The following is a 256,877-nucleotide window of genomic DNA, read 5'->3' on the forward strand; positions in this document are numbered from 1 at the left end:
AGGCGGCTCCATATGCTTTCGAATCGCTCTTGTGGTACATTGATGTCATACACCGATCATTCTGTGCAGCGCCACTTCAAGTCCAACACACCTTGAGTAAATGAATTGTTCACTCAAGTAATTCATTCAAAAGCATTAATTCATTCAACAACAAAACAAGTGACTTCACTGAATAGTTTGTTAAAGTGAGTCTTTCAAAAACACTGATTCATTCAGGAACCCACAGATGTGTGTTGCTTACAGAGGCGTGGCGTAGTTGGACTCTTTTTGTTGGCAGAGCAACAGTTGAAGTAACATGCAAATTGTGTCTAAAATGTAAAATGCATTATATTATTTTTTATTAAACTGTTGTATCAATATCATACTCAAAGTCGCAATACTGTTGGTTTGAATATCAACACGGCTCTCTCTTGCTTGTGTGTTAGTGTTAATTGGCTGTATGTTCTATGCGTTTGTCTAGGTGTACATGATATAATCATTACTTGATTAATTTTTTAAGCAAGCAAGTAAATCCATTAAATGAAAATAACAGCAGTTGTTGCATGCTGCTGGCATGGGCCCTTCACTCAAAAGGTCAGATATCTCACAACCATGTATCCAAACAGTCAACTCTCATCTTGTTGTTTGCCATTTACTTGAGTTTGCTCATATATATGATATTATAGGTTTCAGTCTGATTACAATTATCAGAAGTGCTGTGGAGAATACTAAAGAAAAGAAGTGTCAAATAAGCTCTATATTTTTGAGTTGTCACAGCTTGAGTTATTCACATTGCAAATGTCACTATCTAAAACATTTAGATGACTAAATTTAATACACAATGTTGCTAGAGTACATGGAAAGCCTTTCTAGAGAATTCCTGGTGTAAATAGAGACGGACATGCCTTTTCACTGGGGTAAACAACTGCAATCAAGAAAGAAAAAAAAAAGCTCTCAGATTTCGTTAAAAAGATCTTTGTTGCGAAGATGAGCGAATGTCTTACGGGTTTAGAACGACATGAGGGTGAGTGATTAATGACAGAAATTTCATTTTTGGGTGAACTATAACCCATTAACCTTTTGAAACCTTGCACTAAAAAACATTTTTAATCAGATTTTTTGTCTTGCTTTCCAGAAAAAAATAAGCATCCTTAACCTAAAAAAAGGCTTATTTTTATAATATTGCAAGCAAATTATAATCTTATTATATACAATATATACATACATATATGTATATATAATCTATGTATAAAATAGTATATGTTGTAAAATGTATAAAATAGTATGTATAATATAATATATATATATATATACATATATATATATATATATATATATATATATATATATATATATATATATATATATATATATATATATATATATATATATATATATATATATATATTTCCTTTATTGTCCACAAGTGAAAATTTGTCTTTGGCTTCACTATGCAGCACACAAGGACACCAACACAACATACATAAAAGATATAAAACAATTAAAACAATGACATTCCCATGTGTACATATACAATGTATGCATACATATCCATCCCTACTCATATTCATATCTTCTCAACATTTAACATTCGAATGGCAGTTGGCACAAATTACATCTGGTACATATTTTTACTTGCTTGAGGTTGTCTAAAACGTCTCCTTGATGGTAACAAATTCAGAATGTAAGGTATGAGAAGAATCCTCTAAAATAACCAATGCTTTTTGTCTAACTTTAGATAAAAAGTTGTCTTTGTGTCTCACCTACAATTGCACTAGCTACATTAACCACCCTAGACAATTTCTGCTTTGCTTTAACAGTCATAATTCTGTACCACACACCGTCATTTGTGCCAACTGCCATTAGAATTATTATATACAGTAGATAGATAGATAGATAGATAGATAGATAGATAGATAGATAGATAGATAGATAGATAGATACTGTAAATACAGATAGACTTTAAGGATATGTTGTCTGTGCTATTCGGGAAAGTTTGTGCAAAAAAATTGCATTTGGGAAACTAAAGCAGCACTAGCTAAAGGAGATAAGTAACTGCAAATGTATTCACACACTTAATTATCTGTCTGAATGACAAAGGGCTCCATTCTCTCATTTAAAACAAGAAAGCGTTTTTTTTTATATTGTCATCCAATGGTCTTAGCAAAACATCTCATGAAAATGCAGAGCCAATCGGCAAACCTTCAGAGTAACAAGATTGGTCATGTGTTTTGACACTAACTGTGTAAGATGGATGTTGAAAATCCCCCAACTTCACCAAACAAGCGAGCAGAAGAAGGATTTAATAAGGATTATATTGTAATGTCTCATTTAGCTAATATTAAAATAACCTTTTCAAATTTGAGACCATGCACAGTAAATAAGATTCTTCATGTTCCTCTCAAGCAATTTGCTCTCTTGGGTAGGCTAAATTATGACACTTGAAATTGGAGATGGAAAAGGAAACTCAAATATTGTGTACTTTTTTGCAGCAAATTAGATGTCAATGTGTGGATATTCCAGGCATGAGGGGGAACGAATTGTGGCAAAGTTACAAACTTTGCAAGTTTGTGGCAAAGTTTTTTTTTTCTCTGTGAATGGCAACGGTCTGAAAGAATCACACGGACACTTGCAACCAACCTTAAGTATCACAATCAATTTTAGATGTGTTCAGTGCTTTGTGAAGGGCCAGACCACAAAACCAATCAGCAATATTTGTACTGCATTTCTTTCTCTGAACACTTTGACAGTTTGTGTGATTACCTTGTCAGAATGAGAAAATCTGGCCTGGTGCCATCTGTCATGATGGTTAATGAGGTCTGAAAAAGCATCATGGGATATTTGGCATATATTATCATCTTTGAAGGCTTGAAACAATCCCAATATTCATGCACACCAGCTGTGATTAACAGAACCACTTTTACAAATATCACTGTAGGGGGAAAATCTGAAGCAGAGAAAATTGATTTTTCCCTTTATGTCCTTTACACTACTTGAGCTCAGAAATCAAGCATTACCTGGTTTTAATGCGACCAGAGAGAGCAGAAAGACTACCTTGGAAGTGTCTGTATTTTTGAAAATGTACACTTTTCTATCAGATCATTATCTCAACTACAACCAATCAATATCTTTAGAATTATACCGCCTTGTATTTCATCTCCCTCAAAAGTTTATATTGAAAACTAAACTGACGTGTCCTTAGATGTGATGTAAAGGGTCTATTAGATCACTTATTATTAAAGGAATAGTTTCACATTTTTGGGTAAACTACATGTCATAAAACCATCTATCAAACTAGCAAACCAGTTTTCAAATACGTTTAGCTTATTTTTGAACTGCTCTCCGCTGGATGACTCCAGATGTTTCTTCTCCTTATGTAATCTGTGTATATAGTTACATGCATATAATTTTTCCATTTCTACCATTTCCCCCCCTGAAATGCCACTGGTTGGCCTATATTTAGCCAACAGAGAGTCCACCACCTACCTTGCCATTTCTGACCCCCCATTACCTGCGCTGCATTATCAAACCACACACCCCAGCCCAGCTGCCATCGCCAGCTGTCTAATTCATTTGTGTCGCCACATGAGACATGCCTGCATATCTAGATAATATATTTTGTCCATCCTCTCACTTCAGTTGTGTAACATACTTCAAACTGATGTTAGAATGGACTTACAGTACTAGTGACATTTTGACTGGGACACCTTTCCTGAAAGTTATCACTGTCCATTCTACCTAAATGTGACTTTTTCATTAGCACTGTGGATTACTGTACTTTATGTTCTGTACAGGTAACAACATTAAACACAATTTTTTGCTTGGTCTTAAACTTAGATGTCCTGTACATTCACAGTTCCCAAGAACTTTATAGATTATTGTCATTATTAGTCTCTCTTATTTTACAGAAATTGTTCTTTTGAAAGTTTACTGTGCTTTGTAGTCATTCAGAAATACACTGAAAAAAATGATAGTTGAATTTACTAAAAAAATGTATCATAAGTGGTTGCACACAATTGATTTTAGCTACATTTAAACAAATGCATTACGTTGAACTTAATACATTTTAGATCAACATAATGCATTTGTTTAAATGTAGCTAAAATCAATTGTGTGCAACCACTTACGATAAAATTTTTTAGTAAATTCAACGAATCATTTTTAAGTTCATTTAAAATCTTTAGACTTGAAATTCTGCTTGATATCTTGAGAACAAGTGAAGTAGATCCAGAGCAGTCAAGGCATAAATTTGGTTTTGCCAGTCTGTATTTTGCAGCATTTTTAGACTTTGTGTTACTGAGTGGAAATAAGTGGGTCACACAAAGTTTGAGAATGGTGGAGAGTTCCATCTCAGTGCATCATTGCTCCAATAAAGGATTTGGTTGTTCTTGTGAAAGCAAAAAAAAAAAAAAATAATAATAATAATAGGATTGATGAGTAGGCATGCATAATGTAATAATATGACAAGAAATATTTTAAAAAAAAGTTAAATAAAAGAACGTTTAAAAAAATGTTTTTAATAGGTCTCGAGAAGTTTAAAGTGCCTCTATTATGCTTTTTCGAATATTACCTTTTATGAAATGTGTACTAAAGTTGTTTGTGAATGTAAAAGGAATGTAAAAGATCAAAGTACATGACAGATAAAGTTATTGTCTCCTAAAAGAAAGAATCGATTCTGAATTGTCGAAACGAGTCGTCAGCAGTTTCATTCTCCCTTCCGTAACATATCTACGTAGGTTTGTAACAAATTTGCATAATGGATCTTCATTGGATCTATGGTCTTCATTGAACAATGTCTACTTAGTACTTTGACCTGCCCTCAAACACTGTAGTTGTAGCTGAGAAGCAACATTGTATCAACATGTTATGTTGCTGACAAGTCAATAAGATGCTGTTCTGCGCTGCGAATCCACTTTGCATGCACTTGCATGAAATTATACGATAAAACCAACAACATTGTTCGTATCAGTGTATAAAAGAGCTGAGGAAGCCTCCAGAGCTGAAATTTGGATATGGTAATGGACATTTTGTTTTCGTTTCACACACTGTAAGCGGTAGACCAATCACAACAGACTGGGCCGTCTGACCAATCAGGTATGTGCAGTGTATTATGAGAAAAGTAAAGTGTTTTTTTACCTTGATGCATGTAAACCTATTGTATAAGACCTCCAAAACCCCGAATCTGTGAATATTAGCAAATCAATTGAGTAATCAACTCAGAGGCATTCCCTAAAGGCAGTATTGGGATGCTGTTAAGTCAGCATGAAGATCTCTAATGAATGGAAGTGAACCGAAGTGAATGAGATTTAATCTTCACTTCAGATGAAGGTTTGTGTCCTTTTTTATTTATTTATAAAAGCTGTGACCTTTTCTAAGTAAATAGCTAATGACATTGAGGCTCCTGTTGCAGTATCCGCATGTCAATTCACCCTTCTGATTTCTTCTGCATAACCGTAGAAGCCTCATCAGACTAACAGGCAGAGCGGCTGGAATAATCACTGTTCAAGTATTCAAGTCGTAGACTACACCAGAATATCTAATGGCATTTTGAGGAAGACGGTGTAGATATTAGCTTGTGCCTTCAGCCATAATAGCTGCCTCAAATATAGAGACAAATGTAGAAGGATTGGATTGTAGGATGAAATCATTTAATAACAGAGTTGGATTTCCAGTCTACACATCATCATTGCACTTCGGAGCCCTAAGGTTGTTTGTTTAATTATTATAAACACATTCATTAGCGTTTTGTCGGAACTGAGCTGAATTGCTTAATGAGTTTGGATGTGCCATTTGGCCACTGTATAACATGTGTCCCACATACAGTATAATGTGTCAGTGAGGCTGTGGAAAGCACCCCAGGAAGTCTTCCTGGAGTCTTTGTGTGTGTGTTTTTGTAAAAGGAAAATGTATGAAGCACTCCATCGCTCCAAACACCCTCTGAAGTGTAATTACTTTATGTCAGGATCCACTGTGAAGTTAATTTCCTTCTAAATTTGTCTCTGAATTTCCTTCCAATTGACTGTCAAAGCTTTCCATATTTACGACAGCCAATACGGATGTTAGATGCATGTCACTCCATCCAATTCTAAATGGTTTGATCGAATGTAACAGTGTTGGCCTGCATTACTTTTTGCATTAATGATTTTTTTAAATCAGATCCTTACAAAACACTGACTGATTTACCTGTATTTCAGTGTTTATGAATATCAAACTGGACCCGTCAGGATTTCTATCATTTCTGGCCTTTGAGATCCACTTTCCTGTAGAGTTTTGCTCCAACCCTAATCAAGCTCACCTGGACAAGCTAACCAAGGTCTTCAGGATTAATAGGCTGCATCCGAAAGCTAAAAAATGCTTACTTTGGAGAATGCATTCCAACATATGAAGGCATCAAGGCACATCCGAGTCCAAGGTTAGCTTCACTTCCTGTCTCCTGAGATACCTGATTGATTTTTGAAGGCTGCATAGATGTACTGTATCCTTCACTGCCTTTGATATCCCACAATCCTGTGCGTTCCATTCCGTGAAAGTTGAGCTAAAAAATATAGATGGCATCTAGAAGTTGCGTTTGATGGTAAGTTTGTGTAAACGTATGTTTTTGACCAACGTTATTTCTAGCAGGAAATGACTACCATTGTAATTAACATTTGTGTGCAAATGCTGACTGCAAAGTTACTGCCTGATAAGGAAGCGAGGCAACAAGTCAGCTGCATAATTTTTCGGACGCAACCCTGGAAATAAACAGGCAGTTGAGTTTGATCAGGGTTGGAGCTAAACTCTGCAGGAAAGTGGATCTTGTCCTAATGGAATCCCATTAATAAGATTGAAGATTGAAATAATTTCAACCCAATGAATCGCTTATCTGAGATATATTCATTAGAGTAGCTCTGAATGCCTCAGTGAGCTTTGCATAAAATCTTCTTCGTTCCTTTTTGGACAAGTTTATGCACAAATATGCTGAATATTCCATTCTGTCTCCTCAAACTAACCTCACTGCTTCACTTTATTTTGTTAAAATGACACCGGCAAAGGTTCCCTCCCTGCTTGGAGAGATTGAGAGCATCACCTGCTGAAAAGTCTTTATGTATCTTTAGCTTGTTTATACAAAATACATAATTTTCATCCATTAATTTTCGCTGAGGTGTTTAAATGTCACTTTACTGTCACAATGTTGACACTACATCTAATTTCAGAAAGTATACCATAGGTAAATACCTGTATGAATGGTGCACATAAAAATGCTAGTCCCAGTCCACGTCCACATGTCCACAGCATCTCATTGAGCAATTCGTTGAGGTATTTCCTAAAAGTTTAATGCAAGAGTTTTTTGTGTTACCTTTTCTTCTGGTGAATGTGTTTTTGGAAAACCAGGATATGATCAGTACATCAGAACTAGAAAGATTAGTTCTAGCACCAGTGTCAACATGAGTCGTTTCCTGTTGTAGATTTTGGTGTGCAGATGGGATCGCCTCAGGGCTCATGCTTAATCTATACAGGTTGTTCTTTTTCACAGCAAACTAGAAATGACCTTACAAGATGTCAGCTGTGTTCCATTTTAATGCGCAGGAGTGAATCCACTAATCCCTACCTGTGTGCACGGTTCTCAAAAGTGCCTTTGTGATATCCCAGGTTTCAATATGTAGTGGAGACCCATATGGTCTGACCCATAAATCTAGAGTATAGGCAAAAAAAAAGGTCAATTGAGTTTAAAAGCCCATTCACAAATGCAGAAAGTTTTATTCAAACCAACACTGAAACAAATTGGGTGAGGTTTTTGGACAGCCACAAACAACTAACTGTGTGTATCCTTTACAAATATTTGGACAATGATGATGCCAGATTAAGGCATTAGCTGTTACCTTTCAGTCTGTTGGTCACTTGGTTGTTCAATGTGCCAATCTTTCATGACGTTGTTAATTGCAAGTATAAAAGACCAAGAAGTTGTGATTGCAGTAGACATCAACTTCCATTGGAAGAAGCATTTAAAGCTGTACATTCACACCTTACAACTTGATCACATTTGGAAATGAATATGAAGACCACTAAAGGATATTGTTTATTTGTAACCTGTACCAACAGGAACTTTAACAACTGTAAGGCCCGTGAAATTGGTCCAATCTGCCGGTTCGCCAATACACGGGGAAGGTCTCACGTGTTCTGTCCTCACTCGTGCAAAGTATTGGTCGGTTAAATTTACAATACATTTAGTTATGTATTCTCTCGTTTATTTCATCTGACTCCATAAATGAAAAGGTTTTAATGATATCTGTGGATAATTAATGATGAGTGAATGTTTGACTATTCCGTTTAACTCTTCAATGAAAATAATATCAAAGTCAGTTAGAATAATCAAATGTAACAATTTATTATGTCAGGTAAATGTATCATGCCAATTTCATAATCAATTCAAAGATAATCGATACAAAACATCAAATGCTCTGGAATAGAGAGAAGATGCAAACCCAACATTTAAGAAATACGTTAGGCTGAGAGATCTATATCTCTCAGCCTAACGGACCGATCTGAGGTACAGAAAAGGCCCCGATCTCCCTGCTGTACTCCATTAAATAGCCAGACCTCTTTCACATGTAAACGTGCTAACAATAGTAAATTTGCATTCAGAGGTACACTGTAGCACCTCTTGGGGGGGTGTGGACCATTTGCTTGAGAGACCAACCCCTCCTTGTATGCTAGTTATCCATAAACCTTCAAAAACCTTATTACCTTGTGTTTGACTTATTCTGAGATGAGAGAATTGTACCAGTCGCACTGTGACATTTGAAACGATACCAAACATGAATATTGTAGCGTGGTACGTGTCACACTGGTGAGTATTTCACTATGGGCCAAAGGATCAGAAGATAGGTGCGACTACTGGAGAGAGGAAGGCAGCACAGTGGTGGTGAATTATCGACACAGAGTCTGTTTTATGATTCAACTGGGGGTTTTGTATTAAACAAAATGATCTTTTTCTTTTTTTGTTGTTTGAAACATGCAAATCACAAATGTAATCAACTAATTAGCAATGGACAATAAGTGACAATATTTGTTCTCCACAATCTTTTGTAAGTACTTGAATGAGCAACCTTAACAGCTCGACTCAGATGTAAATCAGATTATTCTCTTTGTACAATAAAATAAAATAAAAATAAAACAATTGGAAAAATTCAATACTTCAAGGAAACGGTAAGCAATATTCTCAAACAAAATAATGCATTCACTTGAATACTCAGAATTCGTATAAACAGTCAATTTGATTCAATGTACAGAATGTAATTCTCAATTTCACTTTTCAAATTCAAATAAACACTTTTTCCCTCAAAACTGTGGTATTCTTTTCAGGTTGTGAATCAAATGCTCAAGATTCAATTGGTGGAATCGACTCAGACGAACAGAATCAATTGACTCAGTTCAAGAAAATGTTCGTTCGTTTAGGACAGTTCAGTTTAAAGTCAATGTCTTTTGGATGAAGATGGAGAGGAGAAAAATAATAAAAAACAGTTCGCAATGAGTCCAAGCTCTTTTTGTCCAAGAGCAACGAAACAAAAAGAAAGGAATTCTCCTACCAGAGATGATGAGCACAGTTCAACAAGGGAATCGAGTTCGTGGATGGCTCGCCGTGTTTATACGCTTATTGCGTCTCGTGTGTCCGATATGGAACAGGAAAACTTCTGATGGTGAATCACAATCTCTCACAAAAAACCCAGCCTTGTAAAAACACAAGGCAGAACCAATAATTAATACTCAATTCAGTCTCATAAACAATTCACATGTACAGTAAAACACAAATTAACTCAATATTTCAACTTATTAAACACGTTGACAATTAAACATGAATCTGCGTCATATTTCATTGACTCGCTAGCTTTTTTTTTCACATTTGACTAGCTTTAGCCCGCGTGCAGACTAGCTGGCTAGATCGTTATGCACGCACATACTAATATCAAGTTAATATCAACCTCATATAAGTTCGCTGAAAATCTGCAACATTTTTTTCTTGTATATTATCAAGTTTATATTTGAAATAGGACTCACCAAGGCAAGAAAATAGTCTATATTCAAGCAGGGAAGTTAATACGCAGCACTTTAAAGTTGCGTTGGTCTGCATCAGTCACTATTTCTTTGACTCGTCCTCTTCTCGCTCCGATGACAGCTTATCAACGTTTCATTCAAATATTCAACTTTATTTTATCTGGTCTCTTTTCACTCTGACTCTTTATGGCTCTTTTCACTCTGAATCTTTAGCTTAAATGCGGGAAATTTCTGGAGATTACTCCGCACAGCCGCGTTCTCTGACTTGCTTTCTCTCATCTGCCGCTCACATTCAAAGAGGGACTTGCGCAACCTGATGCGCTGCTGCCATTGGCTCACAGAAGTGTCAGTCACTGCAGCGCAATGTGTGATTGGGTGATTCTCTTTTCAGTCTAGAACAGTCTTTTTCTCTTTTTTTCAGCTGTTCTTTTTCGATTAACTCACATACTTATTTGTTTACTAGAAGCCTGGGTTACACTCTCCCCGCTTAGAAGATATGCAGGTCCCGCTGCATCCTTTAGGCTGCAAAGTCACTGCAGAAGGATATCCACCATACATTCCTAGAGGGGTATCTTCAAGAGAATCAGGCTCATCCAATGATATGGTAAAGGCTGTGCTGAGCCCTTGCAGCAATGACTGTACAACCAGAGAAAGAGGATTTCCCAACTTAGGGTAATGCAGTCTTTTTGGCGGTTCGTGGTTTCTCTGTGAGCGTCTAGGTGCATCTTCCTGGCTTTGGCCAGTATCCTTTGAGTTATCCTGGGGACTCCTTGAACTGACATTTCCATCCTGCGACAAGGCACTATTCCTTTCATCCACTTTACTGGAGACCCTAGGCGAGGGTTCATCCAACTCCTTCCTCTGCTGTTCATCTTCCACTTGTGTGTTACTCATATCCATTCCTGTAGGATCCATCATTTGTGGGTTTCCTTTTTCATGTTCATCAAGCAGACTCTCATCTACATCACCAGGATCAGATAATTCAGGTAAGTTCTCTTGTGCTTTCATTGAAGTAGGATGTTCAGTGCTTGTACTAATCACAGTTCTTGCTTCAGGAGAAACTTCTGACGTAACCCCAGTTTTTGACTGATCCTCAGGTCTATGGTTGGAAAGAATTGTGCTCTCAATGCTTGGTAAGTATCCAGGTATGTAACTTGCAAAGTCATCTTCAGATTCTGAATTCTGGAATTCACTTTCAGACTCTCTTGAACCAGTGTTTGTTCGTGTTCTGGGCCTGCAGGGTTTCTTCTGTCTTACTGACTCAGTTTTGTCTTCCTCTTGCAGAAATCCACAGGGTAGTAGCAGATCGCGATGGAGTGTGCGGAGCGGCCCATCCTTGCCTTCAGGTTGAACAGTATAGACTGGTAAGTCGCCAGCTTTCTTGATCACGACATAAACTCCTTTCTCCCACTTATCTGCCAACTTATTCTTTCCTCTTAGTCTGACATTCCTCACCAGAACTCGATCGCCAACCTCAAGGAATGAAGCAACCACTCTCTCATCAAACCTCCGCTTATTGCGCACAGCTACTTTTGCAGCATTCTCTCTTGCTACCCTGTAGCTCTCCTTCAGTCGATCCTTCAAATTCCTTACATAACTTGAGTGAGAATGGTATGACTTTTCAGCAGGTAATCCAAAGGCCAGATCCACTGGTAGCCGGGGTTGCCTCCCGAACATTAACTCGTATGGTGAGATCCCAGTTGAGTCATTACGAGTACAGTTGTAGGCATGGACCAATGGTTTTACAAAACTTTTCCAGCAGGTCTTTCCTTTATCATCCAGGGTGCCCAACATCTGAAGCAGAGTCCTGTTGAAACGCTCCACAGGGTTTCCACGAGGGTGATATGGTGTCGTTCTCACTTTACGTATTCCTACTATGGTGCACAGCTCCTTAATGAGTTTTGACTCAAAGTCGGGCCCCTGATCACTGTGGAGTTTCTCCGGGAATCCGTAATGGACTAGGAAGTTATCCCACAGGCATTTGGCCACGGTTTCAGCTTTCTGGTTTCTGGTGGGTATCGCTACAGCGTACCTGGTGAAATGATCGGTGATTACTAGAATATCTTTTGTACCACTCCGATCAGGTTCAAGTGACAGAAAGTCCATGCAGACTAACTCAAGAGGTCTGCTTGTCACTATATTCACCAGGGGTGCAGCTCGCTCAGAAGGAGTCTTCCGCCTCACACAGCGCTCACAGGTCTTTATTTTTGCTTCCACAGTGGTCGCCATCCTTGGCCAGTAGAATCGGGATCTAGCGAGGTCCAGGGTTCTCTCTATCCCTAGATGACCCATGTCGTTGTGCAAGCTCGTTAGCACCATCTCTCGGAGATTCACTGGTAACGCCAACTGATATAGCACACTTCCTCTGTCCTGCCTCCTTCTAAACAACATTTCGTTCTTGAATTCGAATCTGCTCCACTCTCTTAGCCATAAGGATACTTCCGCAGGTTCTACTTTTCCAACTGGTTTCTTACCAGACTCAAGATACTTGATAACAACTTTGAGTTCTGGATCAGCTCTTTGGTGTTCTTTTAGCTCCTCTTCAGACATTTGGGGGAGAACTGGAAGACCATGAGCGGCCTCTTGCTGGAACTCTTGAGGTATTGCACCAACGCAGAGAGACAGCGACTCAAACACAGTAGGTTGGAAGTACGACATGTCAGGATCAGTAACCCTCTGATACACTTGGTGTCTTTCGCAGAGAGCTTTCACCGCTGCTGGCAGAATTGTTGGTTGGTCAGATTCTGCTAAATGGTGAAGGGTGAATTGCTTGATTCTTTCACACTCTTTTTGAGAGACAAAGTCATCCAGAGGTCTGTCATGTGGACGTCTTGAGAGTCCATCTGCATCTTGGTTTAACTTTCCTGCACGATATTGAATCTTGAAGTTGAACGTCGACAGGCTGGACAGCCACCTATAGCTTGTCGCGTCAAGCTTAGCAGATGTCAGAATGTAGGTGAGTGGGTTGCTGTCCGTTATCACAGTGAACTCTCCTCCATACAGATAATCACTGAATTTGGTCGTAACTGCCCACTTGAGCGCGAGGAACTCTAGTTTGTGTGCTGGATATCTCGTTTCACTCTTGGTTAAGCCTCTGCTGGCGAAGGCGATTACTCTCATTCGTCCTTCTTGTTCTTGGTAAAGGGTGGCTCCAAGTCCAGTGGTGCTCGCATCCGTAGTCAGGACATAGGGAAGGCTGGGATCTGCAAATCCGAGGACTGGAGCTGAGGTCAACTTCTCCATGATAGTGTTGAAGGCACTTTGACATTCCTGAGTCCATCGTTCTCCAAATTGCTCTTTAGGATCTCGGTACTGTGTACTTTCCTTCGGGCTTCGCCTCTGGTTTTTCTGCAGAGGGGGGTAACCAACAGTAAGGTCGTTGAGAGGTCTTGTTATCTTGGAAAAGTCTTGGACGAACCTTCTGTAGTATCCAGTGAATCCGAGAAAAGACTTGAGCTCTTTAAGGTTCCTAGGCCTTGGCCAGGTCTTGAGGGCTTCAATTTTGGATGGATCTGTTTCAACACCATTCTCAGACACTATGTGGCCCAGATATCGGACTGACGTTTGGAAAAGCTTACACTTTTTAGGAGAAAGCTTCAGTCCGTAATCTCTCAGCCGTTCTAGAACTTGAAGGAGTCTGGCTTCATGTTCTTCAAGAGTCTTAGAAAAGACTATAAGATCGTCAATGAAGACCAATACTTCTCTTCTATTAAGATCCCCCATGCACCGCTCCATGAGCCGTTGAAATGTGCTTGGTGCATTTGTGATCCCTTGGGGCATTCGGTTGAACTCCCAGAATCCCAATGGGCATACGAACGCTGTTTTCTGTTTGTCAGCCTCTTCCATCTCAATTTGGTAGAAACCAGATTTTAAGTCAAGAACTGAAAACCACTTGGATCCAGTTAGAACAGAAAAGGCTTCCTCCAGATTTGGCAGAGCATATGCATCCTTTATGGTTTGGGAATTCAACTTTCTGAAGTCAATACACAAGCGCACATCATTGTTTTTCTTCCTTACAACTACTATGGGGGAAGCGAATGGGGATTCAGATTGTCTTATGACACCGGCATCGAGGAGCTCTTTGAGATGTCTTCTTACTGCATCCACATCTTGCGGGTGGATAGGCCTAGCACGCTGCTTGAAGGGTGTGTTGTCATTAAGATTGATACGGTGTTTCACCTTATCAGTGTGGCCGTAATCTAACTCTTGCAGTGCAAAAACATCTGGCATGGAGTTCACTAGATCCGTTATCCGCTCCTTCCATTCACATGACAAGGGAGAGTCACCGAAGTCAGGAACAATGACTTGTGAAGGATTCGCTGCTTTGCACTCTGGGATACTCATGGGCTGTTTTCCTTCAATCACATTCTGGATGGCATGTATTTCAGCCAGTACTGCTCTTGGAGGGATTATTAAATCAGTCTGTGTTTCGTTCTTCAGCACTACTGGTATCTGGACATTGCGCTTTGGCGGTAAGGAGTGCAGACTATTAGCCACTAGCAGTCCGCCAGGCAAAAAGGATGATGTTGATGGTTCCACTGCCACCCAAGTCTCCGACAGCAGCCCAATGATGTTGACACAGCCGTCGAGGACTACAGTGCTTCCAGCTGTTATAACTTCAGGCGTATCTCCCTTCACTTTTACTTGGCCCAAGACACTTGTACTCGCTCGTTGTCGTCTTGCTTCAAGGACTCTTATGACAGCTCGATACCCATGGTAATACGACTTAACTTGGGGCATGGTCGCTTGTGCATGATCAGCATACAGGACGTCCAACGTGTTGGTGCCAATGAGGATTTGGGGTGCATGAGTCAGGTCTGGAACCACTAGGGCCAATGTTGGAACTTCAGCTTCAACTCCTAGGAATTCCTGAGGAAACTTGAGAGTCAATTCAACATATCCTAGATAGGGAACGGCCTGTCCATTTGCTCCTTCAACCTCTAACAGGTGGTTCAACGGTTGCATGGGATGCTGCGACAAGTGGCTGTTGTAGAAAGACAGGGGAATTGTCGTTACCTGAGATCCTGTGTCCAATAAGCAGTTCACTCTCTTCCCTTCGACTTTAATTTGTGCAGTGCATTTCATTCCTACCAGTCCAGCTGGTAACTTGAAGGAGCTTCTGGTGTCGGCCTGCTTGTCAAACACTCGTCGATGCTTAGGGCATTGTTCGTTTTTCTCAGTCCCCGTCAGCCCTGCGACAGAGACTGACTTTAATTTAAAGACTCTGTGGCAAGTCCTTGTTGGAGATCCCACTCAGCCTGCCTTTCTCTCAGCCTCCTTCTCTTTTCTTCAACTCTAGATGGATTTGGGGGACTTTCGCAGTTGATGGCTAGGTGGCCGTCATCCCCACAGCGGAAACAATACCATGGCCGAGGCCGATTGGTCCTAATCTCAGTGTGCTTTGGTCTTGCATGTCTGTCTTTGCTGTTTTCCCCGGCGCCAGGTTTACTCAGGTTCTCTCTCTGACTGAGGGATCTTTCAGACTGGTATCTCTGTGCTCCAGAAGCAGCAACTTGGACTTTAAGCACCGCTATCTGTTCCTTCAGTTCCTGAAGATCACTCATCCCTGCTTGGTCTCTCACGTCCTGATGAGTAGCTGTTTTAATGGCTGCAACTTGGCTTTGGAGAGCTGCAATCTCTTTCTTCAGAATGCCTACTTCAACCATTTCAGGGAGTTGCACTTTACTCTTCTGCTTAGAGGCTTTCGGCTTGGGAGCGGCAAGAGCTGGGAAATCAGTGTCTTCCTCGGATGTGCTGCAATAAGCAGACTGTTGGTGTGCTGCTGTACGCAGTTTAAGGGGAACTGATGGGTGCTTACTCATACTCAGATGCTTCCTCATTCTCTCCTCCTTTGATGTTTGCTTATCTTCCGCTGTACGGATGAGTATAGCTAATTCAGCAAAAGGAGGTGGGTCTGCTTTTCTCTTTTCGAGCTGCAGATCAGCTATCAGGGCATTGTCCCAGCAGCCACGGCAGAACTGCCTCAACAGACAACGGTCTCGTTCACTCTCTGCAACTCCGCTCCGTCTGATGGCAGCACTCAGAATTACATGCAATCTGTGGAGGTAGGCAGATGACCTTTCGCCAGGATTCTGCAGGGTGCTTATAAATTTTGCTAATAATTCATCTCCGTCCTCCACCGACCCATAGACGGACTCCAGCAGCCTAAGACACTCTGACGACGGAGCGTTCGGGTTCACATGCTTTATTATGTCTGAAGCAGGCGGTAACAAGCAGTCCAGAATTTTCCGCGTCTTGTGCGACTCAAGAAGGGATGGATCATTCAGTAAGTAGTCAACACTTGCCCTCCAGGTGTCGAAGTCAGGCTCGTTGTTTGGACGAGGGCTCCTCCCAGAGAAAGCTTTCAGGCGGAATGAAGCACTGTGTGGGGACACGGGATCACTCGTTCTCATAATGTGTTCCATCACTATTCTCTGGATGCCTGAAGGGTTCATAGCAGACATGGGAAGCTTCACTGATATAGTCTCAGCAGAGTTGGCATCTGTATCACTCGAGAAGTGAGGCGACGCTGCGCCTATGTTCACCTTGACTGGGTTTTCAGGCTCTATTCTCAGTTCAGAGGGTGACTTGAATCCTTCCAACCGCGAAGGAGTGCTAGTCGCACTTGTCAAGGGGCTTGTCTCTGGAGGGCCTTGCTCTTGCCCAGATCCTGCTCTACGTGACGCATTAGCTTGAGCTTTCACTCCACTAACCTTCATCAATTCTCGTTGGAGAACATCTTGTAGGGTTTCCCCATTGGCGCTTGCTATTGCTTGTAGTTTCTCCAAGCACTCAGCAGTGGCGCTACTAGTGGCGGGGGTGTAAACCGTACCCAGAGCGCGCACATGGAACACAGTGTCTGCATCAGTAGGGCTCACTAAGGTTAGTGGCAGCTGGGGCTCAAGATCGCACATGGCTGAACTGTGCGTGAACTCCACTACTGCATTACGATGAAACTCAGATTGTGGATCGTCAATCAGTAGATTGCGTCGTATGGAGCCAAATCTCAAGAGGCATGTTTCTAGTGCTTGATCTGATTCAGTCAGAGTTATGCCACTAACGATTACTGCATTTTGCACATTAACGCCTTCCCGTTCCACAACATCCATTTCTGTCAGATTCACTGTACGTACTCGTATTGATGATTATTCACCTCAGTCGCTGCAGCGTCCTGTCTCCTGGCTGGCTCGCCAAATTGTAGCGTGGTACGTGTCACACTGGTGAGTATTTCACTATGGGCCAAAGGATCAGAAGATAGGTGCGACTACTGGAGAGAGGAAGGCAGCACAGTGGTGGTGAATTATCGACACAGAGTCTGTTTTATGATTCAACTGGGGGTTTTGTATTAAACAAAATGATCTTTTTCTTTTTTTGTTGTTTGAAACATGCAAATCACAAATGTAATCAACTAATTAGCAATGGACAATAAGTGACAATATTTGTTCTCCACAATCTTTTGTAAGTACTTGAATGAGCAACCTTAACAGCTCGACTCAGATGTAAATCAGATTATTCTCTTTGTACAATAAAATAAAATAAAAATAAAACAATTGGAAAAATTCAATACTTCAAGGAAACGGTAAGCAATATTCTCAAACAAAATAATGCATTCACTTGAATACTCAGAATTCGTATAAACAGTCAATTTGATTCAATGTACAGAATGTAATTCTCAATTTCACTTTTCAAATTCAAATAAACACTTTTTCCCTCAAAACTGTGGTATTCTTTTCAGGTTGTGAATCAAATGCTCAAGATTCAATTGGTGGAATCGACTCAGACGAACAGAATCAATTGACTCAGTTCAAGAAAATGTTCGTTCGTTTAGGACAGTTCAGTTTAAAGTCAATGTCTTTTGGATGAAGATGGAGAGGAGAAAAATAATAAAAAACAGTTCGCAATGAGTCCAAGCTCTTTTTGTCCAAGAGCAACGAAACAAAAAGAAAGGAATTCTCCTACCAGAGATGATGAGCACAGTTCAACAAGGGAATCGAGTTCGTGGATGGCTCGCCGTGTTTATACGCTTATTGCGTCTCGTGTGTCCGATATGGAACAGGAAAACTTCTGATGGTGAATCACAATCTCTCACAAAAAACCCAGCCTTGTAAAAACACAAGGCAGAACCAATAATTAATACTCAATTCAGTCTCATAAACAATTCACATGTACAGTAAAACACAAATTAACTCAATATTTCAACTTATTAAACACGTTGACAATTAAACATGAATCTGCGTCATATTTCATTGACTCGCTAGCTTTTTTTTTCACATTTGACTAGCTTTAGCCCGCGTGCAGACTAGCTGGCTAGATCGTTATGCACGCACATACTAATATCAAGTTAATATCAACCTCATATAAGTTCGCTGAAAATCTGCAACATTTTTTTCTTGTATATTATCAAGTTTATATTTGAAATAGGACTCACCAAGGCAAGAAAATAGTCTATATTCAAGCAGGGAAGTTAATACGCAGCACTTTAAAGTTGCGTTGGTCTGCATCAGTCACTATTTCTTTGACTCGTCCTCTTCTCGCTCCGATGACAGCTTATCAACGTTTCATTCAAATATTCAACTTTATTTTATCTGGTCTCTTTTCACTCTGACTCTTTATGGCTCTTTTCACTCTGAATCTTTAACTTAAATGCGGGAAATTTCTGGAGATTACTCCGCACAGCCGCGTTCTCTGACTTGCTTTCTCTCATCTGCCGCTCACATTCAAAGAGGGACTTGCGCAACCTGATGCGCTGCTGCCATTGGCTCACAGAAGTGTCAGTCACTGCAGCGCAATGTGTGATTGGGTGATTCTCTTTTCAGTCTAGAACAGTCTTTTTCTCTTTTTTTCAGCTGTTCTTTTTCGATTAACTCACATACTTATTTGTTTACTAGAAGCCTGGGTTACAATATACTCTGTGATAATCATTCACATTAAACTATACATTTTCTTGGGTGAAATCAGGTAGTCACCTGAGCATGAGAGAGAGGGGGTGAAGGGAGAGGGAAGGAGATGTAGATTAAGATGACTCAGAGGTGAGACTTTCGTCTCAATGGTGCACGAGGGCCAGTTCAAATGGTAATCTCCAGAGAGGTCCTTTTGTCCTCTCAGGGCCTGGTCACCCCCGAAACAGACTGTCTGGAATTTCCTAATTTATCAATTCTTACACAACTGAGAATCTTTTGTTGCTTTCAAGTTCTCTGTAAAGGAGATTCACCACACTGTTATGTCTTCATATCTCATGCAAAACGTTATAAATTTGCCATGACATCAGCATAATTCTCCCACTTACTTTTGCAAATTAATAGAAGAAATATTGTTTGGTTCTTTGGTTATTTTAGAAGAATATGAAAATATTATTAAATGTTTAATCTTGGAGATATTAATATTTAAATTTTTGCATACTTAACAGGATAAGATTTGCATTTTAATATGCAACAGAAGAAGCTGCAATCAAAGCTTAATTAATATTACTTTAATTAATTGAAATATGCATCCCGATTTGTGTTTGAACATTGCATCTGGTAATTTTTTGTTGTTGTCCCATTACCATTTAGGTCGTGTGTGTGTGTGTGTGTCTGTTAACTGAGATAAAACCGAGCAATATATCTCTTTACTTCCAGAAACTCTGATGATGAACAGAATATGTAAAGCAATGTTTAAATAGCTATCTGCACATAAATGTTGATGAAACATATTAAAAATATGGTATATATTGAATTCACAAAAAGTGAAAATGTTAAATACCTGACAAAACTATTATTTTTAGCAAAAAACTAAAGTTGTTTTCTCAGCTACGTGATTCATATTATTGCAGGCATCCCTGGCCCTTCACCTCTTGACTGCTGCTGCAAAACAGACATTGAGCTCTGCTATGTTTCATATTCATAACTTTATGATTTCAACTTTAGATTTCAAAGTTGGCACAGATTAGAATAATTATTTGACATTAAATTGGTAATGTAGCCTACATTAAAGCGGTATAATGTACACTACCATTCAAAGGGGTGTTCAAAAGGGTCAGTACTTGAGCAAAAACACAATAAAAACAGTAATGTTGTGAAATATTACTACAATTGAAAATAGCTGTTTTCTATTTTATTGTATGTTGAATGTATTCCTGTGATGGCAAAGCTGAATTTTCAGCATCATTACTCCAGTCTTCAGTGTCACATAATTCTTCAGAAATCATTCTAACATGCTGATTTGCTGCTCAAGTAACATTTCTTATAATTATCAATATTGAAAACAATTGTGATGCTTAATATTTTTGTGGAAAAACATTTTGTTCAAAATAACTTTGCATTTTGACCTGGTATTTTTCACACACAGCTATCAAATGGTTTCAGATCACTTAGAATAAAGGCTACTGCATAAGTTTTAAATTTAAGTTCTAGGTGGTTTCCCGCCTGAGTATGTCACTATGGTTACTGATATGATTAGTCATTATGTTCAGCTGTTCGTCATTAATTCGTCATACATTTAAGCTTTGTTAATAAAGTATCTTTGTATTAATCTTCTTCGTCCTGTCTTCAACCCATACCACGCTTAGCTTCGTCCTGTCTTCAACCCATACCACGCTTAGGACACATGACAATAGTCGTGTAATAACAAAAGAGAAACAAAAGTTATAACCTTGGATTTGTGGATAACCTTTTTTAAGTAATTACCTAGGATTTGAAAAGATGCTCAAATGCCTTTTCTGGTCTCTGAGCAGCCGCTGGCATAATACATTATAGAAGTCACAAGGATGAGGGAATTTCTGTGTCATTTCACTGTATTCCATAAAGGCTGGGAAGGTGAGATGTATTGATGCATTGAAATGGTGCACAAGCACCACTCAGTAATACTTACAATTATGTCCATAGAGAAGTGGCAGTGGTAGGAAAATGTCTGCCTAATATTAATGGAAATATTTGTTATACTGCCTATGATGTTTGTCCAAGGTATTAAGCATGATTTTGCAGAAAGTTTTCCCTTAATGATTTGTAGTTCTATTCCCCCTGACAAGGTTATTGATGTCATTGGCTGAACTGAGCATTTACTCAAATCTGAGTTTTTATAATCAATTTAACTACTTTGAAGTTTGAAGTAGTTAATCACAAAGCCTAATCATTAACACAGATGGTCTTTTGTTGTACGGATGTTTAGGCCCTGGAGTGAAGGAAAAAACATTACTCTTCTGCCACAGTACTTAACACAGTTACTACTCTAAATGCTATAACGGACCATTTTACAATTACGGAGACAATTACAATTCTTGAAAAGGTCGACTTTTGACATACAGTAATTTAAAAAGCTTGACAGCAGTGATGACATCTTACTGTGCCTGCTAATTTAAAGTAGTCTCTGAGGATGTTCTAAAGTTGGATAGATCGATATTGTGAAGAAAGACTTGGGTAAATCCTGTTAGAAACCTCAACCTTACCATTGATCCGAGGAAGAAATGAATTCTGTTCAAACCTCCTCCCCAACGAGTAGACTTCTAAAGCTGCTTCAACACTACACAGAGGTATAGACATTCAGGAGGCTAATCTTCAGAGCTTTCAAAACATGCCTTAATGTCATGCTTGCCCAGATGCCACACCACATGCTATATACAAGGCTTAGGGGATGAGATGCATATTTATCAGTGAACTAGCAGACAGGGAGGATTTGATGGATGTACATAAAGAAGTCTGTCAGTGAGTTGAAGATGCATGCTGTATGTTAGCAGTGCATTAGATTCATAATGATCTATTAAGGACAAACAGCTCAGGAAAGTAAAGACAGAGCACGCTAAGGACAGTCATTTGTTATTGCTAGTAATATAGCAATGATAGCTGTTACTCTCTGCATTGTGGTTGTAGCCTACCCATTATCCCCCATTCACATTACCCTCTTTGAACTGTAGCCTGTGTTGTTTCCCTGAGCTGAACACTCTTATGATTGATATTTTACTTTAAATTACATGCACAATAGTTTACAAATTCAAGCACTGTCATCACTCTCCCTGTACAGTAGCAATGGTGTTTCATTTTCCATTCGAGTGGTGAGATTATCAGAATGCGGCTTTCTTCGTTAGAAAACCATTTGTATCGTGTGTCACAAATGAATGTTTTCAGTAGTCTGTTCATGTACACACATTAATTCTCAACAGTATAGTTTAAGGTAACAAACTATAGCTCTTTTTAAATCAGTTAAACCTCTCCCTAAACATATCACTCTCAACAATTAAAAAATAATAAATAGGCCTAAATAAATATTTAGGTTGACTGTGTAAAATATCTCGAATGCGTATGTGGAGACTTGGTTGAATTTCCTTTGGTTTTGCTTGCAGCTTTGAAGCTTCCTGTCACCATGGGAACAGCCAAAATGACCCGGAGGATACCCTATGGAAAATGAATTCCAAGCATAGAGAGGGACTGGAATGGAGTTTAATGGGCATCTTATGGGTACACCAACAACAGCTATCCTTTTCATTCTACAGCATCAGCTAATAGAATAAAGGCAACCATTCGCTTATCTGCAGCCCTTCACAACAACTTTAATTGACCCTTAGGAAGCAGCTCCTGTCCACTCCGACCTTAGCAAACACACCTAACCAATACATCCTTTATTTCAGCACTTTTCCACCACTAGCTTTTGATATTTGTGGAGACAACCGTAATTACATTTTCTCTGGCAGGCAGGTCAAATAACTTAAACTCTTGTTAGCAGTTATTTTTCAGCTGGTTTTCTTTTTCTCTTTATTAAATAAAATAAAATTTTAATATCTTATAACTAAAATATAGAAGATTTTTTTTGCCTCAGAGGAAAAACTAATAAAGGGAATTGTGAGTTTAAAATAAGAAGTAAAGCTACATTGTGAGATATAATGTGAATTTTTTTGAATTTATGTTGTATTGATTGCCCTGTTGTTTTTCTTTTTTGTCTTGCTCTCTCTTTATAGACAACTGTGCCTCAAGGAGGTTTAAGATGATCATTTTGTCCGAAATTGAATACTTCCCTACTATAATGTATGCGAAAACAATGTGCCAAAAGAGTAGTTTGTCTGAATACATAAACAGTAGGTGAAAGGTCCCCAGATTACCTACTTCCTCCGAATTTCTGAAGTGCCACTTTACTTGTCCATGAGGCCACGGGAGAGGATTTAATGGCAGTAAAGCGACACAACTGACGCTTTAAGTAACATTAATATATCACGTAACAGTAAGAAAATGGCGGATATAGTAGGCTTTATAATGTCCGAATTTCAACGGTCGCAAAGTAAGTTCAAATTCAGATGTAGTACCTAATCAGACAGTATTCGTTCATCTACATGTAACATTTATGTGCTTTTATTTAAAAAAATATATTTCTATTTAGCTGTCTTTTTTCATTTCAGTTTGTTTTAGTAATTTTAGTACTTAAACTTGTTTTTTTTCTAGTTCTATATCTCTATTTTTTTATTTAAGTTTTTCATATACACTCACCTAAAGGATTATTAGGAACACCTGTTCAATTTCTCATTAATGCAATTATCTAATCAACCAATCACATGGCAGTTGCTTCAATGCATTTAGGGGTGTATTCCTGGTCAAGACAATCTCCTGAACTCCAAACTGAATGTCAGAATGGGAAAGAAAGCTGATTTAAGCAATTTTGAGCGTGGCATGGTTGTTGGTGCCAGGCGGGCCGGTCTGAGTTTTTCACAATCTGCTCAGTTACTGGGATTTTCAGCAACAACCATTTCTAGGGTTTACAAAGAATGGTGTGAAAAGGGAAAAACATCCAGTATGCGGCAGTCCTGTGGGCGAAAATGCCTTGTTGATGCTAGAGGTCAGAGGAGAATGGGCCGACTGATTCAAGCTGATAGAAGAGCAACTTTGACTGAAATAACCACTCGTTACAACCGAGGTATGCAGCAAAGCATTTGTGAAGCCACAACACGCACAACCTTGAGGCGGATGGGCTACAACAGCAGAAGACCCCACTGGGTACCACTCATCTCCACTACAAATAGGAAAAAGAGGCTACAATTTGCACGAGCTCACCAAAATTGGACAGTTGAAGACTGGAAAAATGTTGCCTGGTCTGATGAGTCTCGATTTCTGTTGAGACATTCAGATGGTAGAGTCAGAATTTGGCGTAAACAGAATGAGAACATGGATCCATCATGCCTTGTTACCACTGTGCAGGCTGGTGGTGGTGGTGTAATGGTGTGGGGGAAGTTTTCTTGGCACACTTTAGGCCCCTTAGTGCCAATTGGGCATCGTTTAAATGCCACAGCCTACCTGAGCATTGTTTCTGACCATGTCCATCCCTTTATGACCACCATGTACCCATCCTCTGATGGCTACTTCCAGCAGGATAATGCACCATGTCACAAAGCTCAAATCATTTCAAATTGGTTTCTTGAACATGACAATGAGTTCACTGTACTAAAATGGCCCCCACAGTCACCAGATCTCAACCCAATAGAGCATCTTTGGGATGTGGTGGAACGGGAGCTTCGTGCCCTGGATGTGCATCTCACAAATCTCCATCAACTGCAAGATGCTATCCTATCAATATGGGCCAACATTTCTAAAGAATGCTTTCAGCACCTTGTTGAATCAATGCCACGTAGAATTAAGGCAGTTCTGAAGGCGAAAGGGGGTCAAACACAGTATTGGTATGGTGTTCCTAATAATCCTTTAGGTGAGTGTAATATTTATGTTTTTATTTCAGCTTTATTTCAATTAACAAGAAAACTTTTTGAAAATACTTTTTGTTTTAGTTAACAATAACAACATGGGTTGATGTAATTTTCTTTTTTATTAAATCCTTCCTATTTCTTTTCTATCTTTTGGGCACTTGTGCTACAACTTCCGTTGTTTGCCCTATAGACAGGTGTAACAAAAGACATCAAGACAATATGTACAGTACTAATTGGCTAATTTTTTCTATATACACCCATTCAGTACCATACCTTGTGTTTTCTTCTTCTACATGACTGGTATATTCTTTATTAGGACCCTCCTTTCATTTTGTTTTGCCAGCTTTGTTTGCACTAGCAATCGCAATGATCTTTGGTTTGATTACCTGTTCAGAACAGCACAGCTTTACATTGCCAACACTGAGTCATGAGTGGTTGCTTTAGGACCACAATATAATGAGAACACACTTTGATTAAGGTTTAAGTTATCGGTCACTCCTCTATCTTGCCTCAAAAAAGCACCATCCCATTCAATTAAACAATACTCTGACCTTATCTTTCTCAAATCAATAACCCTGATAAACAGTAGTGTCCAGTTTGACCAATCACAAAGGTCTCTGGGTGAACCAGATAGCAAAGGCACACAACTTGTTGAGACAAATGAGGTTAGGAGTTGCTTTACTCACAATGGCTTCCATACATCAATGTCTGTGGGAATCGTGTAGTATTCTAGAGGTGGAGAATCAGCAACACATAACAAAATGAAGAACAATTGACGTCTTGATGTCTAAATGATTGCGTGAGCTGGAACCAATATACAGTATTTATTCAGTGTTGTGTGGACAGTGAGACCTCGATTAAAATAAAACATTTAAAGGTGCCAATTTTATGTATGTTTTAAATGTTTAATTTCTGTGCCACCAAATCAGAATTGCAAAAAATAATGAGATTATAATATGACATGACCGTATTTCCTGTACAGAATACAGACAATTTCGGTAAATTCATTTTTGCTAGAATAATTTTCAAAACAAAAGGGTCTGGCAAAAGTAAACAGCAGTTGATTCATTTGATTCTGTTCTGGTAAGCTGCTTAATCGCAAATTATTTCCTGCCTGCTTGTGATCATAATTATGTATTAAATTACCATAAATGGACCTTATCCCAAAGGCTTTTTGTGTAGCATCAGCCAAGGCCATTTAAATGTATCATTTCTGTCCCCAGGAATCTTCTATTCACTGTTGAGGTGATTTGAATTAAAGGTAAAATAACATGCTTTGATGATAAAATCATCTATTAATTCTCGCATAGACTTGACTAAACATGGACAAGCTATTGCTTTTTACATTGATTTGTATTATAAATAAGATTATTTAAAGATTTCAAAACCACAAAGCATTTCATTTTCAAAGTCAAAACAGTCTTTTTTTCTTCAGTTGCTCTGTCTTGTGTCCCCTTTCTCTACCATTGTTTTTGTTTTGATATTTTCTAACAGTGATCATTTTTGAGAGATCGTTACCCAAAGATTTGGAGAACCTGATGAAACTTCCATCCAGCTGCTATTTACCAACCTATATTTGTGTCAGTTTTGATGAAACAAAGCCAGGAGGAAGATGAAAATTTGAGTGTGTGGAGAAGGAAGAAAAAGCAAACACACAGAGGGGATTTGCTTTATGTGACAGTTGGTGACTGAATCATTACAGGCCAATGCTATCACACAAATGCCTCACTAGCGATTCCTTTTGGAACCTGCTTTAGCTTATTTATAAAGATACAGAAGATTAATGAGAAAGGTGAAGCATATAAAATCTTTGCCACACTATTTTGACATATTTATGGTGGACTAACTGGTCCAAGTAAATATGTTGTCATTGATAGTGTTGAGGGTAACGCATTACAAGTAACGCTAGATACTGTAAGTAATCAGATAACTTTTTTCAAGTAACTAGTAATGCATTACTTTTTAAAATTACAACAAAATATATGCGTTCATTTTCCAAACAAGTAACGCAACTTCATTTGTTTTCCCATTGTTGTAAAGTTTTCTTTCATCGAAGCAGAGACCAGTGAGACAGTTGGGATCGCGTTCAACAGAAGTTGTTCTTTATTGAGAACTCCACTGTACGCGGCTGTTGAAACTTCCAACATGATCTGATCTAACATAACTTTACATGTTATCTTATAGGCATTTTAGGAGGAGGGACTTTTGGGGGTGGAGACAAATTCAAACAAAGCATGTAAATGAGTATACAGGTTAAGGTAACCTGCCCCAGACCCCAGCGTGTTTACCAGTATCAATTTAGCAGCATACCTATTCAAATGCTGATACTGGCCAGGAAACTCTGGTTCCACGGGCCATCCCAGAGCCATTTAAGACAAAGGGTGCGTCTTGGAGCTACTGGCTAGAGCTATTAAAGACTCATTTAAAACACAATAGAGAAAACAGGGCTGGTAGGAGCTGTTGATACCATTATAACCTAACCTTAAAAGCTAAAATCAGTATTCTTCACTGTGATGTTATGTAAGGAAGCATATCTGAAAACATATTCTTAAATTTTAACCCTTCACCATTGACAGCTCTTCTGTCCCCATGTTGAGAGAAATCATGAGTAAGTACAGAGGTGTTGTGTGCGCTGTGTAAACATACTGGTTATTGTAGTTCTAGACTAAGTGAACATGCATTTACTCATCTCAACTGCACCAAAAACAGATTCAGTATTCCTCAAAATGAATAAAAACAGAGAAATGCAAACTCAGAATAGTTGTCACCATCACGTTCATCGTCACTGTCATCGTCTTCTTCATTGTCACTGTCATCGTCATTGTCTGCACTACAATTCCCATGATCCTCCTTGACACACACCTGCACGTCCTTCTCCATTACCCGCACCTGCCAGTCACCCAGTCACCATCGTTATCATTCATTGTCTTCAGCTGTGTCATCATTGTTCTTCAGTGTATTTAAGTTCCTCTCGTGTCCATGTTCATTGTCGGTAATTGTTTGTGTTGAATCACACTGTTTCACTGTGATAACTAATCGTTGTTTAGAATAAATCATCATGTTATTTTTTTAATCCATTGCCTCCATCGTCCTTTTTGAGAACCACAGAGTGACAATAGTACGCAAACCTGCAATAATTAAATGTTAAATAATACAAATATACGTTATGCATTTAATCTCACTTTATTAGCCAGCGTCTTTGCTGCTTACTTTCAATGGTCCAATTCAACCATAATAATAAGCAAAATTTACTTTAGATTAACATCACATTTCTGTTTCATTTTTTTTTTTTTTTTATTGCTGAAGTAACAGGCTGCGTCCAAAATCGTATACTCTCTTAAGTAGGTAGCCTACTCATTTTGAATAAGTAACTTCACGACTGTTCTATATAGTATGAGTGTGTAAAGTATGAATATAATCTGGACGTACTTCATTCGCCATGTTGTCATTATCATGTGACCTACCAGCATCAGTTACGTCAATTTACTGGAAAATTAAGTTAAGTGACCACTGCCACTCACAAATCCTCTTCCGTGGCCTCATGGGATAGTGTAAAGACTGGAAGAACTGGAAGAGGGGACAACTCTCTGAGAAAACAAAGGAAATTAACATTTGAACTCTCTCTTGTGAAATTAGCATCACCATTCGAGACATAAGTCTCACCTCAGTATCATCCTAATCTACATCTCTTTCCCTTGACCCCCCATTCCCCTGTTCCTTCTCTCCCTCATGCTGAGGTCACCAAAATTCACCCAAAAATCTATATGGTTTAATGTGAACAATTATCAATACAACACTATATGTTTGGTATCATATGAAATGTCTCAGTGCCACTGGTACAAAGGTCTCATCCCCACAGAAGTAAATCAAAAGGTAATAAGGTTTTTAAGAGTACTTGCTTACAGAGGAGGGTGTGTCTTCCAGGCAAATGGCATCCTGCTCTCAAAAGGTGTAAACTCTGAATGCAAATTCCCATTGTTAGCAAATGTTTCCATCTGAAATAAGTTTCTGTCTCAGTCTGTGTATTTAAAGAAAGAGCACAAGAGGCTCAGGGCGATTGGTTTCTGAAATCAGGCCGTGATGCTGAGTGTGCTCAAGACACTCCGCATCATGTATTTTCTAATGTCAGGTTCGCATCTTTTCACTTTATTCCAGAGCATTTGATGTTTTGTATTTATTATCTTTGAACTGATTATGTAATTGGCATGATACATTTACCTGACATAATAAATTGTTACATTTGATTTTATTCTTTTATCCCAAATAGATTAAACAAATTCATATGTTACCGCAAATCTGCGTCAGATTAGTGACAGATTCCAGTTTTGAGTGGAGCATAAGACACACCAACTGCGATTTTAGAGTTCTGGGGCCGTATTCACAAAGAATTTTAAGGCTAAAAGTAGCTCCTAACTGCCGAATTTAGGAGCAACTCCTAAAAATAATGGGCGTGTCACTCGTAACTTTAGGACTCCTAATTTTTTTGACTAAGAGTAATTCACGAAGCATTTTAGCCCTAAAAGTAGCACCTAAGCCTGGGAAAGAAGTCGAGAGGACTCCTAACTCACTAAGACCTATTCACAAACCGCTTTTTGTGGCATTTCATGTTGCGATGTTTTGAAATGCGTATGCGGCGGGGGAAATGCAATCGCGAGGGAATAATTTTGCATTGTAGGCATAAGGATGCAATAACACTACCAACAACAACATTGCATGTAAACTAATTGTAACGTTTCATTGTGAATCAAATTAAAATGTTCTTCTCTTTGCAAACGTAGGCAGAGGCGTATAGTGACAGATTAATTCAATAATGTTGCAAAAATATTGCATCAATCCATGTTTCATTAGGCTACTAGGCTATTTGTTTTGCCTTACTCTTTATTCATTTAGGCTATTTATTCAGTTATTCATCATCTTCCGTCCTTCGCACTACTTGTGTAGCGCACGCATTCTCAGACCTGTCACCTGTCACTCATCATCGTAGGGGAGGTGTTTGGAATCATTCCCGCGTTACAATCATCAGCCAATCAAGGTGGTCACTTCAGTCAAGCGCCTGCATGAGTAATGACGTCATCCATAGCAACGAAGACTCACTCTTAGTTTAGGAGTTGTCATTTTTCTTTACTAAGAGTAGGTCTGAAAGGCGTTGTGAATAACTTTTAAGAGAAAACTCGTAGCTAAAATCTTTTAGTGCGATTTAGGAGTACTCCTAGTGGTAAGATAAAATGCTTTGTGAATACGGCCCCTGGCTAATATTTGGCACTAATTCAAGTGTACTTGGTTTTGTAAAAACTAAAAGGGAATTTCCCTTTAGGACAGCAAAATGTTGCTCGACCAACTTAAATAAGGTGAGTCTTAACTCTGTTTAATGTAATGTTACTTTAGTTCAAGTGTACGTGGGAAACCATGACATGACCAAACCAAAGCTACTATCAGAGAAGTATTGGTCGGCTTATATCTGTAGTAGTGGTCATGACCTCTGTCTGTAGAAAACGTTACTTTAATTCAAGTGTATACGAACCAAGGGGGCTGTACAAAAATATATTTAAATGTGTAAGCGTGAATGCGACCTTCTAAGGTATAGCCAATTACCTCTGTTTAGTGACCCGAAACTGGCGAGTTTGTGATCATGAAACCCGCATTATAAATGGCCGGCGTGAGGACCTCAAAGCAACATAGTTTCCTAAACTATTATATAAATGACCAATAACCAATTGGCAATCTAACCTAAATTCGAGGTTGTGATAAAATGGAGTCAGATAAAAGTTTAATTGGAATTAAATTACTTTGCCACGCTGAAAAGACAGTAACACGCAGTAACCTTCACCCGCTTATAGGATACTGTCGTTGGACCGATTGGGCAGGCCTTACAATAGTAAAGTGTCCATCGTATGCACACTTCAGAATCCTGCCAGGTTATCTGGGTTCTTTTTGCCCATACACTTGTATGAGTACTTTGAATTTGGACATACTGTTTTTCACATACTTTAGGGAAGTATGCGATTTCGGATGCAGCCAGAGTGATACCCTGCGTCTAAATGTCCATAGTATCCATCCTAAATATGTGAGATTAAAATGAGTGTGTCCCAAAGCATAGTGAAAAGAGTATGCCAGAAATCCCCGTATGATAATTTTCAAAGTGTGGATCTGTGCTCACTATAACAGCTTAAATTGCCCACAACCCATTTCGCTTTGGAGGAGGATCCAGTTCAGGGGCCGTATTCACAAAGCATTTTATCTTACCACTAGGAGTACTCCTAAATCGCACTAAAAGATTTTAGCTATAGGAGTTTTCTCTTAAAAGTTATTCACAACGCCGTTCAGACCTACTCTTAGTAAAGAAAAATGACAACTCCTAAACTAAGAGTGAGTCTTCGTTGCTACGGATGACGTCATTACTCATGCACGAGCTTGACTGAAGTGACCACCTTGATTGGCTGATGATTGTAACGCGGGAATGATTCCAAACACCTCCCCTACGATGATGAGTGACAGGTGACAGGTCTGAGAATGCATGCGCTACACAAGTAGTGCGAAGGACGGAAGATGATGAATAACTGAATAAATAGCCTAAATGAATAAAGAGTAAGGCAAAACAAATAGCCTAGTAGTAGCCTAATGAAACATATGGATTGATGCAATATCTTTGCAACATTATTGAATTAATCTGTCACTATATGCCTCTGCCTACGTTTGCAAAGAGAAGAACATTTTAATTTGATTCACAATGAAACGTTACAAATAGTTTACATGCAATGAGTAGCCTAGTTTTGGTTGTTGTTGGTGGCGTTATTGCATCCCTAGTTATGCCTACAATGCAAAATTGTTCCCTCGCGATTGGAAGCTCCTGTAGCCGCCGCATACACATTTTAAAACGCTGCAACGTGAAATGCCACAAAAAGCGGTTTATGAATAGGTCTTAGTGAGTTAGGAGTCCTCTCGACTTCTTTTAAGCTGTCCCAGACTTAGGTGCTACTTTTAGGGTTAAAATGCTTCGTGAATTACTCTTAGTCAAAAAAATAAGGAGTCCTAAAGTTACGAGTGACACGCCCATTATTTTTAGGAGTTGCTCCTAAATTCGCCAGTTAGGAGCTAATTTTAGCCTTAAAGGGACACTGTGTGGGATTTTCTCCCATCTAGTGGTGAAATTGTATTTTGCAATCAAACAAATAGTGCTCTCTAGCGCCTCGCTTTTTCAAATGCGTGTTGCATCTACGGTAGCCATTATGTACCAAAAAGCTATGACAGGATGTCCTCTAATAGCACTTCATCGAGTTTTCCTTCGGGTTAACTGGTTTCTTATTTCAAACAAACTACAACTTGACACAACGAACAAACGAATGTTACAGTTTTGAACAAACAAAACTTACAACCTTGTTTTTAGGGCCTTCTCTACTTTACTCAATAGCTGCTATTCATCAAAGAGCCTGTTTAACTTTTAACTATGTTCTACTGTCTATAGGCTAATAAAGTACACAACCAAACAATGAAAAAAAAAAGCCTGTAATTAAGACCGTAACATTGACTTACCTGTCGAGAAGAAAGCAGGCAACTTCAGCGTCTCTTTTGAAAGCTTTCTCCTGCATTAGCTATCCCGACATTAACCCTTGTTTTTGTAATCTCCGGTCACGTTTCCTTTTACGGTCTTATTGTGGACTTTTTCGACGAAGAGGACTCGTTATCCTGTGACTTAACCGTGCAGTGCAGCCTTTTAAACTTGCCGGGGCAGTGACAAAAGCGCCTCTCACTGCTCTGCTTCTCCGTTTCTGCTGGTTTCAGTCACGTGACGCGGGCTCTGAACGAAAACGCGTTGTGGAAACGCGTTGGCCTAATACTTTTTGTCCCTCTCTGCTATTATAGTTTTTCAAGATGGCGGAACTACATGGATCCTCCGTGGACCTACCCGTCCAATGTATATAAAGATAATAAATTCTTCGTTTACGAGGATAAGTCAGATCATTGGCAGAGGTATTTGTACACCATTGAGGACATATTTATGAATAAAAATATTGATTTTAGATAATAAAATACCTAAAAAGTTACACATTGTCCCTTTAAAATTCTTTGTGAATACGGCCCCAGAATTACAAACACAAGTAAAAAGTGTTCAGAAAACTACAAAACATGGTGGATGTGCGCGATCGACGGTTTAGATAAAGGGGTTTGAGTGACTAATAATCAACATTTAAGATGATAAAAAATATGTATGTAATGTTATCCATGTTATATTTAATCTGCAACAACAGCGTGAACTTTTATAAAGATCCGTTTGGCCATTAACTTTTAAATGCATCATTATGCATCAATATGAGGAGAGTCTCCGCATGAAAGACCCGTGACTTGCAGATCAACATGCTACTGTGTTTCTCTCTGATACAGTTGGAAATTAAATTAAATGAGGAGGATTATATCTTTGACAAGATGATTGACAGGTCAGTTTACGTGACTAAGTGACAGAGGACAACCGTTAAAGACACTATTTTATGACGTGATAGTATGTCCAAAATCTTGCCTACCCTTCTGCTACACACACAAAATTATGTACTTTTTCTTCACAAAAAGAGTAGGCTACACAGCTGAAAGGTTTGTTTGAGCTGCGCCTCTACTGTACAGGTTGGAAATTTGCATTTCACTTTTGGTGAAAATAACAAGCAAGCCCAGGTAAGAAAAAGTAACGCAAAAGTAATGTAAAGCATTAAAAGTAACTACCTCAATTAGTTAATTTTAGTAAAGCACTATTGTAATGTCTTAGTTTTGAAAGTAACTTTCCTCAACACTGGTCATTAATAACATTAAATCTTTACTGTGAGATCAGAGTTTGATTTTTACACTGCTGGTTGGGAATAGCGATATATTCTGAGATCTAATTTTATAATGTGCCTGAATGAGTCCAGATGAATTAAGAAAGACTGGTCTAAAAATCCACACACCCTCTGAGTTAATGTCTCAATTACCTTATATTAATCTGATTGTCACATAACAATTCAGATAAAATTATTACCAGAGCTGAGAAGAAGATAATCATAACTTGTCAGCTCTACTTCGTTAGCACCTGTCGGAATATATGAAATGGTCCTGCTGAACTGTCATCACTTTACTGCATTGTTAGTAACAGAAGACTTCTGGCCAATCCCCTACCAAGAGCGACCTGTCATGTTGAAATAAAACAGCGAGGCCACTCATGAGCTGTCAGAGGTGAAAAAATGTATATATACGTGGAATCTGAAAGCTTGTCTATCTGTGTGCATGTTAGCACACGTGTGTATGTGTTTCGCGTTTCAAGTCGTGCTGCAGGGGAGGTGAATTTAGTTACCCATAAATAATCTGAAGGGCAACATTTGTCCTGTAAGTGCTAATACAAAGGGACAGACAGATAGATCTTAACCAGGGGGCCTCAACCTTACATTATTCAGTGGTATATGGCAAGGCTTTGCCATTTAAGTAAGTCTGGCCTATCTGTTTAGTATGTACTGTTGATATATATTTCAATGTATGTGTTATGGTGCTGATATTGCAGAGTCATTAAAATAATAGTTGTACGGTACAGAATTATTTCATTTTTAGTAATATATTAATTATATTTTTTCTTTTTTGAAAACATTTTAATGGGAAGGACAAACAACATTTAGCAGAAGTTTTTTTTTTTTTTTTTTTTTTTTTACTTTTTAAATAATCACATTTTTAATTTCACACTTTTTTTTCTTTTCAGAAAAAATATTTTCAGATCCAAAAAATAATTGGTGGACCCCAAAAGTACCATTACGGACCCCCTGTTGAAGAACCCTGATCTAAACAGAAAGGTTATCATAAAAGAGAGTTTAATCAGTAAACATTAACCTAACATCCTTTTGGTCACTTTGATACAGTTTATGTGGGTTTGTGTGATTTTTTGGAGACTACACATAACTGTTTCAGTATCGTTGTTATTGTAATTTACAAATATGTATGTTTTTGTGATTAATATATAATTTCTGCTGACTTTAAAGGAATTGCTCATCCAATAATGCATGATATTCCCATGTAATACCAGTTAAATGCCCCCAAAAGAAGCACAATATAGAGAGAACTTTCATTTTGGGGTGCACTGTTCCTTTAAGATGAGATTAATTGATGCCACTGTATCTTCTAGGTCAGTTCTTGGTTAATGAAATCATTCTATTTACTAAGTACCACATGTGGAAGATGTAAGGGTTTGTGCCCTGTCTAAAACTGATCAGTGCCGTCAGCATTCGGCCACTTTTTAGATGTGAGCTAATAAATGTGTGAGAGGTAACAGCATGGGTGCAAACAAAAGACATGGCAGTGTCAAATGAAATTATCACACACAATGATGGGTTGACTGCCAATTATTTTCCTTGATTGAGCATTGGCCTTATCAGAACGACGGCAGAAGAACGACCTCCATATTCATTAACAGACAAAGTTCAGCAGAACATGGGGGAGTTACAAAAATACATTTAACAAGGGTTGTTTTCTTGAGGGTATACCAAATTATATTTTAACATGCTATTTTGCACACGTTTTTGCAAAAAGCTGAATATAATATTTCAAATCACTTTTAAAGACGCAATTCAATTCGCACTGCTAGATGTAAAGTGACATTTGAGGGTTAGACATTTAATGGTATATGATAATGCAAAGTTACTCTTGGGTCACAATTCATCAACAATGGCAGATGATTGGTAGAGAATGAAATGTGCGCCCATTTCAGTTATCACAATACTGATGAAAAAGTTAAGCACCCATAAGCATCAGGGACCCCCCATAAAGCCCAAAACCAAAGTGTGTATCATCGCACGAGAAAACTGCGTAGGCTAATGCACACAAAAACTATTTTTGCTGCCATAAATGCCATAAATGCCATAAATACGCACTTTCATGAGAGTCTGGCAGAGCGGATCCTCATTTTCACCTCACGATGACGGTAAGATAATATTTATTTGTTTTATGATTGTTTGATAAACCTAATTTACTGATACTGAATTTTTTTTAATTGATTCACTGAAGTGTTTATCTTAGAACCGAAAAGTCACTATTGGTCTGTAAAGTGTCTTTTTTCTTCTTACAAGATGATAGCTCAGAGAGGATAGAAGCAGCATATAAAATGTTCTTTTTATTTTATGTAATGTTTTTTGAGGGAAGATTGTTCCAATACTGGTCCTGAATGTGTTAAAAGAGGTATTTTTCATAAATTTACATTGAAAGTAATGTTAAGTTTGTTATTAGCCTACATAGATTTTTTTGTGGAGAAAAGTCTTTGTTCATCAATTATGCACAGAGTAAATGCTCAGCTGCAAAAACATGTTCTGAAAAAAAAAACAAGTAAAGTAAATGAAATTATATTATATTATCATATGAAATAAATAAATGAAAAAATGTATAGAATTAGGTACTTTGTTTGTTTTTGTTTTGGGGGAGGGGGAAGGGGTGCAATTAATTGCTCACACAATTCGAACACTGACTTCATGTCGACTTTAAAGCCATTTTTAAACTCACTGATTAATGCATTTATTGGGCTCACTAGAAGACTTTTCCTATAGAATCTCAGTTCATAGAGGGAATAATAGCAAACAATTTACATGCTGTTTCCAATCAGGACCACAAGCCAGCATGACAATTGGAATTTGGCTCTGCAACATTCAGAAGAAAAGTGTAATTAACCGTCTATAGTGTTCGGCCTTTCACTGAGAGTTGTTGTGCATTAGTGCTTTGTGCTAAATATATACATTTTAAATACATAGCTTTTTGCTAGCACAATGCCAAGACTCACAAAGCCTTTCTCACTGCTCCTTGACTGACACTCATCCTGTCACATTGCAAAGGAAATGTAAGCTTTTCATGTGAAAAAGCTCCCTTCACAAAAAAAGAAGAGGAAAAGCATCTTGGGAAGTGAAAAACATACAACAGGTGATCTTATTTCCATGGATGAACCTTGTTTGTTAAACTGTATACATATAGAATGAGGCTGTTCATACTTTCATTACTATTTCATAAAGGACATTTTCTATTATGCATGAGCAAAACCTAAAATATTAGTCCAGTCAGAGGAGTATATATGCCTACAAATATGTGACAGAAAATCCTTGACTTGACTTGAAAATGTAGCACCTTGTTTTCTCTGTTTTTCAGCTTTGAATGACGATGCACAATAATATATGGAAAACCTCCACTTCTTACAGCCTTATGAGGGTTTTTCAACACCAGTCCAATCCCCTTTTATGTGTCTGATTTATATTTAATATATAATTATTGACAGTTATTTTCTTTCCATTTTACTCTGTGACAAATAAAATAAAATTAGCATTAGCATTCTGGGAGACAGCGATAAAATATCAAAAAAAATTCTTTAGCTACATCTGACTTTCAAATGTTTTGCTGTGACTCATCCAGCAATGTTATGATGATAATAAGGTTAACTTTATCTGAATAAACAGATTATGGTCTTTAAAAATAGACAGAATTTGCACTGCAGTTGCTTAGGGAAATTAATAGAGCCTGTAAATAAATACTACTTGTTTTGCATCTTTTCATTAAACATTTAATCCAAAAATCTGTTTAATTTTAATTCTTTAATAACTTGGCAGTATTTTTAACACATCTTGACTAACATTATTGAACAATTTATTTCTCACAAATAATACAGTAAGAAAATCTCACAAATACATTGAAATAATTTCAAAAAACACTCAAATACAATGAACGCATACAAGTTACTTAAAACTGACTAGTAATATTTCAACACATAGAACAATGAATTAATTTATATTCAAATATGGTCCCATGATGAAAATTGTGGAATAAATATTGTGGAATATTTTGTAATGTGGAAATGGAACATGCACATCGTAAGCACAACTGAGATTTTGTCATGCTGGAGATGAATATTTCTGATTCTTGATTCAAAAATGAACTGCTTAATCAAATTAACAATTTAAAGTATACTGAAGTAAATACATTCTTGTTAATTCAATAAGGGTGTGATCAATCCCAGCTTGATTGAGTCGAGTTTTAGCGATTGATGTTTTTAATTAAAAGTTCTTGATTAAGAATCCATAACCTTGTTGTGGTCAACATGCATGTCTGAATTGTCATTATAGCATTATATAGATCAGCTAGGCTGGTAGAAGACATATCTGTGCATTAATCTATATATAACAACATTAAACACTTTTCAATTCAAGAGCAGAGGAGGCCTGTGGCTACATGTTGAGTCATTCATACAATAGGTGTTACAATAACATACATTGTTTTCCTGTTTTGAGTTGATGACTGTGATACATATATAAATTACTGCAAATAGTACTGTTTATAAGTTTACAGTCATTACAAGTAATGAATGTACAGTAAGTGGCAGACTACTGTAGCGCAGTAGTGTTATAGAATTACTGATTTTGTGGATTATTCTCATTCTTTTACTGTTTTTTACATGTGTCCTTAAAGATATAATTAACCAATTTGTTCAAACTTTTCTTGATCCAATATAAGAGCACTGTTTAATTTAATCTATGTGTTTAATTTACTCTCAGAGTGAAATCCCAATAAAGCAGATGGGAAAGGGTAGTGTGCCTGTTTAATCAATCTTTCCGTATTACATTTAGATCCTGCTTCTGTGGAACAGTCGCAATCGATTCCTGAGGAGGTAAGTTTGACGTGTTTTTTCACTGCACTTCATGATGCTGTAAATATAAATTTTACTGTTTTTTGTGCTGCTGTTTTATTATATCTAGCTATACACTGTAAAAATGATTATGATTTGCTATCACTTTTTTTTTCTTTTGTCAAATCAACTGTGAGTTTCTGTAAACAATCTCCTTCAAATTTTAAATTTTAATGAACTAAAATTTTTAAGGCAACCAGGTAACTTACTTTTTTTAAGTTAAACCAACAATATTTTTAACAGTGTACTATGCTTAAAAGTCAAAGTCTCTAGCCAGAAACATACTCGAGTAAAAATTTTCCACATTTAATTGTAGCTACTCTATGGGCCCTATTTTAACGATCTATAAGCGCATGGTCTAAAGTGCATGCGCAAGTACACTTAGAGTGAAAAGTTATTAGCCTATGCCGTGTGGTTGATGTCCATGTGTTGCTAGCTGAGCAGAAATACAAAATCATGCTTCGCTTGGTCCCCTCAAAGTTGCATTGGGTTTTCTCCGAATCCACTTTTGCTAGTTTAACGACGGAAAAATGGTCGGAGCGCCCAGCACATGGTCTAAAAGGGTTGCCCTTATTCTCTTAATGAGTAATGGGTGTGTGTTGGGCGTAACGTTCAAAAAAACAATCAGAGTCTCATCTCCCATTCCCTTTAGGCCCTGTCCCAAATGGCACACTTCATGTGCACTTTCAGTCTTGTGGACTTTCAATGGCTGCCGCGTGCGCGTGTCCGTTAAGTCCGTGAGACCGCAGTGTGTCCCATTTGTCATTTTTAGATCTCAGAAGTGTGCTCGTGAGCGCCCCCATGTGGTCGATTTGCGCCCTTGATGCGCACTTTTGCGGGCTCCGCAGCAGATTTCATCCCGACAGTCAAAGCGGCATTACGTAACGAAAGTGCAGACTCAGAGGAAGACCGCGACTCCGCGAGTGTTTAGGGTTCCGTTTAGGGTTCCATTTGGGACAGGGCCTTAAAAGCCAGTTGCGCTCGCGCCATGGCATATTCGCTCTTTACATGGCGGAATTTGCAAGCGGAAAGACTGAACGCTTTTTCCAGAGAGAAAACGGATCTGCTCGTGCGCAAGGTTAAAGCACACAAGCAGACCATCTACCGGGACAAGCCGGATTCCACCATATCTTTATGTACACAATAATAATCTTTGTGTTACAATCTTACAGTGTAATCTTTTTATTTTTAATATCTGGCATGTTTGTGTGCTGCTGCGCATCCCTGTGTGTGTAATAAGCATGTTCGCGCGTTGTGGACCCGCCTATAGACCCCTTTTGCGCCGACGTCACAGTTACGTCACGGCGCTACCTGGAGGCAAAACAAACGGAAAACTGGAGGCGGCCAATACAAACCAGCACAGATTCGGCTACATTATAAGGAGCTTAAATTATTATTTTTATTATTAAATGTCATCTTGTTGTGTTGTTGGGTGCAAGAATCGATGAAAAATGAGTATGCTGTATCTGGAATTTTTATTTCTAGAAAATATTCATATCATTAAAATTGCACCGTAGTGTCACTCTTTACATTGTCGTCTTCTTGGCGCTGGCTGGGCAGAACTGCGGATAGGACCACACAAGTCTTTACATGACCATTCAGCACATAGGCATCTAAAGATGTATATGTCCTCAGTTTCTCTTTACCCTCGGTTTCTCTATCGGGTCGGTGTAGAAGTCAGGCCACTCAACCGGAGGTAGCGTTAACGTTAATCCTGTCAGATCGTCCATTGACTGAGCGTATACGGTCATCTGGTTACGTCCGTTAAAATTAACTTTTGCAAATAACAATCGCGGTCCTGGACAGTGAGTGACCTTGCACATTAAGACAAAATCGGATTTTCTACAGTCATTGTTAAAAAACAAGCTAACAAAACTGGCAAACTAGCGTTAGTGAAGCGGTCAGAGGGATCTTTCTGCCTCCAGCTAAGCCCCGCACACACAAATACGTCACAATGTTTACCAACTGAAAAAGGGTCTATAGGCTCATGTTACTAATGCGCTCTTTAAAAAAAATTAATTAATTAAAAAAAAAAAAAAATATATATATATATACTGCACCATTGACTTAAACCAGGTTTCAGTTGCCTCAAAATAGCAACGCGCCAATAATGCACCTGAGCACACCTCGTTTTCAGACCAGCACGCCCATGGGAGCACAAATGGGCGCAAATGCATTTGCTATTTTAAAAAAATGGCGGGTACCGGTGTTTCGCGAGCGCTCGCCCAATCAGCATATATTTTATATATATATATGCCCAGTCTGAGCAAATCAAACTTTTTCATCTTTCTTTTATGTATTTACTTTGAAGGGATCGGACACCGGATATGTAGGCCTATTACTTGAAATTGTTGAATGTTAAATTCAAGTGTCAGGCATTTCACAATAATTTTCAGCAAAATTAAAATGCATTGCTTTATGTAAAAAATTCTGTGTTGAGGGGTCTCTTCACAAGGACAAATTATTGTCATTAGTCACTAATTACATTTTCCATTAAAATGGATTTCATTTTTTTGAAGAAAAATTTATAAAAAATGTTTACAAAAAAATGTAGGCCTATTATGATGACCTATGATAGATTTAAAGGTCTAAATGAAATTGTGAGCAGTAAGATGTGTGTGTGTAAGTGTCTATGTTTTGAGTAAAAGTATTCAGTTTTAACAGGACTTTAGTAAAGTACACATTTTCTAAAATAATGCCCTAAGGACCACAAGATCACAAAAAGCTCACTGAACTTTTTTTTAGGGCACAATATCATGTCATGTCATTGATGCTTCATTTTTGCCATAGACAGTAAAAGAAACGGACACAGCGACCCCATTGGATTCAACGGAGACAAGTGAAGTCAATTAGAAGCTCTCACTTCCTGATGGCTGACCGTACTGCGCAGACTCAAACTGAGCTTGACGACGTAGATGTGACGTGAGCAACCCGTCTGTCTTCTAGTAGCTGTGCCAAGAGAAATATGAATCATTCCCTTCCGAAACTTGCAGAGACGGCGAGTGTGAGTAGGAGGTGTCTATGAGCTAGGAGCAGGAGACACTTTTGCAAAGTATTCTGATCAATTATTTTGTCATTTTGCCTCCACGTCTCTCAGATTGCCCGCGAGCTTCTCCTCCTGTCCATACGGTAATCTCTCTACTGTGCGACAGAGAGTCGCATGGTTATGACGCAATCGTTAGCCTATTTTTACAAAAACTGCTTCTACAGGGCCATAACGTAGATACAAGGTAATGGAGCCTTTTATACATTTTCGTGTTTCTTTAGAAATAAATAATGGACAAATGGAGTCTTTAAACGCCTCAGATGTACTCGCTGTCAAAGTGACCCCAAAATGAATGGGAGTCAATGGAATGCTAACAGCAGGTGGGGGTCTGCTAATCAATGGTGGCGCCTGGGGAAGCTTCAGTGTTTTCTGAAACATTGGCCCCCTGATTTTTGCAGGTTTGGGACCTCATGAAAGGCTCGAAACATGATTGCCTGTTTCAGTTTAGTTTTCCGATGACAGTCGCTACAGTTTATAGGTAATATTTCCACCTCACAACTGTATGATTATTCCACACCATTAGATGTGGAAACAAAGCACTCCAAACAGAAAAAAAATGATTTAAAGATAATATATTGCAATGCAGTGATTTAGAGGATAACATTTGTTGGTGAATCTAAGAATGATACACAGCATGCGTTCTTTATATTAGTCTGCCATGATGATCTTGGCGTTCCTTTGACTCATATATCGGAAGCTACAGGGGAACGTGTCTCAGAAATTAATATTCATGTTGAATCCTAATCTGTTTATGCATATATTAATCTAATCACCACAGTTTACCCTTGAGTGTGTGACCTGTCTGATCTATCATAGTTGACATTAACATTCACTGGAAAGAGTCATGTCATTGCTCCTAAATTTAATATATTGTGAATATATTGTCTATGTCTGAGAAATAGAATGCGACCGTAGGCAATGTAAATGATTTAAGTGATATCTCTGTAATACGCTTTTCCTCCTGGTGAAATCAAAACTGCTTTACCAAACATTCATTTACTGTATTAAGTGCACTTTCCATCGATTAAAGTTGAATTTTCATCATTTGACTGGATGAAAAAGGAAATATGATTGAGCTGAAAAGCAAATCTGCCATTATACAATAATGGAAACTCTAGTCCAATATTTTGTACAGAGCTGATATATTATACAGGCAGAAATTGAGGAGAAATAGAATTAGCCTTCAATTATCAGCGGGATATCCATTCCTTTCTGTTTGCAATAAGAATAATGTTTCAAAAAATAAAGCACATTTCAATCTGGGGCTCATGCGACGCTGCAACCTTTGGGAAAAACATACATGCAATATTTACAGCAGTAATCCTTTTGTATTTCCTGCTTCAACAAACGCCCATTTACCCAGCTGGGTCACCAAACACTTCAATTGAACCTAAATGTGAGTCCCCAAGCCTTAAGAGAACAGCTACTAAATGTAGACTCCTGGTTTTTGGCCATGCCCGTTGGCCACGGCAGGTGCGCTCTTCTTGATGGAGGTCATGCGGATAGCAGAAGTGCTCTGAAGGTAGCTGGTGTTGCGCTCTTGGTATTTGCGCTGTCTGCACAGCAGCTGGTTATTGAAATGCCTTCTGAAGCTCTCGCTCAGCAGGTACAGGGCAAATGGGTTCATGCAGGAGCTGGAGAAGCTCAACACTCGCGCCACAAGCGTGATGATGAGGTGTGACAGCGAAGAGTCGATCTGCCGATAATTGAAGGAGCGGTACATGTAGAGAACGTGGTTGGGGAACCAGCACAGCGCGAAGAGGCCCACGAACACCAGAACGATCTTGGCTAGACGCTTCCTTGTTTCCGTCTCAAAAGAGGGAAGGAGAAAAGTTGACAGATAAGACCACTCAATAAAGCATGAGGTGCATTTTAGATGAGTAAAAGGTCAATAAAAATGCATGCAAGGTCAGTACTGCTTCCTCTTGCCTCTGAACCTGGTAATTGTCATTTGCTGCATCCGATTTTAGTTCTTGCAGCTGGGTGTTTATGTTTCAGCTACACTATCTGTCAAAAGGTTTTAATCATTAAGATTTTTTTCTTGGTTTTGAAAGACGTCTCTTGTGCTTTGCAAGGCTGCATTTATTTGATAACAGTAAAAACAGTGATATTGTAAATATTACAATTTAAAAAACTGAATTTTCAGCATCATTAGTCTTCAGAGTCACATGATCCTTCAGAAATCATTCTAAAATATGCTGATTTGCTGCTCAAGAAACATTTATTATTATTATCAATATTGAGAAAAGTTGTCCTGCGCAATATGTCTGTGGAAACTGTGATGCATATCTTTGATGAATAGAAAGTTTAAAAGACTTTATTTAAAATATAAATCTTTTGAAATATTATAAATGTTTTTACTGTCACTTTTGATCAATTATAATGTGTCGTTAATCAGTTTTCTTTTCTTAAAAAAAATGTATTATATCCCACACTTTTGAATGTAAGTGTTTCTGCAAAAATCTTGAACTCGGAATTCATTTCTATGTCAACACTATCAACGGCAAAATGATCTGTATCAGTCAGGTTTTACAAATAAGACGTACTGTACGTTGTTTACGTTCATTATTATTGTAATGTTATGTGCTTTGAGACATGATGTAATTTAACGAAGACTCTGCTCTGTCTGTGTGTGTTCATGTGTTTTGGAGGAGGCGTGGCTTTTGAGATGTTCTGAAGGGAGGATGTGATCTCATGCTTTCAAAGCTAGCTTGCTATTGCTAGCCTCTCCAAAATTGCCTACTCTACCTTTAAGCAGCAAAACTGCTTTCAACATTGATGATAATAATGAGAAATGTTTCTTGAGCAGCAGATCAGCATATTAGACTGATTTCTGAAGGATCATGTGACACTGAAGTAATGATGCTGACAATTCATAATTATTCCAAAGGTTTGACTGGTAGGGAATGTTGGTTTTTGCTTTAAATTCATCTTATTCATTTATATATCTTCTTTTGTTTTCCACAGAATAAGGAAAGTAAATACAGGTTTGGAACAGTGTGAGTAAATAATGTCAGAACTATCCCTTTAATTATGTTCTTATTTTATGGCTCCCAAGATTCTGCAGTATGCATAATTTACATTGCTCAATGAAGTACATACAGTGCAATACAAGAGATTATATCCCAATAAGCTATTCATGCCGTTCAGAGAAATGAATGATAGATGGATGAACAAGACTGATGTTTTGTCTCATGAAATGCATGATTACTCATAATCAAAAGAGATAAAACCAACGGTACACTTCATAGACAATACACTGTATTATCAAGGGCAAGAGGCAGCAAAGAATGTTAGCTGCCTTGAAACAGCTGCTAAAAGAGAATATTAACGAGAATATATGTCATCCTTAAGGACCCTTGGAACAATGCTAAACTGATGATTCATAGCCCATGCAGCAAAAGATAAAGTGCCCTGTCTCAAAAACCTGTCAAGGGAGCATTTTGTGTAGGGTGTCCCTCAGTTCAGCAGAGGCTCATTTTATACTTTCTCTTAAAATGTTTATGGTTTGGCTCTTGGGGAAGAAATACTGTCTTAAATCATCATAAAAGGGCCAATTCCATTTAGAACAGCTGTTACTGCAAATCGACATTTAATTGTAAATAATGAGTAAGGGTTGTATGCATTCCGATTCAATTTCTGAATTTGAATTGAATTTGTATTTACTGCATGCAGGGTTAAAATGTATTGAAAGTCATGTAACTGTGATTTTTAACTATACTGTAAAAACATATATTTTAAGTTGTAAATAAAACAAAAATGATTGGATAAAGAGAATACTTTCTTTTTACTTCAAATTTTACCTGCCATTCAATGTGTTACTTGTCATTTCTTTGTAATTATTTATAGATGGATGGATGGATGGATGGATGGATGGATGGATGGATGGATGGATGGATGGATGGATGGATAGATAGATAGATAGATAGATAGATAGATAGATAGATAGATAGATAGATAGATAGATAGATAGATAGATAGATAGATAGATAGATAGATAGATAGATAGATAGATAGATAGACCTTTTTCCAGTGTGCTTACAATGACAAATCCGAAATATCTTTGCTCTTATCTCAGCTGTGATATCTAAAACATGATTGATGGATTGAAGCAACAATCCGCTATGCCTGAAGAAGAACTTATTTTGACAAACACAGAAGACTGGCATTCAACCAAGCATGTGAGCTTTACGCTTTTCCCCTGGAACCTCTTACCTGTCTTTTGGAGTGCTCACTAATTTCACCTGGCATATCATGAGCACTCTTGACAAGTGTCTTTGCGATGTGGTAGTAGTAAACAGAGATAATGCTCAGGGGGATGAGGAAGTAGACGAGGAATATCATAATCGAATGAATCTTGGGATGCATCTCGTTGGAGAGTGGATAGGGCACACAAGCGGTGAACGTCATGTTCTTGTCTGGCATATGAACCACCTGTGAAAAGACTGCCTCAGGGATAGCCAGCAGCACTGAGACAACCCATATAGTGATGGCCTTCAAGCAGGTCCAGAACACTGCGCTGGAGGTCTGGATATCCATTGGATTCACAATAGCTTTGTGTCTAAGAGAAACATATGTGAAGAATTGTCAGCACACAGATTGTTGTGACTTTCATCCAGGTTGAGAATTGATGAAAGAGAAAATAGCCTTGTTTATCATCAATTTATCATAGCTTTAGGGAAAACACTGTGTTCTTATCTGAAGTCAGATTTGATTCTGTGCAAAGGTTTATGGTTATTCCTCAGCAGGATGTGTGCCTGTTTATGCTAGACCTGCTGTTATTATTGAAAGAAGTTTTGAGAGTAGGCATTTAACTGGTACATCTCAATGTTCTATTCAGTTTCATTCCATGACTGTTCCATGTTAATGAAATTATTGCTGTATGTCATCATACAGAGATTTCTCTTATTGAATAAGCTTATTATGTGACAGATTAATTACACATCAACACAGTCATAATCGGAAATTACACTCTGAATTTTCACACACACACACACACACAAATATATATATATATATATATATATATATATATATATATATATATATATATATATATATATATGTATGTAAAATGAAAATAACATTAAGATCAAAACATTAAAACATACTTTCAAAAGTTGCGACAAATGATCCTTTTCAAGCCATAAAGATACTAGTTATATAAGAAGGAAAATATCTTATTTTCTTCTCTATTTGAACCTAAAAAACCTTTACACTGGTGCTTAGCAATCCTAAGTCTAAAACTACATGATCAAACTTATAAATGATTCATCTAAGGTTTTTCTCCCAAAAGAAAAAGCTGTCCTATACGAAATACGATATTTCCTGAGCACATCTTTCCGATATTCTGCTCCGGCAGCAAAGCCTACAGACGGAATAAAGTAAACAAAAAACAATAGAGAAAATTCATGGTGGAAAATTGGTTGCTTTTGTTCCAAGGAAATTGTCAATTTTCTCCTATTGACAAACCGGTCAGGTTTGATCTATTCGACAGTGTCCTTTATACATTCTGCTGCCGTCATCTCCAAGGTAAATGGAAATCTCATATGACAGCATCTTCGCCCTGACTTCTCTCCTCCACCAGGTTTTATTGCTCCGGGCTTGCTTTTTCCTCTCTCAATGAACACAGACTGCCCTGCCTAAGGCATGGGTTAGCTGGGGAGCGCCACGATCACAGCTTGATTTCTCCCTGAGTAAACAAGTCAGTTGAGCATGCAATTTAAACTGACTAACATGCAAATGAACTTGATTTTTTTTTTCATGCATGACTATGAATCTCAAGTAAGTGCTAATCAGATTAAGTCTTCAAAACAATAATTTGTGTGATGATGCAAATAGTCACTTTTCTGTTGCTTTTATCAATGCATTTGTCCTCCTTCCTCAGGCAGAAGCTTGTCAAATCTATAATTTTAGACGTAATTCCTTTGGCCTTGAGATTCATTATCCCAAGTAACTGTACACTGACTACATTTTGCATCACGATTGTCGTTTTGGGGAACGGAACTCTTAATGCAGCCTACAAATCAATAGCAATAAATGAGCACTGCTTGGACCCCAGGGTGGTGGCATAATCACTGTGGCACAAATGAACTTTCAGGTGCTCCAAACAACAAACAGACTGAGCAACAAACCAGGCTAGGAAAGGTCGTCACCTTTAGCTGAGGCCCCCAAGCACTGGGACAAAAGTGAAGGTAAGGCAGAGTGAAACAGAGCAGACATATGTCATCTTCACCACAGATCCTCGTCCACATGTTTATGCTCTTTCTAGTCAATTAATAAAACAGTAATATTCTGTTGTCAATCATCATTTAGGATTTGAAGCACTGTAATCTACAAATGAGAACATTGAATTCTGAAGATACTCCTTTCAGTTGAAGTTTAAAGGAATATTTGTTAATTATGGTCACAATGTGTATGCAGGTTTTCTTGGACGGACAATCATTTTTTCTAAGCTTTATCCCAAATCTACCTGGCTATAATGATGTCTCTGTTATTTACAGCAGCCTTGGTCCAATTTGGCTATGAAAACGCTGCATTTCAATAATAAAATTCACTGCGGTGTGAGTAAATCAGAATAATAATGTCAGGGGTATAGGCTGTACAGATGACTTACAGCCTTCAAAACAATATTTATGTGTACAGAAAGTATGAAAACAAACTGCCTAATAAATCATTCATTATCTGTCCAAATCTGTGCTCTGAGCACACCTAAACCCATCACATGTCAGGGAAATTAACTGCATCTTTGTTGTTGAGAAATATGTCTCTGTTGATTCATGAATCAAATATAATACAGAATCCCTTCAAGCTGTTTGCCAAATGGGACATGATATCTACAGCATCATGATTAATTCCTCTCTAAATCAATGTGTTTGTATTAATTTTGCTCTCAGCTACAGGTGCTTAATGAGGAATTCTATACAACTTAATAAGCTAAGAGAGTATACAGACTTAATCTATTGGGTTTACAGAATATATATATATATATATATATATATATATATATATATATATATATATATATATATATATATATAATGTAATATAATATGTATGTCAATATATATTTTTTTTTTACAAACACGAGGAATGAGCTATAAACAACAAAATATATACACACATACACGTTGTTTATTGCTGATTTCTCTTGTTTGTTTTAGTGGTTGTTTCAGACATTGTGCTCATTTTCACAGTAGTGAATGTGGCAGTGATTGAGGTTCATTCAGGATTTTTTTCCCCCTTACCTGTCTGCGCTCAGTGCCGTGAGAGTGAACACGGAGACTCCGACCGAGGTGAGCTGGATCACCGGGATCATCTTACAAGCCACAATTCCAAAAATCCACTCTTCATAGAAATACCTAAACGCGTCCACGGGTACACAGGTGACCAAAAGCAAAAGATCTCCCACAGCCAAGCTGGAGATGAAAATGTTTGGTACACTTCGCATCGCGCTGGTAGTGATGAATATTTTTACAAGAGTGATGTTGCCCAGTAAACCAACCGTTATGATAAGTATATAGACCGATGGGATAACGCAGCGAATGATGAAATGCACCGTTTCCCCTCCATCGGATGTCCAATCATCTGTGAAGTTCTCATAAGCTGAGGTATCCTCAGAGAAAGTGTGATCCATATTTCGTTTTAGTGGTTAGAAAGCAAAGGAGTTAAAATTAATAATGGATGTAAAGTTGCCCTGCTTTGGAAGAGAGAGAGAGAGAGAGAGAAGTGCTGTCCGCAAAACTTAGTGCTGAAATGAGCGATGTCTTCAGCCACGTCCCTAAAAGTTGACTGGCTTCTTTGAAAGGCAGGAACAAGTAAAGGGGGAGCCTATGGCAAACCATCTTAACATTTAATCCTTTAAACTAATTATTATGTATTGGTGCTATTAATACCTATTTTAGACTAATAAATCCAATAGTGACTTGTATTGTTCTCAATTTCTCATTTAGTTAAAGGGGTGGTATAATGCCCTTTTCACAAGATGTAAAATAAGTCTTTGATGTCCCCAGAGTGTGTATGTGAAGTTTTAGGTCAAAATACCCCACAGATATTTTTATATAGCATGAAAAAAAAGGGTGAGCAAAAACGCACCATTTTGTGTCTGTTCCTTTAAATGCAAATGAGCTGCTGCTCCCCGCACAGAGGGCGGAGCTTCAACAGCTTGCATTCACATGGACATGCACTGAAAATTTCTAAAACTTTTAGCCTTTTATGTTCAAACCGGATTCAGACAATGATGGAGAGACTCAAGAAGAGGTGACAACATGTAGAATGCAACAGGACATTTCTGAATGGTTAGTTGATGAATTTATGTAGCTTATGTGTAGTTATCTTCTAGTCATTGATTAGCATATTCTGTCTTGAAAATCTATAAATCGTGTTCAGGGGGCGGGGTTTATGTACATTTTAGGGTTAGTGATGTCACTAACCCGGGAGGAATGTTGTGTAGTCCTTACCAGCTGTTTGTTAAAAAGTGAATTCTTTAAAAGCAAATATCTCCCTTTACTTTGAACTTTGAGCGTTGTAACTTTGCAGATGTTGTTTATGCTCAAACAGCAACATTACACACTAACTAAAGTTAAAAAAGTGAAATCATAATCAACCACCCCTTTAATCTATATTCATTCTTTGCCACTAGTCATCACTATACACTTCTTACTAGTGTATATTTGATTCAAGTAGAGTTGATTCTGGTAACTATTCCGGGTTTACTATTAATTATTGGATTCATTAGAAAACTAGTACTGGAACGAAAATATAGCCTATTAATGAATACATGTTAAATCGGCTTGCCATAAGAACAGCATTGCAGAGAGCAGCACCAAACAGTTTTCTATCTATCTATCTATCTATCTATCTATCTATCTATCTATCTATCTATCTATCTATCTATCTATCTATCTATCTATCTATCTATCTATCTATCTATCTATCTATCTATCTATCTATCTGTCTGTCTGTCTGTCTGTCTGTCTGTCTGTCTGTCTGTCTGTCTGTCTGTCTGTCTGTCTACCAGCTAAATGTGTTAATTCCCCATCTTCCACACAACATTCACCCTTCTGGTTTTTAAAGTGTATTTATTTATTTCATACCAAAATAAATAAATAAATAAACTAAAACCCCTGAATTCCCATATATGAAAGAACAATGTTGGGCAGTCGCTCGTCAGTAGGCCTATAGCGCAAACTGGAATTGTGCTTTCTGGACTCGTCAGGTGCAGCTTTTGTCCGCGCGCCCTCTTATCGGAGTTAGACTGGAGCTCTTTCATGCTCTTTCTATGACTCGCATGGGGGATTTACCGATGGAAGAATGGCAATAAATACGTAATCAGGAAACCAACTGGGTCAGGACAACTAGAGTAGAAAAACAGGTATGAGATTTTTTCATGTTAGGTTTGCTTTCTCATCCTTGGATAAAATAAACAGACACAGCAAATATTTATGCATTAATTGCTGATGACAAAGGTTCTTTGTCCAGACAAATCTTGAAATTGAAATTGGATTTTCATTTGGCCTTGGCCTCAGAACCAATCTATCATGGTGTTGCATTCACTGTATTCACTCACCTATATTGGAAAAATAAAGGATCCAAAATTACAGTGATGTCATAGAAGTACCCCAAAGAACCTTCCAGTGAACAGTTCTTAAAATAACCATTTTTTTCTTTCCATTTCAATAATCTAAAGAACCTTTTTCTGATATAAAGAACCTTTTGTAGAATGTAAAGGTTCTTCATGGAACTATTGATGCCAATAAAGAACCTTTATTTTTAAGAGTGTCGTTCTTGCTTTTGGTCTGTGCAACCTGTTATTTCTCCATAATGCTGGATAGAGAGGCTTTTAACCCTCATGAGGGTCTGCAGAAGCCTCATTTTAAAAGGCTTAGTTCAAACTTTCAGCAATTTTTATTCAGGAATGATGGAGTGTTTTGGCAACTCTTACTGGTTCTGCTCTGCTTAAAGGGATAGTTCACCCAAAAATGAAAATTCTGTCAGTAATTACTCACCCTCATGTTGTTCCAACCCCGTAAGACCTTCGTTCATCTTCGGAACACAAATTAAGATATTTTTGATTAAATCTGAGAGTTGTCTAACTCCTCCATAGGCTTCTAAGGGACTGAAACTTGCTGGCCCAGAAAATGTATTAAAGACATCGTTAATATAGTCCAAGTGACTCCAGTGGCTCGATCTTAAGTTTATAAAGCGACGAGAATACTTTTTGTGCGCAAAAACAAACAAAAATAACGACTTTATTCCACTTTTCATTTCCTTCTCTCTGGGCCTCTGGTCTTTTCACGTAGTGTTTAAGCGTAGCGCGTCTGTGTTGCACGTCACCACGTAGGCTCACTATTGGCCGACGCTGGTCATGTGTGATACGTGGTGACGTACAACACAGACGTGCTACGCTTAAACACTACGTGAAAAGACCAGAGGCCCAGAGAGAAGGAAATGAAAAGTGGAATAAAGTCGTTATTTTTGTTTGTTTTTGCGCACAAAAAGTATTCTCGTCTCTTTATAAACTTAAGATCGAGCCACTGGAGTCACTTGGACTATATTAACAATGTCTTTAATACATTTTCTGGGCCAGCAAGTTTCAGTCCCTTAGAAGCCTATGGAGGAGTTAGACAACTCTCAGATTTAATCAAAAATATCTTAATTTGTGTTCCGAAGATGAACGAAGGTCTTACGGGGTTGGAACAACATGAGGGTGAGTAATTACTGACAGAATTTTCATTTTTGGGTGAACTATCCCTTTAAAGATCAGCCAAGGGATACCTGAATGAGTTTCAGACTAGGAATGAAAAGCATTACAAGTCACTGCCGCACTATGTCTCTAGTGTCTCTAGTTCATCTTCTTGACTTGGTTCTCACCTTGACTCACACCCTGAGAGCACAATTTCTTATATCTAAAATGTGTGTTATTTTAAATGTGTGTGTGTGGCTTGATAATCCATACAATCTATAAACTACTATTAATTCATTCTTTGACACTAGTCATCACTATACGCTTCCTACGAGTTGATTCTGGTAACTATTCTGGTTTTACTATTAATTATTGGATTCATTAAAAAACTAGTACTGGAACAAAAATATAGCCTATTAATGAATACATGTTAAATCAGCTTGCCATAAGAACAGCACTGCAGAGAGTAGCATTGTTATTTTAAATGTGTGTGTGTGTGTGTGTGTGTGTGTGTGTGTGTGTGTGTGTGTGTGTGTGTGTGTGTGTGTGTGTGTGTGTGTGTGGCTTGATAATCCATACATCATGGGGACAAAATGTCCCCACAAAGATGGCAGTATCGGGACGTTTTTGGTTCCCATGAGGAAAACAGCTTATAAACAGCTTATAAATCAAGTGATGTATTTTGAAAATGTAAAAATGCATAAAGTTTTCTGTGATGGGTAGGTTTAGGGGTGCAGTTAGTGTAAGGGGATAGAATACACTGTTTGAACAGTATACAAATCATTATGTCTATGGAAAGTGCCCATAAAACGTGTGTGTGTGTGTGTGTGTGTGTGTGTGTGTGTGTGTGTGTGTGTGTGTGTGTGAGTTTACCACAACACAGATGTTTCCTGATGTAAATGTGGCCTCTGGTAATAGGCTAAATTAATATAATTTCGCCACTCACTTGGGTTGCATGTAGTGATGTCATGTTGAGTTAGTGACATCTGCTGGCTTTAATGACGCTCTTGATGCAACAATGGTAATATAGAGACAAAATTAATTACAGAAGAATCATTGAGCTATTTTTCTGCAGTAAATTAACAGGTGGCCTTATACGGCTTTCTTTCACCATTATCTAAAAAAATCAGCACTGAAACATATCTGTCACGTTTTAATGAAATAATCTTTTTGCTAACTTTTTCAAAGATTCAAGATTCCTTTTAATTAGACGGAAGAGATGGAAAATGAAAACTTTTTCATTAGATATGTATTCAAGGTTGTTGTTTTTTTTTATGACATTTTATTTATTTATTTATTGAATAGGTTTCATATGGAGAGAATTTTTTTTGTATTCTTTTTTAAAACTTTTTATTCTCAGATATAATGCATAACACGATGTAAATAGACAAACCCATCCCAAACATCACAACATCCATTGAACGGCAATATACCAATAAAAATGGAGTCCTCCTCCATCATGCCATTGAGCTCTATGCGCAAACAAACAATCAAGCACGGTCATATATGAAGCATCACTTTGACTGACGTGTGCACCACGTGCGCAATGACCGTATATGACCGCCAGACCCCAGTACTCTTATTCCGGTAATTAGCATCTCTGTGGCCATAATGATCTATTCTTTGCTACGTTTCTTTGATGGCTTGCCTGTCTGTTTGCTCTTTGGTTTATGACTCAAAAAAGCTTGCCGTCAGAAAGGCGCCCCCAACATGCTGCTTTTCCAGCAGGTCCTTCTTTCCCTCGGGACGCAGTGACATGAGAGCAGGACCTCGGTTCTGATTAAGAAGGGGGATGAACAACACTCCGCCTGGATTACGGTTGGTGTGTGGACTTTTAATAGAAGATTTAACACGTTTCTTACCGTGTGAACGTTTCTCGTGCTATTTTATTGAAGAAACACTACTGGAAATTCTAGAGAAACTTTCAGTAGGCCTGGTAACTGTTATCAGAGATAGATAATGTAGTATATATGTACGTTATAAAGAATAACAGGTCTTATTTAAACAACTATTTACATAAATGTAAGTTAGAGGTGTCTGGAAACCCTTATAAGGATCTCAAAATCCCAGGATATCACTACTTAATCAGTTTTCAAATTGTTTTACAAAAGGCACTATGGCAGTCATTGTTGGCTTGAATTCAATTGCCTGTTTAAGTACTTCTCGGGAATTATGAGTATATTTGTTAACCCGTTAATTGTTGTTTTCCATTATGTGATTTGCCCAGTGATACAATTGCATTTTGTTGCAATTGTCATGTTTGCTCTGCTCTATTGTGAGATGCAAGAGTTGTTTTTTTCGCTGACATGGTTGAATAGGGATTAGCCTATGAGCTGACCACATGTCCTGTGGCCTTTGTTTTTTTGGTTTGTTTTTTTGCACTGAGTAAGTAAATTGATGAAGGCACTGCGGATAAAAGAGACTGCATTGACAAAGGGGTTTCTAAAGCGAAAGGTCATTTTGAGGTTCAGAATTGCTATCTGCCTCTGCCCGAGGCCAGAAGACTGGCAATGATGGTGACAAGCAACCATAGAATGATGCAGAGCTGTGAAGCCAAATTATGTCACTAAACTACATCAAAAACTTTTATGAAGGATGTGTAAGTATGCAGTCTAAAGTTTGACCTTGTATGCAACATTAGAGACATATTGTGTTTGAAAATGGTTTTAGGGAATGCGTGTTAAGATCTCTTCGTTGCATGTTTCAGCTCAGGCCTCCGACGGTGATAGGCCAGTTCCACACGCTGTTTTTCGGCTCTGTGCGTACGTTCTTCCTTGGAGTCCTTGGATTCGCCGTCTATGGCAATGAGGCCCTCCACTTCAGCTGTGATCCAGACAAAAGGGAATTAAACCTTTACTGTTACAACCAGTTCAGGCCTATAACACCACAGGTAAAAGTGCCTGAAAGTATATGAATTTAATAATCTGTTATTGTGATTTAATGAAAATATACATGAAATGACAGCCAAAAGTGAACATGAATATATGGAAGTAATAAGAAAGAAAAATAGATGAATTCTGGGAAATTCCATCAGCTTTTGCTAATAAAACCATATAACTTTGGAACTAAGCCCGTTCACACCAAGGAAGATAACAATAAAGATATAGTATTAAAGAAAAGCTGAGTTCACAATATCGTTGGAATCACTTTCAAAACGATTTTATCCAGCTGATGAACGATAAAAACATTGACAGCCAATCAGAATCCATCCTGCTCGAGCCTTTAAAGTGACAGACAAGCACGCGCTGAGAATAAACAGAACGATATCACCTGCTGGTGTGGATGCTAATATAGTAGTTATTGTTCTTGGTGTGAACGGGCCTTTAAAAGTGCACTACTCTATTCTACTATGTCTTAAAAAACTATTTAAGAAAGCAGATAATCAAAACCTGGATGTAAAACTGTATTTCAGTGAATATGAGAAGCTGCTTGTGAAGATGTATTATGGCCTATAATCACTTTTAATTTTTTGGTGGAAACTTGAATAAAAAAACATATTTGAGGACAAATTGAAAAAACAAAAACAAGCTCACCATGAAATCAAAATGGACAATTCTTATTTTTTTATGGAATATATTTCAGTATTTATAATAAATATTTCTGTATATATATATATATATTTCTGTGCATCTTTTTTTTATTTTTATTTTATTCACATGCCCTCGTAATCTTTAATCAAAATATCTTCCGCTCCCTCTTGCAGCGACATCTCTTCTCTTTTATGATGATGAGTTTACTGGTGTGAGGACAGGACAATGTCATTCACATTACAGCAATAGCAAATCATAACGATCCAACAATCCAATCAATTCCTGATGGAAAAAATTAAGTCCCGCCCCCTACATTTTTCTTGTCCGAGAAGCTGCTTCACTCAGATATAGAAAAGACTATCGCAATGTCCGTTTCATGACAATTCAAGCCTAATTTTAAGTAACATAAATGTTTTTTTTTTTCTTGTAGGTATTCTGGGCGTTGCAGCTAGTCTCTGTCTTGGTACCTGGAGCTGTGTTTCATCTTTATGCTGCCTGTAAAAATATAGATCAGGAGGAGATCCTTCAGCGACCGATGTCCACAGTCTTCTACATCATCTCTGTCCTGTTGAGAATAATTCTGGAAGTGTTAGCATTTTGGCTTCAGAGGCACCTCTTTGGGTTTCTGGTTGATCCTATCTATATGTGCGATGCCAGTGCCCTTGCGAAGATCTTCAACATCTCAAAGTGTATGGTCCCTGAACACTTTGAGAAGACTATCTTCCTCAGTGCAATGTACACCTTTACAATCATCACCATACTCCTCTGTATAGCTGAGATTTTTGAGATTCTGTTCCGAAGAATTGGCTTTTTAAACCAGCCAGTGTCTTGAGAATTTAGAAAGTTTGCTTCAACAGTGTTAGTTTTATGTCTTCTATGGGTCTCTGAATGACAGACAAGACATAAACCCACATACCTCTAGACTTTCTGGTGGTAGACACAGAAAGACATGTTTTTTTTTAACTAGATAATTTATTAATCCTTTTCTGGGAAGAAAAAAAACAAGCCTAATTAATGACAAGGGACTCATTAATATTTTTAGTTAAAGCCAACTTATTTAAGCCTAAATAAGTCACCTCTCTTGCAGGAGTAACTTAAATATATATATCTTTTTCATTTATTGACTAGTGTAAGTTAATTTAAACCTTAAGTATTTAGAGTATTTAAAATAAAAAGTTAAAGTTTTAAAGACAAGTATTTAGTAATTCTACATTATATTGAATTACTACACAAATTGCGAGCACTATTTTGCCAAATATTCTTTGATTTAAATTTCAACAATGATTCATTCTTCTTAAAAGGGAATAAGGAAGAATAAGTACATGCAACATGGCATACATTTTTAAAAACATTATTGATTGGTCAGTGGTACTGCGTACTTAGTCACGATTATGCACATTGATAGTATATTTATCATGGTGTTGATTTCCATATAGTTTTCAGTCCATTTCAGAATTATCTTGTGTGTTTGTAGTATTTGTATCGACATTTTCATCAGGCATCCATCCAACTTTTTGTTATTATTCTCAGCTAAGTGTTTCATCTCAGGTACAACATAGCATACTGTGAACTAGGTTTGGCCTTCACATCTTCTCGCAGTTGCCTTCCCACTGTTTCAACACCACAGCTGTTGGAGTAATAGCTTTTGTATTATGTTTAGAGAATTGATCATCTATATTGTTTTTTTTTTTTTTTGATCACCAGTGTCTATGGGATTTAAGATATGATTATGCATGAAAACTTTCATATACAGTAGGTAACATAATTGGTGCATATATTATGACTGCCATAATGTATTATCAGTCTAGGGAAATATTTAGTGTAAAGTAACTCATAGTCAGAATAAACAGAACTGCTTGTGAATCCACGGCACTCTTTCTGATACAATGCTTTCATAATGTTTGTGAAGTTTCAATCAAGTAAAAATGTTTAAAATAGTTGTGTCACTCTTTTTGTGTACAGTACACCATACCATATCAGTGATATTTACACATACTAGAATTGGAATACAATAAAAGCTGAATCTATTGAATAACAGGAACTAAAACTTTACGAGGGGCTCTTAAAGTAATTTATTTTACAATAGCATTAAAGGGATAGTTCACTTTGAAATTAAATTTTGGTATGTTTTAGCTTACCTCAAGGGCATCCAAGATGTAGGTGTCTTTTTTTCCGCAGTAGTTTCAATTTTGATATTTTTAGGTCAAACCGTTCTTGTCTGTCAGATAATGCAGGTCTGTGGTCACTGTCTCAAAGAGCATGCACAGAGTCCAAATTAAAACAATTCCCCATCGTCCAAATTAAACAATTCCCCATCGTAAGTACACATTGATGGCCTAAGTCACGAAACGAGCGGTTTGTGTGAGAAAACGGTTTCGTTTTCTCACACAAACCGCTCGTTTCGTGTCTTAGGCCATCAATGTGTAGGATGGGGAATTGTTTAATTTGGACGAAGGGGAATTGTTTTAATTTGGACTCTGTGCATGCTCTTTGAGACAGTGACCACAGACCTGCATTATATGACTGACAGACAAGAACAGTTTGACCTAAAAATATCAAAATTGAAACTACTGTGGAAAAAAAGACACCTATATCTTGGATGCCCTTGAGGTAAGCTAAAACATACCAAAATTTAATTTCAAAGTGAACTATCCCTTTAACCTCTGCAGTAAACCTAGCTTAACGTTATAGGTTCACCATTGTACAACATTTGAACAAAAGAACACTGTTGTTGATTATTATAACTCTTTATTAATGTAAATATATAACTCAAATATAAAACAAAGAACAAAAACAGAAAAGCGAAACATTTGGACTTTTTATTCGTGTAATACCCTAGCGCAGTGGTCTTCACTATATTTTTCATGCAAGCCGCACTGATAGGACAAAGTCAGTAGGAGAGCCATTTTACCGCAAAGTATAAAAAGTTACATCCAGTCATAAATACCATGTCTGCCTATCAATCTGTCACCCCTGAACAATACAATATGCAATGCAATAAATACAAAAGGGTGAAAAAAAAAACATTATTTATGATTTATCAGTCAAATTTGTAACTGAGACAAGATGATTTCCTTTAATGAAAAAAAAAAAGAAAACAAAAAAAGGGATTTCCAGAAAATATTCATCCCAGAATGACCTTAAGTTATTTTTTTCTACATTAGCCCATCTTGTAGGCCTATCGAACCAACCAAGAGCACATGCAGCGTTAAGAGCTGGAAAGACCGCCATATAACTGGCATCTCTGCAGAGACTGGATATTTACATGCACAACTTTTGTTTCAGTCGGACTGAATTCATTCCGATTGATGAATCTGAATGTATTGTAGTTTACATGAACGCTAAACATCGTGATGTGATACATGATCGGGTTGATGTGCGTGTTTATAAGTCAAAAGATTCAAATCGGAATATGAACATATGAACCGTTGTGCCATGCTGTTTGTATTTATCACGCAGTAAAAATGCCCAAAGTCGTCTGTATGATAATCTGAGCCGTTGTCCTGCTTCACTTCACAGATGCTGAGTGAAAGGAGAATTATAGAATGACAGGACACTCATTTATGTGACACTTTATTCATCAGGAGAACAGCTCGTTCAGCGCGTCATACGTCGTCCTTTCAGTTTCGGTTTTCAGTCGATCAAGTTTTTTCACGTTCTCTCGATAAACCACCCCTTTCAATCCGATCGAAATTATTTGTAATAGAGCTGACACTTTTAGTTTTTAAAGGGTTATGTTAAAGCCCTACTTGTTATTAATGGTTTTATGAAATATCTCTAGTGAATGCATTATCATATCAACGTATTATATTTACCGCCATGCGAGCCACAAATTAAAGCTTGGCGAGCCGCATGAGGCTCGCGAGCCGCGCAATGAGTAACACTGCCCTAGCCTATAGCCTAATTAATTAAAACAAATAATATAATATGACAAATAAATTACAAATGACACCTTCAAGTATATGATTACTAAATAAAACTTTTACAGATTTCTCTGTATATAACGGTAAGTCAATATGCCGAATAAAAATAATCGCAGATTCTTGTGGGCCATTTGCTCCTCCTCACCTATTGAGGTCAGTAAAGGCGTGGTTGCGCGTTCACGTGAAGACGCGGAAGCAGCTCCTTCGCGAGCGCTTGTCATCTTTGTTTTTAGCCATTTTTCGGCTCTTGTAGAAGTTTGTAACAGTTACTTCTCTTCAGGATGGCTCTCCCACCGCAGCTGAAAGCGATCCAGCACCATTTAAGAACAGCACAGGAACACGAGAAAAGAGAACCGGTGGTCGCTTATTACTGTAAGCCTGTAAACATATCGCTTTGTTTTGTTAGCCTTCCCTCCCTTCTCTTTGGTTTATTAAACTTGTCATTTTTCAGATTATCCTAGGAAATTCTAATAAAATGGTTTTAATTACTCATATATATATGTATATTTACATGCAGTAGTTCGACATATTTAAATCTGTCTGTTGTGGACGTTAGCTTCAGTTTCTTTGCTAAGCTAACATCTGCTGTTTTGATCATGTTTAGTTTAAATTGTCCAATATGATAGTGTAGAATATTTATAAGTTGAAATGTCTTGCGTTTATGTAAAAAAAGCTTCCCAGCTGGATAGTTGTAGTTTTCCACAAACGCAGCAAGTTTAGCTACAAATGTAGCAGGACTGGCTAACGTCAACTGGTTTGTTTTGAAATGTTTGGCTGAAACTTCACTGCATCACTAACGTTAGTACATCACAGAGACTTTCATGTTCTAGATTTAATTTAATGCTGTTCTGAGATGTGTAGTTGAGAGGTAATCATTCATTAAGCAGTTTGTTTCTTTATGGCAAGTCAAAGTAAGTGGTCAGATATATGCTGAATCATGTAAGGGACAGTTGCTGCCATTCTCACCACGCAATGCTGGAAAAACAAGTTCCTTGTGCGTCCATATTGAGGTGTGATGCGATGACTAGGGAAAAATGTCCACAACCCCGTATACAGTATATTTTACTCAGAAGTTGTAAATGTTGTCATTATTTTGCATAGTGAGGGTATCAGTGTTGTAAAGACTTTTTTCCCCAGGCTATTTGAAGGACTTTGGCACAACGCAAGAGATGAATCATCATCTAGGTGTAGGTGTGTCAGACTTTGCATGTACATCTATTTTTAGCAATACTGTAATCGTTTTGTAGTGTGACAGACTGAGATGACTCTTTACATCACAGGAAGGTGACCAGCCCGGATGCTCAGGGTCCACCAGGGACCATCCGCAGGCCTTGAGCCTCTAAATGGTCCCCTTTTTCCCATTATCCCGTAAGTCTGGGCTCACGTCATGTGATGCATGATTCATGACACATGCATATTTTGTAGCCATATGCTTCTAGTGATGTCATAAAACTCTGCAGTGTTTTTTTAATTTGTTTCCCTGAATATTTTTTTTATATCAAATTATTATTATAATCTATTAAATCCCTCACTAAATCTTTTATAAACACCTTTTCCCCTCTGAAATACGCTTCTTGGTCAATGAATGAATATATAATTGGATTTCAGCAGTGGCGTGTAACGCAGTCACTCCTACTAGCCACTATGGCGGGTTGAATTTAATATAGGCCTAATATACTTTTTCAAATTGTACTCTTTTAAAAAGACATCTGAAATAATAAACTAGGTGCAATTTAGTGTTGTAAAAAATCGATATTTCGATGCATATCGATACTGAAACATCTGAAACGCTTCCAATACTCATTTTTCACAGAATAGATAAACGATACCAGCTGCGCTTTCTCGCTATCTTATCTCTCCGACAGCGAGTTGACACACAAACCAGCCTCCCCTTTCTCACTCGTTTCATTTGCTCCGGATGAATATTGTTGCTGTTAGAGCTTGAATTTCGCTGTCAGATTGCATGTATTGGGCATAATTGTACACACCCAAACTGCGCGCACATAAAGTCGCCTCTCAGTACTAGGCTAAATTGAGTTTTTTTTTTTTTTTTGCTGCTGCTTATTGCTCTTAAACACAAATTGTCAAATAGACACAAAATCAACAATTTCTTCTCTTCTGTGTCAGATCTCCTACGCCAGGGGTTTTCAAACTTTTTGTGTGTGTGGACCACTATTTGTAATCAAGAATTTTCGCGGACCACCTCATAATACACATAATAAAATATGTCTACACAGAGTCCTACCTGAATTAATCTGCACCTCTAAATAGGCTTACTAGCTCTAAAACTATCATTGGTCATCACATCAGTACAACAGGCTTGTTAAAAGAAAATTTACTGCACACAACGGCTGCCACATATTTAATTTATTTATTTACTCAAGCGCCCGAGGGCATAATCAGGTTAATTTGAACAACAGGCTTATTTCCATAGCAATGGAGTATGAAATCTATACAGTAATAAGAACACTGGAATATAGTCAACATTTCAAAACCTTTGGTGATTTTAGGGGATTATTAATCTTCAGAGTTTTACAAGTCCTCAAAAAGTACCAAGGCTTGAGTTTGTCCACTTAACAGCACATCCGCAAAACATTTCAGAAACGCGAGATCAAGAAACTAACTGGAAATTAAAATAATAACAGGTCTTATTCATTCCATTTATAAACATTTCGTTTCATATAAACTGCCTATGCCTAACTGTGCATTCACACCGGACGCGAATAGCGCGTCAAATTCAAAAAGGGATCATATGTCAAATTCGCGCCTGCCGCGTCTAGTGATACGCTTGACCACTTTGTATCAATTCGCGCGTCAAGAGCGAAATTGACGCGCGTAAAAACACAAGTTTGAAGCGAAATCCGGTGTGAACGCACCATTAAAGGCTATGCGTGTGATGTGATGTGATAATGAAAACATATTTGTCTCTGCCCTTTTCTCTTCAGAGAACCTGTTGCTATCCACCGAACATGTTGTGGTTCTAACGGCACTGAACTTGAATGTCACGGCCGAACACCACTAGGCTTTTTTAGTAATCACACAATAACTTGACAATTTAATTAAAATGTTACATCAATATAGGCCTACATATTCTTTTTACTTTTTTTATGTGAATTTCCTGGTAAAATGAAGATAAAAAAAATATTATTTTATATTTAATTTTGCCTTTCCACGGACCACCTGCAGTACCCTCACGGACCACTAGTGGTCCGCGGACCACAGTTTGGGAATCGCTGTCCTACGCGATTCCTGCAGTAAACACAGTACAGTGCTTCTGGGATTTACGTCAGAATGCCGGCTCACCGTTGGCCAGCTCCTGCATCAGTATCACACGCATGTGTCGTGGTGCTCACGTGAACCACGTCGGCCAATAATTAGCCAGAATTCTAGGGTAGAACCTGGAAGCGTTGTACTGTTTGCTAAGCGAATAGCATAGGATATCTGACACAGAAGAGAAGAAATTGTTGAATAAAGTCGTTATCTTTACCAGTAAAGACTGTATGTGTGTAAGTGGCTAGTGCCTCCCTTGCCTCATCTGGGGAAATGCCCCTGAATATATTTATTCAAAACACTAATTAAAATCATTCATGTGGTTTCACAAACAAAAAGGCAATGGAATGTACAATCTTTAAATGCCAAGACTGAGTTCAATAAACTATTGTGTACTAGGGGTGTAAATCGGATGTTTCTTCATGATACAATCTGACATCAATTCTCTTAGCCAGCGATACGATATTTGCCGATACCCCAACATGCTGCGATACAATTATGATTTGATTAGATTCAGGTGCCTTCGATTAAAATGTCAATTTCAAGATATTATGTGCCTATTGTACACTACCAGTTACATTTTTAAATTGAAACCAAAATATAACACAAACATTGGATTGAAAAACACGCTGAAAATTGAAAATCCTGTATCCCAATTGGGACATCCACAACAAAAATACACAAGTTTTTTAAGTAATGCAGAAAAATAAATAATGAAAGATAAATTCATGTCACAAGTGAGATCATCAATCATCTGATGACAGCTCATCATTGGCTTGTGCAATGAAATTAACTTTAAAAATATGATGGTAACCGATATTATTGAAAGACAGTGCCATTGCAGTTGAAAGGAACCAGATAACATTTCAACAGAATGTGAAGCTCTGAGGAACACTGAAGAACTTCAATAATACTTTTATAATTGAACAGCTGTTAGTTAGTGTGCATGTTTTGTATGCATCATTCAAGCCGTTTAGTCTGCATGCTCACAGATTCGGATGTCTTAGAAGCCTGATGGTTTTTGCAGAGTGTGGTGTGAGGTAGATTTGGCATGACATTCATTTCAAAGTCTGTTTGCAAAGCCTGCGCCAAAATTGCGACTGATTTACCAAAGAGTGAAATTCCACAGTGAAATGTACCGCATACTATGCTGGGCGGTATGACCAAAAATCCATATCATGGTATTTTTCAAAATTATACCGTTTCACGGTATATGACGGCATTTTATTTTTTCAAACATGACTGGGTGTTAACCACATTTTCTAATGTTTGAGATATGAAATACTGCAGTAGATTGACATAGAATGCCCTGTTTTACTGTCATGAGTGAATATTGTAGAAAAATACACACTAGTATTAACACAGGTTTGCATAAAATGATGCTTTTTACAAAGAGGTGCCAGCAGGAGGCGATGTAGGCGCGTCAGAAACAGTTTCCCCGGTAACGGCTGTACACAAAGCAGCGCAGCGCTCTGTGCTTAAAATAACATCAAAACCTTTCTAAAGACAGTCAGTTCCCTTCAAAAATACATTCATATAAAAACACCTGCGCCACGTTTTGACTTTAAAACGTGCAGTGCTCTTGTTTATTCAACGATGGCAATGCCAACCACAAATACATTTTCCAAAAGGCTGTGTTGATATTGTGAACCAATGTATGGGAAACAATATAATTTGACAGCTATCAATTATAGTTTAACCTATCCATCTTCACCGTCACGCTTAGTAACACATATAGCTGTGCATCACCACAGTGTAACAGTGAAAAGCGACCCCTCTCAAATAGTAGGCTATCACGCCGCGGCCCGTTCCGATCATTGTTAAAGCGACATACACCGCTATTGCGGTATATTAAAAATTCAAATCATAACAAAAATAAAAACCGGTATTCGGTATGAACTGGCATACCGCACAGCACTACCGCATACAAATAAATAATGCTCAACTGAGACATTCACAAAAACTACATTCCTAGCATTAGGATTCTTTGAAAGGTGTTATCTGTAGTCCATCCTTACCCCTTTTCCACCAACAAGAACCGGGTGCTGGTTCAGAGCCAGAGCCAAAGCTGGTTCAGAGTTGGTTCGACTGACGAGCTTACTAAGAACCGGTTTGCCTTTCCACCGGCTAGAGAGCCACAACAGAGCCAGATCTTACGTCACTGTATACGTCTCATGTTGCCCAGCAACTGCTAGTGCGGTAGCGCCAAACACAAACACGCCAGGCTTGTTCGAGATGCATCAGCTTCTCGCAGATCGATCGCCGCATGACATCAAAGCACTGCGATAGCGATCTAAACGCACAAGGAGTCGTATGCTCTCCAAACACTCCCGCAGCTCCGATCGGCCCTCGCCGCTCCGATGCATCTCGAACAAGCCATCAACAATAACGGACGTTGCAATACTATGGATGCTCATGGGTTTGCAAAAATACATCGGAATCCAACGCGTTCGTGCAGCTCGCCGTAACTTACATAGACGGATATTATAATCGAGCTGCTATTAGCTCGACTAGCTGCTATTTAAAAATGGCGGTCACAAGTTTCTATTCATCTTGTTGGTCACGGTAACCCCGCCCCCAGCCCCTGACGCAAGCGGTTCTTTCTTGGCTCCGTTCTAGACCCTGCAATGATTTGGTGCTACTTAAGAACCAGTTTTACTGGTTCGGAGCTGGTGCTTTGGCGGTGGAAAAACAAAGAACCGATTTGAAACTAGGCTCTGGCTCCGAACCAGCACCAGCTCTGCCTTGGTGGAAAAGGGGTACCTGTATTGCTCTTATCTCATCACAACACGCCAGTGGGCGGGGCCAAAGTTGCAATGGTGAAGTAGGCGTTGATTTTCTTCTGCAGACGCGGTCTTTTTACCTATCTATTACGTCAATAGGCACATGCCAGGACGAGTCGTTTGCTGGGCTTGGTAACAGTAAAAGCTGTTTTTGGACTTTTCAGTTCTGAAACTTTCAGGATATTCTTATAGTGATGATATGGAAAATTTGATTTCTCAGTTCATGATGACCCCTTTAAATTATATCAATCAAATATTAATGACAACTTTTTTTCAATTTTTACTAATGATCTGTTAAACTTTGTATAATGTTTGTTAATGTTAGTAGACAGACTGTACATCTTCAGTATTTTATGTCTGGGGCACAAACAACCTTCCTCACATTTATTTTTATTGGCATCCTACTCGGGGAAAGTCTTTACTCATGAATAGTAGGGTTATTTGATTTTCACAGGAGTGTCTTGAAAGGAAGATATTGTTATTTGTGTGCCGATTAGCCTGAAAGTTAAGAATTCATGCACATTTAATAAGTTGACTGGATGCTCCTGGAAGGGTACCAAATGTTTGAATGACTCGGATAGTTATGCATCTTATTTCACATGAGAACCGTAATTTTCTATCATACCTTAAAATGGCTACTGACATTGAACACAGTCATGATTTTTTTTTTTTGTCTTGCTTTCTTATTGTCATGGCAACCATTTCAGGTAGACTGCACTTTTGGAGTCTAACCTCATCAATAGAGGACCTCCCACTGCTTCTGCAATTTTCCATTTCTGAGTAGTGAGATATTATGTCCTTTCTTTGCTGAGTCTAAATGTCAAGCTTCATATTTGTTTTATGACCTGAGCAATCCGTGAAGTCAAAGGGGCAACTTCAAGAAAATGTTAGACGTAATCTCTCTTCTTTGTTGGGCTGTTTCTGAACTCTGAAGGAGGAAGGCAGTCCAATTACTCTCACAAAAGCTACGTTTAAGGCTCCAGACTATAATGTCATCATAATGTTTCAGGGCAGAATACTGTAGAGATGGTTTGTCACCATTTTTGGACTTTAGTGTCTGTTAATATAGCTGGCATCCAGCCCTCTGAAAAGAGTGATACTTGTTGACAGATGAATCTGATTCTTTTCTGAATGTTCACTACGGTTCAACAGTTTGGTCACACTTTAGCTCTTTTCCTCTTCTGTCCCCCTACTGGTTGGAAGCATTGTGTAAAACACTGTTGAACTATTAGTTTTTTTTGTTTTTTTACACTGTCAGTGTATTTTTAAAATATTATAGGCCGTTTCCGTTTGTGATTGGCTAACACATTGTTTTGGGACATTCAGTGAGGTTTCACTGTTGTTTAAAGATCTGATTGTATTGTACTTATACATAGAGATTTTCCTATTAAATCCAAATAAGAATTTTCTTAAGACAGGGTGAATTCATTGTGCCACTGGAGGTCAGCATTGACATTTAAGTGAGGGAATCAGGACTTGCTGGAATTGTTTCTGTTGTTGGCTTACTGTATCCTTTTACTTGAGACTTTATCTGTTGTTTGCTTATACTCAGAGTTTTAAAATTGCAGATGATCACGGTCTCTTTAATATCTAGATGATGATGATCTAGCAGTCTCGGTTCTCTTATTTTTCTTCATTATCCTTTAAGTTTAAATATTCTTGGCTTGGAAGTTGAGCTCGCTTTATGAATCACAATTAGTTGTTTCTTTTTTTCTTCTTCTGTTTTACTGGATTATAAGGATTGATGTTTTCTATGAAGACGTCATAATGTGCAACAGCCATGTGCGTGGTGCCAGATTAATGTGTGGCAGACTTCAGTTGTGTGTGGTTTTTGAAGCAGAATGCTCTTCTGATGCGGTTCTGCTCTGGCTTCTGTCTCTTTGACAGAGCTCCAGTTCTCTGATTGGCACCATGCTGTAAACCTATGGAAAAGGCCCTCTTTGACATTGTTTTCCTTCCTTCTTGCTGGACCTTATCCAGTCTTCAGACTGAGCAGCAGCTACATAATAACATCCTTGTAGTAGGGAAAGCAGAGTGCGCGGGCTGACATTCCTGAATATAAAATTCAGTTCTTACTGCAGATGTCAGTGAAATACTCGGGCATGTCCTCAACTGAAGAGTCACGCTGTCTTTCGTCTGTCAAACGTCAAGCTTGCGTTGATGCTTACTCTGCCATAATGAGCATCTGACATGCTTTGTTGTGCAGTGGTCATTGAATGAGTGCAATCTGGTGTTTAGCCCAGGTTTTCTATATGAATTTACATTGAGGCCACTTAAAAATGTCTTCTGAGTTAAAGGGATGGTTCACCCAAAATTTTTAATTCTGTCATAAATTACCCTCACCCCCATGTCGTTCCAAATTTGTAAGACTTGTTCATCTTCAGAACACAAATGAAGATCTTTTTGATGAAATCTTAGAGCTTTCTGTCTCTCCAATGCTACACAACTACCACTTTGACACTTCAAAAAGTTAGAGATCATAAAACTAATCCATATTAATTGAGCACTTTAGTCCAAAATTTACACGATCACTTTTATATGAACAGATTGAATTTAGGCTTTTATTTGCGTAAACATTCATCAATTTACATATCAGTTTTGATCAACAGAAGCTCAAGCATGTTCGCTTGACATGGGAGAACCAATGAGGTTCATTGTCGTGTCATGCAGCACATTTGAACTTCCCCAAGAGGTTTCTTCTCGCGTGTCAAGCAGGTTCGGTTGAGCATCTATTTATGTTAGCTGATCAATGTTTATATGTGAATAAAAGCCTAAATTCATTCTGTTCATCATTTGGACTAAACCACCGATGCATATGGATTAGTTTTACAATCTCTTTATGAACTTTTTGAAGCGTCAAAGTGGTAGCTGCGTAGCTGTCAATGGAGGGACAGAAAGCTCTCAGACTTCATTTAAATATCTTAATTTGTGTTCCGAAGATGAAAATAATTTGTATTTTTGGGTGAACTATCCCTTTAAGTCTAAACGACTTACATCTCCAGAGTTATTTGAGGCTTTGCGACCACTTTCAATAAAAACACTATTCTAACATTTTTTCACACTCTTTATTTCACTTGCTTTCATTAAAACAGATGAAACAAATAATGCAAATAGTAGATGTTTTTTGTTTTTTTTCTTGATTTACAAATGTGAATGGCCTCAGTGTTGCATTGTTTCAGATGAGGAAAATTGGATGTTGAGCAGTATGGGCGTAATACAGTTACAAAGGAGGACTTTGTGACTGTATGCTATGATCTATTCTGATAGACATCAGATCTCTGCAAATTGGGCCTCATGGAAGAGGAAATGTAGGCTACTGTTCTTAAAGAAACAAAGACAGGAAGTACTTGACAAAAATATATCAAATACTGTATGAGCCTTTCCTTTCAGCGGTCATCAATCTTCTGAAACCCCATTTATTTTTTTTAATTAGGGTTATCTAACTGATAACATTTGAATTGTAATTTCTTAATGTCCCTTCTTCTCCCAAATCCCCCCCCAAAATATGCCAATCCCAAATGGCATTTTTGAGGACAAAGTGGAATGAAGAAGCCTTGCATAATTTGTGTGATTCTAAATGTCGTGGTTGCAGAAACCAGACATTGTATTTTCTGTCTTTCTTTCTAGAGATCGCAACTTAACAAAAATTAAGTTGTCAACTTAAAAATTGTTTTCTTGTTTGTTTTTTTCCACAAAATTCCACATATGCCCTGTAATTCCTAAACACAAGGGTATTTACTGCTGCATAATGAATGAGCAAATTAACTTTTACTTTAATCAGAGACTCGCTGAAGCTGAAATGGCACTGATGATGAGACATGCCGTTAGTTTCTTATGAGAAATTTAGTTGAGATAACAAAAGTAATAAACTAGCATAATGTATGGCTCTCTAAGGTATTTTTTACTTAATGATACTAACAACAAGGATGAAATATTATGTATCTCAAGATTCTTAGCTTATAAATCAATGACCTTACCCTAAATGTTTTTATAGTTTTATTTTACTTGGTTATTTGGATGTACTTGGTGATATGGCTGATAAATTGTTGAGATATTTGTGCTGGTATTTCATGTGTCTCCCGTGGTCTTTCCATGCTCATAGCACAAGTCTTTTGTTTTTTCTTGCATTTGTCTTAAATGTTGCTTTCTCTCTTCGTCTTTCTCTCTGTTTATTTAACCAAACTTATTCAAACTTACTATGCTGCTAACTTAACTATGCTTATTTAACTAAGGTACCCTACACGACTTATTAGATGCTAATAGGCCTCTTGTTTGAAGCTAAATTGAAACAAAATTTTTGCATTTAAAAGCAGTCTAAACCATTTAAAGTGAATTCCGTTTCAGGTATGGTATGCATTCTGTATAGTATTTTTGTTTCTTAAGAAAAACAGACACCTTTATCAAACAACTTTTTCCTGGCCTGAGCACTAAGCTTAGGTGTATTTGTTTTTCCTTGTTTTCTTCAGGAAGTTGTAATTGTGAGTTCAGTGCTTTACTGGCTAATGTGTTTAAAATGAGATAACTGATTTCGAGGTCTGTCTAGCACACAAAGTGTCATTCAAAGTCTCGGCTTGACAAATGTCACTTAAACAAAGCATGTAGAATTGGTTATTTTGTTTGGATATTTTTGTATTGCTAAAAACACAGTAATAGAGAATGTTTCCAACCATTTCCACAGTGTGTTTACAACAAAGACGATAAGTCTAAATAAGTATTTGACTGAATTTGATTCACTTTATTAGTTTCCTTACACTGTAAAAAAAAAAAAAATCCTTTTTACACTGTAAAATTTACAGGAGGAAAAACTGGCAGCTGTGGTTGCCAGAAAATATAGTAAAAAACACTGTCAATGTTTCCAGGTACGGGATACATGTATATTTTACTTAAGTTATAATGGCTAATAATATAGCCTACCTACTTTAATTACCAAAATCTGCCCGTTTACCTTAAAATGTATCGATAACCACCACAAGAATACAGTTGGCACAATAGAAAGCCACATGATAAATTAGTTAATCGTAAGCAGCTTGTTTGTAAAACGGGCAATACTGTATTGACGGTGCACAGGTTCATACACTCAAAGACAAATTACATCATTGCAACACACATGACACTAAAATAATGCAATAAACATTAACTAAATAACATAAAATGCAACACAAAACACATTAATTTACATATTTAATCAAAGTTATTTAGAAAAAAATGTAAGCATATGTGCTCTGTAACGGAGGGACTTTTGGTAAAGTCCTTTAACTGTTTTCTTTATTTATCGTAAATTATATGGTAATTCATAGTTTATTCAAAGACCATAAATTTGGCAGTATTTTATAATAAAACACTTATAATTTGATGTTAAATCATTTACAGTTGTTCACTGTATATGGTAAGGACCGTAATGTAACTGTTAACCAATTAACATGTTTTTACTGTAGCATTTTTACAGTGTATCTTTCCATGTAATTATCCAGGTTTTTACATGTTTTTTTAAATTAAATATTATATTTGTAGTACAACATTTATGTGTAGGTTTTTTCCCTTTTATCTTTTATCTTAGTATTTCTATTTAAAAGATACGTGTGTGTGTATATATATATATATATATATATATATATATATATATATATATATATATATATATATATATATATATATATATATATATATATACATACATACATACATATATATACAGTGAGGAAAATAAGTATTTGAACACCCTGCTATTTTGCAAGTTCCCCCACTTAGAAATCATGGAGGGGTCTGAAATTGTCATCGTAGGTGCATGTCCACTGTGAGAGACATAATCTAAAAAAAAAAATCCAGAAATCACAATGTATGATTTTTTAACTATTTATTTGTATGATACAGCTGCAAATAAGTATTTGAACACCTGAGAAAAGCAATGTTAATATTTGGTACAGTAGCCTTTGTTTGCAATTACAGAGGTCAAACGTTTCCTGTAGTTTTTCACCAGGTTTGCACACACTGCAGGAGGGATTTTGGCCCACTCCTCCACACAGATCTTCTCTAGATCAGTCAGGTTTCTGGGCTGTCGCTGAGAAACACGGAGTTTGAGCTCCCTCCAAAGATTCTCTATTGGGTTTAGGTCTGGAGACTGGCTAGGCCACGCCAGAACCTTGATATGCTTCTTACAGAGCCACTCCTTGGTTATCCTGGCTGTGTGCTTCGGGTCATTGTCATGTTGGAAGACCCAGCCTCGACCCATCTTCAATGCTCTAACTGAGGGAAGGAGCTTGTTCCCCAAAATCTCGCAATACATGGCCCCGGTCATCCTCTCCTTAATACAGTGCAGTCGCCCTGTCCCATATGCAGAAAAACACCCCCAAAGCATGATGCTACCACCCCCATGCTTCACAGAAGGGATGGTGTTCTTGGGATGGTACTCATCATTCTTCTTCCTCCAAACACGTTTAGTGGAACTATGACCAAAAAGTTATATTTTGGTCTCATCTGACCACATGACTTTCTCCCATGACTCCTCTGGATCATCCAAATGGTCATTGGCAAACTTAAGACGGGCCTTGACGTGCTGGTTTAAGCAGGGGAACCTTCTGTGCCATGCATGATTTCAAACCAGGACGTCTTAGTGTATTACCAACAGTAACCTTGGAAACGGTGGTCCCAGCTCTTTTCAGGTCATTGACCAGCTCCTCCCGTGTTGTTCTGGGCTGATTTCTCACCTTTCTTAGGATCATTGAGACCCCACGAGGTGAGATCTTGCATGGAGCCCCAGTCCGAGGGAGATTGACAGTCATGTTTAGCTTCTTCCATTTTCTAATGATTGCTCCAACAGTGGACCTTTTTTCACCAAGCTGCTTGGCAATTTCCCCGTAGCCCTTTCCAGCCTTGTGGAGGTGTACAATTTTGTCTCTAGTGTCTTTGGACAGCTCTTTGGTCTTGGCCATGTTAGTAGTTGGATTCTTACTGATTGTATGGGGTGGACAGGTGTCTTTATGCAGCTAACGACCTCAAACAGGTGCATCTAATTTAGGATAATAAATGGAGTGGAGGTGGACATTATAAAGGCAGACTAACAGGTCTTTGAGGGTCAGAATTCTAGCTGATAGACAGGTGTTCAAATACTTATTTGCAGCTGTATCATACAAATAAATAGTTAAAAAATCATATATTGTGATTTCTGGATTTTTTTTTTTTTAGATTATGTCTCTCACAGTGGACATGCACCTACGATGACAATTTCAGACCCCTCCAGGATTTCCAAGTGGGAGAACTTGCAAAATAGCAGGGTGTTCAAATACTTATTTTCCTCACTGTATACACAAGCACATACATGCATACATACATACATACATTCCATTTTCAGAACAAAGTGGACACATAGTGACTAGTGACATTTAATTTTTTTACATTAAGTAAGAGGTCCATGCAAGAATATTTTGGCTCATGTTTGGCCGTGAGGGGATCGTTTCATCCCTCTTCATCACATAAATGTGATAGCAAGCTGCGGAATACTTTGTAAGCACTCATCTTTTTAATTTCCTTTGGGACAGCATAGGTTCACCTAGGTGAGATTTTAAATTGGTAAAAGTGTGGGTGGGACCAGATATTATCTTCATTAGGGGAGCATATCCCTAAGGCTCGGAGCTTACTGTTTTTTTTCCAAGTGTCCCTCTTAACAATCCCTCTTAACTTAATGACTTTGAACTTGTATAATAGCAATTGATTGTTGTCTTCTGCCAGGCACTCCATAATTGAAGACATTGTTTGCGATCCTTCATGAATTCTAATGAACAAACTGTGTGCTTCCTGTTTCATGCTTCACCTCTTTTGAATACATTGTAGATCGCACTTTCTTCTTCTGTTAATGTCTATTGATTGATCAAGAACTGCAATTTCATTCATTAAAATAGACCCTCAGGATAATGCTCCTTATTCATGTGTGACATGAAGGTAGGCTAATTCACTTAACTTTGCATTTAAGTGTAGCTTTTATGCTCTCACAGCTGCAGCATCTGCATCTTTGGTGTTGTTTGCCCTTGCAGCCATAGCTCTTCTGTTCAAAGTGTGCGTCCAGAAATGACATAGCCTGGTTGACACCAGACCCTTCTCAGTTGTAACTGAGAGTGGGTCTGGGGAAGGTTCATTCACAGCCCATTTCCAAAGGGGCGTCACCAACGGACGTCGCTCAAATGCCTCTGGGCGTAATTGGATAGACCTAAAACCAATCAGAGCGATCGTCATCGTGTAAAGCCCGCCTCAACGTTTGTGATTGGTGCCTTGATTTGGAAAAATTGGAAATGGGCTTGAATGGGCTCTTGGCCAGACGGACTTGCAGAGCAAATCTCAAATTTGCCTGAAGTTCGTCAGGGTCTTCCCAGGCTAGAAATGACACATACAGTGTGGATCAAAGGCTCATGGGACTTTTTCAGTGGGACCATGTGCCACTATTGTATATTATACTAAAAGAGCAAGAGCCAGTAAAAATTCCATTGTACTCATCACATATGGCCTGTAAAATACATTTAAAACTTTTGCCAGATGTGTGGGCTTGACCATGTTTTGTAACCACAACTACTGACAACTGGACTCCAGTGGTCCAAAGACACATAATAGTAAAGGATGCTGTTTGCTGGCAAGAAAAGGGAATTTGATAGCAGAAAATGTGTTTAAAAATTCAGAAATGTAAGAAAATCCTTTACATTAAAATGCAAAGTATTTGTTTTTATTTAGTTATAGTGTCTGTTTTTACTCTAGCCTACTTATTGTACATTTTTGAAACACATCAGTAATATATTTTTTCCCTAGACAAACATTTGAAAACTTCTACTAAATTTTTTTCCCCCACATTTTACGTCAGCAAAACACAAAACAAAATTTGTGAAAACACAAATGGATGTATGAAAATTATGCAGTGAAAAAAATAAATAAATGTAAAACACTGTCTAGCTTTTTCAGTAGAGCACTTCTTTGCATTGATAACAGTTTTGCACACTCTTGGCATTCTCTCAACCAACTTCATGAGCTGGTCTGGAATGCTCTTCCAGTCTTGGACCATTGTGAAGGAATTCTGATATACTGAACACATGTTGCTGCCTTAGTTTTTTTTTTTTTACTTTAGTCATGGTCCAACTAAAAATTATTATTTTTAAAAAAAATTTTTGGAAAGAAATGCACACAAAAGCATTATACATACTTACATTGTTTTTTTTTGTGTGTCATTTTAGCATGAGCTTTAAGGTCATGAGAAACACATATTCAGTTAGGTGTGTTTAGACATTTTAGACATACCAGTCGGTACTAAAAAAAACATATGGTACCAGCATTTCTGCAGAACAGGTAGTATCGCGTACCGGGTATATTCGGTACCTGCTGATAGACACTACCTTCAAACGCTCGTGTTCGTGTTTGTTTTCTCTCTGAGTGTCTAAGTTTTCTACCTACATGTTTTTACAAGTGTTGAGCATTGCAGCCAATCACAATTATATCTTTTGAGCACATGAACGCAATGGGCTATCAGAGGTGCTAGTCAGTAAGTTAGTCAGAATCTGCTTAACACCAGTGAAAGCGCACAAGGTTTTGTTCAACGCGAGCTGCACACTTGCAGATCCTTTCATTATAACCAACAGTGTAAAAACAATGTAAATAAGAGATTCAATGTACAACTAATACTATTTTATCATAACAGGAGTTTTCGCAAGAGTGCAGAATTCAGTGATCTTGTGCTTTAGATATTGACAGCCTTGGTGATTATAAATGGACGGGTCTTCTCTTTCTGTTTATTACCCCATTCACAGTCTGAATACATGTTTAGTTTTTCATGCTGCTAAGTGCACTGCAAAGATTCTGGATTGACACCCATATTTAAATGCACAATTGAATCGGAAACTGATGATAGACAGTGATAACCAATGGATGAAACGAAACGGGACAATATTTTTTTAAAGTAACTAATTCAACAGTTTTTGCCCTGGTACTGAAATTGGTACCGAGAACTGTGAAATTTGACTATTTGTACTGACTGCTGAAATGTGGGTACCGTGACAACCCTAGTACTGCATACTAAATGCCATGCTAACATGACATCAGTTCATTGGTTAAACATTTAATAAATAAATAAAATGCTCTTCTCGTTTTTAATGTGTTCCAGGTCGACTTTACGCCATGCAGACAGGAATGAAACTAGATAGCAAAACTCCAGAGTGCCGGAAGTTTCTTGTGAAACTAATGGATCAGTTGGAAACGGTAAGTTAATTCCACAAGATTTTTATACTTTGACTGGTTTTGAGTTCTTTTGTTTGTGTGGCATTAGCAAAACATTTTTAGTGACCTTTTGTACTAAGGCCACTGTATTCTCATCAGTTCAAAAGGCTGAATTTATAGGTCTCCTCAAAAGGGGAGCAGGAAGCTGCCGAAAAAAAAAAAAGTTTATTTTATGCCTGGGCACTGTTATAGACATTTCAGGAACCAATTAGACAAGCGCGGAGACCCTGCAGTCTCCAGTGCTCGCTTTTTATCGCCTCAGCTCGGTTCATTAAATGTCACAGAAACAGGAAACAACAACCTTTGGAGACCCAGATCCTGGTGGGCACATCCGGTCAAAAGGTCTGAAGCATGAAGTGTACTTCATAGTGAACTCTCTTTTACACCATACAATGAAAAGATAATGCTCTGCTATTTAATTATGGTCGGAATGACCCATCTGTCATTTAGGGGATTATGTGCATGAAATGTACTTCACAAAGAGTCTACAGTATATGTATCTATTAAACTTAGAACTTTATTATTATCTATTTATAGATTATGCATAAGTTGTGAGCTGAAGCAACCTAATTTTTTTGTCTGTAGAGAAAGTATTTTGCAGTGCTTTTATGGCTCACAGGTCTGTTCTGGGGAAAAAAGTCTAAATGCATATAATAAAATCTAACTAAATATATAATTGTGCGTAGTTGGATAGCAAGATGAGTAGGCTTATATAGAGGTAAAACAGTAAGTGAAATCTTTGTTGTTTATGCAACATCCAGTCAAATTCACCTGTCAACTAGTAGAAGCTACTGCTAGACAAATTAGGTAGATGACAACATGGACAGGTTATAATATGCCCTCACCCTTGAAAAACAATGAACAATGGTAAAAGAAAACATGACCCAGACTACAATAAATATGGGTAAACTTGTGTTGGAGGTAAACATGATTTGTGCTGACCAATGTTTTGTACAGTCAATTATGGGCTGCCTAAACCGGAAACTTTTCTGAACCACTTATTTAAATGACTCGTATGTCAGCAAATTTTTTTTCCGTGCAAGATGTAGGATCTATAGCTTTTCGCTAGTCATAGACTTGCACAGAGAAGCAGAATGCATGTGATAAGGTTCACTTCACCTATATCTTGCTCTCGTTCTAAATATCAGCAAGTCTCTTGGCCAAAAAACACATAGAACCTTCTCCGTTTTTCTTAATAGAACAAGCTTCCTTTTAGTAACTGTTAAAATGACTCCAGTGTTCCTTTTTTTCCAAGGGGATTTTGAGTGAACCCCATGGAATTGGTGTGCATAGACAAGATCTAGTTTCAAGGCTTTGATTTAGTGTGCAGAAAAGCATCCAATCTCGCTTTCTCTCTCTGTAGTGTTTTTGCACGCTTCCTTCCGACTTATGTTTTAATATTCTTCTACGATATAGTACAAGTAATGTACTGTGCCTTCACTGTGCTTTTTCACAGAATTGGTAAAAATTTCATTAAAATGTGAACAGTGAGTCCATTCAGGCGCCCAGGTTCCACCTGTTGAAATGTAACCAGTCGTATTTGCTTTACTGATTTTACAAGGAAACCTGACGCTCTCTAGCAGACTGTAACATCACAGAGAGGAAGGCAGAGCCTGACTGGCTGAAGCTTTGGCGTTTGGGTGCTGGCCATTCCAAACCTCTAAGTAAAAGACCGGGTCACAGGCGTCTATGTGTTGCATGGTTTGCTGAGATCAGGATTAAGGCTGAAAATGTGCTGAAACTTGCAATTCCATTTGATTTTGCAATGAAGTTTAATTTTGAATACAGGACCACCTCAAACATTTATTCTATTTATGTTATCATAGTGTACAATTTATTTTAAATGAAGCTACAGCACATTTATTGTCAATGAACCAACATGGAGAGGGATGATGCCCATGAAGACTTGAAGACATGAAGTCTTGTTGAAAACTCAGGCCAGGAAAACAAATGGATATTTTTGGATTTTGTGCTGTCTCAGTATTATTAGAAGTGAGGATAATCATGAGCCTACATTAGTCCATGCAGTGTCATTGTCTGTTACATTTTAACAGTTTTCTGTGAATTATGAGGCGACAAATTCATTCGCCTGCTGTCGCTGATCATAATAATAATAGCTGGGTGAATGAGTCCACTAATTGTGTGTGGGCAACTCTCCAGAGGGACCCTCTTTTGCAACAAAATTTTAATTACTCTAGGCTTCTGGAGTGGAATCAAAGTGGCTGATGCTTCTCAGGAATGATTGAGTCATGCTATGGAAACCAGGGCTTTAGAGAGTAATCATCTAGAATCTGTCATAAATGGTGCAGTAAACACTCTTTACAGTACTGCCCATGCTAAAACATGCTAATATGACCACATTTGCATGGCACTTTATGTTGTATCAGAGCTGCACATGGAAAACTAACTTTTGAGTGGTTCTTTGTGTTTCAGATGAAGAAGGAGCTCAGCGACAACGAATCCATCTCGCAGGAAATAGTTGGCAATGCCCATGTTGAGAATTACGCTATAAAAATGTTCCTCTATGCAGACAGTGAAGATCGATCAGGACATTTCCACAAGTAAGTCAAGGTTCAGGTTGGGTTAGTTGGCATTTTACATCCCCAGAATATTTAGACAGATTTTTTTTCGCTGTTTAAATGCACATACCTTAATTACAGTTTCCTTTCACCGAACCGTGACACAAAATAATCCCACTGTCACTATTGCACATACAGGGAGTGAGTAGCAGGCTAAAATTAGCAACAAAGCTGGCTCTGTACTGGGCGGTTGCCTGGGAGTGAGACGGCATGGATTAGCCAGGTGTTGCGTTACAGGTCACAGCAGTATAATGAAGCTGTTGTGGACAGTGACGTCATAGGCAGTGCAGTGCTGGTAAAGGGTCCAAGAGCTGAATACCTGGCAGTGACTCAGGCCTCAGGTCATATGGACTGGCACTACCCAAGGTATTTTAAGTGATTGTTAGTTTTGTTGTGGCTAGATAAACCTGAGTACACTTCTGGACCGTAACTAGGGCTGGGCGATATGGCCTAAAAAAAAAAATCCCAGATTTATTTATTTTTTTTTCTCAAAAAATCCGATTACGATTTTACGAAATTGACCCCCCCCACTTAAAAGAAATCTGCAGGAGCCGGTTGCACCAACAAGGCTTACGCCTGGTCTTAAGGTAAGTAGGTCTTAACTCAGTCCGACCTAAAAGTTATGACAGTTGCACCATCCAGGCTTAAGTCCTCTTCTCGCTAAGACCGGGCGTAAATCTTACGCCTAGTCAGTAGCAGGTGTAAATTCAAAATCTAGGCATATAATAGCGTTAATAGCCGTTATCCGACAGATAATGTTTCTATAGTAACCACTTGATAACTCAGCTGTAAAGACATGGCGCGCCTTATACACAGACTTTACAATGAGCGGGCTTTTTATTAGGGACAAAAGCAATCCATTGGATATTTACAATGATGAGGAGCTGATAGAGAGGTTTCGATTCTGTCGGAGAGATATATATGAATTTGTTGAAGAGCTGTCACCCGACTTACAGTTTGTGTCGAACCACAACGCAGCATTGACACCAGCATTACAGCTGTTAATAGCGCTACGTTTTTATGCAAATGGTGCTTTTCAAAACACTGTTGGAGACATGATTAATGTCCACAAATCCACCGCATGTCGATTGATCCGGCTACAAGTTAACAAAACAGCGGAAGATAGTTTACAGCGTAACCTAGCAACGCACGTTGCTAGTCAACCGCTATAGTTCCGTGGCCATTCATATGAACGCGCAATACTAAGACCAGGCATAGTTAAGCCTAGGCTTAAGTTTGGTTGGTGCAACCGACGTTAGGTCAACTCTAAAGACTGGTCTTAACTAAGACCTACTTAGCAGTTAGGACCAGGCTTAGTAAAGCCCTGTTGGTGCAACCGGCTCCAGATGACTAAGCAATTGTTCAAAACAAGTTTTAACTTTATTTTGTTTTGAATTTCCCTTCTGGGATTTGATCTGGATTTCCCCCTTGGGGTTAAATTGCAATCATTTTTTCCAAGTAACCAACTAACGTGCTATAAATGGCTTTCCTGGTGTAAATGTAACGTTACATGACATATTGTTCTCCAGCTGTTTTATGGACCTCTTTCCGCGGTTGAAAAACACTGTTTCAAAATGAGCCAAGAATGGGAGATCATTGCGTTCATGCCGAATTCTAGGATTGATTATTGTAAATGAATCATATTTTGGTCATGACTGTCAGTTCTTTGTGAACAAAATCTGATGTAAAAGTCTTGTTTACATCAAACCCACTGTAATGCTTGAATGCGGATATGTCCACATCACCATCTCAACATAACATTAAAATAACGCACATTAATGCCCATGCATCTTCCCCGCTGCCATAGCAGTTCAAATTATATAAAACTATGTTTGCATAGCGTTCTTCTTAAAATGTTATGCATTTATCCCAATGTAACGTGTTTTTTTATTCTGTTAACACAAATTTTGTTTTTCATAATTTTAAAATATATTTTGTTTTTTTCCCCCATTTGTTTGCACACATGATGTAGCCTATCAGTAACCTAAATTGATATTATAATATGTTTATGTTTTGATAGTGTATGACAAGTTTTGGCAATGAAATTATACGCTAATTATCTTACTTGCAGATCATCTGTATCTGCATCCACTAATATACTGACTAGCAGTAGGATTATATAAAGCATGCAAAATTAAAAGTATACAAGTAAATAAAATTACTAAATATTTTTTTTACTTTAAATACTCAAGTACATTAAAAATCAAGTACTTTTACTTGAGTAAAGTTGAAAAAGGAGTACTTAATATTTTTACTGGAGTAATATTTTAATAGAGTATTTGTACTTTTACTCAAAGTACATGATGTGTACTTTGTCCACCACTTCCTAGAAGTAATCAAATCTCAGAGAAATAGACTTCAGGAAGGATGTTGTTGTAGTCGTATGAACCTCTATATTCATTGCTAACAAAGTCTTATGTTGATGCAACATTCCCTCTAAGGTCTCAAAATACATTCTGAAATGGATCAACTTTGGCATTTCGTGCCACATTTGCCCTTACGTTCTTTGGCCTCTTCCTGCTGATGAGGTTTAGAGTGGAGATCAGTCTTACCATAGGAAGCTGTCAGACCTGCATGCACTCCCTGTCCAGAGGCCACTTTTCAGGATGTATTCACATACTCAGGGTTTGTTCAAACAGTGCAAAAGGTGAATCATTGTGTACTTTATGGTATTACTAATAAAAGGTACTGCAGTTCACGACATTTATCCTCATTCTGGAGAAACAATGCTGGGAATGTCAGCAAGTTACTTGCAAAGTTTTCTTATACATGAATGTACAATCCTAACCCTAAAGGTTTTATTCTACAGAGAGAATGAGTTTTTTCTCAGAGTGACCGAAGCAGCATGCCTGAAGATGTACAGTGAGGAAAATAAGTATTTGAACACCCTGCTATTTTGCAAGTTCTCCCACTTAGAAATCATGGAGGGGTCTGAAATTGTCATCGTAGGTGCATGTCCACTGTGAGAGACATAATCTAAAAAAAAAATCCAGAAATCACAATATATGATTTTTTAACTATTTATTTGTATGATACGGCTGCAAATAAGTATTTGAACACCTGAGAAAATCAATGTTAATATTTGGTACAGTAGCCTTTGTTTGCAATTACAGAGGTCAAACGTTTCCTGTAGTTTTTCACCAGGTTTGCACACACTGCAGGAGGGATTTTGGCCCACTCCTCCACACAGATCTTCTCTAGATCAGTCAGGTTTCTGGGCTGTCGCTGAGAAACACTAGTTCTATTTTGGTCTCATCTGACCACATGACTTTCTCCCATGACTCCTCTGGATCATCCAAATGGTCATTGGCAAACTTAAGACGGGCCTTGACATGTGCTGGTTTAAGCAGGGGAACCTTCCGTGCCATGCATGATTTCAAACCAGGACGTCTTAGTGTATTACCAACAGTAACCTTGGAAACGGTGGTCCCAGCTCTTTTCAGGTCATTGACCAGCTCCTCCCGTGTTGTTCTGGGCTGATTTCTCACCTTTCTTAGGATCATTGAGACCCCACGAGGTGAGATCTTGCATGGAGCCCCAGTCCGAGGGAGATTGACAGTCATGTTTAGCTTCTTCCATTTTCTAATGATTGCTCCAACAGTGGACCTTTTTTCACCAAGCTGCTTGGCAATTTCCCCGTAGCCCTTTCCAGCCTTGTGGAGGTGTACAATTTTGTCTCTAGTGTCTTTGCACAGCTCTTTGGTCTTGGCCATGTTAGTAGTTGGATTCTTACTGATTGTATGGGGTGGACAGGTGTCTTTATGCAGCTAACGACCTCAAACAGGTGCATCTAATTTAGGATAATAAATGGAGTGGAGGTGGACATTATAAAGGCAGACTAACAGGTCTTTGAGGGTCAGAATTCTAGCTGATAGACAGGTGTTCAAATACTTATTTGCAGCTGTATCATACAAATAAATAGTTAAAAAATCATATATTGTGATTTCTGGATTTTTTTTATTTTTTAGATTATGTCTCTCACAGTGGACATGCACCTACGATGACAATTTCAGACCCCTCCATGATTTCCAAGTGGGAGAACTTGCAAAATAGCAGGGTGTTCAAATACTTATTTTCCTCGCTGTAAATGTCCTGATAGAGTTTGACTACAGCAGAAGTGCGACTATGATTAATCTGTCCCAGGATGGTGATAGGGAGCTTGACTTTTAGGGTCATTGCATAAGTGTTCATAGGAAATTAAAAAACGCCAAACTAAACCCTGTCTTTGGTAATTGACATTTGAGCAAGAAAGCTACCTTTTGGTTCTGTGGCAAAAAGCAATGCAAATGACATCAATGCATGGTTAATGGTACCATGTGTAAACATGCAGTATAAATCCACATTTGGAAAGAGAAAATTAAATGGTAAAAGAAAATGGTTTATGTGATTACAAGAAGTGAACTGTCTCTTTTATTTATTTATTTTTTAATTTCAAAGGTTCTTGTTCTTAGAAAAATAACTCTGTTCTTTATTCTGTATTTTGGTATGACTAATTTGTTTTTCAAATGCATCTCTGCTCATTTAAGTCTGAATATATCTTATTAAAATGTATAGATATTGTTATTAATCTAAATTCATTATTGCTGTGTAGCAGGTAACTTTTCAACATTTATCTCAGAAATAAATTTTAAACAAATTATTTGTTGGTCAAATGATAATTCTAGAGTAATGTTTGCTGTAAATTCAGCTTTGCCATCACAGAAATTGATTACATTTTAAAACATTAAAATAGAACATCGTTATTTTAAAATGTAAAAATTTAGCAATTTACAGAACCTTACACACCACAAACTTTTGAACGATAATGTGTGTTATATCCAAATGTGCTTTGTTTCACACATCTATTTTATGAGACATGCAACTGGCTTAATTTTAGTGAAAAGAAGTACTAACTGAATGACTGCATTGCTGTGTTAACAGTTTAATTTTTGTTTTGATCACAGGAATATGATCAAGTCCTTCTACACCTCAAGTCTTCTGTTTGATGTGTTGAGTGTCTTTGGCGAATTATCAGAAGAGGTGAGTCACTGAGTCTTTTCGTCTCCTACATTGTCAACCGAGTAGGTCTATATTTTGACGCCAAGGCTAATATGACAAAGTTTTGTGTTGAAGGGACATAAAAATGGGCATGAGATGTGTTTCTTGACACAGTCCCCCTGTTTCTGATGGCACAGACACAAGCTCGCCTAATTTAATGGAACGTGAAAACGTCTAATGGAATCAGATACGTCATTAGAGCCATGTTCTCGTGTTCAAATCCGAAAACTGCTATGAAAACATGAAAACGTGGAAATTAATGGGAAACTATAAAAGTGAGCCCAAGGACTGACAACGCCTCACCAGTCTCAATGTACACAGAGGTTTTGAGAGGCCAGTTCTTGGCAAATTTGTGCCCGGAAAGTGTTGCTAATCCACCAGTTGAATCTGTGTATTTCCAGTGTGCCTATTAGACCATCCCTACTGGTCGCCATGGCCGCAGATGTCTCTTTTATACAGAGGGGAAGTGACCTGTGTCCGAAGATGGACAATGTTTCATTGAATGTTCTTCGCTCCCTAAGGGCCAGACATTTTCCTACTGTAGAGAGCTCATTGGACTGACTGTTTCAACAATGAGCTCTCAGAATCACCCTCCATTACTGTGCTGTTTCTCTCTGACAATGCCACAAGGAGTTGTGCCATATTAAATTACACGAGGAAAGGGAACTTTTTAGTGCTAGACTTAACAGGACTCAGTACTAATGTATGTAAAAGTAGAAGTTGAGATGTGAAAGGGCTTCAAGAGTCTGCAAAACCCTTTAAATGGATGTGAGTTGGTGGTGTAATTACAGGTTTCAGCACACTTCAGAGCGATGAAAATAAACCAGATACATGTATTATAAATGTGTGTGTGTGCATGCTGTACAAATTTAATAATTACAGCTCTTACATTAATATGCTAAATGCATTGAATTAGTTTTTCACATTACAAAAAAAATGGTCCTTGTGTAAAGTTAAAAAATAGTTGTTATTAGGTAAAAATTATAGATTTCTATCGATTTTAAGCGACTAATCAAAATCCAAAGAATCGATCTTGCTGTTATCAGTTGATGATTGTAGAGCGCAACCCATCAAATAAATCACAATAGGCTTTGTTACTTTTGATATGAAACAAAGTCTCAGATTTCAAATTATGCCCATTTTATTATTAAATTCAAACAATACCATTTGGCCGCTCTTTATTGGGGTGTGACAGATACATTACTATTGATAATTATAAGCCGAAATGTTTTTTGAGCACCAAATCAGCATATTAGAATGATTTCTGAAAGATCATGTGACATTGAAGACTGGAGTAATGATGCTGAAAATTCATTTTCATTCATCAATTCATTTTAAATTTGTTATTTTAAATTGCAATAATATTTCACAGTATTAATGTTTTACTGTATTTTTGATCAAATAGAAAACAGTTATTTTAAATTGTAATATTTCACAGTATTACTGTTTTTACTGTTTTTGAGCAAATAAAGAGCATAAGAGACTTCTTTCAAAAAAAATGTTTCCAAACTTTTGACAGGTACTTTACGTGATGTACATTTACTTTATGTTCTTAGGAAAGGGCCTAAGGGCCCTTTACTTATAATTCAGTAATATTATTGATTTGACTGTACTGACACTATTGGATGAGAACAAAACTGCTTTATAGCTGATTTGACTTCGTTTCATAATTTGTTTTATAAAATGAACTGAATCAACACTGAACTGACTTAAGCTGAATAATGACACTAATAACTTTTTAGAGCTGCTTTACAGCAAAATTGAATTCTATTTGCATTACTGATTCTGTTATTTTTCTTGTCATCACTGTAAAGTTGCTTTGAATCAATCTGTATTGTATATACAAAAAAGTGACCTTGACTTTACAAGGGAGTGTCATTAGGTCATTTTTGACATCAAAAAGTTTAAAAAACGCTGATTTGGTTATGTAATAAATATTGGTGACTTTTAACATATTGCGTAAGCCATTCAAGGAATTTTACCTTTGCAGCGCTTAACTGACATCAGATCCCTTTTAATGCACCGCTTCTTATGTCTTATTGCTGTATTTATTATAACTAAATCAGATCTGCTCCTTTTTCGCCTATTGTTTTGCAGAGAAAGTTCATTAATTGAGCATTTATATAATTGTATAATTATAATCTTAATGATTCACTGATTGACTCTCCCCTTTTCCACTACTTTCCAGAACATCCAACATAGGAAGTATGCAAAGTGGAAGGCAGCCTACATCCACAACTGCCTAAAGAATGGCGAGACTCCTCAGCCCGGTCCTATTGGAATGGAGGGGGAAGCATATGGTAGGTGCTGATATTATATCTGCTCCCCCAGAACAATCCTGTGACTTCCATTAACAAAATACACACCAGATGGGGGGCTTTCCTTCAGGATTACTGAAGGGCTTTCTCCATGTGAGTCTGTTGTTTCTGAGTCAGTAAATGTTAGAACATTGTGTGCCTTATCAAAGTTGTGAAGAACACAGGAGATGACTGGTTCGCCCAGTGACCCTCCCCCTGCGAGTCAGCACAGGCTATTATTTATGTAGTGATTATTTTAACAATCTGGAGATCAGGGTTGCCACCCCTTATAATAGTGTGAAAATGATTCACTGTTGAGTAGCCTAACTATTTTACAGTCTAGGATAGTCATTAGGAAGGAAAGGGCTGAAGCATCACGTCAAGTTAGGGTTACATAGAGTGAATTCAGACTGAGCCAGAGTTAAAATTTGTCTTTAAAAATGTAATAGAAAATAAATGTAATACAGTACCAGTAAACAAAACGTTGTTTCCACACAAATTGATTTAAGATTTAAAATAAGGGTTTTGTGAAGCCAGTCAAACAGATTACAGCTCGCCGGATAGAGAAAGTACTTTCAATTTTGTTATGGTTAGTAAATAGGTGCAGTCCCTGGTGTTGTCTGAAGCTTAACGTTCTAACTGAAGTAGTTTTGATGTCAGAAGTACGGTGGCCCAGTAGTGCACAACACAACGAAATTTAAAAAGCAAACATAAGTTCACAACACAACGGAAATGAGCCACAACACAACGGAAAATCTACAACACAACGAAATAAAGCCGCAACGCGGCTTGTGTTGTGCACTACTGGGCCACCGTACAGAAGTACCTCAGTGGGTTTATAGGAGGACTGGAAAAAGAATGACAAACAGTAATCGGAAGTTGCACTGTGGTGGCGGCAATTAATGTCTCAGTAAACTGTCTTTCTCTTTTTCTGACAGAATAGAATGAATGTATAACCGTTCAGCATAATTGTGCATCTCGTGCAGCGCATGTAGTTATGGATTGCCTGTAGCCAGTGTTTATGACATTACATTCAACAAAAAAAGATGTTAGAGTAATGTAATCGATTCACCGAACACAAAGAGTTTAATTATTGTTTAATAAGTTGCTTATGTTCCGTTATAAAAAATTGGAATTGTTACTTCATTAATTTTGTATTGAGTTACATAAGCAAAAGGTTTGGATTTGGACATTTGGAAAGGAAAAGGACATTTCATCCTCCTAAAGAAAGTGTTTACACAATAGCAATACCAAACCCATTTCCTCTTGAAACTTTAAATAAATGATCACCAGACGTAGAAAACCATGGCCGTGCCAATGGCATATAGCAGGGCTATTCAACTTCATCAAGAAGTGGGCCAAATGATACATTCATCGGGGCAGGCCCGAGCTAGAATATTTTGTGAATGAAATCAGCAGAGCACAGTTATGTTATTATGTATTTGTTCATTTAAAAAAATAAAAGATTTTTTATAGATTTTTTTTTGTTTTTTTAAAACATTTTGTATTATTCATGAAAAAGATTCCTTCCTATGAGGAAATTCAGAAAAAAAATGCAGTAAACTTGTTTTCATAATTTTTCCTATTGCATCTATTCTAAAGTGCCTTTTCACATTGTGCTTTTTCTGTTTTGCTATGGTTTCATTGCATAATAAACACACAGGTTGAGAGTTAGGCCTAATTGCATTCATTAATGTGAACGAGTCATTTTCATTCTTCATACTTGGAACTGGTGGTTTTTGTCTTTTTTCAGTTTGGATGATTCAGTGACTGTAAGACTTAACTGGTTTTAAAACTGAATTTTTGACAGATGACACACACGCTCTCCACAGAGCGCATGCAGTGACACATTTTCACATCAAGCAAAGAAGTTTCAGAGAAATAGAGCGAAACACAAAACTACCGATCTCAAGAGAGCCACTGAACTTTTTAAGCAGGTCGAATTCAAGTTCAATAGGCCTGGAATATAGCATATTTATGAAGTAGAATATGCAAATTTAAATATTATGAGTCAAGACATTTGTGAACACCTTTTGCAGTTAGGCTAAATTTTGAACCTCTTAGTTTTATATTATCACCAACTATATTGTTGTGGGATCATGGTAAAAGCGTATCTTGTTTAGAGATGATGTGAAAGATGTGAACGTTTGACTGCATGATAATGTATTTGAGAAGGTTGTTGAAAATAATTTTTCTCCTTCATGTGCAGGTCAAAGTAGTGTTTGGCGGTGGGGGTTTAGTTAGATCACTTTTCTCTCCACATCTGCTGGGCGTGCTGCTTTTGACCTGACCTGCTCATGTCAGAGATGAAGTCATCTGTAGACTGAGCCGTTGGGACGCACGCATGCACCGTATGTTTCTGTAGTATGTGACATACTCTTATAATGTCTGTATCAGAACAGTTTTTAATTCTGGGTATTTTTAACTGTTGTTAAAGCTCATGTAACAAATGTTTTCTTCATGTTATAATGATATTTAAATTTTAATTCTTTAGCTTTACATCTAGCAGCTGGGCCCCTCTTGTTAAGTAGTGACCTCATGTTTGGTTATTCCCACTGATGTGCAGCATTGCCAAGACAAAATTGTTGCATGATAGCATGCTTTTTGCCTTGCGGAGATTAAGCACCTTATCACAGTATTTGTCTCGTTCTATGTGTCCGTCAAATTGCCTTTTCCAAGGAGGTCCCCTATAAAACCTATTATAACAATATGCCAAGATGTTTATGTGCTGTATAACGAACACCAGACCTTGTTTGAGGTCAGACCTGCATTGGGTCAGCTGATAAACTGTTCGTTTTCTGTTGTCCTCAGCAGTTAATCGTGTTCTTCCTGTGCATGTGGGATCCCAGAATGACAACTAACACATTCAGGGCATCTTATCCACCTTTTTTTTCATAGCAGAAGTGAACTGTTTTCTGTGAATGTGCAAGAATTCCAATTCATATCGCTTCGATTGGTAAGTAACTAGAAGAATTATAAAGTGCAGGAAGTGGTAAAACTATTTGTGCTACAAACCAGTGTGTTTATGATTATGACAATAAATTAAAATATGATAACAAATAACAGTTTGCAATATCAAGCAGTATAACAGACTTTTTCTATAGCTAAAATATCAGGAAGCAGATGACACCGGAAGCCTTTCGCATTCAAGTTACAATTGGCTGCAGTCGCGCTTACATCAAAAATATGGTGCATTTCAACATATGAAAGCAGCCAGAAATTTGCTATAGAGGATATAAAAATGTGTTATTTCCTCTAGCAAAGAAAATTTGTTCAGTTTTGCTGTTAAAGGGAGAATGTGAGTTCAAAACATGATTTGGTAACACTTAAAGCCTTTATGTATAATGCATTATAAAGGTATTCATAATGTGTGTTATAATGCATTATATCTTATCATAAATAATTGTAACTAAAGTTAAAATGCATTATAGTATTTTGCAGATTCCTTGTTGCAATTGAAATTAGTGGGTTGTCATGTTTTTAATGCATTATACTTTTTAAAGGTGTAACAATGGATAGATAAGTATTATAATGTATTATAATGGTTACAATTATTCATGCGACTATACAATTAAAAATACTTTTATAATGCATTATGCATAAAAGCTAAAGTAAAGTGTTTAAAAAAAAAAAAAAAAGGGAGGGCTGAGTAAAAATTAATTTTTGTGGTTATCAAAATTATGCCACAACAGCTGCTTGAACTTAACTTGTGTTTGAATGTGGAATATTCCTTTAAGAGCCATACTAGTGGTATTGTCTCCTCGCCGAGTTTGGCTTTCCAACTTACGGGAATATATGCACGGCAAGCACGCCCCGGGGCATGGGAAAAAGGCTTATTTGAAGGAAAGAAAACTGATCTGTAACAACTTTCTCAATTACTATACTATTCCTAAGACTCATCTACAGTGTTTATACCAGTAGCTGTTCGTTTCCTGGAGCAGGCTTTGCACCCGTGCCATGACTCCATGGAAAGTAAAGGTCTCTTTACTGTAGCCCAGTTGAGAAACTAAGGTCAAACAGAAATGGGCTCCAATGTCAGGAGAAGTACAGCTTGGAAAAAATTAGACGTTTAAAAAGTCAGTGAACAACATCCTGTAGACATGCTGAAATCATTGTCTAAATGTCTCTTTTGTAGTTTTCAGGTAGTTATCTGTGGATTTAAATTGTTTTGCATTAAGTAGATTATATAGCCAAGGTTGGACTAAATTGAGACAAATGCAACAGGCATGACCATATGCATACTTGTACAGTATGATTATGTATAACATTTTAACTTTATGTAGCATGACTGATTGCAAAATGTGATTTGGACATGCTGCAAATTAAATTTTTCCTTATAATGAACCCCTTTTTGAACGAAATCACCCATAACAGTTCTGATTGCTGCTAGTTTTTATTATTACAGCATCTCCTCCCATTGCAATGTTGCATGCATGTTACAATTCTACAAATGACTTTTCTCTCATATTAAAACAATTCCATCTGTTCACAATTTATCCATCCCCTCCCTGTCACTAATTAGCACAGAATACATTTTTATTTTAAGTGTAATTTAGGTCACAATTTTTGGCCAGCTGCAGTAGAGTTCGGTTGAGCACACCCTTTGAAATATTTCATAATTCGGCTATCAGCGCAGATCAATAATAAATAAAGAGGCATATTGGCAGAGAGAGCTTCTCTTAAGCCTCATGTTGACTTTTACAAATCCATCGTGTGCTAGAGCCAATGTTGGTTCCCCCTCCATCACCTTCCTGCTTAAAAACAAAGGCCTTTCGGAGTTTGCAGTGTTTTCATTAGTGAGACCTTTAATAGAGTTTTGAAATTAAGTTTAACAGATCGATCTTTTTTAATGCACTGGGTAGTGAAAGGTAGGATCTATGCACATCAATCCAGCAACAACTACTCACAAAATAAATCTGCTTATTTACTGTATCATTTTTGTCATTGGTTACAGTCTTTCTTTTTCTTTTTAAACAGCCTTTTCTTTCCGTGCTGATTTGTTAGACCGCAATTGACCTTCCATAGGGCTCAACAATCTGTTTAGAGAAGAGCAGGTGCTTGGTTGAATTATATGTGGATTACTCACATAGACAAAATGAACATTTATTTCTATGTTCTGTGCAGTTTAGTTCTACATGGTATTTATTCCCCCCATTGCTCTTAGGAAAAGCATGACATTCAGGTGTTCAGAATGCTTTCCAGAGCCACAGCTTGTTTATGTATAGCTCGGCTCTTCATCCAGCCCTTCTCTGTGGATTATTGCTCTTAAGAACAGAAGGGATGGCTTTTTGTGGTGCTATCATTCTGTAATCACAACCTCTCTTTTCACTATAGCAGTACAAAGCTATCTTGAGTATAGACTTTCATGGTCATAGTCTGCCAGCTTATGGCCTTATTCACAATTCCTCATCCGCCTGCAGCATCGCTCGGAGAACACAACTTTTCTCCAGGATTGACCAGGAATCCCCCTAATCTGTGGCTGATTAAGCCCCACTGCACAGAAACCATATGAAGGCCATATTTTCATAAGAGCATAATGTTTATTTGACTTGCCCCACCCTTATTGCTCTGCCGATTATGAAAATAAACCCCCTGACACATGTCTAGGGAAAGGAAAGTCGTCAAAACAGCATGTTTAAATCAACCAAATTTGGACATGTGTTTTTCATATCCTTTATTTACTTGTTCCTAGTGATGAAATGTTAAATTGAAGTTTTACCTTGTTATTAAATGTTGCTGATGCAGGCAAATGTATATGGCGCTAACCTCTAAACTGTGTTTTACTGTAATATTATATTTTTGCAAAATTCAATCTGCCCAGGGGCTTTTAGAAACATTATGAATCTGGGATTGATGTTAAATTTCAAATGGAAGAACGCTGCCACAGTTTATTGAAATGTCATGCTTTTTTTCTTGTTTTATTTATTTATATTCATCACTCATTTTGGGGTGTCTTAGGGTTCAGCTCGCAGTTGATTGAAATTGGTTCCGTGTCATGACTGCTCTCATCAACTTATTCCAGGGTTTTGTTGGGGGAAAAGTGTGTAACTCAAATCCAATCACATTAACGGGTCACTTGTATAATAGATTAGGCTGATAAAATTCCACAGGTCCAAATTTCACATTTGTATGTAGTGTTTGTTTCACTGTGCTGCCAAGCATCTCCTTAGTTACAGGAAATTGTGTTGGTACTTTCAGATTGAAGCCACTTCATCAAAGGCTTGACTGGCAATGAGAGTCATTTGTTCCATGATTTGTATTCATGATAAAATTATGCAAGAAAATGCTGTGAACACAGGCATCTTTTCAGCACTGAATGGGATAATGTGAGAAAACAGAAAAGCCTGATTAGTACTGGCAGCAGACTGTTCAGAGCTCCGTTAGTTCTGGAAAAATGACTCTAGGAAGGAAAACTTCTTTCTGGATCGCATTAGTTTTATCAGTACTCCCAGAACAATGGCTTTTTAAAAAAAGTCAAACTTTTTGGGCACTTCACAAAAGCTTAATTTTGACAGTGCAATGCATGAACATATTCGCTTGTTTTTTCTCCTTACTTTAGATGATGAGTTTGGCGCCGAGGGTGGTGGTCCTTCACAAGCCCCTTACGATCCACCCCAATCCCAGCCTTCTTTCCACGGACATCCGTCAAACCAACCCCCAGCATCCAATTTCAGTAATATTCAGATACCTCCTGGGTCTCACGCCCCAGCCAATACACCTGCAGATATTCCCCATCCAGAAGGTAAGCTAGCAGAGCATTAGTGGAATTATTACTTTACAACCATCTGCCAAGTTTCCAATATACACTACTGTTCAAAAGTTTGGGGTAGCCTTAAAAAATATATATTTATATTCAGAATGGATGCATTAAATTGATCAAAAGTGACAGTAAAAACATTTTTTCTTTCAAATGAATTAAACTTTCTATTCATTCAAAAATTCTGAAAAAAAAAAAAAAACTGGTTGCCACAAAAACGGTTTTCAACATTGATTAATAATAAGTGTTTGAGTTAACATATCAGAATTATTTCTGAAAGATCATTTGACACTTAAGACAAGAGTAATGATGCTTAAAGTTATCACAGGAATAAATTACATTTAAAAAATATATTAAAATAGAACATAGTTTTTAAATTGTAATTATATTTCACAATGACTGTTTTTACTGTATTTTTGATTCAATAAATGCAGCCTTGGTAAGTGCAAGAGAATTCTTCACAAAAAAAAATGAAAGCTTATCAACCCCAAACTTTTAAACTATTTCAAGGGCTGTTACTTGTTTATGGATAGCCATGCATTTGATAACTAACTTTAAAGTATTTGAATATTTGCTCTATTTGTGTGAGCAAAGCAGCAGAAGATGTCAGAATGAATCACTCTAACACTGATTGTCATTCAATAACTCTAATCCCTTGACTCAAACATACAGGTTAATTAGTATTTCTCAGAGTGCTGGCACAGAGCTGTAGTGTGGTTGCATTTATATTTCCCATTCTGTTTTCCTTTTAAAGAGCAAAAAGGTAGGCTGAGGGTCCCCATGAGGGGCATGTTTCCCTTGGTAACTGCTGTCTTATGTGATTAGTACCTCAGCTTCCAGACATGGAAATGACTAATCTGCAACATGGCACCCCACATGCAGCCACTTAATTTGATCATGCATTGCATGTACTCACTTCCTTGCTTGTGTGTTTGATTCATGTCAGCTCTCGGACTCTTTATGCTCAGCCATAGCTAATAGCTAAGCCTATCTAACTCTGAATCAATTACGGTGGTGGACTAGTTAATTCGTCCATTACAGTTTTTCAACATCCTATCAGCCATGATTACAAATGCAAAAATGCATTTATGTTTATGATTAAATTGACTTTTTCCCTTCTTTTGGAGCAGCACAGCCCATCAAACCAGTGCCTGTTCCACGAGCCATGCCAGTGGTCGATCCTTCGCTTCTAAACAATACCCAGGAAGGTAAGCTTTTTGTGTGAAGACAACTCTGTACTGAAATCCAATCTCACCGAACCTGGCAAATAATCGTGACAGAAAGAATAGGACCTCATTTCACCAACATGATTGATCTCATTTTCTGCTCAAATGGGCAGAGGAAAAAGCACACATTGCACTGGCTTTTCTAAATAAATTAATGAGGTCATTTCTGACTGCCCTATATTGTTGCAATTGTCGGAAATAGAGCAGATTGAACGATTTGCAGTGCAAGATGCAATTTGTCCAGTTACAAATTTGAGATGACAAAAGTTACTTTTCTTGCCCAAACCAGTCATGTATACATTGACAACAGAGTATCATTTGATATTGTTTTGGCTAATTGAAGTCTGTCTGCTATCATAACAGGTGCCCAGACAATACATAAATATTGGCCATCATTAATATTGCATAGAACCACGTGGCAAAAAAATAAAAAACATCTACAACCTCAATATGAAAAGTTTGCAATGTCATACTGCAAATTGCTTTTCTCATCCTCTCTTAACCGTCAGGGTCTTTCCGGGATAACAGATTGGCCATGACATTGTCTAATTGGTTTGAAGGGAAAGTCTGTGCCTCATAAGACACTAATTGGGCATGTGAAACATGGCTCTGAATGTGAGGTGTTGATTTAGGGGTCGTCCTTGAAACCAGGGATTAAGGCACCGATATACTTCAAGCGAAATCGAAGAATGAACTGATGTGATTTTCATTTCGAACAAAATCAGGCCGAAACTATGTTCGTTTTGGGAGTTTGAAACAGCTTGCCAAAGCGAACTCTCTGGAAAAGTGGATTATTACTTCAATCCAGTTTCACTGACAGTCTATCATGTCCCCTTTAAACTTATTTAATTCAGTTAGTTGCCAAGGCAAATGTTTTTTTTTTCATTTTTATTTCAATGACTGAATATTAAAAGGACAAGTTCGGTATTTTACACTTAAAGCCCTGTTTACAGATCGTTTCTGATGAAATAGAACGGTTAAGATTAAAATTTGGACACATGCTGCTGTCCCGAGAATTTTAGGTTTCTTTCGCTTTCCCCCCCCCACCTACAGAATGGCAGCCTATGGGCACTGGAACAATCCTTCCAAAAAACGCATTAAACTTTCGTTTACAAAGACGTGAAACTGATCGAGTGGTCAGGGGTGTTCACTTATATGCTCACACAAAAATCCGTGCAAAAGATGCTTTCCAACAGGTTTTATCGTAGTTTTTGTCCAAGTTTTTTTGTGTGTGTGTGTTTGACAAAAACTACGATAAAACCTTAAAATTACCAACTTTACAGCAGAAAAAAAAACATGTTTACAGCCTGGTTCTCTATGTGGCTTTGGTCTATACAGCTAATTTTGCCCTTCATAACAACTGTGAGGTGGGTGAATTTTTTTTATAACTCATCCGTTTAGTTGATTAATATTTAAAGTTCTAAGGGTGTGGCCACTTGAGTGACAGGTGGATTGCCGCTGATGTCAATGCTAGCCGTTTGTCTGCTGTTACTGGCCTTCACTTCACCTCAGCAAATGTTAGCTGCTGAACTTGCCACCTCTGCAGTCTTTTGTACTTTTTTTTTTCAGGATTATTTCATACAATTTAATACACCCATTACTTCGCCCACGGCTTAGGATTGCGTCGTTGTCGTCGAGTATCGTTCGAGAGAACAACCAGTGCTGTATTTCAGTTGGTTTCCTCTGTGAACATGCACTAATGGATGTCTGACAATTTCGTTGCTTTTTGGAGTTTTCAGATTTAAAAGCGTCAAAGGCTCGTTCGTTCTGCTCTCATGGAACAGATAGATTATAATATGCTTATGTACCGTCAGATGAAATCCTGCAGGTGTCGGAGCTTTCTCCGTCCATGCAATAAATGCACATCCTTGAATGATTTTCGTGGATTTTCTAGCGCATTTACTTGAACTTCATAGGCAATAACGTTATATCTATGGTTTAACCCATTTGAGAGGCGGCCAAAATCAGAATTTAAAATGGACTGAATAAGCTCTCTACGAATTTGACGAGCGATGCCGCGCTTACGGACCATAGACTATAAAAAAAGAGTGACTGACATGTAACGTTATGCACATAAATCACTCTCACACACACTCTCTCAGAGTAATATTAAGTTACTGCATAATACATTTTCAACTAGCAGAATAGTACAGAATCACGATGTACAGAATCACGATACACAGTCTCACTTGTAGCCATGTCTTTTAACTATTATAATATTTCGAAGGGCAAAAACAGGAACTTTTAATTGGCTTTACATCATCAACTGTCACTTTAGCGCGAGGCCCTGTGCAGTCGCAGACTTTGTACTGTCAGTAGCATAACGTTATAGCCGGTTATAGCATTACCTCCGCAGCCTGAGCTAACTCGATCACGTCGAGCTAGTTGGGCGTGATTTCAGATAGCGAGGCTCCTCAGCCTCTTTGCCCATTTTCTGTTATCGGGGAGTGACGCAAGGCCAAGATGGCGACGGCCGGCTCCGCCCACTTTAGGCTTCAAAAATGCTCTTCAGAAACCTACGGGTGACGTCACAGACACTACGTCCATAATTTTTTACAGTCTATGGGCATAACCCAGGGAATCTATTAAGACCAGTGTCTTTACAATAGGCAAATTTATTCAAAAGCTATTAGAATTTTTGGAAATTTCATTATCACTTCTTTACCACAAGGTGGCGCTGCCCCAAAACTATACGTTCATGCGTTCACAAATACAGCATTTTGGTACCAAATTCAAAATGGTCGCTATGGACTCGGCATGACGCCCTGAATCTAATGAGACCACTTTTATGCTTTTTGGACAAACCGTTCAGAAGTTATAAGCAAATATAGCCTATTTTCGTATCTCCGGACCAGTAGGTGGCGCTGTGCCGAAACGCAGCATGTAGCCTCAGGTCACGCTTGTGATGACATGTACCAAGTTTTGTCTGAACACGATAAAGCATTGCGGAGAGACAGCCTTGTGCTCTACGTCAATTTCATTTGCGTGTTATTCGATAACCGTTGGATTTATCAAAAAGCTTTTGATAACTTTTTGCCAGCATAGTCTGAAGATGATCTGATTTGATTTTCATAAAAATCGGAGCAACGGCCTAGGAGGAGTTCGAAAAAGTAGGTTTTTTTGGAGAATTCAAAATGGCGGACAAATTTTCATAATGGAAAATGACGTCATAGGGTGCAATCGTCTTGAGCTAGGGAATCAGAGGAAAAAATATTTTGTTTCTAGCCCTTATGATTCAAACGTTATTGGCATAAACATGAGTGAAACTTTGGACCTTCGGTGCTTGGCCCCTAATAAGAAGAACGCCAACAATTTCAATAGGTGCCTCCGCACCTTCTGTGCTTGGCCCCTAATTACAACAAATCCCAAGATGGATCATGTCACTGGGAAATCCATCTTAGTTAACAAGCTAATCCTTTCGTCACTGGACCTGTACTTACAAGCCATGTCTAAAGTCCTAATCAAGTTAGTCTTCAAACCTGCTTCACCAACCAAAGAGTAACTTTCTAAGCAAGTCCTCAAATGTTAAAGTCATTCTAATACAATCTTTGGTTATGCTTTCTGCATTCTTTTCGTCAGCATATAAGTAGATTCATATTTGTAAATATATCACATAAGAATGAACCAGTGTGTGTCACAATTAAACTTCTGTTCCACATTTCACCCCCTCTACAGCCAAAGTCGACCAAGGTCATAACATTACCAGTATTTTAACTTGTTGAAATGTTCTTGAAGTCGAGCATCTCAGTTGAGACAGCCCTGTGGTTATAGTCTTCCCAGTCTGTGTATACTTTAGTAATCGAGGTGTAAGCAATGCTTTTGAATGAGACAGAAAATGTATTGTGGTTAAATATTAATACTGGAGAGGAGACAGGATCTAGAGATCTTTTTTAGGTTCCCAGAACTGCTGTACCTTAAACTGTTTTGAAAGCTCTCATGTGTTTTGGTGGTCGTCTCTGTCCAGTTCATTATTTTGTTCCCACATTATGGATTCAGCTCAAACTGTCACTCAGAGTGTCATTGTGAGAGCCAGCATAGTTTACATTGTGGTAAAGGCATTTGTGCACCATGACTATAATATTTCAAATGCCTGAAGTTAAGTATTCATAAACTAGCCCAACCTCAACTCACCCTATAATTTAATGTGCTGTTGGCCACTGGAGAGACATGCATGTGTGAAATGGGTGCTTTGCTTTTCCAGAATTTTCCCCTGGGAATCATTTAAAAACTCTGGTAATAGTGTCTCATTATTTATATCATTTATATATTCACTATTATTTTATAGCTAATGTACACAACCATTAAAACGTTTGGGGTCATAAATAATTTTCTTATGCTCAACAAGGATGCATTTATTTGATCATAAATACAGTAAAAACGGTAATATTGAGAAATATTATTACAATTTAAGATATAATTTATTCCTGTGATTACTCCAGTCTTCAGTGTTACAAGATTCTTCAGAAATCATTCTAATATCCTGATTTGATGCTCAAGAACATTTGTGCTGCAACTCTGTCACTTGATGCATTTAATTCACCCTTAGAGAATACAACTCATAATTTCTTTTGCTCTTTACAGGAGACTTGCGGCTCACACCAGAAGACTTTACTCGGGCTCAGAAATACTGTAAATATGCAGGCAGTGCACTGCAATATGAGGATGTGGGCACTGCCGTCCAGAATCTGCAGAAGGCCCTGAAGCTTCTAACCACTGGCAAAGAATGAAACCATTGTGCTGTCCCCCTTAAAACCACTTTATCAGAGATCTGGCCCAGATGAACTGAAAAAGGGCCATTTCCCCAGCCCCATCTGTATCAAAAAGAGACGCTCCACAGGACACCCCCACATCACTCAATACAACATCTGTTTCAGTCATATTGGATGTCAATAGCTTTTCATTACTAGACCAATGAGACAAAGATGCAACACTAAAAAAATCAGGTGCATGTGAAAAGACCCTTTCAAATTCTGAGGAGTTAATACATATTCATGGTTTGAAGTTTTCTGGCTTCGCAACTATTTAGTTAGATATGCATGGACATGACAGCATGTCTCAAGATATCTATTAAACAAGAACTCTCATCTTTACCTCAGGCTCTCTGAAACATGAGCATTAGAGTGACTTTGCCCTTAACTAATTTTTACTACATTCTGTTTACTCCTTTGTATATGCTTAAGGTGGGAGGATTCTGCAGTCATTTACTTAAGTTTTCTGTGTTATGATCAACAATAAATCTTTTTTTTTGACTCTTATTTGACTTTTTTTGGTCATTTGCAGTGTATTATAATCCTTAATGAAAAATGTATTCTTTATTTTGCTTTTTGGTGCTTGAGTATTAAATGTAGTCATTATATGCTGCTTAATAAGGTGTATGCATTACATTATGTAAACAATAAGCATTACGCACATGCAGTCAGAAAATGAATGAGGATTATAAGACAGTCAATTAAAAGGCCAAATCAGTTGGACCCATTTGTGCAGTTTATTTGATTAGGTTAAATTAGAAAGACTGGTATTTTCTCCTTCACTGTCATTAATGCTTGGCACTTTGTTCATATTTGAATTATTCCAGATGCCAGTAACAGTAAGTATTCCTGCAGATTAAAATATGAGTGTGATATTGCATTTCAAAGGCACTGAGTTTAGTTCCATTATGATGGGTAATAAAAAAATAATAATAATTATTAGGCACAACCCATTTAGCCATATGCATGAATGAACTTGGTCAGTTCGGTGTGCATATGCCGGAAGCAATTAATTACAATAGATAGTTCCTGTTGTTTTCTGCTCAATTTGTGATTCTTGCGGTTGAATTAGCGGTGCCACTGTTTTCCTCTCTCTCCACTGTTTAGCCTGAAGTGTAATAGAAAGGGCATTGACTGAGCTATCACTGCATGCATCTGCATTTGCCTGAATCCTTTCCTGCCTCATTGCGGATGCAAATGAACATCACCTGGGATTTTCCATCCTTACCTGTCTTACTCCTTTGTACTCAGGTTTAATTGGCTCAAGTGAATTTACAAAGTAATATACTGCCTCTGATAAAATCCATCTAGGAGTGCATATCCATTGACATATGAGGACGGTTAAACCATAATGGCTTTGTCTTTTAACCTTTTAAAATTAACCTTAAATTCTGAGTGACGACATTCTTCAGATTCTGTGACTTTGTAATCTCTCTTTAGTGTTTTAAAGTGTGTTTAAGGGTATTGACATTGACGCGCACAGATAAAGTTTATTACTTGATCACTATCAGTGCTGTGGGAATCGAGAACCCGGTTCATCTTTTTTCTCCTTAAAGCGTTATCATTCAAGTTTTGCATTGACTATTGAGCAAAATAAGTCATTTTTGAACAGCAAAGCATTTGGAAGGATTATACAAATCCTAATTTCTAGCTCTTTAGTTGTTTTAAGTTCAAAATCTTCAGGCAATGTCCTGTGCTATGGTGATAAAACATCATTGTGGCTGTAAATCTCACTAAACAAAACATAAATGTAGCTAGCCTATAATAAATGTCCATGTTATTGTCTATGGGTTCTCACACCCACAATAGATCAAAACATAACAGTCCCAACAGAGAGACACTATCTGATTCAAAGAAAGAGGCAGGCTCTTCATCCAAATAAACTATGACAATATTTGTAGCGTTATCATTCATACATCAGCTCACAGGCTTGTAGTAAACAGGAATTGGTTACAACTACATAACCTGAAATTTCTGTAGAGCATGAAATTTGACCTGAGCGCTAAAATGTAAGTATCTGAGGTACATGCAAATACAGTTATCCGACTTGTAGGAACTATCTAACTGGAAGATCTTCTCTGACGTTGAAAACAAAGTAGATAGCATGGGTTACTGAGGACAAAATCATTTTTACAGTTGTTTTATAAGGTCTTCAACAAATTAATAAGAAGTAATAATTTGTTAATGAAAATATAAGTATGAAATTAGTAATAGACTTTTAAGCACAAGCAAATTGTTTTAATGTGTTTATTACTGTATTTATTTGCAGATGTAAATGTGCCTATATCTTACAAGTGTTGGATATAATGATGTACTAATTGTATATCATGTAAAATATCTCACATAATTTTTGTTTGGTTGAGTTTAAAATTATGCAAAATAACATACAAATATGAATGTGTGCATGTGTATATAGCCTATATTATATAGCATATGAGTGTGTGTGTGTGTGTTTAGCCAACTCTATCGACATATAAATAATTGTGCGCGTTTTTTTTATATCCAAATGTATACAAAGATGTATAAATAAACATAATAATGTGTTACTTTTAATTAGACATTGTTATTTGCTGCTAATTTCATATATAATCCCAATGAGTACCACGAACTAATACAACGTATTCATATTTTATTTATTTATTATTTTGCGGGGTCTCCTCGGGATTTCTCTTACTGTAGGGTGGGGCTCTGTTGAGAACTGCCTCCAGCGGTTGGACAAGAACAGTTTTGTCTAGTAAACTCTTGTTAACGCTTTAACCAGCATCTGTCTGCTCGGAGAACAGGTTCATCCATCCAAAATAGATATTGCACTTGGTTTAAGAATATCTCCGATTATGAAATGTTTTTGCTAAGCATTGGCGTGGCGCGTGAAAGTTGATGGTGGGCTGCCTCTCAAAGTTCTCTAGAGTTGTTCAAACAGGAGAAGAGATAGGCTATAATGGTTCTTCAACGAGACGAGCTTCAATGAAATAATGTAAGTAACTTTTCTTTAACTTCCTGTTTGTTTCTTTGTGAAATGGGAAATTCGGACTATATCTAATATATAAAAAAATATATTTTGGTTTTCACTGTTTAACGTTCGCTGGCAATAAGGTCTCTGATTAGGTAGCTTTTGTGATAATAGAATTTGACCAAAAGGAGATTGGCATCCTTTGAAAAGTTCAAAATATCGTCTAAAATTAATCGTAATAATAATACAATTAGAAACAGTGATCCTTGGGACAGCTGCGTGTTTTACCTATATCTTTATTTTGATTGTCAACTCATAAATGGAAAGCGCACATTGTTTGTTTGTTGGTGTAATTGTGCATATTTTTGTTGCACTTTACTTACTGTTTTGACCAGTGAAGTGAAATATCCATGCCCCAAAAGAATGGGTGTCGCATTACAATGTTGGTGGGCAGATGAATTGCTTATTGGACTTTTAGATGGCCGCAAATAAAACTGTAAACAACTAAATAGTATTTAAAATGTCTACGTCTAAATTATAGCTTCCACTCATAGTCTGTCTTTCTAGGTGCCTGCCTACACGTATAGGCTACAGCGTTTTTGGGCGATTAGACATTTGATGCCCGACTGTTAACTTGATTTTTAGTCACAACCATGAAGTATATAATGTGGAATTTCTTATGTCATTAGATGAGATGAGCTCATGTCAGAAAAAAAATGGGAGGATGATAAATATTCAATTCACCTGTAGTGTTGACAAGCTGTGGTGTTTCTGAAGTTAATAATCTCTTATAGTCTTGCTGTATTTTCAGTTACTTCTAAAGGTTTCACTTTGTAATTCATTAGGGGTTGTTATCAATGCATTTCTTTTGTACAGTTTTATATTTCGGAATTCCCAAAGCTTTAAAGTCTATATTAATATTAGCATTATGATTTTTGTGAAGTCTTAGGCTTAATACCAAAATGAATACCAGAAGGCACTGTTTCTGCTTTTCCAACTCATTTTTTGCCATGATGAATCAAGTTCTTTATGCTGTTTGCAGGGTCCCCTGAGTCGCTGACCCCATTCATGTGTATTTACATACGCTTAGAGGAGCGTTCTGAACATTATTCATATGTTCTATAATGTCATGTATTACATGAATTTTATATAATGGTCTAAATAAATGGCCTCATTCTGATCACTGTGGCGACAAATGCTCCAACTTTTACAGAGTTGCTGTGAGGCTGTTTATTTAAGGCTGAAAAATATGTAGTAACATTCTGATTTGTAACAATGATTTATTTCAGGGTGTTGACTTACATTCCTCTTACATAAGATTATCTTCTCATTTAAAGGGATCGTGTCCCTTTAAATTATATTATTCCACCATTGTGGCCTGCTAATGAATGCAATTGATGGCATGTTGTGGTTGTTTAATAAAATATGAATTCAGGGCCCTATCTATTGTTCTGCTGGCTGATTCTGCCTTTGCTAAACTGCACTGTGGGCTGGAAATAGAGATCTCCATTATCTTTCGACAATGGTTGTTGAAATGAAACAAGATCTCGGGACCTCACACAGGATCTTGTAACTTCACACACTTCTAGTCTTGGCAACAAAAGCTTTCAAACTGAGGTGTTATTAACCATAGTATCAAATGAAGCATTGCGATAATCTCATTATAACATACTCTGTCCCAGATGGAGGGAATTTTCCATCCATTTGATATAATGAAGACATTTATCACTGTAATCCTAATGTAGATGAACAATGCCCAATCAAACATATAATGTCTTCATCAGATGAGGTCTCTAGTGGTTATCATCTCCCACTGGAATCTTCATTTTCCATGAACTTCTGATAATGCCTCAACAGAACTTGTCTTCTTGGAAGCAGATTTCAGACCAGGGGTTGTTTATTAATGTCCCCAATTTCAAATTTTGAATGTGTTTTGTAGTGAAATCACAGATATGTGCAGTTGATTCGTCTGAGATTGATTTTATGGATTAGTGTTGCATGCTTTGTAGATTTTCTAACTAAGGTTTTACAGCTTGATGCAGAAGGAGAACCGTTTTAAGTACTTTTTATTCTTTAGTTCTATAGAAAACCATACATTTTCTGATGCTTCAAAGAACTCTGAAACCGATATTCTGAGATATTTTTCATAGATGTAACATCAAGAATGTTTTTTTAACCACAGCCAACTCAAGAACCCTATAAAGCAAAAAATGTTCTTGATCTATATTACAAATAACCATTGAAGAACCTTTAAGTATGTTGTTTATCTGCTTTTCTTTCCAGTAAAGCCTTGGATTGCTGTTTTTGCAGCTAGCCAACTGTGATCAAAATTTCTCAGAAGCACTATTAAAGCTTTAAAGAGAGCAGGGACACCTGGGCAGTGCTCAGTACAGTCCATTATTGTGGATCTGAAGCACCAATAGTGATCCATTCTGAACAGCAGTCATTGCTTTTAATGTGTAGTAGGCTCTATCGTATATGTCAGTATCCGCAAGGACATTGGAGTTTGTGTATTTTAGGGTTAAACATCGTTTGATAATTCAGTCACCCTCATGTTGTTCCAAACCGGTATTACTTTATATCTTCTTGACTTTATCACTTTGTAGAACACCAAAGAAAATATTTTGAAAAATGTCAATGAAAGTTTTTTTGGACCCCATTGACTTTTGTGTTCCACACAGTTGTGAGTAAATGATGACAGAATTGACATTTTTGGGTGAAGTCCTTAAAACGAGAGAGTAGTTTTAAGCATTAACATATTAATATGTTAACACATTTTACATGCAAGAGCAACACTCCTTTTTAATAGATAACACACTGAATATAAATGGCTCTCTTGTGTTTTTCTAGTTTCCCGTCGATCCAAGTTATGCTTTGTAAATAGTGGTGTACCTCTTTTGTAAACCTCACCGTCCGTGATCTTTTTCAGCAAACTTCTTATGGCTGACGTGGGAGAGTGATTAGTCATTATGTAATGGGGCAGCTTTTGGATGGCTGCGGTCACTGTTCTGACAAGAAAAAAAATATTTCCATGCCACAAATACATAATTTAAACCTTCAAAGTTCTCCCAAATTATAGACGCATGAATAAAGATATTGTACTCCTGTGTGTGAGAGAAAGTGAGAAAAGTTTATGCGTGAAGTTTATGCTAGTTGCCGTGTATGACGACGTGTTTTGAGTCAGTGACTAAGAAAACCAGAAAGGAATAACAGTTCATGGTGCTATTTGCATTTTGTACAAGTAAATTCGAACGTGTTTTTTTAAACATCCATTGCGTCAAAAGTTTATCCCGGCCTTAACTGCAGTCCATTTAATGAAACCTCTAATGCAATTGTGGTTTTCGTGTATTTACACTATACTAAAATTACATATAAGTAATAAATGAAATTGTGGTTTTGTTTCAAAATTTATTTTGCTTAATCTGATTGGCAGGATTTCGTTCATCAGCGGTCGGTGGTGGAGATGGAAGTTCCAGAATGCTCTCGCAGTTTTCCTGCTGTTGAACTGCTTTTTGACTACAGGTAAAGGAGCTCTGCAGATATAAATGTAAAATGTTCAAATGCAAATGGTGTGTTATCTGGAAATGTAAGCCGTAGTTTTATTCTGAACTGATTTGATATGTATATTGCTCATCATGCTAATCAACATTGCTTCCATCTCATTAATTCACCTTTTTCTCTCTCTTTAATGCTTTATTTCATATTTTCAGTGGCTCATTTCAGTGATTCTCTTTTCATTTTCTATATGTACATTTTTTAAATGTTCTCTTAGCTTCCTTACATTTGGACTTTGTCACATTTCTTGCTCTTTGCCTTTATCATGCTTTTGAAAATCACCTTTAACATGCTTTTATTGTCCTTTTCCTTGCATTTTTGTAGGCTTAGAAATCACAACTGTTATACGTGAAAATATCTTAGTCATAAAAAGAAACATCAATTTTTTTATTTTTTTTAAAGAAAGAAAAAGCCATAATCGGTTTATAGTTGAATAATGATCCTACATATAATCCTAAATGTATCAATAAAAGCTCTGTCAGTGTGCATTGGATGGTAAACTGTGTACCGTGCCTGCTTCTGTTTGTTGGCAAGCCATTACGCGCAACATTTGTAGTTGTTTTTGTAAAGCTGACATAATTTCTGTTACGACAGATACTGTTACTGAGATGGAGTTATTATTATTATTCAGACATGTTATTAATGATTTCAGCACCAACATGGATTTGCTCTTAACTGGCGGCTCAAATCCTTAATCGGTCTGTTGTTGCTGAATTTAAGTTCCTTGTGAGCTGCATATGAAAAGCATGTGTCTTTTTAATATTAGTCGCATACCGCAGCTCGCCTGATTTGTTCGTACTGTTATATTGGTCCAAGTAGGAACATTTATGGTCGTTGGATGCCTGTCAGAAATGGTTTAGAGCAAAGATCAGATTTAATGCTGGGAATCAGCATCAGGGAAATTTCTAAAGTGCTTTAATAGTTTAAAAAACGGACAACCGAGAGCTAATGCTCTTTCTAAACAATGAAATTCAGTTTATTTAAGCCACGGCATAACAGAATAATGTTACGCGTAGAAGGCCAATAGCAATTTTTAGCACCATATTAGGATGGTACGCCTCTCATAGGCATTCTAGACCTCATTTAAATCACGCCTACATCAAATGTTGCTCAAACTTGGAAAATTCTCGATGGAATAATTTGTTGATTACTGTAGATCTGATTTGTCACATTCTGTAAACAACGCGCACAGACTCTAGATTCCAGACAGGGAATCTTTACTGTCCTAGTGCAAGAGCTTGTTATTAAAACCAGATGTGATTATGGGCTGTGGAGGGAACAACCCCTTTGTGCATAAGTTTACAATATGCTGTTGTTGTTTTTCAACCGCAAATGTACACTCAACATGTCACATGTTTGTTCTACGAAACCCTTATTTTTCTGCCATGCTTCATAAGCCAAGGAGCCATGGGTGTGTTTATAGAATTTATTCTCTCTGGATCTTTGTAGAACAGCCGCTCCGTGTTGATCAAGAGCAGTGCGCTTAAGTGATGGACCCAATTAAGGAATAGTTCCCCCAAAAACGAAAATGATCTTATTTATTCCATCACCTCATTCCAAACCTTGATTGCTTTTTTCTTCCTTCCATAAAACACAAAATGAGATGCTGGGAAGAATGACCAAGCTTTTTTTTTTCATCCAAAGTCACTTCACAACAGTGCATTTTATTTTATTTTATTTACTTTTATTTATCTTTTTTTTTCCCCTGTCATGAATAAGAATACAACTGGTACATGATTGTTTAATATTTTGTCACAACTTAATTTAATTGTGTTCAATCAACCTAATATATTTAAAACTGAAGTTTACTTAATTAATTTGTGTGAAAACTACATGAATCATTTTTGTTGACAACTAACTGGGCAGTGGATCTGTAGTTCCCAGCATGCTTTGCAAGGGACTGCATTAGGAGGGTAAATTTAGGGATTAAAGTGTTATTTAATGTGTTTTCTGTAAATGGAAAGATGTTGTTAGTTAATGTTAGTGTTTAATATTCAGTTATGTTAGAAACATAGAGGACTTTCTGTAATGATTTTGAATTTTGTGGTTACCATTATGCAGAAGAGTGGCGACTGTGTTTAGCTTAGGGCTGTGGGCACTCAGTATACACTATACATGCATTAAACCTCTTTCGCAAAGTGGTTTTAATTTAAGTGAACAAAATTAATTAATTAATAAATTTTGAACACTCAAAAGCTATTCTTTGAATTCATGTAATTAAATCATGGAAAGGATTTCCACGTGATTAAATGGCTTTCTTTCAGCATTAAGCACTTTTGTTAGGCTAACTTAAATTGCATAGATTGGATCAACTTTATTAACTAGTGTAATTGTACTACTGTAAAATAAGTTGGATTCAACTATATTTAATTAAGTTGAATGCAAATTAAGTAAATTAGTTGGTCCAAAACATTGCAAATTAGTTGGGCTGACACTATTAAATTAAGCTGTGCCCAACCAAAGTAAATAAGTTGAATCAACCTTAATAAATTAAGTTGACCCAACGTAAATGGAATAACAGAATTGCATAATGCTGAAATAAAGCAAGTTAATCATGTGGAAATCCTTTCCATGATTTTTTTTATGTTCATTCAAAGAGTTATTTTTTGAGTGTAATACAGGCATCTGGCATGACAGAGAGGTGAGTAAATGATGACAGGATTTTCATTTTTGGGTGAGCTGTTAATTGACTCTTGGCAGATAAATGCGGCACACCTGAGGTACAAAGACAGCAGGTAAACTGCCAGGAGAGTGAGAGAAATGAGACCCTTCAGGATTAAAGCTTTCACAAAATGTGACGCTGCTGAAAGGGCTATTTTAATCTCCCGGGTCTTTTTTAGCCTGAGATCCGTGACGTGTATCTGACATTCCATCTTTTGGCATCTTTACTAAGCGGCCTTCTTCTAAAAGGACATTTTGAGATCAAAGCTCTTCTTTTCTCCTGTATAATCAGGCATTCTTTCATTGACCTTCACTTCTTCAGCAGTCACTTCTCAACACTGCTAAAATCACATCATATCAGCAGCTTGCTTGTTTGTTTGTTTGTTTGTTTGTTTGTTTGTTTAGTTAGTTAGTTAGTTTTGTTCTGTCATGAATAAGATAACAACTGTATTTCCAAAGTGTTGATGATGAAAAATACCAAAAAAATAGGACATAAATAGCTTACACTTTGCTGTTGTAACATATTATTACTTTCCTTAAGTGTTGTTATTATTATTTTTCTCTGCAAGTGTTTATTTCTGTGTATCACTATAGTGCAAGAAAGTAATTCAATGAAACTGGTGCATTTTCCAATTTGATAAAGTGATTTTAAAGATTTTTAAGCATGACTTTTATAAAATTTTAAAGTCACCATTAAACAGAAGTTGTGACCGACTTTACCTCAGTATTGTGACGTACTTTCCGAGTGAAACGGAATATTGAATGAGATAAATAAAGGGCGTGGCTTGTTTTTTAACGCTGGGAATTGATTGGATCGCTGTCAAAGCTCGCGGCAGACTGACAATTGGAGAGGATGTTATACCCAAGCCCTCAAACTGACGTCATCAGAGAAGGAAGGCCATTCTTGAGGGGAAGATTTCAAACAAAGATTACAAAGGCAAAAAAATTATAATTTGTGAATCAACTTAGTGAAATTACTAGTCTTGTGGTGAACAATTCATCCAAGTAAATGGTGTCAATTTTGATTGAGTAAGATTTTTTAATAAAATATAATGTTAATAAATTGCATTGTGCCATCTCAAGTTAAATTAATATATTTGAATATATGTGTGATACAAGGCCGTAACACATTGGGGGGGACCAATTTTTTATAAAGCATAAATAGAACAGTGAAGGAACTCATAATTTTGAACTATTTGCAAAGAATATTTGCATTAATTTGCATTAAAATATAGTACTTTTATTTGTATGCCTTATATGTTGAAAACGTAAAACATTTTTATCCATTCACACTCAGTTAGGAATTACTTGAATCACATAAGTGCATATTTTCAATTTAAAGCAGCCATATTTGAGTTAAAAAGTTGAGTAGTGTGCATCACTGGATGTTACTGTCTGTCGTTTAACATTTCTATCGTAAAACAGTTGGCATATTAAATGTTTCGCTATTTACATCTTACCTCACTCTTTCAACGTCAAACTGACACTTCGCGCTGGAATTCATGCTCTGCTTCTGTGAACGGTAAACCCTACATTCTTTGATTTGATTGGCCATCTCAATCAATTTGACTTCTATGAGCGCTGTTAGACCACTGATAAGACTAACAATCTAACTTTTGTTAGTTATCAGGTATACATGTTTAAGACATTTTTATGTATATGAAATAGACAAATTGTAACCGTTTTGTAGAATTACCCCACTAGTAAGTAAATGACCTTTGAGTGGAGTGATCCATGTCTTGTTTTGTACAGTTTGTGCAAATAGGATCATTAAAAATAGCAGGTGACGTGTTTGGTCCCTCTGACGCAGTATTGAGATGAACCCGTCCTGGGTGGGAACCAGGATCTGAGCAGCACACGATGCTTTGCCAGGTTAGACCTGTGGCTTCTGTAGCACAGTTGGTCGTGCCTCTTTTTACTGTGGCCCACTCCGACAGCTTTGCACACATCTATAAAACAGCAGGATATTCCAGTAGCGTGATTCCGTCCAATAGTGATTTCAGCCTCTTTCTGCAAAACACTCACAGGCCACTTGTCAAAAGCTGATCCCATTCCTTGCTTGTTCAAACCCCTGGCATGATGGCGGAAAGAATGATCTTTTTTCCCCTCACCTCTTTCTTTGTTTTTGCTGGACAACCGTTACAAATTTTCCACCATTTTCTGTCCCAGGTGTGTCGATGGGGTCTTGTTTGTGGCAGGTTTTGTAGTGACCCAATTCAGACTGGTTTGACATTCTGATTTGTGTGGTGTATTTGATCCCCCAGAAGGGACCAGAAGAATGCAAATGTGTAGAAACCTTAGCTTACACTTCAATAAAATGGGTCTGCTATACATTTACGAAGTGTTGTTTGCATGTACAATGTCTGCTGGCTTTTCACGAGAAATGAAATAAAAAATGAGGCAGTTATAAAATGTATTAGAATCTATTTAGTTTAATTGTTTTATGGTTTACAACTACCAATGACACAGCCAAAGATAATTTTGCCTTGGAGCCCTAACACGTAATGTGTTATACTTTATTAAATTCCGAGTAACTCTTCAAATGTTGTTTTTATTACATATTTTGACTAATTTAGTTTCATTTAAATTTGGCTTGAATGCTGGCACAGGGCTATGGGAAGCGAGCACTAGTCTTTCCTAATGGTTTTTTTTTTTTTTTTTGTTCATTAAAAAGCTATCCGTTAATGCTGTTCAATTAGCAAACTCGACCTGAGGCACATTGTAACACTTTTGCAAGAATTGTGTGTTCAATTGAATTGTGTATAGCCCTATTCGCACTGGATTAGTATTACCTGGTAACCTCTAGTCATTTGTAATAATTGCAGAGGTTGTCTGTGATCTTAATCCCGTGGGAATCGGCCATGTCTGTAATTTGGAAAGTAAAATTTCCCCCGCAAATGACATACCATATTTCACTGAACACAGGTCCTGTGATAATGTAAGTCCCGTGCGAATCGGCATCTCTGTGATTTGGCGGGGGTCTTATATAATTTTTTCAAGATTTTTGTTTCCTGTGCGGCTTTTTATCCATCTTTTGCGAAGAATGGAGGCTGTGTTGGAGTGTTTTGATAGTATTTTGGGTGCTGGGTTATATCGCTATACACCATACAACTATACAATTTGCAGAAAGCGAAAGCTGAAAACCATCAGAAGAGCGAAAACAAAAAGAATGATTTGATTGAGATTTGGATGACATGTATGCAGCATGCGGTAAATAACATTCTTCTGTTTAGGATATTTCATACAGCTAGACCTATAACGACAAGACATTTCCAAGCAATAGCCCATTGACATCATATCAGGGAGATATGTCAGTAAATTTGAGTAAAACCACAGGCTTCGCTTATCCCGTGCGAATGCGCCACATGAAATTCAGATGTGGGGAGGGTAATTTCTAAATCACACGAGGTCCCCAGATAACACTAATCTAGTGCGAATAGGGCTTATGTCAGTAATTTGTATACAGATGGCTTTTTTAGAGTTCAGTAATGTTTAACTTTCTGCAGTGTATAGCTCCTTAAAGTCATAAGAATATTTAAGATGGTTTAAAATGATTTAAAATAAGACCAATAAACTTTAACATAAGCTAAAACAACAAAATTAAGATAATTTAATTCACCCCTCAACAACTGCTTTGCTTCCTTTGAAGAACCAGGGATCCCAATACCTTGAAAAACTTGGATATAAGGTAGAAAACTTGTGTAAATCCTTCTAATTCCATGGGCATTTTAATATATTTTATATATATATATACACACACACAGTATATATCCTTATTCTTATTATCCAGCAAATCACAAACAACTTGAAGAGCCATGCCATTTATACCAAAAATGTATATCAAATTTGTTAGAGAGTAAACAAATGTCATAATTAGCAAAAATAGTGATAATGGGCATCTTTTGAGTCTGTCAATGCTTTTAGATGTCAGACCACTTCTGACAGAATAAGAGAAGAGAAAAGTGTGTGGTTTTGGCATCTTGACAGTTTGGATTGAATTGTAAGTGGTCTGAAATCCAGCCTCTATTTCAACTGTCCACTCTGGTGAGCTCAAGGCATGTAACGACTCAGGTCTCTGAAGAGAGCGCAATCTGTGGTTTAAGTTGTGTCCCCTTTAACAGAAGATCATTTTCCCTTTCTAGGGTGGATGCCCTTTATCATTCTATTAGAGCAGTTCTCACGATTAAAGTATAGTCTAACTTTATTGTTCCCCACCTGGAATCTGTGTAAACCATCAAATCCCAAATTCCCTGTTTCTCCAGAGGTTTGATTACTATACCTGTTAGTTTAAAACCAACTACAATGAATACTCAAAACAGAATTTTTTGGGGCCATGCCTGAATGTTTTTTTAATGCGAAGAGTTTCAAAAATTTCATGCATGGAAATTCAATTTTTTCACACACATTGTAAATCATTTAAATTAGTTTGTCATTTAACTGTTTGAATGGCTTAACCCTCAGTAATGTTTGTTAACGTACATCAAACTTGTCCTTAGGGAGCCACTGCATCTTGAGAAAGCTTAATCGCTCAGCGTTGCTCAATTTGCCAAAAAGTGTTGTGGTTTTTGCTTATGTGCTGTTCGGGGCAGCATGAACAGAGGCCATTGTCTCTGAGTCAAGTCTTTTTCCCAGTGGGTTGAAGTCTTTATGTCTGAGAGTCGACTTGAGGGATCTGAATGGGTTATTTCACCCAAAAATGAAAATAATTGTTATCAGTTACTTACCCTCATGTCATTCCAAACCTGTAAGACTTTCGTTCATCTTTGAAACACAAATGAAAATATGAATGAAATTTTGACAGTCCCAGCAACTACCACTTTGTTGCGTCAAAAAGTTCATAAAGAGATCATAAAACTAATCAATATGAATTGAGCGGTTTAGTCAAAAACTGGATTGCTTTATATGATGAACAGATTTAATTAACCCTCTGGGGTCTAAGGTGTTTTTGGGGTCCTTGAGATGTTCTGACATGCCCTGACATTTTTGCTTTTTTTAGTTGCTTATAAACATATTAATGGCAAAGGTGTAAATTCACTCTATATAGCACAAACAGGGCTACCATCATATGTGAGCACCATGCATGTACATGTTTTCATTTTTGAGAGAATAATGTTTATGCATGGTTATTGAAAAAACTAAAAACTAAAGTTTCTGAAATAAGGCCATAAAACACATTCTAAATATGTGTCAATAAGACTTGTGACTAATGGATGTCATCGCCTAGAGTTTTTTCTTCAAAATGATGTGAAAATTATCCTGCCTAATCATTCACATAACACAATGCATTGATTTAAATTTTGCAAAACACTTTCTGTCTGGAAAGGCAATATGCGGAGTGGGCGTCAACGATCATGGTTCGCACCTGGAGACAATGGGGCCCGCATACTTAATGAGCCATTCATTCAGGTGTGTCACAAGAAAGAATGCAAGAGCAACAGTTGGAAGCATCTAAATTTTTTTTTATTTTTCCACAAATTGTGCTTGCAAATTGGCCTATAATATCAAAAGGAAAACATGTCTAGTAATTGTGCAGTTAATTCTCATACTGTATTTTCAGTTTTGGAATATTTATCCTCTCCCCAAATTTGTCACTAATAAAACACAATAAAAAATTATTTTAAAGAAAAGGCTTATATTTGCCTTTTATTAGTTTGTTTACATCTACCTTGTATTTTTTTTTATTAAAAAGGTTACAATTACAACAACAATTCAAGTGTAATCTTTCTTTGTAAAAACTAAAGTATACATTTTATCATACATATTTTAAAGTTAAGGATTCATTACTTGAATATAGCCTAGGCTACATTGGAATAAACACTATAACTTATTATTTGATTATTTTTGACAAAACATACTATATTTAACATATGAGCAAAAATTGGCAAACAAAAGCTCATTTGAGGTGGCAGATATTTTACAGTAAAAATGTATAATCTATCCAAAACTAATCAATGAAATGTTGTCTTTCATATGTCTGTAACATAGTAACTTTCATTTTTATTATAAGAAATATAAATGTTAATTTGCAGTTTAATACGTTGCTTATACAAATACATTTTATTTCAACATATTTCACTCGATTTTTACTCAGTAGCCTATAGCAATACAGTTTGCTAAAAGCGAAACATTCACAGACAGAAACGATTCAAATTTAAACCGTCTTTTGCCAGTTGTGGTAAACAGCGGCATCTCTGCCGTTCATTCATTCATTCATGCACAGATACGCACCGCACTTGAGAATGAAAAAAAACGTACTACATTATTCCATAGCCTCGGATCTGTTGCTCCTCGTACTTCTGAGGTAAATTTTCCATTATAGTATTATTCCTCACAGCGCTGCGAGACTGTGTAAACAAGTACAATGATCGGATGTGTTTTCTCGAGCTGATGTGGGCGTTCACAGTTTGCGTGGATTGCCTCAGTCATTTGCGTTTGAATAGTGCGCGCTCTCCAGGGCGGGGTCACATTACATCTGAATGAGCTCTAATTAGCTCGACTGGAATCGCTCTCTTTTAATACAGATTTCACAAGCTGAGAATATTTGTTTTTTATATAAATTACTTCATTTAAAAGAAGAGAATTCAAGCTTCATGCCTGTGTGTCTGTATGCCTGTTTGACTGAGTATTCGCTGAGTTATGGTTCATTTTCGGACGCGTTTCAGAATTGACTACACTGACAGAGAGAAAGCAGAACTCGCATCATGTTTATTTTTCTTTATTTGGCGAAAAGCATAACACTTTGTTTTTATTGTGAGTATACACAAAAATAATACACACTTAACAGGATCGATTGATGTATAACACAAGCATATAAGATAAAAAGTAATATTTTATTTTATTTTATTTTTTTCACTGATAAGGAAAAAAACGAGCCTATCGCGCCGGCGCGATAGCCGACCTCAGGGGGTTAAGGCTTTTATTCACATATAAACATTCATCATCGAACATAAACAGAAGCTCAACCGTACTTGCTGGATGCGCGAGAACAAACCTCTTGCAGAAGCTCAAACATGCTGCGTAACACAAGTATGAACCTCAGTGGTTCTTGCGAAAGCTCAAACGTTGGTGCTTAACACGAGAATGAACCTCAGTGGTTCTCGCACGTCAAGCAAACATGTTTGAGCTCACATATAAAGCAATCGTGTCTTCAGAAAATTTTGACTTAACTACTTAATTCCTATGGATTCGTTTTTGAGTGGTAGTTGTGCAGACTGTCAATGGAGGGACAGAAACCTCTCATATTTCAAAGATGAACAAAAGTCTTACGGTTTTGGAACAAGGATAGGTAAATTATGACCGAAATTTTTTGGTTGAACTAACCCTTTAAAGGGTTTGGTTGGAGATGTTGTTGACATGTCTATCAAATGGTTAAATCGCAGTTCAGGATTTTAGGTTGTCTTTATGGGATTCCAAAAGTTATTCACTGTATCTCGACCAGCCCTGATATCTTTTCTGATAAATTTCCCTCTCATTTTGTCCCTGTCGATGCACTAACCCGGTGGCTGTCTAAACGCATCTTCCTGTCATCTGATTTCACTCCTGTCCTTGGCCCTTTGCTAATACCTCTGTCCTTCGGCCATGCAACGTAAAGTGACATGTGACCTGTTTGCTTGCAGTAGCACAAAGCTGCCAGACTAGCGTCAGCTGCAATGTGGTGCTCACCGACTCCCAGGGCTCTTTTACCTCCCCCTGCTACCCCAATGACTACCCATCCAGTCAGGCCTGCAAGTGGACCATACAGGCCCCGACCGGCTTTATAGTGCAGATCACCTTCCTAGATTTTGAGCTCGAGGAAGCACAAGGCTGCATCTATGACCGCATCGTCATCAACACTGGCACGAGTGATGCCAAATTTTGCGGCTTAACGCCCAATGGACTAACTCTCAACTCCAGTGGCAATGTGATGGAGGTTTCCTTTAACTCAGACTTTAGTGTCCAAAAGAAAGGCTTCCATATCAGTTACAAGCAAGGTATGTTCATTACATGGCGAGCTCTGCACAGCATGGTTATTTATCTATTGTTTTATTATTCGTTATTTTATTTAATTAATGATCAATTTTAAGGAATAATTTAAATTATTAATACATATTATTTTATTTAATAATTTCATAAAATAAAAGAGTTTTTTGTTTAATAATTTGTATTAATTTATGCTTTGTATCCTGTTATGGTTTATCTCATGCTATTAATTATGTTTTGCTATGGTTTTGTGGCTTCAAAAAAAATTCAGATAATCGTTCCTGACGAGCGTGACAGCTGGAGCACGATGTTTTAATGTTATGAATAAACATCGGACTTCATAAACAGCAGCTTTATCAAGATTACATTGCTAAACTCTGCCGCTCTGTTTCATATCACAGCTGCTGCAGCATATAGCTTTGCCTTTCACTCTATCGGTATCATCGCATTGTGTTTTTATGACCACAGTCACAAACATTTAATCATATTAAGTTATTTATATTCTGCACTTCTCTCATTCTCTCAGTCTGAGTTTTCAGCCTGCAAATTGTTTTCTTAATCAGTATTTTTGTCTTGTTTTTGAGGATAAAAAAGAGATTATTCATTTGATTTTTTAAGATAATAAGGCTTGTTTTCAGATAATATACATTTTAAATACTTCATTTATATGTCATGCATGTTGGCATATAGTTGTTTTCTTCATAAACGTATGGAAACCTGTTTTCACCTCAGAGTAAATAGTAAAACGTGTACACAACCATTCAACCTTTGGGGTTAGTAAGATATTTTTAATGTTTTTGAAAAAAGTATTCTATTTAATCAAAAATGCAGTACAAACAGTACAATTTTGAAATATTACTGCAATTTAAATAACTGCTTTCTATTTTATTATATCTTGAAATTTAATTTATTCCTGTGATAGAACATTCCAAAAGTACAGCAGTTATTTGAAATAAAGGTAAAACATTTTTTACAATTATTTTAACATGATTTTCTGCAGAATTTTCAGAAAGACTTTGTGAAGTCACATTTGTTTCAGCACAGGAAGTTCATAGTGGGTGATAAATCTTTTTGTTGCAAAAAAATAAATAAAATTGATATCTATACACTTTTTTTCTAGGTGTAGCTCATTATCCAATAACAAGGGTGCCTACATAAATTGACATGTAGAAATGTGTTCACTTGTTGAAATCAAACAGCACAAAATCCTCCAAATGAAATAACAACCAGCAATAAATAACCTAAGTAATGAAGTCAGACATGTGGGAACGGACCCATTAAAACCCAGTAGCTTTTACATATAGAGACTGTATTTTCCAGTTTGAAAATGAAACACTTTTGAGATCAATCTCATTAACGTTCCGTGTTCGGCTAACCTGTTGCTTTTTCTGTCATCCTTAGATAGAAATAGACATCTGGTTATGTCAGAAAGCATCACAAATATTAGAGTGCAGGGACCTAATAGCACAACAAGAGATGTATTTTTCCATTCCGAATTGGTTATGGTTTTTATTGAGCCGGCCAACAGACACAAACTTCGGCCAATTTAAATGAAATGTGTCAGCAAATAGGACTTAAAAGAGGAGTTTTAACATTGCCAAAATAATATGACTTCCCAGTTTGAAAGAAGTTTAATATGCTTGTCTTAGAATGATTTCTTAATATAATGTTCCTGACAACCTTGGATGATTTCAGACATTAATGTTTCTCTTCTTTTCTCATGTGATGAAACGTATTATAAAACAGTTACTCTGTATTAGTTGATTCACGTTTGACTCACATTTAGACTCTTGTCCGGTTTAGCTGGTTTGGAGATCATAAAGAGGTTTGAATGAATGGTTTTCTATCCCACATTAACTAAGTATGTGCATTTGTGTCATGTTTTAATATCTAATGGTTTTTCACTCTTGCAGTGGCAGTGTCACTGAGGAACCAGAAGGTCACAATGCCAAACAGCAGCAAGAATACAGTGAGAGTGTCCAATTCAGTCTCCATTCCTGTTCTCACTGCGTTCACTGTGTGCTTTGAGATCGCCCGCACTGCCCAGAAGAGCACAGAGACCATCTTTACCTTGTCTGATGCTCATGGGACATCCATTTTGGCATTTGAAAAAACAACCAGAGGCATGGAGCTTTTCATAGTCGGTTCCTACTGTTCTGTAAACGACAAAATCACTAGCTCTGATATCACATCCAGCATGAAGCCCATCTGCCTCACCTGGACCAAGTCCTCTGGCTTTGTGGCAGTGTACTTTGAAGGCCACTATCTAGCCAACATCTGCTCAGCCTCTCTGGTTTACACCCTGCAGGGTGGGGGAACCCTCCAGCTTGCAGGAAAAGGGTCAAGCTCGGTCGATGTGGACGATCAGAATTTGGATGGCTTTGTTTACAATTTCCGATTGTGGGATTATGCCATGGCCTACTCCGAGCTCTCTGCCCTCACCTGTGATGATGTAGGTAATGTCGTTGATTGGGATCATCGGTTCTGGACTATCCCGGGCACTTACACGCAGACTGACAGCACACTCAGCTGCAGTGAGTATACTGTTTTAGCTATATTATGTGGATGCTGGTTTATGATTGATTAATTGTGAAATGTAAGGCGTTTACATGTGACATTGACTGTGCGCATCAACAAAATACGATTAGACTGATTTATTTGTCTGATGAATCTGACGATCTCATATTAGATTCATATTTTGTTGTATTTTCTTATTAAATTCACTGTCAAAAAAATCTAACATCCTAAAGACAGAGAAGTAAAAGTGCCTAATACATAAAAATCAGGGGTAGAAAGCATTTGAAAAAACATAAGCAAATACAGATACATTAGAAAGAAAAGGAAAATGTATTTATTTATTTGTTAGAGATGTTTTACACTAACAGAGAAGGCTTTGTCTCCCTGTGATCACAACAAACATGCACCCAAGTTTCATTTAAACCACATTCATTGGTGGTCAAAGAATGATTTTGATGACGTTCGAAAAAGTTGTGCACGGAAATGTTGTTTTGTTATGTGCACATTACCACGGAAATAATATCTAAGTGCTATTCTTCATCTTGCATGGATACGTTTCTGCTGTATTGGCATGCAAGTTGTAAATGCAATTCAGCCAAAGGATATCAAACTTTCTGGATACATATATGGATGGATGTTAATGCCAGGTTTGAAGGGGCCTTAGTTTGACCATTCCCAGTGGATTTTCTGATCAAAAAAATTCGGAAAGAATCTTGAGAACCAAATCTCATCCCGCTCCCGAAGACAGCACTTTAAAAGCCATTCAAATGCCCTCTAACTCCCAGTGTAGAGTAATGAGCTTTGGGTGGAAAAGCAAAGGCAGGAATGATTCACATGCATAACAAGCTTCACCAGGAACTGCTTTCATCCACTTAGCTTCGTTCCTGAAACTCTAGATACTCAGCACAGCTTGGGTCAGCAGCCCATGGAAAAAAAGTGTCGCTTTAAACCTTGCGCCTCAGATCAAAAGCATTAACTCACTAACTTAGATAGATAAAGCTAAATGTCCTGTGTGAACATTTGGTCAATGTTAGTCTTGGAAGTTCCAGATAACCTGTTGAATCGCCTATATATTCGAAGTCCCTTTTAAAGGCATTTCCTTGTCAGGAGGAGATAACATCACAGAGTGCATGGATTCAGTGTTCCTTCAGATAACAGATCAAATGCAAATCATTAGCAACAACATATTGTCTTTGTATGTTAACGGTGAACTTCAAAGCATAAGTCCACCTGTGAAAATGCTTGTTTAATTTTTTTTTACTTTACAAATTTTATTTCCAGCACTACAATTTGAGTGAAAATTTGTGTTGAAAAATAAGCATGAATTTCTTCTATTAGATTTTTCCCTCTTTTGCTCTGTAAAAACCTGATGATCATGCTATCCAGCATGATTTGAGAATGGTCTTAGATGATCATCTTTCATCAGAAATTTGTTTCCTTTTTTTTAAAGCAATTTTTTTAAACTATGGTGCACAATCTTAAATATTTGTCGTAAAATTCTTTTGTTTGATTTTTTTTTTAATCAAAAACTTTAAAACTATGGTTTACGATTTAAATTGAATTTTGAATACAAGATTTTCAATGTGGACTTCCACAGTATACCTGTGTATACTGTGATTTCATGTTTTCAAAGGTGTCAACATCACTCCGTTTCAAAGAAATGTATTCCTTTTGCTAGATATTGTATGCAACTTACTGAAATATCAGTGCCATGTCACTTGAATTGAATGCTTATGCTAACTGTAGTTTGGAAAAGCAACTAATTTCTCATCTTCTTTTGCAGTCTGTTACCCAAATTGCATTCACTTAACAACTTCAACTAGTGGTGAGTGTACTGCTAACATGCCTAATATGTGTGTAATTGCTTGCTTTTAGCTGTGAAGGTCAATGCTTCAGTGTTTTCCTGTACCTGAAGATGTTTTCTGGTGTACTGTCATGCAGACCTGGACTGGGACAAAAAATCGGCCCTGGCATTTTGGCCCAGATCTTTGCATGCCCTTGAATATGTATACCAACTCCTATTCCTTAAAACCACTAATGCCATGTAATGAGTGAGTAAAAGTTAACAGATGAAATAACTTTTCAAATTTTTGGTAAATCTATTGTGAGTGGACCTCTGTCCCTCTAGGGGTGTTCTCCCCCGTAAGAAGATGTTGTGCTTTTTAATGTTAAATTCATCAGTCTGGTGCACTTTGAAAGTTCAAAATTAAGAGCTCCAGCCCATATTCAATGTGCAAATTGAACAAAGAAAAACTCAGAAGTCTTTTAGTTTAAATTAGTGTAAATTAATCCCATGACAGTAATAGTCATATATTGTAAAACAAATGCACTGAAAAATAAAAGACACTTTCATAATTAGTTTTGTACTAATTTCTATACTTGAAAGAGATAAACACATGATATCTTTTATTTTGACAGAAACTGCATCAAGCTTTAATTTTGGCGGAAAACATGGTAGCCTAAAGTAGCCTAGTTCTGCTTACCGCAGTTCTCTACACTCAATATTTTCTCTCCTTATCCTATGAAGTATGAGATGTGTCGGCCCACCGGGAAAGTGCCCGGTCTGCCCGATGGCCAGTCCACCCCTGCTATCATGTCATTCCAAACTGTTATGACTTTCTGTGGCTACTTGCTTTTGAAGAACACAAAGGGTGGATTGTGAAAAAGACTCTGGAAGCTCTCTTCAATAGATGTGAACTGAACTGAGACTGAAGCCTCAAGCATCTTAAAGGATGCAAAAGCACCATAAGAAGTATCATACACTCCTAAAGGATTATTAGGAACACCTGTTCAATTTCTCATTAATGCAATTATCTAATCAACCAATCACATGGCAGTTGCTTAAATGCATTTATGGGTGTGGTCCTGATCAAGACAATCTCCTGAACTCCAAACTGAATGTCAGAATGGGAAAGAAAGGTGATTTAAGTAATTTTGAGCGTGGCATGGTTGTTGGTGCCAGACGGGCCGGTCTGAGTATTTCACAATCTGCTCAGTTAGTGGGATTTTCACGCACAACCATTTCTAGGGTTTACAAAGAATGGTGTGAAAAGGGAAAAACATCCAGTATGCGGCAGTCCTGTGGGCGAAAATGCCTTGTTGATGCTAGAGGTCAGAGGAGAATGGGCCGACTGATTCAAGCTGATAGAAGAGCAACTTTGACTGAAATAACCACTCGTTACAACCGAGGTATGCAGCAAAGCATTTGTGAAGCCACAACACGCACAACCTTGAGGCGGATGGGCTACAACAGCAGAAGACCCCACCGGGTACCACTCATCTCCACTACAAATAGGAAAAAGAGGCTACAAATTGCACGAGCTCACCAAAATTGGACAGTTGAAGACTGGAAAAATGTTGCCTGGTCTGATGAGTCTCGATTTCTGTTGAGACATTCAGATGGTAGAGTCAGAATTTGGCGTAAACAGAATGAGAACATGGATCCATCATGCCTTGTTACCGCTGTGCAGGCTGGTGATGGTGGTGTAATGGTGTGGGGGATGTTTTCTTGGCACACTTTAGGCCCCTTAGTGCCAATTGGGCATCGTTTAAATGCCACGGCCTACCTGAGCATTGTTTCTGACCATGTCCATCCCTTTATGACCACCATGTACCCATCCTCTGATGGCTACTTCCAGCAGGATAATGCACCATGTCACAAAGCTCGAATCATTTCAAATTGGTTTCTTGAACATGACAATGAGTTCACTGAACTAAAATGGCCCCCACAGTCACCAGATCTCAACCCAATAGAGCATCTTTGGGATGTGGTGGAACGGGAGCTTCGTGCCCTGGATGTGCATCCCACAAATCTCCATCAACTGCAAGATGCTATCCTATCAATATGGGCCAACATTTCTAAAGAATGCTTTCAGCACCTTGTTGAATCAATGCCATGTAGAATTAAGGCAGTTCTGAAGGCGAAAGGGGGTCAAACACAGTATTAGTATGGTGTTCCTAATAATCCTTTAGGTGAGTGTAGATGCAGTCCATATGATTGAAATTCACAGTTCAAGTCTTCTAACATCAGTACATCAGTCAGTATGTTAGCTCTGTGTGATGAATAGTCCAATTTCTTTAAAGTTATATTTTTGGATATATATTTATCAGACAGGATATAGTGTAGATGAGTCAGGAAGCAATGGGGAGGGGAGAGAGGAAACAACAGCAAAAGCACCTTGAGCTGAGACTCGAACACTGATCGCTTGAAGCACAGCTGCACCATATGTCGGAGCGCTGTTGCTCCGATGGATAGTCCACATTTAAGTTGTTATTTACTGATAATCATCTCCTTTAGTGAGCTGTTAACTATTTTGACTGGATCATTAAGTAACTAGGTTGAACTTGAGAATCGTATCTGTCATTTCTTGATTGAGTCAATTTGCCCTGTTTTGTGAACTGGATCACCAGATTAATTGAGAAGATCTGAATGAATTAGTCCTTCACACAACACACAAAAATATCACGATGCTATTTTAAAGGTGCATCTTTGTCATGTTGCTGAATGACAGTCCTTTTTTAGTATTTTTGAAAGAGTGGCCAGAATTTTTTTTTTATAAATTCTCCACTAAAGAAAGTCATACATGTTTGGATTGATTTATAAATAATCACAGAATCCTCTTTTTTTTTAGTGAACTACATTCTTTTGTTCAATTCGCTCATTTAAAAATTTTGCCATTTCAAAGGTAGAACTGTTCCAGCTAGCATTTCTTTACCTTGACAGGAGCATTATAAGACCCCTCTGCAAACTGCAGACAGTTAGACGCTGGAGCCTATGACACATAACTATTTCCTTTGCTCAGTTACAACCAGCTGTGCTTGTGATGTTGGCATGAAGTCAAGAGGCCCGTGAAGTTAAGCCCGGAGCAAAACTAATGCTGTCACTAATAAGCATGCTTTAAAGACGCTACGCTCCCCTCCCATCTCTTTCCATTGGCTACTCATGTGTTTCCCTCTCATCCTTTGACAAAATCAGTGGGGGATGGCGATCCCACCTTGCATGGAAACGCAGAACTGCTCAGTTTTTTCCCTTAACCTGCCTTTTAATGCAGAACTTCAAGATGATCAGAGACTCAGTGCTATAACACTAGACAGCCGCCGCAATGTGACGTCTCTGTTAATTTAAGAGCTCTTACATTTATCCTGCTACTTCATTCCTACGATGTGCTATGGATTAGTTTCACCTGGTTTGATTCAGTTTGATTCCTTTTTGATTCAAATTTGACACCTGAATCAAATCTTTTTGGAGTTTTTCACAAATGACTTGTCCTCAGATCTTAAGTCAGATTTAGATTGTACTTGAAAATGTCAAAATAATCAGCTTTTGTTGGAAACAATAGCATTTTGCTTTACATATCAAAACTCAAAGCCATCAAGCCACTGAAAAGGTGGAAAAATATTAAAACCTTCAAAATTATAAAACTTTTGGTCAGTGCTGCATGCTTACACATGCTCTGCTGACTAAAGTTTAACCAATAGATTTGATTTGCGAGTTGAGTTTTTCCTTTTCCAGATTGCTTTGCTTTTAAATTGTTCAAGATGTCGCGTCATGCATTCAAGCATGTTGTTTTGACACAGTCATAAATGATCAATTGGAAAGATCTGAAAAGAAAAACAAGATGGAATTTGGTATTTCACACATCCTTAATGGGTTTGTGTTGAGAAAAGGTGGCATTCCTGGGCCTCGATCAAACCAGCCAGTAGAACATTTCTGTCATTCAACTGTGGCGAATTATTAAATTCCACCTTTGAGTCGCTGATGTTCAAGTTTCAGCTTGGACATTTTGAGGTCACATTCCATTGTCAAAGCCCAGAGGATGGCTGGGAAATGTATGACACTTTTTCAGTCCAATTCTGGTCCTTAGTTAGACTTGACTGTCTTTTTATGGATGTAAAAGAGAATTATTATTTTTTTACAGTGTTTAGAGCTTAAGTCAGCTTTATATTGTATTTGTTGAACAACAATAATCTGGGGCTGCTGAAATTTATTTGCATAATATTTATTCCCATGTAGTAAAAAAAAATCCAAGTCTGCCCACTTAATTTTAGATATCTTTTGTGTGTTTGTAGATTTTATAGATATAATTTATATTTTATAAATTTAGTTTCAGTGTCACTTTAGATTTTTTTTTTTTTTTTTTTTTTTTTTTTCAAACATGTATTTATTTATAAAATGTCAAATGTTCATTTTCAAATCATTCATAGGTACTGCCATAGCAACTCTTTCCCCGGTAACCTCAGGTTGTGCCTCCCCTGGACTTGGCTGCCCAGGTAGGAAGAAATATCCTTATTATAACCTTTAATGCTGAACACATTCCTCAAAACATGTATTTGTTTCCTGGATAATTAGTTTACCCATTATAAACCATTCTCATCAAAGACTACCTTTTTTGTCGCATCTGTACGACTTTGCTATTTAAAGAATATTCCTTTGTATCTTATCGATTTCATTTATTATTTTTTAAACTGAGGTATTAAAAAAAAAACTTTTCTTGGAAAATTAAATATAATACTTAATTTGCAAGTCTTAGACCTTTAGTTTTGGGTAAGCATGCCAAACAAAAACAGCTTACCTTCTGCTCATTAAGACACTGCTAACCTGAACCTAATAAACATCCATCATCAGCAGGAAGCAATGAGAATCCTCAGGCTAAATGTCCTCAGTAATGTCCATTAAAGGTCATTGTCCCATTTTAACCATTTTGCTTCTTTCCCAAAGGTCTACTCAAATTTCTTTGCATAATATTTATTCCCATGTAGGAAAAAAAAAAGCACATTTGTGCCTAGAGATAGGACAGTCTTCTTTTAATAAAGTTAGTCTTCTAGGTTTAGAAATGTCTTGTTAACCTTTTCTTCTCATCATTTAACCACACTTCATCATTTATTTTTATTTTTTTTCATTTATGATATGCCTGCAGAATATCATGGAGCTAAAACATCTGTGCAGAGAAATCTATATTTGTTTATCAGTGTAAATAAAGTGAGAAGTTTCTGCGCATATCTCTAAAGTTGGATAGGGTTTTTTGGGGGTTAGGGAATCACAGGTTGCCTCCTTGAAATTCCATTATGATTAATTATACTTTACTGGTTATCGTATCTGAGGGGGAAAGAAGCATAGGTAAAAAAAAAAAAAAAAAAAAAAAAGATTGACCTATGTATTTCTAAGGACACACAAGGTAGTATTTAATCTCCTGGCTGTTTGTAGAAAATTACTAGTAACAGACATAGGAGCTAGCAGGAGAACATCTTCCTTTTCAGCACTTTGATAAAGGCAATGAAACTTTCAAGCTCTCATAATTCATTGTGCTAGTTTTCAGGGGATGCTGAACTTAGCAAGGGCAAGTAAAAAACAAACATATGTTGCCCAATTTTTCTTGACATAATAAATATATTTTTTTGTTGTTGAAAATGTCAGATTTTTTCATTTCTGGTTAATCCCTTTTTTACATTTTCATCTCACGCTATGCTTGTGATTCACATTGTGGTTAATTTGCTCCACAAGTTGTTCTTGCTTTTTTGGTTTAATTCTAACCGCCATTTAATGCCAGTGTGCCCTTCTTCCATCCCTGCCACCAGCAACATTAACTGTTACCACCGCATCCATTGCCACCACTAACATGATTCCTACTAATGCAACAACCCACGGTAAGCATTCACCTCTGCCTCCTCATCATTTTATGCCTGTGTTCCTTTTGTTTCATGAGAGTAATGTCTTTTGCCCAATGCAGAACAGGTGGTGTTCAACTCATTTGGAGAATATCCTTATTAGCTGCGAAAGTAATGTTCCATTTAGAAATAGAGGATGTTTTATTAATGCCAGTGGCCCTGTTCCAGAATATTTAATGACTTTTAAAAATTTTAAAAAGTAGAATTGAAATAGTGCCAACGAGAATGGTTGTTTTATATGACACATAATGTCCCTAGTTTTTTTCATGTAATCCTGCAGGGTTGTTTTAAAGTAAATCTGTCTGGTTGAAATGCTAATATCTGTCACATCATTGTCATTTACAAGTGATTTTTAAAGTTTGTAAGCAGTATTAACAATAATGTAGTAACAATGCAGTTGATTGTCTTCATTTGAATAGATGCTTAATGGGCCAGTTTACTTTATATAACTAGTTTACCCAACAATGGGTTTCATCATTTATTCATCCTTTTAGGAAGTGTTTAAATGATTACAGAAATTTTATGTCAAATGTCATCTGTCAAATAATTCACTGCATATTCCAAGTCAAATATAAAGTATATCTACATTTAAAAAATAAAATAAAAAAAAATGTTATGAAGCGAATGACCCAATAGATTTACTCTTTTTGAACTTTACATATGGATGCATGTCAGTAGAGCTCATTATCTCTCTATTTTCATCATCAGCTCTTACTACTCTTTCATACACAACTACTTCTAGCATGCCTCTAACCACAACTTCTGGTAAGCAAATATCTAGGTTTCATACTGTTTTATATTCTGTTTAATGAGGTATGATAAATGCCCGCACTAATACATGCGGGGCTCTGCCTCTTTATACCAACACTAGTTCTACTCACACCTACTACTAGTGCTAAAACAACAATTACAACATGTAGTATATTAATTGCCATTAATATACATATATGCTGTTTCATATTTCCGCACTAACCAAACTTTTAACATTGTCATGTCTATGTGTGCCATCATTAGCACCAACTACATCACCTTTAATCCACTCTAACTCGTCACCCATCAACCCTGGTAAGATATCACTTCTGCACAAGATATTTGATCAAATACCAATTTTATTAGCACAAATGTTTAACATTGTCTGGAATCTGCTTTTAGATCCATTTGATTGTATTTGGCAGTTTGTTTCTAATTATTCCAGTTTTAACTTTATTTAATATACTGTAAGACTAGAAAAAAATTGACACTTAAGGGGATAGTTCACACAATTTTTTTTTTTTTTTTGCCATCACTTATCCACCCTCATTTTGTTCCAAACCTGTATGAGTTTTCTTCTGTTGAACACAAAAAATATATATTTTAAAGAATGTTGGTAATCAAACAGTTGATGGTAGCCATTAACGTCCATAGTAGGAAAAAATATCTTATTTTGTGTTCAACAGAAGAAACTCATACAGGTGTGGAACAAATAAATAATAATTTTTGGTAAACTATCCCCTTGCTGTTTCCATTTTTATAGTTTTTTCAATTGGATCAAATATTGGCACAAGTTTTTGCAAATACCTTTAACAAATAAATTTAAAATAAACAAAAATGACCAATCAACAGAAAAAAAGTATAAGGACCCTTGTCTCATGTCCTCATGCGTAGCTTTTTGTTCATTTACCTAAACCATTCATCAGTCACTTAATCCATTCCTTCATCTGCAGCTGCTGCTACTAACTCACCTCTGTCCAAGAGCAAAACCAATGGTAAGCCAAACCTGTTATCTGACATCATACATGGCTTGCTTGTGCTTACCAGTCACTGCTAAACCTTCATTTGTATGGGCAGAATGGGAGCGGCTAGCTTGTCTAAATAGAAACGTGAATTAAAAATTGGTATATTAATCAAAACATTTCTGGGTGTAGATTAAAGGCTTCATACCTCATAATTTTATATATGTATATTTATATATAGTTATCTAATATTACCATAAAAAGATAATTGGACGAATAAACACCTTTCTAACTCCATTTTGTCAATTGCCTGCTGTGTTTAGCTTAGCTTAAATTTGTGAATTTGTTGTTTTTTAGACTTGACTTCTACTTCCTGCTTTTTTTTTCAGGTCATAGCAATCTTTAAACACTTATCTTCCCTCTTCTCTTTCATTGCATATTCTTAAATTCCCTAAATGTGTTCAGCTAAAACCTTTCCTGGCAGCTATTACAGTTCTCTACTGTTCTCTTTGCTCTTTAGCAAAGCTTCATTTCAAAATAAACTACTATTCTTTTACTTTCTGAATAGCATCCTGTGTACATTTAATATAATCTATTTTTTAGTATTAGTAAGTCAAAACTAATTAATGGCTTATTTATGATGCTAATACTATTTTTCTATCATTCCCTCTGTGCTAACATTAGTATTGCCTTCCTGACAGTTCTCCTGAAATCCTTGACCTGTGTTTCTGCTGTATAACTTCATTTTTGCTTTCTTTAAAGTCCTCATTTAGGTATTAACCCCTGGATTATGTTTGTGCTTTATTTGTTTCAAACAGTCCTTGTGCTAACTTCTATATTTAGAATGGGATTTTTTTCAGGATGTTTTCCAGCATATTGTTTTGTTTTGTTATATGGTGCACTGTATATCTGCAAAGATAAATAATAGCTTGCTCTGACCTCTTCATTTTTACCAAATCCTGGATCCTCTGCTAAATAATTGGAGCAGAAAAAGAGAGGGCTGCATTTTTGTGGTCACTACTGCGGTTTACTCCTCACGCTGAGACTCCGTCCACTAGCTCTCCCCCTGCTAGGCCTCTTGTTGCTCCTGCTCCCCGGGGCCCCAAAACATCACTCGGCTTCATCTCCACACCCCTCATCTGGCCTGTGAGGAAGAAAGTTGAGGCTGCCGTCACTCGGCCACACAAACGTCCCGTCATCCATCTGACCAAGCCGCCTGCCCAACCGACAATAAGCATGATGAATGAATCCCACTGGCTGAAAACATCCACAATGGCCTCTGTTGCCAAGAAAACAGACTCTACAAGCATGAGGCCAGCCTATTCCCAGGTGAAGCCTCCATGGAAACCAGATTCTCACAATCAGAGTGAAGACTTTGAGTCTTTCCAGGTGGCGTCACTCAGTAATCGTAAGAATAAGCCGCTAGCTCCTCAACTGGTCCTGAGCGATAGTGACAAGAACAGCACAGAGATACTTGATTACCCATCTGGTTTTGGCGCAGAAACGTTTTTTTATGACATTGACTTGGATGATGATGTCTTCAGCCTTTTTGACTTTGATTCCACCTACTCCTTGGATGAAAGCTTGGCCACTGCCATCCCACATAACATGTCTTTCTTAGAAGTAGAAAGTGTGCCTACTGTCAACACCATGACTTTTGGACCTGTGAGACAGGCTGTTAGCAAACATGAACATTTACACAGTCAGTCAGACCTTAGTTTACCCTGGGCTATGTCAGAGTTGGCAGAGGTCTCAGAGCAGCTCGAGGCAGACAGAAAATGGACACTTATCCCTTCTCCCGGCATCATTCCGGGAGGAACAGGTGTGCAAATGATCCAGCCTGAGCTCAAGAGTCTCTCTGGCCAAACAGTAGCATGGCCAGAGCGGTCGCCCACACACCTTGTGGATATAAAGCTAACAAGCACTGGGCCCTGGGGCCTCTCTGAGGCAACTGCCACTAAGGACACCTTTAAAGATGTGCAACACGGACAGAAAAAGTCCACCATCGTGCCCACAGCAGTTACACGTGACCAGATTGAAACATTAGCAGAGGGTTATGTTAGGACAAGCTTGACAGAACATGAGTATAGTCTTACCGATACCACTCCTTCCTTTTCTTCATCAACCTCCCAACAGAGCTCTTTCGACTATCTCCCTGATCAAACTATTTTACTCATAGAGCCTTTGGCAGCGAGCCCTCTCGCTCCGCAAGGCAGCTATCCCCTCACAACAGAGACACTTGTTATCTCCTCTCTCTCTCCCTCTTTTAGTGTCGAGCCGGTGACTGGACTGCTTATGGATTCAACCCGCAGTGCTGCCACTCTCATTGAGCCTCTGAGTTCATTGCCTACTGCAGGGGTTCAAAGTGACTATTTAATGATAGAGGCCATCAGACAGAGTCTATTGTCTTCTTCGCCACACACTGATGTTTTCCCATCTCTGACACCTGGCTCAGCCCAAAGTCTCTTTATCTCTGATACCAAAAACAATACTGACCTGGTTTTACCCTCAATGAACAGTCAGTTTATCCTTTCTGAAAACCCACAAGCTGTTGACTCCAGCCAATTCCCAACTTTGTATCCGGGCATCACAAGTGACATTTCTACGTCAATAGTGGGCAGCCGGTCCAAATTAGATTCACCTCTAGTGCTGGAGCCATCGCATGTAAACAGATTGCCAGAGACCTTTTTCAGAGGCTTAAGCAGGCAAGATGATGTTAATCCTTCAGAGACTGATCTGAGGGACTTGTCGCATATGCCTCATATTTCTGTCAGCGCTAGTTCAGAATTACCATACGGTTCTGTGGTGGCCCTGACAGATGAATGGAAAGATTCTCAGTCTTCACCCCTTAATTCAGACTCTCAGATGAAAGTGGAAAAGATAGAGGTATCGCCCACATTCAATTTGCCCTCCCAAAATATTTTAGATTCTGGCTCAGAACATGGCATGGTCACTTCAGCATGGTCGGCCCAAATTTCATCAACTGAAATATTTCCCTCCCTTTTGTTCAATTTGATAAGTAAGATTGGACCAGATGAGGCCTCACCTTATGAAACCAAATTCAGATATCAATCAGAGACAATGGACATTTCTAACTTCATAAAGCCTGCTGATGTCCTTCCTTCTCAGTCTGAAGGAGAGATTTATCAGGATGGATTTGTTATTTCTGGTGCATATAGTCGAATAAGCAGTCCAACCCACACATATGTTGAAGCCACCACTACCACATGGTCTCTCAATACAACTTCTCTAAATATGTCAGAGGTCTCTAAGTCATTTAACCAAAACAGCACCCATGACTCTATTGGTTCACATAGTAACTCCGCAAATACGACCACTAAGCAGATTGTGAGCCATTCAAACACTATTTTAGCCTATGAATTGTTTAGAACAGACATTCACAAATTTGAATCATTTTCAGTGAACTTGCCACACACTCCTCCTCCGTTGCAAATGACTATGACCAATTCAGATCTGTCATCTCGTACCCGACCGAACCCTGCTTTTCATCAATTCTCCACCTTTACAAGCAGCATACCATCTGAACTTGAATCAAGTGCCTCCATTCCAGTGCTTCAACCCTCCAAATCAATGGACATCTCAAGCAGCTACAGTCAAGACCTGCTGGACACTAAACATGTCCACTCCTCAATAACAAAGCAGCCATTTTGGGCCAAGAATGAATCAGCAAACCCCTCCAGCCACAACCACAATGTGCTCGTTGTTCAGCCCGCCACCACAGATAGCGAGACACATCCGTCTCCAGCTATTGACGACCAGTCTTTTGTCCCCACAAATGGCACAGTCGACACCCCGACCAAAGGAGTCAGCGCAGGTTTTGGCTCTGTGCACACTGGTGCCACCAATGGGACTACAACAGAACTGGCCCCATGTCCATGTAAAGCTCCCTTTCATATTACATGTCTGTGTGGACTTTCAACCGGGAACAGTATGTTTTCCAATAACAATCTAGAACTTAGAAAGAAAGATAGCTTCTTTTATTGCTGAATCCTGACTTTCTGAGCAAGTGATCGTAGAATGATGGGTTGTTCAATTGAGGGGGAAAAATCACGTCTTCTCGGTGTGCAGATTTTCATTTTTGATTCCATGTGATTTACTAGAAGTAGTAAGATATTAACCATAGCCAGTTCTGACAATCATTGAGTTTCAGTGCTCTTCGTGTACTGGCTGTTACTCACTCACTCAAATTGAGTGCATAGGTCTCTTGTAATTATCCACATTTTTATCATTCTTCCTTCTTAGGAGACTACCTTATTTAATTATTTTTTACATTGAACAGTTCAGCTTTACTTTCAAGAAGAATTTGCACTCTGATGATTTTATGAGAGAAGTGTGCTATCTTAGGAATCTCTCACATTTTCAATTTGTGGAAATCATTTTTTTTATTATTATGATTTTATTATATATGGAGTCTCCTAAGAAAGTCTTGGCATGGTGTAGTTATGCATTATAAAGTAGTCCAGCACTAACAACTCAAGATACATGAGAGCCATCTTGTGATAGAAGTGCAGCATAGCAGTAGATCTCAAAATACATAACTTGATGATCCAGGTTTTTTTTTACTGCAAAATCATCTATACTGATTTTTTTTTTTAATTTCTACTCTTTAGATAGATTTGATTTAAAAAGTGGTCTTGAGACCACCAAAATTTCTCATTGCTCATTTCCAAGATTTTTTATCTACTGCTATGCAACACAGAAAATAAGGTGAATGAATAAACGATGTTTTGATTGATAAAAAAATACCTTATTCTCCTTTTACAGAGGAAATTTTCTACAGATTATCCCTTGTGGTTATCGATGAACAACCGAACACCCCCAGGGATGTTAAGATGATAATATCTCAATGGGTATATTTTTGTTTTGTTTCACTTTTTAATACATTTTAAGTCTCTATTAATGGATGTTATGATAATATTATGAATTCTGAAATACTTGGTTTGCAGATTGCACCAATATAGCATGTTTTCCTCTTCTGCATTAGCTCTCAATTTGATCTCTTTCTAAACATGTTGCTGCTTTCTAATCAATTTCTGTGATTTTTACAGCTTAATCAAACGTTTCAGAACTGGAGCTACAGCGTTTATGTTAATAGTGTCAGGTAGGGTTCTTTTTTACTTGAAAATGAACATCTCTTTCTTTTATCTAACGATGACTGTTAGCAATCTTACTCTCATCCCCTTTTCAGTCTCCAACCTGACACTGTTCTCTCAAGGGCCGCAACGATACGGTAAAACATTTCAACGTTCATATCTATTTTTTTATCTCTTTTTTACTAATGTAATGGTGACCATGTTGCACAATCTTTTGTTTTCTGTTTTTTTTATGTCTACTTTTTTTTTTATGATGTTGCATTCTACTTAGACAAACCTACATGGCCCTGCTGGTGTATAAGAATACAACTGATGCAAGTCTGACAGAGGCAGAGATTAAGAACAGGCTGAGAAGTGCCCTTGCAATTGGAAATGGCTTGATATTGGACAGTTTAATCGTGAATTTAATGGGTATGGTATGCTCCTTTGTGTTCAGTAATTCAGTAGCCCTGCAGGTTATGACTAAGCATTTGCATATTGCTAAAAAAAACATTATTATTAAGATCTCCTAAAATATGGCTAAAATGGTATTCATATCAGCATGGCATTTATTCACTTATGAGTAAAACCTTTTAATGAGAGCACCTTTAAGGAAGCACATAGGCTGGAAAAGTTTCAGAAAATTCAATTCACATTTATTTGTATAGCACTTTTCACAATACATACTGTATCGTTTCAAAGCAGCTTTACAGAAAATGCATGCATCTACATTACAATTTAGAGTGATCTGTTTGTTACCAGAGGTGACTCTGTCCAAGTAATGTATCACAGAAATGTACATCATGCACATTAGCTAACTGCATGTATACAAATCATGCAGTTAGCGAACAATGTATTAATTTAGGGCTCATTGAAGTAATGAATACATGTTGTTAACAAAATTATATAGAAAATTGAGCATAGATGCATGTTGATTCAGAGTTGGCTTCGTCTGTAATGCTCGCAGGAGTTGGAGTCCTCTCGAGTCATCTGTGATGTGATGTGGCTCCTCTTTAAAGAAAGGTTTGTAATTGAATCCTTTTAATCCTGTACCTGTTTGGTTGCATTGCCTCAGAAAACTGCCAGCCAGAGGACTTCCCATTCCACTACAGATGGCCAGAGAGCAGACCCACAGTTACCCAGTATATACCCTGCTTCCCTTACAAAGAGCAAAACGCATCCAGGACTTGGTGAGTAGACACTTATACCTTCTGATCTAGATGCAAATAAGAATAACCTACTAATTAATGCGCAGTTACAACCAGTAATCATTTACTTAATTGACAGAAAAGTCAATTACATATTTTGCTTTTGTTTTTTCTGCTTTTTAGCATGATTAGCCAGTATAATTATACATCATTTTGGGGCCTCCCTGACCGTGGAAACTGCTCTAATATAACAAGCATTTTCGTTTCACAAGGTAGGTTCTGATCCATACTGCACACAGTACTCTGGAATCAAAACTTGCTTTAATAACTCTTACTGTCAATTCAACAGAGAATGCAATGGAAGTGGCCGTGCAGCTCGCTGACATAACCAATAATGAGCTCTCTATAGAGGAGGTGACACAGATTGTCTCCAAGTTGAAAGAGCTTGTGAACATAGCCAAAATCAATGCCACCCTGGCCAGCACTGTGGTCACTATCATCTCCAACGTCATGGTCAGCTCAGATGCCGCTCAAAAGGACAACTCAGAGACGTATGTGCTCTTACCTACACTATAGAAAATACGGAGTTTGTTGCACTTAAAAATGAAGGCAACAATTTGCATGCATTTTTGGAGTTGAACACATTTAATTAAATATCTTCAGTAAACATCAAATTTCCAGTTGTCATGACTTAAAATCCGGCATCATTGTAACAACTGCCTATTTAGATTAAGTAAGTCTAAGATTAATTAAGTAAGTCTAAGATTTCTTTCGCCGTATGAACTTCTATGCAAACGAGTCCCTACGGTTAGAGGTTTTATGGTTTTAAATGGTTGGAATATTACATTCTGCATGTCTCTCATTTGAGAGCAAAGCACTTGTTGTCTTAATTCAAATGACTTGCTTTGCTTGTTGGTGTGACTTAAAACATCAGTGTATATTGTAATAGAAAATTGGCACAGAAAAAGTTTAAGATGTTAGGGCTTCTTTGGTTATTTCTCAGCATTATTTACTGGATCTAAGAATATATTTGTTACACAATATTTTCTCTCAGATAAAATCAGTCCAGAAGTTTTTTTATCTTATCATCTGTTCCTCCTCGTATTATATCATCATGTGTCTTGGCTTAGAGCTCTCAAAGCAGTGGATGAAATGATGCAGAAGATTGAGTTTGATGGACAGTCACTGACCATCACATCCAAATATCTGGCAGTAGGAGTTTCTGCCCTCAACACCAGCAATTTTAACGGGACCACGTTCAGTGCGTTTATGGCGACAAACACGACGGACCCTCAGGTAAATGTTATGGCACTTCTCTGCTTCAGGTGTTACATGTCATTAGATGTGGCATTTGACAAGTCTTTACTGTATGTAAGTATGTGAGTGTGTTTCTGCTTGATGGGGGTCTATATCTGGTAGTGCGTGTATATTTGAATATGTACTGCACATAAAATCTGCTTAAGACTTCCTACAGTGGGCTGGCCAAACATTTGAGCTGTGCTTTTTTCTGCCCAAATATTTTAGCAGTAAAGTTTTAAAGTAATCTTTAGCAGTTAAAGCAGTGTAATGAGAGGTGACGTTTATGGACCATGCCCAGAGGTTGCACCCATTGATTAAGAGCCAACGATTCCTGGAAAGTTGTGGGAGGAAAAAGCAACATTGTAGAGTCTGAGAGTGACTCAGAAAATGACACATTTTCTCTCCTTTCAGTGCATGAGTGTCAGAATGTATATTTTTGCAAGTATTTAAGTGAATTTTGTTTATTTATAGCATGCTCGCAGCTTTAAATCGTTGCTTTTTTGTGCCATTTTGTACAGTATGTACTGTATATAGTTGAGGTTCACTGAAACTGGACTTTAAAGAATTAAAACTACAAATTAGCAAAAACGAAAGTTTATATTATCGCCGGAAGGCCCCATTTATACTACATATAAGGTTATACAACCAGATGCCTGTTCAGTCTATTTTTTACTTGAGATCCTGTAATGAATTAATTACTTTTTTATTCTGGCAGATGGTGCAGTAACGTCTTCAAATGCAATTACGTTCATTGTACAGGGTTCCCACGGGTCCTTGAAATCCTTGAAAGTTTGTGAATCTGAAAAAATAATTTCAAGGCCCTGGAAAGTTTTTTAAAAATAAACATGCATAGATACAGGTCCTTGAAAGTGCTTGAATTTATTTTGTGCAAGAAGTTTTCTGGAAAAAAATTCCATATTATTCCCTCTGGTCCGCTAATGTGTTATTTCACCATCACTTCGTGGCCTATGCAAGCTTGCTAGCTTGCTTGATTTATGTTAGTTACGCGCGTTACGTTAAGTGTTTCCCACGTGAGGTACTTTGTGTTGTACGTTGCCATGACGTTCACACGCGCACAAAACTACTACGATGGTACCTCAACGTTTGCTGTTGAACACCACATATGTGTCCACACATTAAGTCCTTGAATTTGAGGGTATTGGACCTGGAAAGTCCTTGAAAGGTCCTTGAATTTGAAGTTAACCAAACCCTGATTGTAGCCTAAGAATACTATTTTGGGATAACACAACCTGGAGATTTCACCTTTGGTTCAGTAACACAGGACATCTGGGTGTTTATGTTACTCATGAGCAGATCCCCCGTTGTTTGCATGTCCGTTTAGTGAACATTTTGACTAATATTATTATGCAGACATGCGATGAGTACGTTTTTCTCCACAGATCGATTTTGAGTCAGAGGCCCAGAACGCTTTGGCTGTGGTCACTCTACCTGCAACATTGCTGCACAACCTGAGTAATTCACAAATGGAGAGAGTGTCCAGAATAAACTTTATATTCTTCACCAGGACAGGGCTCTTTCAGGTGAGCATGAACCAAAGTAGCTTTATTTTTTTCTATCGTTGTACTGTACATTTTTCTGTGAAAATGTGTTTTTGGTATTCTATAGCCCATTCACATATTTAAGTAAGGCTTTATTTAAAGGGCTGAAGAACAATGTAATATTGACAATTCTTATCGATATTTCTGTCAATAGCACTTTGGATCATTAATGGTACGGTAATGAATATCTGGACATTTTCTCTCAGTACAGAGTAAACTAACTCCTCAGAATAAAATCTGCATTAAATTGCGTAACATACACTACCTTTAAAACTAGTTTGGGGTTTATTCAGCAAGGATGCATTAAATTGATCAAAAGTGACAGTAATGTCTATTTTAGATAAATGCTGTTCTTTTGAACTTTCTGTTCATCAAAGCATCCTGAAAAAATGAGCAATGAAGAATGGAGTAATAGCTCCTTGAAAATTCAGCTTTGCCATCACAGGAATGAATTACATTTTAAAATACATAAAAAAAATAAAAAAAACCGGTTATTTTGCTTTGCAATAATATTACTGTTTTACTGTATTTGTGATCAAATAAATGCAGCCTTGGTGAGCATACAAGTCTTATTTCAAAAACATTTAAAAAACGTACCATCCCAAACCCTTTAAAAGCTATGTCATTAATTTGATTAACATACATTGTATATCTAATGATATGTTCCTTATCTGAATGCATCATTTATCACTTACTAATAGCTAACAAAAGTGATATACTCTGTCCATACTTACAAAACTGATATATTGACAAAAACTGAGGTGTAATTTTTTGTATCTGACTCGCCCTAAAACTAAGACGAGCAGATTTGTCCTGACATTCAGTTTCATTTCTTTTCAGGATCAGCAAAGTAATGGCAGGTCATTGAACAGCTATGTGGTGGCGAGCAGTGTTGGCAACTTCACAATCCAAAACCTGCAGGATCCCGTCAAGATCGAGATTGCACATATAAAGCACCAGGTACTCAGCTTTTCTTTTCTTTTTTTGTCAGTAGGGGTGGCTAAAACCAACGTTTATTGTATTGTTTATTGGCGTTTTTGCAGAAACTTGGATTCTGTAGATTTTTCAATGAGTAATTACAGTAACTATTAGTTTTATTAGTTTAACCTTCCCATCAATTAAATTTCAAAGCAGTCATTTTCTTTGTGTCTAACACTCTTAATGTGTCTGTCTGTCCTCCAGAAAGAACCAAAGCCTCTTTGTGTGTTTTGGGATTTCAGCCTTCAAAGTGATGGTAAAATAATTTATAAACAGTCCCATAGGAAGCTGTACATGTAGACTTACAGTAAATGTATAATATCCATTTGTCTCCATTAGATCATATAGGGGGCTGGAATAGTGAAGGCTGTGAGGTCAGTCCGGAGTCCAACAGCAACAGGACCGTCTGCTTGTGTAATCACCTCACACACTTTGGCATTCTAATGGTGAGATTTGTGGGATTGGCAGCAAAATGACCCAACAGAGTGGTTTCTTGTATTAAGCCAATTTGACAGACTGAAACAACGTCGATGTGTCTTATGTGTCATCCAGAGTGGCTAATCACACCTAAAACAGACAGGTCCAAATACTTGGCAAATAGCTAATCAGGGATCTTCACTGTAGTTTGGCTCTATACGCATGTAATATTAAAGGTGTACTTTATATTATGCTGGTATTCCATATATGGCAGTCGTGTGAATGAAGTATTATGCTAACATTATCAGTGACATTGTAGAAATTCTTTATTCACAGCTAGTCATGATTTATGCATTTCATGATCCAAAGTTAAGCTTTTTTGCACTATTAAAGGAATAGTTCACCCAAAAATTCAAATTGTCCCATGGTTTACTCATCCTCAAGCCATCCTAGGTGTTTATGACTTTCTTCTTTCAGCCGAACACAAAGTTATATTAAATCATATCGTGGCTCTTCCCTGCTTTGTAATGGCATTGAATAGTGTCAGAGTTTTTAAAGCTCCAAAAAGCGCCATATTAACCAATGGGTTATTAAATGTCTTCTGAAGCGAAGCGATGAGTTTTTATATGAAAAATATCCATATTTAAAACTTTATATACTTCCAGCAACGGCCATTCGCGGGTTCACGAGAGAGTCGAGTTCCTCTTCTCTTATATCGAAATCATCCAACGTTTTTCTTTAAAACTACACATTTTAGACTTCTAATTCATGGCCAGCGTTTTGTTTTGCTCTATCCTCTGTGCTTCCACGTTCGTCAATTCTCACCTAAGCTTAGGCTATGCCTACGTCATACGTCGGGAACTATTCCTTTAATTTCCTTATGTAAAACTTGCATCCCTTTTAACTATGGATGTGTTTTTCATATTTCAGCATAATTAAACACGAATGAGACGCATACATCTCTGGTGAATGTCATTATTGATTAACTTTGCCTCGCTTTTGTCTTTTAGGACATCTCTGGAGCTTCTGCGCAGATAGATGAGAAGAACAACAGGGTTCTTACCTTTATTACCTACATCGGCTGTGGCATCTCAGCCATTTTTTCAGCAGCAACAGTGCTCACATACATCGCTTTCGAGTGAGCAGCGTTTGACTTTTAAACAGCGTGTTTCTAACGACTCATCTATGTGTGAATGAACACATTGTGAAGTCTTACGTTTGGCTTTCCAATAACGGCTATTAAAATCCTGATGTTTTCTCAAAGAATGTCTTCATCAGCTCTGCACAATATCCAGGATTGTGTTTTACCCAGTTTAGGCTACACTCTCCTCTTCAAGCCCTAATAATGTAGCATAAAATTAGACTGCTTGTTGCTAGTATTTACAGTAATTATGCTATAGTAAATAATAATAATTTTATTCAGTTAGGAAGATCAAAATTGATCAAAATTAACATTGTTACAAATAATTCTATCTCAAATAAATGCTAAATAAATGCTATATGTAAGCAACTCAACTGTTTTCAACATTATAGATAATAAGAAGTGTTTCTTAATCACCAAATCAGCATATTAGGATGATTTCTAAAGAATAACACTGAAGAATGGAGTAATGATGCTGAAAATTCAGCTTTGCAATCACAGGAATAAATTACATTTTAATCTATTTTTAAAAAGATGACTTATTTTAAATCGCAATAATATTGGTGTGCATTAGAGACTTTAACAAATCCTCTAGACCCCAAACTTTGAAACGGTAGTGTAAATGACTAAAGGTGCAACGGTATTGCAAAGATTTATTGTTTTCTTTGAATTAAATCTGTAGGAAGCTGCGGCGAGACTATCCTTCCAAGATCCTGATGAATCTCAGCACGTCACTGCTCTTCCTCAACATGGTGTTTCTTCTGGATGGCTGGTTGACTTCATACGACATTGAGGGATTGTGTGTGGCAGTGGCTGTTTTCCTGCACTTTTTTCTTCTCACTTCCTTCACCTGGATGGGCTTAGAGTCCATCCACATGTACATTGCCCTGGTCAAGGTCTTCAACACCTACATACGGCGATACATCCTCAAGTTTTGCATTGTGGGATGGGGTAAGTTCTACACCAAGAATTCTTTCTGTCATTGCTAGTTGTTCAATATAACATGAGATCACTGTGAAGGAGCGTTGAACATATTAAGCAGTGAGAAGATCTGACTGTGTTTTCAGGTGTACCTGCAGTAATTGTTGGAATTGTGTTGGCTGTGAACAAAAATTCTTATGGAAAAAACCATTATGGAAAAGGAGAGAATGGACAGGGCACGGAATTGTAAGTTTGGCCCAAGAAATTCAAACTGGCCATTTTTTTATGTCAAATGTGAAAGTTGAATGCAACAGATTTGTGTAGTTTACATTCTTGATAAAGAATGAATTTCTGTTGGAATGGTCTTTTACTTTCTTATTCTGTTGGTTTCTGTTGGTTTTCCCGGTCTTTCTTTCTGTAGCTGTTGGATTCATAATCCAGTGGTATTCTACGTGACGTGCGTGGGCTACTTTTCCATGATCTTCCTGATGAATGTTGCCATGTTCATCGTGGTCATGATCCAGATCTGCGGGCGTAATGGCAAGCGCAGCAACCGAACACTCCGAGAGGAGATCTTACGGAACATGCGAAGTGTGGTCAGCCTGACGTTCTTGCTGGGCATGACCTGGGGCTTTGCTTTCTTCGCCTGGGGTCCGGTCAGCCTGGCCTTCATGTACCTCTTCTCCATTTTCAACTCCTTACAAGGTTGGTTTATACTTACACCATTTTCATTATCCTGTACATTTAAAGACCCCATGGAATCAATTGATGCTGGGCATGATATCTTTCATGGTTTGACATATTTCCTATTTATATACAAATTTTTACCACAAAAGCCGGTATAAAAGTGATCGAGGATGGATAATTTCAACGTACTTGATGAACCCGTGATATCTTCTTTGGGGCGTAAAAGGAAAATAAAAGCTGAACCTTTTTCACGGAAAAAGTGAAAAAGGTTCTCTCTTTTTTTGATGAGGGAAAAGCTCCCTGTATTGCGTGTGATCACAACAACAAAGTTTGTCAGGTGTCTATGTCAAATGAGGAGATTAACGTTACAAAGATTAACCGAGTGTTTTATTATGTATCATAGCAATAACTTGGTTTTTTTTTAACTCTGAAACATGAAATGTGAAGTTATCTGCTTTTGCCAAAAAAAAAAAAACGATTTTTGGAGTTTTCTGCTTTTGCTAAAAAACAAACTTTTAATATATAAAACATATTCTTTCAATTAACTTTAATTTTGTAAGTTACCTGTATTTTTTGAGTTATTATTACTTAATCAAAACAACCCAGCTGCAGTTTGATTGATATTATTTGGGATGCACAATCATGATTTATGAAAATGAACAAGAACGGAGTTATCCGTTTTTGCAAATCAACTCTTCTGTTGTAAACGTCCCAGTTGGGAGAGGGTGTGCAATTGTCAAAGAGTTTAATTAAACGTTGATGTTATATATTTTGGTTGCATTTGTGAGTAAATAAAAACCTAACTTGTGTAAACTTGGCACATAATATCTAAATATCGATAAATCAATCAATATAGCCCTGAATCAAATTATAATTGTATCGCAGAATTTGTTGAGGTATCGGCATTGTATCGCTGGCTTAGAGAATCGGTAACGTATCGTATTGTCCTATTTACACCCTGATCTTATGCGCCAGAGAAACGAGGGTGCCGCCATCTTTAGAATATTGTCTTTGAACTTCCGTTTTTGCAGTCGCTCTGTATATTTCTATGGCATTGTTGTCCAGGAGTAATTAGCTTTTGAAGTGGATTTACTTAATGTAAAGTTAACGAAAGTTATCATAAGGATTGTAATGTTTAAAGCAGATGTCTTAACAAATGTCAGTAGACCGGGAAGATTTTAAAATGAGCCGTTCATTCATAAATATGCAAGATCGCTGTGAAAATACAGACCGGAAGGAGTGCAGCGCTGAAAAGGGGCGGGGCTACATAAGGTCTATAACCTCTTAAAACATTTAGAACTCCAAAACTCTTTTTTATTTTAATGGGCTAGTTTATGTATCAAATAAACATATTTTTGTTTATTTGACATTTCTATGCTTTTAAAATTGTTGTTGTAGTATATAGACACCTTTAAAATATCCTGTCTAGATATTTCTATCTAAACAAATATTTGTGGTTTTATATATTATTTACATTTTATGTTAAAATGCAATCTGTAATATTTACAATTACCCCAAATTTAGCTCTTATTGACATTAAAAAGTTAATCTAACCAAATAAATATTGCCGAAACCCGGGATCGAACCAGGGACCTTTAGATCTTCAGCCTAACGCTCTCCCAACTGAGCTATTTCGGCCTGTTAGAGAAGTAGTGTAGAAATCTGTAGTTCTCTATGTGATCCGCTAGGGGTCGCTTTGGTATTAAGTGTGGAATAGCTCGAAAATAGCTTACGGTTTGTAAAGATTACAAAGCATTGTTTATTTCATTTATTTATTTATTTTCAACAGGATTATTCATATTTGTGTTCCACTGTGCCATGAAAGAAAATGTACAGAAACAATGGAGGAGATATTTGTGCTGTGGAAAGTTCCGCTTGGCAGATAATTCAGGTAAGTTAAATTTAGTTAGTACTATGATATTTTTTTTTAATGATATATTTTTTTCACGGAGGTTTTGTTTGTCATAATCCTATACCAAGGGAGATTCATATATTTAATACAAATACGTGGAAACAAATAATATAGCTGGTCCTGATTAGTTAAAATTATCTGTTTGAATGCTGGAAGTTGTGTACCTTTCCTGTTGCATTCTTGGCACATTGCAATTGTGCTAAGACTTTTTTCTTTTTCTTTTTAAACACATGCATTATTGCCTAGTGATTCTTGTACTTTTTTCCCTAGGCGTTTTGGATATTGCCTGTTTTGTGACTACATCTTTAAGTGCTGAATCCTGAGACTTTTGTTGCACTTAGAATGTGTGTTTCTCTAAAGCCCAGCTTTTGGGACTTTCTTTCGCAGAACTATTATTAATAAAATTTAGGACCAGAGAGAACTTAGCTGGACTTTACTTCCAGTTAAATCTGATCAAATAAGATGTGAAGTTAAACAGTGCTGTTTTTCGAATGGTAGTTATAGATAACATTAAACCATATTTTGCAGACTGGAGCAAGACTGCCACTAATAATACCAAGAAAGTGAGTTCTGATAACCTGGGAAAGTCCCTCTCCTCCAGTTCCTTTGGCTCCACTACAGCCAACTGGACGTCTAAAGCCAAAGCTACACTAAACCCCTTTGCCAGGCACAGTAATGCAGGTGAGCATAAAAATCATGATGTGGATTGCTTAGGCCACAGTTGGTGTTGCAGTAAGATGGAATAAAATTTAATTTCAAAGGGCTTAAACATGTTTTGTTGGCATGCTCTCAGTAATATATTGCCAAGATGTGTAATGGTTGACTATTTGCCCTTCATGCCTTGTGTTATTTTGTGCTTTGCTCTACTGTGTTGCTTTTTGTGCGACTGTACTGTGTACTGTGTGACTCAGTGGTGTGTGTGTGTCTGTATTTATGTTTGTGGTATAGATAGTACCCTGCAATAATGCCATGGAGAGACTTCCTGAGGTAAAACCACACAAGCCAGTTTGAGTTCACACTGCTTTTCTCTATTCATGTGATCAGCTTCCCCTGTTGGGATAGACTGAATTCAATCCAGCGGCCCTAGACATAATTCCTAGTCTAACTCACTCCTAACACATAAATGCTTCTTTTTGGCCCTCCAAAACAGCCCTTCATATGACATTACATTTTTCAAAAATGTTAGGCATCTGCTGTGATGTTTTATGATGGAATAGTTGCCTGTTGGATTGAATCCAAGTTGTGGAGTGACATTCAAGACCTTGAAAGCACACTGCTGCTGGTTGTCATTGTCATTAGTATAGCTTATAAAGTTACTAGCACAGTGGTACAATACAAGGAAACACCTCAATGTGAAAAAAAAAAGATTATAAAGCAGTTATAGACTTGACTCCCACCCAACCTTTCAGTAGACATTGACAAGCTTTAGTGTCTTTTAGGAGTTCTGAATGTCATTTGCACTCTGTTTGACACTAATTTTTCTCACGGTTGCCTGTTTTGATTTATCTCCATTGTTTTGTTCTTTTTCTTTTCGTTTGGCAGTGTTAATGTCCCCACAGGAGAAAATACCCAGCTTGCACTGCTGAAACTAAAATATATAAAACTATACACAGTAAAACTTCATGCCCCCACAGCAGGATCACTCTACACGCTGGTCATGCAGAGGTTTAAAAAAATACACTTGTCCTGGACAAGCGGACAAGCGTTAATGATGAGCCCTGGGATAGATAATATGCACTTGCTATATAGCACTAATAATGCACTTAACATCAGAAATTTAAACACTAAACAGATACGATTTATACTTTGTGTACTTAGTACTGCTCATTACTTTGGCACTAGTAATTATGCACAGTAGAGTTTATGTCATTGTAAAATATTGAGACATTTAGGATTTAGGAGGTATAGGCTTGCTATATTTGCATACATGCTAAGATGAAAAGAATTCCGTTATGACACTGAAATTGCATTATTTATCTAAGAATACATTCTTCACAAGGCCACTCTGTGTATTTATGTATTTTAAGCTATTGTAATGTACACTGTATAGATTTTTCCTTAACAATATTTATAACTGACCATTATTTCTTCCTATTTAATTAAAGGTACACTATGTAACTTTTGGCCATCTAGTGGTCAAAAACAAAACTGTTTTGGTTGTGCTTCGGCTCTGCGTGACTGTGCAGATGAATATGGTTATCCTACTGCTCATAAAACATTCACTACTAGGCTTAAGAGATCCAACCAGTTTAGATGACAAGGTGACAGCTGACTAGCTGAAGACATTACTGTAGCTATTCCCATTAATAGACACAGAACAAACTTGAAAATAAATTCCAGCACAGCGCAACAACAACCTAGCCTGGCTAACGTCAGACCTCGTCTCATTGAGACGTGGTCTGGGAACCACATGTTCATTTTCTCGTATTTGAGGCGTGGTTTACGAATGCCCAGAGCCGTTTATTGGGCGCTACGAATGACTATCAAATGCGCCTGTACGTAGCTCATAGCCAATCGTTTCAATTATACCAGATGACGTATGTAGAGCGACAGAAATTCGACGAGGAAGAAGACGATGGGTCAGAGATTTATGTGTACACGATGGCGTTCAGCGACTATTGCCGTTTGTGCTGCATCGATAAGGTAACTTCGCGTCTGCTGCCATGTTGGATCCATAGATATAAACAAACTGTTTCGGTGTGTCGCATAGACGTTGTCATCGTCTTGCCGCTCCCTCCCCGTTCTGTGATTGGTTCCCCTTTTGAGGGGAAAATCTGGTCCATGGTGTCCAGGCTGCCTAGCAGCGTGAATAAAATCGTGCTGCGCGCAAGGCAGCATGGGGAAACCCAGGCTAACAACAACCATAATGAAATGACCCTTCACAATAGATAATGTAATACAATAAACTCTGTGAGAGAGCTACATATGGCAATTTATCTGTTTAATAAAATACCGTACTCACCTGTTGAGTAATAAAAACGCCATCTTCCCGTCGGTTTTACAATATTTCAAACCCCTCAGTTCTCTGAAAAGCCAAGCCAATGTTGATTCTTGTTTTATTACAAGCTCTGTCGCGTTCTCTTTTTGACTCTCCTCTGTTCAGCCTTTATTGAAAACGGGTGATTTTCCGGAGGTTGGAGATTTTGCTTCTGCATGTCAACCTTTCTTGCTCGTTGTGACAACTAACCTATGCCATTCCCACACCATTCCCAAAGTAGACAGAGCAACTTTTCTCTAATTACGGCTATGACAAGACAAGCACTGGCAAGTGACACATATATGCAGTTTCCCGTGAAAACCATCCCAAATGGTCTAAAATATAAACACATATATCAGGGTAAGACAAAAACACGTTTTAGAAGGATAGATGATGTATTGGTGTATTATTTAAATTGTATTTATTTTGAACAAAAAAGTTACATAGTGTACCTTTAAAATTTCTAATTTTCCCTTTTCTCTTTTTGCTGTTTTATTTTTGCACCTTACAGCGAAGTAAAAATCTCATCAGGCGGAGGAAGGACTAGTTCTAGTTCCAAAGACCAATTACAACACAAATTGTGACTTAATTTGAATACAGATTTATTTGAGTGATTTTTTGTTGTTGCTGTTGTTTTGTTCATTTGGTAAATTTCGCTAGTATGACACAATATGTGAAATGTGAAATAATCTTTGCTATTGTATTGTATATTAGAATTAGCTATCTAAATGACCTCATCATCATCATCAGATAATGACTTGTCTAGCATGAGCATAATGTGTTCTGGTCCAATTTTTGTTATTCTGTATTTAGTTCTGTAGCCAATTGCCCTCATAATTAAAACAGAGGCTAAGGAATAATTGCAAAGAAAAGCTTAGGCGTTATAGAAGGGGACTGAAGGTGCATGTGTGCATTGGAATGTTTTTGCCCAAGAATGCACAAAGGCATGGAACATCAACAGAATGGCATGGACAATTAATAACTCACCGTTAGTTGAATGAATTGGAAACTAATATGATCCAACTGTCAAAGTATTGACAACACTCAGTTCTGCTTTCTTTTGAAGCAGCCGACATGTACGAAAATAGTTTGCATTGGGTGCCACGTGCCAGTTGTCATCTTCATATTGTATGCGAGTGTATTGATACTTTGGCATCAATGCTGGATTGCTCACTACTTTTAGAAGTATATTCACACAGTCCTTCAGTCAACCATTGTGGCGTATTTGCAGGTAAAGGTTTCTCCAATCAGAGCAGTCCCAAATGCAGCCCTTCCGACGGAGAGGCTTCCTCGTCCATCCTCCCCGTGCACCAGGTCTTGGACAAGGTAAAGGGCTACTGCTCCGTACGCTCGGACAACTTCTACAAAAACATTATCATGTCAGACAGCTTTAGCAATAGCACTAAATTCTAGGGAGAGGAGGCTGAGATGGAGCCCTCCTGTGTCCCAGACTTACCTTGTGTGGAAAGGCAGGATCATGTTTATACGCTACAGTGCATATTGAGTTAACCCTCCCCGACTGGAGTAGAGAAACACATAACCCTGTAGAGAGGGCAAGCTATGAAAGTGTGGATTTTATATACTGTGATATTCAGCTTATACTGACTATGTGATCTGTAAATAATCATAATATATTTTACTGTTTGTGCTTTTTCTAATTTCTGTTTTGCATTCTTTCTTTTCTTTTTTTTTGCACATTACTTTGTTTTTTGTTCAAGTATTTTGTATATATAAATCTATAAATGCTTGCTGCGGCATAAAAATGGGACCATTTCACGACCAAAGACTTAAAAACATGAGGAGTAGCTAGTTCCTCTGTTCGGGACTGAAAGAACACGAATGGTTGGAGCTTGAATTTTAATGCTTGTGAATTTTGCCTTGGTTTAAGAAGATAAAGTGCATTTTCGCTGTAAATTAGTGAACCTTTAATACCTTTGTTTTGTCATTATTTAAATGATCTCTGTCTTTACATGATCTACTACTGATTAACATGTTATAGAAAATGTTGTTTTTTTACAGTGTGAACATTGTTCAATAGTTTCAGTGCATACAGTTACATAAAACTACTCTAACAGAAGGGCAAAACACCAAGATCAGGCTTCTGCTATTTGACAACGGAATGGAAAACAACAGCTATACACCAAATCTAACATGTTCAGATCTTCCTATTGCTGTAGTTTAATGACATTGTTGTTTCGACTTGGTATTTATTTTAAACGCTTTTAAGAGATTTCTATGCTTCGGTGAAGAAAATGTCAGCAGCAGAAAACATTTACCAAGGGCTGTTCAGTTTGCTCTGGTCATCAGTGTAGATCATCATTAGTATAGTGGCTATGGATGCTTTATGAAAATGTGACATCTTGCATATTAAATGCACTTAAACCAGATCTTGTCTGTCTTATTTGCTTGAACAGTAACATCATTTTCTGCTTATGGTGAAAAGTAACCGTAATAGAATGTTTGTGCATAGTTTTAATACCGTTCTCAAAACGCAACAATTTTTTATATATATATATATATATATACATCGTTCATAGAATGTTTTTTTTTTCCCTGAAATGTTGTTCAAAATGTTCAGAGAACTTTCAAATGGAACATACAGAAAACTTCGCAAAAAACTGGAAGTTTCGAACGTTCAGAGAACATTCAGAAATACAGTTAATGGGGACAAAAACCTTCTTAGAACAATTTTGTTAGCTGGGATGTAGCACAGTAAATAATATGGATATACTGTGTAGAGCAAGAGTTATGTAAAACTGTTTGTTTGATATTAAATGTTCACATTACATTTAAATTCCCAACTAATCAATATTAAAGAGGTTGCCTAATTAAAGATCATGATGAATTGAGACGTTTAGGCCTATGTGATACCATCATATCTTGATAATCTTAATCATCTGTTTTTAGCTCACTTTTAATCATTTGTTGGGTTTTGTCAGGGTGTTTCCCAGAACCTAACAGGGTGGTTAGTGGCTGGCTCAATCCGTCTGACTGTAACAGGGGGACAGGAATAGAGAGTGTTTGTTCCTTTGTCCCGGTAGTAAATGAGAGCACCACAAATTCCTTCCAGAAGTTTCTTGTGAAAGCCTTCCTGTGAGGTAAACCAGCATTCCTGATGATGCCAAAAATGAATGGAGATAAGTAGCCAGCCTTATTTAAAGATTCAGGCACTACTATGCTATTCACCTTAACTTACATGGTAAATCCCTCAATATGTGATCACTCAGCGACCAAAGCAACTAACAATATTGGTTTACACCAGAAAGGCTTTACACCACTTCATGGAAAACAACAACAGGAAAAGAAAGAGCGAGTGCAGTTATTCAGAAAATTGCTAGCCTCTAGCACTGTGGAAACATTTAGCTTTGCCATTACCGTCTCCCCGTTTGATCTCCAGGCACGGTGACAGTTTTATCAGTTTCTCTCACACTACAGTATACCTTTCTGAAGTTATTTTCTGCTTGACTGTAACTGTCATCCACTTTTTCTGTGCACTTAACCTCACTTTCATTGTACGTTTATAAGCAATTTTTATGTCATTGCAAGTTTAAAATCCAGAAAGTAGTGAAAAAACCTAAATTAAATACCGCAGCCATATCCCATCAAGAAAGATGGTCTATGTGCATTTCACCAATGACTGGGTTTTTAGGTTTTTATTATTTGCCTTTTCACATTACAATAAATATTCAGCTCATTCATTAGATTACAAACTGATTGCAAGTTTCAACTGTCTGAAAAATCAAACTACTGTATATCCACTGATAAATGTGAACTGCTTGTCCTAGTTCTGTGCATACACAGACATTTTTTATTATTCATTAACAAACATCCACAATTTAATTTACAGAAAGCTAGACATAATATTAAAACTCTGAACCTTGGATGACAGAGTGATCTTTACCCAAGAAAAACTAATATGTTTAATGTCAAACCTAAAGTGCCCACAAACCACTATTGCCCTTAATAAATATTCAAAATGTAATCACTATAAGGAAACAAAATTGGAAACATCAGATGATAATAGTATATTACACGTCAATTAGAAGCAATACGGTTTCACAGTATTTCGCAAAATACTGACAGTTAATGTATCACTCCTGTTTGCTTCATACTGTCACTATTGAGATGCTAGCATTTCATGACAAGCCCAATATGTTTAATACTATACTTTGTAAACCATTCACAGCACACATATTCAGATATACGGCCAGGCTTGCTGCCCAAATAATAATAATATACAGCAAGTTACTGTGTAGCTTTTTTTTATCGATCTTGGGTTTGTATTGGATTGTGCCTCCTCTGTCTCTGGGGGAATCTAGACTTGTATCGTTCTTTGTAGTTTCTGGGATGGTAACTTTTGACTGAGGCATTTTCATCTCTGAAAAAGATACCAAGTCAGGCATCAGTAAAATGCAATGCAACTGCCACAATGTGCAATTTTAATAACGACACTCACTTTTGCTGGAGATCCAAGTAAGAGCAAAACCGCACACATTTTGTGTCTCTTCTATGTGCGCAGTGGCATCGTTCCATATCCCGTCTTAGACGCATTTGGAGTGAACCTACACCATAGGGAATGACCTGACTGAAAGAGAACAGCTGATATTTTTAAGTGCATTCCAAACATATCAATATTTAACATGTGATTTAAAAAAAAAAATCAAATGTAATAAATTATTGGAAAAAAAAAACTCGGTCACACTTTAGATTAGGGTCCAATTCTCACTATTCACTCACAATTAACTACGACTTTTCCCTCATAATCACTGCTTATTAATAGTTAGTAAGGTAGTTGTTAAAGGGATAGTTCACCCAAAAATGAACATTTTGTCATCCTTTACTCATGTTGTTCCAAACCTGTACACGATATTTTGAAGAATGTTGGTAACCAGATTGATGAACCCCAATGACTTCCATAGTATTTTCATTTCATACTATGGAAGTCAATGGGGTCCATCAACTGTCTGGTTACCAACATTCTTCAAAATATCTTCTTTTGTGTTCAACAGAAGAAAGAAACTCATACAGCTTTGGAACGACATGATGGTGAGTAAATGCTGACACAATTTTCATTTTTGGGTGAACTATCCCTTTAAGTTTAGGTATTGGGTGGATTGAGGAATCTAGAATATGGTCACGCAGAATGACCAATAAATGTGCTTTATAAGTACTAATAAACAGAATTGCTTTATAGATGAAATTACCTAAATTTAATAATCGATGATCTTTACAATGGAACTGAATCAAGCCAGAACTGACTTCAGCTGAACAACAGCCAAAATGCATTATTTTTTTAAACTATCTGTATTAAACTGTTATATAAATAAAGATGACTTGACTAACATGTGTAAATGCTTGGTTTTGACCATATTCATAACATATTTAAAATATTATTTTTTATATATATTATTTCGGGGTTTTTTTTTTGCACAATAAAGAGCCATTTTCAAATTCGTGAACTGAATAAAAAGACTTGTGCTCCTTTGAATTTTCAAGATATAAAAGACTTCACTCTAATTTCACTTCCCGAGAGCCAGACCCTCAATCTTTAGTTTCTTGGTTGTTTTTCACCAAAGGCAGTCTGCCTGTCCTCAGGTCTCCATGCGTGGGCCACATTAATGAGACCACACACTTAAATACAACCAGACACGTGCTTTCAGTGTACAGGTTACCAGCTTCAGTCCCCCACAGATTTCAACCTCCACTTCTCTTTCTTTTTTGTATTGCTCAAAGAGATCTCTATAGGAACACAGACACAGACAGATCAATGTTTGGATGATGTACCTGGGTGTATCGACCCAGACGATTCCTATGTGGCAAAAGTACACGCATTCTTTGTCCTTCAGGTTTTCGCAGGAGCAGCGTCTCTCGCGATGGTGAATTTCTGGAGGAACATTCACAGATGGACTAATGTTGGCATGTGACCCTGGGACTGAACAAATACAAAGGTTAGACAACAGATACAAAAGAAACTATCAAAATCAGTAAAGACATGTTACAAAAGACTTCTATTTCAAATAAATTCTGTTCTTTCTATTCGGTGTCCACAAATATATTAACCAGCACAACTGTTTTTAACATTGATAATGATTATGTTTCTTGAGCAACAAATCAGCATTTTATAATGATTTCTGAAGAACACTGCAAGACATCACAGAAATAAATAGCCTACATTTTAAAATATATTCACATCAAAATATATATAAAAAATTGTACTGTATTTGCAGTAAAAAAAAACTAATTAGGTTAGACTATCAAATACAGCTAAGTCATGGATTTCTAGCAAATATTTTCCTATTTCCCCAAGCCTGTTTTTTGCTTTGATGTGTTACACTTGAGACAAAACCTAAAAATATGTCAAAATATTAGTCATGCTTGGCGATGTAAGAGATAACATAAGCTCATGCTGCTGTCTAAACATTTCAGCAATGTTGTGTCTCCGAGGTCCTCTTTGTTTTAGGCCTTTAATCCAGAGGATTCTCAGATCCAGTTTTCATGATCTAATAGGTTATTAGTTCAGAAGTGAATTTCCACACAACCTCAGTAAAAATAATAAAATCATGTCACAGAATAAAAAGGAAACCTGCAAACAAAATGGCTTAGGTTGCATGAGCTTCATTAAGGTTGAGGGAAATGAAAAGCCAAGTGGCCCATGTGGACCATGTTTAAAGAAGACAGCAAATACGAATCTGTGGCCAACCACATTTAATGCCTCTAGGATTCCAGCAGCGCATGTAAATGGTACAAAGCAAACCACCACTACAGCTTCCGATGGTTGGGGTTTTAAAAGTTGAATCAAAAACAGATCTCTTGTTCGTCGGCAACATGGTAACTCTTTAACAGAAAAACAATTATAAAAGTAAATACAAAAGAACAAGAAATTTATACATGACACACCAAAGTACTTTAAAGCATACCATGGTACATCTGATTGCCAGGAAAGTTAGAGGATAGGGGTGTAACAATACCCTCATGTCACAGTTCGATACACATCATAATACTGAACTTACGATACGATTTTATTGCGATACTTCAAGACATATGAGAAAATGTACTATTGATTAAAATGCTAAATTTGGTATTACATTGTGGGTGTATGAATAGGCTTGGACTTGGTGCTGATAAACCAATCCACAGGAAAATAGTGACACCAGAATAAAAATATTCATGATTCTGAAGCTGAAAAATACAGAATTATTTTAGACGAATATGCTTTCACTCTCTCACTGACTAGATATATTTCAAATAATGTAGGCCACTTTTTACTGGTAACATAAGACATTTGGCATTATCAGGACCCACAGATATTTCCCCATTGCATTATTATACATTATATTCAACATTATATATAGTAGTTTAATGTAGCACTGACACTAAAACTTTGAAAACGTTAATTTTTTCTCAATAGTAATTTTTATTTTGGTTCACTATCCACAATACATATTGCATTTTTGTATTGCGATATATTATGACACGATATATTGTTACACCCCTATTAGAGGGTAAATTATTTAATGAGGTAAGATAGATGAAGAAGGAACTAAGGCTGCAGGAAGTCTCGCTCTCTTGAAGGCTCAGCAGGGATGACTTTTGGAACATGGAAGAGGTGTTTAGTTGGACCTCAGTAACCCGAATGACATCTAAGGTGCTCAATCAGGCGAACAGAGCCTAAGGCTCTAAGACCTTATAGAAACGGGTGAAATTGCATGCCCCGGTCTTGTGGAAAGCGATCTGGGAGTGATCACAGTAATCCATCACTATCACAAAGCTGTGGGGGTTTAACTATATAAGTTCGATGTGGAATACACAACAAATGGTCTGACTTTTGTTTTGATGCTGGAAATCAGTTGTCATCCATGTCGTCAAGGCGTCAGTTTCCCAGTGAAGCATTTGGGCTAGTTTTCATATATCAGGTAAGGAGAATGAATCACAACAAGTGGCTTAGATTTAGAGCTTGGAATTTGTTACAAATCCATTGGAACGTCTGCTAAAAATGCCTCACATAATTCACATACAACTGACTTTATACCATCCCTTAATCGTGAGAAAGACAATCGGAAACGTTTTCTTTATCCCTGTAATATGTGACTTTTCTAACTCGATACTGGTATGAGACTGTTAAACATAAGGCAAGCTCTGTACTCCTCAGCACATTTTGTTTTCCCAAGAAAAATTTAATTTTGTGACCCGTGCCCTGAAGAGAGAGATGACTGCCAAGTTGGATCAATGAAGAATTGTAAAGGACAGGTGAGGGATTACATAAATCCATAACCACCAATGTAAAACCAGACCATCTCATCCATGAAGCAGCAAAAGCTTTTCTGTTGTTAGCAATAAGATAGCGATAAAATAGTTTGACTGCTGTTATTAAAATGAAAAGCTGTGATTATTTCCGCCCCGTGTGAGACCGGCCTTGAAATTCAAAACTTCGGAGGAACATGGCTCTGTAGTTCCAGCAATTAACCATAATAATATTCATTTGCTGTAAAGTATATTATCCCAGTCTTTTGCACTGCATACATCCAATGCTGAAACTAAAGAGCTCAACAACAAACTCGGTTATGAAAAAAACGTGAGCCAACCTGCAACCATGTTAACTGATTCAAGATTATGTCAAAATGATCACAATCAAAATTTCTGAAATGTATCTTTGCTTAAACTAATGTTTACAGAGATAACTTGCACTGGTGATGAACTCTGCACGCTATTAAAATGAAGCCTACCCACAGTGCAAAAGCCTTATTTCCTCCAGCTAGACCATTCTGAGGCAACTCTCTCTGCTTTTGCTCCACCATGAGGGAAGTTATATGTTCTGTGGTCCATAGAAGTGGTAGGAGATGGCCTACACATGCGGGAGTTTACACCCTTCCATGCTCAAACCAGACGGATTAAGTAGCATTTTACGCCACATTTAACCCTATTCATCTGTTCAATCTTTTACACTTTACAACTGCATATTGTGACTGGTGTTATAAAAGCAGACATTTGATAACTGAAATCTAAATGGTTGTAAAAAGCTGACTATTAGACAATGAGAGTTAATTAAAGAAAAAAAAAATCTATCATTTACTCATGTTGTTCCAAATCTGCATGGCTTTGTCTTCTATAGGAAACACAAAAGTAGATATTTTGAAGAATGCTGATAACCAAATCATTTCTTAAAATGTTCCAAAGTCAGTTTTGGAAGGACATGAAGGTGAGTAAATGATGACAGAATTCTTATTTTTGGGTGAACTATCCCTTTACCCTTTTTTTCTTTAAGCAACAGCAATTAGAACATCCATTAAAATTACAATAAAGTTGCTAAACAAATATTTTTAAGATTCAAATTTGATGTGAAAATACATTTGAATTGCAAAGAACATACCAGAGAGAATATGACAATGAAGTTTTGACAGCAATATGGTTTAACTGCTTGTGCTATAGACAAAATCTCATGTAAACTGAATTAGCATTTTTCAGATAGGAAAATATTCACATTGTTAAAGATTTGAAGAAAGATTATTTACCTTGTTGCTCCAATATGAAAACAACCACACTTATTGCAAATAAGAAGGAAAAATCCATGATGCACAGTGCTTTAATTTGGCAAGCCTGTCTCCTGGATGTCTATCCACACTCAGAGAGCAAAGCTGTGTGGAGAGAGAGAGAGAGAGAGAGAGCAGGTTATAGAGTTTCTCAAACTCCTGCCACTCTCTTGACACCTCCAGCCTACCACACCCTCCTCCCCCCATCTCCGTCTTTGGATCAGCCTGCCAAGTTGTTCTTCACAATGCTGGGGACAGGTGTTTGACAAGACACATTGTATGGGAGTGTCAATGGGAGAGAAAGAGAGAGAGAGGGAGACCTTGCTCTCTTTGTTTGGAGATGCTCTAACTCCATATGAAATCGCAGGGTTTCTCAACTTTGTCTGTTTTCATCAAGTGCTTCCAGCATGGTCAGAGGTTTATCATATGGACGAATTAGGTGAGCTGGCATCTCATGGGAATTTTTTTCGCACTCTTTATTTTCGTCTTCCTGGGAATGGAGGTTTGAAGAACAAAGTCAAAACTACAGCCTGGAGAGGAAACCCAGCTTTTTCAAAGTGGAAAGCCTAGACAGACCAGGTTTCTTCCCCAAACCAAGGGAAGCCCATTGTGGTAAACCTCCATCTTAATTAAAACAATAAAAAGCCAATTGAAACATCTCAATATAAGCATCTGCGTGGCAGACTCTATTAACTGTGGAGGGTTCCTCTAAACATTTTCTAAAGTTCAAAAACAGTTCTTGCTCTCATTTTTGGGCAATTATACCATAATCATCTCAAACTTTGTGAAAATGATAAATATAACAAGAGCTCCACTATCCCAACATAGATATAAGAGATATTGCGTGAAAGTAGTTGAGAATGGTCTTCAATGGGGCCTGTCATTTAATCACAGTGGGGGCAAACTGATGTAGAGCGCCACAGGGGTTATTTTTTCCCACCCGTAGTTCTATTTAGCTCACTTTTTGACTTCTCATTAGTCCAGATTAGGCTTAGTTTTGCATTCAGGAGAGATAATTAAAGGCTGGGCACAACACAAAACAACATATTTGGTCACAGAGCCCCTGGCTACAGCAATTAGATATGTGAGGTGAGGTGCTGTGGAGAAGGAAGGAGAACTTCAGAGCTCCAAACGGATTCTTCCTGCAGCTGCGGGAGAGATTTAATGAACAGTTTGAACGACTGTCTGAAAAAATGCTCACGCTCCTGAATTGAACTGTGAACTAAGGGACACCATGCCACTAAACAAGTTAAGCTAACTTTGTTATTTTATTGAAGACTTGCAGTATTGGTCTTTGGAAGAGAATGACGGTGGAAAGGGACAGGAACGTTTTTGGATTCTTAATGCAAGTCTTTGTTGCTGTATGGCATTTCATATCACTTTTTGATTAAAGATAGTTTTATCTTTCGTAGCTATGACCATGTGCTGAATAAGTGTTTATTAAACTAATAAATATGGCTAACTGCTAAGTACAAAAAAATAATAATACAAAGGCATGTGGAATCGTTCACTAAATCAGTCAGTAAATCAATAACTTTCTGTTTCCGCAGAACACCGACCTCTATACAAGAAGAAAAAATCTCCGTAAACTTTTCAAAAGAATTATTGTCAGCTCGCCAAGCTAGCCTGAAATGAAACAATCTGTTCATGATTATCCATCCTGGAACTAGCAAATACATTAAAATTAAAATATTGAGAGAAGACAATGATAAAGCTAGACTAGCTTTAAACCCACATTATTGGGACAAAGATGGCAATATCTGAAATCCAAGTGGGGGGACTTTTTTTTGGGTCCCCATGAGGAAAACAGCTTATAAAGTTATGTTTTTTGAAAATGTAAAAATGCAGAAAGTTTTCTGTGATGGGTAGGGTTAGTGTAAGGGGATAGAATATACAGTTTGTACAGTATACAAATCCTTATGTTTATGGAAAGTCCCCATAAAACATGTAAACACAACATGTGTGTTTGTGTAGATATAGACAGATAGATAGATGTAGCCTATGTAAATAGGGTATAAATAGCCTATGTAAGATCGATAGGTAAATGTGAATGTAGTACACACACACACACACTCACACACACACACGTTTACTCCTATGTAGGCTAGGCCTGTATAAAGGAGTGTATTTGTATTTGCGAGTATATCTAGCACGTTGAAAACTTTCTGCATTTTTATATTTTCAAAATCCACTTAGTATGATTTATAAGCTGTTTTCCTCATTATGACCAAAAAATGTCCCCACAAGGACTTCGGATTTCGGATATTGCAATATTTGTGGGGACATTTTGCTCCAATAATTTAAGGTTTATCAGACACACACACACACACACACACACACACAAACAACACTGTATTTGTGAGTGCCTAATGTATTTGCTACACATTGGTGGTGGTTAAGGAGATTCCCCCCTTCCATATGTGAAGCGCTTTGAGTTCCCAGAAAAGCGCTATATAAATGTAACAAATTATTATTATAAAACTACAATAATTACAATAAATTACATTTATTTGCTTTAATTCAAAATAATCAACAATTCCAGGCATTGATAATGAAGGTGATGTCATTTCACACAAGGTATGACAGAAAAGAATGTGCACTGCAACTCCACCTAGTGCTCAGATGTGGGAATCATCAAGCGTTCAAACTACAATCTCATTTCTAGGCCAATTTTTAAAGGTAGGTAACACGTTAATCCATTTAAAATCACTTAATTAGACTGCTATTCCAAACTCGACAACCATTTCTCACCCATTGGTCAACACAATGGATAAGAAATGGTTGTCGAGCGTTTCCCTAGACGTAATGTGAGAAATTCCCGCTCAAAGCTGCACTTCAGAGTCAGTCAGAGCTTCAGTGTTTTACATGAACCACCTGGAAAGCTGAGCAGGCTTGGTTAATGTCCACATTGTTACAGTATACAGCAAAAGTGTACGTATTTCTGATGATGACTTGCTAACAGTAGCCTTATATAACTTTAAAGCATATTGATTTTGAAAAATTGTAGGCAGTATACAGTAGGCCTGAGCAGTAGGCCTACGCCAGTATTGCATTAAAAATAAATAAAGCTTAAGTCTGTTGTCGTTCCCCGGGATTTTGCATTTCAGTTTTATAGTCTATAGCCAATAGTTAAAACAAGTGCACAGCAAAACTTCTTCATTACATCTGTTTTGAAAGAATTATGACTATAAGAATATTTTAAGATAAGGTACGTTTTTTTTTTTACTTTGTCAGAACAAACCATGTAGCCTAATATTTACAAAAATACACCAGATTGTTAAAGTTTAGGAAGTGCTAATGCTTTCTTCTTACCAGAATGAAGCATAATGTATGAGGGATTGATATTCTTATAGAAAGTCCTGCTAGCACAGGTCCACCACATCCTGTCTCATATTCAAGAGCTGGGCTTGGACACATACGCAGGGAAATTAAATGTGATTTATTACCGATTATCCCAGCAGGAAACCAGGGAGCCGGATACATCAATCTGAGACACTTTCTTACTGAAAACCATACTTTTTACCTTTGATTACAGAATGAATGCTGACTGTTCCCCACGGGGCGGTTGGGTGACTGTTCCAGGCAGCTAATGGAGCAGAGGTGACTTGTATCGCTGCTGAGAGGCTGTCAGACATCAATTTGATCTCAGGTAGAATGAGAGCTTGTCAGGTACAGATTTTGTCCTCTGCTTTACACTAAGAACTGCTAGAACTTTTCTGTAAATTTCTCTACAGCCCTGGGGCCAATATTTTGTTTTACGTTTAACCAAACCTCTTGCTTTCAGTTATTAAAAGTAAATCATTTCTTTCATTGATCACAAAAATATATTTTTTTTTGTGCAATGAAAGTGAACGATAATCAGAGGTTGCAAAGCTCCAATAATGGCAAACAACACCATAAAAGTACCATAACAGTTAGTCCATAATAATTGTGAACTATATTTCAAGTCTTCTAAAGTCATCCAATAACTTTGTGTAAGAAACAGATTGACATTTAAGAAGCTTGACAGCCCCTGGTCACCATTCATGTTCATTGTATGAAAAAGAACAGCATAAACATTCTACTAAACGAAGAAATTAAAGCCCCGTTCACACCGCCAGCAACTTTGTCGCTGTATGTCGCTAGTCTCTGTACTGCGAAGTCGCTTGTGGGCGTTCGTAGTGCTGTCGCTCTGATGTTATTGGTAGACTGCACGTCTGGCCATATCTATACAAAATACCATCATAAGTGATATATACAACTATATCATTTTAATTTGACTAGGAGTTAGGTTCAAAAGAAACAGTATGCTGTTGGGAGAGTGTTTTTATATTACCACAGCATTGTTCAGTGGATTAAAGGTAGGGTAGGTCAGAATTGTCTAAAAAAACTTTTATTCAAATTTGTTTAAACTGTCTTTATATACAAATACATAATTAAAATGCAAGTACTCTGAAATAGAGAGTATAAAAAATTGAGTGACTCTAGTGTATTTAATCTTCAATAAACACAGCTCATTAATTCCATTCACTCCCACCTAAAAACGGGTGCGCGACTGCGCGCACGTGGGCAGAGCCAGTAATAGCGGCGGTAGTCATGGCGACGGAGAGTGACAGTCGCGCAAGCCAATCACTTGTTTCGTCCCGATAGGAATTAATGAGCTGTGTTTTTTGAAGATTAAATACACCATAGTCACACAATTTTTATACTCTCTTTTTCAAAGTACTTACATTTTAATTATGTATTGGTATATAAAGACAGTTTAAGCCAATTTGAAAAAAGTTCTTTAGACAATTCTTACCTACCCAACCTTTAAATCATTTAGCTTACTGGATTAACGATCGATCAATCAACAGAATAACTCATACTGTCATAAATTACTAAAACGTCATTCGAATTTGACAAATAATCAATTTTCTTGTCCCTAATAGTCAAGATAATGCAGGGGAAACTGTAAAATTAACTGCAGCAGTGCTAAACTTGCATCATAAAATTACAACACTCGTAGGCCTACTAAATGTGTGTATTAAACTCACTGAGACTGTCGACAGTTTCTTTTCCATGCATCATTTTATTATATCCATGTATGTGGTAACAACCAAATCATGTAAAACAGTGAAATCGCCCTCGAACTCTTCTGTCTTGCCTGCACTCGAGACGGTGACGTGAGCTGAGCTCCACTGAAAGTCTTCTTTCCTATTGGTTGTCGCTCGCGAAAATCGCTTCTCATTTGCATAAAGTTTAAATTTCTGAACTTTTGTCGCGCGTCTCGTGTCGCTTGACACGCCCACATTCTGTCGCCAACGGTCACTGTCGCTCGTGTCGCCGGAAGTCGCTAGCGCTCCATTGAAATGAATGGGATCATGTCGCTTTGTCGCTGCGTGTTGCTGGCGGTGTGAACGGGTCTTAAGTCATACATATGATGTGACAGTCATGAATGATGACAGAATTTACATTTTTGAATGAATTATTCTTTTACGATGGCCCCAAATTTTGTCGAATTTGACAAAATGTCTAGTATTTAGGGAACATACACTGTATACAAATTTAAAAGGTTGTAAATAAAACAAAGATTACTGGAGTATGCTTTACAAGAAAATACTACAACAATCTACTACAACATTTCACTTTTAATTCAATGGATTACTTGCTGTTTCTTTATAATTATCTGCGAAATTTACTAGCAATTTCTAAAAATTGTTCCTAAGTAAATTCTCCACCATTTTTTTTTCTTTTTTTTTTTTTCCGTAATACAAAATGATGTGCAATAATTCGAATATATGGTGAAATGAAAATAGCACTTGTACACATCCCGCTGGTACTAATGCTTTTATTTGTGGCAATCTGTACATCAGCATTTTAATTGTTCTGATAAATCCAAGAACCACACTACTGGAGCATATAAATTAGATAAGACAACAAAACTAATTAAAGGTTAAGTAAATGATAATTATGCTATTTTTGTGACAAATCACAGTAATTATGCAACCAGAAAAACACATGTTGGGCAACTGCGACTTGAAATACCAAAAAGATTTTGAGGCTATATTTAGGTAATTGGGCTCAGGCAAAGGCCTTTAAGAGTTATTGGGCAATTTCTCTGAGGCAAACATTGAAAGTAGTGGTTACAAATGCAAATTTTGTCTAATAACTTACCTCTGTAGATTTTTTTCTTTGTGTTTATATTTCTTACTGGCATAGATAAATAACCCTAGCATATGTGCGTTTGCACAGTTTGTATACTGTAAGAACACGCAGTACTAAATATGTAGACAACGTGCTAGGTATTTAGTACTGTGTGTACTGTGAGTGCATTTGGCAGTTTGCTATTTATGAGAGCATCAGTGTACAGCAAGATGACGACAAAGTGTTCTAAATATAATGGACTATCAGAGGGTGGGCAGCCCTACAGTGCTCAACTGGATCAAAATGCGTCAGTATTCTGAGTCTGCCATGGCTTACTGGGTATGCCTTGGCTGAAGGCAGCCTGAGAGCCACTTAATAACAGCGAAGAACAGATTTTTCACCATATGTCATGTAGGTCTTGCTGGGCTTGCATCGAGCCCTTCTATTTTACTGTCTGCCTGGCTGATCACTTCCTCCCTGCAACTGTACATTACACGTCTCTATTCTACTCGGGTGTGGAATCGAATGTTAATAATGTACAAGATACGATCAAAGTCGAACTTCCAGGAGAGGATTAAGCACAGCTAAACATCCTCTCCTGGCTCCTGCCCTGCAAAAACACGACGCCTTTGAGACTGTTGGTGGAGTGATTTAGAGTTCTGCATTGATGGAAAGGTTCTCCTGCTCTTGGCCGGACTCCCGCTCTGTCTGCCTGGCCTTAGTCTATGGATGGAAATTAACCTCTTTGTATGTACCTGCACGCCTCCAGCTTTTCCACAAGCCACCAAAGTAAAACTGATGTTGTTCTTTCCCCAAGTGTTTCCAAATGAGTCACTTTTAAAGGTGGCAGCAGTGATCACAGTTTAATCTCCACTGACTAGACAGCTCTCCACTGTCTCGTCCTTCCTCCTGATGTTTGTATTGTACTTTTTAACGTTACTTTGTCAGGAGACTGCCACAATTTATTCACCATTTAGAATTGTGGATCATAGATGGTGAAAATATTCATATGCTTATGCCATAGCCCCATTGAGATTTTGGATTGTGTTGAAAACTACAAACCAATCAGTAATGTTTTGGATTGTACTGTCATTGTTGTTGTTTTTTAATGGTGCATGGAGTTACATAACAGCTGTATCATTTACAGCCTGATGTAATTCTCTTTGGAAAAGAAAAAAATGTTTGCATTTAACGAACTTAAAGGCTCACTGAAGTGCCTTGAAATGCGTAGCATTATTTAATGTGTTGACATAATTTCTACTGAAACAGGAAGACAGGGAGGGACATATCAAACAGCTCCTCCCCCTTTTTTTTTTTTAAATAGACAATAGCGTTTAGTTTATATCACAGCTCGGCCAGAGCCATTAACCTCGGTAAAGCCACAGTTTCCTCCTAATTTCTAACTGTTTCTCCTCCATATCGCTTTCAAATATAGCGTTCTGTGCAGAGTTCAAATACATTTTCCAGTATGCGCCAACTCGCGAATATGATCCGTTCTGTGCTATCATGTCTCTGAACCGGAGCATGCTGTGGCGGTTCACGTAACACTAACGTGAAACCAGACTTCATTCGTCCCAATGTAAAGCATATTTACACTGTCTTTATATTTCCCTTTCCCCTATATAGTGCACTATGTGCCATTAACCATTTAGAAAATAGTAAATGTGTGAACAAGTGACCAATTTGAGCTGCAGCTTCAGCGTCTATTTATAATTTAGGGGGCGGGATGATTTAGAATCTAGAAAGCATTTGATTGGACAGAAAGTCTGATGAGAAGCTGAAGTGCAGAGTAATGTCATCAAATCATTGATCCATATTGGCATAAGTGAGAGACTGTAAGTTTAGAATGCTTATCTTCTAAATGTGAATTTTTTTTATTGGTTTGAAGCAGATAAGCTTATAGATACCAGTAAGGCATATAACATATTCATATGCAACATACACAGCATATTCATACTAAAAGCCAAAATACATTTTGATTTCATGGAGACTTTAACATTTAATGAAAAAAATATTTCATTGCTAAAAGTACAAATTTAAATGTCAAATGTTGGACGGGCAACTCCGCCAGACAAAAAAATTCTTGCTGTTGAGCCTTGAGGATTGTGTTTATGGTGCACAAGCATTGTAGGATTTGTTGTGCACCTTTACAAATAAAGGTTCCAAAAGGGGGGGTTTGTAGCGATGCAACAGAACCTTTTTAAAAGAACTATTTTTCTTATTGTGAGGAATATTTCAAAAATCTAAAGAACCTTTTCTCACTATAAAGAACCTTTTGTGCAATGGAAATTTTCCAATAAAGTCTTTTAGCCTACATGTACCCTGCAGATGCTTCAACATCTGCCATGGTTAATAGATGACTGTACAAAAATTCATTGACTTGTATAGTGACTCATGCACTATGTGACAGTAACATTAACATCAGATACATTACTGTCATGACATGAAACAGATGATACATATCAGCACAGAAGCAATTAGTTAGCACCGCAAGAAAATCTCTGAGTAAGTATTCTTCCCTGATAAGAGGGGAAAAATGATTGCCTGTGAATTGATTTTGGAAAGTTTTACAGAAGCCCTTCGGCACAAGAGAACGCTGGAGGGAACAGGCCATAAACAGTGCTATAAGTCTGACTTTGAGACCGTCGCTGTCTCCTTTACATCTGGTTCTTATTATGGCTCAGAAGTTCCCGCCAAGCCATATATGTCTGTCCCTCTCAATATACAGACAGGCCCAGACAAACATGGTCAGTATAGTGAACCACATCATTTAACAATGCACTCCTTTAGTGCTTACATATCTGTGTGCCTTAATGAGCACTGATTGCAAACATACTGGAGACATAAGTTGCACTTGGTCACTCAGATATGGCCTATTTTTTATTTTTTGTTCAGGACTGTATAGTGGAGCTGGAGGATTTTTGTGTACCGTTGGATTAAAAAATGACTCTGAGTTGATCTTTTAATAAATCATGTTTATGTATACAGTAAAGCGTGTTGATTATGATATCTGTTATATAGAAATTTAAGCACTCCAACATTTCCTGAACATGTTCTCCTCCCCCCTTCCCCAAATGCTTCCAAATCTCTGTCCTATTGAAATAAAGGTAATAATAATAATTTATAAATACATTTATAAATAAATAATTTATAAAATGCATATTTTGGCACCTATTGTTAATTTATATATTATTATTTTTATTTTTAAATTGATCATTTACATTTTTTTTGTAATGTAAAATATTACATAGCACTTGTTTATTACCGTTCAACAGATATATTTTTTAAATGTTTTTGAAAGAAGTCTCTAATTCTCACTTGGTTGTATTTATTGATCAAAAATACAGCAATTTTCTGAAAGAACATGATTCAAATTTACAATAATTTGAACAAAAGTAACAAAGAATTTATTCTAAAAAATAAAATAAAAAATCTCAATGATCCCAGACTTTTGAATAGTAAAGTAAAATGGACGTTATAATGAAAATATATAATCGAAGGTGAATCAAATTCTACATGAATTTTGGGAATTGGGAAATTGAAATTTGACATCCTGCTCTACAGTGTGTACTACTGCACAGATAAGAAAAGACATGGTGACCTTCATGAAATACTGTTTACTTCCTGTTATTTGCATATTTCAAAGATTTTTTATTGATGTTAGAATTACTTCTTTAAAATATCGCAAGTCACGTGTGTTCTCTGCGCTGTATTAAAGCTCATGTAAAGTGTTAGAAAAAACTCAGTTATATCCTAAACCAACAGATGGCAGTATGTCTTTAAGAAAAGACCTAGGACTCATACTTGGTTTTACACACACACTGTAACACTGCAGCATGTGCCTATGACGTACTGTGACAAGTTTAAAATTACACTAAATGGAGCTTTTGGTCCCTCAGTAAATTTCTATGGAATGATATCCAGACATGATCTTATTCTCAGATTTTGTCAGAGATGACACCTGGTCACCTTCTGCAGGACAGGCACTGTTGTCGCCCTTGAATAAAGCCGTGCAGGAACATTGACTACACATGGAAAATGTGGGCTGTGGTTTTCTTCTCTTCTTGGCAAGAGGCTGCCTTAGTAAAAAAAAAAAAACATTTTGGAAAAATGCTACCTGTTCCAAACATGTTCCCATGGACGGGGGCAGCACTTTTGTTTGGTCCCCCAACCTATGTACAGGCCTAACATACAAATGATCAATTATTTCCTCCACAATCAGTCTGTAAAGAAGCTGTTTAGATATAAAACAGCCGAGGAAAATATACCAGTCTGGTTAAATAGATCACAAGCATTTATTGTAGCTTGTGTGTCCCAGTTAATTCTAATCACCATCAGTTTGAACAAGGTTGCCTCTATTTGTTGAGACTTTTAGTATTTGTTCTACACACATGATTTTTATGACTGCAATCAAGTTTCTTCTTGCCCAATAAAATGATTCAGCTGCATAAGACTGTATTGCGCAATCATTCTATAGATGGAGGCGTGGGAAATGGCTCGTTATGTAGAATAGGGAGGGAGACCTACGTCACATTTCTTAAAACTTAAGATTAACTCACATTGTTCAGGAAGCACAATTCCATTCTTCAGTTAAACAGTAATGGATGCATCATGTGACACCACAGTTAATGATAAATGGATGATGTCTTATTTTGGCAATAACCAAGAAAAGAAAACAAAGGAAAAGTTGTGTAACGTTAATACTATTTCAAATGTACTGACACACAATAATCTGTGCACTTGATCAGCTTTTGGATGACGTGGTACAACGTATCTAATTGGAGACTCCGGAATATGTTCAGCTCATGTAAAAATGTGTAGATGTTTTCTGATTTTGTAATACTTAAGATGTGGTGAAATTTTGGGGAGCTAAAGTTTAGATATAGGAAATATTTAAAAAAGTTCAAGGTCAATCTTACTTTAATTAACAAAAAAACAAAAAAAAATAATTCAGAGAACGCAAATGATCACATCAATGATTATTAGTTTACAACTACTTGTCTTGCTGTTGAGATTAAAAATAATTTGAAAAACAAATAAAAAAGCAAAGATTGATTGGTAAATGCACAATAGATGTCACATCAACCTACTTGTGTCAACATGTATTAACGTTTTGGCAATACAGTTTTTATGTACAGTCAGACTGCTAAAATTAGCAATGCGAGACACGTCATTGTGTACTGACATCCATCTGATCATGTTTCTGATCCCTTTCAAATTCTTTGTTTTGTCTTCTGCTTTCTTCACCTCTCTTTTTACAGAAGTTGAAAAAGAATTTGAGCATTTGCATTTTTGAAAAGCATTAAGACATCACGGACATGCAAAGTTGCCATAGTTGTATTTATTTGAAAACAGCAATCTGTAATTTTTTCACCTGTGCTGTGATTCGTCAAAACCGATATTGTACATAGTTTTTCCACTGAAAATCACAAAGATACCCTTTTTATTTTTTTTTATTTTTATAATTATGTTTGTCTTTTATTCTTTTTTGTTTGTTTGAATACAATGATTTGTGCTTTTGATACCTTAGGTTTTAAAGACATGTTAATACAGTTAAGTGGATAGCAGGGACTACTGACAAAAATGTCAAAGGAGTCAATTACATAGATCATATACACACAATACAAAATACAGATATACACACAAGAGTGCACTGGCTCCATACTCCAGTTCAGTTAGGTTGCTTCAACTCAAAATATGTATAAAAAAAAAAAAAAAAAAAACAATTCCTATCCCAGTACTAAAGGTGATATAATTTGGGATTCTTTAGGAAGGTTTAGGAAACATAAGGTGCATTTTAGGAGTTCTCAGTATTGGAGTTTTTGTATGTATAGTTATAAAAGTGTTTGAGGACTGATGACATGGCCCATGACGAACTCCTTCAATGTATGAATATGTATGGCTATGAGCGTACAGAACCGTAGGCATCCAATATTTACATCTGTTGGAATGTTCCCATACTAATCATCAACAAGTCAAGTACTTCAAGCAACATAATTCACAGAAGATCAAAATACCTTTCACATCTACCTCAGTAAGTGGTGGAGGAAATGCAGAAGTGCGAAAGTTGATTCACTTGCTTAATGCTTAACAGTTCTACATTTAAAATGTGAACGATGAAATCACAACTAGTGTAGCCTACCAGCCAATAGGAAAGAGAAGGGTACAAGCACTTAGAACCAACTACCATACTGTATGCGGGTGTCAATCTAAAACATATGTGCAGATATATTGTTTTTTTTTCTGTATACTAGGTATATAAACATTTACTTAAATTATATAGAATTCTAAATAAAGCCAGTTTACTGAGAAGTATATGCACACATACTTCTAATATATAAAGCCATATTACATGTACATAATTTTTGCTCTAATTATGCAATAGCAAAACCCATGCTTTACATAGAAAAGGCATCCACAACATTAAGAAAAATGTACAATTTATGAAACAAGATACAATAAATAGTATTATAGAATCGCTGCTGTACACAAAAGCCATTTAATTTCACACATATAAAAATATGTTTTAGTGCAACCTTACATGTATTGATACTTCACATCATTCAGACCTAAAGTGTCCAAAAAGACGGTAAATTGCATTTATTACAAAGCGGGGTACACAAAAATCGATATATATTTACATGTCTTCCTGTTTAATGCTTATAAGAATATAAGCAAAAAGTAAAGAAAAGGCACACACATCTGTACATTTTTTAAAAGTACCAGACGAAGTCCATAAGCAATTTTGGTCAGGCTCATATATAAGTTAATATATATATATATATATATATATATATATATATATATATATATATATATATATATATATATATATATATATATATAATATGTATTCTTTGAAACTTTAAATAAGAAAGTAATTATAGTTGAGATAGCAAACCATGTTATAAAAGGCATGCTATACATGTACATTGAAACCATGGAACCAGTTCACTTGTTTTTTCGAGACTGATTTTGTGTGTGTGCACATGGATGTACATTTGTAAATATAAAATTTGTGTTAGCATAATTTACCACTCTCCCTTCTACCTTGTTCACCTGTTGTTAATAGCGTCCTTTAAATCTTTGCCTTTCTTTATGGTCGCTGGCCTCTTTTCACGGCCCTGTTGGCCAGACACTCGCTCTGCTGTCTCTGTGTTGTAGAGAGTGGGATGGCTAGCTGTGGGAGTCTTTGATGTGGCAGACATACTGCTCTCTGCTCTGGAGTGTAGGGGGTGACTGATCTCTGAGCTGCAATAGTGCTGCGCTCTCTGCGCACAGTCTTGCTGAGCTGCGGGTGAGTGAGATAATGTGTGCTGATGGTAAGGATCAACGGGAGCTGACGATTTCTCGGGGGTTTCCTCAGAGGCGATGCACAGCGATGCAATTGCCTTAGTGCATGTTTGGATGCACTCTTCTTGCTTGCTTTCCTTGTCAGACATGTCAGTGCTGTCCTCTCGTGACTTTTGTGAGGAAGGTGATGGAGCCTTGGGGGACATGGATTTTTCATGGGGTTGAGGTGAGTCTTCTGGTCCTCTGCTGGAGGGCCCTCTGCCCTCAGAAAGGTGGTAGGACACCTCACTGGTGCTGGACTCCTCCGAGGTGCTCTTCTGCAGGGGAAGGCGTGTAGGGTGGGGGTGACCTGTGACAGAAGCAGGCACAGAATGGACCATCTGGATGCCGCCAATGGGTATCATGGAGAACGGAGTGCGGATCTGTTGCTGGGAGTGCAGGGGAAGGTGGCTAAATAATCCCTGGTGGATGCTGGAGGCATCTGTGTTGCGAGCATCCCCTTGAAGATAAGATGTCTTTCGCTGGTCCTAAACAGTTGGAAGACATGGTTCATTTACATTGCATATTGTCAAAATTCCACAAAAAAGCAGTGTTCAAATAAATCCTTGTGAAGCTAAATTCACGTTAGATGATAAGAGTAGCAAAGAATTCTTGAAATACTTATGCTGCTTATCTGGGGCCTGTTTCACAGTTATTTAAACTGGACCTCTTGGAAAGTTTGGAAAATTTAACAAGACCACAAAGAACAAAAACAACAGTTGCCAGTAAAAAGGGCCAAGCTTAGATAATAGACCTTGTTCATTTGTCTTATTATCCCCCTAGCTTCATGGTAACAAGACAGGTAGCATTGAAATGAATTACTACACTGCATACACTGTATGGGCACTGCAGTTTCCCATTTTCTCCAGAGGGTTCTTAATTAACTACTGTATACACAGTATAAATAGAAATGCTCCATTCTGTTGTATGTAACTGTTTATGAGGCATATATAATAACTTACCATCTCCAATTCTGCATGGCCCTTGGTCTTTTGGCTTAATGATATCATCTCTGCATGTGGACTGGGGCTGAGCGCCCATTGGCCACTTTGATAATGGAGAGCCCTCCTGGGGGACACAGGTCTGATCATGCCCCTGCGGCTTCTGGGAGAAAGTCTACCCGAGAGATCCCTTCCTGGGGATGTCGGCCGTCCTGTCTGGGAGATGGGAGAGAGATGTCCTCTAGGAGAAAGGTCCCTCCTTGGTGACAGATCCCTTCTATAAACATCCCGCCTGGGGGAGATATGCCTAAGGGGAGATGCTTCTCGCCTTGGTGACAAACGGCCACGTGGGGAGAGGTCCCTTCGAGGGGACAGATACCGCCTAGAGGAAGGTGAGCTTTCTCTAAGAGGGGAGGAATCACAGCCTGGTGAAGACAGGCGGGAGCAGGAGAAGTCAAAGGAGGATGAGCTGTGTTCCAGGTCTTCATCCATAGAGCTAGGCACATCCAGTCTGTTTTTGTGATCTTCACCCAGAGCCCCTTGAAGGAGCTTCTGGTATTCAGCCATCTGGGCATCTCCAGCTTTCTCACTGGGTGCCATGAGTTGGGTGATCTGAATACTGGGCAAACTAGTGAAATAAGTGAAAAGAGGCTGTTTGGAGACGGAGGCCAGAGGCTCTGGGGTGGATTCTTGTGAAGCAGCGACAGTAATGGAGTGTGAGGGGATGGCACATGGCTGTGGGCTGGTGCTTCGAGACCGTGTTTTCGGTGTTGAATCCCCATCATACTCGTCATCGTCATCCTCGTCTTCATCAACTTCATCACCATCCTCTTCAGCACCCTCTGAGTCATCAGCGTCAGAGAATTGGTGCTCTGCCATTATCTCTGACATGCCCATCTTCTCTGATGCTCTTTGGACCTCTTCAGTGGTGTCTGGGAAAAAATGAAAGAAATGAAAAAATGCAGTTTCTCAAATGACTTCCACAGGTCAACATTATTTGAGGTGTGGTGAAATCAAATAGCGTTTAATTTATTCCTTTGAACAAAAGTGCATAAATATTGGCCTAAAAATGCTACTGGGTTTCTTTGCCTCTTGTGCTCAAAATGAGGACATTTTAAGTTATTTAAACCTGGCAGAAATGGCGTACTGGTACTACTTTCAGCTTGAAATATATTGCAATGTTGGGTCCTCCTCTCAATAAAATCATACCTGGTTCTTCTGCCTCCGCCTCATCCACAGATGTCACTGACACACCAAGCTCTAAGCACTTTTTCATGTGAGCTTTTGACTTCATATGTTTCGTAAGGTTTCCTGAAAACAGATTTTAAAGTGTTTGAATTGCTTACATTGGCATACCCAAAATTATGTCTAACCCTCAATTTATTCTAATAAAATAGTACAGAGATCTTATGGTGTTCAGTGTGGTACAGCCATTTTTTAAAAAAATTTTTTTTTACATTTCCTAAAATGTATATGAATCATGGTTTTATTCAAACTATAAGACACTATGTGTGTATTTGTATGTGTTGTTATTGGAAATGGATAAGGATAAGAAAACCCACCTTTTGTTTTAAAAGCAAAGTTGCAAAACTTGCAGACATATGGCCTGACATCTGTGTGTGTGCGAATATGTTTCTTCAGCATGCTCGGCTTTTTGCAGCGTATCCCGCACTCCTCACAGATGTACTTTCCCCGGCCTCGGCCACGCACATAAACATAGTCTTCATTGGATTTGTACCTGAAATAAAAACAAGGCAAGGGTTATTAAAATTATTGGAAGGTATCAAATATATTGGTGAATGTTGCTGATGAGGAATGAAATCACACACATCAAAAAGCTCATGTTATATATTTGGAAGGCATGATTCTTTTATTTTCACAGCTGTATCGATTTAAGTTTTTGCTCCAGCACATGATAATATTATATAGAGCAGCAAATATTTTAAAAGCATGAGTTTCATTTTAAATATATCAAAGGCACATGCATCTACAGAATACGTGTGTAATCTATATTATGATACAAAAACACAAAACAATAATATTACTAAGAATCAAATAACGCTGTCTAATAAATACCATGTTGTAGTCATGGACATTTCAGCTGCCTCAGTTTGAACCGATTTAGGCACCATTAAATGAATTTGTATGTTGATAGATGTTGGATTCCTCAGCTCCTAATATTTGTTTCCCAGCAGTATTAAAATTTAATTGGATTTTTAGAAAAGGGGGAGTCTCATCTTCTATAAAGAACACTCAGATAGATGTTCAAAAATAACCATACATCTTCACATACCCTCCTTCAAAGATTTTGATGCGAGTGGGTTCAGCCTGCTTTGAAGAAGCTTCTTTTTCTCCGTGGTCCTCTTTTCCCCTGTCTCTTGAGCTAATTCCCTTCATTTTCTTCCCAAACTTTCCAACATCAAACTGTATAAGCTCAGGCTTTAACTGGAATTGTAAACAGAAAACAGTTTGAATAATGAACCCTAAAACCATAGGCATAAAACATAAGCAACAAGTTGGTCGGTGCATTTTCTTGTCATTAATTTTTAATTATTATCTGAGAAATTAAAAAATGAGCAACCGGCAAATTTTATGTTTTGACAATAACAAATTATATTAATAATTACAATAGTATGCATTCCCTAAAATTATATGTGAGAACTAAATAATAGGGAAAATTTGCTGAAATGTGTATTGTTTCTTTAACTTTATATAGTTGTTTTAGGTTGGGCTGACCCAACATGAGTCATAGTGAACTCACCCATCCATATTTTGCTAGCAAAATATATAGCATTTCCTAATTTTACAGTTTACAAAATTTTTGCACAATATATCACTGTATTATCTGTCTATACAAATTACTTTTTAAATGCTCTAGAATGGGTATTTATTCACAAAAATCAATATAATTAAATGTTTATGGTTATGTGTAAATATATATTTTTTTCAATTAAATTTGAATTACTTAAAAAAACAACTGTTCTTGTATATTTTAGGAAAGTCAGGACTACCTGCTCAAACTTCTGTTTCCACCGGAGGGATGAAACAAGTTTTCCAGTGCCAGGTTGATGCATAGCAGCCATTGTATACATCTCTGTGTTATTCCTCTGCTTAGACCGAAGAAGTGCCAGGGTGGCCTTGGTGCTAAGGTTGAGTGGGTTGGGGTTGTAAGAGCTGACACACCAAGAACCATACACAGAGGTTAGGGGAGTTGTATGTGCGTAATTTGGCTTGGTATAATTTAAGAAGCACCAGCTGACACTAGTTGGTGTGCGAAGACTTGGGAATTGAAAAAACTGATGGACATCTGCCAGGTCAGTGAGTAGGAGAGTGCTACCAACAGCTCCACCACCCTGATTGGCAGCTAGCTGCACCAGCATGTTTACTGGGAACTTGTTACCCATGTTCTGCTTTGATTCTTCTGGAGAATCACTTGAGGAAATTACTGATTGTGGGCTTGAGCTTGCCTCTGGGGTAGACTCATCTATATCAAGCTCTTCTGGGGAATCTGCTCTGCTAGCCACATTTGTAATAATTTGCAAAGGTGGAATGAAATTGTCTTTTGGAGGCACATCAGGTAAATGAGGTGCAGATGGGTACCCAAGGAATTTAGATGACAAGAAATCAGTGGGAGGAGATGAGGACATCCTCTCTTGTTCATCTATGGAGTCATCTCTCTTTGAAAATTCAGGTTTGGGGGACTTATCATCTTTCGGTGCACAAGAATTGCTCAGCTCAACTGCACTAAGCTCTTTCACTATCTGTCCATACATCCTCTCTTCCTTGACCCGTTTCTGTTGTTTGGTTTCAATAAAAAGCTCAAGACTGCTAGCTGGCGACAACATTCTCTTACTCCCCCCGATACTAGAGGAAGCATCTGTAGTAGAGATGGTTCCTGACGTCAGAGACAAAGGAATTCCTGTATTAAGGCTCCCAGGTAAATATTCAGGAACTTTCCATATTGGAAAATTTAAGGACCCTTCTGAATGTCCTAATATTTTGGATAAATTGATGCCAACTTGGTGCTTTGATGCAGTGCCTGTAAGTGAAGCTGTCGACATATTGTCTGTGCATATAACTCTGATAGAATTTGTGCTCTGAGCATGACTGACAAGAATTTGTGAAACACTTGTATACATAACACTACTATACGATGGCACATTTGTCTGGATCCTGACTGGGACCAGCATTCCAGGGAGTGATGGTTGTGAACCTGCACTTTGAGTAGCAAAGATAGGCTGAACTTGTTGTAAGAAGCTTGTAGTCAGCACTTTAGATGACAAGACCCCAAGCTGCTGTGGGGAGGCTCTTGAGGGATATGGATAGTTGTGACTTGCCCCATCGGTTTTTGAGTCTGTTTGCACTTGAATTTGATGAGGAGGTTGGTATGGTTTCTGTAGAATGGGCTGTAGATTTGGCTGTTTGATATGTAGTTTCTGTAACTGATGTGTCTGGAACGCCAGGTGCTGCTTGTTTCTTTGTTTTGATTCAGGATGCCAGAGCATTGGCTGAAATGGCAAAAAGGGTGAGGTTGCCAGGTTGCTCTGAAGTGAAGAGTGTTGAATTATATCCTGGGTCATGTGCTCATGCACTGAATGCTCACTATCTGATGAAAGCTGTGCAGGCAAACGAGGAGCGTTCTGGAAAAGATCCTCAGATTGGCTGTCCTCACTGATGCTTTGTTGCAGCAAGTGATGTGATCCTAGAACTGACTGTGTAGCTCTTCTGGGTCTTGCCATATCACTAGTTACACAATAGGATGTACCAATTAAAGCAGCTTGAGAAACGTGGTCAGAATGCTCTTGCTTGATATTCAACTCTGAGATTGGCTCTTGAACCACTACTTCAGGATAGACACTGAGAGATGCCTGTCTAACCAGGTAACCTCGTCTACGCTCCTTCATAGCTGAAGCACTTGCGTATACTTCTCCTTGTCTTGAACCAGTTGAAAGACTTCCATAATCAAATGACTTACTACGTATTTCTGGTACTTCAGTGGGCAAAGCACAGGGTGCCTGCTCTGATGAGGAGCGCCGCATCTCTCTTTGATGATGGCCTGGTATAGACAGAGAATGGCCACTACCTGGAACAGTTAAGTACTCAGACTGCTTAGCAAAGTCATCTTGTTTAGTTGGGGACACAGATTTGATGCTTTCCTCTCTGTCAAATGACATTGAAAAACTTGAGCTATGAGATAAGTTACTATCTTGACTAGGGCTTCTTGAAAGGCTAGTACAAGTGGACTCAAAGCTTGACTCCCCAGAAGAGTGCTCCATATCTGCAAGACGCAGACGTTTCTTCTTTGGGGGTAGCTTCTCTGCAGGAAGCTGGGACAATGTTTCACTCCTTTGTGGCCACTGAAATTCCTCAACATGTTTCTCTGGTTCTTTCACTGGTACTTCAGGTTCTTTTTCTGGTTTGTCAGGCTCTTCTGTAACTCTTATTTCAGGCACTTGAATGTTGGGTTGTCGTACAAGTTTGTGGGGCATATGATACAATGGGTTAGAAGAGAAAGATCCATGCTCATTGTCACCCTGCTGCTGATGTTCCATGCTTTCTGATCTATGATGAGATTCAGGGCTCTGCACATCATCAATGTTGTCTGTGTCTGATTGCTCAGAAAGATGTCCAGCATGCTTATCTGGCTGATAAAATGGATGTTCAATTGATTCAGTCTTCTCAAATGAGTTTGGCCTGCTCAGCGAATTAGTATGTTGAATGACAGATATTACATTTCCAACAGTCTTTGTGTCTGAATCTTGAACAAGTACCACATCCTCAGGAGTTATACACGAGCCTCTGTCAAAACTGTCTGATGGACTGTGTGCTCTAAACACGGATCCCTTACTAGCAGGAGCAGCCTTGGCAGAATCTTGACTTCCTTGTCTTAGGTCATAGTCCCCTGTCATTTCAGTAGAGCCACTCCGACTGCCATCATCTTGTCCAAGGCAATCTTCCTCTTCACCAACACTCTTTTTCATGCGCCGTTTTCTTGTGGCGAACTCTGTCATTCCCACCTTTGTACCATATGAAGTGTATGCTGTACGTACTTCTGGGCAAGCCATTTCTGAGCCAGAACCTTTAAATTCTGGCATCAAAGACCCCCTCTCTCCCATTTTCAAACTTGAGATCAAACCTGTGATCTTCCCATAGTTCTCAGACTCTCCATGCCCTTCTTGGGCAGAGTGTTCAAAGGCACCCTGTCTCCTTAACCTCTTTAAACCCACAGCTGCTGTGTAAAAGACGTCATCTTGGGTCATCATCTCATCAAATGAGTGACTCCCTCTTAGACTTGGTGGGACATTGAGGTTGGTAGGGGAAGGTGTTGGCATTGAGTTGCTTCTAATAAGTGGCCCTGAATCGGAGGGTGCTTCAAGAAGACCTGTGTTAGTTTGACAAGAGCCAACATGATAATGCTTTTGGTCACATCCAGCAACTAATTCTGCACAATCACTTTGATAAAATACATGACCCTCTGATATCTTTCCCATGGCCAACTCCTGCATGGCACTAGACTGGTTGATATTAGTGTCTTGACTAGCAATAGCTACCATCCCAACTGTGACTGATTGTCTAGATCTGGAGTTGGTTCTGTGGTACCAAGTTCTTCCAAACATTATCTCTTCATATGTCTTTACATTGGTGTTGGGTGGACTGATCTGCTGTTCAGCACTCTCTGAGCGGGAAAAATAGCCAGAATCAGTGCTACCTTTACTGTGGGGGCTTAAGAGATTTTGTGACTGCTCTGAATCCTGGTCTTTTTTCTCAGTGAGTCTTAAGGCAAGTCTCTGTTTAACTGTATGAGACTCATCTCCTCTGCCCATCTGTCCACCAATAACTGAACCTTTAATGTCTGTAAACTGGGGACAATCTGTGGCAGGTGATGGAACCCCTTGTTTTGGAACAATTAAGATAGGCACTTTCATAGATGCCACGGACAGTTCCTCTGCTGGGTCTGCATATGCTGGTCCCCTTTCCATTTGGCTCTTGTCAGACTCGAATGATATCTGTGGGCTACGTTTTTCAGGGAACATTGCCCCTTCTGCAGTTTCTTCATCAGTGTCTGTGCTTTGTTCACCATCAGAGTGTGCTTCTGCTTCCCCAACTGAAGATGCCTGATCAGTGTCTGTTCGAGTTGCTAGCTCAGAGAATGGAACAAGTCCTGCTTTGATAGCATGAGCATGAGACTTTCTATGTTTATACAAATTACTCTTGGTTTTGAATGAGAAACCACATGGAACACAGGGATAAGGACGCTCCCCTGTGTGGGACCGGATGTGTTTTTTGAGCACACTGGGTTTAGCACATGCCCTGCCACAGTAGTGACATATGTACTTTCCTGGCTTCTTGGGTTTTTGTTCCTTCTTATGACTTTCATCTGGCTGCTCAGGTCCAGATTGGGAAAACTGGCCAAAACCAGCTGGAGACTTCTGACGGGGAAATACTCCATGAGAGCGGGAGTGAACAGGAAACATATCATCTGGTGGCAGAGATTGCAGTTGACCAGAGAAAGGCCAGGCATGGGCCTCTAACCCAGATTGTGGCTTTGCACCTCCAAGGAAAGGCTCTTGCGGGTAAGAATGTGGCAATTGGTAGGAGTAAGGCCGAGGGAAAACCTGTTGAAATTGACTTTCTTGTGATGAGTGTGTCACTGCAGATGACATCAGCTTTCCAGAGCTAAACTTTTGAGTTGAGCTTGCAAGGCTTGTCCCACTTGTAAGACTTTGCTCACGATGTGAGTGTCTTTTAACATCTGGATCTGCGAAGGTACTTCTTTTCGTTACAGCAGAAGGCTCAGAGACCCATTTTCTTTGTAAGAGGTTCTTGTCCCGTTGCTCCTTGGTGCATTTTTGGCCAATGGCAGGTTCATGTGGCTCCATTTTTATTAGTACTTCAATGGGGTTTCTTAAGATGGGTGTTTGCTAAATTTCATTCATGTACGCTGTCATGCCAGATGTGTTACTTAAGTGACTCCTAAATAAAAGGTCCTTCCACTTCCATAGTTCAAGTGTCGCTCCACTTTAAAATGTAAATTATGTCCCTCTGTGACAATCAGGCCAGTATCTTTCCATCACTCATTTCAGCAGTCCATTCACTTTTTGTTTCATCCAAGCTTGTTCCTCTTCTGTTAAAAGACCTCTGATGTTTCAGTATCTATGAGAGAAAAATAAAATAAAATCAAAGTTTAAATATTGCTTTTAAGACAAAGATTCTAAATGTATTAAAGTGAGCACTACATTTAACACTACTACCTTAAGATTTTGAAAGTTGATGTCTAAAAAAGCTGGGGGGAAATCATACTATGTCTGAACAAAACAGTACGGTGGATGATCATGTGACTCTTGCTCATCACACTACAATTACATCTTGCTTTCTTGTTTTATTTATTTCAGTTTGATATCCAGGCAGCTGCACAGATGTGCACTTCTTGCCTAGCAAGTGTGTCGAGAGTTTTCAATGAACTGATGCAGAGGAGCTGCCACCTCCCTCTGCTCGTGAGTCATCATTAACAACCTTGCCCACTCATTTCCTAAAGTGACACAAACATATAAAAATAGCCCAAGGAATGCAAATGACATTCGAAGTAGTGTAGGTGGGTGTTTAAAGGGCAAACTCTAAGCATTTTCTTCCTTAAGAGTTTTCTAAGCTTTTAAAAACATTAACACTGTGAACACTTAAGGACAAAGGTAGGAGCATTACAGACCAAAATACAGCGCCAATATACAGTACAAATTTGGACAACTTTTTGTACAACTTTACAGCAGTAAAAGCAATAAATAGAACATGAATGTGTTTTTAAAGGGAAGATGCTGTGTGAAGTGTATCTTAATCTCAGGCTCATTCTGATTGCAACAGACAGCGCTGCCTGAGTATGAGTGAGGAAACTGTGTGACGCTGGTGTCTGGAAGGCGATGTGAGCACTAAAAATAGCAGGGCAGAAAAACCACTGGTATTTATAGCACTTGAAACATTAACTTTTGGTTCATTTTGTTTTCATATTTCTTCCATGCCTGACACAGGAAAATATGTGTTCACAAACCAAGACAAACCATGAGTTGAACTCCTCAGTTGTTGTTAAAAGCAGTGATTTTAAATGTATAGCAGCCTTGTCAGGCATTGTTTCCCACAACAACATGCACAACAAAATTTCTGCCAAATTATGTATATTAGTGAGGCTTTTAGAACATCGACACAGGAACTACAGATACTACTGACATGCCTAAAAGAACATAGATATAGCTGATGTCACTTTAAGACCTACTGCAAGGATCCATTATATTGACATACATCTGGTCTTCTCCCAAATGTTTACGTTCACTTAAGACAAAACTGACCAAAAAAAAAAACTTTTTCATGAATACTCACCAAGACGGACATTTTGACATAATTCCTGTACAATAAGCCACGACTAACAGGTGCTTTTTTTTTTTGCTTGATCTATGGGTGTGTGTCAACTGTCAAGACAGTACTGCAGTCAATAATGTATTCTATTTTGCTGCTTATTGCACTTAACTTTTTTTTAACATCATGCACTTTATTTTCTCATTCATGCTTGTTTTAATCACTCTAAAGTGTCAATAATTGTAAGTAGTACTGTGCTGCACAGATATTTACCAATATAAATAATATAGAAAAACCTCTATCGATAGAAACTCTATATCGTTGCTGTGATACATATCGTCATACCGTCCACCCCTATTGCTCGTGAAAATGATGGATTTTGTGGTGGCGATATCTACTGAATGAATTGGATAATCTATGTTTTTAAGGGAGGTTAAAAATATTTTGAATCACATTTTTAAGAGTCAAATGGATGTGCTTACAATTTGAGAGCACATGTGTGGGACACACTGTGAAGAGGATAAGAGCAGTGCCTCCATTCACAGGAAATCCATCAGAATTTGGAATAGCATGACTAAGTCATATTATATAAACCAAAAGAGGTTACAAAAATCTAACATGACATGAAGTTCTCTGCTACTGTGACCCTGTGAATCTACAGTATGTCCTGTTCTACACACATAGCTCAAAACATATTTTTCAACCACCCCATGTTGTTAGATGGTTATGAAACTTGTTTATACCCAAAGATTATTGTGATCCTTGCATGGCTGAGATCAGTACGCTGCTGTCTGCCATGCCACTCATCTTCCTGCCCCATTTTAACATACAAAGTGTAGGAGGTTTGTAGCCTGGGGCCACAGCAAGACCTCCACACTGGATACACAATACCGGTATAATAAAGAACATAAAAACTTTTATGAGGACACTTGCTCATGAATAAAAATACACCACCTAATCTAATGCAAGGATTATGCATTTTACAGTTCTGCTGTCAGATTCCAGTGAGAGGATTAACATCAGTCTTCTCAAAGTCTGTTTGTCAAGGAGTGCTGCATGGTGCAGCAGTCCTAAAAGGATTTGGAGAGGCATTATGTCACATTCTAAGCCATTTGGATATCCTTTTCAGCTGAAGGGAGACTCCCTGTCTTTTTTAAGTGCCATTGAATTTAAAGCCATTATGCAGTGGAAATGCTTAATCTCCCAGAAGTTCAGCACAGGACACCATCAGGAAACAAATAAATATATAAATGAACAATTATATAAAGAGTAAAATAGAAGCAGACCTAAAAAATAAATAAAAAAGGTATTTCGCCAAAGTATGTTCTTAAAATATTCTGAGTCATACTCTTTAATAGTGATTGTGATTATCAGCTGCCTAGCTGTTTAGCTCCTGCCAAAGTTACAGGGTTATGGCAATAAATAACAAGAGTAATTCAGTCAAGCTCGTCCATTTACCGCTCCCCACTTTTAAAGGGATGGTTTTGCAGTCCAAAGCCCTTATGGTGTGATATGTTGGTTTAAGTACAAAGATCTGAAAATTCAGTAGTTCAAATGACTCAAAGAATTAGGAAATATGTATGTGACTGTAGTTTACATACTTAAACTAATGGACTCTTTGGAGGCAGACAGTGTTACTAGATCATGTAGTTCACTGAGGTGCACCTGGACACTGAGCGGTATGTTCCAGAGATTGGGTTCCACCCTTTGTCTACTCCCCCATGACATCACAGCCATGATGCTGGGGAGGTACACAAGCCAGATCTCATTTCGAGTCCAAAGTGGGACAATTTTTGTTCCTTGTAGGACAGACACTGAATAATTCAACAAGCTGCTAATTGTTTCAATTCAGTGGTTATAGAGGATATCGTGACAAATTCCTACTGCTAAAGAAATGGTGGTCAATCCCTTAAACTTTGTTTTGCACCTTATTTGTATTTGTCTTGTTGTCGTGCATCTAAATTTTGCTTACACCTTGCTTGGTTGTCTCAAGAGGAACTTTACTGCCATAAGGGAATTTCAAGTGTGCACGAATACCACTACTCTTGCAGAGGAGGAGAGGTTGCTGAGTTGATTTTCCATGGCTCTTGTTCCAGCTATCCCAACTCATTAGTGATGGAGGCAACTTTTACTACTCCAACTGAGCTTTATCATGTGGCACAGAGCAGATGAGAATGAGTCTGAAAATAGATTGAAGTATGGACACCACAATAAAGTCTTCTGTTTTAAAGGAACTGGCACATGTCTATTCAAAGCAATTATTCAAGCAACCTCGACTGCATGCTGGAAGGATCTCAATTGCTGTTCTTTTATTTAACTTCCTATAACTGAATAAATCCACCGTCCATTTGCTCAAATAAAGGAAATTTCTTTGACAATCCTGAATTATGGCCCACTAATGCTATCCTCACATTACCTTTTCCTTCACTCGCACAGAATTTTCGTCTTTGCAGTTTATCTCAGCTCCCCGCAAGATTCACCTTTTGCTAATCCAGCAACTTTTACGGTGTGATTTTGGTCTGTGTTAGCAGGACCAGAGGATGTATCACCCAAATGTGTGTGAGTCAGCCCCCTGGAGTGTCATACTGACTCCTCATTAAGACTCCAAAGTTGAATCTTGGGCAGGCGACTCATCCAACTCCACATGCAGCCGGGTGAGAGGCCAGTGCAGAGACACAGGCCTGCTAAAATCATGTCCAGATGGTCAGCATAGGGGAGTTCTACACATCGGCAATATCACAATCACATTCCAAGGGCACAGGACTTCCATAACTCGCTACTCAACAATAGCTACAATGCCTTCAAAGCCTTCTGAAAGTAGTAAATAGGAGGATCGATAGGAGTTTATAAAAATACAGCCGTACTTGCAGTTCAGACAAGGGCTCTCACAATATCAGATTTTTCACCACATGATTATCATGGCCAAAATAATTCGATAAAGATATATTGCGATATCGATATAGAAAATAAATAAAACATTTTCAAAAATTCATCTTAACTTTTGTGTGTTTTTCACACCGCAGCATACAAAAGCAACAATTACACTTAATTGCAACTAGTTTGAAATAACTTCCTTCTGTGAACTGATGTGGCTTTTTATCACAGAATGGGGCAAAAATAATTTTTTGATGAACAATTTTTTTTTATGTCGATTGGCATTACATTATAAATATACATTATCCTTATGCAAATACCTGAGATGGCTTGAAGAACATAGATGTCGCAATGGTGTGTTAATTCATGTTTAATCAGTGTGCATTTTATTCAGCTACAGCATGCTATATCTAAGTGTCTTTGTCCATTTTAGGGTTTTCCTGGAAGTTTTATTACTGCTATGAGTCTCACTTGTGGATTTATTGTGCGATTATGCCATCCGGCGTCGATTATGAATGAAACAGACCTTACATGTGAGAGTGTAATCATATTTTAATTATTATGGTTAAACATGATTTAACCATATTGCTCATATTGCCTGTTTTGGGTAAAAATAGATAAAAAAAAAATACTGCTCTCTAAAGATATTTGAAGTAAAGCCACGAATAAGCCATAAGTTTTTATCCAAATCAGCACACTTTTGGACTAAAAGCCCTGAGGGATGTAAATTTAATAAAAACACAGAAAGGCATCAGCAGTTAACAGTTTAATGCAACATTTTGCATTTCAGGACTAGCAAAATAATTGCAACTTACTCTATATACAGTGGCTAAATCTGCAAGATAGCGGAGGTGGGTGAACAGGTTGGTAGTAGGGTAACCCTTTGTTGATCAGCAAGTCCTGCTGACTGGGGTGATTAACAGGTCATTTTTGAGGAGTCCAAAAAAATTCCACAGTGGCATTCTAACTTTCTTGGAGTGCGAGTATAGCGTTGCATATCCTGTCATATCCGACTACATGCTTTTACACAGTAGTAGTAGCAGCTACGCACTGTGTCTGCTTGTGTTTTACGACAAGTGGCAACCAGCGTTAAGTTGCAATACCGCCACCTACTGTGCTGGATTGTATATCATATGTGTACTATTCGTTTTAAATATTACGGTTAATGCCAATACCGGTATATTGCGACACCCCTAATTAACATAACAATATTAAATTCAGACAGATAAACCAGTCTTTGAAAGCTATATGGAGCAGAGGAAAAAGCCATTAAAGCACAGGGGATGTATTTTTAAAACTATTTACAGGAGAGCCAGAACATTTATATGTGCACTGGAGAGAGAAAGCATGCGTGGGAAGCATCTACAGCCATCTCGAGACGGGGTGAGGAGAGTGGGTGACTGTTCCTGTGTGGGTGGAGAAGGCATGAATACCATGCAGGGTTATGGTGTTGATGAATTGCGTTATGAAAGGGGCTTCAGTTACACAACTCAGCCCATCCAATTCTTTGCCTGTGTGGGCCGAGAGGGATGGCAGAGCTGCTGTGATCCATGCGCAGCCGGAAACGAGGTGCATACAACCCTTCAAGACATTTGGTCGAATGTGTAATTATCTAGCAGCTGTGATGCCAGCGACTCAGCGAGAGTGAGAGAGTGAATGTACCGGAAAAATCAAGCATCAACAGACTCACATTCATGGAAATGATGGGCAATTCTTTCATAAGGACAATATCACAGCATAAAGAAGAGGGAGAAAACGCTCACTGGCTCTGATTAGTTTTGAGATACGGCAGCGGAAAGGACACATTATCCATTAGCTTGTCATTATAATCATATCAATGGTGATTATTTAAATAACATCATCTGTCCAGACGGCTGCTCTCTCAACAAATTGCTATGCGCTAAAATTTGACTGGGCCTTGACATCAGTCATTAAATAAGACATTAGCACTGTCTCAGTTTAGGAAATGTTGCGATTTATCTTGATGAACACGTAACAGCAGTTAAGAAAGTGCCCAGTTATTATGTCCACCATGTATGTCCTGAAATTGAAAAAGCAACTGATATCTATTTGATACTAGTCAACAACCATTTGAATGGGTCTGATGGGAAGCCCTGAATAAACCTATCACAGTGAAGCAGCGGTTCTTTCTATCTTCTTTCTCTGTCACCAAAGAGGTCTACATTGGGACAATACCACAATCGAAGTGCTGCTGTGGGTGTCGGGTCAAAAGGCAGTGCCTGCTGATAGAAAACACAACAGCTATTAAGGAAAGAATTAATCCAATCCCTTTCAACATGAGGTCATGTCTAATTTAAGTGCCACTCTGAAAGCCCAAGCACTATCCCCCAGCACGAGATACTGTTACCAATCATATTAGTGACCAGACTGGCCAGTAGAGAAAGTGGGGACCTGGAAGGAAAAATGTACCCTGGTCTGGCATAGAGGTCTGACCCAGGACTCTGAGGCACACCAGCAGTCTAATACAAAGCAACCTAATTACAGGATAGCTCAATAATTGAAAACGGCACAGATGAAAACATTCTCTATGAATAACTAGGTCCCAAAACAAGAGCTGCATATTTGTGGACTGGTGCAATGCAGGAAAACGTCATGGAAGTAAATGAAGAAAAGATCATCAGCACCATGTATTGGTCATTAGATGGATTTATGACACATTCCTGGAGGTGGTGTTTAAAAACATGGCCGCCTTGCAGACTGTCGAGGAGTGTGTGTGTGTGTGTGTGTGTGTGTGTGGGGGGGTGTGTGGGGGTGTGTGTGGGGGTGGGGGGGGGGGTGGGGGGTGGGGGGGGGGGTGATTTGAAACTAAATCTTCCTGTAGGTGCCATTGCTTAGATTGCTTAGCAAAGCGCCAACAATCCTAAGGGTTTTTCAGACTCCACAGCTGTATCTGTTTTAATGTACATGTTTCCATTTAGCCTTGGCTTCAACACAGAACACTGCCCGATGGAAGGAAAGACGGACTAAAAAAAGTGAAAAACAGGGCTTTATGTTGGTCTTAATTGTCTATGGAAAGACTGTCATATTTTCCACCGGGTAAGCTTGAAACTATTACAAGCTAGCCTTCATTAAATTTTCCACAACATTTTGCAGAAATGTCAGGAAACAGCTGTGTAGGCACTGATTAATTGTCTTTCTTACTGGTTCCCCACTTACAACATTGTGCTACATTGAAATGTATCCTTGTTTTTTTCACTTCCTCTTACCTACATTAGAAAGTAGACTGAAGCATGTATAAATGTAAAAGCTGTGGCCAGTTGTTGACATTTAAAATCACAAAACCCAAAGGGAAATGACTGCCTCCAAAGGAGGTCTTAGCTTGGCTCTACCTTTAAAGGGGTTTGGACACAGCTTGGATCATGTAAACTAACACATGTTGACCCTTCAGCCACATGAAGGTCTCCCCACAGCTTACTTGACACAAGTACATCAAAAAAGAAGGTGCTGCACAGGACTAGGCCAAAGCAAGTGGAACAGTATACCTCATAAGTATATCCACTGCCAAAATTCTATAAAGAGAAGGTGCAAAACAAGAGAGAGAGAGCATCTGGAGGTTGTGATCCAGAGTGGAAGAGTTGAAACATCTGCCACAAGTGTGCCCTGGCCTCTTGGAGTAAAACAAATAAATGACTCTATTCACTGTCCGAGGTTAAAAGCTTAATAACTGGTGGGCGAGCATGCACAATTGGGACGTCTGGCTGCCACTACTCTGAGCACCACTGAAAATAAATTGTCACTGTTTGCGACTCAGGCTTTGAAGCACCGGCATTTCTGGTGTCCACAAACACATCATAGAACTGTGGAAAAGATTCAACGGTCTGATCTTTGTTCTGTTCTAGGGGACTTAAGGCTGGAATACACTGCACGACTTATTCCTAGAATTTTACAGTCTGGACTCGTTGATGATAGTTGCCCAAACTCAGAGCCAATCTGTAGGTTTTGCCCAATCAGAGTTGACAGACTTAACAGAAAAGGGCGTAGTGTATGATGGGCACAGACACTGATTTCTTTTAGCTTCAGACTGGTTCTATTCAGTCGGAGGATATCAAACACGTTTTTATTTTGAGCAATTTTAGAACACTTTTGAGCGATTTTAGAACACTAGCAATGAGGTGTATGATTCTGAGTGAGTTTGTTGTGCTTAAAATCATTGGAAAGTCTCGTAGTGTGTAAATCCTCAGTCGCTAAGTGTATAATGTTTAGTTTTTCTCTGTAACCATTTACCAAGTCCGCAAGTGTTTTAAAATCTGTTCAGAATTCATGTAGTCATGTAGCGAATTCTAGCCTACACCATCCATCAAAAATGGAAATTTAGACATTAGACATTACATTTAGGACTAAAAACTGGAATTGATACCAAAATAACCTTTGATCTTTAAACTTAATAAAAGCACTCTTAAATATTGATGCATCTATATGATTCCACTTAGATGCTAATCAAGAGTTTTATTAGCTGTGGTAAATCAGATATCATCAGCGATACACTTTTATCTTCCTACTGCATCTGTGAGGCATGCAACCTCAGCACACGGTCCCACCAGATGTACAGCCCACAGAACATGTGTCTCCCTAACCTCGCTTTTCCACTTTTTCCATATTAAACACCTGGGTCCTTCATGGGCTCCCAGATATTTTGCATCCTGCTGTCTTTGCTCTTGTGTGGTGTGACATTGTAAACTCACCCAAAGGTTCTCTGTAAGTTTGGGATCTGCTTGTTTCTCAGGGTAAAGGCCTCGCACTGCTTCCTCTGTGGTAGTTCGGTTAGGCAGTTGAAGGCTGGGCAGTGGGGTGACAAGTAAGATCCCCTGGCCAGGGTGCTGAGATTATGCAGACCACTGTAGAGACAATGAAACAAAACAAGTTTAATGATAATGTGTGATATGAGACCATATAGACACTATCAGAGTAGCTGAAGGCTCTTCATATTTAATAAATATACTGGAACTGAGCATCTGCTAGAACAATATTTCCACTCCCCTTGGAGCAATCCTGCTCTATTAATATGAATCCTCTGATGTGTTTATGCACAAACCATATTGGAACAAAGAGCTTGTCTGTGGGATAATATAGGCAAAGTATTATTAGACATGGCGGTACAAATTCAAAATGTTTAGCATTTCCTTTGACATCTGAATGGTGGTACAGTGTATCTTGCACATTACTCTGCACAATTTTTGAAGATTTATGAAATGGCAAAAGTCCAAGAACAGTTTTACAAACCATAATCAAACACTAGGCATAATTATATTGATTGGTAATCTGACAGAATAAAAATCCATTGTCATAAATAGAAAAATGTCAGAAAAAATGAGTTGCCTTTAACTAAGACATTAAAATAGCAAAAAAGGCCTTAAAGATAGTAAAATAGCAAAGAATCCAAACGACAACCATAGGGCTCCATTGTGCCTGGACAAGACTGAACCTTGGCCAGCAGTCTATGATTGAGAAAGAAGTTGCTGTAATATATATATATATATATATATATATATATATATATATATATATATATATATATATATATATATATTACAGCAACTTCTTTCTCAATCATAGACTGCTGGCCAATGTTCAGTCTTGTCCAGGCACAATGGAGCCCTATGGTTGTCCTATATCTATATCTATATCTATATATATATATATATATATATATATATATATATATATATAGCCTTTGTCTTAAAACAACAGTAAAATTAGCATACATTGCACATCCTTTATTCTATGATGAGAAAAAAGATAACAGAAAAAGCCTCCCTGACAAAGGCCTTATAGTTTTATTTTTTAGTTAAACAATTTGCTTGGCCTTTGTAGTGCTTTTGAGGCCTGCTCTCCAAAAGCCCATCTAGAGAAGCATGCTTCACCGTGTTTTTATGCTCCCTGTCTTGGAGTGAATGCAGCCAAGCTGTGCTCTTCAGCCCCGCAATCTAAAATGTGCCCCAGGGCTGGAGATATTACAAACACCATTATGCTGCTCTGCTGCACTAAGACAAGCTCAGCTAACCCAGAAAAACAAGACATTTCTGTGAGGTTGCATCACAATCTGCAGTGGAGCTCACCCAGGGTAAACACAGGCAACACTTCCTCTCACCCGCAAAAACACAGAAAAAAAAACCTTTTCTCTAGGACTCACATATGTCGCACTGCACACCAAATCAAGTCCTCAGACTTTCAAAATCTTTTGATGCCAGTATAAGGAAGGTTTAGTATGTCTTCATAACAAAATATGTTTCTTAAAAGGTACAAATAATCAACTTTAAAGAGTATGCATAAAGTGAAGTATATGTTGGTTAATGAAATGGCTTTCTAGGACTTTGGTGCCCGTAAACCCACAGCAGGCCCCAAAGTATATTAATTAAGAGCAGGAACTGATGCATTTACTGAACTGTGCTGGATGAACACAATTTAAAATGTTTTTATTGTCTTTTTTTATAACTCAAATTGTCGAAACTCTACTAAATTACTAAACTAAACTAAACTCTATAAATTATCCAAATAGTAGGAATGACAATTCCTTCAAAATTCTTTCAAAAAGCAGAGATGTGTCTCTACATATACACATCAAGTGAAGGAGCTCCTTGGTAAAGGGTTTTGAGCAAGTAGCTCGAATTTCTGGTCTGCTCTTCCCAAAAGCAATGTTATCCATAGATCTTAGAGACCACTGGTGCCAATGGTTTCTACGATCTACAGTATGTAGGCTTATGATGCTTTTGATTACTTGCTCAAAACACTTTACCAAGGAGCTCACCCACAACGACCTGTTGTGGGTGAACTCGCAAGAAGAAATTATTCTTGCCACGGAGATGTGCTGTGATGGGGCAATGATGAGTGCTTAAAAAAAGCATCCAAAATAGAGATCCAACATAGGGCTTTTAGCTAAATGAACAGGCGATGAATTGGAGATGTACAGGGTATAAATAACTGCCTGTAATTATATGCCTCCACTTTTTTCCCTGGAAATTATCATTTGAAAGTACTTGAGGACATGTGGCACATTTTGTCAAAGCTCTCATACACTATGCTCTGTGCTACTCCACAGCGTGTGAATTAAAATGTAAAGAGTGACAAGTGAATGCATATTTTCTATTTCAATGGTCTGAGTAATTTCTGCAAAACGATTTCAGAGGAAAAAGCGCCATATAATGTCATGCCATAAATGAGTTTCCAACCCCCTTCACAACATCCTCACACCATTTTCTGCCTCTTTGTCTTAAAGTGAATAGGATTACAGAACTGACACAGGAAATATATATTATTATGAAGCTTTTTCTACCCTAATCCATTTCATTTACTTCAGTGAGAGAACACAAACTCCTGGTAAACCAGGAGGAAGTCCTACTTGTTCAGTTGCGTCTTATGTAATATCAAAACATTTAAACAGTTCTCTATTTAAATATTCTAGTTTTATTTTGAATGTGTGTTGCATGCTAAGATGTACAGGCACAATGCCAGATTTGTCTTTTATTTATGTACTTCTTTCAAGAGGTCTGCAGTACATGAGTCACAGAATTTCAGATACCGATTTATACAGGCAGTTTATCGAGCATATCCTGCTCAAAAACCAAGCAGCTGAATGTAGCTTAGTGCATTTAGCCTTATTTACATTGACCCGGCTCTAATGTTGTCAGTGACCACATCCTTTAAATAAAATTTGTAAGGGCGACGAGCCTTCCTGTTGCCTCACTTCCACAACATTATTCAGGGTGCTAAAAAATTCATGCAGAGTAATACAGGAAAGTTAGCAAGATCATTTGAGGTGGCATTAAGAAGCTAAATGTATCACGGAGGAGAAAGGACCCTGGGGCTAGTGGAGCTGTCATCATTGTGACTCGCCACTCATCGTACCAGCCCTGCAACCATGGGAACCAATGAGCACTCTGTCAGGTGCACCTGCCTCAGCCTGACACCTCCACTGCACTCACCACTCTCTTTCATTTCCTCTTGTATTCATTCTCTTTTAAATCTCTTTCCCTCTGCCTGTGTATCATATTGCATTCTCTAGGATGTCTGACAAACCATGACGCCATCCTTTCTAAAACCGAGACTCTTTTTACTTGAGGAAGTCGGTTTAATGAAGCCCAGCTGGGGACAAATAATAGGGTGAGGAGGAACGGTTGCTACCAAGAATAGATCGGCCCGACAGCAGTCAAATCATCGATATGCACAGCATTAACAGCTTCATGAGCAAATGGTGCTAACGTTAAAATGCCACCCGTGACCCTCGCAGCATTGCAAGTTCTCCTCATCTTGCGCTCTCCTCCTCCTCCTCCATAATTAATTCCATACTTTTTATTAAATACTCTTAACACTCACTGCCTTTGTCTCTCTTTAATAGGACTTGTAGCTCCAGGCACCATATAGAGACAATGCAATTACCTTATATTTAATGGACCGACTTAAAAATTTATGGAAGGAAACTGGAAAGTACATATGACAAATGACACAAGCAACAAAGGTGACAGCTCCCTCCTTTGGCTTAGTCTTAAAAAAGAAGGCAGAAAAAAGGAAAGGATCCCGTTAAACCATCACATGTCTCCCAGCGCAAACAAACAAATCAGTAGGCTCTGTTGTTCTCCTCCAGCCCCAGCTGCACACAATCCCCCACCGAAGCCCCTTTCGATCTTTCCCTCTGGTTCTTTCCACCCTTTGCTTCCCATGTCTCTTCATGACAGGGCGTTCTAATGGAAAGAGCACCTCTGATAGATGAGTGCATCAGTGAGGAATTCGGCGCATAGTTGCGGTCATGACATCAGAGTCACTTGTTTTATTGTTGGGCGGTGAGTGTTCCCCTGACAGCCGGGGTCCAGTGTCATGTTACCCCTCACAAGAGCCGGGAAATCAGGCTAAGTGGATTTCCTGACGGCACAGGCTGACTTGTACTCGAATTAGTCCCAACGATGGGCTAAAATCAAGATCTGAAATTAAAGTGGCATGAATGGCTCTCTGTGCTTTTGACTAATATGTCTGATATTTACAGCAGACTAAGGAAGGGTTCACTTCTGGTCAGTGGGTTGGCCATCCAAACATCTGTACTCTGACAGAAGAATTATTTTCACGTGTGTCATGGTGTATGTTTGGTGAACTCAGAACAGTATCAATTAAACAAAAGATCATTTTTATTTTATATAATATGAAACTGTGTACAGAAACCACTATATCACAACTCCAATGTCAAGAACAATTTAAATGCCTTGCAAGAATTTCAAGATAATAAAAGTCACATATAACAGAACCAGCCAGATGCCCCTGTGGAAAATTATGTTAGGTATTCAATGATTTACAAGTTGTCCAGTCTTAAAAGGCGAGAAACTGATTCATTGCTCACAACTATTTTGAAACATCATGAGGCAAATACCTCGAGAGGTTTCCTAGTCAAACAAAACTGCTGAAACAAAAATATTTAAGTTTCATGGTTTGTTGCAATTTAGACGAGCTATAAAGCCCTGATCATCACACAATGTTGATTAGGCAAAGTTCCAGAGGGAGTGCTTTCTCTTCATTGCTTGTTTATCTAAAGAGTCAGTGGAGCCACATGACCAAAAATACACAATGAGCATCTCCTCAATCCAGCAGGTGTAGAAGAGCTGGGCTTTCGCTCTGTAATCAGCGCATTGGGAGACAGGATTTGGGCTGCAACAAATTGGTGCCACATAGTGTTTAATGGGCATTAAATCACAGAGTGCCATGGCCATCCTGCACATGCCACAACAGTCGCCCCCAGAGCGAGCTAATCAGTGTCATCTTCTCCAACCCTTCCCTTCGCAGTTCATCTGACTCTAAGGCCCAGACTGAAAGGGGGAAGTGACATTTACGTCATTCGGGGATGAGTGGACCGGTTACCATCCCTGTTACCCCTTTCACAAGCAGCACACTCTTTTTGGATAAGAGGGGGGCCGTGTCGAAGGAGCCGTGCCAGCGTCAGCGCGAGTCCATCCGCTGCCAAGAGAATCCTCCCCTGAGATTGAAACGGGGAGAGTGTGACATATCGCACAAGCCGAGCACATTACATTGGGTGTGATGGTAACACTGAACCGTAACTAGCACAGCGAGAGAACAGCTAGAGGAACCCGCTAGTAGAACACCCCATCCCGGGATCCACGCTGGCCGAGGGCCGAAGAAGAACCTCTCCTCGAGGACCACACCAAGGTCACTGGGTTCAACTGCCTTTTGCTGTATAAGGCAAGTCCGCCCACTTGTCCTTCTGTTCTTCTCTCTCCTTTCTCTACTAAAGAAAAACAAGAGCAGATTCTCCATGATAGCACCGTGAGTCAAGCTCGCTCTATCTGTTCCAATCTCCGCACTGTTATACAAGTCAAGAAGCTGGCGCTGAGCTGGTGTCTGAGTCAGTCTGTAAAATACATGTACATCCAGGCCCCGTCTGTCCAGTTTCCACTCATTTTCTCTCTAACATGCCTTTTCACCAATTTACTTCAGCTGAGGGGGAGGGCAGTTTGGTGGGGACTTTGACACAGCAATGGCAGCTATTTGGGCTGAAATGAGAGCTTTACGGCTGTGTAATTGATGGGCTTGGGCAGCACAACCGCACAGTGCCATTACCCTGCGAGAGTCATGCACTTCTTTTTTTATAGAAGCCCACCATATATAAACATACCAACTCAAGGTTGAGGTGTCAGGAGACTTGAGGCAGCAATGGCTATTAACACCCAATCAGCATTGGCACCAGTCAAAATAAAAAAAAAACTTTCATTTTGTTGTTTTCACTGAAAATACATCATTCAAGATGGCTGGCTAGAGAGTAATGGGAGAATAAATACTGCACAATCCCTTGCTAAATTATTTGAGGTGATGCAGGGAATTTTTCTTTTTGGATATTAGGTATTGCAGCAGGAAGAGGGTCTTCCTGTAATGGTCTTTGATAGACCTGTAGTGACAAACAAGCTGCTTTCACCAGTATCCTCTAACCAATAACCCATTGCTTTCTCCTAGGGGGGTAAACAGCACTTCCTGTGCAGCAGTCTCGTAACACGGCGCCACTCCTTCCATCCCCGCAAACCTAACTCTGACTTTCGGTCTTGATTTATGATGAAATTTCCTGAAACCTGAAATTCACAACTCAGTGAAGAATGAGTATATAATATTTCCTTCTATACATCAGCATGAACTCAGTCAATGAGGGTGTCCAGAAACATTTCAATACAGCTTTATAGACGAGTTTCCATGAGAAATGAGTTTTGTGTCTCCAAAGCACAACTTTCTGTATTTCTAAAAAGGATCAGTCACTGACAGAACAGGTTTTGAACTTCTATTTTAACCTAACGTTATCCAGAATATATCTAGAAAAAGAAAAAAGCAACAAGAGTGAAATCAGTGTCTCAGTATGTGTAAATAATAATAATAATAATTAAACACAAAGGTTTATGCACAATTCAGAATTGAATTTTGAATGCATTTTAAATTTCAATTAAATTTGTAAATTTCAATTTAATTTGAATTAGGCAGCAAACAGTATGCAGGATTGCAAGTCAGCTTTGAATGTAAGGAAGTAGAATTAAAATGATTAAATAGCAGATTAAAACTAAACCTCAACCTCAGTTAGCCTAGGTTCGTTTATCATTGGTCACAAACTATTCATTAGTCAAACTCTACATCAATATAGAAACGGTTGTTATTAAGTACGTTTCATTCATAATTTTTCCCCTTTTATCTTAAATAAAATGAAGATAGATAGATAGATAGATAGATAGATAGATAGATAGATAGATAGATAGATAGATAGACAGACAGTCTAACAGGAAGTCAATGAGTTTCACACTCAAGGGGAGTTGCTCATAAGACTTTTCCATAACCCCAATGACATTCCCAATGAACAAACCTCAGTGACACAAATAGGTCAAAGGTGACACTAGTTCCTAGTCCAGGAACTAATGCAAGAGTTCTTCTGGCACTCATCACTCATGATCACACTTTTAGCAAGAGACACTTCCAGGAAAAGGAGTATCACAGCTGTTAAAAGTAAGAAAGAGTTGTGGGCCTACTTAACAGCACTTTAGGGAACACAAAGAGTATATTAAACTTCCTGTTGTCTTTCTGAAAAGTGGATCTAGCATTGCTATACCACGAACACAGAGGAAAGCTGTTTCGACGGGGTGAAGTGCTGATTCACCACTGCAGGGATAACAGTGCCGTGGTCATACCAATCTGTGGCCTTTGATATCCACTCTGCTGTGTCTGCATTGAGCTGTTTTTAAACCAACACCAGCGTCAAGGAGGCTGTGCCGCTACTGAAAGCCCTTCGTCAAGACAAAGAGTTTCCTGAGAAGAGCCTATGGTGGTTAACACATAAACGAGTCACTCACACACAGCAAAAGTGAAGCAGACAGTGCAATATGCTGATTCAACCTCGACTGTGCTCCATTTCCAACTACACAGGAGGATTTTACCCATGATCAGAGTGCATCACAAAGCCATTAACGGAGCTGAGAAAGTTTGACATTTTGCGGCTCTCCCCTAAGACCCGATAGAATAATATTATAACTGGAAAGAGAGTGGCCTGCCCTCCAACCACTCCTATAATTAAGAGTGAATACAGGCCACGGGGGACAATCCTGGGGGCCAAGAAAATCAATCAGTCACCCCACAGTGTTTCTCTGGGCTCTGCTGGCTGGCCCACATCATAGAGAAAACGAGCCTGTTTGCTCTGTGGCGCCTGTCCCTTTAACTGTCACTCTGCTGGAGACAGACATGCACGGGAGATAATAACAGCCCCCTCCGCAAGCCTCCTGGTGCATTAATATTGAAGTGCAGGACTGAAGTGGCCCACTACAGTCAAGCCCGGCAGTCAAGGCCACATAATCCAGCGGAAACAGAGAGGGAGGGAGAGCTTTTTAAGCAACTTGAGTCCTAAGGACATGGTTGTGTTTCCAAAAACAGGACCCTGTCTTTATGCTGTGCTTGTGGGAAGAGCTTGTAAAGGAGCTTGTGTCCCACACACACAATAACAGAGCCAGAGTCACACCTCATCACGTTGTTCAGGTGCCAACTTTCCCAGGAATCGCCGTATTTCCATTTCCCACCAAAGGAACACTGTCAGAGTCTCGCTCTACCGACACCAACCGCAAACAATTCTTGATGCTAAGATCTTTATCAGAGTAAGGCCTTTTTCACAAATTGGGCCTATTTGTGTAATGCGATTAAAGCCTTTACTTCCAGGAATCTGACAGAGAGACAAAGCGTCTTTGGTGTCTGGCTCAAGTTCTGAGGGTGGAACTGTCACAGCTGGGTGAGGAAGGAGAGGAAGCCACTGTGGCATCATAATTATGGCATCTTCAGTCAAATAACAGCATCTCCATTTCCTGTACACGGCTGCTCTTTACCCCTGGCTTTGTGCCTTTAACACATCGACTGGCCAATGCAAGATGAATTTTCACTCTTTTTGGTTGTTTATTCCTGTAAATGGAATAAATTTATACAGACTGTCGCCGGAAAATTATTTTAATTGTACAGCTATAATTGCAACCATTCCATCCAGTCCTTTTCAGCATGCAAGAGGTGGCTAAAATAATTATTATTCAACATCTTTTGACAGAGCGGCTGCAACAATGTTTTCAATGCCTCAAAAATGGATATCTATGGAAGCCTATTTTCACCTCAGAGTAAAAAATAAAACAGGCAATTATGAGATAAAATTTAAATAAGAAAAAAAGTCAGATTGCGAGATATAAGAAGAGTCAGACAACAGTATATTAATTCTGTCTTCTTATCTAAATCTGCCTGTCTCTATCCCTGAAAGGGCCTCAAGTGTGTGCTCAGTGGGGACAGATTTTTCCGACATTTCTCAAGTGGCTTTGGACCTCTGAGGAGCTGCTAAAACCAGAGAGAAACAGGAGATATTATATTAATAGAATGAACAAGTGTGACCTGTGATTTTGATGCATTTAATAATACTTTCTGTCCAGTTATGCATTGATGTTCAAGATGATACTGAAGGTTTCATGGTAGCGGAGAAGATTTTAGCACTAAAATTACAATCACAGAAAGTCAGTGAATTTAAAATCTTGGGTGGCATCCCAGGTTGCAACGCTCAGATCCACACAGCGACTACTACTGTTGAGGCCGGAACTGTGTCAGTGACGTCGGAGGAAGTGGTAATGTAAAGGTGTGAACTCAACTCCCACAAGACTGTAGCTACACCACCACAACAGTGCAGGCGACTGACTGACTCGCTCACACACACGTACACATCCGCCCACATGCAAATCTCTAGCTCTCTTTGAGTGAGGAGACAAAGGAAGTGAGGTAAAGAATGGTAAAGAATTATTTTATTGTTTTTGTTTTTAAGTTTGCTCAGACTAGAGGGGCAGGCCCCAGGTTTTCCGGCCATGGAATTGGGGTCTGCCACACACACTTGAGCAGAGAACAAACACTTATTAACAGTTCCAGGCTTGGAAACTCTGGGTACCACTGGAGGAAAAAGAAATAGAGGCCAGAAACAGGCCAGATTTCCCCATACCAAATATTACCCATGGAAAAGATAAGCACTAGCACGCTAACACACATATTTGTGCAAACAAGCGTGAAGCACTTTTTGATGGCATTATTGTTTTTTTCTTTCCCTTGTTGTGAGACTCTTTGAAAAATAATTTTTCCGAGCTTCTTGGAAAGTGGAAAATCAAGCAGCGCTCTTCCGTTTTCCACATCTGTCATAACGTGACAAGTCCTCTCCCTGGGCATGTTCATTTCCAGAGACAGGTCCGTAGTGTAATCTGACCATGAATTTCCATTTCTAAAAGACACAACTACATTACAAAGGCAGCAGAGTGGGGATGGAACCGCTCATTCACAATTTCTCAGCCTCTCCTAGCACTGGGACGAATCCCCTCAATACAAAATTAAGATAATTGTTTTTCCAGTTCCATTGACATGCAGCTGAGCCTTTCCATGTGCCCATGTTTCCCACTCAGCTTGTTCCGTATCATGTTTGTACCATGGCCGCATTCAGCTGAGTCACAGATAGATAGATAGATAGATAGATAGATAGATAGATAGATAGATAGATAGAAATAAATAATTCAGACTACAAACTCTAATTCACAACTCAGGTAAAATGTCATTCCTTTTTGCCCTTTTTCAACTATTTTCAATCCCTAAATATCACAACATGCCTATGTGCCTCATTTGATTAAATTGACTTTTAAACATTTTTTTCAAAACTTTCAAAACAACATTGAGTGTGTGAGTCATTCTAAAAGCAAAGTATTGTCTATCGGCACCTGTCAAAGTGAAAACAACATCCATGTCTAGACACAAATCAAGTGCTCCAGTCTGACTGGCCATTGCTATTTCAACAGGCAATTTCCCCTCTGATTTCGGTCTTAAAAACATGTCTCTCAAACAACCTGAACATTCACATCACCTGACAGACACAAAACTCTTTTTTCAGTTCTCTGCGTGCAGGAAAGTGTAACTGTGGATGAGAGGAAAGTTCAGTTGATGTCATATGTTGGCTCTCAAGGGGAAAGCCTTGTCTTAAAGGATCAGATCCAGACAATGAAGCACTTTCGTCCTCAGAGATCTGAGGTAAGTGTGGAGCAAATACAATTCAGTGCAAAAAAGGACGAAAAGAGGAACGAGCCTCCAAAATCCCGAGATGTGAGTCTGTTATGTAAAACCCAGGGTTCCCTCTTTTGTGTCTCTGACAATGCAGAGCTCCTCACAGATGGAGGGGACGAGGTGTCACTGAGGTCCACTGCCTAACTCTGTTGAGAACCTCGCTATGAACTCTGGCAATGTGTGTATGTGCCTTGCATAACAGATGCTGCGCTGTCTCGCTGGGGCGGAGGGGTATACAAACTGTGCTGTGCGAGTGTGTTTGTGTGTGTGTGTCAGAGGGGTGGAGGGGTACACTAGCTTCTCTGTTAAGCGTCTGAGGTCACTGCTGGCCCCCATCGCAAACAAGTCCTCATCATCTGGCCTCGAGCAGGAACACACACATGAGGCCTCTTGAATGTTTAAGTGTGTACGTATGCTGTTTGTGTATGTCTCTTAAGGGTGTGTACGCAGCCCAGGAGAGCTTGTTTGCACACGTGTATTTACATTTATCCCTGGAGACACATCAGACTAGGGGTAAGAGAAGTAAATAAACACATAAACAAACCGCATATGCAAATCACGGTTGTTGTTGTTATTTTTATTTATTTTTTTAAATGAAACAAAAACCAATACGCTGTCTCACAGCTGAGATCTTCCTGCCCCACGGAATACATTTACATGTGCAGTTATAATCGAGTTAGTCTTTATCAACGTTGAGACCAAATGTCATCCAATTAACAAGTATGTTGCTGGATGAAGCCGAGCTACAGTCATATTATCTAGGTCTGTAAGTTCGACAAATGATGAGTCTGACTTAAATCGAACTTTTGAAGTGCATGTAATTAAGATTCTATTCTATTTAGTCTAAATAAATTAAAAATGAAACAATTAAAATCCATAATTTGAAATGCTACAAGTCATTTAGGCATCACAACATTAAAATGTACAGTACAATACAAAGAGTATATTAATTTCGAGATTTGCTAAAGATTACAGTGATATTAAATTCTTTAAAAAAATAATCATATAGTTTTTATATTATATTAAATTATATAGTTTTTTTTAAGATTAAATTTAAGTGAGAGGTAGATGATGGTAAAGGTAATCTAAATGTAAAAATAGTTGAAATAAACATGCACAATTCAATATTCAATGTCGATCCATACTAATAAATTAAATATACATCTAATATGTATCATGTGTATCACTGAACGTAATGCCACTAGTCCAAGTCTGTCTAGCATCTCTTTTGGGTTCACAGTTTCACTAAACTGTTGTCAGCAAGTAGTCTGTAATATTTGCGACCCAGGAACCAAAAACTGCTTAAGTCGTCTAACAATAGTTCTGAGGTAAATATAGAATGGAACATTTAAATAATGTAATCTGTCACATTTCCGAAAACTGTAAACAGCTAAAACTTCCATGTCAGTGCAGCACCTGCTTGAGATGCAGGTTTAGATTAATGTAGAAAGGACACCCAAATACTACGTAATCTATGATGCTTTACGAAAATGAACTAAACCTGCCACGTCACAGCTGCACCTGATTAACACGTGTTGCTATAATCTAAAAGTAGTTCTGAGGTAAATTTAGAACAGAACACCCAAATAATACCAAAAATGGATTGTAACACTTCAAGCAAAACACGGCTGATCCCATTTTAACCCCGATTAGCCGTTCATGTACCCTCTATTGTGGAGTAGTGAAATGCGACTACGTCAAATCTGTTCAAGAATCTCACACGTAGCTGTAGACGTCACACATTCCAACACAACAAGTGTTTAATAAAATAAATCCCAGATACCATTGTTACAGTGTAAATTCGAATTCCAGGCACGATCATTTATTTTGCTGAATAAGCCCGATTCAATATCCACTGCACTGTATGTGAACTTTATTTATATATCTAGCACAGCTAACACAGGCATATGACTTCTAGAAGGTAAGAGCAGGTATTCCTACATAGCATTATGAATTGTGCTGTCTGTATTGCATCTACAGAATGATTTTTTGGTCTCATTCTTGTCAAAATATGTTCTGACAACCATAAATCCACCCATTTCAAGCACTAACAAGAATAAAATAACATAACATTCAAACTGAAGTCTGGCTTAGAACTCTTTTGTCCACCCTGCATATTATACAACCAGTCCTATTCCATGAAACATTAGAAATCTATCAACATTTCCTTTTCAATTTTCCGTCGCTAAAAACACTTAACTGGTATTTAATTACTTTTGGATCAACAAACGCTGAGCGAATGACTGCATGACCTGCCAGCTCATGAGGTCACAGTATACTGCACGCACAAAAACATGCACGCATGCAACTATATACACATATTATGTGGTGTTGCTTTGCATGCTGATGACTGGAGAAGTGGGGAAAAGGAGCATACCAGATTTTTATACCACTATTAAACGAGCTATGAAGGGGCCACCCTAAGTTGTCCTGGAAAGAGGCCCCCCAGTCAGGAATGTAGCGGTCGTGCCGCCCAGCGCATCTGTACCACCTCAACGGTGGAATTTCCAACGTTCTTATAAAACTGATAATGGGATGTGTACGCAGCAGGAGTGGAAAATCAGAGGTGCGTTACAAGGTTTTACACATTCCTCCCTCTCCATGGGCCAGACATGTGTGCCCTGCATATGCTGGAGTCTGAGTGTTTGAGGATCTCTCGGTGTGTTTATGTCTACCTGATGACGGGATATCCCCACAGGCATCCGCTGGTGTTGTTTAACACCGACAGAGTTTCTGCATATACACTGCAAAACCTATAATGGACATGGAACGCTATAGGGCATTTTTATTAGTGAACATGCAGACCGAATCAAGTCTAGACCATTTAAAGATATACACACTACCATTCAAAAGTTTGGGGACGGTAAGATTTTCAAAAAGAACATTTTGAATGAAGCCTCTTTATGCTCACCAAGGCTACAATTTTTTTATTTTTTTTATTTTTTTTTTTTTTATCTATTTTAAAATGTTATTTATTTCTGTGATGGCAAAGCTGAATTTTCAGCATTATTACTCCAGTCTTGATCCTTCAGAAATAATTCTAATGTGCTTATTAGATGCAAAATAATCTTTTTTATTATTATTATTATCAATTTTGAAAATATTTTTGTGGAAGCCGTGATGATTCTTTTTGCAGGACTCTTTGATGAACAGAAACACATTTATTGACATCGTTTATTTTATATTTTAATATATTTTAAAATGTGATTTATTCCAGTGATGTCAACGCAGAATTTTCTACAGAAATCATTCTAATATGCTGCTTAATATTTTTGTGGAAACCGTGAAAACATTTTTTTTTTTCAGGATTCTTTGACGAATAGAAAGTTCTAAAAAAAAAAAAGTATTTATTTGAAATGGAAACCTTTTGTAACATAAATGTCTTAATTGTCACATTCTATCTATTTAATGCATCCTTGCTGAAAGTGTTAATTTCTTAAAAAAAAAAAATGATATACAGTATATCTTACTGACCTCAAGCTTTTGAAGGGCAGTGTATATCAAACTTACCCAACAATGGCACAAATGGCAGCTGAGGTTTCATTCTTTAAGGCCACATCCTGACTGATGCAACCAATGACTGGCTCCACCAAACTGCTATATTAATACAGTCCAATAGTAAAGCCAAAAACTGACACCCATTTTCTCCAAGGATGCACATTTTTACTTCCAACCCGGTCAGCTTCAGCCATCATGACAAATGCAGACAGAAACCAAATAAAGATCTAATTCATTCCATTGGTGAATGGCTTCCTGCTCAGCTTTTGTTTGGTGTGACTGTACGCAGATGGACAAGTGGAAGTCTCCTCTCCTCGGTATCACAGAGCGGTCTCACTTAACTGGCAATGAGAGACAAACAACTTGAACCACACTCTGCACAGTGGGCATGTTGGGATCGGCTCTCTCTGTTACAATGTTTCAGCAAAGTAATTTTTTTCTGAAATAACAATTTAAGTAAATTTTTATTTTATGAAGTGAGTATTGTATATTTTATTAATTACTGTTTACTTCAACAAAACCACCATTCAAAAGTTTGGGGTTAGTAAGGTTTTTCACTTATCAAAAGTGACAGTAAAGACACGTACAGTTACAAAAAAACTATTTTGAATGAAATGCTTTTCTTTTGAAATCTCCATTATGATTTCCACAAAAATATTTAGCAGTACAACAGTTTTCAACATTTACAATAATAAGAAAAAATGTTTCACCAAATCAGCATATTAGAATGATCATGTGACACTGAGAAATGGCTGTAAATTCTGCTATGAAAACAAATCTAGTTGATGCTGAAGTGAACACTGATACAAAAAAAATATCAATCAATCACTTCAGTGCTCACCAAGAACAGGGGTCAAAAGACAGGGATGTTAAACCGTAAACGGTCATTCTATAACGTTTCATGCCCACAGCAGTATGTGGCCTGATCTGTGTCGCACTGTAATGAGGGCTGTAATGCTTGCGGCAGTTTTTCTATTTCCTACCCTGTGTCCTCCCACTTACTTACACACTCCTGTCTCTCCATCTCCACACACATAACATGTACCCCACGGCAGCATTAACAAACTCCTGTGGTTTTTAAATAGAGCAGCACAATCTCAGTCACAGCAACCCACGGCTGCTGCCTCTCCATCTGCCTGCAGATTTTTTTCCTGCTTCCTTCCATTTCTTTTCTGTCTATTCTTCCCTCTGACTCAATTCATGGCTCCTTCCATTCACAGGCTAAAAATATAAGTGAGGCCCTCACCTTGCCTCGGTGTCAGCACGTCAGAGCGTCAGTAGGCTGAATAAACGTCAGCTGCTCTCTTCTCTTTAGTGGTTGAGAATTCTGGTGGGTTCCATTAGAATAACCTCTCTCTTTCTCCATTATTCTGATTCTACTCTGTTCTGAAAACTCTGTATGATTCCCATAGGATGTGTCACACACTGTCTCCCTAGGGCACAGGGATTTTGCATATCTTAGTCTGACAGATAAAGACAGATGATGCATTACCAACATCCTCCTCTTACATCATTCTTTTACCATTTTTAATGTTTAAAATCTGTGTTGCAGCATTAAAAAATTGGTGACGTGGTTTTCATGCACACACATGTTCCACACATATTTAGCTGTGGTGCTCACGTGCGAAATAATGGTTCGAATTTCGTCTATGCCCAGTTTCCGTAGTGATTCAGGATAAGACAAAAACACAGTTTGGAAGATGGATTCATGATGTACTCATTCATAATATACATTTTAAACAACAACAAAAATGACATAGAGTACCTTTCAAATATAAATAAATACTAAGATATTATAGTAATGATAATAAAACAGCACTGGTTGAAATACCAGCTACTAAAATACAACATATGCTTGCCCTCCAAAAAAAGGATTTGTTGAAACGATTGCCTATAAAATCTTGCGTCCAGCCTGGAGTGACTCATATGCTGGATGATATGTTTTATAGGTCCACCAGCCTGGTGTGTAAAGGCAGATTTTTTCTAACATTAATAATGGAGGCCACAGACTCTCAGAGAGCAAAGGGAGTCTGGGTGAGAAAAAGAAAAGGGGGAATAAAAACTATGATCTGTCAGACAAGGCTGTTTGAATTAAGAAAAGATAAAAAAAAGACCCCTAATTTCAAACTTTTACCGTTAAACCATGCCATAAAGGTGGGTTCAGGCAAGGTTGTCTGATAAATTTATGCCTGTGCAATAAAAGTCATTGAATAAATGCTATCAAACCTGTACCTGGGAAAGATCTGAACTGTAAATTGCTTTTATGTGAATCTCGATTTTAGGTAACTGATTTTCCGACGTGAAAGCTGCCAGGAATGTGTGGTTGATTCAGGCCAGTTGGGACAGGTGGTCTCACCTGTGATTCCATGGAATAAACCCACCATTTTCCTGGCTGTTCTCAAGCATCTCTCTCAACTCTGTATCTCCGCTCAAATTCATCAACCCTGCAAGCCGCCTCACCTAAGCAAAGGTAAAGTGTCTTTGTGCGAGAGTCTCACGTTGTTGTCTTTTCATCCTTTCGGGCTGAGAATGTCATGAGTCTCGCGCTCTCTTTCTCTCCATATGATGTCTTAGCTGACCCCAGGCCTGGGCTAATGTCAGGGGGCCATCTGTGATAGGAGCCCTGGGGCCCAAGTGGCGGAGGGCCACATGCCTGCCTGCCCACTTCCTGAGTTCAGCCCACACACTGGGCCTGGCCATTGCAATGCCTGCACACACACATACAGTATGATGCATACAAACACAGACACAAAAAAATGCTGCCGGCAATACACAGCACACAGTCAAACACTGAAATCTACATTAACATGCTATAAGCCAAGGGGTCAGCATGACTGAACTTCCTGCCCACTCTCAACTGTTTCACTTGTGCTCACATTATGCATTTCAAACCATACACAGCATAAAGAACTATACAACCATCTGGTCATCAAGTCAGAAGATCACAAATAATGTTAAAAACAAATCTTGATTTTTGAATGTCAACATTGGATCGCGTCTTTTCCACCTTCTCTCTCTCACTGAAGTGTGAGTCACTGTGTGCTTGCCCATTTGGCTCAGATTGAGTATCCAGGTCTCACTGTTTGCTACAGATCTGGCATTGGCCAGGACTGAACAGAAGGTATGGAGAGCTTAGCCCAGTCGGAGCCTAGGCCATAGACACAGAGAAGGGACGTAGTCAGGGTCTGTCCAACCTCCATACACACACCTCCACACTCTTCTGGCACTCGGATCAGTGACATTTGCGTCACAAGGCACAGCTAGAGTAGGTTTGAATGAAAGCCTAAGCATTCATTATGAAAACCTGGCCATGCTGTTTCGATCGGACCCTGCTGCATTCGCCCTCTAGTTGCTCATCTGTGGTTTCTAATGACGGCAGCTGTACATTTCAGCAATGTTTCTTTCTTCTAGCTTTGATTACTGACAGTTTTGGTCAAACTAAAAAGATGATTTATATGGGCCATCTGTCTTTTAATCTGCTACTGTATAAAAATAGAATTAAATCAAATTGTGTACATATTATAAAATATGATTATATTATATATTAATACAGCTACTGTACAAAATATAAATATATAATAAAATATTTCATTTGATTTGGTATGTTCTCACTATAATGAAAATGAAAGAAAATGATCAAGAAAATGATCAACCAAATAACAGCAGCAGTACATTTCAGCTATAATATAATATAATATAATATAATATAATATAATATAATATAATATAATATAATATAATATAGAAAATAAAATGAATGCACTAAAACTTAAATAATCAAGAATTATTAACCAAAAAGAAATGAATGAATAGTGAACAGGAAGCAGCCACACAATATGCAAACCATCTACACGTCAGCATAATTAATTGATAGAATAGCCACATTTACTCACACAAAGGTCGGAGAAGTTAATATGGGCAAAATGCCAGCAGTGTCACCATGGACACACTGCCTCTCTACTGTGCATCTCTCTAATGCTGCTCAGGTTGCAGTCTTGACTTTTAACCCACACTGATGGTCACTACAGAATCATTCAAGACTGCAGATGCCAAATCCGTTGTCAAGACACAACAAAATGCGAAGCTATTTCATCGGTATCTGTCAACACATGACAAAAAGGGACCTCTGTGTCAGCACAAAGATTCTTGTGGAAAAAGGAAATCATGTGGGAGTGAGTGTGGATGTACTGATTGTCTCTTTCACTCCTCTTCATCAGAGGGAGGAGCGCTATGGCGCAAGGTCATAGAGAATCATTCCTCTCAGGTGTACAGGTGGCCTCCTCCTGCCATCTGTACTCTATGGTTCTCTTCATTTCAGACTTTTAGTCTCCAAATGAAGTTGCTTTCAGCTTAGCCACTGAATGCAGGAATTCATCATCAAAACACTATTTTCTATTCTCCTAAGAAATCAGGTCCTTAACTGTGAACGGCTGATTTTAATCAGCATGCGAAGATGCGAAACATCCACTTCTGCCTGGAAAGGGAATGAAAATGTGTCATGATTATGAGGAAAATGCACACTAATGTGTGAAAATTTGTGGCGAGCCTTTCGGCGGAGAAATAGTTTCATTCAAGTAAACGGTGAAAAGAGGAAGTGTACAAAGAGAATATGCAGGAACGCTGTTTAGGACACACAAAGGAAAACAAGGTCATCTGCTGAATGAAATGCCATATCGTTGTGCTCTTCAAAGGCTGAAAGATTCTTGATGGTTGGTCAAATATTTACTGTATCTAGCATTTTTATGGTTTTAAAGAAATAGGTCACGTTCACTCATCATATACAATGCAATGACCCTCTTGTCATTGCAAATCTAAATGTATGTCTTTCTTCTATGAAATGCAAAGGATACAAATACAACGTTTTTGGAATAATATACTGGTCGCTCTTTTCTTTGCAGTTACAATGAACTGAGACCAGAGCTTTCAAGCTTCAGAAAAAAAAAACAATAAGTACCATATATCATGATGATAAAACTGAGTGGTCTATATGACTCATGCACCATATTCCGAGCTTTCTGAAGCCATAGTGAAGCTGAAGCATTATGTGATGAACAGATCAAGTCATTATCTGCCCTAGCTCACCTTTGCCTTTTCTTGGGAGATGTACTGATGTACGATTCATGAACGATCAGTGTTGTTATCATTGACTAAAACTAAAACTATTAAAAATTGTTTTCAGTAATTGAAATAAGGATGAAATATAAATATTAGGCAAATAACTAAATAAAAATGAGAAATGTTGCCTTTAGCAACTAACTGAAATAAAGTAAGTTGAAGTACTGCAATTACTAAAACTATAGTAAAACTGAAATAAAAATTGCTTAATTACAGCTAAACAGAAATATAAAAAACTAAATGTCAAGGTGCAAACACTAAAATTAGGGCTTGTCCACTTAATTATATGGACTTTTAGGATTCTTTTGCATTCTTTGTAAAGCTTGAAATCTTCAGTCCAATTTAATTAAATTATATGGAAAAGAGCACAATATAAAAAATGTCTCCCTTTGTGTTCCACAAGAAAGAAAAAAACTACAGGTTTGGAATGACATGAGGGTGAGTAAATGTCTTTTTTGGTGAACTATTCCTTAAATTAATTTAAATAATTCCTTTAAAATTGATAATTGGGAAAACAAACTAGTTGACCCATTCCAAAGGCTTCTCGGATCATAGATCTGTTATGTGTGACACACACACACATTCACACACAAATCCAGAAAAACAAGACTTTCGGCTAATCAAATAATGACAAGCAGAAAACAAGCGGTAAAGAATGCAGTGCCCAAACCTGGACACAATTACTTCCTGTCCCACTGCCAAGACAGAGCAATTGATGAAGCGGGGTCTGTATCGGGTTGTTTCGCACAAGGGTCTGCTGTAATCCCGTGAGTGCAGCGGTGGCAGGCTAACATTGCATTAATCTCATGCTCACGAGCGGGCAGAGCTTCCGCATCGCTCATTAATTGCTTTCATGCCGGCAGGTCAAAAGGATCCGCCGTGGCAGGCTTCCCTCCACTGACACACTTTAGATGTTAAGAACCCAAGGGAGAAGTGGAAACTCCAAACACACAACAAAACATCTGAAAATCAATCTGTGCACAAAAAATGCTTGATATTCCTTGACGGAACTCCTTGAACGGGGCATTTCCCGAACCCTGTCACAGAGACACCTCTCCGAACTACAGTACAGCAGACGAATCCAGAACGAAGAGTATTTTTTGAATGGAAAATGCTTTAGCACACTTGGCAGGGAGGATCATTCCACTGCTATCAGACAGACTATTACAATTCTTTCTCTACACAAGCAGACATACAACAGGAGGAGGAGAATGGAAGAAAACGAGGAGGATGTGCTCTCCTGACCTGCATTTCAAGGTCACTGTTGAAAACGTTCAGCATTTCTGAATGGTGTATGCATATTAGTGTGGGCTCTATGCGAAAGAAATCGCTGCGTCTTTAAACTTGTGACGTTTAACTAAGACTGGGATAGATGCGCTGTGACATTCGCCTGGTGTCTGCTTGGTGTTCCCCTGCGTTATTGCCGGAGCCTTCCCTCACATAATGAATTATGCCATGCTGATAAGGCAGACAGCTGTATGAGGGGGATTGCATATTCAGAGACACATGAGACACAAACAAGCATTTTTTTAATAATTCCTGGTGCAATTGATGGATGACATGAGGCATGTGAACCCAGGGGGAATTCGGTGGGGGAATGAGAGGGGTGTCCCTCGACCGAGAAGGGAACTGACATTCCTCTGCACACAGACGCTAAGGATGCATCAGTATCAATGGAAGTATAACAGCTACGTACAATCCATGGCATAACAACAAGTGCACCGCCAGGAGAGAATAAACACATGAGAGAACGTTACAAGAAAGGGACATGCACAGGAAAAAGATTCCTAACAAATATCCAAGGTTATTTCTCTGTGTTAATGTTACGGCAGCATGCAAGCTGTACGGGGAAATCGAGCAAGCAGAGACCCTGTCACTGACAGCTTGCTGCAACCCACAGATAAACAGCTAACACACGCTCCTCCGCTCCCATACCCGTCATCGTGGGTCGCATCAGCCCCGTCAGTTTACAAGCCCAGACGGGGATATCACCTCTCTGATCAACGCTAGATGCATTAGTAGAGAGAACACGAGAAGGGAAAGAAATGGATTTGTGAACCAACCTGGCTTCTCAAGGTCCTTGGTTATCCACAACATTCCGCCGATCTCAAATTCTCCTTGTCCATTCTAGGAGGTCAGGAATAAAACGTCAGCCAGCCCCAGCCGAAACTCCCATCAATCAGAAGGCTCTCGCTGATAGAGCGTATACTAGGAGACCTACTGATGTAAGCTAGTCACCAGAGAAAATACCCAGTCGTGACGCATATCCAGGAACAAAAATAGCATTGGGGCCCCTAGAGGGATTATACAACAGACTACGCTGAGAGGTACTTTCGCAGTGCCTGCTCTTCTGGGCTGTTTTGGTGCCTTTTAAATCTCTAAAAAAGCTTGATATGAACACAAATAGATGGGGCAAAGTACTTCACAAAAAAATCACAGACGACCTTTTGAACGTTTGCTTGCATTTATGCGCAACGGCGCTCTGGTCTTATCGGACAGTGAATTAATTGCAGTCTGGCCTCAGTGCCTTTGACCCTGGGATTGTCCACAGAGTGCAGTGTATAACAACACGGTATCACCGCTCACCCCTCCCTCCCCACCTCCCGCAGGGCTATAAATAGCTCACCAGGCTAATTCTTACAAAATCCCTTTATAGATGTGCTTTCACTGATCACTCTCGGACAGGCCTAGACACTGATATGATTAGCGTTTAGATCACGGCATGTAATTGCGAGCCTGTGCGAGCGTGTATGCATTTAGCAAGGGTTATTTCATTGTAACAGAACAAACGGTGACATTGGACAGGTGTGCACTGCGACAATCCCGAAGAGAGAGGTTTTTTATGGGGGAACCAGGCTGCTGAGCGGAGACTTCCGGCCACCCCCTTCACTACAGAGAAGATGAATTCAAACTTATGCTAATATATTTACCTCCACCACTCTGTGTCATGAGTGACAGCAATACAGCCCTTCTGAGGGTCACCTGAATGAGCTGTCGGCTCAAGAGTTATGGCCACATCGGCCCACAGCTGCGGCGCTGTTCCAGGGAGCATTTACTCAACCTACGGGATAACATCAAGCTGTCAGGAGTCACCATGATAACAACCATCCTGGTTATCCCAAAGATGAATCAGTTAATCACATCTGCGAGCTAAACCTACACAGCTATTCAGCAGACTTTTGCCCTTAACACAGAATTCAATTTACACCGCTAAATATATTTGACCAGGTCTGACCTCTGGAGAGCGACTCAGTGACTAGCTGAGAATCTGGCCAACTGGGAGTCAGTATCCCCCATGACATCGCCCACACAGAAACGCAGACAATAAAAGAAAAAACACTAAAAGGACCCAAACCTGTTCCCGGGAGGTTCTCACTCACTGTCTGAACAAGTCTCTCTGTAAGCCGCTCTGTTGGTTTAGCTACCGATAGATATCCAATAGGGCACCGCATTAAAATGTGTTGGATTGTTTTTGATAGAGTCGGATTTGCTCTATTTTAGATGGGTCATTCTTTAATTGGAGTAGCAAAACGAGAGGCAGAAATTTGTCAAAATACTTGTTTTTTATAATATACATTATGGCTATGCATTTAAAAACTTTGCATTTATTATGGCATATCCAGTAAAATGGAAGCTTGCACATTTAGCTTTTAATTTTAATAAAATTCTAGTGACAAACACTTTGTCTAGGTTGTTACTGTCTTTCATTGTCTGGTTCTCACAAATCTACCATTGTGATAGTTTCAAGGTCACAGGATATTTTAGAAATATTAATATGATTTATTAAAATGTACACTACCATTCAAAATTCTGGAGCTGGTAAGATTATTATGCTCAGCAAGGTTGTATTTATTTGATCAAAATACAGTAATATTGTGAAATATTACAATTTATTTTAAGATGTCATTTGTTCCTGTGATGGCAAAGCAGTTTTTTCAGAAATTATTATAATATGCTGAATTGGTGTTCAAGAAACATTTCTTATAATTATAAACGTTAAAAACAGCTAGTTTTGTGATCCATTATATATTTTTTCAGGATTCTTTGGTAAATAAAAAGTTCAAAAGAACAGCATTTATTTGAAATGTATTTTTTGCTGAATAAAAGTATTTATTTATTTATTTATTTATCTTTTAAAGTAAAAAAATCTTACTGATGCCAAACTTTTGAACGGTAGTGTACTTTTTTTTAATCACAATGCACAAATTTCTTTCATACAATATTATTTACAAATCATTGTCATTTAACGTTGATTTTAACTGCAAGTTGAGGGATACTATTTGCCGCGGCAAATAAAGAATAATCCATATAGAAAACGCATGCTCTAGAGATGGAAAAATATTTCTAGATATTGATATCGCTGTCAATATCTATAAATCTAAATCAATCTTTTCCTGTTTTACTGAACGATCAGGTGGTATTCACTACAGGCGTACATCATAAAAAATGCCATCTGCTTACTGTGGAGAAAGACAGAGCAGGCTTCATATGTTCCACTGTTTTGTTGCACAAATTAATTATTTATCCACCTATGCCCACATGCATACAAATATACACAAACTCCTACATGCAGCAACACATAATAGTGCATTTCTTGCTAAACTAGGCAGGTGAAGTTTCATTAATATTTAACTGCTCAGAATGTGATTGCCCTTGATCTAAAAACAGCGTCAGTCCACATTCTGCCCACATGTAGGTGCCTCTTAGCCCGAGTCATTGCTGATGAGACAATGTGCTGAGTGTGAGAGCAAATAAAAAGGCTGCAATGCCATCCGTGCAGACAGGTACTGGCCTGTCGTGTTCACGGTAATGGTCAGAGAAGAGATAACGGTTTAGGACAAGATCTAGGGCAGGGTGGACGTCTGGCTGTTTCTTTGCATCATCCTCAGTAAGTAAGCAGCCTGACAGGTCTGTGGCTAAGGGACAAGAGGACAGGAACAAGATCTCAGCTGGCATTAATGCTGAATGAACAAGTTTAATGGCTGAGGTGAGGCTCTGGGCCTTTGCCAAGCTGTGAGCACTCCTCTAATCAGCAGCCTGGATGAGGGGAGGGACTCAAGGGAACTGAAGGATCCTCCCATCACCACAGTACACTCTGCTTACCTCACCAACCCCTAGCTGGGATTGGCCTTTATTTTTCCCCTTCTCATGGAAGTTTTCCGTCTTTGACGTTAATGACAAATCTATTGTACAAACTACCTCCTTGAAAAGTGACGTCACTGTCCAGCTGCCACTGTGGTGAGATTACTGTTACCGTACCAAACCTCTGAACTTTTTGACATTGATATATTGCAACTGATTAGTCATGGTATTATTCATAGGATTATCACTTCATCAGCACCCACTGAGAACTCAGTGAAGTTAGACATCTTGTGAAACAAGATGCAAGACATGTCCACCTCTTTTTCTTGTATATTTAGCATGTATTAATGCTAAGATTAGATGGATCTGTTCAAAACTATGTCACAAGGATTGTACTTATGAGGCAAATCAATCGCCATCTTCCCTCAGGGCATTTCAGGCAGTATTTCTTAATTTGACATTTCAGATCAAGACACAAAACATATTGCAAACACTGGCTGTACATCAAATTTCACTGTAAATAATAATAATCTAAAAATAATGTTTTAAAAATTATATTGGTTATTGTTTTTGCTATTTGTTTTGTTTTTTTACAGACCCAATGTTGATTGGAAACATTAATTCTCACAGTACTCCTTTCTCGAATCAATTATTAATATTACGTATTGCTGAAAGTATTGCTTTCCCAAGTAGGTGTACAAGAAAGACAACTTCTGATATCTGTATCAAAGTTGTTTAATTTAATACTGAATAATTAAACATTTCTCTATAACAATGTGTTTGCATCAAAATCTATTTGTGGAGCTGTAATGAAAAAGCGTCTGTTTAGAAAGGAAATGAGGGATGTTTTGTTTCACTGCATAGCTGACAACAGAAGTTCGTGCCTTCAGGAACCATCAATTCTCCAGAGTGGCGTTGGTCAAGGGAGCGTACAATTGTATATAACTAGCAGCCAAATCAGCAGGGTACATTCTAAAATCACTTCTTCTGAGCCTGCGTTACTTTAGAAGTCATTCATTCATATTTTCTGGAAGTACTAGGGTTGTGAAAAGATGCTAAAAAGAGGGAAAATCCTGCAATAGTGGATAACTAGAGCAGAGAAAATTGGGAGGCAACCTGTGCTGGGTCTCATTTGTAACGCTGCAGAGTACTTTCCATCAGATCCCTCAAGCGCATGAGAACAGAGCACAGCCAACTGCTCAAAAACAAGAGCTTACGCACACATAAATGAATCACACAATTAGAGTATGTTAACATGTTAACAGTACAGAGGGGTTTGCAGATTCAGTAAGTGATTAACCTGAAGATAGGCTGGAACTGAGGCACAGAGCACCAAAAGCACTGCAGTATCCAATTAACACAAAACATCACAGCTATCAATGCCTACAAAATGTTCCTCCATACAGTAACCCTTACGAATACGAATGGTTTTATTGTAGTAAAACCATGTTTTTTAGCATATTGACTACCATTTGTATAACCACAAAAAAAAAAAAACAGTTAAACTATGGTTTTTGTAGCAAAACCATGGTTAATTTGTGGTTACCATGGAATTACTACAAGAACCATGTTTTTTTTTTTTGAATCATAGTAAAAACATGGTTCATTTTCATAAGGGAAGTGATTATTCAACTTTAAATACAAAGTGATCATGAGGAGAAAACTATCTAACCATCCTGACCATTTATACTCCATCACAATTGTGCATTCTAAAAACAGCTTATGACATGAAGGAAAACCATTTTGTGATTTTCATCATACAACTTTCAGGCTAAGCGTACTTAAACCACCACATTCCAAGCTCAAGGGTTCATTAAAATCAAGATTAAATTAGCTTTTCATTCAACACACTGCAAGGTCACAGTCACAGATTCCTGACATCTCACTTCAGGCCTTGTTGAACTGTGCACAAATTCGTGTCAGTATACCATTTGACCTCTCAACCCCGCCGTGACTCGCGGCAGGAGTGATTCTCCGATCTAGGAGGCCCGGTGGGAGTTCAGGGGGGTGCGTGTGTAGTCTGATGAAAACAGTCACTCAGCAGCCATTCCAAAACAAACAGGCTCTCAAGCGAGGGCTGCACAATTGCTCACTGGAGTGCAAGGCAGTGGCTCACACTCCGTGCACCATCGGGGACCTGCTTTCTCCTGTTATGCAACCCAGGAGCGTGTTTACCTATCTGCGCCGCTCCCCGGCAGCTGTCTCCAATTTTGCCCGAAGGAAAAAACGGGGGAAAGAAACCTTCTAGAGCAAATACCCCTCTGAGCATACTCCCCAGTGCTGCTCTCTCAGCAGTCTGTCATTCCATAAAGCTCAAGTTGCCCCGCTGCACCTGTTGCGTTCAGAGGCAAGGCACGGAGGGGGCAAGGCCACCCCAAAAGAGACCCCTTGTCCGCAGTGTCGGTTTACAAAAATCGCCCAGACAAGCACGGCCAATTTTAGCCCTGGCCCTGAGTCAGATCAGCTGGCTGGTGTTGGGAATGAACACCGGGGGCTTCCCAAACAGAAGACCCCCTGTTGCGTCCAATTCCCCTCCGCTTGCCCGAACCAAAACACATTGTGGCGCAGGTGATTCACCCGCTGCCGCCTGCCCAATGCAAGAACAAGAGTTCTATTAAAGTGCACACACAGCAAACAGATTCAGGCTTTGTATATGCCACCCACCTCTTATTCAGCGCCCAGGACCGGATGCAGTCCACCGGGGAATGGAAAAAGGACCTCAGATGAGGCAGGGTAATTTGAAAAATTATATTTTTCCACCTCTGAACAATTACTGTGAATAGAACATTAGCAGATGAAATTACCTCAATTGCTCAGACAACACGTTTCTACAACATTAAAAAGAAATTTCAAGCACGAAAGCTAAAGGCAATGAATTATACAATTCTCTCAACATGTTTGAGCTTCCGTTTACCACAACTGATGTGTGAGTTGATGAACTCAATCTGTTCATCATATAAAGCGATCGTGTCTCTTCAGAAAATTTTAGACTAAATCGCTCAAATCATATGTATTGGTTTAACAATCTCTTTATGAACTTTTTGAAGTGTCAGTGGTAGTAGTGTAGCTTTCTATGGAGGGACAGAAAGCTCTCAGATTTGATCAAAAAGATCTTCATTTGTGTTCCGAAGATGAAGTCTTTACTGGTTTGGAACAACATGAATTTTCATGTTTGGGTGATGCTTATGCATCGAACTCTAGATTTTATAGCAGTTTAGCGTAATCTGTTTTGCTCTACATGTTTTCATGAATCCAGGGAAAAAATCAATAAAAGTCAGATCTTTAAACAAATATCCATTTTACAATAAAAAGTCTTATCTATTTATCCTTATTCAATTTAAAATTTCGGTCCCACTTTATATTAAGTGGCTTTAAGTACTATGTACTTACATGTACTTACATTGAAATTAATCATTTGATACAATGTACTTATTGTGTAACTACATGTTTTTACATTGTACTTACATTTTAAAAATTCCTGCATGTAATTACAGCTGTAATTAATTTATGTAATTACATTTGTAATTACACAGTTGACCCTTCCCTTACACCTTAAACCTACCCAATCCACCACACCTGTCCCTAACCTTACCCGTATCACACCTCAATAGCAGCAAAAGTGTTTTACAATACAACATGAACACAATAAGTACATTGTACTTATTTTTTTATGTAAGTACATAGTACTTAACGCCACTTAATATAAAGTGGGACCAAAATTTCTTTGAATTTCATTATTTTCATTTTCATTTATTTTATTCTACTTCCTTCAAATTCAAATTGCAATTCTTGCATCGTGTTGGCTACCGTAAGTCAACATCAATTCAAATCCAGGAATTTAAAAGGTATTTAAAGGTATTTAAAAGGCATTCTCAATTCTGAATGGTGCACAACCCTGCTGTGTGACAGGTCTAAACTTGGCCCTTGATCCTGGATGAACAGTAGGGCACGTTGGACATATTGTTGGACTCTCAAAATATGCTAGGCTGTCCGGTGGATGTCCCTGAAAGACTCTGGAACATTCTAAGAGTAAGTGCATGAGCCACTCATATTCTCTAAATGTAAATCAGCAGTAACAGAAACAGATTTCACTATTATGACCTCTGCAATGTGAAAAAAAAAAAAAAACTGTTCTTTCTGTTCTTTTAGACCTTGTCCACATTAATACGTTTTCATTTGAAAACGCATCTTTTTCTCTCTGTTTTGGCCTTCCATCCACACTGAGATGGAGCTTTTTGAAAACGTACACCCGTTTTGAAACGAAAACGCCGTTTTCAAATGCATCTGGATTAATGTAGACGTAGGGCTGGGCGATATATCGCATGAGATTGTTATGCGCATCTCGTCAGTAAAGCCGGTTCCTTGATTAGTAGTAAATCGCCATCACCTGCTTTCAGATGGAGCGGCATTTACAACACAGTGCCGTAGTTAACTGACAAGCTGAGCCATATCGCATTAATTATCGCAGGCGATACGTCCTAGAGAGGACGAATAAATGAATTTCTGTCAATGAGCTGGGCAACAGTATATCTGTCTCTCAGGAAATGTGATCCACTCACGCTGCGGTGGCCTGGCGCCCCCTCCGAGCACCCCCCAGATGCCACTATCATCCCCGGCCATTGCATCGCAATCAGTTAGCAGTTCGAGAACGTCCGTTTGCTCCAGGAAAACCTCAACATGCCGTGACATTGTTTCTTGCAGTGGGAAACAAACGCAACCATCGAATCTGCCTTGTAAGACTTTCTGAAGAATGACTCAGTTGGGTGTATCTGTGTTAACTCACGTTACATTACAATATCACGGCCAGGTCATGACACTTAACATTCCAGTTGTAAACTACACAAATGTTCCTCTCCTGAGGGGTTATTATGTTGCAGCCCGTTTCCAGTCAGATGTTTGTAAGCTGGTGCCATGCCATGAGCTTGTTAACATCTATTGTAAACCTCTCCGCTTTTGGGAAAAGAAATGACTCATTGAGGCTTTCAGCAATTACTCCAACAATCAACAAGACCTGTTCGTTTACAAAGAACGTTGTACTAGAAAACATCTTGAATTGATCTCTCATAGAGAGATTCTGACAGGCTAATCACGCACAACAAAGATAAGATGCCAACTATACAATGACTTCAAAAATACGTTTGCTGCAAAAAAAAGTTTATGGTAGCAGAAAATCTAATGTTCTAATTTTTTTAATCAGTCAATTATAAAATTATAAAACAATCCAAAGAGATTTCAGTACAGTTTTTGCAGGAACAGTGACTCCTGATACTGATATTGTATTATTTTTTTATATTTATCTATCAGTCTATTTTAATATATTGTCACTGTTCTAAATCCAAAGCCAATATAATTGGATAATTATTACCTTTTGCAACCTTTTGATTAGCAGCTCAGATTTGACAGAACTGGCATTGAATTTCCCAGGTTAATGACAGCAGCAGTTTCCCCTCAAGCTGCCACATATCTCCAAAAGGAACATAAGCTTGTACTTTCTTCTCGACACTAGCACTCATCTTCAACTATAGGATGGGACTGAAAAGAGCCTCCCTCTCCAACATTCAACATGAAATATGCATCCAATTATATAACGCATTATATAATGCATCCAAAACCTACTGTGCCATGCTGTGTGCTAATTAAGCCATGCACAGCAAACACAACAGAGAGAGCGAGGAGCTGCTAAATTTAGGTTTCTCCCAAAGCCCATCCGCAGAACGAGAGATACATGAACGGATGCCCATTCGCTCACCCAGATCCGCATCTGACATCACACAGGGGAAAGATGGGCTCGCTGGGGGAGAGAAATACAGACCTACAACAGCAGGATGCAGAAATAGAAGAGGACAAGTAGGGAGGGAGAGAGAGAGATAGAGAGAAAGAGGAAGAGAACATCTATCAAGGTTGCAGCATGTGCTTAAAGCACACTCACAGCTAGACGCGACAATATATTCAGAGATAGAAGGGAAAAAAACTGAGTGTCAGAAGGAAAAAAAAAACATGATAAAGTGTAGGAGCGACAGAGAGTATGAGGGAGGGAGTAGTAAACAGTAAAGAGGGGAAGGACTGGAGTTGAAAGTGGCCTTGATGCAGCAGAGAAGTGACAGAGAAAGAGAGAGAGAGAGAGAGAGAGAGAGAGAGAGAGAGAGAGAGAGAGAGAGAGAGAGAGAGAGAGAGAGAGAGAGAGAGAGAGTGCAGCTGTGTCACTCCTCTGCACACAAATCCAGGGTCTGTCCCACCAGAGGAAATCAATTCACCCCGCCACTGCCAGGGCTTCCAGTGCTGTGTATTTACACAAAGCAGATAGTCTAAGCCAATAAAGTGCTTCCCTCAGCAGGATATTTGTAAAATCCAGACAACGATTCTCTTCCATCTACTCTGGTCATGCCAATCCAAGACTGAATATCCGTAAAGAAAGACCAAAATATTTCACACATCAAAATTCAAGGCTCTTCATAGTAGGCTAATTGGGAGTTCCCCTCTCAAATGGGAATGAACTGGGTCCCTACAATCCCAAAACGGCTTGGGCAGAACACTATCATACCTATTTAGTGCTAATTAAATTAACACAGTTCAGCTTCCTGTGCCAAGCCCCGGTCTCATTGGGAGCCACATACAGTTGTGGTAAACACAGCAAAGCTTTCTGTGTCCAAAACTTTTTCTGCATCCCTCCCTGGATCTTCAAAACATTACTCACCGTGCTGCAAACTGCCAGAACTGTGACAGTGTTAAATGTTGGCTATGAAACCCTCAGACAGCCCCTGCATATATTTGTGGAAAGGAACCAAAAATGCAACAATCTTTGACAGAATTACAGTGTCGAAATAAAATAATAAAAATAATTCCATAATGGTGTGACTACAATAACAAAAACCTATATTTATTGAAGGTATATATTATGTAATATTATAATTAAATTAAATCATATTATAAATTATATAAATTATATTATAGTTTTATATATTATTATAATTTAATTGTTGAATGTGAATATTAAATATTTAATTTAAATAAAGCAAATATAATTTTTTTTTTTTTTTTTTTTTTTTTTATAATTCCACAGGATTCTATTATTAAATCCCCTGCATGCCATTCCAAACCTGTATGATTTTTGTAACAAAAGCCAAGAAATTGTTCTTTTTTTTTTCACATGCAGGTTTGTAACAACATGAGGGTGAGTAATCAATAACATAATTTGTATTTTTGGGTGAACTATCCCTTTAAACCATGACCAGAGAAATTATTATTTCAAACAACAGCCTGAGGACAGTCCGTAAAAAAAAAAAAAAAACCTGTACAGTACTTCAGGAAGGAGGACCACTGGTGCACAGTATACACCAAACTGGCATGCCACCACAGACCACGTTTCCTCAACGCCATGGAAACCAGCAGCACGGGAGAACGGATGCACTTGCGATTCTTGGATGGGCTGCAGGGCAAAAATTAGAAGGTGAGATAGAAGACTAGCAATGTCAGTTTAACAAGGCTGCCAAACTCACAGATGGGATGAGGAAACAGACAGAATTGAGATAAAGCGAAACCCCCCTCCTGCCACGCTACCGGTACAGCCCTGCCAAGATCCAGTCCTCCAGGAACAGCGCCTCGAGTCTCACTTAAAATGTTCCTGCTTTGCCACACAATTTGTTTTGGCCAGAGGGTGACTGGAGGGAGAAAGTGAGCAAGGGTTGAGTTATTTTGGTTCCATTTAAATGGACATCGTACTAGCAGGTTACAATTTCCAGAGAAAGTAAAGTCATTTTCTTATGTTGTTCCTCCAAAGCTTTCAAGGCTAGTAAAATCTTTCAGGGAACAGATAGACGCCTTGTGACTAACACGGTTTTGCATTAGGCCTGCGCACCTGACATTTCAAAGGAACTGAATTTTACAGTGTTTGCACTTGCACGCACAAATGCACACACATGCTCGCACAAGCAGTCAGAAGAGAGCAGATTGTCAGCTCAGGCAGGAAGCTGAGTGTATTCAGAGTGGGTTGCTGGGAGCACCAGAGACCTGACACTGTGGCAGCTCACACTTCCTAAGCCTTCCCAGTACGGTGTGTGCATGTGTGAGCGTGCGTGTGTGCGCGTGCACCAGCAACACCTCCTCTCACTCAACCACCCTACATCACACCACATGTTGAGCAAGAAAAAGCAGACATCACTGACATCACACTGAGCAGGTGGCTACCCCTGATAGAAGAGGAAACCAAGATCACAAAGTCATCCAGCTAAATGAACGACTGTGTAATCATCCATCCATCTCATGACCACAAAAAAAAAAAAAAAAAAAAAAAAAAAAAAACATTTTGAGGCTTGGAAAGTGATCTAATACTGATTTTTATCATCAGGTTTTGTGTTTTGAGAGACTATTATTGTCTCATTTAAACCATACAATTAAAATAAAATAGCATTTCAAATCTGGGCTATAGTCCCAAACTCAGAGGCATGACCACTGACTGCCCATGAACTGTTTAATGACCATCTGATGCATATTGCACAATGAAAAAAAAAAAAGCAATAACAATGAAAATAGTACGAGAGAGAGAAAAAATAAATAATAAATTATTTAATAAATAAAGATTTATTATATACACACAAATGTTCAAAGGTTTTGGGGTTTAGATTATTTTAATGTTTTTGAAAGAAGTCTCTTATGCTAACCAAGACTGCATTTATTTAAACAGAATACAATTTAAAATAAATTCTTTCTATTTGAATATATGTTCAATTTAAATTTATAATTGTGATGAATTTTCAGCATCTTTACTCCAGTTAGTGTCACGTGATCCTTTAGAAATCATTCTAACATGCTGATTTGGTGCTCAATAAATGTATTATTATTATCAATGTATCAAAATAACAGCATTTATTTGAAACAGAAAGCCTTTACTCTCACTTTTGATCAATTGAATGCATCCTTGCTGAATAAAAGTATTAATTTAGTCATTTAAAAAAAATCATACTGACCCTCAACATTTTGCAGCACCTAAAAAAACCGGTGGTTTCAAATGGCTGGAATAAAGCTGCAATGAAGACCTGATTTTATGTCACAGTCAAAAGTCTGACAACAGGAGACAAGGCTGGCATAATGAAACAAACCATGCTAAGAAGACCAGATGTATTAAACAAAGTAAAAACACTCAAATAATGATAGCACAGGTCTATTTTATCTCATCACAAACTTCACACATCTGGTAAGACATCTAATAATATTGTCTTTTGTTTTGTTTTGGCTGTCAGCGTAATAATATCTCTGCTTGCAATGCTTCCTGTCACACGGTGGCCCAGACAAGCTGGTTGAACATGTCGCTCAAGCAAAAAAAAAAGCCACCGTTACTCCCACCGCATGAAGAAACAGTCATTCACAGCCAAAAGCGTTTAAAAAAGCATGACATGAAGTGTAGTTACCCCCCCTCACTCGTCTTATTCAAGACTCCCAGCTTGCTCAGTGGGCTCTCAAAGCAGGGCATGTTTCAACGCACGTCAAGTTGAGGGCTCATCTCTTTTGCTAATATTGTCAGTGTTTTTCTTTCTTTCTTTTTTTCAGAGAGGCTGGGATCAATGCTCCAAGGCAGACAGCTCGGGACTTTGAAGCGGCGTGCGCCACACATACTGTACGTCGAGCGGTTGCGTGTTTGGCGGTGCAGGCGGCTGTAAAGCCTCTGAATGTGCTGATCAAGGGATCCGGGCTCAAAGGAGGAGGAGTGGCGGCCCTTCCGTCCCTTCCTCCGTCCTCCTGTGATGAAGAGGATCTTAACACAAATCAAATGCAAAGACTCAAAGGCATGTACATCAGTGGCCCGCATGCATCTAAATGCCTCAGAAATTCGCTGGGCAGCACACCGAAAGTTTTGCTACTTCAGTTTTGTTCAATTTTTCACTCAAAATATACAGTGATTTAGAGCAAGGCCATAAACATGTATTGAACATTGGAGGGGACCAAACCTTTTTTTTTTTTGTAACGTGCTGCGTAACACGAGAATGAACCTCATTAGTTCTTGCGAAAGCTCAAACATGCTGCGTAACACGAGAATGAACCGCAGTAGTTATTGCGAAAGCTCAAACATGCTGCGTAACACGAGAATGAACCGCAGTAGTTATTGCGAAAGCTCAAACGTGCAGCGTAACACAAGAATGAACCACAGTAGTTATTGCGAAAGCTCAAACGTGCAGCGTAACACGAGAATGAACCGCAGTAGTTATTGCGAAAGCTCAAACGTGCTGCGTAACACACAAGAATGAACCTCATTCAGTGGGGATTTCTTTAAGACTGCAAGGGAAGCTTGGCTTCCCCTATAATGTAAAAAAATTACATTGACAATGACTAGACGGTCATTGGATAAATGCTGCGAATATGTCTCGCCCACAGACGCTCGGCGTCTCTGGGGGTGAATGGAGGAGTGGGCTGGCCTGGACTCCGGGCTTCTGCATGATGATTGGAGGGTCTGTCGAAAGGCTGCATCACCTTTTGATTGACAGCGATTTCATACAATAAAAAGTCAGCAGTCGCCACTGACCTCATTGGTTCTCGCACGTCAAGCAAACTTGCTTGAGCTTCCGTTTATCACAACTGATGTGTGAGTTGATGAACTCAATATGTTCATCATATAAAGCGATCATGTCTCTTCAGAAAATTTTGGACTAAACCGCTCAATTCAAATGGATTAGTTTTACGATCTCTTTATGAACTTTTTGAAGTGTCAGTGGTACTTGTGTAGCTGTCTATGGAGGGACAGAAAGCTCTCAGCTTTCATCAAAAAGATCTTCATTTGAATTCAGAATTCTCATTTTGGGTGAACTATCCCTTTAAGGTGATAAAGACAAAGAAATAAGAACAGCAAAATAACTACAATCAGTCTGAACTTGAAATAATAGTTTTTATTTTAAAACATGCACACATTCACTCTTAATCGTAGGCTTAATGTGCCAAAAACAGCCCTGTTAATGCTTTTTGTCTCTTCACATTCTGTTATGAATCACATAAATTATATATTTTCATTTCAAAACAGTGAAATCTGACAAAAACGCAGAGTAGTGTTGCATCACTGTATACTGTTGGTCATTTAACATTTCTATTAAACAGTTGTTGAATATGAAATATTTAGCTACTTACATCTTACCTCGCATTCTTGCATCGTTAAAACTGAAGCATCATGCTGTAATTCATATTCGGCTTCTATGAACAGTAAATCCTGCCTTCTTTAAATTGATTGACCATCTCAGTCATTTTGATATTGACGAGTGTTAGACCACTGAGGCAGACCAGCCTAAAAATGTAACTTTTGAAACTTTTCGTCAAACAGAGCGATGCATGATGGATTTGAGGAGGACAATTTGGCCATATGTCTATGGTGTCTCGTTACAGCCCTGATTTAGAGTACAAATATATGAAATGTCTAACGTTTTTGTCTAGCTAGAGACAAATATCAAGTTAATTTGTGAGGCACATTAGAAAAACCCAATCCCATGATGCTGTTGTTTCCAGCATCTCTTTCCAACTTGTCTGGAGGGACTGTTTTGGTGGAAAAAGAAATTCTGTGACAGAGACGTCAGGTGAGTAATAAGTCGTGGGTTCTGTCCGCACTTTGCTAGCTTTGATTCATAACGTCTGTAACTCCCTATCTTAACGCTGTGAGATATAGTAAGAGTTTCCTTAGCCAGAACCTAAATCCAAACTTAACAGTTATAAAACAAGGCTGTATCCAAATACAATGGTTATGAAATAACAGCAAAGATGGGAAACGAGGAGATTATACATCAAGACTAAAAGTAGCCCTCTCTGTACATACTCAATAAAAATGAATTTACTGGCCTTTAAAACCTAATCACAACCAAATCAACTGATATACCCAAAATAACTGGCATTTTGAGTATTAGTAAAGGTGACTTACTAAGGTGTATTTCCAAGGCAGTGATACATAGATCTGTACTACCTGTAATCACCTTTCATGTACAGGGAGAACAAAGAGCTTTAATATGTGTCTCCGCTCGCATGCCGTAATTAAACTTTGGCTTCTATTAATCCCTGCAGTAAATTGGAGCAAGGGAAAGATTTAGCAGGCTATTCATCACCAGACTACGTGAAGATGGCAGTTTTAATAAAAACATTCCAAGCAGTCTATTGGGTAGTCCAAAGAGTCCAGAGTTTAATTATTTAGCAAGGAAGAACAACAAATTATAAGATGCCATGTCATGACAAAATGTCTCATTAGGAAACAAAATGAACACTCCTGAGTATATAAAATGTTGGCAATCCTGCATAGATCAGTCAAAAGCTACGAGGAGGGCAAGATAGGGATTATTAATTTAACACAGATTCAGATTCATAGTTGTCCTCCATCACAAATGCCTAAAGATCAGAACCACATGTGTACTGTACATCCAGAATTGTTATTTTCTGTCCCTCACCTCGTAAAACTTCATTAACGTAATTAAATTCATTGACGGATAACAGATGTTCAATTGTGGCCAACCAATGTGTGTGTTTTTTCAATGGCTATTGAAAAGAATAGGGTGGCTCATTTTTTCTAATACTGTACGGTTTATTTAGTGATTCCAGCTCCGATTTCTCTTAACGATTCTGTCTCCTTGATACCATTAACAATTATTTTAGTACTTTTAAGCTATAAATAATTGGAAAAAAGAAACATGTTTCCATTAGCAAATGTTGAGATAATTCAATAAGTAAAATAAAAAAAAATAAAAATAAAAATATAGCTTAAAATGACTTTTCTTTAGAGGTAGCATAAATGCAATAATTGGCCTTAAATATATTCCATTCGATTCACATTTATTTGTATAGCGCTTTTAACAATACATATTGTTTCAAAGCAGCTTTATAGAAAATGAAATCATTTCAATTTGATGTTGTTGTTGGTTATCAGATTCTGTTTATCTCACACAAATCTAGGATTTTTTTTTGATGCAGAATTAAGTAACAGCTTCTTGATTCCCATGTGTGCTGTTGTTAGTCTCCTGACAAACATCTTAGGTGCTCTCTTGGCTGCATCTTCCGCTGAAGAGACAACCGCTAATTAATCGCAAGCACCCTTCCTGATTGCAGAGAGGCTGAGTGTCATCCGCCACTCATTTATGTCAATAGAAACACACTGTCCAGCCTTTGCTCTGCTTAATAAGCACTTCAGTGTACTGCTATCAAGTGTGAAGGACAGCTGCTGAGGAACAGCGTGGGACTGCTAATGACAGAATGTTGGATTATTGACCTGGGAAGTTGAGCCAACAGGCCAGTGTCGGAGGTGCTCCATTCCCAGCAGGGCACTTATCGTGCGGGCAGGGGGGTGGCCTACCCCCTCATCACCAGCCAAATCCTCCATATGCAAGTGTGTTTGATGACAGATGACATACATTAGGGATTACCTGCCTTATACCACACAATGGGGAAAATACTCCACGTTTACTTATAAGTAGGTCACCTTCAGAAAGAGGAGATAGATGAGATTGCTGTTGCACCAGTGAACAAAAATTGAGAATATATGATAGAGATAGGAAGTAAATCTTATATGACTGACAAAATTAGCAAAACAATGACTAAATAGTGCACAGATACTAAAAACAGTCAAAAAGGCAAACAATTACCCCTGAATGCAGGATTAAGTCTCTGTCCATAGCATTGGTCCTTTTTAGTTTTTGTTTTAGTCATAGTTTTTGTCTCTAAAACTAGTCAAAGTAAATGATTATAATATGACAAAAATATTGACTAGATTAAAGACAATGTTTTATCATATTATAATCATTTATTTTACACTAAAAAGGCATCTAATCAGTGTTGTTATTGTTAACTAAAACTATCAAAAATTATTTTCCTTCACTGAAATAAAGCTGAAATAAAATAAAATAAAAATATTGATTAAAAAAACTGAGAAAATGTAGCCTTGGCAACTAACTGAAATACCAAAATTACTCAAACTAAAACTTAAATATAAATAAAAGAAATTAAGGCTAGAAGTTATAGAATTAAAACATAAAACAGAACACATAATAAAAACAACAAAAACAACACATAACAAAATAACAAAAAAAACTTGTGGTGTAAAATAAAATTAAACTGAAAAATGGAAATATAAAAATAAAAGCTAAATTCTAATGATTTACAAATACTATGATGATATATAAATAATATTAAATTAATACTGCATCAAATTGAAAAAATATGAAACATTAGTGCATTGTTATTATCTAGTATTTTTTATATTTTTGTAAACAATAGGATTTAATTAAATTGTGTAATTAAAATGTGCAGTTTTTATGTCTTCGTTATCAACCAAAATAAAAACGTTTTAATGAACGACATTGATCTATGCTGAAATATTTCCTCATTACTCCGTTGCACTGATTGCAACACCACCACCCCCTCGCTACACCCTCATCCCGTCGCAGCGAGAGTGGGGCGAGAGCAGCTCTTTTCGGCATGCGGGTGGCACGTGGGTGTGCTGAAAGTGAGGCGGGGAGGGAGGAAAGCGCTACTTTTTGCTCGGTGCTCAACGCAGCTGCCACCTCACCAACTCAACAAACAGCCTCTGCCAACCAATCCTACCGAGCTCAGCTCACCACCTGCTCAACAAGCACCACAGGAAAAGAGAGAGTGAAAACAGAGCTCTCCTTGAATAACCCCCAATCAGGGTTTCCTATTTTCTCCAGCTTTCTGACAAACCACTGCCAAAAAGTCATTATAATGAGCAATAATAACAGTCGATTCATGTATTAGCCTGTAAAATGATATACATAAACTCCATAAAATCCTCCATCCAGGAATATGAAATCAACAACAACAACAAAAATTGAGACAAAGGGTAAAAACTAAAGAAGCCTGGGATCTTAAAGTACATAAAGGTAGGGTACATAAAGTAAACCAACTTTGTTCATGACGTGAGAAATACAATTTTCCTTGACCTTATTTTTACCATTACAATATCCTGCATATTTACAAAAACATCCTCATTATATTATATGGATAATGTTTTCAATACATTTTCTCATGTGCAATAGCAAGTGGGCGTTGATACTTTTTTCAATTCATGACGTTATCCAAACAGTGACCGAATACTGAAAGCCTTAAAAAGGGTTTATTCCAGACAGAGGGTCATAATTTTTCCAGATGTGTATTTGTTTTGATGCGCAAAAACAAACTTTATTAACATTATAAGTGAACCTCAATGGACATATTCAAATAAAATAAAAAATCTATGTCATGACCTGTTTAAAAGTGAATGTGTGAAGAAATAAAACAATTATCTTATAGTCTCTGATTTCATTGCCATCTGATGCTATCATCCATCTAGTAATCTGCATACTGGGTATTAGTAATGATGTTAGTAATCTAATGATGGATTTTCATGCAAATTAGCTACGCATTCTGCTGGTCATCTGCAGATGCTGGGTTAATAAATTAAGCATGATTAAAATAGACGATTAAGTCAAAGAGGTGTCATATAAGTGCTTCTTTGTCCGCCTTTGACTCCACACACATCCGGGGAGAGATAGCAGTGCACAGGGGAGTCTGCGAGATAGAGAGATATGCATCACTAGAACCCAGAGTTCAACTCGTGAAACCGCCGCAAATGTAATGGGTCTCTTACTGTGATGCAATACCACGCCAGAAACAGCATCGCCATCTGACCTTATCGAGACAGCTGAGCGCCCGCACACGCACTTGCATGTGGCAACCGAGTGGGCATGAAAACCACAGGCCCGGCTTCATCTCCAGCACGCATCCCTCCACCTCTGCAGAAGCTCACGCATGCACCTTGTCAAACAGGAAGCGTGCTCCGTTGCAGCTGTGCAGCTTTTGGACGGTGTGCGATTTGCATTGACAAAGAGAAGGAAACGAAAGGAGGGCGTATTTCAGCTCTCTGCCAGCACGCCGAATATAGTGTGCGGCGCGATGTGTGGGAGAGCAAGGCAGGACAGTTCCTGCTCACTCTCTCGCTGCTTTCCATGTGCTTTGCCTACGGACACACGCCGCTCGCCTTGTCTCTGCCCGGCTACAGGAAACAGCAGCGCGCACGCTTGTTGTCCAATCCTGGGCTATTCAAATTCAAATGCTCTGTTATCTGGAAGTGGCATGAGGAAGAATAGAACAACTGAGGGGCTGTGCGGTGCTGAATTTCTACTGTACAGCCTGGCAGTAAAACCGGGCCCAAAATACAGTTATTTAAAGGGATAGTCCACCCAAAAAAAGAAAATGACTCATGTCATCCTGTTTAATTTATAATCCTGTATAAAAGGCATTTTAATAAATTATAAATGGGGTCCAAAATTAGAATAATCATAAAAGTGGTCCATACGACTAATGCGCTACATAACAAGAAAAGCAATGCAATTTGAAAATTGTTATTAACTGAAAAACCTTCGAATCTGCCCAAGATTATGCGAGACAGAGTTTATGAGAGAAAAATCACTGAACAAACAATTCATTAACAAACGATTCATTTGAATCAAATATTTTTCAATTAATTGGTTTATCCAGTTCACAAAACCAGATTCGTTCATGAATCAGACTTTCTCAAATTTAACTCACTGGGGCCCTATTTTAACGGTCTGAAACGCAAGTATCAAACGCGAAACGCAAGTAACTTTGTGGGCGGATCTCGGGCACTGTTGCTATTATACCGGCGGGATAAATGACTCTTGCGCCCGACGCAAATCTAAAATGGGTTGGTCTGAAGTAGCTACATTACTCATAGGTGTGGTTTGGGCGTAACGTGAAATAAACCAATCAGAGCATCATCTCAAATTCCCTTTAAGAGCAGGTGCGCTTGTTCCATGGAGGATTGCTATTATAACGGCGGATTTGCCAGGCGCGCACCAGGAGCGGTTCAAACCCGAGGAGGCCGACGTTCTCGTCAGGGCCGTAAAACACAGAGAAGTGACATTGTATGGGGATGGGAGAAACCCACCCAAATTAGCTTCGGTTAAACAGGGGTATAATAATTTGGGTAAATGTGTAAGCTACATTTATGCCTATTTTTTCACATCTTCATGGACACCACAATGATTTCCCTCGTGTGGAATATTTTTCCTTGTAATTATGTATGGTTTGCAAAAATGGCAACTGCTGCGTCTGTGTAGATGAGAGAAGCAAAGTGTATGCGCGTTGTGCACACGCTACATTATGGCCAAGCATGCGTCCTTAAAATAGCATCTGAACACGCCAATGAAAACACGCCACTGACTTTAGACTAGGTTTTTCCTGGTCTGTGGCGGAATTGTTTTCTGGAACTGCAAAATAGCACCAGGAAACGTTTGCGCCGGAACACGCCTCCTCTTTTTGCTGAACCGCCCCCGGGAGCACAAGTTCATTCCCTAATTTCCCGACGTGCGCCTGTCGAGGGAAAAGTCCACTGTGCGTCAGGTGCAAAATAGGAATGATACATGCGTCGGTGTACAAAGTCAATTTCAGTCTCATAGACTCTAGACTCTCGAATATAGTACACAAGTTGTATGGACTACATTTATAATATTTTCTGATAGTTGAAGCTTGAAAGCTCCTCATTCCTTTCAGTTGAACAGAGAGTGACCAAGAGTAGACATTAGTCAAAAAAAACCTCCTTTTGCATTCCATGGAAGACAAATAGCCATAAAGGTTTGGAACGACATGGGGGTGAATAAATGACAACAGAATTTTTGGGTAACAACTCCGTTAACCTATTTTCCGACCCACAGACACTGTATCTAATGTAACATTGTCTGTTAGAGAAAGGTGTGCTCCATGCGTGGTTACTCGTAAACGGTTTAGGTGAATGAGACTGTATGTGTGTGCTCGTTGATGCCTACGTACAAGTTTCCGTGTGTCTTTGAGTAACTGTATGTGTGTGTGGGTGGGTGGGTGCTCTATTTCTGATCAGATGAAACACCTGCACATACTATTGTTCTGCTTGGGAAAGATGAGACTGGTTTTGGTCCCTGTGCGGCATGTGCTTCATTCTTTACATGTGTATGTGTGCGTGGAACCTTTCGCCGATACACTGTTGTCTTTTTTTACTGTTACCTAATTAGTCAGCAAAGAGCTCATGTAATCTAGTGACACGTCTAGCAGCATAATAAATTCTTAATGTACTGAATCAATACAGACAGATCAATCAGAGCAAGGGTTGAGGGTCAAGAGTCTCCCAGTCCCCACCATGCTGAAATTCACTCGAAGGAAGATGTACTGCATCTCCATTCATCCTCACACACGCTGCTTCCTGCTTTTTATCCTTCTTTCTCTGTCTGTTCCTCTCTCTTCTAAGCTCTACTAATACAGCTTCTCTATCCATCTGATTCCATCAAGGACAAAGCACAGTTCTGGTAGGTTCCCATAGTAACAAAGTATGTGTTGCTGCTTTAGGGGGCTTTTGTGCATTGTCTTCATCGTGGTTTACACAAAAGCGGCGGGCTGACCAATAGCTCTCGTTTTCCTCAACCTCGAGCCGTCGGCGTGACCTGGAACCCCTGCTGTTGTTCATATCATAAACAGTCATCTCAGTGTTGTGTATCAAGGAGGTTTGTGTTCTTCTGAAGAGCAAGATACTCCATTAGCATATTACATGCAACTGCTGACAGGGAAATATTCGTATAATCATCATGCTTAGTGTTTTAGCCGTGCTGTGTGTTTTACTAAGTCAATCGCTCATAGACCACCTCCTCCACTTAAGGGCTAATGGACGACTAAATGTATCAAGCAAGGATTTAAGTAATATCAGATAGCATAAAGGAACTGTAAACAGGCAGTGCATCTGGGTAAATTATGCTGTACTACCAACAAACTACGTCTGATTGATGGAGTTTATTTCATAGTGTATACGTCTCCCAGCATATTTTTAAAAGAAAATTCAAGGTTTAATAGTACCTGGGCTCAAATCGACAGCCTTTGTGCCATCATGTTTTGTGTACCACAGAAATGTATGTCCATGATAAAATGTATTATCTTAAAAAAGCACGAATATGAGTTCTTGTGAGGCATAAGTAAGGCTTAACCAAAATAAAATCGCAATAATCTGCAATTGAATTAAATAAATTGTTTAGGGCTGCACAATAAATCATTTTAGCATCGATATTGCGATGTGCGCATCCGCGATTGTCGCATTGCAGGATGTGCGATGTCAAGTGAATCGTAGCTGATCTGTGATCCGTACAGACCAGGCACCGCGGTTTAAAACGCACGTGATTCTCGGATTTATTGCAAACCATCATACAGTGAAGGTTTATCATTTGCACACGTTTTAGGTTCTGTCAGTTTAAACATTCAAGTGATTTTAAGCCATTTGAGCGCAAGAAGACCCGAAAGAGAACTCATATCGAGCTTGCACGCCATTTTCTGTGCACACACACTTAGCCCCGCAGACAGCACGCGAACACAGAATTCCGTTCTCACCCACCTCTGTTTGAGCTAGAACAGACACATACAAGCACACTAATGTTAAAATACCAGCCTCGGCAAGCATACTAGGAAACATGACTGTGGCTTACGTGAACGTAAACAACTGAAAAAGAAAATGTATACATATCATTGTATTGGATTTGTGCATTAGCTTTTAAAGTGACCTCAGCCTAATATACCCGCTGCTGACTGTGTCATTTTTGTAGCTTTAACAAAGATTAATTATATTTTATTCATACAGTGCAGACTGCAGTGTTATTTGCATTTGATTATTCAAATTCTGTAACTGGATACTGTTAGACTTGACTTGAAAAACATAATACACTGTATTTTTGTTCTATTGTATTTATCTAATGCTTGTAATTTGTTTATTTTCAGATTCACTCCCCTACAAAATCACCTCAATCATTCTATAATTATTAATTCTTTCCAAATAGAGCTATTCAAGTCATCTGTTCTCATATCGAAATTTACGTACAGTATATCACAGAAAATCTAAATATCGCCATGTCAGTTTTTTCCAGTTTCGTGCAGCCCTAAAATGTATGCACCCCAAATTGTGCAGCCCAACATGGAAGTAAACTGGGAATATTCCTTAAAATACAGAAAAATCGCATGTCAAGAAACTTGGAAGAGGGGCTTGCAAATGTTTTTGCACCGATTTGAAGAAGTCACTCTTGGAGTCACTCTCCATGCACAATTTCATTCAGTTGTTTATTGCTTTCTCCCTATTTGGGACATAATGTACACCTGACGACCATTCAGAGAGATTTTAAACAGCTTGCGCTCTGAGTTGGCAGCAATCAGAGGCTTAACATTAAAGAGCTGTAAGACAGGAAGCATGTCTCTCTCCAGAGGACTGTGGTCACTGCATTGGCAGCTTTTACCTTTTTGCCTGTAAGATGCCTGACCTGACAGCCCCTTAATAGGGTGAAAAGTGTCATGCACTATAGGGACAAACATCTACTTATACACACACAGGTCAGGAAATGCCCTGACCATGACCATTTTATGAACGATAATCCATAACAAAAAATCCTCCATCGCCACATTGAGCTGAAAAGGTGAGCAGGTGAGAAGCATTACTCAGTCAGTGTTGACTTATTGCTGTTATAACTGGACTGTTGCTGAGCTTAGTGAATGACATCATGCTCGTGCTGGTCAAAAGTCCAACTGGTATTCATGGTTCATGGGTGGCAGTAATGTCACAAAAATGTGATATAAAAAATGTAGGCATTTTCAAAATGCATTATTTACTACACCAACAATCATTTTAGTAACACTCACTAAAAATGCCAAAGACAACATGCTGATGACAATAATGGGCTGAATAATGGGTCAAAATTTCCTCATAAAACACCAGAGACAATATTAGTTATATTATTAAATGTGCAGTGTGCTGGAAATGTGAAATAAAAAGACTACATATACAAATATTGTCAATAAAAACGTCTTTCTATTGAGATGTCCTAGGGCTTCACACAAAACAAACATACAGTGTGACCAGTGTAGTTTGATTCACAACCAATGGTACTTTGTAGTGAATCAGAAAAAAACAGCATGACCAATGTAGCCTGAATGCCGAAACAAATTAATCACTTGAGTTCAAAAAGTTACTGACTTGAATCTGTCTGAAACACCCCATATAATTTACAGCATTAGCAAAGATTGAATTTCTTTCATTTGTGAGCAAAATTAACTTTATCACTGAAATATACACAAATAAAATTAGAATCTGAATGAAAAATAAAAAATCTGAATCGAATACAAAGTTCTGGCATGAAACTCTACATGGTGCAGGCTAATAGGTCCTTTTACTCACCTGTTCATAATCAAATTGTTATCTATAGGGCGCAGCTGATTGGTTCCTGCCATATCAGTAGCCAATGAGCTGCAAGCTCAACCTTCAAATACTTGGGTAGCATTTACCTTAGCAGTGCAGTGCGCTTTCAGAAACCCCTCCGCCTTCCCCAGCTCCACCTGTACAGATCTGCTACGGGTAATTCATGTACGCTATATTGTACAGCAGCAGCATGTCTTACTTGCTCACAGCAGCGTGTCGTGTATGTATTGGCAGCAGCAACAATAAAAGCAGCAGCAGCAGCGCAGCAGATCTATTGCGCCAAGACCAAACATACAACATTGTCATTCCCATTACCATGCAAATCACTCTGAGAGTTGTCATGACAGAAATAGAATCAAAGAGCTCAGGAGATCTGTATCAATATCTAGTCATACTCAGCATACCAATGTTCAAGTTAACATATTATCTGGCATGATGATTCACTTCAACAGGATACATTATAGAGCATAAAAAGTATTTTCCATACTCAAAAGCACCAATACCAAAGTTCCACTCATCACTTTTATCATTTTGACCCAAATATAACCCGACCACACAGTCAAAGAGGATTGTCAGAATGACCTTTTGACCTCTTAATGCCCACCACGCTCACGCTCCCTGAGGTAAACAAGGGTAAGAGCATTTGCCACTCAGAAGAGCCTTACTGTCGTACAGCTGTCTTTCTTCCAGGGGCCGCATGTTTTTCCAATTAGCACAGCGAATGATAACCAGAGGGCCCTTTGCCGTCAGCTCAAATCAGCAAAAAGCATCACAACACTTGGAGTCAAGAACAATCAAATGGCATTTAACCCACAGTGATACACATCAGCATGACAAAACATCTTAGCCTATCGATCAAACTATTTAAAATTGTTGCTCAACATAACCTGAATTTTACCGACTAAACACAAACAGAAAAGTCCAACGGCTTGCCTTTTTCACCGCCTCGAGCAAACTGTGGTTACATCACTGGATTGCTTCAGGCATGGATCAACATTCGCCACCCACAGTACTCCGGTTCAGACAGACACAACAGTTCACACACTACCTATGTCCCAGAGCTAACCACCGAGCTTCACATCGACAAACACACACTATAACAGAAATGACTTCACCACACCCTGAATCAACCAACACGTGTTCAATTTACCTTTATACACACTGTACAATTGTACAATTTGCTCAGTGTAGCTGGTGCCTCAATTTTGTTGATCCACTGGCAGGCTTGTGTGTTGCCTGATGGTTATCAACATTTTATACATCTATTTTTATGGTGCAATCTATGTACAGTCACAAACAGCTCTTTGTATACTGAGCATATGGTCGAGGGAGACTGAAAGAAAGAAAAACAGAAGAGGTCTGGTCTACACAAAGAGTGGCACACAACAGGACAAATACAGTCTATCAGGCCTACCTCAAAAACCTCCGCTAAAACAATGCATGCACTGAAGATGACTAAATTCTAGAATAGATTAGAAAGTGCATTCTACTTTTACTATTTTCAGTTCCTCTTTCAGATTCTAGTCCCACTAATTCGTTCTCTGTTATCTTAAACTCATCCCTGAACAAAGTTGAATACAAGTTCATCAAAAGTGACTAAAAATAATGAGAGCCGAGAAATACTTCCTAAATCAGTCTGTTGCGATGATATTCATCATTCTTATAATGAATAATTAGCCCAACTCAATTACCTGCACATTAATTATGCAGTCCTATTAACAAAGCTCGGAAACTGCAGTTTAAAAAAGTGTGGTAGGTTTCAAGTAATACACCCTTACACAAGCGTTTCAGGGGATGCTTTACCAAATACACAGAAACCGATGACGTCACCACTTTATGAACTTCTGATTGATACAGCTATAAGCATAGCATAAACACCTGTGCTAATTTATGCAGATCGACATGTTGGTTGTCACGGTGTATCTTAAACATAACATATCTCAAACATACTGTACCCAGTGTTTGGTTTTCTTCTCCTGACGGTCCCGGGAATCTAATCCAGGTACACACCCTCCTCACACACCCTGTTCAGAAAAAGATAATGTCATTAGTGCATGCAACACTGTTTTTTATTAAAGTACACACACACACATACCGACAAAAAATATGTGCAGCAATATTCATTATGCCATGTCATCTAGTGCATAAGTTATCTATAATTAGGGAAGATATTTTGTAATTTAACACTACACATTATCAGCAAAGGTATGACAGTGGGTTAAAAACTTGTTCCCGTAAGCCACTAAACTTGTGCGAATGTGTCCAGCATGGGTCAGATCCCCTGCCAATGCCCGCTAGCCAGCTGTCACTTCAGCCAGACTCCATATAGGAGTTAAAAACAAGCAGAAAAGCAGCACAAAACCTCGATCCACAACACAACCAGCTTTTCTTTACTTTTATTCTCATTTTTTTCCACCACTCCTATCTACCTATCTACTATCTTCCCCTGCCCAGGTCAGTTGCTCACCTGACATGGCATCCTTCAGATCCTCAGGGGCTCCAAACCTCCTTCCTCTCTGCTGTGGCAATCGTGCAAGCCCGTACAATCACCATTCGCTCACGTTCTGTGCGAGAAGCTATTTCCCTACCTCTGTCTGCAGCCTTCTCGCTCTCCCTCTCTCTCTCGCTCTCCCTCTCTCTCCCTCCTCCTCTTTCGCACACTCTTTGGTTGCTCCCACTCTTGCTACCTTCACTTGCTCAGAGAAAGGAGCAAAAGAGTGAAAAAAACGATCATGTTTCTCCGGTGTAAGCAGCTACACTCTGATTGGCCGGATGGTCCGGAGGAGGCGTCAACCACGACGAAGGCACACGGGCAATGGCTGGAGGCATTAAAATAGGTCTCGCCTTGCCCTGGTGCTGCAGAAAACGAAAGAAAAGAAGGGCAGGAGAGAGAGCGCGAGCAAGAGACTACCTCTTTTTCAAAGCAGGAAGGAGGGGAGGCCGTGAGTATTTCCTGTTGTGCAGCTGAAGCGAGCGAGGTCGTCACGTGAAGCATTCTCACTCTGGCGGGGTGTCAACACAGACGCCGGCTCATCTTGACACTCTCAAGACGACCTCGGGATTACAACACACATATGCAGATTCTTCCCAGCATCCTTAGCAGATTCAATTTAACACTGCAATGTGAGTTAGAGGGCTAGATCTAGTGTTTTAATACTGCCATGAAATAGTGAGTATTGGCTGTATATGCTGTACAAACTGTTATTAGAAGATTAAAACCTCATTAAAAGAAGCGCATCCACACATCACTCATCTCTGATTGCCCTCGATAAGGAATCGGCCCCAAGTACGTGGCCACCCCAGATCGCTATCTTACTTCTTAACCTTGTATTTTCAACAAGAAATGCAATTATGTAACCTAAGGCAACAGGTGGAAAAGCACAGCCCAGATGCAGGCATCCATTCTGTCACACTGTGTAAGCGGTGATACGCCTCAACTGTTTCCTTCCATACCAGCACCATGAGAACAAATCCTTCCCCTCATCATGCAAACAGAAAACAACAGTGGCTCACAGCACAATTCAGCATTTAACCACAACTGGTGCATGCCAGTTTTCTTGCAGCTTAAACCATCCCAAGGTCATGGGTTCACTTCAAGCGATTAAATGTATAGGCCTACCTTAAATTAGGGGTGTAACAATACATTCATGTCACGATTTGGTTCGATACATGATACTGATCTCAAACGAAGCCAAAATAAAGTTACATTTTTTTTTTAATTATCACTTCAAATAAATATGATAACAGTTAACAAAAAGTACTGGTGATTAAAATTCTAAATTTGGTATTTTATCAGGAATATACTTAAATAGGTTTGGTCTTTTTCCTTCTCCCCCAAGGGTTAGGGTTGTGTGCAGTTTGTTCCTTCAAAATGGCATGAGCTCTACAAGACATGAAACCAGTGCCCTCTGTAACAATTGACACTGCTGTGGTTTGAGTCAGTGTAGAAGAGTGTCCTTTGCCTTCCTAAAATTGTTCTGAGGGTTCTCTGCATTTAATGCATTTAATGGCACAGAGGAACAGCCTGTCACAAAGAGCGTTTATTAAAAATTGGCATTTAAGAATTTGAAGCCTATGAATATGCTTCTCTGATTCCAGGAACCCATTTGTTTATTGGGATTACAGAATGAAAACAGTTTCTAGAGGTGAATCATAAATGTGTGTGTGGGGGGGGGGAGGTTAAAGTGAGAACATAAAGGTGGGTCAGTTTACCTTTAAAAAGTGATTTTCCAATAGAAACAATTACAAACAAATTGCCAGAAAGCCTAGATGTGTCAAAGCTCAACATGGAATCAATGTGATTGATTCTGTTGTGGAAAAAATGTGTAAGGACATTTGTCAAACCTCCAACTCTGTCTGTTGCTTCTTGATGGATAGAACCCAGGTGATGGAAAACAAAATGATGTTTATGTATCATATGTCAGTGTCAGGAAGAGATACTGTGGGTGTGTTTATGCATTTAGCCTGGACATATATATCAAGCCATAGCAAAGGGCACTGGCTCATCTGTTTGGCATAGTCAAATAAACTAATTTGCCTGATGGGCTGTAAATACTTAGCTACACCCTTGACTCTGCTCTACTTCTGCACTTACTATGATGCTGTCTCGCTGTTACATAACCTTACTGCATATGCCTACCGGATATACAATATATAATGTCTTAGATTAATGACAAAAGAGAAAAAAAATACAAATTCAGCCTAACAATGAAATAAAATGCAAAAAAATGTATTTTTGACAAACAGACTGAAGTGATTGATGAGATGTACATGGGTCATGTGCCTAGAATTATAGACTGTGTGTGTGCGTGCGTGCGTGCGTGCGTGTATACGTGCGTGCATGCCTGTGAGCGTGCATGCGTGCGTGTGGAGTATGCATAAAAGTATGCGTTATATATTATATATATATAATGGCAACGATTAACCGTGATTAATTGCATTCAAAATAAAAGTTTGTGTTTACATAATATATGTGTGTAGCTACTGTGTATAATTATTTTGTAGATATAAATACACACACATGCATGTATATATTTAAGAAATATTTGCATGTATATACTGTATATATAATTTATATTATATATAAATATTTTAAATATAAATAACACATTTTCTTAAATATATACATGCATGTGTATTTATATCTACAAAATAATTATACACAGTAGCTACACACACATATGTTATGCAAACACAAACTTTTATTTTGGATGTGATTAATCGCGATTAATCGTTGCCCAGCACACATAAATGAGTAAGGACACATATATGTGTGTGTGTGTGTATACGTGTGTATGTATGTATGTATGAGTGTATAATATGTTGTGTAGCCTACTTTATGTATGTTTGTGTACTTACTATATGTTGTGTAGCCTACTTTAACATCACTTTAATTATTTCCCTTCTCTAATTACATGTAAATTAAAGACATTGTATGTAATGTATGTTTGAATTGCCACATTAAACAACAATAATAATAATAGGCTAATTGTTCTATCATATCACAACATGGCTCTTTATAGCAGGTGCAACCTGACTTCAGCAACAATCGCACATCGAGAGCCTCCCTAAAGGGGCCCTTCACTGACTGCGAGCGCGTCATGGAACATTCCCGGAACGAGCCAAAGTCCCACCCACCTTCTCTTCTGCTCATACACATACACGCGCACTGGCGGTGTGTACATGAAAATACAGATCACAACATTACCCATGCTGAAAAAACCAACGCTCTACAACACAAACAGCACAGTCTGACCCTTCAATATTAATGACAGTTGCTCTAAGGATAGAGATTTATTTCGCTTTTCGCACCAGCCGAGCAAATTCCTTAGAATATTACGCAATATTCCCTATATAGATATAACTGACTGCAAACCAAGCAAACTGGGTATTCCCCACACGTCCCAATAACCGGAGGAGACCCATCCGCAAGGCATTTGACTTAATCACGCTTTCAAAAGAACTGTCACTCCCTGACATTAGGCTAAGAACAAGGTGTACTAGCACTTACCGGTAAAACGTTTTCAAATCCGCCCACAACATTCCAGAAGAGTGTCAAACGGTTCATGCAAACGCCACTGTCGCTTCCAGGCTGACACAAAATATCAGTTAAATTCGAATTTTGACACAACTACAATGCTGCAGACGCCAGGTGTTGGAGTTCAGTGTGGTGCGTCTTTGCTTCAGGAAGAGATGAAAGTGAGTTAGTCCGCTTCGGCGACCGGCTCGGGGGGGACGGGGTTATTCCTAGCGTCGCTTCCCAGAATAGAAACGGGAGAGAGGGAGAAGTAGAGAGAGAATCTGCGCGCGCGTGTGTCAGTGTGATTGTGACGTCATCGGATCCCCCCAGCGCGCGTCCCCGTGGAGCTGCAGGGGGGAGGGAGGGGGGAGTGGGGTTGACCGAGACTACCCGCCCGGCCTCTTCCTTGTCTTGATTGGAGAGGGGAACTCCCTTGGTGAAATTTCTCCAGAACGAGCTCCTCTGACTCCAAACCGAGACACGACAGATGTCTTGTTTTCCTGCAGTTTGATGCATCAGGGCACGGCGAGAACGCGCAGTGACATTAGGTCTACTTGAATTGCACAAGATTTCATTTTGAAATGCCCTTTCATAATGTTAGAGGAGTAGCTATTAAATAACAGATTTAGATTTATTTGTCTACCAAGACATATCATCCATGAACTATTGCACAAGACGTGCCTTATTTCAACATCAAATTTCTCAGTGACCTGTTTTACCTGCCTCCATGCATGACACTTGTTTGAGGGAAAAAACTGTAAGCGGTAAATTATGAGACACCTAGTTGTCAGCTCTGCATCATTGACTGTTTACATACAGAATATTCTGATAATAATGAGAATTTGGTCATATTTTGATTTTATAGCCTACTGTAAGTGTCAAGTAGCCTATGTGTCATCTGATTGCCATACTTTAAATCAATATCGAAATCTGATTAGGGCCTATATATATCCCTGTATTAATTGTTCATTTTAGATCATGAAAACACCTTAATGTCCAAACAAAGTGGTAGAAAGACATTTGAGAAACATTAAAAGAAACGTCATGGCCATCACACATTTCTGTGTTAATGTTAAGGAAGAAAAAAATACAGAATATTCTATAGCTATTAATGAGAATTTGTTCATGTTTTGATTATATAAGTGTTATGTAAATGCATTAACCTGATTGCCATAATTTAGAGGTCAAAATTTCACTTTCTTGAAATCTGAGTAGCTGGCATATCCCTTTATTAATTATTAATTTTGGGTCATGGAAACACCTTAAAGGGACTTTACTCACCCTCAAGTTGTTTCAAACCTGTATGTATTTCTACTGCTGAACACAAAAGAAGATATTTTGAAAACTGCCGGTAACCAAACATTGATGTCCATATTTTTCCTATACTATGGAAGTCAGTGGGGACCATCAACTGTTTGGTTACCAACATTCTTCAAAATAACTTATTTTGTGTTCAACATAAGAAAGAAACTCATACAGGTTTGGAACAACCTGAGTGTGAGTAAATGACAGAATTTTCATATTTGGGTGAACAACCCCTTTAATGTTCAAACAACGGTAATTCTAGGTAGTAAGAGACATTTTAGAGAAAGGCGGTGCTTCAACATTTTGTAAACATTAAAAGAAACGTCATGGCCATCACAAATTTCGGTGTTATTGTAAAAGACACAATTGAGAATTAATACATTAATTGCTGTCCTATATTACTTGAATGCAGCACAACTTACAGTCTTTTTCTGAGTAAAGTCTTAACCAGAATTGGAAAATTATATACACATAAACATGGTTATTGTTCACGTGTATGTAGGTCTTGTTTGGCCCTAAATAAACAGGGATTATTAAAGTAAACTGGGATGATTTTTTAGTTATTCAAGGACCTGTGGCTGTTCAATTCGTGTGTGAAATCAGCTTTTGCCTATATTGTGGGGACCAAATGACACCATAAGGACCATAAAAATCTGAAGTCATCTACATTGTGGGAAGCCAAAATGCTTGTTTGAGGCTCGAGTTTAGGGGTAGGATATAGAAAATATCATTAGCTCCTTATAAAGTCACTAGAAATAAAGGGAAGCTCCTGTTTGTGACATTAAACATGTATTGTCTTGTCAGGAGCGGTGCATCTGTTCTGTATTTTGTTAAACTGATTACTGGCTAGGTTAGAGTGGCTTGGCTTATGTTTCCTTGAAGAGGTTTGTGATCACATCAGCTGTGACCTGGAGTTCCCATCACATTGGCAAAAGGGATCTCCTCTGTAATCCTCAGCAAGGGCATCCCCAAAGAAGCACTGGCATCTGAGTCACTCAAGCATAATTGACAGCGCACAGAGTTGCCGGACAAGCTTAGACATCACAGCCAACGGCGCATTCCCACAGGAAATGAAGTGTAAATGGAAATGTCTGCGCTTGACACAAAGGGCATGTTTCATCAACATTTATCAAGTCATCTTGTTGCACTGGTTGGCGTTTGCTTCTCATGAGCGCCTGTGCAGGTGTCTGCATGTATTCAGTGTGCAGAGTCATTTGCTCAAGGACACCAAGGGTGTTCCCAGCAGCACAGAGCTGTTCTCAGTTAATTATCGGTGGACCGGATAAAAACACGGCTCCGTGCTATTATAAGCGTATGAATGTCGTGAATCACAATGCACTCTTGTTTCCCAGAAGTGATCACCACTCCTAGAAGCAAAACATATATCCTATGACTGAATATATTTATCCTTCTCTGCATCCTCAAATACAGAAGTCGTAGCTTTTGTTTACAAGCAGGGGAATGAAGGGAGGGCATTGTACGTATATCTGTATGTGCTGTTGTGCCACAGATCTTTGTTTGTGAATGTGTGCACGTACTGTGTGTGTGTGTGTGTGTGTGTGTGTGTGTGTGTGTGTGTGTGTGTGTGTGTGTGTTTGTATTTAATCAGAAATAAATGCTGGTGTAAGCATGAGCATGACTGAGTCATTCTGAAATATTCACACATTACTTTGTCTCTTTCATTTTACAGATTTGCATGAAGAGCGGGTTTCAAGGTTTAGACTTTAAGACAAGGTTTAATCAATGTTAACAGTGGGCAATAAAAAATAAAAATAGTCAGACTATACAATAGTCTACTATTGCAGACTACAACATAGATGTTGGGGTCAGTATATTATATTCTGCAAAGGTCCATTAAATTGATCAAAAGTGAAAGTAAAAGCATTTTTTTATCTTACAAAAGATTTCTATTTCAAATAAATGCTGTTCTTTTTAACTTTCAATTCATATGAAAATGTATTATGGTTTCCACAACAACATTAAAAGGGACCTATTATGCAAAATGGTAAATGTTGTACCAAAGTCCCTTGGTTGTACACAGTCCGCCATGTTTATCTCCTTGCTAGAGCATTTAACAGCCACATTCAAGTAAGAAATGTATTCTTGTTATTCTAGTTATTCAGTCAAGAGTATTGAGAGATTTTCTGTTTTTCTTTTGTTGTTTAACTCATATTATCAGCATATTATGTTTTCACTTTAATACACAGATCTAAAATACACATGCACTTTCTTTCCCTGCTGTTTACGTTCACAGACATAACTGACTGTGTTGATGTGAACTTCTAGTGTTTTTGAAATAACCTTGTGTGTATTTGACAGTTTAAACGCAATAAAACATGAAAGAGAACGCTAGGCACGGCGCGTTCTCCTTTTTCCAAAGCGCTAGGGCGGTTGCGCTCCGGAGGCGTCTGTCGTTGCTAAGCAACCATCAGCTGCGCTCTCCGTTACAGCAAGGAAATTTCAGCAATGGATTTCCACCACTGAAAAACCCTTGCTGTAAATCTGTTAGCTGCTACAAGATTTATTTACTAAGAAAAGTAAAAAACGCAATGATGAGCTGCTCCTCCATTTTTCTGCAGAGGTTTCAAAGTAACAGAAAAGGTGAGTAAGCTGATTGGTTGGTTCTTGTCACGTGACCTACGGTGCGCTTGCGGCATTCTGAAAAGTTGAGATGTTTTTATCTCGATGCGGCGCGGACGCGCTTGAAAAAAACGAGCGCGTCGCTTCCATTATGAGCGCGCACACCGCGCGCCTACATTTGAAATAACGAACTTGAGCGCGCAAAAGACGCGATATGTGAACAGGCCCTAAAACAACCCTTAACTTTCGTTTTCAAAACTGTGCAACTCACCGAGTGGTTAGTGATGTTCGTTGATGTTCTAAAACAAGTAACGTTAGCGTAGCGAATACAGTTTCTGTCCTGTTTTATTGAGTAGGGGGAGGCTGCAGACCTGGAGCCAGTTGCACCAACAGGGCTTTACTAAGCCTGGTCCTAACTGCTAAGTAGGTCTTAGTTAAGACCAGTCTTTAGAGTTGACCTAACGTCTGTTGCACCAACCAAACTTAAGCCTAGGCTTAACTACGCCTGGTCTTAGCGTTGCGCGTTCATGTGTTGTTGACCAGCAGCGCGCGTTGCTAGGTTACGCTGTAAACTAAGGGCGGTGAGCAGATCGCGGAAGGCGACGGCTCAGTACCAGTGACACTCTGCGGATGGCCCGACATGCGGTGGATTTGTGGACATTATATCTCCAACAGTGTTTTGAAACGCACCATTTGCATAAAAACGTAGCGCTATTAATAGCTGTAATGCTGGTGTCAATGCTGCGTTGTGGTCCGATACATACTGTAAGTCGGGTGACAGCTCTTCAACAAGTTCATATCCCTCCGACAGAATCGAAACCTCTCTATCAGCTCCTCATCATTGTAAAGGTCCAATGGATTGCTTCTGTCCCGAATAACTCTCTCCCGTCTAAAAGCCCGCTCATTGTAAAGTCTGTGTATAAGGCGCGCCATGTCTTTACTACTGTATTTACTTATGTGGTTACGAAGTGGTTACTATAGAAACATTATCTATCGGATAACGGCTATTAACGCTATTATATGCCTAGATTTTGCATTTACGCCTGCTACTGACTAGGCGTAAGATTTACGCCCGGTCTTAGCGAGAAGAGGACTTAAGCCTGGATGGTGCAACGGTCGTAACTTTTAGGTCGGACTTAGAATGCTGAGTTAAGACCTACTTACCTTAAGACCAGGCGTACGCCCTGTTGGTGCAACTGGCCCCTGGAGCCGGTAGATATACGCCCCAGGCAGTTTTACGCCCCAGCAGTTTTACGCCCCTGCTGTTCCTGATGCGTCCAGTAGGGGGAGGCTGTACAGCGACACGAATTGAGGTATATTAAATAATCTGCTAAAGTTATTGTTGTTTAGCAATGAAGCAACATTTATTATTTATAAACGATTAGCTTGATAGAGCAAAAAGTTCTGGACGGTCAGGTTGATGGTCTGTCTTGCTTAAACTTAGCTAACCACGTGTAAGTTTAGCTGCCCTAGTCACTTTCAAAATTAATTTTCTTTTGCATTTTCTTTTGTTGCCTGTCTTTATCTTGCGTGAGATGGCCTCTTCTTCCTCTATGTTTACTCTTTTCTGGTTTGAGTTGTTTCTTATAAATGAGATGATCTAACTATCTAATTTATATCTAAAATTTTTTCTTAAAATAGCTTACTGATCTGGACTACTGATCTCTCTCTCTCTCTCTCTCTCTCTCTCTCTCTCTCTCTCTCTCTCTCTCTCTCACATACACACACACTCTCTCAACTTGTATAATCTATAATAAACACCCATCTCTTTTTTTAACTGCATTCCAAACCAATAGCTTCTCTAGTAAATAAATGACTTACAGAGACATACATGGACATGTTTTTAATGTCATTTTCAATTTTCTCTGCACAGTTCATCATCAGTGGCCAAAAGAAATCAAAGTGTCTTGAGTCTTGACACTTTTTCCAAAAGTGTTCCACCAACAAGTGCCTGTGCCGTTGTACTTTGAAAATCAGGAGCAAATTGATGCAATCCATACTCACCTGACATCAATTCTGGGCAGCACACCCACACACATGTGACAATATCAAATTCACCATGGATGTCCTTTTTATATTTTTTAATGTTTAATTTTTTTTTTTTTTTTTTTTTTTTTTATGAAATACCCACAGATATGAAACTCAAATTAAAAAGGCAGTTTGTGTTCTCGTAACACTTTCTTTTATGTGGTCTGTGACTCTTAGGGGGTCTACAGTGATTCTGCAGGTTCTCCAATAAGTCTTATAGTTTATCTTATTTGCTTTGATGCATTTCTCAGATCACAACTGAAACCACATCATCTTGTCACTTGTGCACATCATAAAAGCAATTTCTCATTATTTTATACAAATTGCAAATGCTTCAGTACATTCATGCAATTGATAATGTACAACTGTCTGCTGTTTCTTATCAACTCTTTATGTCATGTTGATCAAAATATAGGCCTATTATACTATTTCTCTGTTGAATTGTCATACTTCTCAAAACATAGGCATTAGTTCCTTGCATAAGTCATTAAATGCAAAATGGTTGACTATAAACTGTCAAGCATGTTTTCAATACATTTCTATTAGACTTTATTTTGTAAATGTGTCCTGATTTGATGAATTGCAGAGGTGTATTTAGAATTTCACTAATGAAGGAAATAATGAATTGATAAATTAGGAAGCAGCAAGGCAATTCATAATCAATTGCATGAATTTACCAAAGCATTGGCAATCTGTTCAAAAGTGTTATGAGAATTTCAGTAGTGATCTGAGAAATGTACCAAAGCAACTGTGATAAAAAATTAAGTATTCAGGAATTTTATACAAAATTTAACAGTGAGTCCTGCTGCGTGTGAATTTGACAAAATCAAATTCACCATGGATGTCCTTTTTTTTATGTTTTTTTTTTTTTTTTTTTAATCAGTGAGCAGAAACACTTTGACAGGAGGATAGAAAAACAGTTAAAGAAGAGTGGCAAGCCATAGGGAAGTCATCTACAGGAGTCATCATAATTCATAAATGGTGTTGATAAATAATGTTTTTGTGAACAACAATATTGTCTATTTCTTCTAAATGGCCCTTGGAATTTTAGAAAAGGGATACATTGTGTTTGTCTTCATAAAATGCTATGCAGGACACTGTTTTGTAGCTGTATGATGACCAATAGTACAGTATATTTCATCGAGGATCCATATGATTACACGGTGCTGTATGTCTAATGGGCTGAATATGGATAATATCTAAATGTAACTTTATATAAATTCACAACAACATATTTCACTCAGTCTCCTGTATATAAAAATATTCTATATTATAAAAATATATTCTATATTCAATATTAAATGAACTATTCTACAGTAGGTCATATATCATTACTTGTCATCTGATTCAACTATGTGTATTATTAATTTTTTAATTCACAAAAACAAATAGTCTTCTGTAGGCTGAGTGAAGAGAGTGAAGCCCAACTGAATATCTACAGATATATTATCCATAGTGCAGATCTACACTGTAAAGTTTATATTTAAATTAACAAAAAACACACAATTGGGCAAAGTGTGTTAACGGGAAGGTTATTAATGTGTAAGTTTTGAGCGTCGATTTAATGGTGTTATTTCGCAGTATATCCCCCTACTGGACGAATCTGGAACAGCAGGGGCGTAAAACTGCTGGGGCGTAAAACTGCCTGGGGCGTAGATCTACCGGCTCCAGGTCTGCAGCCTCCCCATATAGGAGTAGGTTTTATTTGGCATTTTGTTCAATCCCATTGATTTCTGTTGGAGGACTCATTCATTGCTCGTTGATATTACTGCGCTTCAGCCTTCAGACTCAAATATCGAGCGGAAGTTTATACGCGGTTGTGAGATATCTGAAAAAATAGTTCCACTATAGCAAATAACACTGATTGAAATCATACATTGCGCTAATATATTTGTTTTTAATCATCAACGAACACCATAACCACTCGGTGAGTTGCACAGTTTTGAAAACGAACGTTGGGTTGTTTTAAGGACATGTTCGTGCATGCCCGTAGCCAGCCACTCTGAAGCGGTCAAAGGCGATTCTAAACGAGTCAAAAAGTCGAGACAGGACCCATCGTCAAAATTTCTGTGCCCACCACTCTAGTTTATCCATAACAAACCAGAAAATGGACTCAAAGTGCTAAATACCGGAATTATCCTTTAACGTCCGTTTCACACCACAAGCTTGAGCTTATGAATAATCTTATCACTGCAGCTGCATACTCAGATTATTCACACTGGTAGCATTTGTTCAGCGTCACAGCAACTCCAATGCAACATATACAGTAGGTGAGCTTTTTTATATAAATTTGTTTTTAGAAGTTGGTAATTTATAGCCTAAACTTAATAGTCTTGAAAGTTTTTTTAACATGAGGTGTACAACACTTGCATGTAAATGGTAAACAACAACACTGCTGCACACAAATGAGGTCAGATTTGTGTTTACCTGCGTAGGCTACACATGTTTACAAGACATGAAAAAAATAATTTGTGTTTCATTTGGATAGTCTGGATATCTGTCTGTGTATTAACTAAAAGAAGGTTTATATATCATATTTTCTGGTTTACTTTAGTTTTATATATATATATATATATATATATATATATATATATATATATATATAATATGCCATACTTCCAAACTGAATAATTAAAAACAAGTTTAAATGGGTAAGTCTTCTATAAATATTTTTGATTCTTCATTTTCTTTTCTGACGTAGGCTACTACAGTTCTTGTTAAAACACTATGCTTATTCTGTGCATTTTGAGCACTTTTTGTGTGAAATCATGTTTAGTTTGTCCATCAAAAGTGTGCTTTCACTTTAATTGAGCAGCGCATCAAAAATAGACTCAGCACCGAAACCCCCGTTTCACTGCTACTCACCCGATGTAATGCTTGATGCTCCAGAGTTTCTCCTGCTCCCATTGTATGTCGGCAATGCACTATATATACGCCGTTCACTTGACAACAGCCTGCGCCATCTGACAGCCAGCTTTCTGTGCGCGTGCTTCGGTTGTGTGCGCTCAGAAAACCATATATCAGAAGTTTAAACTGATATGGCTTTAAAACGCATGCAAATAATAACTTTCATTATGACGAAGAACTGCAATGTCACGTGAGCGTAACTGCAATATGATAATCAAACAAACCAAACAGATGTGTTGTTAGTTTTTGAAAGAGTATCCGCTGTGAAGGCTCCGCCCTCTTTTCTTTTGGAAAGAATGGTTGCTCATTTGCATTTAAAGATACATGCACGAATACAGCATGTTTTTGCTTCAACTTAATGGCCATTTACAACATGGTATGATACATTATCTGTGGGGTATTTTGAGTGGAAACTTTACAGACACATTCTGGGTCCACCTGAGACTTTAAAAAAAAGCATAATAGGTCCCCTTTAAGCAACTGGTTTCAACATTGATGATAATCATTTAAACTATGTAATCATAAGCTATTTAAGCACCAAATCAGCATGTTAAAATGAAGGATCATGTGATACTGAAGACTGGAGAAATGGCTGCTGTAAATTCAGCTTTGCTATCAGAGGATTAAATTACATTTTAAAATATTAAATTGTAATAATATGTTAATTCGTAATAATATTTAATGTAATGTATTTTTGATCAAATAAATGCAGCTTTGGTGAGCATAAGAGACTTCTTTCAAAAACATTTGTCTGTGTGTTTTGTCTTATACTAGAACTATTCCTTTCTGAAATAAAGCAGATCTGAAATATTTAGCATAAAAATAGTTAATCTAAAGCCACATTCTTTGTAATCAAGATTTCAAAACAACCAGACGGTGAACTTCCTCATGCTTTCTTAAAGACACAGTCCCACTTCAATAATCTGAGAGATGTCACGTACACATTCTCGCCTATATATGACACAGAGGAACATAGCCCAAGGCTGTATCTGTTTCTCTAGTATAAATGGTATAATATTGCTTCGACAGCAGAGCTTACACACAGAGATCTGCCTCTCCATTTTCCACTCCTAGTTTTACCCCCGGTAATCTGCAACTATTGTGCGGCTTTCACATCCCTGCGATAAACCACATACTCAGTAACACGTCATTCTCAGGAATCCCAGAGCAATGTGAGGAAATTACATAAGAATATGTTACACTTGACAAAGGTCAGGTTGTCTCTGTGATAAGGCAGGGCACTAATGTGTGAATCCTTGCCAAAGAACTCCTTTCATCTCTTGCACCAAAGCAGTAAAACCACCATATAAATTTGACAAAGGCCTGACGAGCAGACACACCTAAAGTCTCAAAAGTCCATTCCATTTCAAATACTCCTTGGGTCTGCTGACTATAAAAGAGAATGCCGTCGTTTGTTCAATTGAAGAGGTCACCTGGATTTACAATGAATCACATACTTCTTAACACCATTGGGACCATTAAATTAATCTTTAAAAATTTGTTTTCAGATACTAAGATTTTATCTGTTTGAAATTTTGAAAAATAGTAGTTTGGAAATAAGTTTTCAAGGTCATATTCAATGGCAGTCATACGTTCCTCCTAGTTTGAGGAGCTGCCTCAAGACCTCTGGTGGTTGAGAATGATATTGCATTATCATCTGATCAAATTTGGGCTGATTACCTTAATTACATTTTATTTCATTATAATGTTTATATTTTACTATATTATTAATAACTAAATAATAACATAAAGTCATGGCTGTCACATAAAGCACTACAGTTCAAAACTTGGGGTCAGTAAGATTTTTTTGTTTATTTGAAAGAATAAAATTTTAGTCAGCAAGGATGCATTAAATTTATTAAAAGTAACAGTAAAGACATTTATAAGGTTACAAAAGATATCTATTTCAAATAAATAAATGCTTTTGAACTTTGTATTGATCAAACAATCAAACAAAAGCAGGTTTCAACAAATACATTTAAGCAGCACATCATTCAACATTGATAATAATAAGAAATGTTTCTTGTGCACCAAATCAGCATATTAAAAGGATTTCTGAAGGATCACATGACACTAAAGACTGAAATAGAGGCTGCTGAAAATTCAGCTTTGACATCACAGTAATACATTACATTTAAAATATATTAAAACAGATAAAAGTTATTTTAGATTATAATATTTAAATTATAATATAAAATTATAATATATAGCCACCTCGTGATATTATGCCACATGCCTTAGCATTCTGTTTGTCCCCTAATTGTGTAGCTGTAGATTGGTGCCTATTAATTACTTTCTTTTTCATGGTCAATATGACTTTCAGTGTGTGCTACCTCATCCCAGAATCTCATTTTCCAGGACCCTGGAAACCACACAGGGGCCACTGCAAAAAGGCGGTTAACATGTTTCCATGAGATAAAAGCACAGTGATTGCAGACTCCTCTCTCCCGTGAGACCGAAGCTTTGAGTTTGATGTTGACAACTGACACAAAGCGGTAATACATTGATGCCTGGCAGTGCAAATGTTTTCCACGGTGGACTTGGCACACATGGATCCTGTCCTCATGTTTTCCCACAGATCAGGAAGGACAGCCATTGCCTCATTTTTGACTTTTAGTTGTCTGTCAAATGCAGTGAGATTCACTGAATACGGTCAATGAAAAGGAATGTTATCTTAATAAAGTCTTTTAATGAAAGACAACAGTCGTAGTGAAGTGTGACTGCTGATATTATTCAAAAGGTCTACATGATGAAGAAAAAAACACTCTTGGCTGAACACCAAATTAATTAAATGAAAATAGTGTGCATGCATCTGACATAAAAAAAGACAATAATATAACCACACAGGAGTTCATAAGATCATAAATATCTCTCTCCACAGACAACCCAACATTATCATCCTCATCTTCTTCCGCTTTTCAGGGCCGGGTCGGGGGGGCAGCAGTCTTTAAGCCCAATTTATACTTCTGCGTCGAACTCACGCCGTAGCTGCGTCGTAGGCTGTGTGTAGCACGCGTACCCTTCGGCGTACCCTGACGTGCACCTCTCCAAATATGTAACAACGCGTCAATTCTACGCGGACGTAAGCGCTGTGATTGGTCTGCTAGAACCCCTCCCTCTTCCCCCTTCCTCTGCATGTGTATTGCGTGTCAATGCAGACAACGACGCAGAAGTATAAATGAAAACCAACACGTGGCCTACAGTGTAGAGGCTCCGACGTATGTCCGACGCAGAAGTATAAATCAGCCTTTAAGGCTGCCTAAAACTGCCTAAAAATCAGCCTAAAACACCGCCGCCGGCGAAAGCGTCAAAGTGGCTGGAAGTCATTCATTTTCAATGTGAGCTAGCGGCAAGCCACCCTTTTCCGACTGAGAACCATGGCCTCGGACTTGGAGGTGCTGATTCTCATCCCAGCCACTTCACACTCGGTTGCAAACCGTCCCAGTGCACGCTGAAGGTCCTGGTCTTATGATGCCAACACGACAACATCATCCGCAAAAAGCAGAGACGAAATCATGTGGTCCCCATACCGGACACCCTCTGGCCCCTGGCTGCGCCTAGAAATTTTGTCCATAAAAATCAGAGCCGGACAGTAACGGAGTACATTTACTTGAGTACAGTACTTAAGTACAATTTTGAGGGATCTGTACTTTACTCGAGTATCATTTTTGGGGAGTACTCATGACTTTACTCAAGTAAATTTGAGAGGCAAATATTGTACTCTTTACTCCACTACATTTCTATCCATAACCGTGAGTACCCGTTACTTCTTCTAAAAAAAAAAAGAAAAAGGAAAAAAGAAAAATCTCGGAAACCCTCAATTTGTTGTTTCCCTCTCAAACGTGATTGGATTGCGCAGGCGCCACTGATTGGGACAGCCTATCAGCAATCACCTTCAGCTTTCCGCCAAAGTCAACTCCATGGTCAGATTTAGATAAGAGACAAAACCATGGATGAAACAATGGATGAAGACGCAGCAGGTCCATCCCGGGAATGTGCCAACCCATGGCCCCACCTCGCCAGACTATTTATTTTCGCTATTTTTCGCTGACTATTAGTTTTCGCTTCAAGTGTTTGCTGTGTTTACCAATGTAAGCACTGTGGCAGTAGTAATGCAATATTTAGAAAATGTACTCTTGTACTCTTGATACTCAAGTACTTTTAAAAACAAGTACTTCAGTACTTTTACTTAAGTAGACATCTGACTGTAGTACTTTTACTTGTACTTGAGTAAAATTTAGCAAGGGGTATCTGTACTTTTACTCAAGTAATGAAGCTGTGTACTCTGTCCGCCTCTGATAAAAATTATGAACAGAACCGGTGTCAAAGGGCAGCCCTGCAGGAGTCCAACATGCACTGGGAACAAGTCTGACTTACTGCCGGCAATGCGAACCAAGCTCCTGCTCCGGTCGTAGGGACCAGACAGCCCTTAACAGAGGGCCCCGGACCCCATACTCCCAGAGCACCCTCCACAGGATGCCGCGAGGGACACAGTCGAATGCCTTCTCCAAATCCACAAAGCACATGTGGATTGGTTTGGCTAACTCCCATGAACCCTCCAGCACCCTGGAGAGGGTATAGAGCTGGTCCAGTGTTCCACGACCAGGACGAAAACCACACTGTTCCTCCTGAATCCGGGGTTCGACTATAGGCCGAATTCTCCTCTCCAGTACCCTGGAATAGACTTTCCCGGAGAGGCTGAGAAGTGTGATCCCCCTGTGTGATTCCCCCCCCCCCCCCCCCTCCTTCTTGAACTGCTACCTTATTGTGGTGGAGCAGTTTGAGTACCCGAATGATCCTAGGAGCTATGTTGTCCGGGACTATATATAGGGTCTCCCAAGGCAAACAGGTCCTAGGTGACGGGTCAGACTAAGAGCGGTTCAGAAGCCCATTATGAGTCACAATAAATCAAGGACCGAGACGTCGCCCAGCATGGTGCAGCCGGCCCAGGGTTGGGGCTCACATGCGAGTGCCTGGTGGCCAGGCCTCCCCCATGGGGCCCCAGGTGGAGCCACCCTCCCGTGGGCTCACCACCTGCAGGAGGGACCATAAGGGGCCCGTGCATAGTGGATCGGGCGGCAGTCGAAGGCGAGGGCCCCAACTCTCTGGACATGGAAACTGGCTTTAGGGACGTGGAACAACCCAACATTTTATTTAATAGTTGAATGATTTATTCGCACTTTCAGTTAACAGTCTAACAGCCTGAATGATTTCCGGGGCCTAAAATAAAAGCCAATAAAACCAATAAATCATTCTAAACTGGCGAGTGACCTGTTGAGAACAGGTAATGGAAATACTTGGTGAGTTATTCTTCGTCAAGTCACATCCAAGAGCATCTGCATGTTATTATTGCTCATAATTCTGTTTGCCCAGCTCTTAAGCTGCCATTTTGGATGTTTGTCTTTTATACTCACTTTCATCACCAAACCAGCGAAAGTACAGTGTTTGCACACCTCTCATCGACCATCTGTCTTTTCACACCTCTCCATTAGATACACACCTTGTGCTTTAAATATCTCAGCAGGTGTGTATGTGTGATCTGTGTATTTGGACAGACTGTGACCGTAGACCATAAACAGTAATGGACTATGGAAACCCCATTGCTTTTGGTGACCGTTTTATATAAACACCGTATCATTTATTGCATGTTAAGATGATGATGAAAGCTACCGGCACAGTAAACAACACTCAAATCTCGAAGTCCACAGGGACCATCATAAACCACACCACACGCATCATTCATTCTCAAGCAAATGGACCATGAGAAAGAGGGAAGATACAGGATGCAGACCTGCAGGGTTGTGAAAAATTCAGAATTGAAGAACTGGCACCTTTTCAAAATCATAAATGGGAATTTGAATTAGCAACATATCACAGGAAGTTGAAATGCATTGGAATAACAGGAAAAGGAATTTTCTAAATTGTAGTTCATAGAAATTCAACACAGCTGATGCATTCTGGGAAATAAATTGTTCTTCAAACTTGGTCCACAATTTTTTTTATGATGACGTGCATACAAATTTCTATAGGTGGCATTTCAAACATATCTAACGTTCTACACAGTTGCCCTAAAAGTTTGGGGTCAGTTTTTGATGTTTTTGATAGAAGTTTCTTGTACTCAAAAAGAGTGCCTTTTTTAAAATCAAAAATAAAGTAAAAACAGTAATATTGTGAAATGTTATTACAATTTAAAATAACTATTTAATTTTAACATATTTTAATCATTCTTATATCTGATTTTGGTTATTTTTATTATCAGTGTTGAAATCAGTGTTGCTCAATCGAATTTCAATCCATTTTAATACTTATTTATATACCATACCATACCATACCATCTTCTTCCGCTTATCCGGGGCCGGGTCGCGGGGGCAGCAGTCTAAGCAGAGATGCCCAGACTTCCCTCTCCCTAGACACTTCCTCTAGCTCTTCCGGGGGGACACCGAGGCATTCCCAGGCCAGCCGGGAGACATAGTCCCTCCAGCGTACAAGGTTTTCCCCGGGTCTCCTCCCAGTGGGATGCGCCCGGAACACCTTCCCGGGAAGGCGTCCAGGAGGCATCCGGAACAGATGCCCGAGCCACCTCAGCTGACCCCTCTTGATGTGGAGGAGCAGCGGCTCTACTCTGAGCTCCTCCCGAGTGACCGAGCTTCTCACCCTATCTCTAAGGGATCGCCCAGCCACCCTGCGGAGGAAGCTCATTTCGGCCGCCTGTATCCGGGATCTTGTCCTTTCGGTCATGACCCAAACTCATGACCATAGGTGAGAGTAGGAACGTAGATTGACCGGTAAATAGAGAGCTTTGCCTTGCGGCTCAGCTCTTTCTTCACCACGACAGACCGGTATATTGACCGCATTACTGCAGAAGCTGCACCGATCACTCGTGAACAAAACCCCAAGATACTCCTGCCTCAAGTGGAGGAGTTTAAGTATCTTGGGGTTTTGTTCACTTATTTATATTCAAATTCAAATTCTCTTTGCTACCTCAATTCAAATTCAAGAATTGAAATGGAATTTAAAAAAGCACCTGAGCCCTCAATGTGTACAATGTGACGCTGCCATGCTCCATCCAAAAAGCTCATAATCTTGTTCTAAAAAGTTTTCTGATAGGACAGTTATGAAACCAAATTTGAATCTAGAGGCAATTGTAATGAATGAATAATATTTCCTCATTATCCGTGGGATTAGAGTGGGAGGTTTCTGAGAAGAGACATCTAATTGGCAGAACCAGGACAAAGGTAAGCAAGAGGCGGGTGAGCGAGCAGATGTGTGCGTTCGCTCTCTTCATTAGATTGATTGAGCAGACTTTGATGTCTGCAAACAAGTCCGAACATCAGTGCCCACTCCAGTATTTAGTCCACAGCATTATGTTGTTGTAAACAAAACAACACTTTAATGAGACACTGATATAGTCTGATACAGTGCACTTTGCTACAATGTCATGCTGGTATACGTACGTAAGGGCAACTCACCCTAATTACATGGGATCTTGTTGCAGACCTGACCAGAGATTGATAAGGGGGAAAGAGATTAACATGACTTTCCCCACACAACTCCAACCATGATGATAGTGTATCCAAAAGACAGATATATTGCTCTACGCGCCGCCTGTGAACTGCATTAAAACTTGCGGTTCAGTGCCTTAAACTCTCTTTTCAAATGTGGTTGAATGATGGTTGCCATTGCACATTTATTGGCTATAGGCAATGAACTTTCTTAAGTTAGTAGAAAATCTAAAGAGACATATAGAAACCAGAGTAGGCCAGCCTTAAAAGCCACAACTCCATCACCTCAGAAGGCCTCTCATCAGTCACTGTTTGTTTTTTCTATTGCATTAAAAAAAAGGCAGTATTTCTTCATTAATTCATTATACAGATGTTTGGTGTTGCATTACTTTGAAAAATACAAAGTTTTATGCAGCTCTCTGGCACACATGATTGGTCAATCGTGGCATTCAGTGATCTAGAGAATATTCCAAAAAGATCACCTCAGTCATGATAATTCTGTCCTCATCCATTTGCCGTGTTGTCAGAAGTAGCATTTTAGAATTATAATGGGGAAACCGTGTGTCGGTACTACACAAGGCCGCATAGTTAACGCAAGCATGCGAATGTAGCCGCAAGCATTTAGCCAGCACATACTGTACTCGCTTTTGGTTACGAACTGCATGCCAGTGTAACGGACGTAGGCCAGTAAGAGCTGTTGTGTAAGCCTCACTCCCCTGGCCTAAAGAGGCACGCTAGCGACTGATGCTAGCGGCTACGGTCTTTAGCATCCTTGTTAGCATGCATGGTTCGAATCCCGCTCGGAGTGGGTCAATTTGGTGCCGTGACCCGGATGGGAGTGAGGTTTAGGGGGGTGAGTGTAACGGACGTAGACTAGCAAGAGCTGTGTGTGTTAATCTCACTCCCCTGGCTTCAAAAGATATGCTAGTTGCTGTGGCCTTTAGCATCCCTGTTAGGACACCGGAGACCACAGTTCGAATCCTGCTCGTAGCGGGTTGAGTAGGACCACTCGCGTACTTGTGTATGTATGGCCTAATGACTTCTGTTTGCTTTTTCAGACTGCTCTTATAATAACTGAACCGGTGCTATAGTATCACACCGCAGGCACGCACTATGTTTAATCCAAGCTTGTGCTATCTTACGTATACCGATTGTATTGAAAAATAGATTGTACTTTAATAACACTTAAGAAGGCTTCAGTAGACAATTACAGTAATATTGTTTGTCTTGTTGGTAGGCTGCACATTAATGGAGTTTTTTCTTAGTGGAAGTCTCAAGATAATATACAGGTAAAAATATATAATTTCAACTCAAATCTATGTTTGATGTTTGTGTATTGTATTTATTTATTTGAGGAGAAGGCGTATAATGTACAATCATCCAGTCATTATCGCAAAATAAATGCCAAGAAAACCAAAACCAAAACCAAAATAAAATGATTGGCTGCGCTGACTACCCTTATTTACTTAGCAAGCATGTTTTTGAAGTGTGAGATGGGCCACCTAATCGGTGTTTTCAAGACTTTTGGCATGCTAATAAACACATTTCAATGAGATCTACTCTTTCACATATTTTGGACATGAAATCCGAGCTTCCTATGTCAGAGAGCTTGGGGCCAGTGGAATGAGATGAAGTTTTGGGTTGCTGGTGGGAGCACTCATCTAGAACCACACACATCTCACTCAAGTGCACTTACTGTGAACAAGCTTCCTCAGCTCTGGAAACTCTTGCATGCTCCCACAGCTAACCACAAACTGCGGAGCTCTCCTGCACTCTGGCAGACCCCATCAAACCCCATAGTAGGTGAAGAGCCTGCACAGCAGTCAGCGTGCCTTATATTTTCTTTGCATTTTTTTCATTTTGCTCATGGGGCTTAGGTCGAGTTACATAAATATGAGGTTTTGAATATTTCAGAGGAAAAAAATTGGATTGTACACACATCATCTTCAGTGACCTGGTGTGCTTAAAATATATATAAAAAAGCAATAACATGGTGGCAATAAGTGGATTTGGCTGAGATAATATGGCGTGTGAGTGACAGTAAGTCCACACATGAAATTGTCCAGTTTCATAACGCTATTTGAAATGTGATGACTAAAATTGTGTATTTTATGCAGGTTATCTCTTGATCTAAAAAAAACAAACATTAAACTGTCTTAAGTAATATGGGGATGAACTTAGATGAGAATGTATAGTCCAGGTCACCGGAATCACACTGGCCCCTGCAATGCTGCTTTAAGTGGAGGCAGTAGTTTATTAATCCTCATTCCTCCATCCTCTTAATGGCTAGTTCTGGGAATCATTTGTGTGCCTGTGGC

At 38.3% G+C, this 256,877-nt stretch overlaps 6 protein-coding genes and 1 long non-coding RNA gene across 30 annotated transcripts; 4 read left to right on the forward strand and 3 right to left on the reverse strand.

The window, feature by feature from the left end:
- Window positions 1-42,586: 42,586 nt before the first annotated feature.
- Window positions 42,587-49,051, reverse strand: nmbr (neuromedin B receptor). Its single transcript, XM_079887434.1, has 3 exons — window positions 48,615-49,051; window positions 45,583-45,928; window positions 42,587-43,177 (listed from the first exon to the last, which is right to left on the reverse strand). Exons 1-3 carry the CDS (start codon window positions 49,001-49,003, stop codon window positions 42,794-42,796), a joined length of 1,119 nt encoding a protein of 372 aa, XP_079743560.1. The 5' UTR covers window positions 49,004-49,051; the 3' UTR covers window positions 42,587-42,793.
- A 4,485-nt stretch (window positions 49,052-53,536) lies between these two features.
- Window positions 53,537-57,512, forward strand: gje1a (gap junction protein epsilon 1a). Of its 4 annotated transcripts, none has more exons than XM_079888681.1 (4): window positions 53,537-53,638; window positions 53,736-53,873; window positions 54,759-54,941; window positions 56,012-57,512. In XM_079888681.1, the coding sequence occupies exons 2-4, from the start codon at window positions 53,844-53,846 to the stop codon at window positions 56,411-56,413; spliced, it is 615 nt and encodes a 204-aa protein (XP_079744807.1). In that variant the 5' UTR covers window positions 53,537-53,638; window positions 53,736-53,843; the 3' UTR covers window positions 56,414-57,512. The 4 variants fall into 4 exon arrangements, with proteins under 4 accessions (XP_079744807.1, XP_079744808.1, XP_079744806.1 ...); XM_079888682.1 differs by having other exon boundaries at window positions 53,777-53,873; XM_079888680.1 differs by having other exon boundaries at window positions 53,537-53,873.
- A 2,124-nt stretch (window positions 57,513-59,636) lies between these two features.
- On the forward strand, window positions 59,637-98,953 carry vta1 (vesicle (multivesicular body) trafficking 1). Of its 3 annotated transcripts, XM_079888208.1 has the most exons (10): window positions 59,637-59,876; window positions 60,642-60,695; window positions 60,785-60,872; window positions 75,690-75,784; window positions 78,236-78,363; window positions 83,325-83,400; window positions 85,607-85,718; window positions 92,275-92,457; window positions 93,603-93,680; window positions 98,280-98,953. In XM_079888208.1, the coding sequence occupies exons 3-10, from the start codon at window positions 60,848-60,850 to the stop codon at window positions 98,423-98,425; spliced, it is 843 nt and encodes a 280-aa protein (XP_079744334.1). In that variant the 5' UTR covers window positions 59,637-59,876; window positions 60,642-60,695; window positions 60,785-60,847; the 3' UTR covers window positions 98,426-98,953. The 3 variants fall into 3 exon arrangements, with proteins under 3 accessions (XP_079744334.1, XP_079744333.1, XP_079744335.1); XM_079888209.1 differs by lacking the exon at window positions 59,637-59,876 and having other exon boundaries at window positions 60,647-60,691; XM_079888207.1 differs by lacking the exons at window positions 60,642-60,695; window positions 60,785-60,872.
- Window positions 98,954-101,130: 2,177 nt separating this feature from the next.
- Window positions 101,131-147,984, forward strand: adgrg6 (adhesion G protein-coupled receptor G6). Of its 17 annotated transcripts, XM_079888184.1 has the most exons (31): window positions 101,168-101,420; window positions 104,830-104,918; window positions 115,229-115,582; window positions 117,485-118,105; window positions 119,872-119,913; window positions 124,293-124,358; window positions 125,664-125,732; window positions 126,462-126,518; window positions 126,768-126,818; window positions 127,457-127,498; window positions 132,251-132,336; window positions 132,535-132,587; window positions 132,675-132,716; window positions 132,851-132,990; window positions 133,634-133,748; window positions 133,890-133,978; window positions 134,056-134,257; window positions 134,837-135,002; window positions 136,406-136,546; window positions 136,719-136,736; window positions 137,405-137,524; window positions 137,747-137,798; window positions 137,882-137,988; window positions 138,970-139,097; window positions 139,783-140,051; window positions 140,168-140,267; window positions 140,443-140,726; window positions 142,498-142,599; window positions 143,149-143,301; window positions 143,569-143,607; window positions 146,829-147,978. In XM_079888184.1, coding segments are annotated over exons 1-30 (3,777 nt in total). In that variant the 5' UTR covers window positions 101,168-101,418; the 3' UTR covers window positions 143,586-143,607; window positions 146,829-147,978. The 17 variants fall into 17 exon arrangements, with proteins under 17 accessions (XP_079744298.1, XP_079744308.1, XP_079744300.1 ...); XM_079888170.1 differs by lacking the exon at window positions 143,569-143,607 and having other exon boundaries at window positions 101,169-101,420; window positions 146,829-147,984; XM_079888179.1 differs by lacking the exon at window positions 143,569-143,607 and having other exon boundaries at window positions 101,169-101,420; window positions 137,747-137,792; window positions 146,829-147,984.
- A 1,876-nt stretch (window positions 147,985-149,860) lies between these two features.
- Window positions 149,861-155,199, reverse strand: LOC307168577 (endothelin-1; the record flags this gene model as incomplete). The annotated part of the gene is made up of 4 exons (XM_079888695.1): window positions 155,107-155,199; window positions 151,382-151,529; window positions 150,054-150,182; window positions 149,861-149,975 (listed from the first exon to the last, which is right to left on the reverse strand). Exons 1-4 carry the CDS (start codon window positions 155,162-155,164, stop codon window positions 149,861-149,863), a joined length of 450 nt encoding a protein of 149 aa, XP_079744821.1. The 5' UTR covers window positions 155,165-155,199.
- A 2,557-nt stretch (window positions 155,200-157,756) lies between these two features.
- LOC307168353 lies at window positions 157,757-204,254 on the forward strand. Its single transcript, XR_013822926.1, has 4 exons — window positions 157,757-157,803; window positions 158,660-158,773; window positions 203,087-203,274; window positions 203,379-204,254. It is a non-coding gene; the product is annotated as an uncharacterized lncRNA (long non-coding RNA).
- Window positions 168,103-238,530, reverse strand: hivep2a (HIVEP zinc finger 2a). 3 transcript variants are annotated; one of them, XM_079888165.1, is made up of 9 exons: window positions 238,229-238,530; window positions 234,174-234,242; window positions 186,422-186,574; window positions 172,514-177,656; window positions 171,796-171,947; window positions 171,065-171,240; window positions 170,712-170,813; window positions 169,524-170,434; window positions 168,103-169,049 (listed from the first exon to the last, which is right to left on the reverse strand). In XM_079888165.1, exons 4-9 carry the CDS (start codon window positions 177,380-177,382, stop codon window positions 168,285-168,287), a joined length of 6,975 nt encoding a protein of 2,324 aa, XP_079744291.1. In that variant the 5' UTR covers window positions 177,383-177,656; window positions 186,422-186,574; window positions 234,174-234,242; window positions 238,229-238,530; the 3' UTR covers window positions 168,103-168,284. The 3 variants fall into 3 exon arrangements, with proteins under 3 accessions (XP_079744291.1, XP_079744290.1, XP_079744292.1); XM_079888164.1 differs by lacking the exon at window positions 238,229-238,530 and adding an exon at window positions 234,686-235,096; XM_079888166.1 differs by lacking the exons at window positions 234,174-234,242; window positions 238,229-238,530 and adding an exon at window positions 207,983-208,147.
- Between the last annotated feature and the right edge of the window lie 18,347 nt (window positions 238,531-256,877).

The sequence above is a fragment of the Squalius cephalus genome (genome assembly GCF_949319135.1).
Source record: "Squalius cephalus genome assembly, chromosome: 12".
Lineage (NCBI taxonomy): Eukaryota > Metazoa > Chordata > Actinopteri > Cypriniformes > Leuciscidae > Squalius > Squalius cephalus.

Excerpts from the sequence above, each read along its gene's own strand:
- nmbr (XM_079887434.1), bottom strand. The coding sequence starts at position 49,003 with ATGGATCACACTTTCTCTGAGGATACCTCAGCTTATGAGAACTTCACA. Across the intron at positions 45,929-48,614 it reads ACGGCACTGAGCGCAGACAG|ACACAAAGCTATTGTGAATC; the intron begins GTAAGGGGGAAA and ends TGTTTCTCTTAG. Across the intron at positions 43,178-45,582 it reads GTGAGCACTCCAAAAGACAG|ACGGAAACAAGGAAGCGTCT; the intron begins GTAAGAGGTTCC and ends CCCTCTTTTGAG.
- gje1a (XM_079888679.1), top strand. The coding sequence starts at position 54,612 with ATGTCACTAAACTACATCAAAAACTTTTATGAAGGATGT. Across the intron at positions 54,651-54,758 it reads AAAACTTTTATGAAGGATGT|CTCAGGCCTCCGACGGTGAT; the intron begins GTAAGTATGCAG and ends TGCATGTTTCAG. Across the intron at positions 54,942-56,011 it reads TCAGGCCTATAACACCACAG|GTATTCTGGGCGTTGCAGCT; the intron begins GTAAAAGTGCCT and ends TTTTTCTTGTAG.
- vta1 (XM_079888207.1), top strand. The coding sequence starts at position 59,786 with ATGGCTCTCCCACCGCAGCTGAAAGCGATCCAGCACCATTTAAGAACA. Across the intron at positions 59,877-75,689 it reads ACCGGTGGTCGCTTATTACT|GTCGACTTTACGCCATGCAG; the intron begins GTAAGCCTGTAA and ends AATGTGTTCCAG. Across the intron at positions 78,364-83,324 it reads CGATCAGGACATTTCCACAA|GAATATGATCAAGTCCTTCT; the intron begins GTAAGTCAAGGT and ends TTTTGATCACAG.
- adgrg6 (XM_079888170.1), top strand. Across the intron at positions 126,519-126,767 it reads GCCTCTAACCACAACTTCTG|CACCAACTACATCACCTTTA; the intron begins GTAAGCAAATAT and ends TGCCATCATTAG. Across the intron at positions 139,098-139,782 it reads CTCACATACATCGCTTTCGA|GAAGCTGCGGCGAGACTATC; the intron begins GTGAGCAGCGTT and ends TTAAATCTGTAG.
- hivep2a (XM_079888165.1), bottom strand. The coding sequence starts at position 177,382 with ATGGAGCCACATGAACCTGCCATTGGCCAAAAATGCACCAAGGAGCAA. Across the intron at positions 171,948-172,513 it reads GGAAACAGAAGTTTGAGCAG|TTAAAGCCTGAGCTTATACA; the intron begins GTAGTCCTGACT and ends TTACAATTCCAG. Across the intron at positions 171,241-171,795 it reads ATCAAAATCTTTGAAGGAGG|GTACAAATCCAATGAAGACT; the intron begins GTATGTGAAGAT and ends TTTTTATTTCAG.